The sequence below is a fragment of the Xiphophorus maculatus genome, chromosome 22 (assembly GCF_002775205.1).
Source record: "Xiphophorus maculatus strain JP 163 A chromosome 22, X_maculatus-5.0-male, whole genome shotgun sequence".
Classification (NCBI taxonomy): Eukaryota; Metazoa; Chordata; class Actinopteri; order Cyprinodontiformes; family Poeciliidae; genus Xiphophorus; species Xiphophorus maculatus.
The window spans coordinates 4,652,180-4,940,537 of record NC_036464.1 but is presented as its reverse complement, the minus strand read 5'-3'; the positions used below and the strand labels follow the sequence as shown (position 1 = coordinate 4,940,537).

Here is a 288,358-nt window from a genome sequence, read left to right as displayed (position 1 = left end):
ATACCTCTAAATAAAAACCAGTTCTTCCACAAGAGTCAGAGAAGTTGTGTTGCACCTTTTTCTCGAATCAGTTTTTATCTATATTAAAATATAAGTATTCATTGACTACAGGAAGCTATTTAAATAATTCTTGAATTGAAAACTTGTTTCAAGATGTTTTTCAAAAGAGAAGTTATCATTTTAGATAATACCTACTATCCATATTTTTCTAATTTAAAGTAAAGATAAACATAAAATTTTGCAAAAAGATATTTTTTTGTGAGCGGTGGAAAATGACATAAGAAATAAGTTCACATAATTTCCAAAAAATAAAATCATTACTGGTGCAAATTCAATGCAGACATTGAAGGAAAAACTTAAAACCCTGCTTTTCTTATTACATGTATATTTAAATCATTAGTTAGGTCTTCATCATTTTTAACCAAAGTTATAAAGAGCCATTGTGGAAGGTCCAAAGAGCCACTCGCAGCTTTGAAATCGCAGGTTGCTGACCTCTGGTCTAGTCAAAGTCCAGAGCTAGAACCTAACAAGAAGCTTTTATAGACGTTCTCCATCTGATCTGCATGAAGAATGGGGAAAAAATCCAGTCTGTAAAGTTGGTAAACGTACCATTAGATGCAATAAAGTATTCACTCAGGGGGGCAAATACATGCCACACTTTTCAGATTTGTATTGTTTAAAAAGACAACAACAAAAAAAATCTAATAACTCTGAGCTGCTTTCTGCTTGCCTGTCATTCAAAATCCTAAAAGAACACTGAGGTTTGTGGTCGTAAGGAGGCAAAATGAGGAAAAAGTTGAAGGCGTGTTCATGACGAGACGCCTGTTAGCCACAACGTTAAACGCTCTCGCAGAAATCTACAATAACGCGTGAATTGGATGATGTTACAACCCAAAGCTACAGCGGTTCACTTCCCAGAGCCACACGACAACCTCAGGGCGAACCCTGCTTGGGGTCAAAGGTGGGATTTTCTCTTTGAATGATGGTGGGTCTGACAGAGGCGTTCCTAATATCGTGGCCGACTGGCGTTGTGTAAACTTGGCAATGAGTGGACCAGATTTTTGGGTCAAGAAAGCGGGAATGAAGGCTACGCAACAGCTCAGGACAAATAACACTGCAGAGCTGACGACAGCAGAGTTCCTGACCGTTGGACGAACACCGATAGTGAAGATATGACTGTCATAATGAATAAATCAGTTTACCGATCTGAATCCATATGCCTAGGTTTTAAAGGGGACCTATTATGCAAAATTCAAATTTTGCAAGTTTTTTGTACTTCCATTTTTTAGCTCCTTCTGAAAACAACCAGCGCTTTAAAAAAAAAAAAAGGTGTCTGGAAATTGAGCCATTTCAAAAACCTCCAGATTGTTCAGTCACATTCCACAAGCACTGTGCTGCTACCTAGCAACCCCATCCCCGTTACCTAGCAACCCAAGCAGCGCTGCAGCACATTTGGTCAGCTGGTTTTACTGCTGTATGTTTTGTTGTTGATTTACAATCACTTGCCCGGTTCTTTTTGACTTATGCTTTTTAAAGATGCATAGTTGTATAATTGTGCATCTGTCTGCAGCCATTTTCACGTAAGAGTGTAAAGATTGAGTTGGGGGGGCAAAGGGATGGTAGACAGCAGCTTATTTAGATTTAAAGTGACAAGACGCCCCAAATGAGCTCATTCTAAGCAGAACTGAACATGCTAACATCTCATTATCCAAAAATGGTTTTGTGGGAAAAAAAAAAGAATGGAAATGTTTTGTATAGGCCAGGGGTGCCCAAAGTCAGTCCTCGAGGGCCGGCATCCTGCATGTTTTAGATCTCTCCCTGCTGGTAGTAACAAGCTTTTCAGCATGTCAAAAGGTTGTTACTTTTGGTATTACCAAAATACCAAAATCTTCTTAGGCCTTCTAATGAGCCATCCGTTAATCCAGGAGCGTTAAACCAAGTAGAGAACTAAAATATGCAGGATCCCGGCCCTCGAGGACCAACTTTGGACACCCCTGGTACAGACCATAGATCTATCCTAACCTGTTGAAGGAAGCATAATAGGTCACCTTTAAAGTGGCTTAGCTGATCTCATGCATGCAAACAGGAGGCAACGAGTGCATCGTGAATAACAGGAGGCGCCTGCAGATGCCCTCTCCACTCTAGTAAGGTGCTCTACGAAGTGTTTCTGAAGGTAAATAGGGACGCACAAAGTGAACTGTACAGCTTGAAATAGTAATTTGGTATGAAGAGAGAGAGGGGGGGGCATGCAGGCAGGTGTACGAGTGGGTTGGTGGTCGTGGTGGGGGTTCAGGACAGACGTTCAGCACAAAAATAGGAACCTGTTCAGCTTAAAAACGTGCTTGACAGACAGCATTACACTGAATATAATCATGTATTGTCAGTGATGTAAGTTAATACCAAAAACAGAGATTAGAATGAACTTTAGATTGTTATACTTGATTCTATTCTCCAACAGAAAGGAAGCCAAGTCAGTATGGCCTCTCAACGGGCGAAGTAGTTCTGTAATTGGCCCGTCTTATTTCACCTTGAGTGGTGGCTCCCTCTCTAGCCAGCGGACTCGTACTTTCTGTTTATAGTGATACTCCTTGAGGAAGTCCTGCAGGGCGGGAGGCAAAGGCAAGGAGCCTATCCCGTCGTAAGTGGTCCATCGGCAGATGGCGGCACGGGCCAGGTGCTGCAGGGTGAAGGGGAAGGTCCGGTTGAAAGGCACCGTAAGCAGCGGCTCGAAGAACATGCAGGCGCTGGGGTCCTTGTAGTGCTCCAGAAGTCCGGTGACGGTGGAAGAGTGGAAGACGCACGGGTCGTGGGCGTCGAAGCTGAAGTTGTGGTTCCACTGCTCGATGCGGGCATGCAGCGATCGGTTGTAGCGGCGGAAGCTGACGGAGAAAAGGTAGTCCTCCTGGGCCGAGTCACGCAGCAGGAAGGTCCCCTCCGGCCGGCCGTCCAGCAGTGCCTCGGCCTCGTAGCGGTCCATCACGCCCCAGTAGCAGGGCAGGGCGGTGAGCTGCAGCAGGTCCGGCACCAGGCAGTGGATGTAGTCTATCTGGGTGTGGACCTTCCAGGGCCCGGGCTGCTGCCGGCTCTGGTGGCCGTCTCCGGAGGCGTGCCGCTGTTTCGGCCTGCGGGCTTGAAGACATAAGGTGGTGGAGTCCTCCTCAGAGTCGCAGTCTTGGGACGCCACCGTAGCCCCCAATATCGATCCGCACGCCCCCAACGATGCAGCGCCTGCTGAGCCGGACGCTCCGCCGGTGCGCGCTTCCCCGGAGACCTCGCCGATGCTGGGAGCCATCTTTGGTCCAAGTTTGTAAAGAGATGGGCCTGGCACTGAAGCCTCCAGAGTGTGAATCTGTGCATTGGGAGGTGGGTCAACGCCTTCCTCAATGCTGAGCCTGCGGCGCTCGCGCAGGCGCTCTTCTTCGTCCTCCGGCGACGGGTGGGCCTGGTCGAAGGCGTCCAGCAATGCGGTGGAGGAATGAGGGCTGACTGGCGCCGTGTGCTGCTTGATCAAGTGCCACTTGTGTGCGAGGTCGGAGCCCGGCGGGAAGGGGCAAGTCTCCAGCATAAGCTCGGTCAGGTGGATTTTCCGTTTGGAGTTGATGGGGTTCTTAGGGTGCGAGCGCTGCCGAGCAGGTAGGGGCAAGCACAACCCGACCGTGTCGCTCAGCCGCTGGCGCAGCGAGCGAGTGTTCAGGCTCCGCCCTCCAGATCCAGAGTCGTTGATCTCCTGGATGGAGCTGATACCGTAACGCCGATCACGGCGGTTCCCACAGCCTCTCAGCCGCCCAGAACGCCGGTCCGCTTCCAGAGAGCTCTGGGTTTTTGTTGAGCACGAGTGCTTCTTCTTGCCCCCCCAAGGAGCATGTCGGGAGTAAGAGTCCCTCCGTGCCATCGGGACACCACCAGATGTTCCTCTGGAATCCTCCGACTCCTTATCGATGGAGATCTCTACGATCTGAGGGATGTCCGACACGCAGTTATGATGGCGGCGTCCTGTGGCGACCACCGGCACTGGCATGAGGCGCCATGACGGGCTGGCGGTGGCAGCGGCAGGGCCCCGGGTCTCGACCGCGTTGTCTGTCTCACCCAGATCCACCACACACTGGACTGTTTCTACCTCTACTCTGCTTTCAGCCGATCCCGTGCTGTGGAAGAGAGTCTGGCATCTGCTCTTCAGGCTGCTCCACATGTTGCCCACTGTCGTCAGGAAAAGGAGCCCCTCGGACCTGAGAACAACAAGAGATGAGGCGGATTAACTCAGAAATTTATCCAAAGCAACAGCATAGAGGTGCATTCACATCAACCCTGTTTTGTCCGCCTTAATCTGTTTGCCTAGAAAGTTTGGGCATTTGTTTGGGAATGCGCAATCGAAATCTGATGCAGACCACAAAAAGTGAACTCTGGTCTGCCGCCAAATCTCTGTGTCAATTCAGTTCAAGTGAACTCTGGTATTTTTCGAATGCTTATGTGAATGCCAAACAGACCAAAGACCGCTCTAGAACCAGGAAGCGGTTCTAGAGCGCACAATAACATCACAATAACAAATTTTGGTTGATGATAAATTGTGTCAAAGGTTATTGTGAGAATATTGTTGTTTTGAGACCATTTTCAAGTAATATAATGGTATTAAACTAGAAAAAGTCTTCATGGACCCACAATGGGAAAATTTCTGTGCAACAGCAGCAAAGTGAAAGGCAGCCAAAGGAAATGGAGGCACACAAAGATATAATTAGGCCTGTCATGATAGCAAATTTTGCTGAACGATTAATTGTCTCAAAAATTATTGCGATAAACGATAATATTGTTTGAAGACCTTTTTACACTGATTTAATGAAAATGACCTAATAATGCATGCAATTTCCTGCCAAAGATAGATACACTTTATTTTCAAAAGAACACTTAACACTGGAACTGATAAACAAAATAAACAAAACAACCAAAAACAAAAATAAAATGGATTCTCAGTCTCCATTAACAAAAAACACACTTGGAAAAAAAACTAAACAACATAAAGCCAAAGTGGAAATAAATACTGCATTCAACCAAAAGAGGGCAGATTATGACGTCTGTATATTATGTTGCCCTTCAGTAATAATTAGATTTAAATAGAGAAGATGGGCACATCGACTACCTGATGCAATAGTTCACACCACAGGTTTTTTGCTCCTATTTTTCCCCTTACCACAATCTTAGAAAGTTGGTCTTTCTAAGATTGTGTGGTGTGTTACGGTAGATCATCGTCTGATCCAAATCAGGGGTTTCCCCCCGACTGGGAGCCTTAACTACACCTGTTGAATGTGACAGGTAGCCAATCAGAAAGTGTGGATTCTCAAACAGAGGGGAATCCCAAACAGCTGACACGGCGCAACCCGAAGTCCAGCAGACATTGGAGATGATATGTGGAAACAACATTAATGTTTATTCAACATGCAAAGAATATAGAAATGACAAGGGGAGGAGTTGGAGCGAAATTGCTACCGCAGTTGATTAATTCTTCGTTAACGTGACATAAATAGGTTCTAATGATTTTCATTCAGGCTTTCATTTACGCTGACACTAGCCACATGCATTGCAGGTAGACTGTAGTAAAGCATTGATTACGGTAATGCCTGGTTTTAAAATTAGTTAACTGAACTTGTAGCCATTATTTGGTGCCCATTGTTGGACACCACACGATCGAACCGTCATACCTAGGATTTCTGTCAGCTAATGTGTGGTCTCTCAGGTTTTGAAAATGGGAGACAATCGGCCAACAGCTCTAAGATCGTGTCGTGTCCGCTGGGCATTACTCTAAGGAAATGAGGAAGGGAGGAGTCAGTGGAGAGCACTGGAGTTGAGCCTTTTTTCATTCAGTGTCATTAACAGAAAGAGAAAAAGGCCGGAAGAGACGATAATGCCGATAATTAAAATGACGTAGATAGTTTTAATTTATCGTACGATTAATTGATTTATCGTTTATTGCGACAGGCCTAGATATAATATATTGATTTTTAAAAACAGAATAAAAATACTGTACAGTATTGGCATAATAATTCAAGTACACCCTCTTAAAGATAAACTTTCAATTTAACAAACATTTAAAATTGGAACTGGAAGACATTTTTAAACCAACTAAAACCACAAATAAAATGGATACTGAAGTCTTTATACAAAGCTGCCCTTCAAGAAAGGCTAACAAATGCACCAGACTAAAGACTTAACATGCTGTCAGTCATGCAAATGGAAGTTATTGGGCTTGTTTTAATTGATCAAGCCATTAATTTATTTATTCCTTAGTGCGACAGGTTTAACTGCCGGGCATTCTGGGTAAATACAACCAAAACAAACACAGGGGTCAATCGCTAGCGGGAGAAATGACTCGTCTTTTGCTAAAAACAATAAAGAGAAATTTTACAACGGCTAAAATCTGACGTTACTCCATATTTATTTACATTTCCTGAAGCAGAAAGTTAAAGTGTCTTCTTCAGAAGCTTTTTTACCGTTTCCTTCAGTGGTTCTTGGTGCAGTGACCCCACAGGCAAGGAGGGGAACAGGTTTTTCAAAGGCTTTGGCAGTGTGAAAAAGAACAGCAGCAGCTGAAAATGTGACAAATGTTGCAACTTTGGTCCCAATCAAATCAAGTCTACCAGGTGTGAAAACAGCCTTAAACTGCACAGAAGATCCATAGAGGAATCTCCTCCGTTTCATTCCTCAGGCTACTGTGTGTGCAGTAATTGGACATGGTTGAAGTGTAACAGGGCCAAAGCGTCTGAGAGGTGGGGGAGCGGTGGTGGTTTTAACAGCAGCAGATTTAGGAGTTGCCAGGCAGACGTGAAGAGACACAAGGCCACGGCTATAAATGAACCTGGGATCTGCTCACAGCTGATCTGCTGGTATGTACTGTATTACAGAGCCAGTCTAGACCTGACCTGAAACTTTCTCTGCAACAGCAGCAGCAGACAGACGGGGCACAATCGCATGCTTTCTCTCAGTCTCCCCCCCTCCCTTTCTCACACACTTGCTGCTGATTTATGACATTCAACGCCATTAAGTTTTGACAGGGATTTGGAGGGAATGAGACGAGACTTTTCTGGGAGCGGTACTTTTAACATTTTTTCCTCATGAAGTTAATTTAGTTCATAGGATTTCTTAGAAAGGCATTCAAAAACAGTGATGTATTTAATTGAAAATTAACATAAAGTACCAAACTTATAGAAAAAGATATAGTTGCCAAAAAAATGGCAACTACTGAACTATTATTTTTTTGCATGAATCAAACAAATTAGTGCATGACTGTAAAGTGGACGGAAAATAATGCACAGACTTCAACATGTTACAGACTCTAAAGTGTTCATTTAAACCTTTTAACACAATTAATCACATTTTGTTTTCTTTTTATTTTCCAAACAAAAGTTCCAGTCGGAACTTTCATATTGCGTTTCTGGTATGCCAGTAAATCTGACACACAAGCAACATCCGTAAAAACAGTAATGAACGACTAAGCCGTTTCTTTTGGCTCACTGAAGTTTAATTTTTGCGTCCAAAAGTAATCTGACTGGTTGCTGGAAAAGATTTTTGCTGTGTTGAAGTTAGGCTAACTTCTTTTAGTACATCAGTGAAGCTATTCAAGCCTAAAATATGTAAAAGAAAAATAAATAAATTAAGTACATAGTTTCCAATTAAATGACGAGACAAATGGATATAACCATTACTGATACTATTACAGGAGCCACTTTCTCCACTGTGAAGCACAGTGGTGGCAGAACCATAATGCGGAAACGCTTTTCTTTAATTTTTTTTGCAGTGACTGGTAAGCTAGTAGAACTTAGTGAGAAAAAGTGGAAGAAAATCTGTCAGGAGGTGGAAATGGAGACTGGATTTGAGTTGTTTTCACATGCAACAGATTAGTTGCATGTGAGAAATATCTCCAGATATTAGAGGCAAAAAAAAAAGAAACATCCTTTCTTTCCACGTCACTGTTTTGTGATAGTCTGTCAAATAAAACGCAAGAAATTTGTTGCGACCAAAGTGTGAAAAGGGCAACGTATTTTAGTAACGTTTTTGCAACCTTCAAATTAAGTTTGATAACCACTATTCATGTCAGGCACATTGTGCTCGCTAAAACATGCTTTAAATATAGAATAAATACAAGATGGCAGAATAGCAGAACTGAAAGCAACACACTTGCGTTTAATATAATTTAACTCTTTTTAAAAAATATATAATTTATGAATAAAGGAAGATGGGAAAGATTGAATCTCTGCTGCAGTCGGTGGGAAAACCGCGGAAAAGATCTGAACATCTTTAATAACAGATATAAATGATAAAAAGGATGGTTATGAATTAAAAACAGTGACATAGTGGAACATACAAATACAGAAATTCAAAACTTGGAGTTTGACTCCAAAAGATTATTTGTTTTTATACAAGCGCTATAATGAAAAATTTAGAGTAGAACAAAATACGGATCTCCCAAAAAATTACATCAAGTCATGCAAGATTCTCACATAAATACAATTTCTCCAACTTATAGGGAGTATCTACCGCTAAAATATATGTTTATATATTTCAATATTGATTAAAGTTGACCAACTTATTTTTTGCACAGCAAAAAAAGCAACATGGATTATCCATCCATTTTCTCCCAGGTTGCATTGAGTTGGTGTTGTAGTTAAAGGGCGTGAAACAGAGCTTTTCAGATGGAAAATAAATTTTTAACAAGGTATTTTCAATAATTAATAATAAAAGCAGTGTTTAGATTAATATTTGAGAGGGGGTGGGGGAATCTGCTTTTCTGCAGGGTTGAATTATGCAATAATCTTTTGGAATTGCACAATAAAGCTGCAGTGTTTTAGAAAAACAAGTAATTCCAGTAACGACGATGTTAACTCTCGTCACTAAAACCTCCGAGGTGTTTTCACCAATACATTAAAACCTTATCCAGCTGGCTCAATATATCTGCAAGCAGAAAATGAATGAATGATTCCTTTAAATCTAAACCTACTAAACCTAAAACTGGTATTATTAGACACTTTTTAAAATGGGAAACATAAAAGCAAAATATGGATTCAACGTAAATAGAAACTACTTTGAGTCAAGTTAAAACTGATTTTTTTTCTAATGTTGATGAGATAAAGTTTTAGTTCTATAAAATAGAACATTTTGGAAATTCTTTTAAACACCTTTTAAAAATGTTTAATGATCTCTTGAACCACTAATGACAGTAAATGTGAAACTCTGGCTACAATTCAGTCCATAATTAAATAAGCTCTAGGTTGTAAAATATGGTTAGAATGGAAAATAAAGGGATGTGCTGTGGTGGCGCCGGGGTTAAGCACAACCCACATAAGGAGGCCTTAGTCCTCGACGCGGCTGTCGCAGGTTCGATTCCCTGCCTGGCGACCTTTGCCACATGTCTTCCCCCTTTTCTCATTACCCACTTTCCTGTCAATCAACTATCAAATAAAGGCCACTAGAGCCAAAAAAAGAGAAAAAAAAGAATGGAAAATAAAAACAGAAAAAGTCAAATTTGGAAAATAATAAAGTGGATTTCATACAAATGAAGTGATGCAGATTTCTTCTCCAAACCTATCCAAAAAAAACCTTCAGTGGGGTTGTAGGTGTGGGTTGATGCACGATCTCCTTGTAATTAGTGATGGCTCAGTCTGCTACACTAGCTATGATGCGAGCCCAGTAATCAGATTATGTAAGGGTCAGACATTATTGACAGAGGAATGTTGCTAACTAAACCGACTGAAATCCCCTTGCTGCCACAGAACAGCGTTATTCTCAGGCCGTCAGCAAATCAGTTTGATCTTTGTCATGATTTTGTAATTTTTTTACAATTGAATTAGCAAAATTAACTGGTGCCATCTCCAATAGAAATCAGACATAATCAAATTAAGAACAAAAAAATCAATGTCTGACCAAGACGCTGTAATGAACTGGTTGCTGAAACAACAGGATCCAATAATAAGTGCCAATAATCTATTGATATTAATGAACGTAGCCTAAAAAGCAATAGAAACTACACCAAAGTTATAGCTTCCAGGTACAGTAGTTTCAAATTATAATAAACTGGAAATCAATTTAATGACGAGTCACTCACCTAGTCGCAGATTTTTCTGTAGAGGAAATCTAAAATATTAAAAATATCTAAAATATTTAAAATATCTAAAACATTTAAAAGAAAATGCAGAAATAGAACAAACATAAGACACTAGATGTTGGTTTTGACGGTTTTCACTCTGCGTATTGATGCATATTAAGGTATATTTGGTGTTTGACTCACTAACAGATAGCTATAAGTCCTATAGCAGATCTTCATGGTTTGAATCTGTGCCCTGTGCTCAATAAAGGTGTTTTTTTTAAAACCCACCAGTCCTTAGCATTAGCGATGCACCAACTAATTTGTCAGACTGAATTCGACAACCTTTCCTCTCGATTGGTTCTTATCAATGACTAGCAAGTCAATCTGACTTTTTGCCTTGCATCAAACAATAATTACAATTTCAGAGTTTAATAAAAATAAGATAAGCAATGGACCTATGCTCTGATGGTTAAATTGGGATAATCTTGCAATTCCTTGAGATTCTGTTGGATACAGAGCTACCACTTCTAGCAAACAATCTGAAAAAGAGTTTTACTCTTTTGTGCTGTCTGGTGTTTGAAAAATATGAAATTAAAATCAAAATCCAAAAGGTCAGAGCTGAAAGAAAACCGGAAGTCTGTTTTGGCGATAAACAGCCTGATTGATGCAGGTTTACTCAAGAAAAAGAAAAAAGCTGCTTTAGTGAGAAAAATGACCATGAATCAAAAAGTGTCAAAATGATAAAGCTTCAAAATCTTTTAAATAAACTAGAAATTATTTGATTATCTAAACAAGCAATAATGTAGAATAGGAAAAACATAAAAAGGAGGGATTAAATGAAATCTTCACACTAATCAAAATATTTGTAGCAAGTTGTTTTTTTTACTCCAGCTACGATACCAATAGATTTACTCCCATTAAAAACATACATTTCCATAAACTACAATATGAACTACAGATTTCTCCGACTGGTAGAAAAGGATGGTTTCAATTCTTTATAATTAGGGATGGTGATTAGTTTTAAGAGGCTTTGGCAGCAACAGACTGAGGTCAGCACGAAGTTGACTTGAAGAAGCAGGAAGGATTTGTGGCGGATTATCCATCCTGATCAAAGGTCAGAAAAAGACGATTTTTCAGCATCAAATCTCTTTCTGGGTGTTCAGATGTGAAGTGGTTCTTCTAGTTGGATGTTTGAGCTCTAAAATGTGCAGATTATTCTCATCCAGGTGAAGGTGAAGAATCTCATCCAATAGACAGTCACTAATTAGACACAAATCAAATTGGTCCAAATCTCCCTTCTATTAACGATTGCTCATTGATATGAAGGTCAAATAAAGTCGATTAGTTTTTCTTTCCTACCCAGCCACAATTTTCTTAATTTTGGTAGATAAGTGATCGACCAATACTTACTTGTGAAGCCGATCTTATCTACCTGTGAGGTTGGTCATCCTACTGTTGCCAACTCAGCAACATTCTTGCTATATTTAGCAACATTTCAGACAAAAAGAAAAAGGGTATCAACAAAAATTGGAATCGGCAGGTCAGGCTTTTAAAAGTAATGTAATGGGCGATCGGCCAGAAAACTGCAATCGTTGCACCGCTAAGAATCATTAAATGCAACCAAACTGAAAATCAGATTTTTGAGTCTGTTCAGAAGACAACAAATAATTGTCTGTTATCTCATTTTCTTTCTCTCTCTCTCTCTCTTTTTTTTGCAATAATACATTAATGCAGTGATGTCCAAACTTTTTGCCCCGGCTGCTAAAACTGGCAAATCTTAACTCAGAGAAAGCCATTGTTCGATTCCCCCTAAACAACCGTGACGGAGGCCAACAGCCACAGAACTCCTTGCCCGATCCGGTCCACATCCATTTTGAGCCATCCTGAAACTGAACCAGGCTACTTTTGTTCTCCAGCAGCCCAACACGCCCTTCCTCCTGGGAGCACAGCAATCTAAGAGAGGGCTGGTGAAAAGACAAGATTCAGGGAGAGAAAACGCCTTCCCCGCTCACACTAGAGTTAATGAGAGCTCTGCGGATGCCTAACGTTTTTATTTTTAACAAATACGCGAGATGGAATAAAAACATCCGGAGTAAACCATCTAGTTTTTATTGTATGTGTCATGGAAATCTCATCCAGCAATAATCGCTTTAATAAATTCACATTTTATTTAAACTATTTAAATTGATATAAATGTTGAGGATGTAATAGCAAAAGTTTTAATGTGTTTGATTGATAATAACAACCAAAACTCTTAAAACATGTTAAAACATTTTATTAAACTTAAAATACCTTCATATTAGTAGATTATCATCGTTCATTTGATCTAATGTCATTGGAGACAAGTAGTTAAATATTTTCTGAAAGAATCAGATCTTTCAGCCTGGAGGTGGAAACTTTCTACTTTAAGTTTAAAGTGTGCTTTATGCTGCAGGTGGACATATGAACTATTTTCTCTCCATCGGTGTATTAATGTGTTATTAGAAAATACTGTTAAACAACGTTCTGTATTTCTTTGTTAATCTTTCAAAAAAATACACCTGCGAAAGTAGGTACTCCATTTGCTTCTGCAGCATTTAATAAAATATAAATATGATATTTCTATAGTCTTTTTGTCAGCCAATGAGTTGAAGGAATATATTAATATCAAAAAAAGTCCACTGTAGAGAAATAGCGTATAATATTTCAAATGCAGAGTTTTATTTTGGTTAGATTCCTAAAAATAAAACACAATTTAATTGAAACTACAATGCAAATTTTAGTCTAAAACATGTCTTCATATAAATGATGGACATTCCTAATTTATTAGGTATAAACAGCAAATAATTTTGTTCGGAGATACTAGTTAGCTAGCTAGTCTGGTCATTGCCTTCCCATGTAAGTTCCCTGGATTGTCATCTCCCTTCAATGCTCCGTCTGGGATTTCTCCCATTAATTTAAATTTCTCCAGATGAATTTCATCCTGGGGCAATCAGTGAACAGAAGGAGAAGTTCTGAATGATGACGTCCATTTTCTGTGCCGTTTTTGAATTGTAGTTTACCGGTATAGAGTTGTAGTTTGGTGACAGCAGCGGAGAGAGTGAACAAAGCTGTTTACAGCGATGGCAAGATGATAGAGTTTATGTCCCTAAAATGTTTTTTTTCCAGTTTTTTAGTAGTAAAAATGCTCTATAGGAAGGAATCTTTCTTTTTGCTTTAGTAAAAGGAAATATTACAGTTATTACACATATTACAGTTGGTGGATGCATTTAAACACACACAAGAAAAATCAATAGAGTTCTTAGTTTTGATGTATTTTATCAACAAGAAAAAACAATTATTCTGATAAAAAAGCTGATAAAAAATCATTATCAGCTCTGATTTTTTTTTAAATCAGAGCTGATTAAAAAAAAATTGACTGGAATTCAAAGATTTTACACCCAATCTGCCCTGATCAATGATCAAAAACAAATAATCACTCTTAGGTGTGGAAGATGCAACGTTGGATTTAAAAAAATCCTCTCAATTGTCCATTTTCCATATCAGTTTCAGTCAGAAAGTCAAAAGAAGCATAAAAGCGTGTCTGGCTTTTTGAGCGCAAATAGAGCTGCAGTGATTTGTTGACATAATTAGTGAAGTTGACTATAATAATAAACTGACACAAACGTTCTTAGTTCAATACATTAAACTATTTTTCTTTAAAGTTTTAACATTTTCATTGTGGCTTAGTAGCCATCTTGCAACACAAATGTTCTCCAAAATAAAAAAAAAATCATAAAAGGTTCAGAACAGAACAAAACTCCAGAGATTTTGTTTTTGGGGAGGATTTAGAAAACAAAAGGTACTTAGAAGATATTCTTTTCTCTAAGTCTTGTCAGCAAACGATTAACTAGATGCTTAAAAATACGAGACGACCACTTAAGGTCAAAGAGTCGGATCAGAAACAGGGAGAAACGCAAGTTAGCCAGTCACTCATGCTAATCCTCAAACATTCAACAAAATCAGTAAAAAATTATTTACTTGGAAAGAAATTGCAGGTTTGTGTATGTTTATGAGATACATGTTGAGGTCGAGTTAAACTAATGGCATTAAAACATGTGAGATCATTTGATTTGCACACAAATAATCATGTTCTACAGCAATATATATATATATATATATATATATATATATATATATATAGCAAAACCACAACACTTGTGGTTCAGTAATTTGTAAAAGTGGAATTCAGGCAAAATTAAACTGAAGGAAAAACAACTGAAAATGGGAAGAAAAAAAAAACATGTCCCTACATGTTTATGTTCACCTGGGCAGAGCAGGTGAACATACACTGGTAAGCACTTCACACTTGTAAAGTCCTTTGAGAGGCCAGTGTGACTAGAAAAGTAGTACATAAAATCCAGCTAATTTACATGTAACAAAAATTTGAGTTTACTCTAAATTGCTGTGTGTGAAGAGAGTCCACTGGTGTTTAAACGAGTGTGTTTATAATTGCTTGTCCCAAAGCTTTCAAAGGAAAAAAATGGCCTAAAACATGGAAATACCTCAAATTAAGAGTGTGTGGATATCCTGTAAGGTTTTGTTATTAACTGCTATGTATGAGCAGCTAAGCAATCACCAACTGGGGTAACGCAAGTTTTTTATTCGTGTGAGTTATGTGTTAACATGCAGTTTGGGCTGGAATCCAAATGGATTTTATGCAGTGAAAAGTATGTTGACTTCAAATTAAATCACATTTAAACCAGTCAAACTCAAAACATACATATGGGTAATAAAAAGCGGGAACAGTCGATCTTTGAGGTTCTGTATTGATGGATTTTTATGTGGAACACAACTCCAAATTATTTACAGAAAATAAGCACAGTCATTTCTTTTCTCCGTAAAGTACATCTAAAATATTTTAAAGAAAATACAGTTTAGTAAGTAGAAATATCTTTCACACCATTGTTGACATTTGCAAAGCAGCCAATCCAGGAGTGCCATTAATTTTCATTGGCACTGATTGGCAGAAATAAGGAAGACTTTAGATGTTAGCTTCTGTGGTAGTGCCAAGACTGTTTCCACTGTGTATATTAATGAATATTAAGGCATATTTGTTGTCTGAACTGTTAAAATATTCAGTCACAATTGTGTTTAAAGGTGAATCTTTACCATTTGTGAAGGATTGTGATCACAAACCCTTGGAAATATCATGCGACCATTATATTTTGATGTTGCAATTTCCAATATCACATTTCATGTAGAAGATGTAATTAAAACATTTTATGTTTTTACTTGGAATTGCACTCTCAACTGATATAAAGACATGTGATCACTCTGAATGTTAAAGATTTTTTTAAGTTGGAAGTGCAGAAATGATTAGGGCTTCATTTTATGTATACTAGTTCACATAATTTGAGGTTTAAAGCACAAAGCACAGATTTCTGGAATGCAAAATGAAATTTACAAACAAAAGTAAAAATGCCCTTTTTTGAGCATTGAACTGGTCAAAAGACAACCTGTAAAAACTTGTAGATGCAGCAATTGGAGCATTTAAAGAACATCAACCTGCCCTGAGAGTAGGATTTAAAAAAGGAAAAATGCATTATCTGTTAAAATCTGCATTTGCAAGTCTGAGCTTTACAAAAAAAATGGTGCCTGGAAATCCCAGTTTCTTGCCAGATTAACTGCTGCCCTCTACTTTTGCTAACTGAATGAAATAACTAAAATCACTGATGTAATATATATAATAATATAAATAGGATTGATTTGAATGTGAATCCAACCGTATTGCACTGGAATGATTTTAACTAAATCAAACACATTTAGACTGAATTGGACTGCATTGCATGCAACTAGATGTGTATTTAAGTTTGTCGCGTAAAGTAACCCGATATCACTCACGTTGTGAATTGGTGCTTTATAAATAACCCGATTGTCAGTAAAAACATCTATAAAAGACATGATGCCATCATAGCGGGTGTACAGAAACAGTAGGGAGGCCTTCGGGTTTCTGGAGGCCCCATTTTCCCCTTGTCACTGGCAAATTAGCGGAGCTGCTAACCCGTTAACGACCGACAGCAGTCCCAGCACACCACTAAATGTAGCTACAGACCTAAGATAACATTATCGGCGCTCACCTTCGACAAACTAGCCTGATCGGTTCAGACAAACGCATAGAAACAGCCCCGTTCAAGGCCTAAACAGGCCTTAAACTTAGCAGCTAACAGTTAGCATTTCCAGAATAGAAATTTCCTAACATTTTAGTTAGCTTTAGCTAGCGAGGTTAGCATGCTAGCTTGTGACAATTATCGACAGAAAAATGTAGAAATAAAACAAGCCGGTGTAGAGTGGTTTTAGGTTGTCAAGGAAACAAAGGTGACACGTTAGACAGGTGAGTTGCTGCTTGAATTAGTGACTCACCCCTCTCTTTCTGGAAGCCCTACTCAACGTCTCTCTTTGTCTGTAAAAAATGGCTATGAAGAAAAATCGGGCATATATCCCCCCAGAGGACCACGGCGTCGGACGAAAGCGCAGAACGAACACTGATTCTTGATGGTATCATCCCGAATATTTAAAAAAATAAATAATAAATCCCTAAAAACACTGGTCAGAGCGACCTGAACGCTAAACTGATCTTTAACCGCCGTGACAGTCCGTTCCTCATCATGGTGGGACTCCTCTTCTCTGCCTGGAGCAACCAATATGACGGCTGTCTGAGCAGACACGGAGCCGGGGAAGAGGACGGGGCTCAACGTGAGGCAGCCTCGACTGACAGCGGCTCGGGCCAATGGAGGACCGCGCTGGGGTGACTACTTCCTCCGGAGCGGATAGGGAATGCCCCGGCACAGGCTGGACTCAGGCGTGCCCGGCCACCAATGGGTGTGAGGAGGGGGAGGAAGCTCTCCGCTGGCTGCTACTTGGAAACGTGGAGCGGCGAAGGGGATACTGGTTCCTGTATATCCAGGCCAGGCCGAGGATGACGCCAACAGGGGCGGTCCAAAGGCACTTTTACCAGGGGCCCCAGGGTGCGCCCAGGTTTTTCTGTTCTGTTTTTATTTATTTATTTATTTATTTATTTATTTATTTATTTATTTATTTATTTATTTTTTCAATAAATTTCATGGTGGGCACAAAACAAAACACTCAAATGCATTTCAAAAAGTCAATATTTAAAATTAGCATTTTGATATAATTCTCTTAAAACAGGTTTTCCAACTTTATACATCCTTTTTATTTGTTAGTTTTGTATGTTTCTTATTTTTATGTATGAAATTAGGGCCAGACAATTTATCGGCGCTGATTTCCTTAATTTGGGGGAATTGGTGATTGGCCAATCTGCCTGAATTTAATATTTTGTAATCATGTTATTTTATTATTGTAAATAATTTCTCCACAACAGCATTAATTTTGATAATGATTGTAACAAAATTATTTTATTAACAACCCTTTTTTTAATGATGATAATGAGACAATGACAAAAATTACGACGTGTGTCATTGATGACTAAGACATGATGAGATGTCTTTGAGTTTTTGTTGACGAGACGAAACTGGATGAACATTTTATTGGATGCTCTGTTAGACAGATAAAATGTATAATATTTCAGGATAATATAATTATAATTTTCAGGCAGTCCAGGCTAAGTGGTTCTGTTATTGTTGAAAGCAAAGTCAGAAAAATAGACGATTGAGAAAAGTAAAATCTGTTTTTTTATGTATACATATTCAGACAATAATACTTGTCATAATTATACTCCTGTGAATGAGACCACATCTAAAATAAATAAAAGTCGTATTTGGTTTAATTACCTTCAATGTTTACAACATTTGCTTGTGAAACTAAAGGAGTAGTAGTATTATGTCTTTATTCTGCAAATATTATGACTTTATTGAAGTAGTTTAGATAAAAATATCTTAGTCTGGCCTTCATTTCAAATCTGTATGTCAGGTCATACATCACTTCTGCAAAACCATCTTAAAGACCAGAAAATAAGTGACAATTGTTAATAAACTCTGAACATTTCAGTCTGCCCTGGTCCTCTAAACAAATGAGTAAATAAATAAAAAAAACATTCAATGTGTTTTCTTATTAGATTTTTCTGAAATTTTTTTGCAACATTTTGCTGCAATAAGAATTTGGTTAAAAAACTTGTGAGAAATACAAATAGGTGTCAAAAACTCTGATCAGTTACCTTGTGTGATGTCACCAGAGGCATAGAAAATGGTAGATCTTATCCAACTTATTTTGAGATTAATCTCAGAAATTTTCTAGACTAATTGTGGACATTTCTGAGTTTTAAAAGTAAAAAATAACTCGAAAACATTTAGAAATTTATTGATTAATCTCAGAAAATTTCAAGAAGAAAGATGAAAATATCCTAGTTAAAGAAGTTGAACATTTTCTAGAGGAAAGATGGACATTCAAAAGTCTAAAATCTTCCACTATTGAAACTCAGAATATTTCTGAGATTAATCTGAAAAATTCAGAGTTTTTTGGCAGGAATTTACTCATTTTTTCTATCTTTAATGGTCCTAATCCACCATAATAAAAACAGTCCAAATCCATAAGGGTAGAAGTACTTTAGTATTATTTAGTAGTTAAGTGGAGCTGAGGTGGAGAGCAGGAAAAACCTCCAGTGGTCAGAACAAATCAACTTCTACATCTCACTAATACTGATCTGATTTTGTGTGTATGAAAGAAAAGAAAAAGGAAATTGGATTAGCACTAATTTCTCCATCAGAAGTAATCATGGTCTCATATTGTATTTATTTTTAAACTTTAATTGAGAAATGCATCTCTAAATGTCCAATCATCAAACAACTTATGCTTCCAAGACAGCTTAACTGACCCTCACAGTCAGAAGGAGCAATCTAATAATCTTTAATCTATTGCAGCAAGCATCTAATCCACCTTCAAATAAATAAATATAAAATAATTAGTGCTGTCAGCTAACATTTGTCCCTGTGTATTCACTTAGCACAGAAATACATCTGGATCCAGATCAGACGAGATTTGGATTAAAGGCCTAAAATACGCTTTAGGTTCTGTGTAACAGGGTTTTATTTTAACAATATTATAGATGTGAAGTTTGTCAGAATTGGTTTATTTATTCTTTTAATAAATTGTGTTCGGTCAAAAAGTTATTTTCTCACATCGCTGCTCTTGACGGATGATGGTTACCATAGCAACCAGTAACTTGACAGCTCGTCCCCATATTTCTGTCGATCGTAACTGCGTTTTCTTTACAAGTGTTATGTTTTAACACGTATCTTATTTATACACAGAATTTCGTGTGTAATTTTGCCATGTTTTGTATATGTTTTTAACTGTTAACGTCATTAATATTGTGAGTTTTAGCTGTGTTTAATTTTACAACCGTTAGCTGCTGTTAGCTGACGTCAACCAACTACTTGATTTTCCCTCTTGATGTAATATAAACAGTGAACCGAGTATGTTAGTTGTGAAGTCAGCCTACTGGACCTGAGACGAACAAAGTCTCAGGTCTTTATATACAGCATATAGCTGTAAATATTGGAAATAAATCTAATTTAAGCAAAAACACCATAACTAACATTATTCTTTCACAAATACCATTAGAAACAACTTGAGTGAGTTAGCTTGTTGACGCAGAGCTCCCAGAGGTCTACGCTGTGGTAAGAAAGCTCCTGTCGCCATCTTGTGGCTCTAGGATGGAAACATTTTAGGTAAATTTTAATAGGTAAAATGAAATGCATTGTACCGCAAACAGTGTGCGAAACTGTTTTTTGGACTTTACAAATCCAAAATCAGGATTGTCTTTGGACAAAAATTAAGAAAATAATGGGGATACTTGAATAAATCAAAGTGAAGACGGATATCTGTTAAGTTATGAAGGATATTTAGTAAGGGTTCTAAAGTAGGGTGACCAGACGTCCCCGATTTCCGGGGACAGTCCCCGTTTTAGATGGCCTGTCTCCGGCTGAAGATGTCCCCGGAAAAGTCCCCGATTTTAGCGTTTTATGAATGAATTGTTATTACGGTAGCCGCAGAGTCCATATATCAGGGAGTAGAAAGCGCGAGTGAGCGTGTTGCGCGCAGCAGTTACGGTAGCTTCTCGCGCTACTGTCAGAGAAAAAGAGCAGCAGAGCCAACCGCCAATTAAAATCAAGAAGAGCAGCGCGCGCTGCCAGGAAGGACAACAAGCTGGAAGAGGAGAGCTCGAGTTTTGACCAGCTTCGAAGGGGAGCTAGCTTGATAAGCTGAGTGAAGCTCAGGGCTAATTCAAAAGTGATGCGATGTAAAACTACTATGGATTCTCTTTATATTGTACTCTACGACCTTATCTCCTGTCACAAGGGGTTTGAATATTTACAGTCCTCTTAGTGCAGCCGTCAGGGCTTATTACAAGAGGAAAGTCTCAAGGTGCTCTGTGGCAATATGTAGAAAAGTAGTTGCCCTCTAAATCAAAGGACTTGTGTTCCCCTTGGCAGCAACAACTGCCATCAATAATGCTATATACTGCCAATAAGTTTCTAACCTCACTGGGGAATTTTAGTTCAGAGAAACGTTTTTTTTTTTACTTCAGTCACATTAGAGATTTTTCAAGCATGAAGGTTCAGTTTAAGGTCATGCCATGTAAACTGGATTTGATTTTAAGTTTACACTGCAAAATCTTATGAAAAAGTACTTGTTCCATAGGCAGATTATTTCACTTCTAACAAGACATTTTCCCATGTTATTACTTAATGTATCTCCCAATGGAACAAGTTTTTTTTATCAAAATGAAAAAATTATTGACTTTATATCTGCTCAAATGTTACTTTTAAGTTAGTTTGTCCTATTTCAAGTATATTAAGATATTTGTACTGGAAACTAGACCAAAATACTTGGTAAGATTTTGTGTTTTTGCAGTGTAGTCTTTGACTAGACCACTTCAAAAGCTTCCTGTTGTTTTTTCAGCCATTCAGAGGTTAAATGCAGCGTTTATTTTTTTGTTGTTTTTTTTACATTTTTTTATTTGTTTTTTACAGGGACAGTGCATATTAATAACAATTCTGTAACTGTGCCAGAGTTAGCCAGAAGACTATTTGTCATCTGCCTTCACTGAAAAATAGAATAAAACTCCATCTTTAAACAACTGAGTTAATTTGCTGCATGTAATCAAATTAAGTTGTTCATACTTAATTTATTTAAGTTTCCTTAACATGACAACTTAAACTCAATATATTTACTTGGCTAAACTTAATTTGATTACTTGTAACAAAATAGCTCAACATTTTTAAGTTGAATCTCTTAATTTTTCTTTTTTCAGTGCAGATGAAGGGATTTAAAGTAAAACTACATGAACAAAATAAAGGATTGTTGTCATGTGTTTGGAAATTTTGGTATTTTACGGACAAAAATGACAATAATTCATATAAATGGCAAAAAATAACAAAATCAGGCAAAAGAAAATTTTTCAAAATCAGTTTTTTTCATTAAAAAACTTATGAAACTTAAACAAAAACTGCAAGTGTGTGTCTGTGTTTGGTGAGTTTTTTAAAAAATCCAGAAATTGTACTCAAGTAAGAGTAGAAATACTTCATAATGAAATTACTCAAGTAAAAGTAAAAAGTACAGTGTAGTGAGAAACTCCTAAAAGTTTTTTTTTTCATAAAAGTTACTACTCAACTTTGCTGCAGTGCCTAGAAAGAGCTCATACATAGCTGCATATGCTGCTTATGCCTTGGGTTGGCTCTGGTGTAAATTACAGTATGTAAACACAGGAAAACTCAAAAAGCACAAAGTCATCCTGTCTAACAGGAAGCACTCAACTTTCCAAACGGTAAATTTTGACCATTTTGGTTTTGCAATAATCATTTGAGCTGTAAATAAATTACTAAATTAATCTGAGGAGTTGACAATAACCCCCCATTAAATAATAAAAAAAAGAAAGTGCAAATGCAGGATATGTTTTTGTTAGTTTTCTCTGTTGCTTTTCAACAACCATAAAACTGGCTCTTACGTCTGCATGATACATGCAGGAATGTGGTCTCTAAAATTAAGTTCACAGATACTCTAACACGGTACATGAGAGAACTGAGGTCAAAGTAATTACTCTCCATCATCTGAGTTCCAATTATCTCATAAAGCCCACCTGTTAGGCTATAATTATCATTATTATGGTAAACATGTAAACCTATTTTAGAGATCCCGCAAAAGAGGAATAATAAACAGATCGCCATCAGAAATATTTGACTCAACCGAGCTGATGATAAGGTCGTTTGAAATCTAAAAACAGGTGTGCAGTTTGAGTGTGTGAGTTGTAAAGACGGCTCCAGCACTGAAACATCATATGCACGGGGTGATACATGCACTCTGCCACAGCGTATCACTCTTACATATCAATGTAGGAAGTGTTCAGTTTGAGGCAGATGGTGAAAGTAAGAATTTCGAAAGAGGAGGCAAAACGCTAACTGCCCACTGACAGAGAAATGATGAAACTGCACTTATCACATGAACCTCAAGAACATCCACTTTTAAATTTGAGCTGCATACACTGCAAAAACACAAACTCTTACCAAGTATTTCTGTCTGTTTTCTAGAACAAATATCTTAAAACACTTGAAATAAGAGGATACTAACTTATAAGTAGCTCTTTAATACATAGGAGCTTGTTTTAAGTCAGTAATTCATTAATACTCATAAATAAAAGTACTAGTCCGACTGGCAGAGTTTTTTCACTTTAGTTTTAAGTGACAGTAATACTTTTGTTTTTATCTAAAGTTGCGTTTCCATTGACCATATCATCTCATTCCATATCAACTGAAATTTTGAAAAACAAATTCACTTTGTGAAAATACACCTATTTTGAAAAAGCTCACGTTTTTTGATCAAATGTTTTTGCAGCAGGATGAGGCGGGTTTATTGGCTAGTATTACACTATTTGTGAATTACACTAAATTAGTATAATTTTATGTAATAACACAAAATTCGTGTAATTCACAAAATTGCAACGGAAAAACTTTTTTGCATCACGCAAGTCACATGATCAACGATCGGATGTTACCACTGGCGAAAACGACAAACAAGACGACAGATGGCGCTGGATGTTTTCTAATGACTTATTGTGAGAACAGAGTTGTTTACGTGTGATTTTAATTGTGTTTCGTATTTAATGGAAACACTGTAAATGCAAAATTGTGTTCTTTCAACATTAGCAGAAAATCATCAAACTTTTGTGCACATTTGTAATGGACATGCAGGTAATGTTAAGGAATTGTTGACTTAGAACAAACTTCTATATTTTACTAAAAAGTTACTTGTAGCTTAGTTTTGTCTTATTTCAAATGTACTAAGATATTTGCACCATTAATTAGACAAAAGTACGTGATCAAATTTTATGTTTTTGCACAAAATTAGTGGCCAGTTAACTAAACCAAAACCAATGCACACATTGAAAAACATGCAAACTTCACCTATAAATATAGGAGCCCTTTTTAACATTTTTATCTGTAAGACACTAATTAACTGCTGCCCACTTTGCCTCTTTATGAACAAGAAAATCCACACTTCCAGGAATCATCACAGCAAAAGGTATAATCACTCATTTCCTGCAGCTGATCGATCTTTTGCAGAATTAACCAAACCCAAAGCCAGACTGTTAACACAGGAAACATGTTTATTGAGAAAAGAGGATCATCAATGGGAGAATGCATTGCTGGCTGTGGCACTTCGGTCCTTGATCCTGAGGAGGAGAGGGGGGACCTTCACATGACAAAAGCGAGCAAAACTGTCCGAGAGGCTCGGCCGCTCCTCGTGCAGTGATCAGCGCCGCTGACAGGACCGTTACGCAACACAGGCTGGGACAGAGAGAAGAAGCACCTTCAACGTTAAAGCTTTAATTAATCATATGAAACAAAACAACAGGGAGAATTGGCACCTCTGAGAAATGTCTTTAAAAATGCTAGAAAAATTAAATGCATTTTAAATAAAAAGGGATAAATGTCTTGATATTTCACTGGCTAAGAAAAAAAAACCTTAAAGTTTCCACTAAAACTTCACATCTTGTTTCTGCCTAAATTCTGTTGAGTTTACTTTCCTAAATTGGATAGCACCAATTTTAAAACATTTTAAAGCATTGGTTTTTGATTACTATTTGAAACTTGTGACTTACAATTACACCAATAAAAAGCAAAAAACAAACAACAAAATGGGATTACTGCTGTTGGAGAATATTCAGTCTTTTCAAATCAAAAACATAAAAATCTTTCAGGTAACTTGAATTCATTGAGGTGTAGATTTTATTCTCCAATGTTCTTTCACAGCAGCTGATATATCAGTTTTTCCCATTTAAAGCGTATGCTTCCATGGTTGGTGGACTGATGCATTATGACCCTGAACAATGAGATCTAAAGCCTACTTTAGATTGATGGAATGAGAAGTGTCTAAATTTATGGAAATGTGTGTTATTTTCTTTGTGCAGTTGTCTTTATAAGTTTTATGGTGATGGCACCAAACAAATAACGGTTTCCTCAAGATTTCTCACTGATATCTACTTCTATTCGGTCTGATTCTTTTTAGACTACTGGAATACAGGGTTATTTTTTGCCCAAAAGTCAGTTAATAGTTCCAGTTAGGTTCCTTCTCTATTTTGAGTTTTAAAACCAGAACCTTCTTGTATCCTTGTTGGTCGACAAGCTGAGCTTGACAAACTGCATCTGGACTCCTTTATGCCATTTCCAAAGGAAATTAAGACAGGATAGTGTCAATGAATGGTTGCAAATTTGTAAAATTTCATTTGTGTGAGAAGAATAACCTTACTCATGTAATACTCAGAACAAGGCTTTCATGCCCATTCTATTTCTTAATTCTATTCTACCATTACAGAAACTCTAGCATTAGGAAGCATCCTCACAATTTGCTAATGTTTTCTAAATATTTGGGAGGTTTCTGCTCTTCCACCAACAGTTTCAATCTTGATGTGAAAGAAGAAACGTTTATATACGCAATTTGGAGGTGTGTGCGCATCTCCCCAACTTAGAAAGCATACCAATCTCCATGTCCAAAGGAGGACAACATGAGTTGTTTGTTTCAGTTGATTAATAAGGAGAGGTTTTTTGAGCAAGAGCAATGCCATGATATTATGTGAAGAGGAGCTGTGGCTACTTGTTGCAATTTCGGACTGGTGTGGGTGTTATAAGGATATAGCCACTGCACAAGCCTAAGACGGCCATTTCTTATTTAATCTAGTAGATCTGGTCAAGTTTGAGAACATTCCACAAAGTAAAACTAAAGACAGACAATCCAAGATTGATGTTTGTTTATCTTTTTGCCAGAAACAACTGTAACCTATAAAAACAAAGAAAGCGTTGTTTTTCCAAAGCAAAGTGCTAACCAGTACTTATGCTAACCCCTATCTTTTAACTTATCTTGGTTATCATTGTTAATGTGATATTATGTGTTGAAATACAGTATATCTTCATTTTATAGAGCCTTTTGACATAACTTTGTCAGCTACATTTTAAAACATACGGTAAATTGAGCTGAGTTGGCATTGATTAGCTAGCTAATTATCATTTGGCGCTAACACAGCTAACATTAGCTTTGAAAGTTGTTCCAGTTAGCTAAGGCTAGGAGCTAAATACCACCAACTAAGTTTTTAGGTAAATACTAGTGAAGACCTGATATTCATCCAAAAGTGGTGATTGTTTATCTTTTTGCCAGAGGTAAAATATACATACAACTGTAATCTGCAAAAACAAGAAAAGTGTTTTTCAAGGCAAAGTGCTAACTTGTAGTAATGCTAAACCATACTTTTTAACATTTCTTGGTTATAGTTTTTGTAATATTTTGTGTTTAAATATATTTTGATTTTATAAATGTGTTTTAGAATTATTTGACATCATAACTTTGAATGCTACATTTTAAAACATATGGTGAATTATGCCGAGTTTGCATTGGCTAGCTAGCTAGCTAACTAGCAACAGGCGCTAACATAGTTAACATTAGCTTTGTTAGTTGTTTCAGTTAACTAAGGCTAAACAAGACCAACTGATATTAACTAAATATTTTGGTAAATACCAATGAAGAACTGATGTGTGTAGCAAAAGCTAACTCAATAATATATTAAATGTTATTGTTTCTAGCATTTCTAAATGCTAGAAACCTAGCATTTAGAAAGCTAGGTTTCTAAATGTTTAAACTGTAACTTCTCAGCTTTTAAGGCAACCAAATTTCATTTTATTTGACATAGAACTGTTTTAATTAGTGTCTTTACTGTATTTGGTGACATTGGAGATTTACAAGAGAATCTTGTTGCAGAATTTGGGCATAGAGAACCTCTGATTGTTCTTACTGACATGGTGTGCTATTCCTGCTGTGCCTGACAGAACCGTGTGCATCTTGTGTGCTTCAGACAGCTGTTCCTGGGACAATGGGTATGTTGGAAAGCACAGGGAATGTGCATTGTTGTGCTGGGAAATGGAGCAGCAGCAGCTGTGTTTCATTGTTGTGCCGTAGACAGTATTGGGTCATAGTATCCAGATGATTTTAAAAGGCATATATCATCAAATTTTAGAGGCAGAAAACCTAAAAATTATGAAAGAATGAAACAGAAATAAATCACAATCAGCATTCTGATGATTTTTTTAAAGTGGATTAGTGATTTTGAAACAATTTTCCCAAACAAAAATAATTTTTTGAGTAAACTAAAATTAGGAAATACTAAAACAGAGGATGACTTTAGGATTCAAGGTCACCTATGCAGTGGCGTGGAAGTAATTAGGCAAAGAGAACAGATTGGTTCTCACCCACAAAAACGGTTGTTCTGCCAGAAAACTTTTCACTCTGTGCTTCTAAAACCATTTAAATCTTAAATTTAAAGGATGATCCAGAGTTTATGCTTTTGGTTAGGACAGCTAGCTATATTTATTCAATTTTATTCTATTTATTACAACTTTATTCTTGTTTTTTCACGTAATATTGACTTGGTTCTTGTACAAGTTTGTTGTCATAAATTTATTACTTTATTCTCGTGAAGTTTTAAAGCTTTCTGTTAGTATATCCCTAATACTCTGTTGTAATACAAAACCTCTGCAAATATCTACAGACTGCGTAAATCTAAGATTTTTTTTGATAATCAATCTTTCTGGATATTTAGAGGCAAAATTAGCTTTGTTAGCCATTAGTAAATGTTTTTTTAATTTATTTTTGTCTGAGCCAAATGGAAAAGAATACCTCATTATAGGCTTAGTCTGATTATATGTCAGTATTTTACCTTTTATATTTTGATTGGTGTAGCATTAGCTTGAAGTGACATTTTAGGGCAAATAAATACAGTGTTGTAGAAAAACTTAACTACAGAAACGTCTATAGAGTCTGAGTGACATGAGAGACCTCAGAGTAACATTTTGACAGAGTGATTTTATGGAGAAAAGTGAGACTTTCCTTAACCATGGTCTCACATAGTTGTAGAATTGTACTTATGCTTGCCTGCAAACAATAACAATACAGGTCTGAAACAGAAATTTTGGCTTTCTGAATGCCGAGTTATTGGCACAAGCAGAAATTTGAAACAGGATAAAATTACAGGCAGACTCAGCCTCGGATCACCTTTAAATCCGTTTGTAGGGTGCCGGTTTGCTAATTACTCAAGTTACAATTTCTCTAATTTCCTTCTTCTGACTGGATAAATCGGTTGATAAATCTGTTGAATTCAAACTTGAGCTCAAGACCTTGCCATCCCAACTATCATATGATGACCTTTATTTTATGCTTCTAAACACAATTCTTGATCAAGAAGTATGTAAAATGTCTTAAAAATATTTTTAAAAAACAATATGAAAAAATTGATATATGCCCTTTAATGAAAGGTGTGCATTCTTTGGGAAATATACGAGTTAGTCTCTTTAAATTGATAAAAACATAGCAAGTTACTGCGTGATAACAAAATGTTATTTATCAACTGATAAAATATGATCTCGATGATATTTGATTTAGTGGTACAATCTTACAAACTCTAGATAATATAGCTTCTAAAAATGGATAATAAACATTTTCATTTTCTTGTGAACTCCTCAGTTTCGTTCTACCTTGGAGTATTTTGGCATGCCACACTACAAAACAACCTTAAAAATAACATAGCTGTAGGTCCAAAATTCGTCCGAATTTAAAGTTTTGAAATTAAAAATGTAAAACTGTGTCTCCCATGACAAAATTTCAAAGCTAAATACTTATTCTCTTCCATCATTTTGGAGATAAACATAAAAGTTATTTCCAAAAACAATAGAAATACTTATGAATTAAGCATTCATATTAAAGCTGAAATATGTTTTTGTCTTTCCTGTGACGGCATACAGCGACAGAAACAAACAAACAAAAAAGATTAAAATGGTTATAAAAAAAGGTACTTTTGAGGCAAATGTCTTGTAGAAGAAGAAAATGATGGGTTTTGAGCTCCTTTGGTAAAAACGGCATTCTCAGCTCAGGAGAGACTTCTGGTATTTCAAGATTCTTAGAGCTAGCTCTTGTTTTGTCCGTCAATCCTCCTGGTTTTTGTCTTTGCATTTTATCCATGTTTTGCCATCAGTCCATGTTTGGTTTGTGGTCTTTCACTAGATGGATTCGGAGGAGCCGCCACATCACGTGATCAAGCAGCAGTTGATGCAGCGGGGTCCCAGTCTTCTCTTCATGGATCCCTTCTTCCTCTTGGGAGCCAGAATGGCGATGATAGCCTCGTCAAACACCGTCTTCAGGCCCTTCTGGGTCAGCGCCGAGCACTCCACGTAGCAACACGCCCCGATCTGGCATGGAAAACAGGAGAAACCGTCACAATTTCACCATTTCTTAACAAATAAGAGCCAACTCCACAGGTTAAACTGTAGTAAAGGTAACACAAGTATGTTCAAAGTGCGGCCCAGGGGCCATTTGTGGCCCTTGGACGGATTTTTTGTGGCATCCAATTGCAGATGGAAGCTATTTATTTGTAATCAGGGTAAAATTATTACCAACATATTTTTTGGTATGGAAAACATTCAGTTCAACACAAAGTATTTGTGTTTTTAGAACCAAATAGTTTCTGATGGCTCCAACTTACATTTAAGACTTTTTAAGGCTCTTTAAGATGATTCTGAATGGAATTTAAGACCTATACCTCCACAGAAATGTACAAACTTCATTCAGCCAACTGTGATAAATTTGCTTTTATCCATTATCAACACAAAAAGCTAACTATCAAAGGTATATTGGCAGCTAGTTAGCGGTAGCCTCAGCCATCTTGAGTCACAAAATGCAATTCCAGCAGGTTTTTTTGTCTGACAGAAAAGCCCTGCAAGAGACAAACACACATATAGTTCTATCAAGACAAAATTTAAGACCAGTATTTATTGTATTTAAGGCCAATTTATGCTTTAAAAATTAAATGAATACATTTTAAGGCCTTCATTTTAGATACATGAATTTAATACTTTTTACGTATGTGTAATATCCAGCACTGTGTAATATCCAGATACTTTTACTGAAAAGCTGACTCTGCTGCACTCAAGTCAGCTTTTAATTTATTTTACTTGGCTAAATATAGCAATAGTTTTGAAAGAAAGAAAGAAAGAAAGAAAGAAAGAAAGAAAGAAAGAAAGAAAGAAAGAAAGAAAGAAAGAAAGAAAGAAACAATTGATGATCAATGATTTGATCAATCGAGCCTGAAATAATTTTAAAACTGGATGTCAATCTTTTCACACAGCAAATGTCCTTTTAACGTTTTGGATCTATGATGAACAGAATCCCTTACATATAAAAAACTAACAAATCTGACAACATTATTTGGTTGATTTTCTTTGTTTTCTTGACTCAAGTACTTTTGACTTGATAAAAGTATTTGTTTTGATGCCTCTGACCTAAGATATGCAGCAGTCAGAAATTATGTAGTTTTTCTCTGTGGCTTTTGAAGGGGAAATATTATACAAAATGTACATTTTGCATATTTTTATACTTCCATTTGGGTCTTAACTGCTGGAAGATTGCTATTATTGTATTTTAGGCAATAAAATGTAAATTTTCTTATTTAAAAAGGAAGTGAATTATTTGCATGTTTGCATCTTTTAATGTATTTTTAATATTGTTTAAGTAAGTGGTTAAATAGAAATATGAAGAGTGTGCCAAATTTTTCTAATTTTAAACTCCTGCTTTTATAAAACAAGTTATCAAGTCAAAGGTTGACTTAGTTTTCCTCACACAGTATTCTCCATTTTTAATGTTTAATAACATTATTGGAATTGGTTTTGCTGTTTTAAACACTTAAAGTTAAATAAAATGGTTTTTTAGGCCAGATCAAAACACCTTATTTTGGCCTCAGTTTTCCAGAAATGCATGGCGTGGTGAAGGAAGCTTCATAACAATTTTTGTATTATTATTTTTAAGTGGGTAATTCTTTACAGACCAGATTTAGGATTTATATCCTGCAGCCCTGAACTCTGCTGGACGTCCATATTGACCAGGAATGTTTTTCTGGACTCATTTTACAGCAAAGAATGCTCAAAAGTTACATTCCAGAAATTAAACTCTTATGTAAACATTCCTGCACCAAATTCACACGCAGGAATCTAACAGAGGCCATCAGCTCCGTTCTGCGACCGTAAAACTAAACATAGTTGCTTCTCCCTCATCAGTTGATCAATACGAACCTCCTTGGCCAGTTTCTGTCCCTGCTCTGTGGCGATTGGCTTCTCCTTCATGTTGTTCAGTTTTGCAATCGTCTTAGGGTCATCACGGAGGTCAATCTGGAAAATATTAGCAACCGTTTGTCTGAGCGAGCCAGTAAAACAAATATACACATGACTAACCAATTTATATGTTGTGCAAACAAAACACATCTGATTTCACCTTTTTATCTACAACAGATGGATGGGTTTTATTAAAGTGATTGCATTTTACTACTTTAGAATTTGAGAAATAATGCATAATTAGTCCTAACTTTAAATATTAATGATTGTTTTGAGTAGGCCTGTCATGATAACAAACTTTGCTGGACGATTAATCGTCCCACATGTTATTGCGATAAACAATAATATTGTTTTAAGACTAATTTCAATATAATGCACTTTCTCAAAGATCGATAAACTTCAGATTATAACAAACTTTTAACATTTGGACTGAAAGGCATTTTAAATATCCTAAATAAATGAACAAAACAACAGAAACAACAAATTGAAGGAATTATGAAGTCTCTTTAAACAAAATTATCCTTCAAAAAACTGGCTAGTTGAGACCAAAGCAGCAGACCGAAGACTTTTGTCATCCAGTTTTTAGCCAAAACAGAGAGAAAAGAGAAAAACGATAAATATGCAAATGTAAATTATTGAGTTTGTTTTAATCTATCATGTGATTAATTGATTTATTGCTTATTGCGAGAAGTCTAGTTTAGAGTCTAAAACATAAAATTGTCATTTATACAATAACATGAATGAATGCTTGGATCATCTAAAGTGATTAGAGCTGAAATTATTAATCAGATTAATCAAAATTAGGAATATTTAAATTTTGTTGTCCTTGTGACAATGACAATAAAGATTTATCTTATCTCTTATCTTATCTTAAAATAAAATAGCATAATTACTAATTGCAATGAGGATAAATGAAAACTGTGGTAAGAAAATCAATAAAAAGCTAATCTAAAAGTGCTAAAAAGCTACTTAAAATTAGGGCTGCAACGATTAATCATGATTAATCAATTACTGAAATAATCGTCGTCAGAATTAGTAACCGATTAATTGTTAACTGCCAGACTCAAACAATTCTTTCTGTTCGGTGGAAGAATAATACATTAAGACCAGTAATTTCGTTAAAACTGTATAAAAATATGCATACATTTTGCATTTAAGATAAAAATGAAAAACTTTTGTCTGTAAATATGTTCTACTCAGAAGTCCTCTAGTAGCATAGTTTAAGCTTCACTCGATTCTGTAAAAAACATTTTAAAAATATTTTTCAAAATCTCCTATTATTATAATCTCTAATTATGGATTTTTTAATCCAAAAATATTCAACAAAAAAATATTAGCGACCTTTTGAGTGTGTCAACAAAACAAGACGTGATTCAGTTTTCAAATTCTGCAAAAAACCCCCAAAAAACCCAAAATCTCTTATACAGTATTATTGGTGTATAATTATTAATCTGTTAATTTTTGAAGATATTCAACAGATCGGGCTTGTGCTGTGTGTATGTTAAATTAAGCAGAAACCGCTGAACTTTTCACATGTTGATGTTAGAAGCTGTATTGTTGTAACCAATAGGAAAATTCAACCGCAGTAGCTGCAGCTCAACCCAAAGAGGGCAGCACTGAGGCGGTTTAAGGCCAAAATTGGAGAATTAAACAAATTTCTGCAAACATGTCACAGAAACATAAAGATATCACCTTTAATGGCGAATTTAGATATTTTATCTGCAAGAAAAAAAGTTGATTTGGAGTTTACTCTTTAAGTCAATTATTAATATGCTTAATTATTGATTTTACCACTAATCCCTGTTTATTTTTCTAATAATCTTTAGCTGAAGTGCAATTATTTTTCAAATACAATAAAAGAATTACCAGATTATTCTTCTTAAATGGTGTAACAGACATCTGTCGATGCGAATTAAAATATTTGATCCTCCAGATTGATTCTGTCAGCTTGAGAGTGATTGGTTTATAATCTGACCATAATTTTATGCAGCACACTCAGGTTTATGTACATTTTGCAGGGTCAAAAAGCTTAACTCTGCAGATGAAAACGGGATTTCTCAATTTCAAACATAATCATGCTCAGCTTCACTTCCTGATTTTGTGCAGCACTATTTCAGAGCCAGCCACGCGGTTCCTCTCTGTGTTTTAATCCACTGCAGCTGCCTTCACCTCCTCACCAGCGATAATAACCGTCTCCAATCAAACTTCCATCTGCTTTTCTTTTCTCCACCGTAAATGTCGTAGCAGCCTGCGCACACAGCCGCAGAGCAGCAAACGAGTCATGATGGGGACTGATAAAAGAGCGCACAACATCAGCTGACACAACATAAATCAGACACCCACTCCGTCCTCCTCATCACCGCTGCGCCGGCATTCGGTTGCCGGGGAACACTGACCAACACGCCAGCTAACGATAAAAGATGTCCGTCTGCTGTTCTACTTTATAGAAAAATAAATCAAACATTATGGTTTTGTAAAACGCCAAAAAAAAAAACAACAGATCAATAAAACCACATTGTTGTAATTTATAGCAAGAAAAAAACTGCAATGTTTGCATAATCTGCATTTCTACAACAAACACATGCACAACTATTGATGCACGCAAACACTCTTTATGCAATTTATGCAAACCCTCTTCGATGTGGGGGTTTGGAGTCAATCAATCTTTATAGAGGACTTCAGCACAACAAAGGCAGAACAAAATGTTTTACATAAAAAAACAAACACAGGAGGCGATGAAAATAACTTAAAAAAACAGAGGAAAGCGTAAAATAAACAGAAATTTAAGATTAACTTCAGTCTGTAAAACTGAATAAGCCTAACTGTGTTGATGACAGTGACAGAGAGACTAAAATTTAGAGATTAGAAACATGGATTATGAAATGCCAAAGAGTGTGTTAATGCAAAAATACAAATAGTAAAAACAAAAAATGAACAAAAATTGCATAAATTGCTAATTGCAATAATGATAAATGAAAACTATGGTACGAAAATCAATAAAAAATCAATCTAAAAGTGCTAAAAAAAGACAAAACATTTTGTCTGAAATGATTAATCTGATTAATTGTTTACTGAAATAATCGGAAACTAAATTAGTAATAGATGAATTGTTAAATGGAGTACAAAGACTCAAAAAATGCCATTTGCTGAATAACACAATAAGAGCAGTAATTAAGGCAAAACTGTACAAAATAAATACATGCATTTTTCATTTAAGATAAAATACCTTCTTTGTTTACCAAGATATTCTACACAGACCTCCTCAAGTGTCAGTTTTAGCTTCACCCGGTACAAATACAGTAAAAAATCTTCTATTATCCAACTTTTTCCATCAAATTATTGATTAATAAATATCAGACAGCATGTTTTTAACTGCTGATTCATCGTTTGCTGCACCTGATCAATGTTCACTAAAGGACTGCTACGTTACTGCGTGTTAGGCAATAACATTTTTATTTTCTCATTTAAAAAAGCTAGTTATTTGCATCCTTTCAATGCATTTCTAATATTGCGTAAAAAGGCTTAAGTGGTTGAATTAAAAATCTGCAGAATGTGGCAATTTTTAAAAATCTGATTAATCGATTAATTATCAGAATGATCGATTACTGAAATAATCGTTAAATTAATTTATTTTAACAAAACTCGACTTCCTGGACAGGAAGTAAAACTCTGACCTGGGTGCCAATCAGCAGGTAAGGAACGCTGGGTGCGTACTCCTGCAGCTCCGGCACCCATTCCTCACGCACGTTTTGGAAACTGGCCGGGTTGACAACGGAGAAGCAGATGAGGAAGACATCTGTCATCGGATAGGACAAGGGCCGCAGGCGGTCGTAGTCCTCCTGCAAAGACACACAAACGCAACGTCACCCTTCAGGGACCAGGAATGTTTTGGTAGTTCATGTCAGTTCCTGAACATCAGAGGAATTAATAGTTATCAGATAGTAAACTATCTCAGCAGCACTGTGAGAAATTGACTAAAAGCCACAGTGGCGCCTTTGTGAATTTCCCATTTCCACCCTGAAAATGTCTGGGTGGAAACACAGATGTCAGATCAGATGCCCTGCTGTCCTCACTGAAAACTAAATGTTTTCACCCCTTTTAGTTCTGTAGACTCTGTTCGTTTTGGGACCAAAATTGAAACATTTGTTACATTTTCAGATGCTGCGGTTCCCTTTCACACTGCACTGAGTCAAAGAAACCAAACTCTTTAAAAAACCTGTTCCCCTCCTCGTCTGTGGGGGCGCTGCACCCAGACCCATGAAGGAAACAACACTGACGGCAACTTCCTTCCACCATTCTTACCTCCGACTTTGTATCCAAACAGAAGTTGCAGTCAATGCTCCTCAAAAGGCAATCAATATTAATTGTGCTTTCTTTTCTTTTCATTAGCTTCCTTTGTCTTATGACCTTGTGACGGTACTGTTCCATTGCTGAATAACTTCAAATTGATCAATAGTCATCCATTATTACTTGCTACAACAGCGTGCTATTGTGTGACGTCGATGTTCTTCTGTGCAGGCCAGAGAAAGACTTGAGGCTGGACTTGGACTTACCATTCAGAGACTTTTTAAAGGGACTTGAATTGACTTGAGAGAGATGTTAGAATTAAGAATGTAACAATTCCTCGAATGATTTGAGGACCTTGATTATTAAATTAATTAATTAATTTAACTTGATTGTTAAATTATGTTTTATTATTTAGCACATCGTTTTCCAGCCAGGTGATTATTTATGTTGCGCAACGCTCTCACTTCTGCCTATGAGTTGTTGACAAAAGCTAAGTGCTAGCAGCACAACGTCCAATTTCCAAGTTTGGTCAGGGGGATTTCATTAATTGATGATAATGTCCGGGTTTTTATCATTTTTGGGGGGCCAATAAGCATCAGTGATTAAAATCAGTGATTTTAAGCACCCTTAAAATCACTGATGCAATGCCTGGAGTACGACAGCCTCTCCCCCCGGAGCTGCTGTCTGGTGGCCGGTCCAGAGTGAACGTGTGAAGTGTAGCTTTACAGACGAAAATAAATTTCATGTCATCTCGGTCACAACAAATGGGTGGCGGAGCGCGCTGTGGCGGCACACAGCTGTCAGATGATTTTCTGCGTGTGACGAAGGAACCAAATCCTGTCGTACACATGGACACAAAAGTGAGAAAGTGAGTGAGAAAGACGTAAAACTGGAAGTAAACTTGTGGACAAAGATTTTAAACTGAACTTGGACTTGCCACTTCAGAGACTTGTGGATAAAGAAGTGATACTCAATTTCTCTTGTGGAGTGTTAGCATCTTTTGAAGACATGAGACTAGAAATTTACTTTTGGAGAAAACTGCTGGGCTTGACATGGTGGAGAAAGACTTCAGACTTGACAGAAAAAATAGACTTGTGAATGTCTCTGTCCTCAGCTAGAAAACTGAAAAAGGCCAAAAGTCATATGTCATGAAGGTCCTTCTGAGTCTGACCCAAGACAGTCCACTCCAAAGCAAGATTACAGACATTGTGTCTACCGTTTCCAAGGAAATGGACAGGATTTTTGTGGCCGATGTCCAATCCTGGTGCTTCTAGGTGCCAAACTGTTGTATTGGTGCCGATGATGAATCTATGATAACACATGCTGTCCTGGCAGCCCAAACTGCAGATGAGTCAACTTCGCATCAGTGGATGTGGGATGATGAGGAGAAATGATTCACCAACGTAGAAGCTGCCTATCCAATTACCTCCCAATGAGAACAGCAGGAGTTTTTCCGGCTCAGCGAAGACCTTCAGAGAGCTTTCAGGTGATGTGATGAGCGTTCGCACGTCTCCAGTGACCGACGGGTCTGACGTGACGAGGATGAGAAAGACCTCTGTTTGGTATCCGAACCAAATGTAGCTACTTATTATAACCAGATGTTTAACATCTACTTTGATGGATTGATGAGCCTAAAGATGCAGCATGGTTTGGATCCGATTCCGATTCTCTTAAACAGAGGCAAGAGAAGGGCAATAATACAATAGTGTAAATTTTAAAATGTAGTGTAAAATAAGAGTGCTCAACTGTGAAGGCACATCTACATTTAAAAAAAATGTAATTAAAAAAATCAAATACTTTTGTGTCTACGTTGTTTTTAGAATAAAAAATTTTTTGACATTCCTTCACAGTTTGCACTCTTATTATAAGAAATATCGATACAAATATTTACCCTACATAATTTCCCCCCCACATTTCACAAGCATAATGTACTTCATTCAGGCTTTAGTCAGATTTGATCAAACACTTTATTTAAAAGATTTGGTCGTTTCTTCACAACTGTGTACTCTTATTTTACATTACACTTTTTTAAAATAGGAAAATGTAGTGCAAGATAAGAATTTACATTACTACACTTAAATATATTAAATAATTTGCACAACTGTTATAAAAAGTCCTACCCTTTGTCAAATAATTACTTTTAAATCAAGAAACAAGCTACAGATTGAATTGCAGAGCTGGTTATTAGTGTGGCAGCTCATTTCCACCGACTGGTTTGGATGGAATCAACTAGGCTACTTAAAGTGTAATTTTTCACATTAATAAACAGGAAGTTTATTAATGCATGGACCTTCATCTCAGGAAAATGGAGAGAGGTTTCTAAGAATTTGTTGCTATCGAGTTGTAACTGTTCTGTCTTGTCAACTGGTATTGCAGAAGTTACATGATATGAAGAAAAATCTGTTTCTATTCAAAGAATATAACTAAAAATTAGAAAATAAATTTGCAAAATTGTTTTTTCAATATTATTGGAATATTGACAGAGTTAAGGAGATTTGGTGAAAGAAATGCATAGTAAATGTTTGCTACATCAGAACTTACGCAGGAAATGCATTTCTATTTCCACTTTAGAGTATCAACTCATTTTCAAAGAAGCCAAAAGCTACGTAAAAATTTTAAAACGTTTTGGGAAGTTGAGGAAGTTGTTTAAAATGAAGTTAAAATGTGCATAAAAACCATGGATGGTTAATGTTCACTACATCAAAACTTACTCAGCAAATGTTTCCATCTCCCTTTCAGCGCATTAACTCTTTCATGCTGTCGTATAAAATATCCTCCAATAAAAGTTTGACAGCATCCAGTTTATTCAGAGTGATTCCATATAGACATTGTGACTACTGATTTTCTTAACCTTAACAGTAGCAACATTTGCTTACAGAAACAAAAAAAGTCTAGTTTTAGTCAAGCAATGTAGGGCAACATCAAAAACTCAATGTAAACAACCAAGGTAATTAAACTAATCTGAGAAAAACAGCCAAGATCACTACTTTCCTAAAACCCAATCAGGTTTTTTTCTTCTTTGTGTCCAGTAATGTCAGATATCTGCTTCAAATCAAGCTCTTCCTGTCTCTCCATACATGGTACCTGCTACTCGGGATGATGAAGTGCACCGCGTCCTTTCTTCTTCTCATCCTTCTCTGAGCTGCAGACTCTGTAAGCCACTCAGCGGTTTACTGTAAACAGAACTGGAACTTGTCTGATTCGGCTCCGATTCCTCAGTAAACCTCCAACTCGTTACCAAACACAGTAAAGGCCTCCGTACCCTCCAGGCAGTCCTCAGTTTAATCGGCGCTTCCCACGCAGATATGTTTACACTCCTGCCAAGATGCTTAGGATGAAAGTTTCCACCAGAAATAAGTCACAGAGTTTTATTAGCTCAGTGCAAGAGTTCATGAACGAGACGTGGTGTGTCTGCTATAAGTGTACAAAACGGAGAAAAAATGGTCGACCAGCATAAATACGACATGGTTTTACATTATCACAACAATTTAAAAGATTGAATGAATTTCTTTTTAAAACGTATAGGTGGCGCTACGTCAGGGTATTGTCACACCTGGTAGTCCGGTAGACTCGGTTTGATTGGGGACCAAAATTGCTAAATTCTTTCCATTTTCAACTGTGGTTGGTTTTCACACTGCAAACTGAACTCTTTGGAAAACCTGTTCCCCTCCTCGCCTGTGGGGGCGCTGCACCGAGAACCACTGAAGGAAAAAACATGAAAACCTCTGAAGAAGACACCAAGCGCAACTTACGTCTTCATGAAATGTAAACAAAAATGGAGCAGCGTCAGATTTTAGCTGTTGTAAGATTTCTCTTTTGTCTTTGGGAAAAGGCCACAAACTATTTCTCCCGCTAGCATTAGACTCTCATGTTTGTTTTGTTTCTATGTACCCAGGAAAGTTCCCTCTTTCAGCCAGCTGACTTGCAGTGTGCTACCTCATCATACAGCTAAAGAAACCAACCTCTTTAAAAGGAGCTTAAATTGTAGAAGCGAGAGACCAGAGACAATCATCAGATAGGAAACGGTTCAAATTGTTGGCTTATGATCAACTGACAATTATTTTACTTATCGATTAATCGGATAAAATAATTTATACACTCTGCAAATTTTTTATTTAAGCCTCTTTTTAACACAAAATTAGAAGTACATTAATAAACAAATAATTACATAGATTTAATAAATAAGAAGATAAACTTTTTATTGCCTAAAATGCAGCAACATTACAGCATTACCTTCGTGAAAGCTTGATCATTTGCAGCAAACAATGAATCTGCAGCCAAAAAAATACTTCTGACATCAACAGGTGAAAAGGTCAGGCCTTTCTGCTTGACTGAACATCAATACAGTGTGTTACAGTGGATTATTTTTAGATTACCTGATTAATAAATGAACAGCAAAAGGTCCTTAATGGGAGATTTTATTATGAAATTTGAAAACCTTTTGAAGCTAAAAATACCACATATTTACCTTTTTTATCTTAATTGCAAAATAGTTATATTTTCTGTACAATTTTGGCTTAATTACTGCCCTGAATTGCCTTTTTTATTCTACACACTGCAGTTAATTAATCGGTTGCTAAGTTTGCTCGTGATTACTTCAATAATCACGATTAATCACAATTAATTCGATCATTTCAGTCCTATTTAATTCTAATGAGACATTACTCTCCACCCTTCTTTTTAAATCTGAAAAATTTATTGCACTTGTAAAAACAGAGGATTTTTTTTAAAAAAAGGTGGAATCCTTAAATTTCTAATTGTAAAACAAATACCTGCACAAGTCTGTGCTGTTGCTCTGTTCGCTGGAGTCTCAGAAATTAGTTTGTAACCTTTTCCAGTTCCTCTGTTTCTCATTCGTTGTTGAATTTCTTTTGCTCTTTAGATATTCTAGCCTACTTCCTGTTGCCAGGCAGGTTTGTGTTTCCGGTCTGGCAGTAATCAGCGGATTCATTTGTCCACAGTTTGAGCTTTGTGACGGTGGCATCGACTCGGTGGCACACAGTGCAATGATATCAGTGAGTCACTCCTCCCTCCTCCTCATCTCCTCTCTTTCCCGGCATCTCCCACTCTCTCCTCTTCGTCCTCGCCTCCTCGGGGCCCAGTAAACCGCCTACAGTAAATCAGCAGATTCAGACGCCTGCACCAACATGGCCGGCGGCTGAGAAGGCAAGCCCCGACACAGACCCAGCTCCACTTCTGCTCCTCTGATGTGCAAATCTGCACATTTTAGACAGTTGTGCCCAAATGCAAGAATAAAAGCGACGGTGATTAATGATGAATAATTACAATGCCGTCTGTCTGAGCATAGGCATAGTTCTCACTATGCCTGCACAGTGAGAACTTCCCATCAGTTCAACACGAAAACACAATTTAACTTTTAAGAGCAAGAGAAAAGCCATACTCTTCCTGGGAAAACTGTTGGATTATTTTATATGCCTCTGGAGGAGCTTCGCCAAATTTCTCACTACAAAAACACGAAATCCTACCAAGTAGTTTCTAGTGGAAATGCCAAGTACACTTAAAATGATCAAAAAGTAACTTTTCAGCAACATAGAGGAGTTTGTTTTAGGCCAATAATTTCTTAACTAGTTCGACTGATTGTTTTATACTCATAAAGACATTTTCCTATTGCTATAAGTGAAATAATCTGCCAGTAGAACTAGAATTGGGTTGCTAGGCGACGGGCAGGGCTTGGCTGGCGTTGCTAGGTAACGACTGTGAAATAAATGAAATAATCTGCCAGTGGAACTAAGACCTTTTAGGATCAATATTAAGGAATCATTGACTTAAAACAACCAACTATATCTTGCTGAAAAGTTACTTAAGTTTTTGTTTAAATTTCAAGTGCACTAAGATGTTTGCACTACAAATACTTGGTAAGATTTTGTGTTTTTGCAGTGCAAGTTTGCAAAGCAGAACACTTTTTTTCTGCTCTTTATGAACGTGAATGTCAAGAGCCGTATCTTCAAGGAGTCAAAAGAGAGGAGACATGCTAACATTAGCACTTTGGCTAACTAGCTTGTTTTAAGTCAGTAATTCCTTACTATTAATAGAAAAGTACTTGTTCCACATGCAGATGTTTTTCATTTATAACAATTTCCTATAAGTGAAATAATCTGCCAGTGACTCTAGAACTTTTTAATTAATATTAAGGAATTATTTGCTTAAAACAAGCTCCTATGTCTTGCTGAAACGTTACTTGTAAGTTAATTTAGTCTCACTTTAAGTCTGCTAAGATATTTGAACTAGAAACTAGACCAGAAATACTTAAGATTTTTGCATTTTTGCAGTGCTGATGACTTCATTACACGTTTTGTCAAATTTACGATGAAGAGTTACAATTTATTTAAAAATGGAGCTTTGTAAACTCTCCGTTTTTTTTAACACTAAGAACTATAAAACAGAAATAATCATAAGCTGCTAGCCTGCTGCCCAAACAGACGTTAAAAGCACAAAAACATGGCATCATTACCGACGCACTGACCGGATCCAAATGTGAGAAATCCTGCAGCTGCAAAAAATTTCCCCCCCAAAAATCCGTGTGAACGGATTCAGGCCTGGACAGCTGAGTAGAGAAAGAAAGCCAGAATGATACGACTGCAGCAGAAAGTTTGGGTTAATGCTGGAAAGACCGGAACCGCCATGGAGGGTCGGCATGACGACTGCGCCAGCCGAAAGAGGATTCAGTGTTTCTGGATCTGGACCAACGCTGCGCAATAAATGGGGTCAAATTTTTGCTCCGACTTTCAGCCATCGGATGTTGCTTTGACTGGATGGAGACGTTAGTTAGTCATTTATCAGACAAACATGGGAAATTATTACTGTTAGCTTGTAAAGTGTGAGAATATTTCATATTCAGTCAAAATTTATGAAATGCCATCTAGTTTCAGATTCATTGCAGGCTCATTTAATGCCACAGTTTGACATTTTCTCTGGGTTTGCGCTGGGATTAAATGACATTTTATGAACAGGACCAATAATCCCCTGGAGTACCAACTGGTTGCCAAGCAGCTGGCTGGTGGGAGGCTGGTTTGTCAATGTGACGGACAATGCGACAGTTTCCTCTGAGCAAATTATTCTACTCTTCAAAACGCACTTCATTTAAATCACTGATCATCTGTATAAAAGCAAAAAGCAGAAGGTTTGCAGCCCTGCAGAGTAAAGCTGCGTGTAAAAACATGATGCCAAGACAAAAAGACAGCAGCAAAGGTCAAAGGGCTCAATGCACAGGAAATGTCTCCATCTCTGCTACTACAGGTCAGTACTAATGTTATTATAGTTAACTAAACGTAACAAAACTGAGATTGAGATAACATTTTAGTTAACTGAAATAAATAAAAATGAGAATTAATGGGGAAAAACTATAACTAGCTGGGACTCTTTAGGACAACTTGCACAACTTTTGCACTTTGGTGATAAAATAAATATTTTGCACAAAATGTTTTTGGTAACATTTAATTTGAAGGGCCGTGCATAAGACTGATAAACATGGATACTCCAATGTTTATTGTCATGAAGTGTCATTCGGTAAATAATGACACGTTTAATGCAAAGATGCATTAAAATTTGCATTAAAAGTGTAAATTTTTCAGCATTTTTTACTTGCAAATTTTTGACTTTCAGAACTGTGAAATTTCTTTTTTGTTTCTGGAAAAATCCTGAGATGAATCTAATAGTTTCTGAGTTTTTTTTCTTGCAAATATTTTATTTTTAGGGCTCAGAAATGTACTTGTTTTTTCTTAAAAAATCTTTGAGATTAATCTAGAAAGTACTGACTTTTTTCTCAAAAATGTCTTTGTTTTCCTAGAAAATGTAAAAATGTCTGAGTTAAATAATGTCATCTTAATGCAAACTTGCATTAAAAGTGTAAACTTTTCAATATTTTCTCAAAAATTCTGACTTTTGGAACCCTGAAACGTATGGACGAATTCTGAGATTAATCTAATAATTTCTTGAGTTTTGTTTTCTTGCAAATATTTTATTTTACAAGCTCAGGAATTTCCTTGATTTTTCCTCTAGAACATTTATGAAATTAATCTCAAATTTTCTGAGTAGAGCAACGACATTTTAATGCAAAGTTGCATTAAGATGAACACCGAACGACACTTCATGACAACCGTTATAAACATTTATAGACTCCTTCACGTTTACATGTCATGTCCATTTTATGCAGCCCCTTCAAATAAAGTGTTATCCAGTTTTCCAACCAGGAAATGTCTGTCATGTCCTAAATTGATAGGACATGATAGACCAATGCACACCAATGCAGTCGGCTGCTGCATTGGTGTGATTTGTCTCATCAGCAGAGACCGGCTCCAACCTTCACCTCCATCCTGACCTGCTACCCTGCAGGAGGATTGAGGCTCTCTAGGCCAGAGAAAAGCCTCCATCAGGCGGTGCAGAGGGACTGTTTGGGGATTTGGATTAATGGGTGAAGTGAAGTGGCAAAGGTGATTACAGGATGTGCAGCTGAGTGTGAGGGCGTCTGACGGGCCGAGCAAATGAGGAACAGGCCAAAAACAAAGTGTGGGTTAATAGGGCAGCGAGATACGGGTCATGGCACCTGAGTTTCTGTCCCCGAGGCGTTTCCATGGGCACCGCAGCACTTAGCATCCACTTCCTGCTCCTCATCAGGCGGGACAGCGGAGCTAGAGGCGGCTGAGTGCAGCAGCAGCAGGAAGGGGAATGGATGAATAAGTAAAGACTCTCCCCTCTGCTCCCGCTCGTCGTGTTCAGTACGGATCGGGTCAATAAGCAGAGCGGGACTCTGGATCAGAACCTCTCAACGAGTCCAGACACAATGATGGGACACGCAACAAAGCCCCATCATTCAGCCCATACCTTATGGGATGGCAAAGCATTGTGGGAAATCCGGCCGTCTGGGGAGTATAAATGTTACAGAGACTATGAGATGAAGATGAGGAGCATCGACTCAGACGTGGCGATGAAGACGTTTTACAACTTTTTCATCGCTTTATAATATGAAACTCATCGTATGTCAACACAGTTCATTATGTTCACTTAGCATTCACTTCACAACAGTATGAATTTAGGCCTAATTTAGACATTTTCACCCCAAAATAATAATAAAAAAATATGATTTGAGCCACTTACATGTGTGGAATTAAATCAGATACGTGTCTGATTATTTTCAAAGTGTCTGCAGTCATTTTATCCAGCTTTTACATCATAAACATGAGACCTGCGTCACATTTCTGCATCAAAAGAAGCCAACGTCTGGGGAAAATAACGCTGAGAAAGGACCCTATGTTTTGTAAAAAAAAATAAATAAAATCTGAGGTTTTATCTCACAATTGTTCAACTTTTCAAACTGAGAAATTTCCAAGTTTTTTCTAGAAAACTTTTGAGATTAATCTAAGAATTGATAAGTTTCTCTTGCAAATTTTAGACTTTTGGAGCTGAAATTTTCTTGTTTATTTCTAGAAAAGGTCTGAGATTAATTTCAACATTTCTGATGTTTTTTTCTTGCAGAGGTTTGACATTTAGAGCTCAGAAATCCCCTTGTTTTTCTAGAATATTTTGGAAATTTACTCCTCCATTTTTTTTCTATCTTTAATGGCCCTCGTGTGCCGTTGTAGTAATGTGACAAAACTTAAAAGAGGTACGAAGTCGTTTCACAAAGCCGTCACAAAATTTATGAGCGCAATTAAAAGGAAAATGAAATTGAAAGAGCTGAATTTAGCCACTTCAGAGCGATTCCTTCTCTTCTACCTCCTCCCGACCAAATCGGTCTCTCTCTCTTCCTCTTTCTGACTTTGTCTCGCTTTCTTCTCCTCCTCCTCCTCCTCTCTTTGAGGCTCTGGGTCTTTGATCAGACTCTGAAGCTATAAACATTACCAGCTGGCCTTTCGCTCCACATGAGGAGGTCAGCGGAGGCGGAGGACGGAGGGTGGGGGAGGTAACTCTACTCTCTGCGAGCGGCGGCATCCGAAGCAGACATCTGGGAGAACTTCTCCATTTCAGAGACACTCTGATTCAGCTAAACTCAAACCGTCCCCCAAACACACACTCACTATGAAACACGCCAGAGCTGACAAGAAGGTGGCGTTCTGCTTTTTCCCCAGCCAGTTGTAACACTTCTGCCGTCTGTTGTCGTCAGGAAAACAGTAAAAACAAAGCTACAAGTTAGCATGCTAGCTAGCAATGTAGTTTCGCAATAACTGTTACGTCTAAAACAAAGTTGAAGTTTTGAAGCTCGTCAGTTTTGAGATAAACAGATTGTCTTAAGTGTAAACGGTTCACCATTCGCCATATGCAGATTTAGGCTGCTGGGGGAGATAAAAGGGCAAAGGTCACACCGGCTGAGCTGCCTCCTGCATACATTTAGTGTTTCTCACCAAAACTCGCACCGCCTTTCGGCCCAAAAACGCTGAGTCCACTTCCTTCCTCATGCACAGTCTCAAAGCTGATTTTTTTCCTCTTTTAAAAGAAAAAACAAAAAGGAAGTGCTGGTCCTGCACCATTAACCAGAACTCTTCTTCTTCTGCACCGTTAATGGCGCAGTGCTAAGTTTTTATTTTAGCTATCAGCAGCAGGAGGAAACTCCTAAACCAGGGATGTCCAAACTTTTTGTCACATGGGCCAAAATTGTCAAGTCAAAAGTACTTGTGGGCCAAGAAAATGAAAAAGAAAAAACAAATTAAGAAATGAAGCAGTGATTCGATGTTATTCATCGTAGATCCAAAGATTTACACAGGATTTTGGACGTTTGCTGTATTTAAAGAAATGCATCGAGTTGCGTCACGTTCTGTCAAAATACTTGCTGTATTTACTCAGGTTTAATAAATTAGATTAAAGTTGATTTGGATGCAGAAAAGTCGCATTTTTAGTAGCAGACATGGTTCTATTTATTATAAAAGCTTGGTTACAAAAAGAAAAACTTTGGATTCTTGTAAGGAAATTATGTTGGTTATTATTTTACTTTTATCACAAATAAAAAGTCAAGTCATCCAGTCCCCGTGCTGGTGGGCCGCACAAAATCAATTCAAGGGCCACAAATGGCCCCCGAGCCACACTTTGGACACCCCTGTCCTAAACAAAAGAGAAAAAGCTGCAAATCTTTGCATTTATTAATATAATAATGTAAGAGAAACATCCTTTATTGTGCTTCAGTGGGGGAAGTCCAGGTGTACCAGCAGCAAACAGACATAAGAATATAAAAAGAGAAGCAAAATTATCAAACTGTCCAGGAAGAGCAACTTTACAGTGTTGGAAAATACTGTGCAGTTGTTAAAAATAGCAAAGTTCAGTGGACCAAGATGTACAACTGAGTAGAATAACTTAAAAACACGCGTATATTGGAGCATAAAACACAATAAGCTGTTTAGAAGAAGTGAAAAGAAATGTGCAAACAACAAGAATGTGCAAAAAATATTAAAATGTTATTTTAAATTAAATGAACTACAGGAAGGATCTATAATAACGCTCCTTTGTCCACCAAGGATGCAGAAGTTTAAGAGTGCAAAGAAGGATCAAAATCTGTATTTTTTCACTTTTAAAAGTAACACCAGAACAGTGGTTTCTGTGTCTCAGTCAGTTTCTGGGCTTAGAAGTGTGACAGTACACATAAAATCAATCCAAAATCTAAACGCAAGGTTTCATTTCACATATTTTAAATTGAAAATCACACTTTAATAGGAAGCTTGAAGGCCGCAGGCTCTGAACAGCAGCTTCAAATTTTACAAAAACAACAAAAAATTTAATCCAGTTTGAAGTAAGCAGTGTCCTGTCGAGATCTGAAGAACAAAACCTCCCATCTCAAATATTTTCCACAGTTAACCTGGTTAGACTTTTTTCCCCATTTTTAAATCTCTTACTTTTCTATATTAGGGCCACTGTAGATAGAAAAAAGGAGGAGTACATTTCTGTCCAAAAAGTTGTACGTTTGTGAGAAACAAAAATTTAAAATTTTGTGATAAATCTCAGAAATTTTCTAGAAAAAACTCAGAAATTTCTGAACTCAAAAAGCCATACATTTGTGAGAAAAAAAACTCAGAACATTTGAGATTCATCAAATTTAGGACATTTCTCAGCTTCAAAATTACTTGAAAAAAGTTTTCTATAGAACATTTCGTAAATTTCTAAAATTAATCTCAAAATTCCCGACGTTTTTCTTCCAAATTTTAGGATTTTCTTTGCAGAAATTTACTCCTTGTTTTTTTAAATTTTTTATCTACAATCTCCAAAACTAAGACGTGATGCAGAATTTTACATGCAAATGTTTTAAAATGTTCACCATACTAACACCCTTTCTATTTACTCCATTGATTATTCATTCTTTATTGAAACACCAACACAAAGCAGCGACATGTTTGTGAAGAGACAGTAAACAGACTCATGTTGTTGTTCTTTTTAAAAACTATTTTGCAATTAAACATCTGAAAATGTGGCAGGCATTTATACTCAGGCCTTCTGAGTCAATATGTTGTAATAACAGCTGCAAGTCGTTTGTGGTATGGCTCCACCAGCTTTGCACATGAACAGATTGAAACTTGATAATTTTCATTTGCATGATTGTTTCTCTTTCTACCAAAACCGGGTGACAAAGTCTTCAGTCTGGAGTTTCTAAACTCTTATTTTAAAGGGAAGTTTTGTTTACAGAACCTTCAGGATCCATTTTATTTGCTGCTTGACTGCTTTGTTTATTTATTTTGGTTATTTAAAATGTCTTCCAGTCCCAGTGTTAATGTTTGTTACAGATTAAAGTTTATTTATTTATTTATTTTCAACTCCTGCCACCAATCCTCAATCGGATTTGGGTTTATGACTTTGACTAGACCATTCTAACACCTGAATAAGCTACTTTTTGATGCTCTGACTGTTGGTGAAGGTCACAGTCCTGTTGGAAGGTCAACTTCATCCCCAGTCATTCATCTTCTGAGCACCAAACTGCTGGACAGGATAATCAGCATGATGCTGCCACCACCATGTTTCACTGTATGAATGTGTTCAAGCTAACAATGCCAAGCAAAAAGTTCAGTTTGGGTGTCGTCTGACTCAAGCAGCTTTGTTGACTAGTCCTCATTTATACTGGCTTGTGAAAATCTTCAAATGAAACATCTACACTGCAAAAACACAAAATCTTACCTAGTATTCTTAGTCTAGTTTCTAGTCCAACTATCTTAATACACATTAAATTGGATAAAACTAACTCAAAAGTAACTTCTCAGCAACATACAGCAGCTTGTTTTAAGTAAATAAATCCTTAATTTTGATTAAAAAGTTCTAGTTCAACTAATTATTTCACTTATGGGAAAAATGTCTTGTTATAAGTAAATACATATATTATAATATAATATATATTTGGTCTAGAAACTAGATCAAAAGTACTTGGTAAGATTTTGTGTTTTTGCAGTGTAATCAGTCAAATTCTCAACAATCCTGTTTTCTTCGTAAAACTAAGTCAACGAATGTCTCAAACGTCTTGCAGCGAATAAACCAGCGCTTGTCTTCTTCCGTCTGTGTGTGGACTGGCTGCGCTGCTGAGGGGGAAACGTTATTGTGCGTGTGTGTGTGGGGGTGTGGGGGTGTGTGTGTGTGTGTGTGTGCAGCAGTCTTCAGTACAGTCACAATTCTTGAACACCCACTGAATGACACATTGTGGAGAGAAAGCCCAAGTATTAGGCAGCAAAATCTGTGACATCACTACCGGACATAGGAGCCCTGTTCTGTGCATAATAGAACTATTGAAGCCCCTTGCTGCCATCGCTGTCCATGACACACCAGAGTCTGGCAGCAAACCCATGTGTGAAAACCATCACCTGTTGCAGCTTAGTGGCTGGGAGCCCCGTGGGCGTTTTGGAGGCCCTCTTGGATAGCTTTTGGCCCATGGAAGAGCACATGGGAAAAGTGCTAGACAGACGGAAAACACGCAGCGCTGAGGAAAAACATTTACCCCCTTCTATTCAGCTTGGGAAAAAATTAAGACCACGTGAAATAATCAGTTTCCCTGATTTGACTCTTTATGGGTTTATGTTTGAGTAAAATGAATTTTGTTCTTTTATTCTATGACCCACTGACAACATGTCTCCTAAAATAGCAATCAAAAATCTATTATTTATTTGCAGAAAATGAGAAATGGTCAAAATAACGAAAAAGATGCCGTGCTTTCAGACCTCAAATAATGCAAATAAAACAAGTCCACATTGATTTAGAAACAACAATACTGATGTTTTAACTCAGGAAGAGCTCAGAAATTAATATTTGATGGAATAACCAGCAGGTTCAGTGAAAAAAAAACAAAATCTTACCAACTGTTTTTGGCTTAGTTTCTAGTTCAAATACCTTAAAACACTTGAAATAAGACAAAACTAATTTAAAAGTTATTTTTTAGCAAGGCATAGAGGCTTGAAATAAGTAAATAATTTCTTAATATTGATGGAAATTGTACTGGCAGATTATTTGATTCATAACTAGACATTTCTTCCAAATTATGAGTTAATTTATCTGCCAAAGAACAAGCACTTCATCAATATCAAGGAATTATTTACTTAAAACAAACCTCTATTTCTTGCTGAAAAGTTACTTGTAAGTTTGGTTTGTCTTATTTCAATAAGTTATTTGTATTAGAAACTTAACCAAAATTACTTGGTAGGATTTTGAGTTTTTGCAGTGCTCTTAATTTTTTCCAAAGTTTCAGGTAGTAAAACTTGTTTCTGTACTTGTTAAGTTGTGAAGTAAAACTAGAAATTTTGGAAAGTATACCCAGACCTGATTACAGCCACAACCAGGCGTCACTAAACCACGTTCACAAAGCAAGCAAATGCGACCCAAATCTGCTTTTATCCCCCAAATGTGACCTAGAGTGTTTTTACACCTGAAGGTCCGGTAGACCCGGTTCAATTGGGCACCAAAACTGCAACATTTGTTACATTTTCAGAGCAATTTCCTTCTTCACAGAATGTGAACAAAAATTTTCAGATTTTAGCCATTGAAGGATTTCTGTTTTGTCTTTGGTCAAAGACCACAAGCCATTTCTCTACCTAGTGATAGCCGTGAGCGTTTGCTTTTGGTTATATTTACCCAGAATGCCTTGCACTGTAGTCCACTTCCTGCTTTAGGAGGGTCTCTGATCTACTTGGTGTTACCATATGCATTGAAACCGCTGCAGAGTTTGCTTCAACCGAACCGAAATTGAGATTTTTAGGCAGATTAGAGTTCAGTTGAACAAATTCAAATGTGGATTCACCACAAATGAATCCGACTTTCTAGACAAACGAACTGGAGATGGATTAAAGTGGACTAAACACAGCTGCTGTGAATGCTCCCTTAGATCACAGTTTTTCTTCGCTGTCTGAACGGCCCAATACTGATCTTTTCAACCCCCCAAAAAATTCAATGTGTCCCACTTGAAACAAGCAATAAACATCACATTTTATTAAATGCCATCATCAAAACCATCAAGCAAATACACACCAAATATGTCGATCAGTATTCCAGCTATTATGAATCACAAGCTGGGCTTTTGGTCTTGATTAAAGGAACTGGACTGGACCAGAACCAGAAGACCTGAGAGGTCTGGAAGGTTGATAAGGTGCAAAGTTGAGAAAGGAGAAAAGTGACATAACCACGCAAGCCTTTTTGTAGAACCTTAGCAATAAATTAAAAACACAAATAAACAATATTTTTTTAAAATCTGAAAATAAACATTTTCTTGCTTAATATGCAGTAACAACATTTCTTTAGTGAACACAAAGAACGCATCCACAGCTAAAACAAACCAACATGTGAAAAACTTGACTTGACATCAATACACTGAAGGGCTGATCAGTTGATTATTATTTTGATTAGCCGATTAATAACTGGATAGCAGAAGGAGTTTTTTTTTTTTTTACAGTATTTCAACCAGATTAAACTAAAACTGCAACTAGACAGAAGGATTTTTAGCTTAAATTAAAAATGTATTTGTTTTTATACAGTTGTATCTTAATTACTGGTCTAATTTGAGTTTTTTAGTCTGTATACTGTAGTTAGTGATTAATCGATTACTAAATTAGTTGATGATTATTTCAGAAATTGATTGATCCGATTAATAGTTTCAGCCCGATGGCATTTTATGTTTACTCAGAGTATCTTTAATGAGTTAAAATATTTAAAAACATGCCCACATCAGGCCTTCACACTAATAAATATTGCTGGCCGATCTATTGTTCCAGGAGTTATTGCGATAAACGATAATATTGTTATTTTGAGATGGTAATGGCATAATAATGCAAGGACACATTCTGAAATATAAGTAAACTTTAAATCCTGATGAACATTAAACACTGGAACTGGAAAACATTTTAAATATTCAAGATAAATAAACAAAACAACAGAAACAACAAATAAAGTGAATTATTTATTCTCTGTAAACAAGACTGTCCTTCAAAATATGGGATAGTTGAGACCAAAGCACCAAACCAAAGATTTTTATCATCCAGTTTTCAGTAGAAAGAGGGAAACAACAAATCACGCAAATGGACATCACTGAGTTTGTTTTAATTTTAATGTGATTAACTCATTTATTGCTTATTTTGACAGGCGTAGCCCACAAAACAAACAAAAAATTTTTGCAAAAACTGAAGGGAGTAAACACTTTTTTCTACAGCACTTCAAGTGACAGAGTGAAACTGAAAACATACCTGACCAGCTGTGTCATACAGTCCCAACAAGTACTGCTTCCCTCCAACGTTGACGCTCACTGCAAGACAAATGACAAGAGCAGTTGAAAGGTGAGGGTGGCGTCAGGGCTGCTGGTCTCAGGGACTTCCAGCCCCTCTGAGGCAACGCGAAGCCGAACAAGTGGTTCTGATTACAGCAACAGATGCGATGCAGTTGCAGAAAGAGTGGCAGAAAAGTCAGGGGGGAATCAGTCACGCCTCTCTTCCCCGCTTATTGCATTTGAAGTAGGGAAATTAACCCCAAACAAAGAGAAAGGAGCAGTTCAGTAAGTCGTGATGTCATGGTTAGGAGAAAGAAATGTGACCCCACCTGCATAATGATCAAACACCGTGGGCACATACTCCTCTGGAAAGGCGTCGTTGGCATAGCTCATCAGGAGACACGTTTTACCCACTGCGCCGTCTCCAACCACGACGCATTTCAGCATAATAGAACCGGTTCCGTTAGCCATGATCCCGGTCGAACCACCATCATCTCCCCGAAGCCCTGTTGTTCCGACCTGCTGCCGCTGCAGCTGGGTGGGGATCCCCGCACCGCGCCGGGCATCACCAGCCTCGGAGGCGGACTGCGCGGTGCACCGTGTCGGGCTGGAGCAGCATCCCTCCTGCCCGCCACTGGCTACGGATCCAACCCGGAGTTTGTTCCGATGTTTCCACCGGATCGCTCAGTCTGAGGAGATGTGTGGGGATATTTTACCCTGGAAGGCGAGGAGGGATCCTGTTTTGTGATCCGGTGGGTCCGCTCCCGTCCGCGGCGTGTCCTGCTGCCTGACGCTCCCCGGCGCACTGAGCCGCCGCCGCCGCCGCAGCTGCTGCTGGACAAACTGGGTGGAGAGGCGGAGCCTGGCTCTAAAACCTAGAAACCAGCCTGCAGTCCTCCTGCTGGGGGATCCTGAGTTACAGGACTAGGAGAAATTACATCATTAGCAACACATCGGAGGGGGGAAAAAAAGAAGGAAAAGCAGAGCCGTTTCTGGAATTGTCGGGGCCCGAGGGGAAATGCTGTTTGGGCCCCCCTAGTTTAACAAACTACAACAAATAGATTCAAAAAACAGATTTCTGAAGAAAAACAGTCGGAAAAACCTGCTGTGTGAACTTAGCCTAACTCCTTTAAATTTTAGGGTCATATCAAGAATATGAATGTATTAATAAAATCCATTAACAAAAATTTAATATAGAAATAAATAAAATATTTATATTTAAATAAATCTTAAAATTAAATAATATTGAATAACATTGAATACCTCCAGAATTGTGTGATTTTTAAAAAAAGAATTTACTGATTTTGTGGTGCTACTATATATATATATATATATAATTACAATATTTGTGCTTATGTATGACGGTAAATATGACTGTTTTGTTACTAACCACATCGATCACAGTCTACAACTTGACATCAAGTAAGGCCAAGGCAGCAGTAAAGTAGAAGTAAGAAATACTGCCCCCTATGGGTGGGAGTTAGCACCACTTAAACCCAACGTTTTTGACCATCTTTGTGAAAAATCTGCAATAAACTAAGTTATGAATTGGCACAACAAAATCTATTGAGTTTGCATGAATGTTTGGAGCCTTGAGGGCTTATAAAAGTTTGTGAAATGAGATGTCAGAGTGTAAAAAACTCATTTGGGGATTGAACTTTAGTAACCTGTCTCCATTTTTTAATGACTTTGTGTTTTTGATGAGTAGATGAGTCATCCTCGCTGTGTTGGTCTTTGTTTCTGTGTGATAGATGGGATGTGTGGGATGGGAGCACAGAGCTGCAGATGGAGACGCCACAGGAGGAGGTGTGAGATCTTGAGACAAGGAGAAAGAGATCTGACCTCTGCAGCGCAGTGTGGGCTGTCATATTAGCCCTCATTACTGCCTTAATAAAGCACGTATGCTTACAGAGTAAAAAAAAAACTAAGAAAAAAAGGAAACAGCTTGCATGTGTAGATATGCGCGCATTTTAAGGCGAACGAAACCATAACCACAAAATAATCAGCGGAGTTACAGGAAGCTTCATCTCGTCGCTGGTATCTGAGTGTTAGTCCGATAATGTGTTAAAATAAAACAACTCAGCTGCTGGAGATCAAAATGTGACATTAAAACACCTCAAAGACGCATTTGTTAAGAAACCAAGCGGATTTCCTCATCCGCACGCCGCTAATTTCTTCACTCTCTCTGACAGCAACGCAACAGTGGCTCATTGTGAGGCAAAAATAATATCACGTTTTCATATTCCATTACAAATAGACATCTGAAAAGTGTGGCGTGCATTTATACGTAACCCTGAATAAAAGTCAGTCAACAGAATGAGTAAATAGAGCCAACATGAGAACATCAGCAAACAAAAAATGTCGTGAAGACAGGAAGAAACATTTAGATGTAAACACCAGCTGGACAGGAATCAGAAAACAATGAAAGCAGGAGGATTTTTTATTTTTATTTTTTACCAGAGAGACGAAAGCAAAGCTTTGGACACACTGCAGCAGGAAACCTTTACAGCAAAACAAATCTAAACATAAAGAATAAAATAAACTTAAACTTTAAAATAAACTTAACGAACTGAATTAAATGGAACTGAGAGTAACTGATTCAAATTTTACTGAACTGAACTAAATTTTACTGAACTGAACTAAACTACATAGAATTGAATTGAATTTAACTGAAATGAATTAAACTGAACTCAATTGATCTGAATGGAATTTAAGTAAATCGAAATGAACTGAATCAATCAATTGAATAATTTTTTACTGATTTTTAACTGAGCTAAATTCAGTTGGATTGAACTGAACTACACTGAATTGAATTTAACTGAAGTGAACTGACTTGAATTTAATCAGACTACATTCAGTCAAACCGATTTTTTCTTTATTTTAACTGAACTAAAATGAACTGAATGCAATTGAATGTAACTGATTCAAAGTGTATTGAATTAAAAGGAACTAAATTCATTTGAATTGAACAGAACTACATAGAGTCGAAGTGAACTGAATTAAATTGAACTGAGCTCAACTGAACTAAATGAATTGAATTCTATGTAATTGACCTGAACTGAAGTGACTCAGTTGAAGAAAAGCTAATCTGAACTAAGAACTAACCAAAGACATTAGCATGTTAGCATGTTAGCATGCTACCAAGCATCAGGACTTTACTGCTCATGAATGTTTCATTAACTTTGCCATATTTATTCTCTTGTCTGAGGAAATGAATATCAGCTTTCTATTTCTGTATGGAGCTATGTTTGTAGCATTAGCATTTCAAACAGAAGCATAAGAAGTTAAATGTATTCTGAATTAGATGCGAACTTAAAGTTCTATCATGATAAAACGATTTATTGCATCTTTTTAGGTAACTGTATGACTATGACTGTGTGTCACAGTGATTATATCCCCACAAACACAAATACTGCTCATGTTAATAACAATACAACTCTGAGCATCCTTTTCATGGCACTGTCCGGAGTGTCTTCAGTCAGAGGCTACCTCAATTTCACTGTAACACAGACTGCTACAGGAGATCTTTCCTGCCAACAGCCATCACTATGTATAATAACTAACAGCATTGAATTTCCCTTTGGGATCAATAAAGTATTTTTGAATATGAATTTAAATAACGTGTTTCTCTAGACCGTCAGTCAAGTGAAGAAGTGTGATTTGTATCACTAAATTGCAAATTAATTTGTATATTTCAAATGTATTGATATTTATTGAACATAAAGTGGAGAAAGTAGTAAAATTGGAATTTATTGTGGCAACAATAAGTCAAAATTCTTATTGTGATGTGTAATTTATCACAATAAATGATACACGATGCAATAAATGCCCACTGTTACTCTGAATTGACATAATTATGATATTACGTTGATTATCTGTGATTTTCTAATGACATTTGTGTATTTACGGAGAACTGAAGTCCAGCCTGCTGAAACTTTGCTCTTCTATTTTAGGAAAGGCAAACAAATCCTAAGAGCCTTCCCTTTCACATTTCCTATTGGTTATCCAGATGCTATCTCCGAGATCGAAATGCATGAGCGCATGCAGGAACTCACACATAAATACACACTTCCTGTATGTCACAGGCCGAGATCAATCACGGTGTGGGAGTGCAAACTGAGGTTGAGGCCGAACACACGGGGAAAGTGGCGCAGTGCAATCACGACCAGCGCCTGAATTAGAGCGGCGGCCGTGGGCTCCAAGGGAGGGTATGGTCAAATTACAGGCCGTATTTTTAGAGAGGCTTCGCCCCAGAAGCAGCTGAGGACCATCACTCACAGGCCGCGCTGGCGTATCTGGGGAACTTCCTTCTTCAAAACTCAAAGTCACCTCAGGATGGAACAGTATTGATTCAGTGCATCTCCTAGTAGGAAGCTGTTAAGCCAATCATGCTGTCTATCTTATAAACTGCACAGGAAACAATGAAATCAGATGTCAACAAGATAAAGCTCTGCCGGGGTCAGAGAGCCTGTCAGTCTTTGATCATACAGCAGTTGCTGACTTGGTTACAGTCCAAAACCTTTTTTAGGACTACAGCAGCAACAAGATCCCTGCGGCTTTTGAGACAAAGGCAGAGAAACAAGTTGACAGCAGCCTGCAGGGTGGTTCCTGTTTCTGATGCTGCCTCCATGTGGCAGCAACACGCTATTGCTTTTTGTTATTTTTCTGCTGAGGCAGGTTTGCTAATCCAAACATGCACATTTTTCACGTTTTTGTGCTTCCATTTGGGTTTCAGCTGCTTCGAAAAAACAACCCAAGCGCTTTAATACCCCACCCAAATGTTTTCTGGCAACAAGTTAATGTTTTTTGATGTCTGGAAAATAAGCCTTTCAAAAACACTGCTTATAACATTTGAGGCGTTACACCGTTACCTAGCAACCCCAGTCCAGAGCCCAGCCCTGTTACCTAGCAACCAAAGCAGAGTGCCGCCACATTTGGTCAGCTGGTTTTTCCTCTCAGTATGAGGAATTAAAATGGGGCCATAAAGTCTAAGAAAACAAATTTAACTGATAAAAATATTTGAAACTGACAAAAAAAGGTTTGAAACTAAAAAAAACTGAATCTGAAAAGTAGTTTTTATTCCAAACACCCCCCCCCCCCATTCGATTTCACGTTGAGTTTTTATGTCAGTTTGAAACTTTTTTCTTCATTTTCAATTTCTTTTTCAATTTAATGTTTTTTTTTCCTTTTCAACAAACTTTAAGGCCCCAATTTAGCTCCATATGAGTTCACTTTGCAATGGCTGCTGGGAAAGACAAATGTTTTGTTGTTGACTTACCATTCAGACATTTTTTTTTACATAATGTTCAAAGATGTTGTATAATTGCACATCTGTTTGCTGCCAGTTTCACTTGCAAATGTAAATATTGAGTTGGGGGCGTGGCCAGCAACAGCATTTGGATTTAAAGAGACATGACGCCCTAAATTCAAATTCAGATGAAAAAATTTGCTTCTTTTGTTTTTGTATCTCTCAGTTTGTTGTTCTCAAAATTAATTTTTACCTTCTATCTTCAGCTGGAAGGATTTTTGGTCTTACTTTTTTTATAATGTGTAACCATGGTAACAAAGTATTGGGTTTTTTTTTATATTGGACCAGAAAATTAGCATCCCAAAAGCTCAACAGATCCCAGAACTATGACCACAAATCGAAGAGAAGTTGAAAAAGAGGTTTCATGGATGCAGAACGGAGAGAGAAGGAGGATGATCAAAGCATCTCAAATCCCCTACTCCAACATCTCATTTAAAGACGAGCGGCTAAAGCAAAGAAGGTGGATTTGCCGTGTTCTCCAACAACTAAAAGTGTCATCTAGAACATTTTACTGTGTAATATTGTCTCAGTTTCCCAGATTTTTAGCTGTTAGCATGCCATGCTACATTCTTCAGCCAGAGGCCTCTTCAGATTTGTTGCAAGACTGACTGCTACTGGACATTCTTCCATCACAAACAACAAAAACAGTTTGAAGACATTTGGATGATATGAGTTTCAACAACATTTAGTTGAAATAATCGTCTTATAGATTACCCAAAGTTACATTTCTAAGACATTTTTTACTTTTTTAAGCTCTAACTCTAAATGTGTTTTGGTTTACAGGTGGTTTTGTTTAAAAATGCAGATGTCATAACCCGTTTACGCCTCACGTTCTGGTCAACACCTGCTGTCTCCAGCGTTTCCTGCGCTGATCTATCTTTAGTGCGTCCAGTAAGTCATGTTGCCTCTCGTGTCAAAGCCTATTGTATGTCTTCTGCATGCATTGAGAAAGGAACTTGCATCAAACACTGACATGAGGCCGACACCCTTCCTCCCAACGTGAGTATTCAGGCTAGAGGTCAGAACAAGCTTCAGGCCCAACATCCTGTTTATTGTATTTTCATGGTTTGTTGGGTGAGGAAGCATGCTTTATTATGTCAGGTAAAACAAGATGAAACAACTTTATGTCTTATTTTGTGGATAAAATAAAGAAGCATCAAGAAATGCCTGTATGGGCAGATAAACACCTCACGCAAGCTGAGGTTTGAACCAGATGAAACTACAGCAGGAAATGCAAGTTTTTACATTTATTTTTTATAACAAAAATGATTAGAAACTTATTTTGTTTGTTTAAAAGTTTAAAAGTTAGTTTAAAATTGTGGCAGGCAGGATTAGATGAAGGGCTAACTGAGGACCTCTAGTGGTTTAAAGCGGAACACAAAAAACTAAGATATCATGCAAAAGAAAAATCTAACAAGCAGAAAAATATTAAATCACACAAATTAAATATAGCCAAAAATCCCCCAAAACCTAGCAGCAGTTTATATATAGCTTTTTAGATAAAAACAGATTGTGTGACTTTCAGACTTTCTTCCCCACCTCAGAGGTCAGTCTGCTGACGCAGCGCCGTCCCATCTCTGGGTTTCTGAAAGGCATTCGGTCAATTTCTCCACTGCTGACCGAGACAGATGAACTGCACACATGCAAAAACACCCTGATAAACATTTCTGACCCAGTTCGTTTTGGGTTCTTAAATAAAAAGAACTCTTCTGACAGACAGTGGGAATGATAGCGACCATGCAACTGCAAACTTAAAAGTAGGAACAAGAATCCTCAGGATTCCCATTATTTCATGTGATTACACAAAGTTAAGGATTTGACTCAAAGTTCTATTGGGAGAAATGCAAATTGAACACATGATGTAACTTTACTTCAATGTAACCATTTCTGTCTTTTCTTGCCTGTAAAATGCATCATATTTGGAAATAATCATCATTGGTGTTGTATTCTTGTGTGTAGCCCACATTTTACTGTTGTCATAACAGCCTTTTGTTGCACCCGTTGCAGAAACGACCTACTTCCCCCCCTGCGTGATAGCAGAGCTGTCAAATATCAATGACAGAGGAATTTTTTCTGATAACGTATCAGAGCCAACGCTGTGGTTACACGTTAACACAAAGAAAATTCTTAATGAAGAAGGAGAACCTAAGCTGAGTCCTAATCAAGTTTAGCTAATAGCTACTCCTTGTCTGGCTATGTGCTATGCAGAGTTGAGCTAAAACTCCTGTTAGCTTACCAACAGGACTCAGAGCTGCTCAGAGTTTAGCAAAGTAGGACATTAAGACATGAGCAAGGCATTTCAAAGTGCTTTACCTCATATCAAACACAGAAACACAATGCAACATAGAATCAACAATCAAAACACGACATTAAGTCAAGTTCCATCATTGATTACGTTTCAAATACAGTCCTAAACAGGTGGGTTTTTAGTCTAGATTTAAAGGAAGTCAGTGTTTCAGCTGTTTTACAGTTTTCTGGAAGTTTGTTCCAAATTTGTGGTGCATAGATGCTGAAAGTTGCTTCCCCTTGTTTGGTTCTGGTTCTGGGGATGCAGAGCAGAACCAGAACCGGAAGACCTGAGAGGTCTGGAAGGTTGATACAACAACAGCAGATCTTTAATGTATTGTGGTGCTGAGCCGTTCAGTGATTTATAAACTAACAACAGTATTTTAAAGTCTATTCTTTGAGCTACAGGGAGCCAGTGGAGGGACTTTAGAACTGGTGTTATGTGCTCTATCTTTCTGGTTTTAGTGAGAACGCGAGCAGCAGCATTCTGGATCAGCTGCAGCTGTTTGATTGATTTGTTGCACAGACCTGTGAAGACGCTGTTGCAATAATCAATGCGCCTGAAGATGAACGCATGGATGAGTTTCTCTAGATCTGGCTGAGACATTCGTCCTCTAATCCTGGAAATGTTCTTCAGGTGATAGAAGGCCGACTTTGTAACTGTCTTTATGTGGCTCTGGAGGTTCAGGTCAGAGTCCATTACTACTCCCAGGTTTCGGGCTGATCGCTGGTTTTTAGTTGTAATAACTGAAGCTGTGCATTGACTCTAGATCTATAACTCTAGATCTATAACTGTAGATCTATAACTCTAGATCGTTCCTCTTTAGGTCCAAAAATAATAACTTCAGTTTTGTTTCTGTTCGGCTGGAGAAAGTTTTGGCACATCCACACATTTATCTGTTCTAAGCATCTGTTCAGTGATTGGATGGGGTGAAAGGTCACCTGGTGACATCGTAATGTAGAGCTGTGTGTCATCTGCATAGTTATGGTAGCTAATATTATTTCCTGTTATAACCTGAGTTAGTGGGAACATATAAATATTGAATAAGAGGGGTCCTAGGATTTAACCTTGGGGTACCCCACATGTGACCTTTGACCCCTTTGATGAGAAGTTTCCAATTGAAACAAAGAAATCTCTGTTCTTTATGTAGGATTCAAACCAGTTAAGCACTGGACCGGAGAGTCTGACCCAACTCTCCAGTCGATTTAGTAATATGTCATGGTCAACAGTGTGGAAAGCTGCACTGAGGTCCAACAGAACCAGCACTGTGGTTCTCCCACAGTCCGTATTTATATTTACCAGCAAGTGCTACTCAAAATTAAGCTAAGTGCTATGCAAAGTTTAACAAATAGATACAAGTAGCTAACAGCTACACAGAGTCGAGCTAACAGCTACTCAGAGATAAGCTAAGTGCTACACAAGATCGAACAAACTGCAACTTAGGAACCAGCTAAGTGCAACGCAGAGTCAAACTAACAGATACTCAGAACCCGGCTAACAGCTAACAGAGGTAAGCTAAGTGCTATGGAAAGTCGAACCAACAGCTACTCTGAATCCAATTGACACTTTTTCGTAGCTCTGCTAGCAGCTACTCAGAACTAGCCAACAGCTACACCGAGTCAAGCCAACAGTGACTCAAAATCAAGCTAACTGCTACGCATAGCCGAGCTAACAGCTACTCACAGTTGAGCTGAGTGCTACATAGAGTCAACCTAACATCTACTCAGAATCCAGCAAATAGTGAAAATCTTCATTTCGAGACAAAAAAGTAGTCCATAAGACATATAAAAAATTTAAATAAGACTAAAAAATAAAATAATTCATCAAGTACTCAGAGCCAAGCTAAAATTTCCTCAAAATCAAGAAATTTGCTACTTAGAGTCATGTAAGCTATTCAGACTCAAACTTATGGTGACTCAAAGTCGAGCTAACAGCTATTCCAAATCTGGCTAGCAGCTAGCGTGAGTCTAGCTAACAGTGACCCAAAAATGAGCTAACAGCTACTCAGAGTTGAGCTAATAGAACTACTTTTTGTCATCTAAAGCAGCACTACGTCTACTCATAAAAGTTCAAACAAACGCTATTTTGAATATTTATCCACACCATTACTTTTGCCTGAAACATTAAATATTTTTTCAGTTTCTGTACTAACAGCGCGCATCTTAAATGTTTTGCTGTAGGTCCAAAAAAGTACCAGAGGCAACTGGTAAGTAAATTATTGGACAGTTACACTTAATAGATGTAACAGCACCTTTCCCTTGGAAAAACCAATATTGCACGATAATGAAACTACACAAAGTTTACTTTAGATTGCATATCAATTATATTCAATGACTCTGAATGCTGAATGCTGAATGACCTCTAACCCTGGCTTTCCCTGCATTGAACTACATTAACTGAAATAAAGATAGTTATTACTTACTTTAGAATCAAAACACCTAATTTTCAGTTTGTTTAGTTGATTTGCATTTTCTTAACTGCTCTATTGATTAGTTGTGTAAATGTCATTTAAACCAAGTTGTTGTTTTTCAGACTGATCAAAGCAAAGAAAACAATGTTAACTTTCAGAAATACAGATTTATTATTATTATTATTAGTAGTATTATTATTATTAAATATAATCATGTAGAAATCATCAGTCATGTTATTTAAATATTGGGTAGATTAATAAATACATTAACTCAAAGGTGCAGTGATATCATGTTAAAAGACAAAACTTTAAATTAAAAAACATTTTCATTAATTTCCAACGTTACACCAAGATTCTTTAAACACAAAACGTACATTTCTTTTAAAGCTGCACAAACTATAAAGCTGCAGTATGTGAATTTTATAAAGAGTATTTGTTAAAACTGTCACCAAGTGAAGAACTGCAGCGCTCTCAACCAATAACAACCAATCAGACCCAGAAGGCAGGTCTTAGCGCTATCAATCAATCTCATGTATGCAATGCTAAATGTGCTAATGGCAGAGAAACAGCTACCATTACAAAAAAAAACGTCATCGGTGGTCATGCTAACAAGCCTGAGCTTTATGACATTCTCTATTAGCTGCAGAAAGCAAGGGGTTGAGTGGGAAGGGTGATTGACAGCGCTAAGACCCGCCTCCTGGCTCTGATTGGTTGTTTCTAGTTAGCACTGGGAGAGAAGCTCGATTTATCCAAAGATTATCTGTCTCATATATAGTAACATTTTTAATAAGTATGTAGAAAAATATGTTTCATAAAAGTTACACACTGCAGCTATAAATAAATCTCCAAATGTCCAAAAATCTGAACTGATCTAGCATCAACAACCCTCCAGAGTTTCTCCTTCCAACCAGTTTTCCTCTAACTCCCCCAGGATGTCCTGCAGGGACAGAACAGGAAGCAAGGCCTGCTGGGCCGCCCTCTGGTGCTGCGGCTCGCCGCTCTCCTCCGGAACCGTCCCGGTCCAAAACTTCTCCAGCTGAGAGTACGGACCTCCCAGCTGAGGGTTGTTCCTGGCGCTGGCGTCCCAGTACCCAGAGTCCGGCGTGTTTGGAGTGGAGGACAGGGAGCTGGAGGAGGAGTTGCTGTACATCTGCTGCTCCGGGTACGAGACGTTTGACCCGTTGGCGGTGAAGCTCATCATCTCCAACGTTTTGCACCACACAGGGGGGACAGGAGAGGTTTGGGTGCCGGGCTGGGGCCGCATGCCCCACATGGGTGGACTGGACTCTCTGGTGCGGCTACTCTGAAGCCCAAATAAGGATCTGTATTGTTCAGGGGGAGAGTAACCAGGAGGACATTGACTGTAGTAGGTGGCTTTGTCCATTTCCTGTTTGACGGGTGCTGAGTAGGTGGGCGGTGGCCCCCAAGGCATCGGCGGCGCCGATGACCCGCTGCTGCCGACGCTTGGAGGTGAAGAGAAAGCATCATGATGGGGGCTGCTGGACAGCCACAGAGCCTTTTTTGCTTCTTTACATTTCAGGGTGCGGGCCCTACGGTTCTGGAACCAAACCTGGACAGGAAATAAACAAAAAACAACCCCCCCCCCCCGTCAGAGTTTAAATACGGAGTTGATTAAACACATGTTCAGTTAATCATTCACCGGACAAACAGGAACAGGAATCAGGAGAATCTCAAAAGAGATAAAAACAGGTTCAGATTTTAGATACGCAGATTAGCAGGATCTGAAGTGTAGGACGCTTTTAAAAACTCTGATTTTCATAATAAAAGAATAAAAACAACAAACTGATTCAATATTATAAAGAACGCAGCGATTTCTGAAACCATAATCTGGCACTTAGATGAGAGAGGAATTATAAACAGACATGGATTAACCGTTTCCACAGAGTTGGATAAAATGTTCAATTTAATTCATCCAGTAATAATAACGGTATATACAGTATATATATGTATCAAACACTTTTTAAATTAATTTTCATAAAAACCTTATGCATACATATATTACTTTACACTTTTTCATAATATTAATTCTAATATTAGAAACATACAGAAATATTGTTTATCTATTTCTGTATTAGTTTCATCTTGGTTTTTTATTTATTTATTTATTTATTTCAGTCACTTTTAACCTTTCCGTACGCAAATAAAAAAAACAACAGAAAAACCACAACACAAACAAACCAAAAAGGGGGGAAAATGATAAATACAGGATAAATACTAATACAGAAATAGATAAATAATATTTCCCTCTGTGTCTAGTATTAGAATTATTTTTAGATTTGACAGAAATAAGCAAAGTATAAGAAGAAAAGTGTAAAGAAATATATTTATACATATATTCATTATGAACAACTAAGTAAGTAAGTAAATAAATAAAAACAAAAGTTTCTCTAGCTTCTTTTCTTGGTTTCTAACATAGGTGACCCTATTTTCTCTGTATTTTTAGTATATAATTATATATATGTATATATATTACACCATATAGATGGATTTAATTTTTCCATTTTGCAAAGTATATATTTGGCTCTTATATTTTTTCTCGTTCTCATGCATTTTCTCTTTGCTGCTCTGGTAATGGAAATTTCCCCTGTTGAAGTCAAACTTAGAGATATTTTATTTCTGCAGGTTCTTACCTGGATGCGTGACTCTGGTAAGCCAGTGGTCTGGGACAGGTTCTCCCGGAGGCTGATGCCGGGGTACGGGTCGGTTTCGAAGGTGGCGCGCAGAAGCTCGACATGTTCTTTGGAGAAGCTGGTCCTCTTCCTGCGGCTGGCGCTGCGAGACGAGCCGCCGCCAGAGGCCGCAGGCCGGACCTCATCTGGGGAAAGAGATGAGGTCCAACACACCAAGGCACTGAGATGTTGTTTATGTTCACATTTTCCACCAGAAACATCTGGCTTTAGGGGGTCATGCAGATTACACAAGAGCAAATACGACCAATTTAATATGTTTTTCTATTGCTAAAACACATTTTATAAATGAAATGTCAATAAACTTAAAATAACAAAAGAGCAGTGATAAATAAATAGCAGTTTCTACTTAGCAAGATGTCAAGATGACTGTTTCAGCAAAACAGAAATCTGGATAAAGTAGTTGATTTTTAGCTTGGAAAAAATCTACTTTTTCACAAAATAGTTGATTTTTAGCTTGATTTAAAATAAAAAGACACACAATGTTATTCTTAACATAGTTCATTTTTAGCTTGAAAAAACTCTACATCACTTTATTCTTAAAATAGTTGGTTTTTAGCTTAAAAAAGCAACATGGTGTTATTCATAAAATAGCTCAGTTTTAGTTTAAAAAGTGACATTTTTCTTAAAATAACTTTAAAAAAATTACATTGAAAGAAAAGCTATTTCTTCTTTAAAGCAGTTTATTTTTAGCTTAAGAAAATCTACTGTAATCATATAATAGACTACTTTTAAGCAACGTAAGTTTATCCTGTAACTCTTACCATGACTGGAGTCCTTCCACATCACAGCTGAACTGGTTTCTTGGTGCCGCTGCTGGGACTGAGGTCAGTGTCTGTTTGTCGTATCAGAGCACCGTTTATATTGATCACCTGAGAACCCTGAAAAGTCTCACCAAAGCCGGCGCTCAGTGAGGGGGGCGGAGCTGGGTTTGTTTAATGGCAGGACTCTGACCCCACAGCATCCCCCGTCCCCTCACCAACCACCCAGTTCACATCACATCATCAGCCATCCCACTGCAGATCTGAGACAAGGTCAATGAAAAATATGAAAACAAAAAGCAACGAGTCGCTAAGAGAAACTCGTTGAAACCACTTTAGTGTTTGTCACATGATGCTAAATATGCAAGACTAGGTACAAAGACAGAAAAACACTTTCTGCATATTTTAAGTTTTATCTTTCAGTGGATATTATTTAAACATTTTTATTGAAACTGTCACCTTGTTGTGATAATTTAGCCGTCTTCCAGTCCTAGAAACAACCAATCAGAACCAGGAGGCGGGACTTTGCGCTGTCAATCACAATCTTGTGTCACGCTACAGCCAGCATAGCCTGTGAATTGAATGTTAAGGCCAGTTAGATGTTAGCTGGATTAAAAGGTTCCTGTAACAGTAAGTTGTTTCTCTCCCATTAGCACATTTTACAGCGTACATGAGCATGATGGACAGCACTAAGACCTGCCTCCAGGCTCTGATTGGTTACTTTTGGTTCATTTCTGCAGACAGCAATAATAGCTAACCAAAAAAGAGGAGAAAATTGATCTTTTCTCTGATTATCTGTCTCATATTACACTGTGGCAGTTTTAACAAATATATAAAAATAAACAACATACTTATAAAAATAAAAGTTACACACTTCAGTTTTAACCTTACAACAAATGTTTTCATTCTAGTTTTGCAATGAGGCCTCAGATTAACCATTACTAAGCCAAAGCAGAAGCAGGGATGCTAACAACTTCACATTAATCAACAAACAACAATCTTAGGGAATTATTTTAGAAAAGGTGCAAAGTGGAGCAGTGAGCTGAAACCAATCAGTGGCATTCATATGCAGAGCAGCTCTGTGGGAAAACAAAGGATGACTCAAGCACTGAGTGATTGGACTTTTACCTGTTAGCTCAAAGCAGCTTCAGACTTTATCTTCTACTTAAACATGTCTAGACCTTCACCAGATCTCTGATTAATAAAAGCTTTTTGAAAGTTTGGCCTTTTCACATTAAGTCAGATACTCTCATAAGTTCTGGACTTGGAGGTTTGAAATCTGAAACGTAAAGGATGAAGCTGTTGGAGGACGAAGTTTGGACACCAGGGCCGGCAGAAGCCTTTTTGGGGCAGGTTTCCATTTGGGCCCCCCTAAACCAACATGTCAACACCTGATGCTTTATCATCCCAAAGCTACTCTGTGTTTAAATACCTGATATCATTAGCATAACGTAAATCATACTGGTGTTATTATGGCAAATAAAAAATTAAAAAATAGATTTTGAAATGCAGAGGGTTATTTAGGTGCTATATTATTCTTACTATTTGAAAGTAACATCATCTGATAAACACTAAATGTATAATAAACAAGTACGTTTATATGTTATATTTTCACAACAATGGCAGCAGCCAACAGCTGGAAGTGATTTGTCAACTATAAAAATAATAGAAATAGTTTTTTATGCAACATTATTTAGTTTCTATCATTCAACGTCATTTATACAGGAAATATATCCATATCTACTGTATATCTATATCTATACAGATATAGATATAGGAAATACAGGAAATCCTTCCTGCCACATGCCATCTCACTGTACAATATAAGCTAAATCATTGTTCTGCACTAATCAGTCCAATTTTGCACAACTGCACTGTGGCACACTTGCTGTACATATATTTACATATACATATCTGCATTTTTTTTTAAATCTTTGCAAGGACTGCTCTTAAGTTGCTTTTTATATTAACAGCATTTCATATGTTTACAATTTATAGACAACTACTACTCAGTGGTAGTTGTTATTGTGTCTTGTCTCTATGCTGTAACTGCGAAGTAATTTCCCTGCTGGGATGAATAAAGTACTTTTATTCTATTCTATTCTATTCTATTCTATTCTATTCTATTCTATTCTATTCTATTCTATTCTATTCTATTCTATTCTATAGATACATATATAAAGCTTGTCTGAGCATTCTCAGTAATGGTGGCGATGTGCAGCATCAGTTTTATATTATATTATTTTTGTGGTTTTGATTGGAGAGAAAAATTACTTTTAGAAAAAATAAGGACTTTCGAATTGGGGATTTTGATGTTGCACCACTACAGTAAAGCCTGTATGGTTTGAGGCTATAAACAGGAATTATTATATCTTTCTTTCAAACGTGAATTTCTCGTCTCAATTTTTGTTTCCAATTGGTTGCACTAAATTTTTATTGAAGTGTTTAAGAGTTTATCCTTTTCTTTACAATTCTGTATTATTTGCTACTTTTTGTCGTTCCATAATATCCCAATATGTTGAACTTTGTGTTTGTAACGTGAAAATGCATTAAAAACCATCTGGACCTTTTTGGTTGAATTTAGGGTTTCTGGGGAGCAGCTACATTTGACATTTAAACGTCAATACTGGGCAAAGTGCAGGAGCAGATTTACAGTTTTGCAAGTATAAAAGAAGACAATGCAGTCGTGAGTTATCAGAGACGAGCGCAGCAAGCTCCACTGTTTTATCTTTTATCTACAAAAGAATGAAAATCAATGTCTCAGCTGTGTGGACAGACCAGCTTTCTCTCTTTGTGCTTCAGCTAAATCCTATCACACAACCTCAGCATTTTTTTTTTTTTTTACAAACTTACGTAACTCATGCGAGACCTGCATATTTTAAATAACACATAAGACTCAAAATATTAATGAACTTTAAGTTGTGCAAATATGATCTAAGATATTTTAGATAAATTTTTGAAAAAGGGGAAAAGTTCTCTATCACTGAACCGTCCCATCAGATTACTTCTTATGCTCCAGGTTAACATACAATGATCGAGTGATTAAAGATAACCAAAAACGGCTGCAGCCAACAGGCTATCCAGCTAATGCGAAATCACTACAAACAGCTACACTTGGCTCAGTCCTGCTTGCACAGAGATATGTGAATATTTTTTTCTTTTAAAAATGCAAACATCTAATCAACTTATCGCTGGCATATTGATTCAGTAGAGTGCTGTATCATTTAAAGATACATTTCATGAAAAATTTGTTAGATTATTTTTTAAATCTTAAAAATAATCAATGTAAGATTTAGCGTTTGCATTCTACCACTTCTCTCAAAAGTCAATTAGATGTGCTGTAAGCAACTAAACATGTATCTGTTATTCTAACCCATGCAATATTTAAAAAAATAAAATAAAATTCTTGGATTTTTAGAAAGATTTTTAATTAAAATCTTAAAAAAGGGATTTTTTAACTTAAAAAGTATTTTTTAATAAAAGAGGCGTTTTTAAATAAAAGAAACTCTTTTTAATAAGAAATCAGTTTTTCTCTATTAAAAAACTTTTTAATAAAAAAGACTAACTTATTTATATAAACAAGGGGATTTTCATTAAAAAGACTTTTCATAAAAATTTTGTTTTTACTTAAAAAAAAATTATAAGAAAAGGAGTTAATAAAACTCATGTTTATTAAAAGTTTCTTCATGTCAACATGTAATATGTTGATTTTAAACTATAAATTAATTAAATAAACAAACAAATAAAAAAAATACAAGATGAAAGCTGTCAATATTCACAAGCCTGGACATTCTAGCAAATTCACCACAAAAGTAAGATTGTGCACTGGCTGCAAAAACTCACAAGCTCCATCTCAGATTATACAAACCTCAGTTAGTATGCTAGCATGCTAACGTAGTAGAGATGTTTGGAGAGAACAAAACATAACATATCAGCACAAACACAACACACAAGGATTATGAATGATTTTGGTGTTGGATGAACTATGAACTCCTCTGTATACTAAATTATTCTAGAGTAAAATATGTAGTTTGATTTGCCCAAACTACATCACAAACAACTAAATGATCCCAAACGCAGCTTCAGATGTTCAAAAGAATGACAGAAAAACCAAAGTATCAAGGTGTAGCCACGACTGAAGCAACATGGAAAGGAAAGTGGGTTTAAACGTCTCTGCAAGAACGTGAGATTGATGCAGCTATTGGGTTAAATGTGGTTCAGCAAGTTTTTGGGGTGTATTTAGGTTTTTCTTTGAAAAGCTACATAAGTCAAACATGAGGGAGGCATCATCATGATATGGGTGCTGCATTTTTAGCCTGTTGTGCTGCAGAAACAAAACAATCAGAACAACAACAAAAAACAACCTTTGACCAAACATCCAACACTCTGTCTGAGAGCTCCACTTTTTACATGAAGAAGATGACGACGCAGCCGCCAGTAAACTGCAGTAAATGCATGTACCCTGACAGATAAAAACACAATGAGACGCTATCTGTCATGGATTGGCCCCTCCAGATGTCAGCATTATTGGAGTGTGAATCATCTTGGCAAACAAAAAGCTTTCCAAACAGGACAACCAGCCTCCAAAACAGAGATTCTAGAAGAAGGCTTGGGAACAGTTCAGCGTATTGCAAGAGAGAAAGCAGCTGTTCAAGCTAAAATGAAAATATCATGTAAATCATTGGTCTCACTGCTGTACTTGAAACAAATAAATCCTGTTTATTTCATGTTTTTAGTCGAGTTTGCATCCATAGAAGGTTTACCTGTTGCACTCATACCTGTTGCTGGAGGTGTACGGAGCCTGGTGCCGGAAAAAAAAAGGTGAGTGACTGAGGATCACTGCGCGTAACACAAACCCTATAAATTCTAGACACTAACAGGTACCATAGAATTGCACAAAAATCCGTGAGGGAAAGCGGAGTCCCAGAGCGAAATCCCATGAAAGAGGTGTTTGGAGCCTTGAGCCAGAAGCCCATTAAAATGCGTCTACATCGTTTTAAACTGTGTGATTGTGAGCGTGAGTGGGAATAAAAATAGCAACAGGTATTTTGTTCCATATAACACAGTAGGAGTGTAACAGGTAAACCTTCTATGGATGCAAACTCGACTAAAAACCCACCTGTTTAGGATTGTATTTGAAACGTAATCAATTACAAATTTATTGATGGAACCTGACTTAATGTCGTGTTTTGATTGTTGATTCTATGTTGCTTTGTGTTTCTGTGTTTGATATGATGTAAATCACTTTGAAATGCCTTGCTGCTGAAATGTGCTATGCAAATAAAATTTGATTGACTGATTGATGTTGCTATTTTTATTCCCACTCACGCTCACAATCACACAGTTTAAAACGATGTAAACAGCCTTTCAATGTGCTTCCTGCACGGGGCTCCGTACACCTGTTTCACAGAATTTCGCTCTGGGACTCCGCCGTCCCTCACGGATTTTTGTGCAATTTCAACATAGAATCAACAATCAAAACACAGCATTGAGTCAAGTTCCATCATTAAATTTGTAATTGATTACATTTCAAATACAATCCTAAACAGGTGGGTTTTTAGTCTAGATTTAAAGGAAGTCAGTGTTTCGGCTGTTTTACAGTTTTCTGGAAGTTTGTTCCAAATTTGTGGTGCATAGATGCTGAAAGCTGTTTCTCCTCGTTTGGTTCTGGTTCTGGGGATGCAGAGCAGAACCAGAACCAGAACCTGAGAGGTCTGGAAGGTTGATACAACAACAGCAGATCTTTAATGTATTGTGGTGCTGAGCCGTTCAGTGATTTATAAACTAACAACAGTATTTTAAAGTCTATTCTTTGAGCTACAGGGAGCCAGTGGAGGGACTTTAGAACTGGTGTTATGTGCTCTATCTTCCTGGTTTTAGTGAGAACGTGAGCAGCAGCATTCTGGATCAGCTGCAGCTGTTTGATTGATTTGTTGCACAGACCTGTGAAGACGCTGTTGCAATAATCAATACGACTGAAGATAAACGCACCATTTGTAGTGGTACAAATACCTTTAACACTGGGCGGCCATGTCTTGGTAGGTTTGTAGTTGTGTCATACTCTTCCTATTTTCAGGTCAGATGCTTCAGCAGCACTAGGTGAGATATCCAAAACCTAGAATATTGTTTTATAATCTAACCCTAAACTCTTCCACAACTTTATCCTGTGTTTCTGTCTTCACTCTGAAGCCTTCACAGAACATAATATTTACTCACAGTAAAACACACATGTCATATTATTACTACAGAATTATTATTATTTTTATACGAGCTTTTGACTAAAAAAATTTAAAAAACAACAAAAACGCCTCCTCTGTGGTTGACGTGTGCGTGTTGTTTCGAGTCGGTCGTATTTGACGGCGGCACCACCACCGTAGAACAACGCTAAACAGCAGCAATGGCTTCAAACGGTTATTTTAGACGGACCACTCAATTTTGGATGGTTACTATAACTGTCTCATTTGGGTTCTTTACTGTAAGTAATTTAAACTTTTTCCGACTGAACATAACCAGGACAAATATTGAGTGATTCTAACAAACTTTTATTTAGTATTTTTGCACAGTTGGGGTTACCCAATATATCCTCCCCCGGGTTTATTTAAATTATTTAAACGTCTGCTGCTGTAGTTCAGTTTAATGTTCTTCTCTGACGCCATTTAATGTATCCTATTTAGTTAAAAACTGTCAATGCGGCTATCGTGTTGATAGCTAATCTTATCAGTGTTAATTATGTCTTCAGGTGGGTTAAACAGACTTTAGGTTAAAGTCCATTTTCTAAGTTAGCTTTCCATTGACTGGAGCTGCAGGACTGACACAGCAAACAGCAGCCAGTTCATGTTGAAACAACAAAAATCTTCCTTATCCTCCGTCAAAATGTCCGAATTTATGAACGTTATTGTCATCTAATGTGTGCTGCCCTTGCAGATTAAGCAAAACATCATGGTGGGTCAGGTTGCCCTACAGTGTGAGTTGTAGGTTTGCTCTACAGCACTGGAAAATAAAAAAGTTCCCTATTGTGATCCCCTTAGAAGAGATTAAACATTTCCAAAATGCCAAACTGTATTCTTTTAAGAATTTATCCTAACAATGCTGTTCAGTTTTGACCAGTGTCAGTTTTTTAGTTTGTTTTCTTTTAAATTAAACCTGATCTATTGCATTCACAACCACCTGCAAATAGCTAAAATACATAAGGCTCCCTATAAAAACACTGATAAGTGCCTACTTTAATATTTCAAACACCAAATATCCATTAATATCCATTAATACACAAAGTGGAAGCTATCTTAGCACTACAGCAGAAGCTAATATCTACAGTTTTCCTTTTTTCCGCTCTTCTGGGTACCAAGGAAAAGGTTTGATTTGTTTACATTTTCTGTTATGAAACATATGTAGAATAAATAAAATAAATCATGTATTACCTTTACTGAAATGCTGCCATCTTTGTTGAAAAGATAAGCTAAGTGATATAAAGCTAAGAAAGCAAACATTTTCCTTAAGTCTACAAAGATAAATCCTGGAAAAAGCAAAAATGTCATATTTAACATGTTTATTTATTGATTGATATTAGAAGTTTGTGTTTCACATCCAGTTTCTGGTTAACCGTTGCTTTTTATTTACCATTATTATTATTATTATTATTATTCCAGTTTTTCTTTTAAGGAAGAAGCTTGTTAGCTTTCCTGTATTTTTATTTTTATTAATTGAGGGATTGCAGATGGAAACTAGCCTTTTTAGCTAACTTTAGCATATTTTCTAATGTTCATTATCTCTTTTAAAATAAAAATAACAACCAATGCAGACACAAAGATCACAGAAAATTGAAGCAGAGTTTAATTCTGTGTTGTGCCGTTTTAAATGTCAAGGAATCGGACGATTCCTCGCTAACTTGTGATGAAATAATCCAAATCGGATTTTAAACCCACCCTGACTGTGAAATAATGAAAGAATATTCATTCAGATTCATTTCCTCCAGATATCTTCTCCTCATCCAACTTCATGTGACTCTGGTTGTGCAGAACCGATGAGTTAAAAGCCAAACCGATTTGGTTCGAACTCTTGAGAAGCAAAGACTCGTTTATTGGACTTTCACACTTTGTTAGTGTCTCTCTGCAGCTTATTGTTGAACTGGACGCCAACGGCCTCCTGGACTTAACAGCATTCATAAATACGACTGCAGAGTTGAGTTTAAATGATGCAAAGCAACAAAAACCGCACTAGAAGAGAAACGTTTAAACTTAAGGACCTAAAATGTCACATATAAAATTAATCCCAGGTCACACTTTTCTAACTTGTTTTTATTAATTTATTTAATAATAAATACTACATTTTTAAAAATATATATACTTATTTTAATGTGTTTATTTTATTGTAATTTTTAAAATGTTTTTTAAAAATGTTTTAATCGTATTTTTATTTTTTTATAACTTGTTTCTAACTACAATTGTGTTTTTGCAAAAAAAAAGAGAAAAAGGTACAAATCACTTCTATGGAAAAATGCAGCGTTCTTAGTAGCTTTGATTACATTTAGTCAAAATTTATAAACAACAAATAGTCACAAATTGTATAAATTGTTTGTTTTGGGTGTTTTACATCTAAACTCTCCACTGTTATTTTGCAGCTGATCGTGTTTGCACCGGATGCAATCCCGTACGATTGCCTCGGTCCGTTTGGCAGCTTGTGCAGACACCTGGTGTATTACCATGCTGACCTGATGTACAAAGGGTAAGAGATTAGGAGCAGTGGCAACAACCACAGCGACTCCTGAAGAATGACGGCTAAAAAATTTAAGTATGCAAATCTTCAGTTCTACTAGCCTGAAAATGGCTTTCTGTGATGTGTAAAAACATCAGCTGATCAGCTTGAGTCATATGAAAACGCGGCTGTTTACGCCTACTCTGATGAGATATAGTCGCTTCGAACGAGAGCTTGAATACCATCAACAACAGCCTTAATGGTTTGTTAATTAGCGCTTAAAGTCATATGACTGCTGCAGTTTCTGCAGAATATTAGGAGAAATTCAAGTCATGTGACAAGCAGGACAAGTGTTCCTGTTCTTCAAGGTAACTTTAGTGATTGATCTTTTATAAAATGGTGGAAGAAACATTCAGTCTCCATGTTGCGACTTGCTGCTTTTCATTGGCAATTTTGGATGAGGTGGTTTTTCAGATGTATTTCAATTGGTTTATTTTTATCGCTCTTTTTTTGTTTTTGCATCACAAGTCACATGATCAACAACCGCATGTTTCCACTGGCAGAAGAGACGACAGGTAGTTGGAGGAGAATGGTTTAATTAATTATTGCGTGAACAAACTAATTCATGTGCGATTTAATTGCGTTTTTCAATTAGTGGAAATGCCAGAATTGCAAAGTAGTTTTTATTTTACATTAGTGGAACATTGACAAAGTTTTCCACACACTTGTAATAGAAACGCAGCTCCTGACTGATGGCTGTTGCTCCTTATTTCACCTCTTCATTATTTTGCACCTTCCTTATGTATACTTCCTGATTTCTAATCAATATTTTTGAAAGGATTTCTATATTCTGCCGATTATCTGCTGTAAGGAAATGAAGCGTCAACTGGCTGCAGCAGTTTGTAGCTCTGTTGCCCTGCAGGAAGGCCTTTTTTGGGTTTTACTGCGTACAGTTTGCATGTTTTCCCTCTGTGTGTGTGGATTCTCTCCAGGTGCTGATTAATCATGCAAACTATAGAGGACTTCATTTCCAAATCCTTCCATATCAGTCAATTTGTTTTGTAAAGTAGTTTTGGTACATTTTGAAGTTAAATAGTCATAAAGATGCTCAAATTTCACTTGTATTTAATGTTTAATTGTTCATACTCATTTTAGTTTATTTATTGCAGTTTTGTTCATTGACACAAAATGTAATTGTGGTGTTATCTGTCTTTAAAGAAAAACTTAAAATGGAACACAAATGACAAATTTTATTCAGATACATACTTCAAAACAAATGTTTTTATGACACAAAATGTCCAAGTGTCTCAATCTCCAGCCAAAAAGGTGAAAAACATTGGAAAGAGGTGCTTAAGGTGACATCATTGGTTTTTAGTGGGCCGAGCCCCGTCCCAGAGGAGCACCGTTTTCCAGCCCCTCCAAATTTTATTAATAAAAAACCGGAGAAAATTGGTTTGACACTCATTTCAACTTTATATTTTTCTTTTGGGATTTTCTCTGCTGTATTGAACAACTGTTTATCAGTTTTTATTCCTTTAGTTGTTAATTTAAAAAAAAAAGGAAGCAATAAAGAGACAACTGAGCTTTCCATAGACAATAAAACTAAAACTACTCCTGTCAGCTGTAAAACTAAACCTAAAGTGATTTTGTTTCAGAACCATCCATCATCTGAACCCGTTTGGTGTTGCAGGCTGTTTGCTTCACAACTGTTAGAAAAATAAACAAAATTTTATATTTAACATAATTGACAGATTTCAACTCAGAATGTTTTCTATATTACATTGTCTCTGCTTTTTGATGCTTGTTTAAAACCGTTTGTTTTGGAAAGTGAAACTTTTTGTTTCGAGTCTAAAGTTGTTTTTGTTGCAACGTTTCTAAAGTTTTAAGAAGAACTTGAGTTCATGTTCTGGTTTGTCGCCAGGTTGACAGACTGCAGGTCAGAGAGAAACGCACTGCAAAAACACAAAATCTTACCAAGTATTTTTGGTCTAGTTTCTAGTCCAAATATTTTAGTAAACTTGAAATAAGACAAAACTAATTTATAAGCAACTTTTCAGCAAAGTATAGAATCTTATTTTTAGTCAATTATTTCTTAATATTGATGAAAATGTATTGGCAGATTATTTTACTTATAATATCTTATTAAATGTGAAATAATCTGCCAGTGGAGCTAGCAATTATTATTATTATTATTATCAATATTAAGGAATTATTGGATTAAATCAAGCTCCTATATCTTGCTGATAATCTGGTTCCAAGTTAGTTTTGTCTTATTTCAAGGTTACTAAGATATTTGGACTAGAAAAAAGACTAAAGATAGTTGTTAAAGTTGAGTGTTTTTGCAGTGCGGCAGTCTGGACCGACCCGGAGCCGACGTCAAGGCGTCTGTGTGCAGAGATAAAACAAATCCAGTGATTTGCATAGATAAAGTGTCTCCAAGCCTTGTGATCCTCTCCAGAAACTCAGACTGCAGCAGGAGGATCAAACATTTACTGGAAGATTTGTTTCAGTAAGAACGTGGCTCTCTGGCTGCCTCTGGTTTCATAGAACCGGGTAAAAACGGACTCAAACTTCAGTCCTGGTGTCCCAGTTTGTTGTGATACAATTAATAAAATTGTGTAAAAGCAGGATAAAGAATTTTTAGAGGGACAAACAAGACAAATTGATGTTTTGAAGTTCTCTTTAGGTGATTAAATGGGTTTTTCTGTCTGTTTCAGGTGGTGGGCAGCCGTTGCTGTTCATGTCTTAGAAGCCCTTTACGCTTACAAGCTGTGCTGGTAAGACTGCAGGGAGCCTAACCGTCCACTAGGTGGTGGTAGAGCTCAGGTTGATCTTATTTAAACTCATTTGACTATTGCATATAATCATTATGAGCATGAATACAACAGAAAAAAACATGTTTTAAAATCATTTTATGAACAAGAGTTTGGTGTTCAAGTTTGAATTTGTTGTGCGGTTTCTCTAAACTACACAAAAACGTAAATAAATATGTATCTTATTTACTAATGTTTGGATAAACATTTCAAAGTTTGCTTGATTTCTGTATCAAGTCCTTGATATTCAAGCTGCACAGTTTTGTAATAAAATATAATCTAACATTTAATTAAAAGCCTAAATGTGGAATCAGGATTTTTTTTAAATTTAATACATCTGTTAATAAGAAACGTAAACTTTTTTTCCGCTCTGCCTGAAGCTAAATCAGACTAAAATTTTCTTGTTTTAGCTCAGTTAGAATTATGAAAATTATTTCCATTTCCTAAATACCAGAAAATCTAGCGAGAAAATTTCTAGAGATATTTTGTTTTGGTAATATTTATTATTTCTAGTGGCTCAATTACTTATTGATGTGTTATTTCTTATATTTTATACTTTAAACAATGATATTGAAATTGTTAAATTGGGGTTTTGTTCTCAGACAGACACAACATTTATTTATATTTTAGTTTGCCTTGTCCCTACTGTAGAATGTAGAAAATGATCACAAGACAGTAATAACAGTAATAATTTGTCATATAGTAGTCTTTTTAAGTAGAGATGCACCGATCCAATATTAATATCTGTATGAGTCCTGAAATAAATAAAAAAATCTAGATAGGGAATCGGTGACAATGTGTCTGATCAATGAGTGCAGATCTATTCAGTCCAACTCTATGCTTTAAATATGTATTTATATGCTTGATAAGTGTTTAAATTTAGCCTCAAGAAGTAAAAATAAACAGCATTCGCAGATTTACAGCGACGTCATGCTTTAACATTTATTTTACATTCTATTTAGAATCCAAACTGCAATTTCTGAAGAATTAAAAATTTTTGTTGCAGTTTATTTTTTACATGTTTAATAAAAGTAGTCAACCTATTATTTTTGTCAATTTTAGATTCATTATTATTTATTTTTACATTGTCTAATTGCACTGACTGAACAAATTAAAGTTGTTTCTACATGTCTAATCAAGCTTGTGAAGTTATTTGTGTATTTGATGTGCAGATATTAAATAAAACTATAATTCAGCACATTAATATTTATTTTTAAAAGAGAGGTTTTAAGTTGATTTTGTTTTTCTGTTTAGGATCAGTATCGGCAGATAAACCGGCAGATATCGAAAAGTGCTTTTTTCCAGTGTTGGGCTGGAAGAGTTTGAAAACTTACCTTGAAATTACTTGAAAAGTGCTTCAATTTCAAGCATACGAGCACCAAAAGAACAGGATCAGATCTAAAAACCGTCACTAACGCTTTTATATTCATTTATTTTGTTTCCTCCCAGCGACAAAGGCATCAACCACCCGGCCATTCGCAGGCAGTGGGTCTTCCAGACGTTCCTGTTCGGCTACGCCTCGCTCGGCACGCTCGTTAAGTACAATCCGAAGCGCCACAAAAAGTACTGAACGCAGCCGGCGGAGCCTCCAGAGTGAAACAGCTGGACATTCCTGGTGCCTTTTCCCCCTAGGATGAGGGAAAACTGATGATATAAACACTAGAAATTGAATTAGTGTCTTTGTTGTAACCTTTAATTCACTGGTGCATACATTTGAACTACATTCCATTTATTTTCTATGAAGAAAAGCTGGAGAAAATGTTAGAATTGATGTTAAATTAATAATATTGTTGATAGTTGTTTAATTAATTAATTTGCCTTCAGATAGATTTTATGTGCAATACAACAGGAGTCCTGAATCAATTACTTTGTGCTCTAATGATGTTTACAACAAGCCTGCAAGGTTGCAATAGAGATTCCTCAACTGCTGCTGAGTCGTAACGTCAGGCACAGGTACGCTGCTGCCGGCTCGAGAGAAGATTTTTAAAAATGGGAGATATTTTCATATTTACCTCTGTCACTCTACGGAGCTTTCGCTTCCTGTTGAGGATGCTGAAAGTCTTCAATAAAGAGAATAATTTGCAAACTGGTTTCCGTTTCATTTACGTTGTTTATCTGGGTTTTCTCTGGAAAAATACACACATTAAATTTGTGGCTCTGGATATAATTACAAAAACATTTATTTACACCCTCTAAAAGTCTTTAAATTTAGCCTCAAAAAGTAAAATTAAACGGCATTCACAAAGGTGTATAGATATTCACAGCTCTCTTAAAGTCCAGCTGCAGACCTTTAGGTCAGATTGGTCTTTGGATATAAAACTACAGAACCTTAAAGAGACAGAATCATGTATTGTCCAGGCACATGCTACCTTTTTACATCACAATGAAGTAACTATGTTAGCTTCAGCTGTTATAAAAATTATATATGTTTATCAAATATGACTTAACATAAATTTCTCTCTAATATTTGGAAAGCAATAAATGTACAACAGATGGCCATACACAAAAGGATAAAAATTAAAATAAAAATAGTCAATATTAAGAGGATGAAATCATACGAGAATAAAGTTAAAATAATACATGAATAAAATCAATCTTAGAGTCAAAATAATAGATGAATAAAGTCATAATATTGTAAAAAAGTTTCAATAACATGCCTTCATTCTTATAATTATTAAAATACTATTTTCATGGTCGTATAAATGCAATGTTTTATGTAGGAATACATTTTTCTTTAGTGTTCAAATTCTAAAAAAATTAACATTTAATTTTTCTTTATTTTTTTAAATTAAGTGATGGATGTCATACCTATGGTAGCCTTACTACAGTAACTAATAATGGAGTAAATATGTGTTTTTTTTATGTTTCTACCTGTCATAAAATCCCAGATTCAGTCACTTTTTAAAAATAAACATCAGAAAACCAAACAAAGAATCCTTTTGAAATTGTTTGAATATTCACCAGTTTTATTTTAGCTTCTTTAGCAGGACAGTGCATTGCTCAACCTCAGGTTTTACGTCTCAAAGCAACAGCAGCACAGGTTTTCACATTGCCCTCTGCTTAAAGAACTGTAGCTGGTCTTAAGCAGCCCAGGCACCATCAGAACCAACTCACCAAGCCATTCTCACTCACTTTTTCTCTTAAGAAATTACACCGCAAACACATTTCTGTCCTTTTTTCCTTTCATAAAATCTGCACAGAAAAAAAACAAAATCATTTGTTCGCTTTTGTTGTCTCTCTCAGACACTTCTACAGTAGGATGTATAAATACAGAAGTATGTACAGCTTCTTAAAAATATATATACTCTGAAAATATTTACTTTTATTTAGGGGGTGCACCAATTTATCTGCGCCGATGTCCTTAATTTTGGGAGACCGGCCGATACTTACACATGAAGACGATCTTATACCTCAGCAAAGGCCTAAAATCCTGACCGTTTGTCACTACGTCACTTAATCCTTCGGCGCCATGATGGACGTCGGAAATGAGGGAGGGGAGTGCTGAACAGAGTGACGGAAAATGTTTTTGCCAGTTTATTCATGATTTCTACTTGTTGGAGTCGAGCTAATTTGTCCGTGAACGTAACACGGCTGGTTGGGGCTCACAGACGGCGGTATTTACAAAAGTTGTAAAATAGTTAGCTTAGAAACCGACCCATTCCTCCTCCTCCCTCCCGACGTGCTGATCGACTTTGCCTGAATTCACACCACATGATTTGTATCATTATGTCATAAAAACGTTTCCCCTTACACCTGAGCAGCCTTAAAAACGTACAACAGACGAGATGCTAACTAGTTTTTCCCCACACATGCTAGGCTACGTGACTGTGCGGTATTGTCTCCATGGTTACGGTTGAACACGCACCTTCTCCATAAAGCAATATTTGATATCTTTCTAATTATACATCCAAAGTATATGAACGTTGATGTAATTACTTTGTAAAACGTAATTTGCAGCAGATTTGTTCTGAGGGCCGACAATCATTAACAGCTGACAGTCGTTATGATTGACGGCGCTATCGTATCTTTCCTAGTTAAAAGTTATGTAATAAAATGGGAAGTTTAGTTTCTATCCTCGTCTGTTTGTGCAGCACCCTTTAAGATGAAATCAACTAAATAGGAGAGATTTTAAGCTACCACATGTTTGTTATTTTGACTAGCTTTAAAGGAGCGCATTGGTTGTTTTGACGCCCATCATGGCTGAGCGAGTGGAGTGCTGAGCAGCGTGACGTCACGTACAAAGGGTCAACAGTTGGCGACATTTCAGACAAAAAAAAAAAGCCAGGTATCGGCCAAAATTAGAACCGGCAGGTCTGGCTTTTTAAAGAAACTGCAATCTGTGCACCCCTACTTTTAGTCTTGTATAATGTTAACGGGAAATGATCTTGAAACTAACCACACCATCCAACCTGCAGCTAATTCAGAGTGTTTTATTCTGATAAGAGCTAGATCCAGAGATTGGTTATAGGTTGGTTATTGTCCTACTGAAGGATGTGTTGGGAATCCCTTCCAAATTTATTTCCACTCCACCTTCTTTCCTCTTGTCTCGTTTTGTTTCGATCACCGGTCCAGCCAGCATATCGAAGGGTAGCGCTCGTTCAGCGTCTTGCGCAGCTGAGTGCTTTGCGTCTTATCCCTGGTTTCCACCACGCACTCCACCTGTCAACACAACAAACACGTACGCTTCAGAGCTATGGGGTCGCCTGCTAATCAGCCCAGACCTTTCACCTTTTGACACAGCCGGTTGGCAAACAACGCAACAATTAGTCCGGGCCGAAGAAGCAACAATGACGAGGCCAGAGATTAAGAGACTTTTCAGCTTGTTTCTAATCAGAATTAGAGAGATTAGGAACCGAGTCCAGGAAAAAGTGTTATGTGTGGCCTGAGGATTTGAACATGGCTAGATCCTGGGATATTAGTGAATTTGGTAAAACTTTATTTCAGGGTTGTCCAAAGTGTGGCCCGCAGGCCATTTGTGGCCTTAAAGTTATTTTGTGTGCAATTCAAAACAGCAGTTGGAAAACTGATACAAATTTGGCCAATAGATGCAGACAGAGAGTTTTAAAATGACCAGCAACATAATTTTCTTAGGAATTATTTATCTTTTCGAAATGAATTCTCTTAATGGAAACAAACCAATTTAAAAAAAGAACAACTCACATTTTTCGCTAAAATGTTTTTGCGATAGCATCAGGTGGTTTTTCTGCTGTACCAAAATTTGTTTATTTCACAAAACTGCGATGGAAACACTTTTTTCACATCACACGAGTCACATGACCAACAACCGGACGTTACTACTGGCAAGAACCATGAAGAAGACGAGGACAGGAAGTGGTATATACATATTGACTTATCACATGAACAGAAATATTCACAAGATTTTAATTGCATTTCTTATTTAATCAAAACACCTCAATTGTCAAATTGAGTGTTTTTTGCCAATAGAGGAATATTGATAAAGTTTTACGCACATTTATAATGGAAACAGTGAAAACACATTTATCCAGAGTCTTTTCCTGAAAAGCAACATTTGCTGCACTTAAATCAGCTTTTATTTATTTTTTATTAAACTTTGGTAAATCTAGCAAGCGTTTTTAAAGAAAGTGATTTAAATTCTAGCCTTATTACTGAAAATAAAGTTATTCAATTCATTGTTGTCAAATAATAATGTTTAAACTGCCCCAAACTGTCCACATTTGTTGTTTTTACTATTTTCTCCACTGTTTGTTCAATTTAAGTACTAATAAAAAGTAATTTAAATGTAGATACTGTGAGCAGTTTAGTGATAGAAATCTCATTTCACATTACAAAAGGGAATGTTTTTCTAGAAATGTATTTCTGTTTGCTGTGAAAGTCATAGTTACCTGAAAAAGAACTAATAAGTAGTTTTTGTTATCATATTAGCACCACAAAATACTTTGATAAAGCTTGAAGTCTGTATCGCCAACCTCTACGAATTGGTGAAAAAATAAAATTTGTTAAGATTGTTTGGTTTTATGGTTTGTAAAATAATGGATGAATGTTTCCTCATTATTCGCAACTCAATTCTAAAATACTTGGGAAATTAAATGGAGTTGTAGATGCTGATGGATCTCCTGTAGTGATCAGTATTAAAGTTATGCCTTTGCAATAACTAATAATTCAATTAATTACGTTAATTAAAACGAGTTCAATAATTTCCATTTGCAGGATTTTTTGTTTTTCTCTGTTTTTTCTTTTTTTTTTTTTTTTACCAAAAACTGGATGATAAAAGTCTTCAGTCTGGTGCTTTGGTCTCTACTATCCCCCTTTTTAAGGACTTCATAATTAATTTGATTTGTTGTTTTGGTTTTGTTTATTTATTTTGGATATTTAAAACATCCTGGTGTTAAATGTTTGTTAGAATTTGAGGTTTGTTGATCTTTGAGAGTGTGTCCTCAACTATTATATTACTTGAAAATGGTTTTCTAAACAACAATATTATTGTTTATCGAAATGACTTCAATTTATCATCTAGCAAAATTTGCCCTATCTGCAGTATCTCTGAAGAAACCTCTGACTGAAGAATCTATGACTAATGAAATCATGAAAAAGGACAGAAAAGGACAAATCACCCGCCTACCTTTGCTTTGAAGACGTCTGACTTGTCACTGTGTCTGCGATGGCAGACATCCAGCAGTCTGGGAGGAGAACGAAAACACGCAGAGTTAAAGAAAGCGTCTGGCACCAAAATGGGAACAGATTAAGTCTGAACCTGTCTTTACCTGACGTCCTCTCTGGACAGGACGTCCAGCAGTTTGGCCATGTCTCCTGGCCATTCTCCCAGCTGCACAGAGAATTTACTGACCCGGTCGTCCAGCACCAGAGCCCGGTCCACGCACTGCCTCACCAGGTCCGGCTCCATGTTGGCGCTGCTCACCACAACAACCACCCTGCAGCAGAAACGGTTAGCATGAGCCAAAATGGTGGCCAGTGATGTCTACACATGGGCAGAATACACAAAAACTGTACTCAAGTAGCAGTAGCTCTACTTCAACATATTTTTACTCTAGAAGTAAAAAGTCGCAAGAAATTACTCAAGTAAGAGTAAAAAGTATTTGGTAGAAAGTCTACTCAAGTACTGAGTAACCGATCAAACTATCAATGATTTAATATTTAAAAATTACATCATCAGACAGAACAAAATATACAGTTAAGTGGAAATTTTGGTATTTTAATTTATTGTCATAAATTAAATGACAATAATTTATATAAATAACAAAAGAATAATAAAAATCAGGCAAAAGAAAATTTTCCAAATCAGTTTCTCTCAACAAAAAGCTTTAACAGAAACTCCAGCTGTGTGTCTGTCTGGTGAATTTTTGGTTAAAACATGTTTATTTTTCATTCAGTGGATAGAAAATTCAGAAATTTTACTCAAGTAAGAGTAGAAATACGTCATAATAAAATTACTGAAGTAAAAGTAAAAAGGACAAATACTCCTAAAAGTAAATATATGAAGAAAAAAAAGTTACTTAAGTAAATGTAACTAGTTACTACCCAGCTGTGATAATGTCAAAATCCCAGGGTGGCAACTGGGTCAAACCTCAGAGTTTAGACTGAAACCAGCTGCTGAACTACGACAACGTTAAAATATCTGACCCACTTTTTCCCTCTTAGTTCTGGAAGCTGCCCTGCCAATATGGCAGCCAGTCCCATGGCTCCCACTGTGTCCACCGTGGAGTGCTCCACCTCCTGAAATCGCAGCATCGCCACCAGAGAGTCTTCCTCACTGACAACAAAACAGAAATCAAAATTCACACACTCAATTCACCAAGGATTAAAGATCACACTGGTGAGATTATTCTGGAGATACAACGTTGTTCGTCTCACTTCTGCAATAATAAGAGGTTTTTTTTGGTATCATGGTGTGGATTTGTTGTGGAGGTGCAGTACCTGACAGGAATAACTTTGTTTATCAGTTTCTTGGACAGACGGAAGGTATTTGCACCAAGCGAACCCTCGTTAAAATCTGAAAAGAGAAATAAAACCATAAAAACTAGCAAGAAAAGACATTTATTTATTGTGTTCTACCAACATGTGAACAGAAAGTTAAGCGATTTCATCATTATCAGCGTGACTACCTGCATAGATAACGGTTTAGGGTACAGCTTGTAAAGTTACACTGTCAAAAATCATCAGAAATATTTTACTATTTAGACAATAATAAAAAATTATTTTTCAAAGTCATTATTTTCACCATAAAATTTATAAATATCTCAACTTTAAATGAAATATTTAACTCAGAGGTAAATATTTAGCCAATATGCAAATTTACTTGAAGCTTGAAGCTAAATAAGTAGACTGGTAATTAATGTTTTGTTTGGAGGTAAATATGTAACTTGCCATCTTAATATTTTGTTTAATGCCAAATATTAAGTTTTAGTGCCTGAAATATTTTGTTTAAAGTTAAATATTTTATCTTGCTAACTAAATATTTACTTTGGAACTAAACATTCAGTTTGAAACTAAATATTTATTGTGCTAACTAAATATTTAATTTTGAGCGAAATATTTAATTTGGTAACTAAATATTTATTTTACTGCTAACTATTTCACAGTAAAATAAATATTTAGTTGTAAATAAAGGAATAAACGACATGGTGAATTGTGACTTTGGAAAATGAACCCATTTTTTCTCTCATGACCGGCTAAAAAACCCAAATTAATGCTGTTAGTTTTTGAATGTGTAACTTTATAAACGGCACTTCAAAGTTTGACGGGTTTTGTATCAAAACACATCAACAAAGAACCATTTGCTTCTCACCTCCATACAGCTTCTTATTCGGGTTGTTGTGCAGGTTTTTGATCGGGCCGTCTGTTTTCAGAGATTGTAGCAGCAGAGGGAAACCTTCTGGTTCAACTCCCTGTTAAAGAAAGTTCAACTTTTAATATTTAAATGTACATAAGTATTTAAAGATAATGATATCCAGTGTGGTTAGAAAACAATACTTTCTAATTCATATCAACCCAGAATCTCCTGGGGATGTGTTTGATTTAATAAGTGGTTTTCACATTAATGTTCCCATTGAAGGCACTGTGAAAGCTTTCCTATTTACAATAGGAAATTGAGTTTTCTTTTCTATTTTAGAGCTTTGCATTGGGAATAACTGGCTACTTTTTCTAAAAGTTAGTTTTTTTATTTTGTTTATGTTCACCGAAAGTGACATGTAAAAGTTACTGAAGGTAAAGTTTCACTTGTGCGAAAATAAACTGTATTTTCTATCAAAGAAACCTGCAAAAGTTAAATCTGGAAACAAATTTTTATGCTCTGGAAAGCAAACTGTACACTGCAAAAACACAAAATCTTACCTTATTTTTGTCTAGTTTCTAGTGCAAATATCTCATTACACTTAAAATAGGACAAAACTAACTTGAAAGTAATGTTTTAGCAAGATATATGAGCTTGTTTTAAGTCAATAATTTTGATAACGTCTCCATGTAACATAGGCAGCCTTGGCGTAAATCAGCACAAGAAAAACCTTTATTATCATCATTTAGTACCGTTTATGTGTACTTACTATGACGAGAATCTGCGAGTTGAGGTATTTGAGGGCTGCGGCGGTGCTGGCCAGAAGTCCATACTGTCCCGCTGCAGGAATAACCACTGCATCCACTTTGGGAATCTGGTCAAAGATCTCCATGCCCACAGTTCCCAGTCCTGCTAGGTATGCTGCACTCTCATCTCTGGAAACAAGGAGAGGCTTAGATGTGCTCATGTAAGGCTGCAACTAGCGATTATATTAGTAATCAATTATTCTGATGATTAAGCCAGAAATCGGACTTCAGAATATTGGCACATTCTGCTTATTTTTCATTTAAACACTGAAGTTATTTTGTACAATATTATAAATACACATAAACAAATAATTACACTTTGTTCTAAAATAAGAAACATTTATTTTATTGCCTACAGCATGGCATTCCTTTTATTTATAGCAAAGGATGTAGAAAGTTCAGCCATTTCTGCCTAACTTAACATTATTACAGTTTAGGATTTATTTTTTTTTTTTTTTTTTTTTTTTAGAATATTTGAACAGCAAAAGTTGCTTAATATGAGATTATTTATTTTTATTACATAATTGGAACCAATTGAAGCCAAAGCTGCCGGAGTTCTTGGTATAAAACATAATTATAAAGTTGTTGTTTTTTTGTCTTAAATACAAAATGTATATATTTTTGGCAAATTTTTGACTTATTTATTGCTCTAAGTGTATTGTTCTTTCACAAAGTGGCATTTTAGACCATATCCTCCAGTTAATGATTAATCTATTACTATTTTTGATGTGCATTGATGATTTTGATTATATTTCACAAAATGTAATGTTTAATGCTTGTTTCATAATTGATTGTATCATATTTTTATGATGTAAAGCACTTTGAACTGCCTTGCTGCTGTTATACAAAGAAACTTGAATTTAATTAATTTAGTTAATGATTGTTTCAGTAATCGATTAATCACTGTTAATCACAATTAATTCGATGAATCGTTTCAGCCCTAATATCTGAATAGATCAAAACAGTCACACAGTATGGTGCTGCCATCACCATGCTGTGCAGTTTGTTACACTGTTTACTCCATTTAACAATTAATCGATTACTAAATTAGTTGACCATTATTTCAGTCATCGGTTAATCTGATTAATTGTTTCAGTCTCGTCCTCATGCTTTACCAGCATATCTGAAATCTGACATTACAAGTCTTAAAATGAGACTGACTCTTCCAGGTAGAGGTATCCGTTCTCTTTGGCCAGATGGCGGGCGTGGTTCTGGGAGTCGTGGCTGGTGCCGCCGTACGAGATGACCATGGCGCCGTAGTCTCTGTAGATACGCAGGCGTGGAGAAGAGCAGCTTGATGGCATGATGGCAAACACCGGTATCTTCAGCTCGGCCGCATGGTGAGCCACGGCCATGGAGAAGTTACAGTCGGTGGCCACGATCACACCTTTCCTCTGCTGCTCCTGGGAGGAGACAAACTCACGGTTATCATCGTCACCCTGATTCACAAATGATCAGAACAGAAAGAGGTATTGTATTTACCTGTGTGAGGGAGGTGAGCAGGTACAGCACTCCTCTCTCCTTCACAGAGCCGGTGTAGTGAAGATGCTCCTTCTTCAGGAAGATCTCCATCCCATACTGCTTGGACAGTCTGGAATACTGCGCATAAACAAGCAGCATCATCTGTAAAATGCTCACTGGCTGCTGTTTTCTGTTCAAACTAGATATGAAAGGGGACCTATTATGGAAAATTCACATCTGTCTTCTTCCATTTGCTTCTAAAATAAAGACCAAGCATTTAAAAAAAAAAAAACACAGAGACATTTTTGGGCAAAAACGTCATGTTTTTTGGCGTCTGGAAAATAAGCCACTTTAAAAACCTTCCAAATGTAACGTTACAAATTAGCACCTGTTACCTAGCAACCCCAGCAGAGTTCCATACGTTACCTAGCAACCCAGCCAGCTGGTTTTACTGCGGTACAATGGCTGCAGGAAAAGACAAGTGTTTTGTTCTTCACTTACCATCCACAAACAACTTGCTTACATCATAGTGGATGAACCTTGACCCACTCTTCAGTCCAACAATGTAATTCATTGCAAGTTGCTCAATTCTCATATCCCTATTCTGCTCTGTCTCAAATGTCTCCCATTGACATGGATTTCTCTGGCAGAATGTCAACTGAATTAGCTGCCTAAAAGCTAAATACACAATACTCTCTGCTTCCCTCTTAAATTCACACAACCAGCATACCGTGCAAGGTGTCTTCTGTATCGCTGACTGGATCGTGAAGGCTGCCGCGCTGATGTCCTCAAATCGTAGGAACTGAGCCGGAGGTTTGGGGATGATCCTGAACTCACTCACTCTTCTGGTTTTGGGGGGATCCATGAGCTTCATCTCAGGGGTTCCAGCCACACTGGTTTGGTGGTACTTGACATCTCCATTGAGAAGTTCTTCCTCACCAAAGTCCTTCAGACGCTCCGGTTCAATGAGAGTCGGCCGGCGGCCCACGGCGCCATTACAGATGGGTTTGTAGGAGCCTCCTGGTAGACTGGGGCCAAGACGCAGTTCCTCCCTGAAATTATACACAAATGAAGGATAGAGAATAACTTTCAGGTGCTAATGTCCTGGTCTGAAGATACTAAACCCATTGGAACCTCTACTGGAGATCTGTAACCAAAGGCTTGACAAATCTAAATATCTTAAGATTGTTCAAAGACCATCTCCAGACCTCTGGTTTGGTCAAACGTTTTGGTTCCTTAGCCTTCTGAAAGACCAAATTTCAACCAATTTCAACTTAGTAATAGGTGGTATCAGGGTTGGGCAATAAATTAATTTGATCATTTAATTGATTTTTTTTTTATTCTTTAGATTTCATTTTTGGAAAATATGGATAATTTTCCACTAATGCACTCCTTGGGTATCCATAGTTCAGAGTGATGTCAGCACACCCACGGCGGCCATTTTGTTTCACAAGCGTTTTTTACAGCATCTATTTCTTGGACTTTGAATTCGCGTCAATTCTATGGCTGAACTAAGCTATAAATAATTTTTTCAGTTATGAGAATAACAAGAATACAATCATAGTAATAGTATAATCGTTATATGACAACAAAGTCAAAATAAAACGAGAATAAAGTTTTAATAAAATAAAGTTGTAGTGTTAGAGGAATGTAGAAGTAATTTTATAAAAACTCCAACACAAAAAATAACAGAAAATTAATTATTCAAGTTTTTTTTTCCTTAAAGCAAATTTTTTCTCATATTTTTAAGATATTCTTCTGGTAAAATTACATCTTTGTTCTACTAATAAGATGATTTTTCTCTGAGAACTAAAGCTTGCAACTGTTTTAAAATAGAAACCAAGAGGGGGAAAAAATTGATTAAAGATATTTAATTGCCGCGCCACTTCCTGTTGTGTTTTTTGTCTTTTCTGCCTGTAGTAACATCCATTTGTTGATCACATGACTCGTGTGATGCAATTTTGTGACTAATTTCGATGCGACGAGACAAAACCACCTCATCCTAGCTTAAATCTAGGATGATTTAAGCTAGGATTTAATCATCCTTTATCTGAAAACGTTACGAGATGTTTCCCTTGCATTTCATCTCTAAACTGACAACATCCAAGATGGCCACATATTTACTTCTGTTTGATGCTAGTACCTTCTTAATAAAGCAGTTTTATCACAATAAACACTTTTAAAATGACAGTTTCTGGTATTTCCAGGGTTATAAGAAACATAACTGACCTCAGTAAAAGTGTAGACAGAATAATAAATCCTTCAAGTCTGAGCTGAACTGATTCAACCTTCACATCTATCCAGCTTTAAGTGGCTGTGACTGATTACATCAATAAGTCTACTCATGATTTATTTGTTAGTTCGGTTGCTCTTTTAAGGGAGATGTAAATTAAGTGGCAATTTAGAGCAGAAGGGAAGATAGTTTGATTTATAACAGCTTGGTAAATGGACACAATTAATCTGAATTGCTTAATTTTGCTCCATATATACTCTCATTTATCAAAGGACACCAAACAAACCTGGTATTTACTTTTTTTTAATGCATACTCTGAAGCGTAATTTATAGAGCAGGCCTTCTGCAACATAAAGGATTACCCATAATGCATTAAGTAATGTGTTTAGGCACTAAAACAAATCAAAATGGATTTAGTGGATGTGGTTTTATTTTGCAAGATGGCCACCAGGAGGAGCTGCTCTCTCGGATAAATCTCGCTCTGCAGACAAACACCCTGCTCTATTTCTTTCACCGTGATCTATTATAAGCAGCACATTCACCTTTCACCTGGTCTCACGAATCCATTACACTCTCTGCCCCATTTCATCCGTTATATTTAGTACACTGAAAACTGAGTGCCCTTATAATATTGAATGAGAATAAGAGAAAAAGTGAAAAGCTGCACCTGCGTTAAACAAGCTTTGAATCAAGGGCAGCGTTCAATAATAATAATTTTAAAAAAGCATCAAAGGAAGGAAAAGAAAGACATGGCAACCTTGAAGAACCTCTTCAAAGGAGAAGTAGAGGGGATGAAGTGGTAAGCAGGAGCTTATTCTGCTTCAAATGGTCCAAAAAATAACGACTGAGGATGAAAGCGGGTCAAGGAGGCATTTAACCCAGCAGGCTTTTATCATTTTAACAGGTCTTCCTCAAAGAGTTCATTTGGATGAATGACGAAGCTTTTTCTGGAGACCTTGACTGCTGACGGTGCTTTATTTAATGTTCAGTATTCTTTGGTCTAGTTTCTCATGCTAATATCTTAGTTCACTTGAAATAAGACAAAACTAACTTAAAAGTCATTTTTAGCTAGATACAGACATTTGTTTTAAGTAAATAATTTCTTAAAACAATTTAATTTTGATGAAAAAGAACTAGTTGATTGGCAGATTATTTAACTTATAAGAAGATATTTTTTCCATGTTATAAGTTAATTTATCTGCCCAGTATTTTTAAAATCAATATTAAGGAATTATTTACTTAAAACAAGCCTCCATATCTTGCTGAATAGTAACTTTAAGTTAGTTTCGTCTTATTTAAAATGTAATAAGATATTTACTCTAGAAATAAGTAAGACTTTGTGTTTTTGAAGTGTACCAAGCAGTTTTTGTTCTAGTTTTTCATGTAGATGTCTTTTACACTTGAAATAAGACAACACTATCTTACAAATAACTTTTCAGCAAGATAAAGGAGCTTGCTTTAAGTCAATGATACCTTAATATTTCACTTATAAAATGGGGGAAATACCATAATCTACCAGTAGAACTAGAACTTTTTCATAAATGCTGTGAAATTTACTTAAAACAAGCTCCTATATCTTGCTGAAAAGTTACTTTTTCTCTGATTTCAAGTGTAGTAAGATATTTGCACTGAAAACTAGACAAAAATACTTGGTCAGATTTTGTGTTTTTGCAGTGTTGAGGTTTGGCACCAATTGAATTTCTTGACTGGTTGGCTTTAGCCTGCATGAGTGCAGAACTAAAAGTATAACCAAATGACTCTTAGGAGGCTCTTCTTCCGTTTTTGTCTGCCTTTCGTAGTTTTTGCCAGTAGTAACATCCGGTTATTGATCACATGACTAGTTTGACGGAAAAAATGTTTCTGTATGGTAACAAACCACCTTGTCTTAGGAAAAAAAATCTTTTATATATTGAAAAACGTGAATTTTTTCGAAATTGGCGTGTTTCTATTACACAAATTTATTTTCATACTTTTAATTTTATGGCCAATAAAAACGCAGCTACAAAGATTTGCACGCATTTGTGATAGAAATGCAGCTAATGCTGCAGTTGGAGCAGGTCAGGGGTCTGGGTCTCTACTGGTTGCTACGTCCCACCTCGCCCAGAACGGGTCATTCTCCTCGCTGTCTTTAATTGCAGGCCTCGATGAAAACAAACGCTCCAGTCGCTCGCTCAGGTAGCCGGAGTAGAATAACTGGGCCGCAAAGTTCATCCTGACCGAGGAAACTCCGAGCGCTGGAAACCGAATCCCCCTCCTGCTTGGGCTGCTGCGTGTCCGAGGGATAACAGGACACTGACTGGAGCTTCTGCCCAACCCGAGCTGCCTGCCCCGGAGGTATTTAAGACCGGATTACCTGCAGACACATGGCGGCTGTGGAGAGCTGTGGCTCTATTCCTGGGCGCGGATTACTTCCCCTTTCTGTGACGCGATGCTAATCAGACGGTCTAAGGAGATAGATGGAGAATTAGAGTTTATCTGCAGGCAGGTGAACTGGAAGCTACACCACACACAAGAAACAACCATGGAGTGAGAATGAAAAGTGAAAATGAAAAAGATTTTAGGGGGAAAACCTTTTTCTTGACTTTCTGCATCAAAGGGAAAGAACTAATATCAGTTTGGGAAACTTTAACAAAGAGTTTAGTTTATTTGGTGGATTTCAGGAGATGTACACTGCAAAAACACAAAATTTTACTAAGTATTTCTGGTCTAGTTTCTAGTGCAAATATCTTAGTACACTTGAAAAAAGTCAGACTAACTTTTCATCAAGATAGGAATTTGTTTTAACTCAATAATTCCTTAATGCTGATGAAAACGTACTAGTTCTACTGGCAGATGGTTTCACTTATAACATGGGAATTGTTACCTAACAATATCCTATTAAATAATACAACCATGTTATGCTATTTCTATTTTATATGCCAAGTATTTTTGGTCCAGTTTCTAGTGTAAATATCTTGGAACATTTGAAATAATGCAAAATTAACTTAGAAGTAACTTTTCAGAAATATACAGGATGTTTTTTTATGTAAATATTTTTTTAATGTAGAAAAAAATGTCTTGTTATAAGTGAAGTAATCTGCCAGTGAAAATAATACTTTTTCATTTACTCCTACAGTTTTGCTGAAAAGTTACTTGCAAGTAATTTGTCTTATTTCAAGTGTAGTAAGATATTTGCAGTAGAAATTGGACCAAAAATACTTCGTAAAATTTTGCGTTTTTGCAGTGTAAAACATAGGGAAAATGTCTTGCTCTAAGTTAAATAATCTACCAGAGGAACTAGTATTTTTTCATCAATAATAATGAGTTATTTGCATCCACCAACCTGATATTTATTGCTGAAAAGTTACTTGCAAGTTAGTTTTTTGTTCAAGTCTATTTGTACTAGAAACTAGACCAAAATTAGCTGGTAAGATTTTGTGTTTTTGCAGTGTAACCAGGACAGAATAAAATAGATGAAACTGGCTCTAGCTAAGTCACAGCAGGCGGTTCGGATCCTGTTTGACTCTGATCAGGTGTCCAATGTGATCCTCAAATCTGTATTTAGCAGCAACTGTAGATGCCAAGAATTACTGGAAAGAGCTCCTGAAGGTAACATGAGTGTTCCCAAAATGTAGGATGGCACAAATAAACTAAAATAAAAACAATCTGGCTGAGGCGTCCTGTTGACTCACTAAGTTTCTGAACTCAATGCGTCAGCATCGAGGCAAACTTTTAACTATTTACAGCTAGAATTTTTCCTTTTGCATCATAGGTTTTGGTTCTCCTCCTAACAATGTTAGAAAAACATACAAAATGCATTCTTGGGCATCTCTTATGCTTTATTTTAAAGAAGTTAAGTTATCTGTTATCTCAAATCTCAAACCTTAATATTTCCAACAGCGCTCACATTTTACGTGCTAATAAATTCATCACTATAATAATCCCAAGAGTCCATACATCATCATTTCATTTTGCTGCACTCAAACATTGGAGCAACTTGAATTAAGGTTCAGTACGCTAACTTCAATAACAACCTTTATCAACCCAGTAAAAAATATATGATCAATGTAACTACTTTTTAAAACTGTTGATTTGTTGTTAGTACAGTGTACGTTTGAGTTCCGTTTGGGTTGCTAGGTAGCGGGGCTGACCTTGGCTGAGGTTGCTAGGTAACGGGGCAGTGCCCACCATTTGTGACTAAATAGCAATGAGTTTTTTGAAATGGCTCATTTTCCAGAAAACAAAAAACCTTAAGTTATTGGTAGAAAACAGATGGATGATTTTTTAAGCTCTTGGTCTGTTTTCAGAGACCAAGTACAAAAACATTTCTCCGTTAAAAGGTTTGACAGGGAACAGGTTGGATTTCCACTCACTGAATAAACACACTGCAAAAGCACAACATCTTACCAATATGTTTAGCCTACCTTTTAGTGCAAATATCACTGTACACTTGAAATATGATAAAACTAACTTACAGGTAGCTTTCCAGCAAGATCATTCATCTTCCGTTAAGTAAATAATTTCTTAATATAGATGAAAAAGTACTAATTCTATTGGCAGATTATTTCACTTTTAACTACATTTTCCCATAAGTGAAATAATCTGCTGGTGGAACTAGTACTTTTTCATTTTAAGCAGTGAAACTCAAAATGATGAGTTAATCACAGTAACTACACTTTATAGCATATTTAGTCACGACAAACTCCACAGAAAACAAAGTACCAAATTTTAAGGTTTTTTTTTTGGATTTTTCAGGTGAGACCAAATGAGGATAGATAAAACTCCAGTCAGGATTACAGCATCCATATATTTTTGATCACTTCACAGCACTTACACTGTAAAACTGTATTATAATTACTTCAAAATCAGAGGAAGTTTGTAACATTCACAGATAGTTAATAAAAAATGCTTAAACCACCGACTAAAAGCAGCAACAATCCCTAAACGGTAAACAGACATGGATTTAAAATCTTGAGCTTTAGCGGCTTATAAACTGATATTACTGAACTATAAATATATTTAGCTCAAAGCTAACTAAATATTTAGCTTGCTTTGGGGCTTGCTCATTAGACATTTATGGCGCTAAAATATTTAGCTAAATATTTAGTGTGGAGCTAAATATTCAGTTCATAAGCTAAATAAACATTTAACTTTCTAGCTAAATATTTAGCTTCAAACTGAACGTTTAGCATGTGGAGCCAAATATTTCATTGGTAAATAGAATATTTAGCTTGATAATTAAATATTTAGTTTATAGTGAAATGAATGAATAATATTTATGAAATGGACTAAACCCCCATTTTTTTCTCTTATAAAAAAGAAAACAGATTGTTGCTGTTAATTTTGACTATAATTTTGTCCAAACCACCCCATATTCTCCATGATTGAATAAAGACTTGTGCTGCTCAATAAAAAAACCAACAACAGTTTTAGACAGGAGTAAATTGATCTGCGCTCCGTTTTCTCAGGATTTTCCACTGGCCGGCGGCCATTTTGGGCCCTCTGCCCTTTTAGTAAACACATCAAAACAGCTGAAGCACTGAGTGATGACGCACCCCCAGGAGCATCCAGGTAAATCCAAAGATAAAGGAGCTCCCATTCGGACGTAGGGATCGTCTTGATCCCCACTGGCTTTAATACGGACTCAACATAGAGCATTATAGAGCTTACCTGGCAAGCTTTGAGGTCTAATAATTCAGTTTTATTATTTTTATTCCAGCATAACAAAAAACACAATCTGTTTATAATAATATGATTTTTATGCATAAAACTGTTTCTGGGGTCTATGTTTTAAGGGATCTACAGAATAAGCAGTAAATGACCATGAGGAGTAATAATTTACTAGCTTCCCCCCTTTATCTCTTTAGTCAAGCTGTTGATAGCCTCCGTAAGTACAGAAAAGCCACAATAGGATTAGAAGAGGACAAAGTCAAGGAAAATCAAGTGCAAGTAATGACTTCACACGCCCCACCGCGCACCCCATTCAGATTAGATTCAACATCTCTCAAATGGCAGGAAGGCGGTGCTCTGCCAGGCCTTAGGTTGAATAAAAATAAGAGATACATGAACGGCAGGAAGAGGAGGGGAGGACAGGAATAGACAGAGAAAAGGTGACCCTGCCTCCAGGAATCCGTCACACCACGGATCAGCGTGGCACCGGCCAGCAGTCATGTGATCCTTTGGTTTTGTGTGCTCTGAAGACCTTTTATTCTTTACATTGTGTCTGCTGGCTGATCCTGAGCCGACACTCGCAAGATGGCTGAAGAATCAGAAAGACAAACTAAAATCTACAACTCACTTACATCTCTGGATGAAATCTCCATTTTAGTTCTTTCACATCAGTTCCTCAGCTGTGTTGGGTGAACAGTTGCTCTAAAGTCTAAAACTTCTGCGGTGTACAGCAGGGGTCTATACTTGGACCTGTCTTTTTTGACACAGAGAGAATTTGCATACTGCTATAAATTTTTCAAAATGAAAGAAACAAGTAAAAAACTATATATTTTAAAGGTTAGACAATTGTTACTGACTAGAAAACCTAAAGTGCTTTTACACTGAAACACCTGAAAGAGGGTTTTGGCCATAAAAACGTAAGATTTTAAAATATTTTCCTCACTTTCATTCAATATTTAATAATTATTACATTTATTTAGTATAAATGCTGAATTATACCTTCTGATTTTAGTCGCCCAAGAGCTATTTTACTTTTTCTTTCGTCAAAAACATTTTCAGTTTGCTCTTGCTATGCTAGCTTAAGGACATACGTATTTTTTCATATGTAGCAAGATATTTATGCCATCAGTGAAATAATCTGCAAGTAAAACTAGTACCTTTTTGTCAATATTAAGGAATTTTTGACTAAAATAACATCCTTTATCCTGCTGAAAAGTGACTTGTTAGTTTTGTCTTATTTCAAGTGTGATAAGATACTTGGACTACAAACTAAACCAAAAATACTTGGTAATATTTTATGTTTTCTTTCGCTCTCGCCACAGACTCTATCCAATTCGAAACATTAATATTACTCACCAGTAAAAGATTACTTTAAACCTAAATCTGCTGTGTGTATTAATAATTTGGTTCATATCTGTATTTCATAGAGAAAACGACATTTTGATTTGCTGAATTTCCACAATTTAAATATTCATAACACCCACACAAAGTTCAAAAACAAATTACATCCCATGTTTTAAAATCTGGGAGCTTTCTCTTTCACGCAACTCTTCTCCGTTGGAGGGGTTTGGAGGATGACATTGGAAACGTGACATTGAGCCGTTTCTTATCTCGACATGTCTTTGACCTTTTTCCCTACAGTCAGACGTGCCTCCCAACCCCGTCCTGTCATAAACCGCCCCCTGATCCCTTCACTCGTTTGCCCCCCAGTTTTGTTCGCCCCCGTGCTTAAACCGTAGATCTACTTAAGCGGCCAGACGAGTGCGCCAGAGGAGGAGGAGGCTGAGGACGGTCTGGCTTAACGAAGATAGCCGTGTTTACGACGCAACAGTCGTATCAGTCTGTGTGTGGGGAGGCGTGTGTGTCAGAGAGACAGGGAGAGCGAGACGGGTCAGTTCAGTGGGAGGTACAGGAACTAATCAATGCAATTATATATATAAAAGGCGGTCAGATTTTCCCAGGAGGAGGAAAGCAGCTTTAATCCTGGTGTGTTTTTACCATGAGGCATTTCAAATGTTAAATCAAGAATAATTAGAAGGTTGTTCTGGTTTGAAATGAGAAATATTTGATGCACTGCAGTCTAGTGATGCAAGTCGGTGTAAGACAGAACTGATTTATTTCAAGTGCTGTGTTTCCAAGACGTGCACTGCAAAAACGGCAAATCTTACAAAGTATTTTGGTCTATTCTAGTGCAAATATCCTAGGACAAAACTAACTTTCAGCCAGATTTAGGAGCTTTTTTATGTCAACAATTCCTTAGCAGTGACGAAAAAGTACTACTACCACTACAGATTATTTCACTTGCAACATTTGATCAGAGAAATAATATATCAATGGAACTACTACTTCTACTTCAATATTAAAGGCAGTACTAGGTATTTTTCACCCGCATTGTGTCATCTTGTGGTACAATCAAGTAACTATGTCACCTTCAATTGGTATAAAAATCATATTTACAGCTTTCAGACCTCAAATAATGCAAAGGAAACAAGTTCATATTAATTTAGAAACAACAATACCAATGTTTTAACTCAGGACGAGTTCAGAAATCAATGTTTGGTGGAATAAACATGAGGTTTTCAATGGGGCTCAGTGTAGTGGGTTCTTAATTTGTTCCAGAGTTGTATATAAAACATAACTTAAAACAAAATTATTTTGTAATTTAATTCTTTGAAATTGGGCCTAGGTCTCTTTCTGAAACTCTGCCTTCAGGATATCAATACAACATTGCTCCTTTATTGACTTTTTTACTATGTTTTTTCCAGTGTTTCAAAGACAAGTAGCTCACATAATTGTCATGAATTGTGGTGGATGGTGGTGAGGCAGACGCTGAGGACCCAGGTAGGTTTGTGAAAATGATGATATTTAATGAAATCCGAAGTACAAGGTCCAAAAACCAGGCAGCACAGCTGAGCGGAAGGCTAAAGCTCAACACTGGTAGCAACTGGCACACGAATGGACAAGACAGACTGGGACAACACATACGACAAGGACCCGACAGAGACACAGGTGACATTAAATACACAGGAGGTAATTAGTGAATGAGACACACCTGGGAACAATCAAGGGGCAGACAGGACACGGGCCCTTGACGCGTTTGTTGTGAACGCACCATGAGTGTTTCTGAGCTAATTAAGGTTTTTATGATCCAGGAAGCTACTCAGAAAGTTTTGGTTATTTCTCTCATAATTTACATCATAACAATGAAGCATCCTAAATCACGTTTTCCTTCTCTTTAATTATAATCATTCTGCCTCCAGATGTAAGAAAATGCACCGTAAGCTTTTATTTTATGGTAGAAGTCTGCAAATCTTTTTTGGAAAGAAATTTTAGTTTAGCATTTTTATTTTCTGTCAGTTTCAAAGTATATATAAGTGGACTTGTTATTTGTGAATGTGTCAATAAAATACTCATTATTCTTGCTTTTTATTGGACAAATCACTGTAACTCCTCAGTGCTTCAACATACAGTTACCAATGGGGAATCTAATGAAAGGTAACAACCACAGGAATTGTCTACTAGGCACAGAGTTATTGATAGTGTGAATTACTTGTAATTGTAGATGTATAAAAACAGCATGAAAGTTTGGAAACTGCAGCTGTGAGGAGGAGCTGCGCCACAAAGGCGGAGCTAAGTCCCCCCCAGGCGTTTTGAACAGCTGAATGGTTGCCATGGGGATTAAAGGATTTCTCAAACATGCATGAAAGAATCAGGGAAACACTCCAGGTATGTTTTGATGAGGGAATAACATTATAATGTTATATGTACAAGAGTCAATTTTACATATAACACTGTTATTCACATTATTTAAGTTATTTAGGGGGAGATAGAAACAAACTTCTTTAAACAGACATTGCATGACCTGAAAGTTTTAAGTCTTATTCTGGTGTTTGACATATTTTTCAGTCTGGAAGCTACCAAGAGAAACATCATCATGTCATGTTTTCCTTTGGGTAAAGATGATTTGCATGAATATCATAAAGAAAAACAGAAACAGGATAATAAATATAATCCAGATTTCCTGCAGCTGAACTAAGACTGAGTCCCTCCCCTGAACATCCCACCCACCGCTTCCCACAAACTGAGACTTTTTGTTCTGCATTTAATGTTTTCATTAGCAAACTGGGAGCAACAGAGTCGAGCAGGAAAGGATTTGTAAGCGCTTACTGGAAGTTACTTAGTGCTTCTGAAAATTCTGCTTCTGGATTTTTTATTTTTTAAATCTCCACGCTTTGTTCTTTCTGTTTATTTTTGTTCACACACTCTTCAGTTTTTATCACCAGCTGCATCCAGGTTTGCCTCCACACCATGACCCGTCCCTCCTGCTCATCTGCTGGACTCCTGCTTCTCCTGATTGGTTACGCAGCAGCAGGTAAGGGATGGGAGCAACATGCAGTGGGAAACAGATTATCCACAGATTTCTGTGGATTCAGATCCAGCCTGAATCTGAATCCAGACACAGGAATCTGAGTTTTGCCAGCACATCTGTTTTTGATTTAGCTGCAGTTGTTGCTTCACTTCTTCTGATTCACTGGCAGCAAGTTTCTAACAAATACTTCAACAAACCCTTTTGTTTCTTACTGATATTTAATGGAAATGTACAGAAACGAAGACAAATCCTGAAGAGAATTACAATCAGGTTACCCCGCTAAAGCTAAACAACCAAGTAATACTAACACAGAATTTTTAAAATCTCATTAACTATATTTTTAACATACTGTTGATAAATCCTACTAAATCACGAGTCAAACTGGTCAAAACAACATAATTTCATGCTGACATCATGTTGAAAACAGGAAAACAGTGAATGCTGACAGCAGCTGAACGGCTTCCAGCTGCTGGAGGTTTAGTTTCAGCCTGAAAAAGTACAACTGCTGCATGATGTGTAACTGCCTGCAGCAAACCTACACCAGTGTTTTATTACTCCTGATCATAAACTGTTGGTTTTAACGCAGCAAATTATGTTGTCATATTGCAAAAGCAAAATCCATCAAAATCTTCTTTTACCACCGTAAACTTTTAAGGTTTTTTATTGTGGTTTTGTGAGAAAGGCCCGTCATAAGTTATGCAGATTTGTAATTTGGAAGAAAAAAAGATTGTTTTTCACATAAATATCTGAAAAGTGTGGTGTGTAATTTATATTAAGCCCCGCTGAGTCAGTGCACATTTTACTTTAAATCCAGCGGTGCATCTTTTGGAGTTTGTCTCTACCAGTTTCGACTGAAACATTTGCTTATTCCTCACAAGTTCATACAGATTGAATGGAACGCATTTGTTTTCTCAGTCGGACTTTGACTGGGCCGTTCTAACACACAAATACTCTTCGATCTGAAGCATTTTAGATTTGGTTGCGTTTGTGGTCATTGTCCTGCTGCAGTGTGAGCCTTTTTCATCAATATGCAAGAATTATTGACTTAAAACAAGATTCTGTATCTTACCGAAAAGCTACTTCTAAGATAGTTTTGTGAAGTAATATATTTGCACTAGAAACTACACAAAAAATACTTGGTAAAAGTTTGTGTTTTTGCAGTGTAGGAAACTCTTGAAGTGTTTTGGTGTGATTCTTTTCCATTCTGCTGACGCTATTTTATGTGTAAGGAAAAGGAAAAAAATGCTTGCATGAGCTGGAAGAGGGGAAAACTCTTCCCAACTGAGCCACATGTAGCTTTCTTCTCGATGCGCCACTTTCTCCCCACATGCAGTTTTATGGAACACACAGTCCCGGTATGAGCCATTCATCATGACGCTCTCGGCTGGAAACTCTGCGCCGGCTCTGGCTCTCAGATGGGGGGCACAGCTGTGGTTTGGATGGATTTAAGAACCTCTTCTCCATTTTATTTATCTCCTTCCTGATTGGAAAACCAGCGTAGCGCTGTGGCTCTCGTGAATTGCACAGGAAATAACGCAGAGACGCGTTTACATCCAGCTGTTTTTACCGTCTTTCGTGATTAATCTGTCACCTTTGAATGAAAAGAGGAAACATGGGATGCCAAGTTATCACACGCCTGAGCGAGTTCAACAAAACCTCCCACTGTGGAGCACAGGTTAGGGCAGACAGCTGCTGTGTGTCCACGCTCACAGAAAGTCCATCCTGCTGTTTACACTGCAAAAACACTAAATCGCACCAAGTATTCTTAGTCTGTATCCCAGCACTAATATCTTTGTACACTTGAAATAAGACAAAACTAGCTTCCAAGTAACTTTTCAGCAAGGTATAGGAGTTTGTTTTGAAGGTGATCTATTAGGCTTCATTGAACTTGTTAGATTAGGTCAATACAAAACATGTTCATTACATTTTTCGGGCAAAATATTTTTAGATAAGAATCTAAAACAGCTCATCTTTTAAGAACGAACTGTTTTAGGGCCTCCTATCACTTTAAATCCAAATAAGCTGCTGCTGGCAAGAACCTCCTAATTCAGCGTTTATACTCATGAAAATGGCTGCAAACTGATGCGAAATTATACATCTTTGAAAAGCACTCGAAGAGCCTCCTGTACAACTAAAAATGTGGCAGCAAGTGGCTTCTGGATGGCAAATCAACAACTAACACTTTATTTTACAGCACATACAACTGTAAAACCAGCTGAACAAATTTGCTGGAACTGAGCTCTGGTTGCCAGGTAACAGGTGGATCTCTGCTGGGGTTGCTAAGCAACAGGGTATTGCAGGGGTTGCGATTCGGGAGCTTTTTGAAACGACTAATTTTCCAGACACCAAACTATACCACCAAACTAGAAAACAGACCAAAAATAATTGGTAATATTCGGGGTTTTTTCAGTGTATTGGCCTCCAGACTGCATGTCGTAAACTTGGCATCCCACCGGCCAACATCATGGAGTCTGGAAAATGTTTCCAAAGGAAGTTATTGTGAAATAAAGGCAGTCTTCTCCTTTGGGAAGTGAGTTTTGATGGACTAGATCACTTCTGGTGTATAACTAAAATCAAGGCAGCTGCAAAGAATAACAACTGTGTGTACTTTCTGGAGGTTTTCCAATACATATCTCCAAAGAGCAACCAGGAGGTCTGAGATCATGGAACAAATAACATCACTGTTGTTTAAAACTGAAAATCTATCTGAATCTAAACGTCAAAAAAACAAAACAAAAGATATCCAGCTGCAAGGAGTAAACAGAGGAAGCTTTATCTGATTGAATGAGAACAGTTTCTGTACAAACACTTTGTCTCAACAATTATGTAATTCCCAAATTACTTTGAGACCACAGCGAAGCAGAGTCGGTTAAAACGGTGTCTCTCAATGCTGAAAGAAACACTCAATCCAATCACAAACTAGACAATGCTGTCCACTTTCATAAAATAGACATATTCCAGCTCAGATCAAACTTTCAGCAGCTCAACATACGACAGTTTTACTAAAAACACATAAAAAATGAAATATTACAAGATGCAACAAAATCATGAGGAAAAACATATTACGAGAATAAAGTCGATATATTTCAACGATAAAGTCATAATAATAGAAAATAAATAGAACAGAATAGAAATAGTCCTGCTTATTCCGCTATAATTGAACTCTAGTTTGTTTGCCGAGAAAGTCCGATTCGTTTGGGGAGGTGTGAACAGGGAATCGAACCAAAAAAGCGAACTCTGGCCCGCCTATAAATCTGAGTCTCGGTTCAGTTTAAGTGAACTCTGCAGCAGTTTGAATACACATGTAAACGGCGAGCGGACCAGAGTTCGCTCCAAAAGCAGGAAGCAGACTACAACACAGGGCCTTCTGGGTAAATACAATCAAAAACAAATGCTTGCATCTATAGCGAGCAGAGAGAAACCCGCCATAATCCGACACTACTCCATCTTTATTTACATTTCATGAAGAAGGAAGTTGTGCTCAGTGTCTTCAGAGGTTTTCTTCTGTTGCATTTTTCCCAAGGAGACGAATCAGCTGACAGCTTTTTGTCCCTAAAAGAAGTTCGTTTGTATCCATGACAACCAGATCTTTCTGCTTTAACTGCTGTTGAATAATAAATTAAAAAAAGAAAGAAGAGTCATTATTGGGTTTTCTTTTTTATTAAATTACGCATGAAAGCATCAAAGCAGCCAACCAGGAGAGAGTCGATGAGAGCAACGGCTGCGGTAGAAGGTGAAATAATCTGAAGTTCAGATGTTTAAAATGTTCACATGCAGTTTCACATTTCAGTCGAAGATGTTGGAAAACAGAAGCGATTTCCTGTGAATGAAGACAGACTTCCTCTAGCATCTTGGCTTCAAAGAGAACTGGATAATTGGGAGCAGAGCAGAGGAGGAAACAGCTGGAACAATGCAAGAAGCCCTCCGCACCCTGCAGGAGAGATATCACACTTCACACCGCAGAGGCTGAAAAAAGTTTAAGACGAGGATTTGAGGACACACTGCAAAAATCACAAAACCTTACCAAGTATTTTTGGGCTGATTTCTGGTGCAAATATCTTAGAACACATGAAAGAAGGAAAACTAACTTGCAAGTAACTTTTCACCAAGATATTGACTCTTTGCAACTACATCACTTAATCCTTCGAGGCGCCATGATGGAGGTGAGAGACGGTAGTATTGAACAGAGTGACTGAAATTGTTTCTGTCAGTTTATTCATGGCTTCTACTTGCTCAAGTCGAGCTAATTTGTCTGTGAAGGTAACACACCTGGTTGGGCTCACAGACGGCGGTATTTGCAGAAGCTGGAAGCAGAAACCGACCCGTACCTCCTCCTTCCAGACGTGTTGGAAGGAGGAGTTCACACCTCATGATTTATGTCACTGTGTCATAAACAAAGTTTTCCTTTTACACCGGAGCAGGTTTAAAAAGGTACAAAAGATAAGATGCTAACCAGTTTTTTTCCATACATGCTAGGCTACATGACGGTGTGGCATTGTCTCCATGGTTACTAATGATTAGACACCTACCTTCTCCATAATGCGATATTTGATATTTTCTAATCATACTTGCTTATAAAGTATATGAACGTTAATCTTCTTACCTTTTAAGAAGAGTTTGCTGCAAATCCGCCATGACACCAGTCATTATGATTGACAGCTGATATCCATCACCACGGTATCGTTCCTCATTAAAAGTTATAAAATAAAATAAGTTTGGTTTCTATTCTTGTCAGTCTGTGCAGCCGACTGTGCAGCACCCTATGAACATTTTTAAAGTGAAATCAACTAAATGAAGGCGATATTTGTTAAAGCTTTAAAGGAAACATTGGTTGATTTGGCCTCCGTCATGGCGGAGTGGGCGGAGTTCTGGGTATTGTGACGTCACCTGCTAAAAGGTCAATAGGAGCTTGTTAGATGAATAATTCCTGAACATTGATGAAAAAATATTTGTCCCATCAACAGATCTTTTCACTTACAACATGACATTTTCTCCATGTTATACATCAAATAATCTGCCATTGGAACTAGAACTTTTTCATAAATATTAAGGAATTATTGACCCTAAAAAAAGCTCCTATGTCTTGTTGAAAAGTTACTTGCAAGTTAGTTTTGTCTTACTTCAAGCATACTGAGATATTTGCACTAGACACAAAATTACTTTTTAAGATTTTGTGTTTTTGTGGTGAAATTAAGTGTGTCATTATTTAACTGTTTATTACTGTATATTGTTTGGTTTGTATTATTTAATATAATTTTGAGTATATATTTATGTTTTAATATGTAGCTTGGTGCTCTTGGGGTCCCCCTGGTGGTGTGGGGGACTTAAGCAACCATTTAACTCGCATTAATGTTGACCCTACGAAAATCCACAATGACTCCAAACCAGTTGCAGGCTTTCTTTTAATTGCAGTTCTTTGTTAACGTCTCAGGAATGTTTGCAGGACTGGAGTCCGACCGGCGACCTCGGGCGGTGCAGTCAAGCATCTGTCGGGAACACACCAACCTTCACAACCGGCTGGACGCGGTGGAGAAGGTGCTACACCCTAAAATAACATCACCTTTAGCCAACAGTAGTGGAATCCAACATATTTTCTTGGTTAAACCAGTTTTCAGTCTGTGAGAACAGACAGATCACAATGCTCTCCCTATTTTAGGTCTGTTTGCATTATTCATTAGTGACGTTTCAATTATATATAGTAGAACATAATAATGTATTATTCACTTGTCAGGCACACTCAAATAAGATATGCCTTCTGTTTCCTGCAGAGGGTGGAGAACACAGTCATGAAGTTGGAGGGGGAGCTGGCTGCTCTAATGGAGGCCATCGAAGCGCCGCAGTGGCGCCCTCTGCTGGACACAACTGGAAAGACAGTTGTGGACATCCTGGAGGACCCAGCCCAAAGGCGCCAGTCGTGAATGGAGAATAAACCCCACGTGATGATGACACGAAGTCTCTACATAGACAATTCTGCTCAAAAGTTTCAAGTCTTTATGTTTAATCGAGAGAAAAAGAATACACACTGCAAAAACACAAAATCTTACCAAGAATCTTTGTCTAGCTACTGGTGCAAATATCTTACTACACTTGATATCACGAAACTAACTTCAAAGTAAGTTTTCAGCAAGATATAGGAGATTGTTTTAATTCAACATAGATAAGAAAGTACTAGATCCACTGACAGATTTTGTTCACTTACAGTAGGAAAAATGTCGTTATAAGTGAAAAAAAATCTGCGAATACATTTTGAAATCTATTTTCAAGATTTATTGACCTAAAACAAACAAATACATCTTGCTGAAAAGCAACTTTTAAATTAGCTTTGTCTAATTTCAAGAATGTTTCCACCACAAACAAACATAGAGAAGCAGCATTCAGCTTCTATGCACCTTTTATCTAGAACTTCCATAAAACTGCAAAACGACTGAAACACTGAGTTCCTTTAAATCTAAAACCCACCTGAGTTACTTTTGAATCCCAACAAATGTAACACTAACCAACATATATGATGTGTATTGATGATTTTAATGACAGCATTTGACTAAATTTAATGCCTGTAGTTTTCACAACTGTTGACCACATGATGCGTTTATGTTTGTTTTTTGTTGATTTTTTATGCACTTTGAACTGCCATGTTCATGAAATGTGTTACAGAAATAAACCCGGTTGATTGAACTTCAGAAATTAAACAAAAATACTTGGTACAATTTTGTTTTTGCAGTGTAGATGCAGATGTTTATTAAAATGCTGGTTCATGTCTTTATTTTTGTATTTTTGTGGTTATGAGTCAAATTGGTGTGAAACATCTCAGTAGGAAAATATGTGTTTTTCCTCATCATGATAACAACCTTCAGACAACCTGGGCAGCAAGGGAGTGAATAACATTTTTGCGACATAAAAACTTAAATCGATATCTCTTTTTAAAAACAAAAATCCCTTTTAATGTAAAACTAAAACAGATTCAGCTAAAAAGGTTAAGATGGAAAACTTAGAAAGCTGCAATAAGCCGATTGCCAAGGTGCACAGAACCTTGAATTGATATATTTTAATTAAATTTCAGCATTCAGTTATATTTGACGGGATTCGGTCAGGATCCCAAATCTTGACTTGGAAATATTTGCTCTCTCTACCTTACAGAAATCTTTTAAGTCTATCAGGTTGTGAAAACATCTATGTTCAAAAGTATTAGTGGGGCCAGAAAATATTATTTTTACAAACTAAAATCAGTAAATATGTTGTGATTTTTTCCTTTTTCTTTTTTGCTTTTACCAACTCAACAATAAACTAAGCAAGAACTATTTTATTTAAGCAAATTATCAGATTTTTTTTTTTGTAAGAATTGAATCGCATATCCAAAACTTTTCTTTGTCAAACGGAAACAAAAGTATTATTTTGGAAAAAAAAAAAGATCTATTCTCAGCAATAAAGACGGGATTAAGGGTCTTTATCTTATTTGAAATAAATAAGATGGAAAAATATGACAATTTTGTGTTGAATTGTAAGTAGATTTTGATTTAAAAGTTATAGTTTTGACCAAATGTATTTAATTGTGGACGGGGACAGGCCACACAAAATCCCTCCAGGGGCCACAAATGACCCCTGGGCCCCCTTTTGAACACTGTTGGCTGTTCAAAGGGGGGCCTGATTCAACTTTTCAAAATTTATTTAATGTGTGAAATAATCCTGTTAAGTTTATCCAAGTAAAATATTAAGTTTATTAAGTTGTCGAATTAAATAACAAATTTAAATAAAGTAAGTTTGGCAAACTTACTTTAGTTACATGTAATAAATTACCCAAATTTTTTAAAGTTGCAGTTCTGTCTTGTCTTTTCATAAATCTTTAAGAATTTGTCTAAAATTCTTCTTCTTCCATACTTTCTTAAATTATAACTGACTGTCTTCACCATATGACGGCATATAAATTTGACTGATGCATTTTGTTAATCTCTCTGCAAACTATAATTTTAGCCAAACAAATTAAATGCCAGAAAATCCTTCTGGAACAGCTGAAGTTTATTTCAGGTTAATCAGATTAACTGGCAGCAGGTGGAATTGAATAAAAAATTAGCATTAGCTTAATGGCGTGCACACTCATTATGCAACCAGGTTATTTTTAATCTGCGCTTTTCCTCGCCAATATGTCACAATAAAGGTGGAAAAACAATATCCACTGTGTCTGACTGAGATTCGTTAGAGAAAGGACTGTGTTTTGCAGAAGATAGGCAACAGTCTCTGCATTATTTACTCTGTAATCCTGAGACGGCCTCATCTTTTCCCCCAAGTCACCAATTCAGTCCTAGATTCGTCTTCCTGCAGTCGTTTTTTGGCAAAGCGTGTGTGTACACTGCTATTTAGAGAGGAAAGTCTCACCCGCTCCCAATAAATCCAGAAAAAGTGACACACAGACACTGAATCATAGGAAGATTTATTTCTTTATCAAAGCAATCAAAGCAGCATCATGTTTTTGAACACAGAGCAGTTTTTAGTTGGTACAGGAACAAGACTTTGTTTTCTTTTTTTCCACCCAATTGACAGTAGAAATCCTGAAGTACGAGAACGTTACGTGAGGGGACAAGAGGAATGGGTCTTCCGCTGAGTTTCAGACTGAATCCACAGGGCAAAGACGAAGCACAGACTAGGATGTCCCGACAACATCACAGAAAAATGTTTGAGTTAAGAGACTTGCTGCTAAACGCAGCCAGAACATAAACAAAGAAACACACAACGTGTTAGAAATGGTACGCAAATATCAGAATAAGTTCATTTACAAATGATTAACAAATTATTACATCGACACCTCAGGTTCCATGTTGAATCTGATGGAACAAAGTCTGAGAACCTTCTGCTCCACAAACCAGAACTTCTCATGAATCACTATAAAAGAAGCAGCAAATTCTTCATAGACGGATCAATTCTAGATAGTCATTTAATTGCTGCACAAATAAAACAGATCATCACGCACGCACACAACGGCGGACATCGTGTCGCTCACATGCATCTAGGCCTGGGCGATTTGGATTAAAAATAAAATTTCAAATTTATTTCATACCAGATTAGATTTTTTCTTTCCTAAAAAAGAAACTACAACAGGGTGTCTTCAAATTTAAGACTTTAAAAATCATTAGGAATGAAATTTAAACAGAAATGTACAACAAAAACTACATATTTTATGCACATATTAGTAAAAATTGAAACTATTGAGGAAGAAATAGCACTCCTTGTCTAGCTGACTGTGAGATGTCATCAGAATTTTACTGGAATTTACTGTTTATAAAATAGGTTTAATCCACGAAACATCTTACAGGTTGGCCACAGAAGTAAGAGATGACGACTAACATTGTCCTGCCAACTGCCATGATGGATGCAGTAAAGCTAGGTAGCTAGCTGGCAAGGGCATAGTAACAGCTAGTTAGCAGTAGCCTCAACTGCTTTGTGTCGCAGTTAAGATGTCTGTGCCTTACACAAACTTTTGAGTAAAAGCCCTGAGGAAGAAAAAAACAACACTTCTTAGAAAATACGACATTTAATAGTCCAGCCTGGACAAAATTAAAGACCTGCAATTAATGTATTTAAGATCAAGTTACATGTATTTTAATTAATTTAAGACATTTTAAGGCCTTAATTTTAGGTACAAAAAATTAACACTAAGGTTTACAAATGACAGAAACTTTCTTTCAAAAAGTGGCTTTTATTTTAATTATCCCTTTGTAAGTGGTACAATAGAGTATTAGGGACAGGCTAGGAGAATTTCTATATAAATACAAGAATAAAGTTATAATATGAGCAAAATAAAGATGCATTTTTACTGAAGAACAAATTAAAACTATGAGGAAAAAGTCATTTTAATGAGAAAAAAACTTGTATAATTAACTTTTTGTCATTTTTGTATTCTCATAAATTTACTATTTCATTTTCCTAATGTTACAACTCACATATATTATATGCTTATGTAATATTCTTGTATTGTTTTGACTTTATTCTCTTTAACTTTTCGACTTTATTTTGATTAAAAAAATCTAAATCTTAGCCTTAGTCTCACATTTTGTTGTAGAGATTAACTGAATTCATCTTGTTTGTCAAACAAGATGGCCGCCTTGGGCATGCTAACATCACTCTGAACTTTGGAGAAATGTTTTTTTTCAGATTTTCCAAAAATTAAATCTTCAAAAACCAAAAATTGGATAAAATCGAGTCATCGCCCAGCCCTAGCTGCATCCCTGAACAACAAAAACGAAGGCCACCAAGAGGATGCCGAGAGGTACTCCATATCATCTAAGGTAACATGCTGTCCATGTAACACCGGGATTATATCGTTTTTATACAACGCATGTGTTCACAAAACTCACTTCCTCGCAATCCAGCTACACTCAGTCAGTAATGAGGTGAGCAGCGAGGTATGAGGAAAAGCTTCTGCATGCATAAGATCAGCCGGTCAGGCTCAAGCTCCAGGCTTTGGCTAAATCAGGCTTATATTGTAAAGTTACATGCAAAAACTGAACAAAACACAGCAAAAAAAAAAAAAAAAAGGGTTCAAAACGACTATTCAGGTCATCACAGGCAGACTTTAAGGATGCCTTTTTATATCCCTTTAACAAAGCTCCTAAATCTAGTTGTCATGTGGGAATAAAGGGAGTAATTACAGATTTTGGGAGATATTTGCCTCATTCTGGGAATAATTTGAGAAGATTCACATCAGCCTCATGTCTGTGCATCGACTCTACAGCTGGAGACGCTGAGGGTCCATCTTTAAAAGGCAGCGTGATGAAAAGGATGAAACAGGGTTTCACCAACTTAAATTTAAGACTTTTTAAGACCACCATGGATACAATTTTACACCAGAAATGTACAAAAGAAATATATGTCAAACTACTGAGGAATAAATGCTACTTTTTGTGAGATTGACTATGAGATACTAACTGCATTTCCACTACAAATGTTCGCAAAACTTTGTCAATATTCCACTAATGCCAAAAGGACACAAATTTGCAATTACTGCGTTTCCATTAAAAAGTTTGTTCATGTGATAAGTCATTAAAAAACATGTTGCGCCATTGTTCTCCACTGTCGTCTTGTTAGTGTTTTTTGAAAATAGTAACATCTGGTTGTGATGTGAAAAAAGTCTTTCCATTGTAGTTTTGTGAAATAAACCAATTTTAATACGGAAAAAAACACCTTGACCCAGTGCAAAAATGTTTTATCAAAAAACATGAGATTATATACTCTGGTGTGTTTCCATTAAGCTAATTTATTTTCATAATTCCAATTTTTGGAATTATATGGTCAATGGAAATGCAGCTACAGCCAGATTCTTACTTGACTTGAAGAAATGAATTACCTTTCCGTTTAATCTTTTTAAAGTACGTAGCACTAGAAGTGGCGAAGACAAAATGTCATCCTGTCAACCGCAGATAAAGTTGCCTATCATTGACGCAATAAAACTAGTTAGCTAACAAGGGTGTATTAGCAGCTAGTTAGCGGTATACTCAACCCCACCGAGTCACAAAACACAATTTAAGACCTGTGATTAATGTATTGAAGATTAAGATATTTTAAGGCTTTAATTTTAGATACACAAATTTAAGACTTTTTAAGGATGTGCGGATATCCTGTGAAAGGAAGAAGAAATCTGGATCGCTGGGTTGTCTCAGTAAGGGGTGGCTGGGTTCGATCAGATCATGGGTTTCAGATTCCTCTCAAGTCAAAATCAGGATCTGGAAATAAAGCCAAACCCAACTGAACTGTGTTCCGGAAGTAATTTGGAAAAATATGCTAGCTCCTATGCTAACGACTGTTAGCATTATTTGCCAGTTACAATGGTGAAGCCCAAAATTATTTATACATCTTGAGGTTTTAGTTTTATTTTCAATTGATGTTCCTGTTACTTTGTATAATAATTTTCTGAGATGTCCATCTTATCTTCTATAAGAAATAAACTTTTTGTATGAATAATTTTGGGGTCAATTTTACCTCAATTTAAACACTAAAGGGACATGTTAACTAATACATGTTGATCAGGACGACTGATTTAATCAGTAACATCTGCAGGATTAAAAGTTGGGGTATACATTTAAAAAACAACATTTTGATAAGTATTTTTGGTCAAATTTATAGTGGAAATATCTTATATAAGACAAAACTAACTTACATGTAACCTTTCAGCAAGATATGAGAACTTGTTTTAAGCCAATAATTCCTTAATTATGATGAAAAAGTACCAGTTCTATTGGGAAATTATTTCACTTATAACAAGACATTTTTCCTATAAGTAAAATAATCTGCCAATGGAACTAGTATTTTTCAACAATTTAAAGAAATTATGGACTCTAAACAATAATTTAGAGTTGCTGAAAAATTATTTGTAAGTTGGTTTTGTCTAATTTCATGTGTGCTAAGATGTTTCCACTAGAAACTAAACCAAAAATACTTGGTAAGGTTTAGTTTTTGCAGTGTAAGAGTTTTCCACACAGACATAAAAATGGCATCAATCTTCTTTTCTATTCCCAAGACACCAAAAATTGCAAGTTGTTTCACCAGAAATTCAAGACACCACTCCACCTGAAATAACCACATTACTGTCCAACAGACTATTAAACAGAGCAAACCTTGGGTTCTACAAAAAAAGAAAATACAACATACATTCAGACATTTAAAGTTCCTTAGAAATGGTTATGCAAATGGTAGAAAAGCTTTGGCATATTTTGCCTACAAGTTGTGCCTGCACACTTGGAGAGAGGAGCAGAGTGAAGCGCTAGGAGGGGGCGGGGCTTCACTAAGCTCTTCCCTCAGTTTACACGTAGAGTTAGCAGTCCCACATAAAACTGTGGAGAGTTTAATTACCTACACTACATGCTATTTACACTGTTTTTTATTTATTATCAAGCCCAGGAGGGGTAATTTAAGGTAGTTCTTTGCTACACGACCACCTTAAATGTGCGAGCATCGCTGTGAGAGCTCATCTACAGTCTGAAGAACCAACAGCTACACGTTTAGGCCCCAAACTAAGCCCTATGGGGAGATGATCTTTGTCCTAACTGAGCACTTAATAGGATGATGTCTAGTAAAGCAGCTTTGAAATAGATTCTTAAAGGCTGACAATGCTGTAGTCTATCCTCAGAGCTTATTCTGGCCTTTTTCCAGTAATTAGTACTGATTTCCCATGAATTAAGCTACCTTAATATCTTAAAAAAAAAAGGCTTCAAACGAACTTGGTTCACACTTAGAGAGGAAAAACCAGACTAATATCTTATAATGCATCTGTGGGTGCAACAACGTTAACAGATACTGATTATCATAGACAGGCACAACTTTAAACAGGTTTAAGAACATGAAACCAACCAACACTTACTGGAAACTGTGACTCAGGAAGCTGCTGCAACTGGAAATCAAACACTTTAGCCCTGAATTCGGGCAACTTAGCACTGCAAAAACACCAAATACTCTAATATTTTTTTCTAGTTTCTAGCTTAAATATCTAAGTGCACTTTGAATAAGACAAAACTATCTGACAAGTAACTTTTCAGCAAAATTTAGGAGCTTACTTTAAGGAAATTATTCCTTAATGTTGAAAAAGTGCAAGTTCTACTTGCCTAGCAACGCCAGCCAAGCCCAACCCGTCACCTAGCAACGCCAGCCAAGCCCAGCCTGTCACCTAGCAACCCAGTTCTAGTTCCACTGCCCGATTATTTCACTTATAACAAAGGGTATTAGTTTCTTGTTATACTGCATTTACATGATAAATATCAGCAAAACTTTGTCAATATTCCACTAATTTCATAAAAACCTACAATTTCACAATTGAATGTTTCTGTTAAATAAGGAACATAATTAAAAGGACATTTAAATTAGTTTGTTCATGCAAAGATTTATTAAAAATCTTGCTGCCACTTCCTGTTTGTCTTCTTCTTCTTCGTGGTTTACACCAGAAAGAAAGTGTTTCCTTTCCAGTTTTGCAAAATAAAACAATTTTGATACGGCCGGAAAACCACCTCATCTTAGCACCAAGACTTTCTATTGAAAAACTTTTTTTTTCCCGAAAATGATGTGTTTCATTTAGCAAATGTATTTTTCAGTGTCAAATTAATATGATCAATGGACACACAGCTACTGAAATAATCTGCCAGTTGAACTAGTACTTTTTCATCAATATGAATATTAATAATTTATTTAAAACAAGCTCCTAAATCTTACTAAAAGTTAGTTTACTTGGAATAACACAAACCTAAGATATTTTCACAAGAAACTAGACAAAAAAAATACTTGATAAGATTTTGTGTTTTTGCATTAAACAGATAATCATGGTAAAAAAGGGAGAACACCCACTTTTAATTTTAGGGATCAGGACATAATATGTATTATCTTGTCTTTACCAGGCCCCACGGTTACATTTTAATCTCATCTCAAGTCTTAAAAAAAGGGTCAAAGGCCAAAAAGTAAGAGTTGTATGTGGAAAACTAAATACAGCCTAACTGCTTCTGTATATTTTCAGAAAAATGAGCAGCCATTTTGCTTCTCTGGGGCATTTAGATGCTTTCGAACACAATGCCAAGAAATAATCTTGGAGTCGTGTCCATCAACCTGTGAAGGGTTTTAAGGCAGTTTCCTTCAATCTGAGGTTATTTATTCTAAGACAAGGGAGATGGAAAACATTCGCCCCAATGTTGGACTGTTGAATAGTAAGATAAATAGTTGTGGAGCTGAAAGGAGGCGTTCTCTCTCCCCACCATGATCGTACAAGAGGCTGAGAGCAAAGCGGAAACCCAGACGACAACAAACCGAGTTGCTTCTGAGTCGTCCCGATCGGATTTGGCACAGAGACTTTGAGAAGAACCAGAGGAGCCTCAACCAAACCAAGCAACCCAACTTCTGTTTAAAATATCTGTTTAAACCATCACCATGTCGTCACAGTATAATATGAAACAGCTAATCTGTGAATAAATCTACTTTCTCCAAGTGCTAACCAAGGTTAAAATAGTAACAAAATAACAAAAATTGAAATTGAGAAAATATTTTTTGTTAACTAAAATAAATAAAAACGGTAATTAATGTGGAAAAATTTAACTAACTGGTGCTACGTCATGCATTTGTAAATGTCATGCTAATGTAAATACACTGAAATTGTAGATACTTTGCTCTCTTCTTTATAAACCTATTAAAATTTCAAACTGATGGATTTTTTTTTTCCCACTCATGCCGTTTACGTCAGCTGTCGGCAGATCACATTAATTTTGCAAAATGACGACAGCAATAGTTAATAATTTTATATATATATTTTTTAAATTGTATCTTCTGTTAAACATTCATTGGCTAATCAATGTCTGCATAATCACAATATATTACTTTTACCTATTTGAATTAACCAGATAATGACAAAAATTTACAACTAATAAAAACTAAACTAAAACTAATATTTAGCTAATGATAACTAGCAAACACGCTCTAAAAACTATTTACGACTACCTGAGTTAGACAAACAAAAGGTCACAACAAAATAAAACTCAACTAAAAACTATCATAACCCTGGTGCAAACTAGAAACAACCAATCAGAGCCAGGAGGCGAGTCTTAGCGCTGTCAATCATAATCTTGTGTGACCCTGCAGCTAGCAGAGAATGTAGTGAATGTTCAGGCTAGTTAGCTTAGCTACTGGTGAAAGTTGATAAATGGCTTTCCTGTAAAGGTAAGTTGCTTCTCCACCATTTTTACATTTAGCAGCGAGTACATGAGTTTGATTCACACCATTAAGACCCACCTCCTGGTGCTGATTGGTTGTTTTCATGCATTTTTTCAGACGGCATTAGTAGCTCAAGGAAGAGGTGGAGGAGATTGATTTTTTCACAGATTATCTGCCTCATATTACAACATGGTGACAATTTTAACAAATATATAAAAAACATATTTCATTTTTAAATAAAAGTTATATACTGCAGCTTTAAGCTGTGGGCCGATGTTGCTCAGGATGTCACCGTGGTTACGATCAACACCTCCCAGTGAGTGAAAACCTTATTTATCATGCTATAATGTTACATTGCATAGAAGTTAGAGCTTACTCTATGAGCACAAAGAGTCTCTGGGGATCTGCTTCATTCATGCCTTACCAGAAAGATGCTACGGAAAGTAAAAGAGACGGAACACTGGGGCAGCCATTTTGGGTCATTTCGCCCACCCGGCCCTCTCTTCCATGTGCGTTTCCTCGGCGACAGAAGAGAGAGGTGAAGGGGGGGATCTATTGGCACGGCACAGACAGATCCGTCGCTGTGTGGGCTAGCAGCTGCCGGGGGACGAGCACACGGAGCCGCACATGCTCAGTTTGGAGGAGGACTCCGGCTCTGGGTCCGCATCCTGCGCGTTGTCTTCGGCGACCCCGGTTTCCGCCTCGTCGTCCCTGTCAGCGCTGGGGTCGTCGCCCCCGGCCTCCTCCTGGCCCTCTTCCTGGCCCTCCTCCTGGCGCCTTTTCAACCTCACAGGTAGAAAAATAAATAACTGGTATCAGTGTTTCTCCCTGTGCTAATCACTCTGCTGCATGCAGCGGCAAAAAAACAGAAACCACAGTAATGAGTGTGGAGTGTAATTACAGGACTTGACTGAATTAGACCGTGTAGGGCTCTTCACTGCTACGCATAATTCTAGATTCATTATAAATACCAGTAGATTGTCATTAATTAGAGCAATAGGATATAATAAGACACTTGCACAGAGAGGGAGTTCAGTAGGACTGCAGTGGCAGGACTTGGTCAATAATAAATGAGGCAATAATTGAGTGCAGAACAGAACCAATATCCTTCCCTGCACCTTGCAAAGAGGAATACCTTACTATAATTTATGCCACTTTTATTCATAATTAACTCTGCATATTCTGCAGGAAAGCTTTGCAGCACAGTTTTAAAACAAGGCTGGCTAGCAGATAGGAGTGTGTCAAAAAATGATTCACGAGATTCTACTGTGGCATATTACGGCTTTTAGTAGATAGAAAAGGAGGAGTAAATATCTAGATTCATCTCAGAAATTTGCAAGAAAAAACAAGGAAGTTTCTGACTTTGAAAAGCTGAAAATTTGCTAGAAAAAACTCAGAAAATTGTAGATTAATTTCAGAAGGTTTAGGAAAAAAACTTGAACATTTTCCTAAAATTGTTACAATTACTTTATTTTTTCTAGAAAAGTTTTTAGGTGAAAATTTACTCTTCCTTTTTCTAGAAATGGCTGTTGGCAAAAGATCTCTGAAAATTTATAGAAAAACAAGAAAATTTGAGTCTGAAAATCTAAAAATTTGCTAGAAAAAAAATGAGGAAATTTTAGGTGAATTTTAGGAATTCTAGGAAAGAAAACTTGAAAATTTCTGAGTTTCAAAAGTTGAAAATTTGTGGGAAAAAATATTTTTTGGGGGAAATTTACTCTAACATATTCTGCCGACTAAAAATCTGAAATTTTCTAGAACAACAAAGAAATTTCTGAGTTTAAAAATTTGAGAATTTGCTTGAAAAAAAAAGACATTGAAAATTTCTGAGTTTTAAAAGTGAAAACTTTTAAAATTTTCAAAAATAACAGTGTGAAGTTAAAACTGTAAATAAAATAGGAGAAGTCCTGGCTCTGTTTCTGTATTTCAGATATTTAAAGCAAATAAGCAAAAAACACAAATCAATAATTATCAGTATTGACTGATATAAAATGTTTATATCATAATATGTTTTCCAGCCATATTGTCCAGCAAGGAAAAACGTATATTAAAGGATATTACTGGTACTTTTAGTTCATTTTTTGTGGAAATTCAACACAAATATTGAAGGGAAAAATTAAAAAATTGCATTTGTTTAAAACATTTGCAAGTTTTTTCTATTTTTTAACTAAGAGCCATTGTAGACGGTAAAAAAGGGCCATTTGTGACCTCTGTTTTTGACTTCCAGCTGTGTTTTCTTCCTCTTACCTCTCGCGGTTGAAGATCATGAACTCTTGCTGCACCACTTCAAGGCACTCCTGTAGGTAGTCGTTCTCCTGCAGGCGGACACACAGAGGACACAAAGTCTTCAACTTCATGAATCGACGCTCGCTAACCTTTTCCGTTGTTTCAGAAAAGCCTGAATGGGTCGGCTTCCCTTCTAATGACACAGAGTTTCGTCATTTTCAATCTTCGCGGTTCCTTTTAGGACGACTCGTGAATTGTTTGCAAGCCATCCTCAGATTGGATGTTTGGCTTGGGACAAAAATAGAACCTCATATTTCCAAAAGCACCCAGGGCAACGGCACGGAAAGGCTTCATAATTTAATAATCTTAGTAATAATGCAGCATGAGCGCGCACACACACACACACACACACACACACACAACTCCCACAAGGCTGCTGTTGTACATGCTGATCAGCCCTGATAACAAGTGAACCGCCACTCACACACACACACACACTGATGGTAATAACACAGTCATGAGGGCTGTTTGATGAGAACAGGCTGATTCTCTGATACAGAGAGGAAACCTCTGGTCTGCAGTTAAAAAACATCACAGGACCGGTCTTAGGATGAACACTTTACAGCGAATAAACCCACAGATCCTCCTGAATTCAGTCTCCAGCGGAGATTTGTCACTGTTATCCATCTGGAACTTAACATTCCAGTGTAATCCTTTTAATTAGGAGAACATCTTACAGCAATAATCTTATAATGATCGCTAAATGTTAGAGGAGTAAATGCCATCAGTGCCGGCTATTCCCATTGTTGCATAATAAGATGAAAAATTTTTCAATTAACTGATTAATCTTTTAGAAAACAGTCCAACAATGGCTTCGGATTCAAACAGTTCTGGCTGACGGTTAATGGGGGAAATTAAACTGAGAATGAGAAACGCACAAACAAAAGTTAACACCTGTGAATGCTTAATTAAAGATCATAATAAGGCTCATTATGGAGAATAACTAAGCAGATGAATATTTATTTATTTATTCTGATTTATGGCTTACCAGTTAAACAAAACAGCGTTGAGTCAAATCTGATTTATTTTTCTGTTTTGCTTCAAGCTGAAACATGGAATACTGACTTCAGCCGCAAAACATGAAATATTGTATCGTATAGTGACGCCAGTCATAAGCTTTATACTAATTCATCACTGAGCTGCCACTGCACTTGCCTGGGATAAAATGGAAATCAAATTAATCATGACTAATCAATTACTAAAATAATTGGCTACTAATTTAGTGATCAATTAATCGTCAACAGGAGTATACAGACTTTAAAGATGGCTATTTGCTGAAAGAACAATGTATACAGAGCAGTAAATAAGATGAAACTGTACAAATAATGTATAATAAATGTAACTTTCATAAAAAATATTTACATATGAAACTGTCTCCATGCTGTGACAGTTTGCTATGAGACAGATAATCTGTGAAATCTGAAAAAATGTACCAAAAAAAAGCCAATCAGAGCCAGGAGGAGGATCTTAGCGCTGCCAATCAAGCTCATGTACTCGCTGCTAAATGTGCTAATGGAGGAGAAACAACTTATTGTTACAGAAAAACCCTTTATCTCCAGTTAGCGGTGGCTATGCAAACTAGCTTTAGCATTCATGATAGGCTACGCTAATTGCAACGAACCCAAGAGCAAGTTGGGTACAAGGGAATGAGCAGTGCCACATGGAGAGTGATTGACAGCGTTAAGGCCCTCCTCTTGGCTGTGATTGGTTATTTTTGGTTAGCACTGCACTGTAAAAAAAGGAAGAAGAAAAGGTAACTAATTTGCAGTAAAATACCAGCAGCGGTGTTTGCCAGAATTTTACCAAATGAATACAGTACAAAAAGTACAGCCAGAATTTTACAGTATAAATTTACATTTCACCATATTTATGTCAGTATTTTGCCATAACTTACTGTAAATTACTGTACTCACTGTGTGGGAGCACTGGGAAGATGGGGAGGAGCTAAATTTTTTCACAGATTATCTGTCTCATACTGTAATGTTTTACTAAAAGAGAAAATATTTTATCTTATCGAAAAAAATTCTGATTTTTTTTTCTAAAATAAGCATAAAAAACCCCCATAAAACTTGTACAAATATAAAATGTACAAATTGTTGTATTCACCGATTAATTTATCTATGGCCACCTTGCATCAAATCAACAGTTTTAAATAGTTTTTTAGTTTACAGATTTTTTCTGTCACAATTTTACTGTTTATTACTGTTTAAATATGCAGATATTTTTTTTTACAGTGTGCCTCTTTACTGGAAATAATTAGATTGATTTGATGTGAAGCAAAACTGAAACGGATCTATCTGTTTCGTAAAATGTCTCGAGAAGACATCGGGTGTGAAAATGAACTGAAGCTGCACTGAATCACGCATGCTTTTGAAATTGAACGTATAATCCAGAATAAAAGCGGGTCAGTCATGCAGAAAGCTGCACAGTGTCAGCAGGTTATGCACTTTAACAATAAGTATCTCTTCATGCTCTCTACTGGAGCGCTCTTTTATTCATTTTGTTTGCAGAGCAGAGAATAGAAGCAATTCATATCAGCTGAGGGTAAAAAATGGAGCTTGGCTCACCGCCAAACTAAAAATATGCAGTTTTGACAGGAAGTGCCTTACAGGAGACCTGAGCTGCATTATTATTATCCCAGCCAAGCACAGACTCTTGGAGTATACTATTCATTTCAGCACGACTCCTGCAGCAGTTATTGATCACCTACATACAAAAGTCATTTAAAAATTGGAAATTACACACACAAAAAAAATGCAACAAAACAAAATCTGATCAATTTTAACAACAAAAAGTGTTTCTTAGTGTAAAAAGGCAGCATGAAGCTACAAATGTAGGATTTAAGATGAAAAGGAATGACAACAGATGCAGTAACATCTTGAATCCTGTCTTCATCCTCACAGCTCCCAAATCCTCCTACGTAACAGAATGTGCTGCAGTTATTCCTGGGGTAAAATCCATTACAGAGGATCATCTCAAACATCCACTAATGAAAGATCAGACCAGTGCTGTCAAAATCTTTTTCATTTTGGGCCAAAGCAAGATCATGGACGCTCTTAAAGGGCCGGTTGTGTCAGAATGTGTTGATAAAACCCCTGAACAAGCTTTTAAGACATCATTAAGTTCTTAAAATTAAATTATATTGACCATCTTTTCACACTGATCAGTCCCTCCAGGGTTTTGCGGTTGGTTTTGTTATTATTTGCTTGTTTGTGGTATTAATTTACAAACATTTGTGATGACGGTAAATTATTCCTCATCACTTGGATCATGGACTATAATTTGACATAAACTACAGCTGTTTAGTACAAGCCAAAAAGCTAGCATCACTTAAACCCAAAAAATCTGCAATAAACTCAAATTATGCATTAGTGCAAAAAAAGTGCAGGAATTTGTTGATTTTGCGTGAATTTCTACAAAAATTTGCAAGAAACTGGATCTGGCAGAAAGTAGATAAAAACTGCTTTGATTTGACTGATAAAATAATATTTAAGCACACTGTTATCCTCTAACGGCTAGAGAGCCTCGTTAAAAACTGTGACGGGCCAGATTTGGCCCCCGGGCCTCAAGTTTGACACGTGGATTAGGCTGAACAATCACACTGAGTCATAATCCTTTAACATTAAAGGCGTTAATGTGAGTCGATTTTAACCTCAATGTTCTTTAAAGCACATGTTCCTTTCTCTTTACGGAGACTTTTTGATTTTTGTTCCATTTATCTGGTTCTCAATTTATTTACATCCAATATACAGACGCAACAATCAACATTTTTCACTTCTGATACCGATACAGATATTTGAGGTATCGTACAATACAATATAGAAAAACTGTTCTGAATTGACTTGAAATGTTTTTTCTTTTAAACGCAGACTTAAATGTACGGAAGAGGATTAGGGCCACCGAAAAAAAAAAAAAAAGAATTCTGAGATTAAAGTCAGAATTCTGACTTTCTGACTTTAATCTCAGAATTCTGACTTTCTGACTTTAATCTCAGAATTCTGACTTTCTGACTTTAATCTCACAATTCTGACTTTAATCTCAGAATTCTGACTTTAAAGTCAAAATTCTTTTTTTTTCAGTGGCCCTAATCCTCTTTCGTATAAATGTACTGAATTACCAATTTATTTTATAACTCTGTTCAAGTCCAGCACAATTAAATGCAACAATAGTTTCACAAATTTGGTCAAACATGTAAAAACAACTTTAATTTGTTCAGTCAGTGCAATTAGGAGCGTAAAATAACTAATAAAGAAACTGAAACTGACAAAAACAATTGGTTGAAAACATTTAAAAAATAAACTGAAACAAACCTTCAAAGCATAGAATTAAACCAAATAGATCTGGCCTTATGAATCGGACATATTGTCACAGATACTTGAATTTTTATCAATATCTGGACCGATACTGACATTAATATCAGATCGGTGCATCTCTAATTAAATATATAGTTCTAGTCTCTATTCTACTGTAGAAAATGTGTTGCTAACAGTAAAACTGTTGCCTTGTTGCTTTCTGTCTTATTTTCTGAATGCAGTTGAAACATGTTTTAAATTAAAACAGGAATAAATGGAGTCACCAAACTGCTGTGACCCGGCAAGCATAACCAGAAATAGGCTCTGGATGGATGAAAAATATTAATATTTTAAAAGGATCTGATTGTATTGTAATTTGGATAAAAAGAAAAAAGAAACGCATATTACTGGGCCTTATTCAGATTAGACTTTATAATTAGATTGTACAAAATGGACTCTATTTCAGCCATATTAGTTTTTAATGTGAACCAGATCTTCTTTTTCTCAGTTACCATGAGACTTTGGCAATATAGAAATGAAAATATCTGGAGTAGAAACAAGCTTTGATGCACACATTTGCTCATGACTTTCATAATGTAAAAATCTTAGCAGAAATGTTTGAGTTAAAATTTGTAAAGAATTGTCTTTGATATTTCATCGCCATTGTTTTTCACGGCTTTGTGTGTGCAGGACTGACTGACTGACTCACAGACTGTGAATCCTTGCTGTTGTCTCGAGAGCGGTTCTTAGCCAGCCTCTTCTTCTTCTTGTGGAGGGGTCGTGACTCCAGGATCATCTCCTCCAGCTCAAAGGTGGGGTCGCAGTGGAGCCGACCTTTCTGTGGGAGGGAGACGAACACCACATAATTAGAGAGACACCCGGAGGAACTGCAGACACAGAACTACACAGGAAGCAAACATGGAGTTTACAGTAACTGCTCGCTATATTGGAGTCCTTACACACTCAGATTTAACACTTTTTAAGACTATTATGAACGACAAAGAACAAAAATTACTCATTTTATATCATGTTCACAAGTTTTTTAACCACAGAATGCAAGTAGCATTGTACGGGTTAGCAACAGAAGTGGGCGGAGGTAATTACCAATGATAGATGCAGAAAAGCTAGCTAGCCAGCTAGCAAGGCCTTAATAGCAGCTAGCTAATGAAGATGTTTGCATGTGACTCAAATTTTAGCCTGATAAAAAAATCCTGTGAGAAAAACTACATACAAGCAATTAAAAAGTCCTGCCATGACAACATTTAAGACACGTGATTAACGTATTTCAAGCTAACTTACGTATATGCAGAAAAATTATTTCTGGTCCAGCTTCTTGTGCAAATGACACATCAGCATTTTTACAATTTTGCTAATACATGGCAAAAACACAAAGTCTTACCAAATAATTTTGGTCCAGTTTCTTGTGCAAACGTCTTAGTGCACTTGAAATAAAACAAAGTCAACCTGCAGGTAACTTTTCAGCAAGACATAGAAGTTTGTTTTAAGTAAATAATTTCTTAATATTGATGAAAAAGTGACAGCTCCACTGGCAGATTATTTCACTTATAAACAGACATTTTTCCCCTGTTATAAGTGAAATAATCTGCCAGTGCTGAGAAATTACTTGTAAGTTTGTGTTGTCGTAATTTAAGTGGACTAAGATACTTGCATGAGAAACTGGACAAAAATTCTTGGTAAGATTTTTGTGTTTTTGCAGCGTATTTTCTCTGCTGCTTTTAAAACGGCCCAATTGTTTAAAAAAAAAAAAAAAAACACAGCCAGACGTTTATTTATTTTTTTTTAGCAATAAATTAATGTTTTTTAGTGTTTGGGGGAAAAAAACCTGTTACAAAAGCCTTCAAATGTAATGTCACAAATAGGCAGGCACTGCCTTTCACCGAGCAAGCCAAACCCATTGCCTAGCAACCCCAGTGGAACTCCGCCGTCTCCTAGCAACCCAAGAAAACATCCAGCACGTTTGGTCAGCTATTTTAGCACTGAACAATAGCTGCTGGAAAAGACAAGTGTTTTGTTGTTGACGTACCAACAAGAAACAAGGTTTCTCCTGCAACAAGGTTTTGCAGGAGGCTCTACTTTTGCTTTTCAAGAGGCCCTAAAACGGCTCATTCTGACAGTATCTTAAAAGAGGCAGAAAGGACCAGACTAAAATCTAATTTTCTAAGAATAATTTTGTAATGAACCTATTCACGGAGGCATAATAGGTCACCTTTAATTTTAGATACATGAATTTGAGTCTGTGATAATATATTGATTGTTTTAAAACATTTCATACATTAGGAACGAATCCAGGTTCCATCTTCTTCTCGTACACAGCGTCCCAGTTGACGGCGGCGAGGTATGGAGACGTCTGCATATCAGACAGACTGGAAAACCGATGCTCTGGGTTCACAGTCAGCAGCTGGAAGGAACACACACACACACACACACACACACACACACACACACACACACACACATGCCGTCACTAACATCGCCTTGCCAGTTCAAATATCACCTTCACAACTTCTCTCCAAATCACAGCCAGACACTTCATTCTGAGTGGTGAAATACTTTGCAGGTGTGAAATAAAATGGAAAAAGAAAGAAAAGACGTGAAGTGGCTGAGCTCTCAGTTCAGGATTCAACAGAAACGGTTTGTTTCTAAATCTTTATGGCTTCCCTGATTACATTCATAAAAACATGTAACTTTGGTATTTATGAACTAAATATTGATTAACTCCTGGAAATCTGTCCTCTAAGTTCCTTATTTTCTTTTGCTTTTCTTACTTCAGTGATCCAAATTCAGGTCATTTAAAAGCAGCTGAATAAAAATAATACATACAGATGAAACAGTTACTTACATACTCTATATATGTTTTCCAAACAATTATTTTAATAATCAATTATTCTATCAATTATTCTGATAATTAATCTGATATTTCTGCATTCTGCAGTTTTTTCATCCAACTACTGAAGCCTTTTTATACAATATTAGAGATACAATAAGATGAAAATAAACTTAGTATTGCCTAAAATTCAACAACACAGCATTGCTTTAGTCAGTCCTTCATCATTTGTAGCAATAGATGCACTCCAGTTAATGATTAATCGATTACTAAATTAGTTAATGGTTATTTCAATAATTGATTAATCATGATTAATCGTTTCAGTCCGACATTAAACCAACTATTTCCTGTTTTAATAATATAAAAATAATTTTTATTTCCTAATTGACAACAAAAATGTGCCTCTAAATTATAAATTTGCAGATTTTTACTTATTGTTTGGTATAATTTCCCTTTAAACTGTTTGATTAATTTGTGATTTGCAAACACATCTTTTCAGTTCTACCTTCAATATTTTGTGAGAGAAAGAACAAAACAAACAAAAAAAAACACAAAATGAAATTGTTTAACATATGGAGAGAGCCACAGACTCGGGTTTAGCAGATGAAAACTGTGACTCCATCTCAATACAGCTGACGTGCAAAGATTTATTTTGAATTAAATGTTAAAACTGAAGGTAAAACAGAAAATTTGTATAATTAGTTACGGCTTTATGGTTTCTTTGCCAGCTCATGTCACTACAGGAAACTGATTTATTATCTCTTCAGCACGAGTTGAATATGACGTCATTTCCAGATCAAACCTTCAAATTTCCGTCAGAAAACATTTGCGCCACTGATGCTTTCTGAAGAAAAACTTTCATATGCATTGTCATATGAAAACAGAGCTGCTTTTTCCCCCAGAGAGCCTAAAAACCGATAAATATGCTGTTTGTATTTTAATAGCATGCATCGTGTTTCATCCTTCACCTGGGGCTAAACGCAGGAAGTGATAATGGGAAGTGGCTTTGGTTGTCATGTTTACTCTCTTCCTGTGCTTTATTTTCTTCCTTCGGTCGCAGGATGATTCACTTTTTCTCCTGCAGGACCGGTTAGGTCTATCTGGGTGGAATCCAGACACGGTAATCGATCAGCAGCCGAGCGGAAGAGACCGTCTCTCCGTCCAGAGCACTTCGTCACCGAGACAGACAGCGCACGAAGGCACTGAAGCTCGCACTGTAAAACATCCTCTGGAATTTATTTCCTATGTTTACTGGAAGACTTTTATTAAAGACGAATAAACGTCTGCATGATTCCAGATCGTCTGTTTCTTTTTGACACTAAGTGAACAATTTACAGTTGTTATTGTATATCAGTTCCAGGGTTTCTGCAGGTTTTCATCAACTCGAATTTAAGATTTTTTAAATCCCTTATGAATTAAATTTATACAACAAAGCATCAGAGTCATGCTTAGAAAGTAAAATAATAATAAAATTATAAATAAAGTCACAATATCACATGGATAAAATTGTATTCAGAGAGTAAAGTATAAAAAATACTAGAATAAAGTCAGAATATTTTGAGAATAGTCAAAAATTGCAACTTCATTCTTGTAATATTATAACTTCATTCACGTATTATTTCAACTTTATTTGTGCACGACTTTATTCTCATAATGCTACAATTTTATCATTGTAATTTTATATTGATTCATTTTATGGCCCTAATGCTTTGTTGTAAATTTAAGACCTGTATGGAGAAATAAATAAATTTTTTTAAAATTATTTTTTATTATTTTTATTTTTGAAGATATTGCAAGACCTCTGAGTAACACTAAAACAAAAGCCTGTTATCTTCATAGTAAATTTGATTATTTACTATAATCAAATTTTACTTGTGTTGAAAATCTTTGCATGTAAAGTTATTTGTTCTAAATAAAGTAGATTTAACAAAATAAACTGAAACTTTCTCCTGACAGAAAAGCACCACAAGAGAAAAAAACAACAAAACGCTATGCAGAATATAGGAGATTAAATAGTCCTGTCACAACATTTAAGGGCAAATTACATGTTTTAAAATTAATTTAAGAAATTTCAATGCCTCAATTTTAGTTAAAACAATTTAAGACATTTAAGGCCACCCTGATTTCAAGCGTTAATGTTCAGCTAGCTGTATTCCTTGGTGTGCTGATTATTAACACATAGACGTATGCAGAAGAGGAAAGAGGTGACTTTTCCTCTCATGCATGTTTCTCTTCCCATCTGTCGCTTTTTTCCTTGGTTGCCCTGGAGGTCTCGACTCTTCCTGTTTGCCTCCAGCGACGTTCCCCCTCTCAACACAAATCCTCTCCTCCCTCTTAACTCAGTTTCCATCTCAGTGCATCACCTCCACGTCCGCCCTGATCGTCTTTCCGAGGAAGACTCGGTAACTTAGGATGAGATGAAAATTCGATTAGCACTCCGTAATACTTTAATTGATTCCCTCTTTAATAAGTAGCATAATTAGTTAGAGCGAAGATCCATCGCTCATTAAATTTTAGAGATACTATGCAAATACTGAGTCCCCTTGAGGTTGGAAAGTTACTTCCCAGAGTGAGGCTTCTGTAACGTCAACGATGCAGAGAAAGCTCAACTCCACAACAGCTAACCCAAAGATTCAAGGTTAATTACTGACAGATAATGCGCCGCGCTGCAGGGGCTGTTTGCTCGATTTTCTCTGAGAAGACAAAAGGTCAGCGCTGACTAAAAATAAGATGATGAAATCTGCACTGACATTTCCATGTAACTGTGAACTCTGCTAAACTTAGTGTGAGAAAAGTTGTTTTCTTTTTATACCCAAATCGATAACATGCTAAAAAATGTTCCAGAATTTTGCTTTTTAAAGTAATCCAATATTAACAAAACTGCAAATATCGGAGCTTCTCAAATTATGGTTTTGCAAAAAAATAACTTTACCACCAAATCTTGCTATGCTGCTTTAATTTGACAAATGTTTCTTTCCTGAAGGCCAAAATTTACAAAATAGCTTTAGGTCCTAAAACAAATCTTTTATGTTTATAAGGAAGACAAATGGATAACTGAACTTGTTTAGAGCCAGAGTGTACAGGTACTCATAAAATGTAGTTTCCAGAGTGATTTTGTGATGCCATTTTTGTTTTTTAGGAAAATATTGGAAAATAAATTCCAACCTCTTGCCAAACTTTGGATTCAGGTGAGGCAGTGTTGTTTTCTTCCAGTTGTTGATGGGGAGAAGGGATTTGGGATTATCCAGTTCATGTTTAGTTGAACTGGTGAAGGTTTATGACGATGCTGTGGGATCACAGCGACAGGTTAGTGTTCATCTGGGGAAGTCCCAGTTATCTAATGCCATTTTCCATTTGCTGAATACAGCGCTCCCAGTAGAGTTTAGATTGGGAGTCTATTGACATTTTGTCTGAGTCCGATCCAAACCACCAAATTACCTGAAGTACAAGCCTGAGGTAAACCCGACATATTGAAGTACTTCCAGACCGCTGACTTTGCTCTCTGCTGGTTGGATGGAACTCACCTTCCTCAGTAGTGCCACCAGGTCTTTGGGCCAGGCCGGGCTGTACTGGACGCTCACCGTGCTGAAGAGCTGGATCAGAGACTCCACAGAGTTGCTGGCATGGATATCGTACGGTCGCTGGGTTCAGAACCAACAAAACCAACAGAACAAACAGAAAAAGAGAACAATCAGAATGGACAAATCAAACAGAACGAACAAAATGAACAGAATTAATAAAACAAATAGAACAAATCAAACAGCACGAACTGAACAAAGCATTCAGAACAAGCAATTCTTGTTCAATATCTGCCAAGCTGAAACTCAAAGAGCCTCACCCATCCACGCAGCACCTCAAAGGCCGTCACCCCCAACGACCACCAGTCGACTTCAAAAGCGTAGCCTGTACCTCCGCTGACAAATGACTGGAAGATCTCTGGAGCTGAAAGAAAAGCAGAAAAATCAAGTCTGGCGTAGAAAAGAAGTCTGGTTTTACTAACTATAACACACAAATGTAGAACAAACAGCCTTTACTTCCTTTTGCACCTTCAACAAAGAATCTACAGCCATCGGTGGAGATTTCGGCAGTGACACAATGTGTTTGATACATCCACATTTTTAGACTTTTTGTTTGCAGCTTTTTGTCATTTAAACTATTTAATCATGATAAAAATCGACTTCAGTACCAAAATTTGTAATGGTGGCATAGTTTTATATTACAGGCTGTTTGCATCAATGTTCTTTTTGCGCATTTTAATGTGTAATAACTCATAAGTTTTCACAAATGGTTGCGGTGTTTTTTGGATTTTCCCAAAAGAGAAGAGATAGAAAAATATTTTCCAAATAAATTCTGACGTAGCAAACTTTCCAATCTATAGGTGGGTCTCTGCCTTACCAGTGACACGAAAGTCCAAACTTCCAACTCAGACTCTAAGTTTTTCTAAGATGTGTTGTTCATGCTCGTTTGCAACCTCTAATTTCTATTTATTACATTCAAGCTTAACATCAACATCCGACACAATTCGTCTGGTTGACTCACTCCAAACCAGAAGATGGAACCACGCCAAATTCGCATTTTTTTTTTTGCAACATTTTAAATTCGCTTGACGATTGGATGTACACACAGCTACAGTCTGTTTGGGTTTCCAGTTGAGAATTGACCACATGTTCTTAAGATTTGTTAAGATTTCTTTTCCTGGTAATACAGCAAGTCCAAATTTCCTGGTTCAACAAAGCGAACTGTCACAGCAAAAACCGATGCTGTAAAGTTTGCAAAACACATTTGTGTCACTATCAAAATGTTTACTTGGAGCAGTTTATTAAAAACAACTCCAGGAAAATAAGTTAATAGGAAAAGAAATGATAAAATCCACATAGATGCCAATGAGTTCATTTAAAGACTTTTTTTGATCCAGGATATATTATTTTTAGAAACAAACCTCTATCTGTGTTCAAAGTGGCATTAAGCCAGTTTTCCTGTTCGTAGTTTATACAGGCGACTCTTTTCTCAGAGCACAGCTGTGTTTGCAGAGAAGGAGCAGCTATTTAAAGGACACAATGGCGGATCAATGTTACCCATGTAGGGCTTGGTTCCAGCCAGCGCTGTGGCTCTCTCTCCATCCTTTATTATGGTCGCTATGTTGAAATCTGTCAGGTGAGCGTGACCTGAGAAACAGAAACAAAGGACAACATCATTTATATATTTACTTTGTGTTAATGCCGGGACGTCAATGTTTTGATTTTGATTCATTAATTACAGACGCCATTACTACTTTCTACATATTTTATATTTAAAATGCCTTTCTTGAGAGCAAAGTGGATATCAAATTCCTTGTTTATGTGCACAAACTGGGAGAATAAAGCTGATTCAGAAATATTCTGCACCAACTTTTAACAGGAAAACATAAATAAAAGCAGTATATATATATATTTTTTTACTGTTACTCCAGAATGTAAACAAAATAAATAAAAAGTGATGTTTCAGTGAAGCGGATCAGTGTGAAGTCATTATTTTGAACTTCAGTTAAATCTTACAGACTTCTTTGTATCGTCACTGTTGTGACTCATCAGTAAGAAGCACATTTGTTAAAGTAATGATGGATTTTTCTGCAGCTGAAAATGTGTTCCCATGGATTAAACACCAAAGGACTGGATTACATAAAAGAATAAAAGAATAAAGGAGGCATTGAATGCAAAAGTAAAGTAACAGCTCATGCTTGAGTTTAACGCCTTTTCTACTCAGGATTATGATATGAAGATATAAAAGAAAAAGTTTGAAGCAAACAGACAACTATAGCCAGCTGCTATACAATCAAAGTTTTCACAGAAATAGTTCAGCGAAGTTTATTGGTGAATTTATTTACAACAAAATAGAAGTTTTTGCAAAAAGATGCACAAATTTTAACCCCTAAGTTTTGTTTTGTTCATTTTTCAATGTAGCAGAGTAAAAACTGAAGCAGCTTCAGCAGCAAAAACGCTCCGCAGCTTTGTCTTGATCAAGGCTTTGACTAGACCATTACAACACTTTGATTATTTGCTTTTTCAGCCAATCTGCTGTACATATAGCGTTGTGTTTGACCCAATTTGACCTGGTTTCGGTCAAATTTAGGTCTTATTTGACTTTAGAATACTTTGATATGCAGATGTTTGTGTTTTTTCAAATACCGTTTACAGAGATGATCACATTGATGATGATCAGTTATGCACAATTGATTACTTTTAAATATTATTAGAGTAGACAGTATGTAGAGTATGCACCTAAAGAAGTAGTGTCCAAATTTTCTGGCCTTTCCAGTAATCCTGGAATCCCAGCGTTTTATTATTTTCAAATAAATTTTAAACTTGTTTTTTCTGTCATTTCTATTTCAGTTTTGACAAAAAAAAAATCACAATATTTCAATGGAACAAGAAAAGTAGAAGAAAAGGATATGATATGCTAAATTTTTCAGGTTTATTATCTCTGTACATAGTTTGTGTGTGTGTGCTTTGAGCAACAAGAACACCATTTTCCAATCTCCTCGTTTATTTAGTTAAGTTTAACTAAATTAACTTAACTAAAGTTAGTTTATTTAGGTAAGTTTATTTAACCAAATAAACTTAAATAGAGTTTATTCAGTTAATAAACTAACTAAACTATTTAGTTTAATTAATAAACTAAATAAACTTCTCCTGCTCATTAAGTCACATGCTCTATGTTCTCCTTTTCAATGTAAATTCAACTTAAAGTGAAAACGATGATAAAAGATAAACAGATTTTCCATTTTAATTCCTCGCGATCTTTTTTTTAGATGCCTTGTACATTCAAGTTTTTAAATGAATCTGCATCAAATCCCTGAGCTGGAAAGACAAAGTTATGCCATCCTTGAATTCTGTTTGAGGCCCACAAATGGCCCCTGAACCACACTTTGGACACCTTTTGTCTAAAACATGTAAAAGGAAATAGCGTTGGGTTCATAAAATAGTTTATAGTGCATGTCAAAATATTTTTCAATAATAAAAAAAAATTCTTGCACAGAAAATATATTATTATTGCAAAGCTTTAAATGGGAATTGTTGCAAACTTTGAATTATTGTAAGTTAAAAATGATTGTTTACACAAATTGAAGTTAGAGCAGGAAACAACAGAAGCATCCCAGAATTGAATCCTGCAGAACGCAACTAAAAACAAATCAGTCATTTTCTTACCTTGCTCATCTAAAAGGATATTATCCGGCTTTACATCTCTGAAAGAAAAACAGAAGAAACAAAAAACATAGATGTGATTGAATCACCTTAACATTAAGACACAGTTAAATGAAGTTTAGCAGCTCTTACAGCCTCTTTAAAGTACAACCAGAGCAGTAAAGGTTGGGTTTCATGCTCATTACATTAACTAAACATGTTTGGTCTGCTTTGCAGCTAACACATTCTGAAACCTTGCTGCAAGATGTCATCACATGTGGGAAAGCCTGGGATGAGATATATACAGTATGTGTAGATGTGAAAGTCTGTAGGAGGTGTGTTGGAGGCTGATGCATGTGTGAATTACGTGTTGGTGCAATACTGTGTCGGTAAGAGCAAAAGAGGGAGGAGATTCTTTCATTTCGTACGCTGCCAGAGGGACTTTAGGTGCAACAATATCTGCAGGTCCCCTCACAGCAAGCGAGTTACAGAGGGGTTGCGTGCGCTAAACACATGACTTTCGCCGGGTGGTTCAGGGTGAACACGCTTGTTGTGTTTAATCACGGTTCACGTCACACTGCAGCACAGACACACAGGCAGCTTCCAGAGAGCGTCTGACAAAGATGTTGAAGCAAAAGCCTTGAAGGAGAGAGGGGGAGGGGAGACTCATCCAACATACCGCTGGATCTTAATACGTTAGGGTTTCATCACAAATTTAGTTTTTAATTTAAAAGTTAGACTTTATATAGATTAACTACACATCCCAGTTTTAAAACCCTTACACTGGCTCCCTGTAGCTCAGAGAATAGACTCTAAAATACTTTATTTAGTTTATTAATCAATGAACCACATCACATTAAAGGTCTGTTGTTATAGCAACCTTCCAGACTTCTCAGGTCTTCTGGTTCTGGTCTGCTTTGCACCAGAACCACAACCAAACATGGAGAAGCAGCATTCTGCTTCTATGCACCACAAATCTGGAACAAACTTTCAGAAAACTGCAAAGCAGCTGAAACACTGAGTTCCTTTAAATAGAGACTAAAACCCACCTGCTTAGAGTTGTCCTTGATTAAGTGGCGGTTTCTGATATGGGCGACATGGGCAACCGCCCAGAGTGGCATCTTGTGGGGGCTGGCATGAGCCAACTAGAAACAACCAATCAGAGCCAGGAGGCGGGACTTAACACTGTTAATTATGTTCTGCTATATGCTGCATCTATAAAAGCCTGCCACGAATGCTAAAGCTAGTTAGCAGGACGACAGATGGAACAGTAAGTTGTTCCTCCGCTATTAGCACATTTAGCAGTCCATACATGAGGATGACTGGCAGCGCTAAGATCCTCCTCCTGGTTCTGATTGGTTGTTTTTGGTCGGGTGCATGTCTTCAGATGGCAGTAAAAGTTCAGGCAGGAGGGGGAAGAGACTGATTTTTTTTTCAGATTTTCCGTTTCATATGACATGTTGACAATTTTAACAAATACGTAAAAAAACATATAGTTTTACAAAAGTTACAAACTGCAGCTTTAAATCCAGAAGTGATTTATTGAAATCGGTGAAATACGAGGAAAAAGCAACACGAGGACTTCTCTGGTTCCTCCCTTCCCCTAATAAGACTAATTTTACCTCCTTGGGCACGGTGACAGCTGACTGTTGCTAGGAGACCAGAGACCCTTCTTCATTAAGTTGGTGCAAAAAACAAAAAAAAATGGTGTACTGTATCCTACTGTCGGTAACTTAAACGCTGGAGCCGCACAGGCCACGGATCCCCGGCAATGGGATTAACGCTCCTATCCAGCAGAGACAGGCTGGTAAACATCAAAGCGTCGCTCACTTATCATATTAACATTCTGAAAGAGAAATCAACGACAAGAAAAGCAAACAGGAACGCAGAGGACACTTGGAAGGAGGAGGATATTTCCCACATTTATGTGGATATGAAGCTGGAAGCAGCGCATCGCCTATTAGATGATAACGGACTGCTGGGCGCTGCAGGGGTGGGTATATTTTTACAGCATATACCTGCTCTGTCTGAGCACCTAAAAATAGCTGCAGATACACATCGGCAGGGGTGCATTCAATCATGTGTTAAGAGGCGGGCGGCAGCTCCTGAGCCTGAGCTACAGAACAGGGGTTTAATTCTAGGTCCGTATATCTAAAGTTGGAATCTGGAGGATCTGATTGTAAAGAATGGGAAGCAGTTGCTATTGAAACTGTTTCACCTCTTTCTGCACATGAAATCCTGGTTTCAGGTAAACAAACGTCCCACCTCCCCAGGAATCAGTTGCACACGAGGAAATGTGAGACTGAAAGCTGGAGGCAGATTGAAGAAAAAAAAAAGGAGTCAATGGACGTGTTGAGGAGCGAAACCCACTCGACATGTGAAAAGCTCGTCTGTTCCACGCCGACGGCTCGACAAGCCATTAAAAGCGGCACTGGAAGAACTCCCTCGAGTCGTGAAAAGGAGGAGGAAACAAGGAGAAATCCCACAGAGCAGCCATTGATTCTACGCATTACAGTGAAACCGGCGTGAGTCCTGATCCCTGCACACCATGTGAACGCCGCCAAAAAACAAAATATTACCAAGTATTTTTGGTCTAGTTTTTAGCAGAAACATATTAGCACACTTGAAATAATAAAAAAATAACTTACAAGGATATAGGAGTTTGTTATAACTCGATAATTTCTTAAAACTGATTAAAAATGCTAGTTAAATAACCTGCCAGTGGAACCAGGACTTTTTAAAAATCAATATTAAGAAATAAAAAGTTAGTTTTGATTTATTTCAAGTATACTAAGATATTTGTACAATAAACTAGACCAAAACTATTCGGTAAGCGGTATGAGTTTGTGTTTTTGCAGTAAACTTCTCATACACTGTAAAAACATAAAATATTACGAAGTATTTTTTGTCTAGTTTTTAGTTGAAACATCTTAGCGCACTTGAAATAAAATTTAAAAAACTACCTAAGAAAGATATAGCAGCTTGTTTTAACTAGATACTTTCTTAATATTAATTTTAAAAGTACTAGATCTATTGGTTAGTTATTTCACTTATAACAAGACATGTTTCCCATGTTATAAGTTACATAACCTGTTAGTGAAATCAGTAAAAAAAAAAGTCATAATTATCAAGAAATTAAAAAAAAAATAGCTGAAAAGTTACTTGTAAGTTAGTTCACTTGAAATAAGACAAAACTAAGATGTTTTCAGAATAAATTTGACTAAAATTACTTGGTATGAGTCTGTTTTTGCAGTGAACTTCTCTTATGCTGCGGAAACATAAAATATTTGTGTAATTTCTAATATCTCATTAACAGCACTTTGTATTGCCCTGTTGCTGAAAATGTGCTATATAAATAAAATTACCTTTACCTAAACTTGAAATAAGACAAAATCAAGGAACAATAAAGTTCATAAAGTTATTAATCTTACTGAAAAATTATTTTCAGCAAGATAAATAAGCTTGTTTTAACTAAATAATTCTTGAATATTGATTTTTAAAAAAATACCACTTTCACAGTTTGTTTCAGTAATAACATGACATTTTTCCCATGATATAAGAGAAAAAACTGCAGTGGAACTTATTCATCAATATTTAAGAATTATTTACTTAAAATTAGCTTATTTATGTTGCTAAAAACTTATTTGTACCTTCATTTTGTCTCATTTCAAATGTAAAAAGATATTGGCACTAGAAACTAGACAAAAACACTTGGTAAGATTTTTGTGTTTTTGCAGTGTAATTTTTTCAAATCAAAATTTTAGTTACTTTAGAGCTTCTTGTAACTTTTATGCAAATTATCTGCTGATGGCCACGTCACACCAACTCAGTATTTAGACTTTATATAAGTGGAAATGAAATCAAAACTTGTACAACCAGAGCCTCCTGCACAACCTAGAAGAATGCAGCAACTGGTTTCTGGATGGCAACTTGGGTTGCTAGGTGATGTGTGGAACTCTGCTGGGGTTGCTAGGTAACGGTGCAGTGCCTATCAGTTGTGACTTAATAGTCGAGAGATTTTTTTTTTTCAAACAGCTTGTTTTCCAGACACCAATAGATATTAAGTTATTGCCAATAAATGGCTGGATGTTTTTTTCAGGACATTGAACTATTTCTAGAAGCAGTTGAGACCCAAAAGGAAGTATAAAAACGCACAAAATGTGAATTTTGTGTAATGGGTTCCCTTTAAGTGACCATGTCTACATCTGGAGCGAATCAGATGTTTCTTAATGTACCATAAATAAATGTGTTTTCAGCAAAACAAACGTCAATCATAATTTTTTAGTAGTATTTGACACAAAAATGCCCCCAAAAATAGCCTCAAAATGTAACTTTCTAGAGTTTTCGAATGCAGTGATGGGTCAGGGAAGTAGGAAGTCTGAGAGACTTTTCTATTTTGATAAAAAGAACAGCAGATTGGTTCTGCACTTTATGGAGTTTATACTAATTTGTACAGTATTGTATTTGCATCTTATCTTTCTTCATAAAAGAACAAACCTTCACATACATATTTCACCAGAATGCTATTTTCTGCAGAGCAGCATCGTTTCATCCCCTCTGTTATTGGCAAGAGAACCAAAGTCTGCTTGTAAGACAGATCGAGGAGAAACACACATACAGATCTCTCACCATCACTTCAGAGGAAATAAAACCGAAACTCCTCACAACATTAATAATGCAGGTACACATGCGCACACACCCCCAAGTTGTTTGAAGGTAAAAATGTGGCCCAGAGAAGGTTTGGAACAGCATTCAACCAACGTTTCAGCCATCTGTGGCACTAAGTCAGCAGTCTGCTGGGATCTCTGCTCTTCGCTCACCAAACTGCAGACGCACTGGCTGTGTTGCTGTGCTCAGCATTTCTGGGCAGAATAAACTAAATAGTGGAGGCTGAACTTATTAAAGATGATACATGGCCGCATTTACAAAAAAGAATCTCTGTTATTCATTTAGGAAAGTAGAACCCCACAGTCTGGCCATGACCCACATGACCGTTCAGAGAAACTCGTTCAGTAACTAAATATGGTTTTACATTCTGAAAAGCCTCGATATAATCTGTTTCTCTTCTCTGCGCTCTTTATTATAGAAACACTTTCCCACAACTATCTGAATATAATCTCAAATGGCTTTTAATTTATCATGTTGATCTGAATAGCTTCACTCCTTTAATAAATAAAATGTGAATTTAAAAACTGCATGTCGTCGCCTTCCTAAGTTATTTTTGCCAAAAAGTGTTGTTTTTTTTGTTTTGTTTTTTGCCTAAAACGTTTTTTGGAAAGCAAGAGCGTTATTTTATTTGCTGCCAAAGTCACATTTGGCAAAAATGACTGTTATTTTTAAAGGTGACAAAATTAAAAATAGTTTGATTGTATGACACAAAGGTGATACAAATGAAAACCAGAACAAATCTGTTAGTGAAGATACTTTTTCACTGTACTTCAGCTTTGATTTTACTAACATATGACAGAAACATAATATTCCCATCTACATTTCCAAAACGAGTAAAAAAAAAAAAAGAAAGAACATTTTACATATTTTTTAAGAGTGGTTTTAAAGGATTTAAAAAATAAGATTAAAAAAAAAGGAAGAGCTACTTTTGGAAAAATGTTCTTTTGATTTGTTGCTCTTACAATATGACTGAAGGCAAATAAAGCAGGGATTACCAGTAGCAGTCAGTCTTGCAACAAATCTGGGGAGGCCTCTGACTGAAGACTGTTGTTGTTTGACAGTTTCATGGCCACCATTAGACGCTAACAGTTCAATTTCCAGACAGCAGAGAGAATATTTCACAAAAACACGTTTGAGTGATACAATCAGTTGCTGATTAGCTAGTGCTAATCAGTACTAGCTGATTAGCACTAGCTAATCTCGTTTGCTTTTGCTGCTCCTTTCTAAATCTCTGAGACGGACTCGGAGATCAGAGCCTTGCCTGCTAAGAGATGGTTTGAACTTTTAGGTGTTATTTGAGCTTTTGAGATGCTAATCATCTGCTCCCAGTAGTAACAGAAACAATACCCTGTTGCCATGGTTACGCATCTTTGCAACTGTTGCAAACGTTTAAAAAAAAGTGGGAGCAGAAAGCCTACTAGCTGCATGGCCTGCAAAACCAGAGGGAGTAATTGTCCAACCAAAAATTTACAAACAGAAATAACAGTAGATAGAAGGATGCTTATGCTCTACCTGAAATAAAATACTGAAGTTGTGCAAAAACACACAACAGGAAACAGTAGTGACGTGTAACAGGAAGTGAGCTCAGACTGGATGAAGGTGCGAACATCCAAATATGAAATTTTTCTGTCATAAAAATGTCTGCAGCATGGCTCAGAAAGGAGACTTCATGGTTCAGATAAACTAACTACAGGAAGAACAGATTTTACTCCATCTGCACTCAGTTTTAAAATGTAATCCATCCTGTTTCAGCAGAAGACGGAGGAGCAAAGCAAGGTGGAACATCAATCATGTTAGTGCAAGCTGCTGATGCTGAATACAATGACACAAAGCCTCTTGAATGCTAAAGCTGCCAGATGTAACCTTGACTGTTTCTTTTGAAGTATTTCTTTATGGATCTGCAGTTTCTGCTCCTTCGAAATGATTTAACAACTTAACTTAGTTTTAAGTTATAATTGGACACTTCTATGTGTAAATACTGAGGATATTAGGTAAAAACCAAAACAATTAATCATTTTAATTGTGATTAATCGATTATTGAAATAAAAGTCAACTAATTTAGTAACTGATTAATTGCTAACTGGAGTTTACAGACTCTAAAAATAGCACTCAAAGCAGTAATTAAGCCAAAATGGTACAAAAATTATATGCATTTTTATTTAAGATGAGAAAAACCTTCTTTGTTTGCAAATATCCCCTATTCAGAACTGATCAAGTTTCATTTTTAGCTTACCCTGGGTCAAATTTAGTAAAAATGTCTCCGTTTGTTGTCCAGTTATTAATAACAAAAATTATGTATTAGTTTGTTTTCTTATTTTAAAAAAAAATAATTATTTGCATCTTTTAATGCACTTTATATTGTGTAAAAAGGTTTAGTTGGTTGAATGAATGCAAAATGTGCCATTTTTTAATTTGATTAATCAATTAATCATCAGAATAATAGATTAATAAAGTAATTGTTAGCTGCAGCCATTGTGCGTACCCTGAAAACAAAAGATATAATATTCATCTTGCTGTTGTCAGGCACGAATAAGTCACAACTTTTGCTTTAACGTAAAGTTGCTCATTTAAGTTAAGTTTTCCGTTTTTGTTACACAAGGCTGCAAAAACTGCCAAAATAAACTAAAACGTCATTAAAGAGTCATTAAAATTTAACTGCTAATAGAAACCATGCCTTTTCAAGAAACAGAAATCCTGAAGAAAACCAAAACAACAGATAAAATATGAGTCTGCACCTGTGGATGATGTGCTGGCTCTGCAGGTAGTCCAGGGCCAGAGTCATCTCACACAGGTAGAGCTTGACGGTGTCTTCGCCAAACTGGACGTTCTGCTGCAGGTGGTAGCGCAGGTCTCCTCCGAGCAGGAGGTCGACCACCATGAACATGTCCTCCTCATCCTGGAAGGAGTACCTGGGAGCAAACACACCGCTCAGTGACGGGGGGCGAAGGGAACGCACATGGCGCTCCAGCAGAAGCACAAACACACCAAACGGAAAGCAGGGCCTGCATGCAGGACACACATTTAAAGCTTTTAACAAGCATCCTGATGGGTTAGAAAGCAAAAACGCAACCAAGTAATTGATCTTAGTACAGTTGAAATCAAACAAAAGTGACTTACAAGCAACTTTTTAGCAAGACATAAACAATAATTCCTTAATACTGACTAAAATACTAGTTCCATTGGCAGATTATTTCATTATAACAAGACATTTTTCCTATGTTATAAGTAAAATACTATCTTATAGTAAACATAGCACTTTTTCATTAATATTATGGAATTATTGTTTATATCTTGCTGAACATTTTTAAATAATTTAGTTTTATCATTTTTCAAGTGTGCTAGAAACTAGAAAAAACTAGAAAATGTTGTGTTTCTAAAAAAAAAAGATTTTACTATATATGTCTATAGACATAATGTTAAAAGAATAAAGTCAAATGACAAAGTCAAAGTAATACGACAATAAAGTCCTAATATTACCAGAATGAAATCATAATAATAGGAGAACTCCAACACCAAATAATAATTTAAAAAATTATCCAAACTTTTTGATTATTTATTTCTGTTGTTTTTCTCTTGTCTGAAATAAATGCTAAAGGCTAAATGTCTTATACAGATCCTATACAGGATACTCCTCTTTTAATAGTTAACTATCATCAGCGTAACTACAGTTGTTTATCTTACTAAGTGGAATTAGGCATAAACTAGTCACTATTTGACATTTGTACTTCACTCAGCCAGATTGAAGCTTTAAAAAATGAACATCATCTTCATCTGGGCAAAGAAAAACCTCCCTCCATGTTGTGTGGGTCTTTGCTGGAAATATTTGCTGTTCCATCACAGCGGAAGGTGAAAGCAAGTTTGCTTTACACAGAGTTTTATGCTGTACACCATGCATCATTCAAGCTGTCGAGACATTTCTGCTGCTCATCAATAACCCCAGAGCCAAGTCTGAAGCAATTGTTTCCTTGTTTCAGTGATTGATTCTGTGTTTGCATCGTTCTTGGCTGCGGTTTAGAGCAACGCTGTTTCTTTTGTCAACGCAACAATAGCATACCATGCTGGAGACCGTGGCTATTCCTGCAGCCGGTGATCTTTATCTGGCCTTCATTTTTCCACAGTCAAATCTCAGTTGCAGTGTTTATTCTTTTTTTATGTGTATCCAGATACACAATGTAACAGACAAAGACACAAACTATTTAAAATATTAGCTTATTGTATTCTTTGGCCTTTTGTTAAACTGTATAAAATCCTACTGACAGGCTTGAAATCAAACTAAACACATCCATCTATCTATTGTTACATGCCAGTTATGAACAGAAGTTTTGCTTCCTAGAGTTGGGGTGTCCAAAGTGCGGCGCAGGGGGCCTTTTGTGGCACTTAGACTGATTTTGTGCGGCCATCAAATGCGATTAAAGAATGATGCAAATTTGAGGCAGATGGAGATTTTTTTATTGGGAATCAGGCTAAATTATTACCAACAATTTTATTGTAAGGGAAAATGTTAAGTACAACACAAAGTACTCATCTTTTTATAACCAAGTTTTTATAATCAGTAGATTTACGTATATCCAGAAACTTTTAGCTGCATCCAAATTAGCTCTCGTCTAATTTATGAAATTAGTCCCAAAGCAAACGCTTTGAAAGGAAGTGACCCAAATCTTGTTCTTGCAACAAGAAAAAATTTGCTCAATCAAGCCAAAATAATTTTTTTAAAACTAAATGCCGTTTTCAACACAGTAAATGTACAAAATCCTTTCCAAAGGTGACCTATTATATAAGGATATGTTTCTGAGCTTTACAAAACATGATCAGCATTTACACTTGCACGTGAAAATAGCGGAAAAACCAGCTGACCAAACACCCTAGGGGTCATCTTGGGGTTGATATTATGTAACTGAATGTAATTTTGACACTTTGTTTGTTAAGAAAATAATACAGAGAAAAACATAAATTTGACCAATTTATGTTTCTATTTAACTTTTGTTTTTTTACTTTATTTATTGAAGATTGCAAGACCACAACACCAACATTGTCAATGTCTGTGGTTATTCTTTATTTTAATATTGCAATATTTGTCGTTGTGTTAAAGATCCTCTGTACGTTAATGTTATTTGTTTTTTTAAAAATCTGGGGTTGCTAGGTGATGGGCGGACCTCTGCTGAGGTTGCTAGGCGACAGGCTGGGCTTTTAGGGTTGCTAAGTGACAGGCAATGCCTGCTTTTTGAAACATGTAATTTTCCAGACACCAGAAAACATTAACCTATTGCCAATAAGCGTCTTTATGGGGCTGTTTTTAGATAAGTTTTGGGTGTACAACATAACATCAACTTTACTACAACACAAAAAGACTTATTTGCTTAACGTTAGGGTTTTTTAATTTATTTTATTGCCCTGAGAGTACTTTTAAATCAACAACTTTGTCCCACATAAAAAAGTATTTTAATTGTCCAAGAGTTTCTGAAAGCAGAAGTGAGATCTTCCATTTACCAGGCTGCTTTTTTACGGACTCAGCTCTCAGTTTTTGTTCATTAGCCAGACTCCCTGTCCACTGGCGCCATAAACTTCATCTTTTTTTAAATTTATATAGAATCTACTTCTGAACCCGTGCTCACCTGGAGACCAATTTAAAGCTCTCTGAACAGTTTTTGTCAGTCAGACTTACAAATCATGCAAGTCAAATTAAAACGCAGCCCGCTCAGTGACTACTTAGATTCACTCCGAACGAAACACCAAACCAAAAAAGGGAACAATTAAAGTAGAACAGATGCTGATTACTCAGCCAAGTCGAATAAAGACAGATTAATAACTTAATATCCCCCAGGTGGGAAAACAATCCGAGCCTCTGTGATTTCTTTTATCAAACTGGGCTTTGTGTGATTGCGAGCGAGCCAGTTCCTTGTTTTCTCATCAAAGCTCTTCTACTACGGTGATATTACTTCTATTTATAGCAGCAGGTTTCCTCTATATCTTCAAGTCTGGCCATGAACGCACACAAGGGCATTCTGATTGCTCATATTTAGCCGTGATTTCCAGCCAAAGGGGTGGATGTTTGCAACGGAGCAAAGCAGAAAATAATTTTTTGGCTTCAGGAGGGAAGAAAACACAATAATTTCACAGTACTGATTTTATCCACCCGCAGTAAAATACAGGACAGCGTATTATAGATAGAAAAAAAACAAGTGGAGTAAATTTCCACCAAAAGATTTTGAGGGTAATCTCAGAAATTTTCAAGAAAAGAAGCAAGGATATTTCTGAGTTTGAAAACTTTAGACAATTTCCAAGATTTTCGACTTTTGAAACGTTTGTGTTTGTTTTTTAATTCCTGAGATCAATCTCAAAATTTCTGACTTCTTTATCTCACAAATTTTAAACTTTTGACACTCAGAAACTTCCGGGCTTTTTTTCTATATAATTTCTGAGATGAATCTCAAAATTTACATTTAAACATTTTGCAAATTTGCTAGAAAAAACTAACAATTGTTTAGATTAATCTCAGAAAACTTTCAGAAAAATCCAAGGACATTTCAGAATTTAAAAAGTTGAACATTTGCTAAAAAAAAATAAAAAAATAAAAACATGAGACTAATGTTGAGACTCATCTCAGAAATTTTCCAGAAAAAAAACTTCTGAATTGTGAGATTAATTGAGCAAATTTTCAATGTTTCAAACATGGAAATTTCATTGATTATTTCTAGAACATTTTTAGGGGAAATTTACTCCTTTTTTTCTATCTATTGGCCCTAATATACCCTCATGAGATTTACTATATAATTGGCAGAAGTTGGTTTGCAAAACTTCATTTTCCGTCCTGCTGCCGCGCGCTGTCAGGAGGAAATGGCTCTTTAGCCGCCTACATCAGCCAGTTATTCCACCTGACCTGACCTTTCAGAGATCGGCTTCAGTGTTCAGCCGGCCGCGGGACGCTGTTTGCCGCCTTTTTAACACCTCATTGTCAGACTCTGCTTCCCGCCGTCCTGCTGACAGACGAGCTCCCTCTGAGACGAACCCCTCACTAAAAACGATCTTCCCGGCCTGCAGACTGCGGCGTCTCTCTCTCTCTCTCTCTGCGGCTGTCACTTCCTCCCTCGCTGCGTCTGAGGTGACAGGGAGATGTCGAATAACGGCCAACAACTGGAGCATATAAAAGAGCCGGCGATGACAAGCAGTGACACTTTCAGGGCTCTTCCAGTGGAAAAGTAGAGAGAGGAAGCACAATTTAATCCCCCCATCTTTGGCATATTTTACCTTCAAATCAGCACAATGAAACTCCTAAAATGTGTCGGTTCTGAGAATGTCGAACTTAGAAAAATGTGGGATGTGTGGATGAAGAGGCTTTTCCTGAAAATAGTATATAAAGACTCTTACTTCAGTGTTGCTCTGATTGGGAGCAGGCTAAAGGGCAGATTACACTGCAAAAACATAAAGTCTCACCAAGTGTTTATGGTTTGTACTGCAAATATCTTAGTAGACTTGAAATTAGAAAACACAAACTTACCAGTGACTATAGGAGCTTTTTTTAAATCAATAATTCCTTAAAAATGACAGATGATCGTCTTGTTAAAAGTAAAATAATCTGCCAGAGGAATTTCTACTTTTTCTTATCAATATTAAGGAGTTACTGACATAAAATAAGCTCCTATATCTTCCTGAAAAATTACTTGTCATCTAAATATTTGCATTAGAAACTAGATAAAAAAATACTTGGATTTAGTATACATGAGAGGTTGACTGCAAAACCACAAAATATCTTAAAACAAAACAAACTTACAAGTAACTTTTCAGTAAGATATAGGAGTTTATTTTAAGTCAATAAATCCTCGATTTAAAAAAGAAGTACTAGTGAACTCTAGTGGAGCTAATATTTTAAGGAATTATTAAAACAAGTTCCTATATCTTGCTGAAAAGTTACTTGCAAGTGAGTTTTGTCTTATTTCAAGTGATTTACAACACAAACTAAACAAAAATATTTGGTAAAATTTTGTGTTTTTGCAGTGTGCAGTGTCTTTCAACCGGGCCAAATCCGCACAGAAACAGTTTACAAAACAAAAAAAATCAACTGTCTTCCATGGCTGTCTCCCTCTGTAGAAGCTGGAACCTGTAGATATTTGGAAAGAAACAGATTTACACAGAATGGGGCTTCATAATGAGCACAAACGAATATGAATGAACGCCTGTGGTCAGGTTACCTGCCCAGAGACCGAGCAGAAAGTCCGGTCCAGGACTAAGTTGGAACAGACACAAAGAGAGGAGCAACACAAGACAGAGGCTGAAATAATCAGGCCACAATGACAAATGAGTTCTGGGAGGCAGAGAGGGAAATAGGAGGACAAAGAAAGAAGAGAAACAGTTTTGAAGGAAAAAGCCGGAGAGAAACGAAAGCTTGTGGTTCTGTTGGCTCAGGCCGTCTGCAAAGTTTCAGTGGCCTATATAAAGCTCAGGCCTGGCTGCATGACTCAATCACGAGACGCCTGCCTTGTCCTCTGAGGATTCCTCCAACAATGATATGACTGAGCGCTGCCTCTTCTCTGTGAAGCTCCAGAGTCACCTTAAAACACCGACCTGATTTCACAAAGTGAAACTTTAAGAGCAGCGTCCTACAAAATGTCCCGGTTTGAAAGGAGCATGGAGAGGGGCGTCACCGCGAAAGAGCAGGACAAAGTAGACAAAGTATCCTCGTTAAAACTCTTCTGCTGCATAGCAGGAACAATCCCAAAACAACCAAACAAGACAAGTTGGGTCAAATCAAGCATCGGGAGAAAAGCTGGAACGAGCAACTATCAAAAAATGGGAGGAAACTGTGTGTTTGTGTCAAACTGCATCCAAGCTATTCTTTTATTATCTGTGGACAGAAGGAGCTTTTCCTCCTAATCAACAAATGATCAGAGTTAGTCCAGATCCAGAGGGAAACTGCTGGCGTCACCCAAATACAGTACTCTACCAATGACGCAATAGATTAATCGGACAAATGGTGAAATGGTGATTATTCGATTATTGAAACAATTGTCAACTAATTTAGCAATTGGTTAATCATTAACTGGAGTAAACAGACTCAAAAGAATACCATTTTATTAAAAAGTAACGTATTCAGAGCAGTAATTAAGCCCAAACTGTAAAATATATATACATTTTTCCATTTAAGAAAAAAACCTCCTTTGTCTGCAAATAGATTTTAACAAAAAATCTTCAAGTGGCAATTTCAGCTTCACTTGGTTAAGAATTACTAAAAGAATTTTATCTTACTGCATTTTAGGCAATAAAATATTTATTTTCCTATTTAAAAATTAATTGGATTATTTGAATCTTTTAATGTATTTCTATTGAAAAATCTGTAGAATGTGCCATTTTAATTCGATCAATCATCAAAATAATTGACAAATTAATTGATTGCTAAAATAATCATTATTTTCAATGTCCTTTTAACTAGAATAAACATCAAAACATTTAGAATTGAAACATTTGTCACAAATACAAATCTGTAAAATGTTGTGTTTACACTTTATGCTTTACAGTATTTTTAACTGGAAGTCCATTGAGAGATTGAACAATTCGCCTTATTCTGCGTCTATTTTCTCCGGTTAATGATTAGTCAATTATTGAACTAGTTGACGATTATTTCAATATTTGATTAATCACGATTAATCATTTCAGCCCTGAACCTAATTTTGCTCTAAACTTCACCCCACCTTTCTCCTGGTTGTGTCCACTGTCTTCTTCATAATGCTGTTTGTAATTAAAACCTTCAGTCTGTCTCTAAATCCGGTTGTTGACATCTGTACATGACATCTGCATGGCGACCTCGCAACCCGGCTACACAGAAACGCAGAAGGCATTCCCCCAGCGATCCATCAACGCCGTCTGATGTGCATATGGGCCTTGCTCTGCCTGGTGGCATTCGCTAGCAGCTCTCACTGCCAAGGCTTGTGCCTAGTGGTGCCGATACCAGGCGAATCGGTGCAGTACGTTATTTCATTAGGGTGTTCTGCTGATTTTGTTAGAGAGCCAAGAAGAATCTCACACAAGGTCAAAATTTGCCATGACTGCGGATGGGTGATGCACATTTCATGGATTTCACAGCTCATGATAAACATTATTAATGGTCTTTATCTCTGCCTTTCCCTGCACTCCACATCTACTCTTGTTGGTATTCTTGTCACCAGATTCAGAAAACAATTCAAATTTCTCCCGTATGTTCAAGGTAATTCATAACGTTGCTTTTCGCTACCTTTTCTTATCGCCTTCATATTTCTACTTCTGCTTAAACCTGGCAATTGCTAATATGTACTGTGCACTATAAAACATTTGAGCTGTCTACTGACATTTACTCTTTAGTTGTAAACTTAAATTTGTGAGATTGTGAAATATAAACTTGCAGTAGTAAGTTGAGTTAACGAGGATCTTTATGTTAGAACTTAAAGGTGACCTGTTAAGCTTCCTTGAACAGGTTAGGATAGAAAAACATGTTCATTACATTTTCTGCACAGAATTATTCTTAGATAATTAAATGTTAGTCTGCTCAGTTCTGTCTATTTTCTTCCAGAATGAGCTGTTTTAGGACTCTGTCACTTTAAATTCAAATAATCTACTCCTGATCACACACCCAACAACCCCCAACTCAACGTCTACACTCACACATGAAAATAGATGTACAATTTCACAACCATACATTTTTGAAAAGCAGAAGTGGAGCCTTCTGCACAACCAACGAGAATGCAGCAAGTGGTTTCTGGACGGTTAGTCAACAACAAAACACTTGTCCTTTCCAGCAGCCGTTGTACAGCGGTAGAACCAGCTGACCAAATGTGCTGGAGCTCTGCTTGGGTTGCTAGGTAACGGTGCAGTGCCTGTGTAGCAGTGTGATGTTATTACACTAGATTGTCAAGTGAGAAGCTATTCCGGTAGGAAATCATATGAGCCGTTGCAGCTTTTATTTTGAAAAGACGACAGATCCATTGCAAAACAGCGGATAACTTCCTGTTTCAAAATGTTTATTTTTATTCAAATTTAATGTGTTACGAATGAAAATGTGAATTATTATCTTTACTGTTGAACATATTGAGTTCATGGATTGTTGTTTTGAGTGTCAGTTCGGGGCTTAAAAAGACTAATTAACGGATCGTACCACTATAGTCTGTGAAGGGTTTTCCCGCTCTCTCCGTTGTTGCATATTGTGAAATAATTATTTGACTTAAATTGGTGCATCACGTTGAAACAACTCACAATTCATGATTAATGAGGCTTAAAAACAACGTTTTGACAAATTGTCTCTTGTTAAATCAACTTGATGAAATTCAAATTCCAAGTTAAAACCAAAACAATTTTCTAGTTGACGTTGCTTCCATTTTCAAGGAAAGTCAGCAAATATGTCCCTGGACACTCAGAAAGAAACTTCTAAAAACAAATATTATTATTATCTGTGTGACCAAACATGTCCTGAAGCTCGTTCTCCATTACTCCTGGTTTCCTGCCACCTGCGATCATCTTCCGTCTCAATCTGCTGTAAATATCTCCTGTGACCATCCCCACTGCCCACAGCCAATTACGGGCCTCGGTAAAACCGCTGACTCGGCTGTTCCATATTCTTCGCAGGCTTCGCCTCTTCCAGGCCTGAAATCAATATTTTAATAGGAACAGGATGGAGCAAATCCATCCTCACCATCAGCCGCCCTGGTTTTCTGAGTCTGCTGCAGAGGGGGAGGGACTACCGAAGGCCCAATACTCCGTCGAACAGCTGACGTGTCAAACTCAAGGTCCGGGGCCCAAATCTTGCCCGCCGTAGCTTTTTATGTGGCCATCTAGACTCCAAGTTAGATCAATAAGTCCCCCCAGTTTTTTACAATTACTCAAAATTCACACTGCATCAGCAAATCCCCACATCTTTTCTGATTTTACTGAAAAGAGGCAGTAAAAAAGCAAATTTTTTACTTGATGCTATAGTCCATAATCAATACGGTGATTAATAAAAAGTCACATTTACCAAAATGTGAATTTAGCAAAAAAATCCTTACAAATATTTCTAAATTAGCACCACAAAATCTGTGATTTTGATTGCAAAAAAACACAAAAACAATCACAATATCCTGGAGAGACTGATTATTTAATTTGAAGAAACAAACGTCTTTTTATTGATATTTGAACAGTTGAATGTGTTTTCTCAACCGGCCCTTTAAGAACAGTTCAAAATGAAGCCCCTGCTTTATAGGTTTTTGGCAGAGATGCAGTTTAAAAGTGATGTTTTCTGGAAATATACTTCAGTGTTTCTCAACTCAAGCATCAGCTGAGAAAAATGCTGCGAAAATTGAACTTCCTCCCACTTCTGCTGTTAACCTTTCACTAAGACAAGGCGTATTGTTGGTTCAGTTCTTCTGTTTCTTTTTGTGAATCTGCTCTGTCTTGAGTGGGAAATTTTCAACTTTTAAACCTCGACACAAAATCTTACCAACTATTTCTGGTCTAGTTTCTAGTGCAGATATTTTAGTACACCTAAAAATATCACATAACAAACTTAAAAGTGACTTTTTAGCAAGATACAGAGACTTGTTTTAAGTAAATGATTCCTTATTATTGATGAAAAAGTTCTGGTTCTATTGGGCAGATAAATTAACTTATAGGAAAAATGTTCTTATAAGTAAAATAATCTGCCAATGGAAGTAGTACTTTTTCATCAATAATAAGGAATTATTTACTTAAAACAAGTCTCTGTATCTTGCTAAAAAGTTACTTGTACGTTAGTTTTTCTTCTTATTTCAAGTGTACTGAGATATTTGCTCTAGAAACTAGACCAGAAATACTTGGTAAGGTTTTGTGTTTTGTAATAAATGTCCTTGTTTTTTCTAGAAAATTTCTGAGATTAATCTAAATTTTTTTTTAGCTTTTTGGTGGAAATTTACTCTTTTTTTCACCATAATAAAATGTTTTAACGGTGTAAAGCATTTTGAATTTCCTTGTTGCTGAATTATGAAGAAAGTTCAGCCTTAAGATGAAGCTTAGCACGACAATCTCTTACTACACAAGGAGCGAAGTAATAAATAAATGAAACTACTACCATTAATGATATTTTGTGTCAAACAAAAGCCCAACATTAATTTAATATTTTAAATACAAGTACAGAAACGGATCATCTTTCGTCAATGTTTTAATGCACCTTAGCTGTTTTCTAACAATAAAGATGAAAGAAGTGACCTCTGCTCTTAAGGTTTTCACACATTATAAAGCAGAAGAAGGAATCAGTGTCTCCTCATGTGTTGCAAATCCTTTCAGGGATTTGTGAGGATTTGGTGTGCAGCAGGTGATGATTAATTTTTTTTTCCTCCCCTGAAGTAATCCATTCGCCGCACCCTCAACTCCTACACAAGGTTTCTGTGAAGTTCAGGAACGGCCGCAGCAATTATGGCGGTCTGCGGACTTAACGCGGGCTGGAGGCAGCCTTGGCCCCGCTGATGGGATTCAGACTGGGCTTTCACGAGACTCTATCCAAACGTTTTCTTCTGAAGCCGCCTCTTCACAAGCACAGCAGCAGAACTCGGGATGACTCAATAAAAGCAGGAGCCCATTTCCAGACACAGTGTGTGCAGGTATGAGCTGTGGGATATCTTACAAATCCTCTTAGTCTGCACATTTCTTTGGTGACAAAACAAATCAAGGCCAAATGCTTCCTCCAGACTATCGTGGATCTCTCTGTTTTGGTTCCTGATCCTCCCTTCCCGACCCGTTATTCCCTGTTATTGCAGGAATCATTACCTCGACTGACAGCAGTTTGTGTATTTGCCTCTCTGGCTCCCTCGCGGCACCGTATCAATAAAAGCACTCCTGTGATGCTTTATCAAAGCTGCCGTTTTCTCAAGAGATGCATTTTTTATTTTTTTTTTTATTGTTTGCTTTTTGAGAATTGGCAGTTCCCAAAAACCCCAGCTGGTCTGTCGCACATCCATTAATAATGAACTGAAAGCCCAAATGCCAAGTGCCAGAAATCGTAATGTTCTGTGTGAGGAGCCAAATGGATAAGGCAACTGTCAGATCTCCCTGGGTATGGAGGAACACACACACTGCATGCCCACGCAGTGAACCAATTATTTTCCTGGTTGTTATACAGTAAGAGAGACAATAGGAGCAGGAAGCAGCATTCTCATCAGTCCCATCTCATTACCTGCCTTGCTGGGATGCATGTCTCAAGCATCAGCTAAATGGAGCAGACAGTCAATGTGATGCACAAATAACAAGGCTGGTAGCATTACGCTCAGAGAGGATCCTACAAACGAAGGGAAGGAAAAAATCACAGCCTTTTCCAGAATGAGACGTCAGAGACACTGATGTGTTTTAAGAACAAAACATGAAAGATAAACTCTAATGGATGGATGGACGGATGGATGGATGGATGATTGATTGATTGATGGAAGGATGGATGATCAGATGGTTGGATGGACAAACCAAAAGATGGATGGATGGATGGATGGATGGATGGATGGATGGATGGATGGATGGTTGGATGGATGGATGGATGGATGGATGGATGGATGGATGGATGGATGGATGGATGGATGGATGGATGGATGGATGGATGGATGGGTGGATGGGTGGATGGATGGATGGGTGGGTGGGTGGGTGGATGGATGGATGGATGGATGGATGAACAGGTCAGAAATGACAAATAATTTTAATGTCAAATCTCCTTCTACCACCAGAAGAATCATTACGTAATCTCTCATAAACTGGAAATAATCTTAATTTCCTGTTACAATTAGCCGTTCGTTCACCATCTTGCTGAGGCAGAACCAGGTCCAGACCCGTTTTCCTCCCAGCAGGTCAGTTAAGTCCCGTTTTTCCTCTCTGACGTCTTACACACCAGCGAAGCCTCTCTCTATCGGAGGCTGAACAGCTGTGGCCCAAAACCACAACACAGCTGGTTTCACCCCTCACTCACGGCGCGGCGGAAAAGAAGAAACACCATTTTGACAAGCCGCCATATCCTTCTGCATCACTGACGCTCTGACACACAGTTGGGAGGGGGGGGGATGCTTTTTTCTAGCAAATACCGTATTTTCTGCACTATAAGGCGCACTTTAAAGCCTATAATTTTATCAAAAAATCGACAGTGCGCCTTATATATTGTTCTGGATTAAACCTCCACCTCTGAATTAATACGGATTGACTCTGGTTGTGCTTACTTGCTTCGAAGTGATTTTGTGTGGCTCACGGCGCTCTGTTAAAATGTTTTAGTTACATTACATTACGGCTACCGTAGTCAGGAGCGTCGCGGAGTAATACGTACTGTGCTTTGACTGATGACTGTTTTGTTTCGCTTTATGCGCTGTATAGTATGGTGCGTTATATGAAAAAAGATCTAAAATAGACAGTCATGAACAGTGCGCCCTCTAGGGGGGAATTATGGTATTGTGGGTCAATTACACTGCAAAAACACAAAATCCTATCAAGTGTTTTTGGTTTAGTTTCTAGTGGAAATATCTTTGAAAACTTTGAACAAAAAAAGGAACTTACAAGTAACTTTTCAGCAAGATATAAGAGCTTGTATTAAGTAAATAATTCCTTAATATTGATTTTTAAAAATGTACTAGTTACATTTGCAGATAAATTCACTTATAACAAGACATTTTTCCCATAATCTGCCAGTGTAACTAGTACTTTTATCATTATTAAGGAGTTATTAACTTAAAACAAGCTGCTGTATCTTGCAGAAATGTTACTCCTAGGTTACTTTTGTCTTATTTCAAGTGGACAAAGATATTTGCACTAAAAACTAGAAAAAAAAAAACTTAGTAAAACTTCCATGATTTCTTTATTTTCCATTCTTCAATGGTCATATATAAGATAAAAACATCACAATCAGCGTATAGAGAAAAGTCCTGCTGCAACAGAGTCATGCTGGTGTTGAAAGAGAAAAACACTCAACCATCGACTTAAACAACCTGATTATCTTAGAAAAGTTTTTTTTTTCCTTTTCACAGTACCTCTGTTGTTTGCTTATTTAATTGTTTTTCAACCCACTCAGTCAATCCAAGCCACCCTTTTCAACTTAACATAATTTTCATTTCACTCTTTTATTTTCTTGCTCCGTAGGATAACGCTGCTTCTCTTCTCCACCGAAAGTCGGTCATTGTCTCAGGCTTTTTCTTTACGCCGCCCACTCCGCTCAGTCAACCAACCTTCTTCCCCTCCGCCAACATCTACTTCCTTCCAGCTGACACTCAGCATCAGCTTCATCACTTTTCACCACCCACACCGCTGTCTTCCTCAGTCTTTTTTGGCCCGTTGGCCCAATTTGATCAGGAAATTTAAATAGGTTGAACATTTAATGGAAGGATCTTTCTTTGGTAAGATGCTGAACATCTATTTTAGAAGATGAGCAAAAAAGACAAAAACAGAAATGGATCCTCTCAGGTTTTGTTATTTAGCAACAGGAAGGTCTTAACCTTCACCTTTAAAAGAATAATTGTTTTCTACATTTTTTAAGAGAGCCTGGACCAGACTTGAAGGTCAAATTTTCCTCACAAAAGCTAGGCTCCAGGAAAGTCAAATGTTTATCTCTCATTGTTCAAGAAACAGGAAAATAAAAATAATTTTGTTAATATGACCTAAAATAGGAAACATTTAGCCTGATTTAATGACAAATATTGACAAAAAGGGTCCTTAGTCCTTTTATACTCATATAAATAACTGCTTTCCACCACTAACTAAACCATTTGTTGTGCTACTCATAAACATTAATTTTGCTAACACTAAACCACTATGCTAACATTGGCTAAATTCAAATTAAATTAAATCTGCTGTGGAGAGACTAAAACCCAATTTAATTTTGACATTGCAATTTACTTTAGATATTGTATTTATCTGTTTGTGTTTTCTTTTGTTACAGTTTCTTGTTTGAAATAAAGTTAGTGAAGGGAAAAACAAGAAATAACACGAGGAGAGGAAACAGAACGGTGTCTTCAAAATAAGAGCATGAACATCAAAATCTAACTATTAGACAAATTTGATAACCAAAACTTTGACACAGAAAAAAAAAGTGGCTAAAGTGCTAAAGGAAAAATTAGCTCTGCTATTAGCGCATTAGCGGAGTTGTGTCCAACACTGCTTTCTTCAAATGCACATATTTAATCCAACATAAATCTGATGTAAAAACATTGCATGAATTTACAGTTAAGTGGCCATAAAAGGTGCCTTAAAGCAAAAGAATGTCTTCCATCATTGGTTTTCTTTTACAAATCAAACCCTCTTGTGTTATTTTTTGTGAACCGGTCTGTTTAAATGTAATTAGAAAATCAGGTTATAAATTTTTTTAAACCGCATTGACATTTCTGCCACTATTTCACCACTGAAGCCAATAAACATAGGAAATACTGACTGTGTGCTGCCAGCCTGTGTACAAATCCGGAGATAAAATGTCTTTTTCTGGCTGCACTGCCAAGCGCTAAAAGGTACCAGCTAAAGGGAAAACAAACTGCTGAGCACGGCACCACTGCGACTGTGGTGGGAGGGAAGCCGAGACGCGGCCGCTGTTCCCCCAGTGAGATGGACAGCGACTTTTTGGAGAGTCTCATGAGCAGGGAGAGGAGGTGTGAAACTTCTAATTCCCACATAGCTGCAAAGACAGTGTGTTTGTCGCTAATGGGCACTCAAAATAGTGCTGGATGCAGAATATGAGAGGGAGAGTGGAGCAGTCCGGCACATTGAAAACTAGAACACAGAAGGTTCTGGCAGCCACAAACTCCTACAGGGAATTATATAAAAAAATATACACACAGAGCCACTACTGTATGCTCATTAAAACGCCCTCAGTTTCTCCAAGCAGAGGAGAATCTCTAACAGGGAAAACATCCAATAGATCAAACTTAAATCAGAACTTTACCAGGCTGCAAGTCCAAAACATTAATTTGTTTGGTTTGCTTATAATCTTCACAGGATGTGTCAGATACAAAATTTACTGGCAGCCATTGCTCTGAAACATGCAACTATTCTCCCAATTAAAGAGGGGTACAGTGCTTTGTCTAATACGCAGCGAATGCCAGCTTCACAATTACATTTGGAAATGAGTCCCGCCTGAGAACAAGAGGGTTGAATAATGAAGTCAGCCTCCGTTCACCCACATATCAGGCTCCAGGGAGTAGTAAGGTCATTTCAAAGTGTGGTAATTATCAAATATGTGCTTCATGGGCTCAGAGTCTAAACTAATATGCATAAAAATATCTCCTCTGTGTAAATTGTTTCTCAACTTAATAGCGGTTGGTTTCTGGAGAAAATAAAACTTGATTAAAGGAATGCATGCGTGCGACACAACGAGCGCAAAACCCACAGAAAGCAGATCAGGGGAGGAGCATGCACTGCAGAAAACGCACAGACAGATAAAGCAAGCGACAGCAGACCACACTGAAAGTGTAAAAACATTGGATAGTCACCAGAGATTTACTAAAAATACATGTTCAATTTCCTGTAGGATCTCAAGCTCTCTAAAGACGTTTCGGACCTCATCTCTCTCTATGCACTGCTGTTTGTTCATGTACTTCATGGCGTACATCTTCTCTGTGTCCCTCTTTTGCACAATGCATACCTGCAGGAAGCACAAACAGAGAGGGGGGAAGGAGAGATGGAGAGAGGAGAAAAAGACAAGAAGAATAAACATGTTAGAAGAGCATAAACAGGTTTTACTGGTTTAAAGACACAAATAAGACAACATCATTCACTCCCCGTATTCTTAACATCACCTTTTTTATATAATCTCATCTTTACTGATGTGAGTTGGAAAGTTTCGGCCAATAGCAATACTGCCCTTGATTTACATAAGGATTCTGGCAGCCCCTAGACTGAGTGTGTGTTGAACTTCCTTGAAAATATTCGGGAACTCTTGACCTCAACATTTGCTCCATTTCAGAATTGCCGAATAAGTCACAAATTGTTGTTCTTATCTGTCCAAACACCATCCTTCCCAAGTCATATTTGGTTAAACTTTTTGTGCTTCGCACGCAAGGGAAGAGAAAGTGTCAGGTCACTTTGACCCAAAGAGGTGCCAAGAATCCTCTCGCAAAAACAACTCCATAAATAGTATTTCCTCTCTTACTGGAGGTGGATGGATGGATGGATGGATGGATGGATGAACGGATGGATGAGGTAACATGCGGCCTCCTAGGAAACGCTGCCTGGCTCGGCTCTCTTCCTGAACACGGGTTTCCAAAGCGGCGCCTCCAAACAAATCGCCTCATCATTTATTCATCCCGGTTGTGTTGTTTTTGTCAGGAAGTGTCTGTGAAAGGTCAGCTGCAGGACGAGACTCCAGAGGGATGAAACTCATTACAGTAACAGCACTGGAGGCAGCCATTACGCTGGTCATGTGACCGCTGCCAGCGCTGCCCTGCACACATAATGACTGCAGTCTTCAGGCCTGATTGTCAATCTCCCCTCATTCCTTGAATTCACGTCTTGCTACCTGTCCTGCTGGTAAACACACGGAAGGGGCAACACAAACAACAGAAAGACAGATAAATGCTAATTAGCACAAGCTAACGGGCCACTTTGGGGAACGGCAGTATGTGAGCAAGAGACTTGATATCCAAATAGAGGATGGCCAGTGCATTTTACATTCTTAGAACGCTTATTCTAACGCGTTCTAGCGTCCTAGAACGCTTACTGAAAACTGTTTTGATTCTTGCTTTTTATTCATCAGGATATAGAGATGATTTGTTCCTCACAAAAATCCATAATTTTCTTATATAATCAAGATGATAACACCATGATCAAAGTGGGAAGAGTTATCAGGTAATTTCCAAACAATGTGAAGTTAATCGCCCCACACCTGATAGTCCGGTAGACTCTGTTTGATTGGGGACCAAAATTGCAACATTTGTTACATTTTCAGCTGCTGCAGTTCAACCAGTTCAAACCCTTTGAAAAACCCGTTCCCCTCCTCACCTGTGGTAGCGCTGCACCAAAAACCACTGAAGAAAACAACATTAAAACCTCTGAATACAACTTCCTTCTTCAGGAAATGTAAACAAAAATGGAGTGGCGTCTGATTTTGGTGGGTGCAGAATTTCTGTTTTAGTCTTTGGCAAAAGACCCACTAGCGCAAGTTACACATGATTGTTTTGGTTGGCTTTACCCAGAATGCCCTGTGCTATAGTCCACTTCCTGCTTCTGGAGCAGTCTCTGGTCCATTTGGAGTTCATATATGCAGTCAAACCGCACCAGAGTTCACTTCAACCAAACCGAGACAGAGGTTTGTAGGTGGGCCAGAGTTTGATTATGCATTCACACCTCCCCAAACGAACCGGACTTTCTAATCAAACGGACTGGAGTTGGATTAAACCAGACTAAATATGGCTGATGGGAAGCTTTGCTTATTTTTGAGCATGTAAAACTAAAATCAATTTCTGAAATGTCACAATGAACTCGTTTTTTCATTTTTCTTTTTTTAATTCATTTTGTGGCCCAGCAGAAGTTGAAATTTGCAAGTTTTGCCAAATATTTGGATACCACTGGTCTAGAGTTACAGCCGTTCTTTTTCCTAGAACCTGAAAGCATTTCTGAACCAGAAGAGATGAAGTAAAATTTTTCTAGATTATGCTCATGCCAGGGGAAATAGAGAGAGATGCTCTGCACCGTTTCGAGTGACAGAAAACAAATATTTGCAGTTGTAAATTGCAGTTTCATGGGAATTTTAATGGTGCGTTGAAGAATAAACCCCAAAGGACTTAAAGGCTTAATTTGAGTTGTAAATAAAGACTCCACCTTTAATCTAGTCAGTAAAACGCTTCCCAGAGCCAGAGGGAAAACAAAAACACAACTAGGAAAATGAGATTAAGAGAACGCTGCAAGGTTTTAGTTTTTATGGAAACAGCTACTCTGGCTGTGAGAAATAAGTTTGTTTGGGTTTTTTCAGGAGAGCATCTCCACAGCAAGGACTTTTAAAAATTAGTTTCTGAATGTCACCATGACGGCAGAGTCAGGCTTAATTGAATTGATTGTTTTAGTTGATTGGATTTCTCTCTGCATGCTGAGATTGTTAAAGAGAAACCTTCACAAAAAGAGAGGAAAGCACTGAAATATTCACTCTTCAAATCCTGACAAAAACAAAACCTAAGACGCTGCTGAACACAAACCTCGTTTTAATTTAGGGACTAAAGCTAAGGCATAACAGACACTAACTACTCCAAACAGATATTTGACAGATTTTAAAAGGCAAACTGCAAAAAAAATTATTTTACTTTGTCATTTTCTGTCTTTCTTAATTACAAAATTGGCCAGAGGAAAGTGAACATTAATTTGAAATGAATATTGGAGCCTGACCTAATGGATTTCATAAAAATCATGATACAAGTTGCAATTCTGTATGTGCTTACGTATTGTGTCTACAGTGCAAAAACACAAAAACTTACCAAGTATTTTTGGTTTAGTTTTTAGTGGAAATGTCTTAATACACTTGAAATAAGAAAAAACTAACTTACAAGCAACTTTTCAGTAGGATAGAGGTTATTTTTTAAAAAGTAAATAATTCTGTAATATTGATGAAAACGTTCATATTCCATTGGAAGATTATTTCACTTCACAATCTGATGGGGGAACATGCACTTTTTCATCAATATTAAGTAATTATTGAAGGTACTTGGGAGTTAGTTTGTCTAGTTCAAGTATACAAGATATTTGCACTGGAAAAAAGACACAAAAAACAAGATTTTGTGTTTCTGTAGTGTAAACTGTCCTTTAGCCTTTTCTCAATGAGAAGAAAATGTCTTTATGTACTATTTTCAGAAAAGGCATTTTGACCAGTGTATCTCATTTCCTTTTTCTACGTTGGACCGGAGAGTTGGCTAGTGACATTCTGAGAAAAGCATTTTACTTTGCTGATTTAAAGGTAAAACATGCCAAAGATGGGGGGGGGGTGTCAAATTGTGATTCCTCTCTCTACATTGTGCATGCATTATTCTCTCAACTACTAAGCTCTTCTAGTATCTTGCTGAAAAGTTACTTGTAATTCAGTTTTGTCTTTTCAAAGTGTACTAACTTATTTGCATTAGAAACTACACCAAAAATACTTGGTAAGATTTTGTGTTTTTGCAAGATGGACATTATTTGAACATCGACTGGAAGGTTAGTCATTATCTACAAAACTGTGCTCAGTTTCCCCTGAAGCACAGAGTTCATGTCTCTTTTGGTGCCTTGTCAAATTTGCTCAGTTTGGATCTTTAGGTTCAGATTTCTCCACTACTGTCACTTTATGAAGTCTCTCAGGCCTCGCAAATTTATTTTAAACGCCACTGCTTTCGCTTCAACCTCAGGCAGGATCTTTCAGAGGACAGGTGATAAATGAGGTTTCCAAACAGTATTTCTAAACCATTACGTTTACGTTTGTGATGGTAGAACAGGAAAAAAAACTTTTACTGGCATGCCTAATGGATAACCAGTTCACATACATATAACACGTATCTGTTGCTATGAGGAAAGGCAAATAGATATTTTATTGTAGCCATCAAAGAAGGAAATATGTTTAACACAGAACTACTTCATATAAGTGACATGTTCTTGTGTTTCGTATTTTTGAAGAGTAGCACATTATCATTATACCTCGTGGAAAATTAAGTGATTACTATGTGATATTGTAATAAAAAATATATTTCACAAACAGGTGTTTTCAGCAACTGGAATAAAAGATTTATTTGAGGCAGTTAACACATCTTTACCATATGGAGGATGTTGTTTGTGGGTTGTCATGGAAACTATTAATTACATTGGTCAACAGGGAAAAACTTGTCTGGGGTTTTTCAACTGTTTTAGGGTAATTTTGAAGAGCTGAATCCAAAAATCAGGTCAACTTTCTGAACTATGGATGCAACATGAGCATCAAAATGCTTGACTTGTTCTCACATATGGGTCGGTTTAAGACGCCATGTTCAGTTTACATGTACTTACCCTTACAAGTGTTTATTATTCAGTTTACAGAAATCCAAGTTTGCAACATTTAATGAATTAACACCCTCTGTAAGAAAACTTTTTGTTTCCCCTTTTCTGAATGAGAAATATTAACAGAAATGAACTGATAATGTCACAAAATAGTAATAAATTTGTACAGAAGGTTGGATTTCGCTAATTGATTGGGAAAAATTGATGTCATTTTTTTGATTCGGTGATGCAAAATAGTCCTATTTTAGTTGAAAAACCATTGACAACTTCATCTGTAACCCAGTGTAATACAATAAGCAGAAAATGTTTTTCTACAAAACGGAATTGGGAATTTTAAAATGTTTCTCCATATTCTTCACACCTGGGATACATGAGATTCTAGTAATCTCATGTGAAAGTCTTTTGCAGCCTTGCAGATATTTCCCATTGATTTATCTCCCACAAGGCTCCCATTATGAGCAATCCTCATGAATCGGTCAGCTGAGTAAAACGATGAAAACAAGGATTTATTCATTTATTCATGGAGGATATTAGCAATTTCAATGCATCAGAGCAGTTTTGTAAAGAGCTGAAAAAAGTAACGATTTAGAGGCGAAAGCGGTGAGGCGGAAAGTTTGGAGAGTTATTTGCATATGAATGTAGATATTTTCAGCTCAAGTCAGCTGCAATGGAAGACTCAAAAGATCGCTCCGATGTGAGAAAAGTACAGAGCCGCAGAGAAGAGATGAATCCTAAAATCTACCAAAGTTATTTTTTTAAATTACCTACAAAAATGCTACAGTTTTAATTTGTTGAGGCTGTCCCTGGATGCTGCTCAGAGACACAGTTGTGTTTGTTGTCAGACAGGAAGCCTGAAGCCAGCTCCATTCACCAGCCGGCTCTGCGTCTCGGCATGTTGACCAGATCAAACTCTGGATTTAGCAATCTCCAGCCAGCACAGGCTGTCCAGCCAGGAGTCACAGTGGCATCCACTGGACAAGATAAAACCACAGAATAACACAAAAACAACATAAAAAAATACATCTGTGGTCATAAAACGGCGACACACCGATTCATTTCTGTGCAGAATCATTTTGTTACAACAAATCTGTAACAAAACAGGGAGCGTTTTTAAAGCAAAAAAAAAAAAAATCACAAAAAAATCTACATTTTATTAAAAACAAAATTGAAACAGATTCAAAGAAACAAACTATAAAATGTTTTCCTTCCCTGACATCAGATAAACAGCTTGTGATGGAAACCAAGTGCAAACGCATAATTACATAACCAAATGAAAAAGCATTTATCAAATAATAATAATAAGTGTCACTATTTCTAATGACTAATTAATCATCTGATATGCGGCTGCACAACATTGTGATTTCACTATCACTATAAGCAACATGCAAACTACCTCCACTGCAATAACTCTTAGTTAATTAAATACTTGGCATTCAGGCTCCCTATGGCTCTACACTTATTATTTATTGCAGCATAAAACATTTTAGCCCATAAAATCATTAATAAAGCGAATCTCCAATCTGACAGCAAGTATCTGAGATAATCATGATGATTTATATGAAACGATTTGGGCTGAAGTGACATAATTAAGACTATTTTGTCACATTTGATTTGTTTTCCCTAGAGGAGATCAATTTGATTCACAAAACATATTCACATGTTGGCATTTTGTGGCAAGAAAATAGCATTTTAAGCTTGAGTAGTCCACACCAAAGAAAAGCTGGTAATGCTGAAACTCAGGAAGTCTGAAAACCCACCTGGAAAATACCTTTATGGCAAGCCCACAGTCACATGATTGTTCAAATATGACAGGCGGTTTGCATATTTATCCTATTTTTGTCCAAATTGGCATGTTTCCATTTAGCAAATTAATTTTTGTAATTCCAATTTGCGCCACTATATGGTGAACGGAAACAGCGTATCAACAATGTATTATCAGAAACATTAATCTGAATGTTTTTAAAGGGACGGTTGTGCTGGAATGTATTGATACAAGTCATTAAAATGCCAATAAATAGATGTTTGTTTCAGCATTCAACAAGTGTTTGTTAAAATTAATTAATCACTGATTAGTCCAACCAGAATTTTGTGATTGTTTTTGTGGTTTTTCCCCTCAAAATTGCAGATTTTGTGGTATAATTTAGAAATGTTTATAAGGAGTTTTTATGATATTTGCGCTAATGTATGATGTTATATGTGACTTTTTATCAATCGCCGTACCGATCACGGACTATAACTTGACATCCATTAACGCAGAGGCAGCAGTCATTTAAACCCAAAGTTTCTGATCTGTTTTGATAAAAAAAAAAATTAGCAGTAAATCAGAAAAAATGTGGCAATTTGTTGATTTTGTGAGAATTTTGCAGACTTGTGAAAAACTGGAGGGACTTATTGATTATTTGGAATCTAGAAAGACACATTTGGCCAGATTTGGCCTTGAATTTGACATGTGTGACATAAATCATTAAAAACATGCTGCACCATCATACTCCAACCACTTCCTGCCGTCTTCTTCATCTTAGTAACATCCAGTTATTGATCACGTGACTTGTGTGATGTGAAAAAAGCTTTACAGTTTTGCCTCATGCAAAAAGGTTTTATCTAGAAACATGAGTTGTTTTTATTAAGAAAATGTATTTTTGTAATTCCAATTTGCACAATTATATGGAAAATGGAAATGCAGCAAGTGCTCTGGTTACGGAAAATATAATTAAAGGGGAAGATAAAAGATCAATCGTACAAGCTGTGTTCAGGGTTTGTGCTCAGCTGGATGGAGGACAGTTCATGTTTGGTTTAGATTCTGTCACTGGCAGCTGGAATCTCTCCCCACCAGCAGGACACAGCACCAGTTTATCTGTAAAAGAGCCTTTTAGACGTGGTCAGTCAATTTACATTAAGGTTCTCTGCAGACAGTGTGAAAGACAGCAGAGCCTTTTCATGTGCCGGTTTGAAAGGAGAGGAGGATGCAAGCGAAACGCCGCAACCGAGGGGCCCACCTGTCTGACTCATCCACAAAGACGGCCGCCGCTCTCACTTTTAACAGTACTGAGCTCTGAAGCATGGCATTAACTCTGTTTTTGTTGTTTTCTTACAGCAGCCCATTCATTATTTAATCGGTTGTGAGATGGGAGAATAACGAGGAACTTCACGGTCCGTTTCATGGAGTTAATCTCGATAGGGTCACCCAGACGCGCCTGGCAGCAGGGAGGGAATTTCTCCAAAAATATCAACCCGTCTACATCAGGACATGCAGTGGAAATGTAGCATGAGCTTTAATTAGCCTGAATATTGTCATGCAAAAAGGAAAGACTTAGATAAACTTCAATTGATGCAGAATTAAGCTGATTGTTTTATGCATTCAAATCTTGACTGGCTAAAAGCTTCACTACCATTCTCGACATAAACATTTTTTACAGTGTAAAGTCCAAAGGTGTTTAACTTTTACAATCACAAAACCTTTAAAAACCAGGCATTTTAAAGGGGATTGCTCCTAATTCCTGTAGTCTCATTCTAAATAAAGTCGTAATAATAGACTTTGTGTCACAACAACAGGCATCTGTAACATCATATTGCATATATTTTTCAGAAAAATGCCTCTTAGGATTCAGGGTGACCCATCTTTTTTCTTTTTTTTGGATGACCCATCTGCAGATGAGACTAATTTAATATCCCGTTGAGATTACGTGTCTAGAAAAGCTCCAGTCTTGCTTGCTGGGTGGAGGAGGGTAACATACTGTCATTAATTAAAGAAAGATGTAGAATCATCTTGATTTAATTGGGTATGAGAATAACGTTCTAAAGAGTCTCTTGTGTTTTACCAGCCTCTCATTTAAAGAGGACCTATTATGCAAATTTCACATTTTGTAAGATTTTATACTTCAGTTTTATCTCCAACAGCCCAAGTGCTTCAAGAAACCGTATAGCCGGTAAGTTAATATTTGATGTTTGGAAAATGAGCCGTTTCGAAAACCTCCTAATCGACAGGAACTGCGCTATTACCTAGCAACCCCAGTGGAGCTCTGCCCATCACCTAGCACCCCAAACGGAACTCCAGCACATTTGGTCAGCTGCTTTTACCGCTGTGTGCGCCGTACAATGGCTGCTGGAAAAAGACAAGTGTTTTGTTCCTGATTTACCACTTGCTGGATTCTTTTTGGTTGTGCAAAAATTTGGTGGTTTTGCAGCGTATACAGCCAATAGACCTATCCCAATTGAATGAATGTAACTAAGTGATAACCCTAATAAAGTCCAAGAGGTTTAGTCTCTTTAAGTTACATTAAAAATTTTTTTTACCTGAGGCCCAAAAAGCCTTAACAAAACAAATCTAGACTGAAACTAGCATTAAGATTCATGAGTTATCATAGGCACCTAAAATCTTGCTTAAAAAACTTCTGTACTGTCCACTGACGATGCGTTTCATCCATCACGGAGGCCATATTGGATCCCAGAGAGTGCCACTTCAATCTTACTCATGGCTTTATGACACAGAAGCCGGTGACAAAGGCGCGCGTTGAGTCTCGCTGAAGGACACTTGACAAAAGGCAACAATTGAATTTAAGGTATTGCCGAGGTTGTAAACCGTGGCAGTACATCTTCAAGGGCTTTGAGGATTTAAAACCTGATTTATGGCATCCAATAACGTAGGATTGTGGTATATCAATATATTACTGTCACATGAGACAGCAGCACTGGGCTGGGTGTGTTTTTGTCACTGCATACTGTATTTTTATGTTGTTCTTTTCTTAAATGGAGCATCGACCAAAATGAAAGCTCATCTCACGCTTGTATTTTTTATGACTGCTACTCCCAGCAGCACAGATGCTGATTCTCATTTCTTACTTTTATTGTTGTTTTTTAAGGCAGGGCATTTGAACAGATTTTTTTTATATATTTTGCTGCATCTTTAAAAAAAGAAAAAAAAGTTTTTTGCACCAGTTGCCTTTATTTAGAGAATTTAGACAGGAAATGGACAGAGAGAAGGGCAGAACCTGCAAACCCTCGATGGCTGCACGGAGGACTAATCGCCTCCGTATATGGGGCGCCTGCACCTTGTGGTATCATTTTGTACTGGATTTATAAAGCAGGTCATCCAAAATACATAGACATGCAAACACCATTAAAGACTAATGGATGCAGGTTTGCTTGAGGCTGCAGCTGCAACCAAAACAGCAAAGCAGGAACATAAAAATGTGGCATGAGGAAAAAGTTTTAGTTTAGTTTATAGTGCAATAGAAGTGGGCGATTCAATCCAAAATATCAATACTTCTGATTCCAAGTCGGTATCAGTAACGGATTGATACTTTAGTTTCAGATTTCCTCTTGAAATTTTTGATTTTTGTGTTGCCAATTCTCAGCTCTACCTCAAAAATATTTAACTTTGATTTTCTCACAAATTAGAGTTTTTGTTTTCCTACTGGTTGTCATGTTTATATGTTATTAAAGTATTTTGTAGACATCTACAAACTTTGACCAAATTCTGTTCTAGCTTTGAACAAATATAATTTGAAAAAAAATAAAAATAATCACCTAAGAGTTAATAAGTATCTGTATCAGTATTGGTATACATATCAAGTATTGGCCCTGTATTTACTTGGTATCGGATCGATACCAAAATATTAAGTATCACACACCTCTATAATGACAAACGGGTTTTCTGTATGTTTTACAACTGCAGATGTTAAATGACAGGGGAATGAGATTCTTTTAAATAAATAATTTAAAGACAAAACAAAATTACTGATTATTTATATTTCTGCCAGAAATAGATCTAAAGAAGTACTTTACACTTTAAAACATTTGAGCCACTTTTAGTTGTAGATTTTTAGATTTTGAACCTAAATGTGTGAGTTAATGACAGATAAACTTGCACAAGTACTTAAAAAAATCAAAGAAGAAAAAGACAGGAGTGGGAACTATTTCCCAGAATGCTTAGCAGCATGTTTTTTTATATTAAGGCAAATTTTTATTTTTATGTCTTGTTCTCATTAAATGTTTCTGAGCTGAAGTCATTGTGATGTTTAATAAAATTTAGTATCAGATCAGAAATTTTGTTCATGCAGTTTGAAAGAAAAATTTAAATTATTCTAAAGTAAAATAAGTAGTTATTTTAACTTGATATTGTGAATAAAATAACAGAAAAATGTGGCTCTTTAACAAGGTTAGGGCATTTTTTTTTCTGTATATTGTGAAATAATTATTTGGTTTAAATTGCAGCACTAACTTAAAACTCACAATTCAAGATTCATGAAATTAAAAAAAACAATATTTAGACAACTTCTCTCTTGATAAATGAGCTTCATGAACTTTAATTTGAGTTAAAACCAAACTTTTGACTTTATTTGCATTTTCAAAGCAGCAGGTGGGCTTTCATTTTAAAGTTAAACCACCTTCATATATTTTACAGTGTAGTTTGTGCATTTGTACTACTTTAATAAAATATGCTGAAGCATTTTTACTGTAATGACACACTGCAGAAACAAGTGTTTTTGGACTTCTTTCCAGTGCAAATATCTCAGTACACTTTAAATGAGACAAAACTAATTCACTTTTCTGGAATAAATAGGAGGTTATTTTAAATCAACAATTTCTTAAAATGGATAAAAAATGCTGGTTATAAGTGAAATAATCTGCCAGTTGAACTAGATATTTAACAAAATATTTAACTTATTTAATATCTGTGAAACCCCTTCCCTCTCTCTGCCTCCAGCGTACCTGAATCTCCTGCTGGTTATCTCGGTGTTGCATGCTCTTTAAATACATGCACTTATTAAAACGCTCATTAGCTAAATATATAACTTGGTTTGTACAAAAAAAAAGGAAAAAGAAGTGGGTTTTAAGTGGTAAATCACTTCTAAATCCCAGTCATGTTGTTTACTCCTCCTGTCCGCCACACTGCCTCTCCCCTCACCGTTCTCTGCTATAGATAGCCGCCCTATCAATTGTTGTCAGGGGGTCTAAAGCTCCTGAGACGTCAAGACAGCGAGGAGGAGTAAAAAGGTTGCTTTTTTAAATCTATTCATTCAGGAAGCTGCAGATTTAGAGGTGGTTTTTTTAGGCCAGGTAACTGCCAAGTGGGCCAAACGCCTCTGAGTAGCAACATGGACAGGCAGAAGACTGCTGCCTGAAGGGATGGAGGCAGGGGAGCTTGGATCTTTCACCTGCACTTCATAAAAAATACAGTTATTCTACCTTTCCATAAGGTTGAACTGTGCTTCCCAATGTAGTGACTGAATAAGTTGTTGGCTCTGAAAAACCTATAGCTAGTGACGTTTTGACAATGGGAGTCGAAATGTTTTTGCATCAAAACTTAATTTTTCTGGACCTCCTTTTCTACCCTGGCTGTCAGAGGTGGGCTTTTCCACAACCACAGAGAGTTATTTACTTTTCTTGAACTAAAGATTGGTGGGTTTTCCTCCTGCAGAGATTTCTGTGATCTGAGAAGAACACTGTAAATGCAAAATGGTATTTAATTGAAAATAGTAAGTTGACTTAAATCAGTTTTCATTAAGCACTCACTTTTAGTAAGTTACTTGGAATTAGTGGTTGAAATGTCTCTAAAATATACTCCTGTAAAGTACTTTGGCTCAATACTGCATGCATAAAGATGCCTTATTTGAGGTTTTTTCTTTTCTTTTCTGGAGCCAGTATTTTATCTCATCTGACTCATGAAAAAGAGATAATCCCAGCGTTTCCATGAACATGAGTGCATTCACATAAATCTCTATGTATCATTTTGTCTTAAGATACCCAAAGCTGCTTTTAAATAGGGCTGTAACAATTCCTCCAATAATTTGAGTACCTCGATTATTAAAATTCCTTGAGGAAAATGTACTTGCCTCAAAGCTTTGTTAAATTATGTTTTATTATTTAGCGCATTGTATTCCGGCCAGGTGATTATGTCACACAACGCTCTCACTTCTGCCTAAGAGTTGCTGCTAAGTGCTAAAAGCATAACTTCCAGTTTTCAAGTTCGGTTTGAGGGGATTTTATTAACTGATGATATTGTCCAGCTTTTTATCATTTTTCGAGGGATCAATAAGCATCTTTAAAATGACTGATGCGATGCCTGGTTAACATAAAAAGTGAACTATTATTGCGGCAGGCAAATTTTCTAAACTACAGAAAAGTAATTGTAGGGATGAACAAGTATGAAAATTTGAGTTTATTGTTGAGCAGTGAAAAAAGATACTGTAAGTATAATTTGTTGGCCCGGGTGTAATTTTGACTTGACTTTGGATACTACTGCCATAAAGGGACGCCTGGTAGCCAAACATACAGTTACTCCTGAACTTAGCGGTAGCTTTTTGGGTAAATTGGGTTTAATTTCTTTGGGTGTCAACACAGCCACATCAGTTTAGCGTCTCTGCTGCCATTTCTAAGCTCCTGCTGCCATGTGGTCGGGGAAAACGCTCAGACTGGTAGCAAGTGTCAAACTAATGCCCATTTGACTGCCAGGATGCAGGTTTCCCCAGCCGCACATTGTGTTGGAACACGATATGCAATGTTACTCCCTGCACCTGTCAGTGGTCATAATTTTATGGCTGATTGGTGCAGAAATACAGAATAGAATGAAAACACACACACAACACACCAACACACACAGCCCTCTTGCCAAAAGCTGCATTTTGGAAACAGTGCTTTGAGAGAGGCAAGCGAAGCAAACGCAATTTCAGGGTCTGATAAACATGTCATCCTGGGAGAAGAAGGAATAATTTCCACTTTCATTTGGTTCATTCCTCTGGATGTCTTCTGGTCTTCTGGCTGTCAGCCCACTGGAAATGTAAGTGTTTACTGAGCTCGGCAATCCATTTGCTCGACTCCAGGATTCACTACTACTGCAGGCATCGCCATAAATCAGTGCAGCCACAGATTGGGCTTCTGAGACTGAAATGGGGGGAAAAATGGGACTTTAACCAAATAGAACTGTGTGCATCATTTTGAGTACAATTAACCTAATAATATATGTTGACACCAGCACGAGAAACACATCAGGGCCTGCCTCACACACACTCACACGTTATTATGGCTGCTTAGCAACACTTCATGTCAGATTAAGTTTGCCCTGCGGTCAACAGGAGCGCTGAGGTCATTAAAACACAGCTGGATCAGCCCTAAAAGTGCAATTACCCACAATGCTGTTCTGCACTCAGTACTCTCCAGGTATTTTCCCCACAGGTTTCAAAACTAGACTAGAAGGTTTCTGTCTTATCTCCCAATACTGTATCAAAGGCAGTTATCTCGAGCTGCAATTCTGTTACAAATGTGGGCAAAAGTTTGTCGAGAAAAAGTAATTTCGCAATTGTGGTGTTTCCATTAAATAAGAAACGCAATTAAAATTACATGTGAATAAGCAGAGTTGTTTAATAACTAGTAATATTTACTCAATTACATTCACTTGCATAGTTTCTTTTGTAAAAAATTACTTTTTAACTATTTAAAGCATTTTAACTATTTACTTTTACCTGAGTAATGTTTTTATAAAGTATTTCTACTCTTACTTGAGTAAACTGTCTGGATTTTCTACCCACTGAATGAAAAACAAACATGTTTTAACCAAAAATTCACTAGACACAGACACACACTTGCAGTTTTTGTTAAAGTTTCATATGTTTTTTTTATCAAAAGAAATATTTTTCTTTTACCTGATTTTGTTATTTATATGAATTATTGTCATTAAAATACCAACATTTTCACTTGACTTTATATTTTGGTCCATCGAATGATGTAACTTTTGTTATTAAATGATTGATAATTTGATAAGTTACTCTGTAATTGAGTCGTACGAAAATATTTTTTTTTTCTCTTACTTGAGTAATTTCTTGTATGGTTACTTTTTACTTTTATTTAAGTAAAATATGTTGAAGTAGTGCTACTCTTACTTTACAGTATAATTTTTGGAGACTCTGCACACGTCTGTGAATAAGTTTGTGATAAATTATTTAAACACACGATCCTCCAACTACTTGCTGTCATCGTCTTCTTTGTAGTTTTCGCCAGTAGTAACATTGTTGTTGATCATAAGACTCGTGTGATACGAAAAAAGTGTGTCTATTTCAGTTTTGCGAAATAAACCAAATTCAATTCCACCAAAAAAACATAATTATGAGGCTATAATTTCTCTGTCACACAGTCACAGCAGTACAGTTACCTAAAAAAGTATTAATAAATAGTTCTTGTCGTCACTTTTAACATTTACCACAAAATATTATGATAAAACTCTTAATCCATAGCGCCCAACTCTGTCTCTGAGCTCAACATGCTGCAACCACAAAAAGTAAACAAACCTGATTTCTTGAAAGTTTTAATCTACTGGGATTTTAGTGAAAATACAGCATGTGTAAAACTAAAGCCAATCCTTAAATAAATCTTAGCTTTAGAAAAACAAACTGGAGAAAAATATGCTCTCAGTTGATTTAATTAAGAAATTATGCCTGGGATCTGTTCTCGCAATTACTAATAAAATAATGAAATAAGGGCTTTGAAGCCACTCTTTGATAATAATAATAATTATACAGATGGAGAGCATTAAGAAGATTGCGTGGTTTTCAGACTTTCAGCAGTAATAAAGATGCACGAAGCAGAACTGAAGGCTTATCTCCTGTATGTTCTGTTCAGATGTGCTGAAAGTGTCAGAGGTGTAGCTGAGTATTTCATTAGCGATGAAACGACTCATACATATTCATCAGAAGACACCAACATCTTCCAGATTCTCCAGATGAAAATATGCAGCTTTCAGAAAACTAATGGTGCCACAACCTCACAGAAACTGTACATTGTGTCACCAGCTTCGATGAATGGACCGCATCAGCTGGCGAATAAAAGTGAGAGCGGTAGAAAGCGACATCCAGCCACTGATCCGCGACTTGTTAACGACAGAGATGTGAACAGTTCAGCAGTCGGTTCTGACAGCTTGCAGCTCAGTTCCTCTGAGGTTTTCTCTCCTCACACATTCAGGTGGGACCGGCCACAAAGCAAGCAGCTTTTCACCAACTCTTACAGGGCAGGATTATGTGTTTTACAGGCACACTATCGCATTAAGCAAATTTATTTTCATAATTCCAATTTGATCAATTTTACAGTCAACAAAAATGCTGCTACTGCCACCAACTTTTCAACTGGACTATGATTTTTTTGACCAAAGAATTAAAGATATTATAAACATAAAGATTCACACATTGGTAATGTCCTCTTGGCTTTGCACAACCATAACATTTATATATTGTTTTCCATTTGTAATTAAAAACCTCTGATTTTAGAGCAGGATGTTTGTCACCTACGCATTAAAGGGGCAGTATCATGTAAAATCTGTTTTTGCTTTACATCATGTTATGCTGTTCCCTCTTCAAAAACATATCTGAAGTGTAGCCTTGATTTTTTCATGCATGTTTGAGAAACAATTTAATCTCCATGTCAACCATTCAACTTTGAAAAACATCCTTCGAGGATGAACTCCTCCTCAGAGCCTCAGTTTCCAAGCTTCTGGCTCACAGTGCACCCCTCCCCCATTCAGCTCCTTCAGACTAGCCAGAAGCAATCAGCAAACACCTGGTGGAACTACGCTTCTGCTGGGCTCATCATGTGACCCACTTCTCAGTGTAACACTGGTAAAAACATTAAAGGAATAATAAAGGAGCCATGTTGCGATGATTTAATGAAGGCGGAGTTTCAGAAAGAGCAGGAGCTTCTTAAAGAGACAGTGGCCCAATTTCAAGGTTTTAAATTAGGAAGTAAATTCATTTTAAGTTATATTTGAGATATGTAGCACTTTTATAACACCTGAAGGTAACATAGTGACATGATTAAGCTATAAAATGGCATCAGTCCAATTTCTCTTTGATCGATAATAGGAATAAATTCTCATGGTTGAACCAATTAATCAGATTAATCGGGATTAATTTATTACTGAAATAATTGTCAACTAATTTAGTAACTGGTTGCTACATTAATCTGCTTTTGCATAAATTAGGTTTGTGTATTTGTTATTTTGTTTGCTGAACTTTGTGAGTTTATCTTGAAAGGTGTTATATAAATGAAGCTTTACTTCCTTAGTTACTAATTAATTAAATGTTAACTGGAGTACACAGACTCAAAAAACAGCTAATTGTTGAAACAGCACCATATTCAGAGCAGTAATTACACCAGAAATGTACAAAAGATATTTACATTTTGAATATTCCACCCAGAACAGAAGTGGCAGTTTTACATTCACCTGGTTCAAATTCTGTAAAAACAATAAATAAAAATACTATTATTATTATTATTATTAAAACTAATAATAGATTAAGTCTATTATTAATCTTCTGAAACTGAATTATTAATCTGTAATGAAAAAATAAACAAATGGACTATACTGTACATCCACACTGCACTGATGTTACAAATGAATAAATGTAATGTTATTGCATTTTAGGCAATGAAATGATTATTTCCTTATTGTTAATAAAGGAATTGAATTATTTGTTTATTTGTATTTGTTCATATATTTCTAGTTATATGGTTAAATAACTATTGTTAATAATAATAATGTCAATTTTTTATCTGAGTAATCGATTAACTGACTACTGAATAATTATTAGTTCCCATCTGATATACCTGGTTTGATAAAGGTTAAATTAATTTTACAAACAGCTAATGTCATGTGCACAAAAAACATTTTCAAAATCATGTGTGTACATTTTTGTACTAATGAAATAAAAGTGAAATAAACCAACTCCAAGACTCTTTAACAAGCCAATAGTCAATAATCATCTCTTCTTTTGATCGCTGCTTGACAAAAAGGGACTCGTACTTAAAAAATGTCATATTTTCAAAACCTTCAAAGACCGTGAGGATACGAACCTCTGAAGGTTTCTCATCTTCCCCAAAGTCCAGCCTGGGGCAGAAGCACTGATCATGAAAGGACGTTTAGTCGACTGAATTCTTATCTGAACTTTTAAAGCATAATAACCTTTTTTATCCCAGAACCAAATCAGATTTGGAAAAAAAGCAGAATATGTAATTTTATCTTGAAGGGGGAGAAAAAGTAGCTGGCTTCAGTCACAACTTTGCAATTAATTCTCCACGCAGCGCCACGGGTATGAAAAATGTGGAGGTGGAACAAAACTGAGCCTGGCGTGGACAAGCAGCAATTTTATTTTATTTTTTTTATAAGTCCTCATACTTGAAGGAGTCTCTCCGGGGAAAATGGTTGGAATCTTAATGAATACAAAAAGATTTAACCTCTTATTACAACACTCTCAGAATATCTAATTATAAAGTTTTTTCTACATCTACAACACACTTTACCAAATTTAGACGGTAAAATTAAGGATTTAGATTCCACAATAGCTCTGTGAACTAGTATACAGTTTTATTTTCCTCCTAGAAGCATCATTCTCTGTAATTAGTATTGATTTATGGATGTAAAAATAAAGTATTCTCACCAAATAGTCACAAAAAAAGAAAGTACGCCCTCTGTGAACATTGGGAACATTAGGACTGATTTGTCCTAATCAGTCCTAATCAGCCTTACATTTTTTTGTAAGGCAAAAAATGTCTTACAAACATTTTTTGCAGGTTTGTAAGACATACATCAAATACGCATGTCAAAACAAAATGCTTATTTTACATGAGGGTGTTAATAATAAATATCCAAACCTACATGGTTCTGTGTGAAAAACTGTAAGTGGTGATGATCTGGGTTTGTTTTGCAGCACAAAACCGGGAATTTATGCAATCTTTAGCAACATGATAAAACTTAAAATTAATTTTACTTCCGACTTGTGTCTCTATGTGGATACTATTGATTATTCTGTTGAAAATTGACCCATACTGCATATTTTGCATTTAACCACTTAAACATTTTTAATACTATATTTCACGAATAAATCAGTTAATTTCTAAAAATAATAAAATATATTTTATTGCCGAAAACAAACTAACACAGCGTTCCTTTCAGTGTATATCTGATCAGTTGCAGCAAAGGATGGATCTGCAGCTAAAAAAATACTTCTAACATCCACATGCAAAAAGCTCAGTTCTTTCTGCCGCTGCCCAACATCAACACAATGTAGGTAGAAAAATCTTTCAATTATTTATCAGTTACTGGAAATGAAAAGGTCTCTACTCCAGATTTTTTAAGGAATTTGAACTGGCTGAAACTAAAACTACACCTTTGAGGAGTTTAGGAAAGAGCATCTATTACAGACAAAGAAGGTTTATCAACTTAAATGCACAAAACCGGGATATATATATATATATATATATATATATATATATATATATATATATATATATATATATATATATATATATATATATATATATATATATATATATATATATATATATATATATATATATATATAATTTCAGTGTCAAACATTTTCCCGGTTCATATTTTCAAACCAAACATTTTTTCCGGATTAAAGCGCGCCTGGACGGAGTCACGTGATGACGTTTGGCATTGGCACGAGTGACCAAAGGTTTGGCTATAGCAGCCCGGCCGTGTATATTGACCCTGTGGAGCTCCCGACGGACAGTTTTGGTGGAAACAGGAGAGTTGAGGTGCACATTTAATTCTGCCGTGATTTGGGCAGCCGTGGTTTTATGTTTTTTGGATACAGTCCGGGTTAGCACCCGAAAATCCCTTTCAGACAGCTTCCTCTTGCGTCCACAGTTAATCCTGTTGGATGTGGTTCGTCCTTCTTGGTGGTATGCTGACATTACCCTGGATACCGTGGCTCTTGATACATCACAAAGACTTGCTGTCTTGGTCACAGATGCGCCAGCAAGACGTGCACCAACAATTTGTCCTCTTTTGAACTCTGGTATGTCACCCATAATGTTGTGTGCATTGCAATATTTTGAGCAAAACTGGGCTCTTACCCTGCTAATTGGACCTTCACGCTCTGCTCTTATTGGTTCAATGTGCAATTAATGAAGATTGGCCACCAGGCTGGTCCAATTTAGCCATGAAACCTCCCACACTAAAATGAGAGGTGTTTCAGTTTCACTGTCCAACCCCTGTATGTCACACAGGGAGTCAGTCTGAGTTTAGACTCCCAAGAGGTCACAATGAAGGTACTGCTGTTTTTAATCTGCTCAAATTTGGCTCACCAGAATATGAGCACAACAAACACCCTCTGAAGTGAACTGCGGCATTGTTTGTCCAAGTCATAACAGATCCCCGCCACATTATTAAGATTTTAATAATTTTATAACTTGGAACAGAAGTAAAAGTTGTACTGTTTTTCTTTTTACCATGTAATAATTAGTGATGAAATAGTGATGTAGTTAAAAGCAAAGGGGTAAATAAGTAAAGATGCAGATTTCGGGTTCCTGGAGCGATTTTATCCATATGGCCCTTGAATCCTGTGCAGCTTAGCAACAGAGCTCCAGTGAAACCTAAAGAGGCACAAAGGGGATGGAGGAGCCGAATTTCTAGGTTAAAAGGTAGCTGAAGGCTATGGTGGAAAACTGCATTCTGGAAAACAAATTCCCGTCTTCACACTGGCAGCTAAAGAAGACGGACGGCGTTTTTGTGAGCAATATCTGCCTTACAGGCAGGTGGACACGGAGTGGGGCGACTAAAGAGAGCAAATGCTAAAAAAAGGCTTCATCATCTCCTGACCTTTCCTGCTACATTTCTCCCATATGAGTTCGTCACAGTTTCCTCTCGCTGTCCTTTTCCCCCCCTTCGCCTCTCTTCTGCTCCCACTCACTGCCAGCGCCTGTTTCTGTCTCCGTCCGTCTGTCTCTCCACCTCCATCACACAGGCGCCTAACAAGGGTTATTTGTAGTGAAGCGTCTGCATGGCACAGGAAAGGAAGACATGGAAACCACCAGCCGAGTTCTTCCGCTACTCCTGACCTTCCGTGTCTGTCTCCATCCCCTTTCTCTCTTTCTTTCTCTCTGCATTTCGATGTTAACCTGACTGCTGACGTTAGGGAGCTGTCACTAAACTGCTGTCAGATCCGATGACTGTCACCCTCCAGCTCCGGTAGCACAGGTTTTAATGAGCCCCGCGGTCGACACGGCGGTTTCTGGACAGGCGCGGGTTGGTGGGGAGCAAAGGGTGATACTCATGGGAGAAGAGGAGGTGGGGGTGCGAAGGGGAAGAAGGCAATTATATCAACTCTGAGAACGTGTGTGAAGCTTTGTGAGCTGTTACAAATGAGCTACGCTGAGGAATGAATCACATCCCTCCTCACTCCATCTGCCAGAGTACAGATGCTTCAAAACATCAGAGGGGGAAAGATGGAGGAGACTGCAGGAATTCACACAATGACACCAGCACACCTCAGTTTCCAGGAGGATATGTTCCTTTAGCGATGCAGGCAGGTATCTACGGATGGTGTATTCACACTAGAGATGCACCGATACCAATATCAATATCGGTCCTAATATTGAAGAAAACTCTAGATTGGATATCGATGACAATATTCCAATCCGTAGCAGTAGATCTATTCAGTCTATTTCTATGTTTTATTCTCTGAGCAATGTCATGGATTTATTATGTATTTTACTTTATATTTAATATAAATAATAGTTTATTTTAAATATGTTATTTAAAATAAACTATTATACATATTACATAAATAAATATTTACCTTAAATATATATTTGCATATATATATATATATATATTTGTATATATATAAATATATTTTTAAATTAAAAATGTATTATTTTTATTCAAAATTATTTAAAATAAATATTATTTCTATTATATTAATATATATTACACTTATAATATCTGGTCATATATACTATATTTATTACATATAAATTTATTTCATGTATTATACATTAAATAAATACATAAATTCTCAATTATATATATATATATAATAAACATTTAATAATATTAAATATTAAGACTTTCTGAATTAGGTTCATAAAGTTGTAGCTGGACTTTCTGATCCATTTGAAAGAAGTTTATTTTTTACATATTTGACCAAGGTAGTCAACCTGTTGTTTTTTTCAGTTTGTTTACTATTTATTTTAATGAATAATGAATTAATGTGTTTCTGAAATTAAAAAACAGAAAAAAGGCTTAATTGGTTAAATGAAAAATCTTTTCCAAGTTTTTTTTATACATTAATTATCAGAATAATAGTTGCAGCACTAATATTCTATATTAGATGTGGTGGCTGTCTGGTCTTTGACATTCAATGCAGGCTGCAGAAGCACGTATTTTATCAAACATAGATAAACTCTTATACGTAGTTACATGAATTGACTGTTACCAATCTGAACATAAAAAAAATAATAATAATTTCTGCGGAAGGAGCTCAAGCGTCATGGATTTGAGAAGCAGAGTGAAGTGGTAAACTGTTCACAGAGTTTGTAAATACCTCTTGGAAGAAGAGGGTTCCTCTGCATCGTTCTTGGCATTCCCCCTCCTGCGGCTCACGACTCCCTGCTATGCAAGAACGAGTCCCACAACACTCATTTTCACTCCTTCGCAAGCAAACACAAACAACAGCTACTACTACTCAAGGCCTTTAAAATCTTTTTTTTCTTGGAGCACCTACATAAACTATGGACCACAGACTGTGTTTCATTGCACTACATAAGGTCTTTTTTACAGCGTGTTACAGAAACTAAATCTGTTTTTCATGATGCAAAAATAACAGCTTTGCAGGATTAATACTCTTCTGGAAATATAATGACTTTCCACATCATTGTTTGCCTCAAACATCTAATTTATTTCAAACTGCATCTTCTCTTCCTTAAATGTGTTTTATGGGAAACTAAAGAGTGATGCTGTTAGCTGCCCAGACGCAGCAGGAGCACAGCATGTGGCCGCGAAACATCAAATGAGGTCACCTCCAGCAGCAAGGGCGAACCTCATCTGGAGGTCTCTGTGAGCAGACTGAAAAAGACGGAAACACCGGTGAAACTTTCCACCAAATACTTTAAGCTGACACATTTTTACCATTATCTTCCTACAGATCAGGAAGCATCCTGCTGCACTTAATTGGATTCATTGCATGAATATTACAGGGCACCAGAGTCCAACTAATTTGCTCTCAAATGTGATTAAAAGTCTCTGGAGTGCAACCTTTTTTCCCCCAGTTGCACTGGTGTATCCAACATTATGGCTGTTTGGTTCCTTGTGGATTTCTCGTGTTTTGTCACATTTAAATGTTTCAGATTAAATAAATAATATAGTAAACAGCAAGAAAATGGTAACTTGAGTAAATACAAGAGACAGTTTTCCAATCATGCCACTTAGATCAATTCTGATCTTTTCAACCCCCCAAAATTTGACTTTTGCCACTTCCATATGTGGAACTAAATCGAATATATAATATGAAGTTTTCAAACTCTGAATTTTACAGTTATGTTGTGAGAAATGCACCATATTGGGCGTGCCGTGGTGGCGTAGCGGTTAGTGCAACCCACGTTTTAAGGCCCTGAGTCCTCGACGCGACCGTCACGGGTTTGACTCCCGGACCCGGCGACATTTGCCGCATGTCTTCCCCCCTCTTCTTCCCCTTCCCTGTCAGCCTACTTTCAAAAAATAAGGGACACTAGAGCCCACAAAAAAAAAAGAGAAATGCACCATATTTTTGCACCAAAAGGCCATTGCTATTAATCGTGCTTTCTTTTTATTAGATTCCTTCTTGTTCTTATGGTTTTATGACAATATTGTTGGCTCCCATCGCTCCCATAAACTTTAAAATCAATCCATAAACGGCTCCATCCATTGCTACTTCTGCAAACAGTGCACTACATGTATTTCAGTACATTTGGGTCACAAACCATTCACACAGAAGTCTGATTGCGATTGCAACTTAATTACTAGCACAATCGTGGGAATAAAAAGGATTTCAGCACAAAATTTGAATTGAGAATCATATATTAGGGCTATTGTAGATAGAAACAAAATGGGAATAAATTTCCATCAAAAAACTCAGAAATATTTTAATTAATCTCAGAAATTTTCTAGAAAAAATTTTTAATTTCAGAGCTTCAAAAGTAAAAACATTTTAAACCTTTGAAACTTCCAAGTTTTTTCAAGAAAGTTTTGGATTAATCTAAAGTTTCTGAGTTTTTTTCTCACAAATTTTCAACTCTGGGTCTTTCATTTGGGCGATTAAGTATCTTAATTATATATATTCTCTGGCAGGTGGAGGTTAAAAGCTGAAAACTTTAAACTTTTTATCTGTTGTGTGCTGAAGCTCCTTGCCTCTCCACCGTGAAAAACGTTGCTGATTAAGTTACTGACTTCATTACACCACTAAATAATATTTATATTCTCTACTCTGGGCAGCAGTTTAGGAAACATCCTGCACATCCTTGCAGGGTTGTGAGGTGCTCCATGGACAGGTCACCAGTGGGTTCAATATATTTTTCTTATTTTAACATATTCTTCATCTTATTTTGCTGAAGATTCCCTTCTGTATAGCAAAGGAGGTGAAAACAACTTGCAGGGAACAAAGCAATAAGTATAAATTTACATAAATTCACATGTTAATGCGTTCATCATATCCAGGGGACAGAAGAGAGTATCACAAACAAATGAATAATGAACAAATATTAGCAGAGATGTTTGGGATTTAAAATTAGAATAAACTACTCAGACCTCCAGAGTCCAATTGTGTGCTGATGAAAACGCATTAAAGCCCGCAACACACACACGACTAAAAACTAATGTTGATCAAAAATGGCATTTTTTAATCCATAAAGTCCACCGATGATGACCCGAACACCTGTGGCCGCCGCTGGGAGTGAGAATGCCCACAAACACCGGAGAAACGGCACGTTTCTCCCTCCAGCCAGATCCAACCCAGCAGATGAAGACAAATGCAGCCACAGCGGAGCGCTGCTCGGTAATTAAACTGAGACGCTGGGTCAGAACTCCCAGAAGCCGGCAGAGTGAGATGGAAAAGTAAATTTTACTCTCTTCAAATTGATTTTAAGGAAATAATCATGTTGAAACAGAAAAATACTCTTCTAGGCACCACAATGGGATTTACCGTTCAGGAAGAGAGATAATGAACGTGGTGGGTAAAAGGTGAAACATTAAAAAACCTGCGTTACCTTTCCGAAGCTCCCTTTTCCGATTGCCCGCAAAATCTGGAAGTGATCAAAGTTTACTGTAAGGAAACAGAGACAGAAGCAGAGTCAGGAAACACTGAGCTATTACAAAATGAGGTTTGGTTCCAACATGATATTTGACATTTTAACAGAACAAACAACGTCAAACTAAAAATGTAATGTAGAAATACTGAGGCAGCATTAAAGCTTGGGCAACAATAGAACTTAAAGGGGAGGTATTGTATATTTTCCAGGCACATAAAGATATGTGCCTGGTATAAAAATTACATACCGTATTTTCCGGACTATAGAGCGCACCTCACTATAAGCCGCACCCACAAATGTTTTTTTTTTAAAACTGGAAACGTACATATATAAGCCGCTGGTATCTGTACTACCAGACCAATAGCCTTCAACTTAAAAGTTGCATCATATGAACTTCTTCTTCTTTCCATGATGAGGGGGTATGAGTTTGAAAACCTTTCTCTGTCGTGCCTGCTGCTAGCATGTGCTTGTTCTAAATGAAAATCACAATTTTCTTCTTTGATTTCCAAAGAAATCAAAGACTTCCAATGATTCACTTCCTGCTAAGGAGCCTCCTGGTGGTTGAAAAAAAATCCACATGAAAGCCGCATGGTTCAAAGCGTAGGAAAAAACATAACTAAATAGATTTGACTTTGCAATTTGGTGCCTTGAAATTGGACTTCTGTCTCTTTGAGAAGCTCCTGCTCCTCACAACAGCATTTCTCCATTTAGCCATTCACAAACATTCTTCAGAGTGTGGGACTAAGAAGTAGTTTGTATGGTGTTGCTAATTGCTGCTGCTAGTCTGCAGGAGCTGCATTGTGAAAGCAAGATTTTCCACAGCCGACTTTGGGCATACTGCCAGTTCAGGCACAAAGTGGTTTCTGGTCTCGGTCTTATCAAACATCTACGGTCTGAAAAGATGTGTGCGAACATTTTCCCCTTCTCCCAATGCATGGAAAGCTTCTGATCTCATGCGCGGGCACTGACGAAAGTCAGAGAAATCAGCCGCGCTGCACAGATGATGTGCTTCCACTCGCCGGCCCCCTCCTGGCATCCCATGCTCCTGATTGAGATTTGAACCCGGGGTGCAAGTCTGCAAGTGTAGCAGTGGTCCGGGCAGATGTGGCCACAGCAGGGCGGACGGCGACTCCAGCAGCGTCACGATTTCAACGGGATTTTAAGCTCTTTTTCAGGAAGCAATCAAGAGGGAAAAGACAAAAACCAACACGCTCGGTTGCTCTGAGCAGACCGATAGCCTGTAGGTAGAGCTTCCGGTTGCCTTGATGTTTCTGTGTTGTCTGGAAATCAGGATAATCCGGTGTGGATTCTCCTATTTCAGACTTCTGTGCGCAGCTAATCCCTCCATAAGGCCCGGCTCTGATTTCCCCCTCGTTCTGACTCTGTGAGACAGTACCATCAACGCTGCGTTTTGTGTGGCATTAGAAAAGGGATTAAGAGAAGTGTGAGAACATGTAAATACAGCTAGCAGGGTTCACACACTCAGCAGTTTCTTCTTTTAAAGGATTCGTTTTTTTCCTCTGACTCAGAGACATGATGAAAGCAGGGATTCACCGGACGGGATAAAGACGCCAGAGCAGCATTTAGCAGCGCTTGACTTTTTAAAAAAAACAGTTCAATATTTACACTCCACTTTAATCAAATTCTTCCAAGTTTATCAGGAAGAAATTTGAGCATGAACTCTTTGTTTTCTCTCAAGGAATATTTAATGATTTCATCTGAAAAAAGAAAAGAAACAAAAACGGGGAGGAGAAAATGTCACAACTGTTTACAGACGAGTGATTTAACGGCTTCAATTCATTCTGGTTTCAGATAATCAATTTATTTATCACACTGAGATATTGGGGGATTTATTGATTAACCTGGGACATCCATCCATCCATCCATCTGAGTATCCAACCATCCATCCATCAATCCATATATTTTAAATCAGTAAAAGGTTAATTTCTTGAGACCCAGCCAAATTATGACTTAAACAAAACTAAACGTGAATCTGTCGTCACTAAGAAGCGCTCTGCCTCTCATACGACCCACAGATGTGACGCTGATCATGACTTTTTGAAGTAAAAGTAAGAAAATGTTACTATCGGGAGAAATCTAATGAGCGACCGATCACATTGAGTGTTTTTTTCTTTCTAACCATTGATCCATGACGGCAGCGCTTCCACAAAGTATGAGTCAGCACTAAATGTGAAGCAAAACAAAAAGGAACCCTGGTTTTTCAAGGCCGGTCCGGCTGAAAGGAGCCGCTTTTCAGATTGAGGAGGAGACATCGCTACGTGCTAAGAGGATAATTGCTGTGGATGTAGTGTTTTCCTGTAGCGATCCCTGTCTGTGGCGGCCTGGCACCCACACACGCTGGCAGGAAGAAGTATGTAGGAAGCAAATGCAAGTCCTATTATACAGGCAGCATAGAATAAACCGCCTCTGCTGAACAATGAAGGAGGAGAAGTTCGTACCGCAGCACATAAATAGTTTCACGACATCTTAAATGGGACCTATTAAACAAAACTCACATTTTGGAACTTCCATTTGGGTTTCTACTGGTTCTAAAAGCAGCCAAAGTTCTTAAAATAATTAGATTAATTTAAAAAAAAAAAAATAAATGTTTTGTGGCAATAAGTTAAATGTTTTTTTTTTTTGGTGTCTGGAAAATTAGCAGTTTCAAAAACTTCCCGAATGTAACGTTACAAATCAGCGGTAGGCGCAGTCTGTTACCTAGCAACCCCAGCAGAGTTCTGCCCGTTACCTAGCAACCCGAGGGGAACTCCAGCAGGTCTGGTCAGCCGGAAACCACTTGAAGCGCTCTTGTTGGTTCCACTTGTGCCTCAACTGCTTCTGAAAACAGCCTGAGTGCTTTAAAAAACCCACCCAGCTGGGTTTTTTTTGGCAATAACTTAATATTTTTTAGTGTCTGTGAAATGATCCGTTTCAAAAACCTCCGGAATGTAACATCACAAATCAACAGGCACTCCGCCATTACCTAGCAACCCCAGAGAAGCACAGCCCATTACCTAGCAACCCAAGATGAACTCTAAAACGTTTGATCACCCACTATATGCTCTGTACAATGGCTGCTGGAAAATACAAGTGTTTTGTTGTTGACTTATCATCCAGAAACAACTTGCTGTACTCTTGCTTGTTGTGCAGGAGGCTCCACTTCTGCTTTTTAAAGTTTTATGGTTGTGTAATTGCACATAGGTTTGCAGCCATTTTTACAGTATGTGCGAGTGTAAATGTTGAGCTGGAGGGAATGGCCAGTTCATTTGGATTTAACGTGACAAGACACCCTAAAACAGCTCAAAATAGACAGAACTGAGTCAACAGAAATCTCATTGTCTAAGAATGATTTGGGGCAAAAACTGTAATGAATATGTAAACCTATCCCAACCTGTTCAAGGAAGCATTATACGTCACCTTTAAAAGTACAAAACAAAAAATCAGTGCAGCTTCTGATGAACTGCTTTTCCGGTCAAATATTAAATATAACCTCCAGCCAAAGAGTCACCATTTTTCTCACAGAACCACAAGACCCGACTTCTACGCAGAAACATATTCAGTGAATACCAAAGACCTTAGGAACCTCTGTCTGAGACTCTGATGTGAAAATTACAGCAATCAACGAAGCATCACTGAACGTTTTTGTAAGCTGCAACGTTTCACAGTCAAGTGGCGCTTTAGGAAAACAAAACAACAGTTAGATGGTGGTGAGGGAGGCCTGGGAGGAAACCAGCATCTTTACAGCGCAGCATGCTGGCGCCATCCAGCACTCTCAGGTTTCTCTGGACACTGCGCTAAAGACCACAGCCAGATGCATCCAAAGCCTCGGCGGAAAGCCAGCTTCTATATTTTATCACCACGTAATGGGAGAACGACAAGCTTCTTTTTTCTGTCTGGGTGCTACAATCTGCTGACCCAGCAGGACTCGGCGCTGAGTAGACACGGAGAACCTCGTCGATGGGTGTTTGTCTCCTGTAGGGAAGCTGCTGTTGGCAGAAAGCCCGAGTCGAGGTGCACAGGAAGTGTGAGACTGACAGCGGCATGCAAGAAGCCCAAACAGGAAGAGCTGAGAAAATGCTGGTCGTGTCTATCCTTCAGATTACTCAATTAGGACTGAAACTAATAATCAAATTAGTTGTCAACCAATCTAGTGATCAATTAATCCAATGGTTCCAAAGTGTGGGGTGCGACACCCTAGAGGGGGCGCAGTGCCATTGCAAGCAGTATGAATGAAAAAAAAAAACAGTTACACAAAAGTGTTTCACAGTAAAGATGGTTGTAGTTTTGTTGCTACCTGAAGTGTGAAATAAACTTCAGTGGAGTTTGAAATCAAAATTTGTGTATAGGTTTATGTCTGGTTGAACAATGTGTCTGCCCAGTTGATTTTTATTTCTTTTTTGGGGGGATTTTATTGTAATCCATAGGGGGTGGGGGGCAGAACATCTTTGGGAACCACTGAATTAATCATTAAATGGAGTACACAGATTCTAAAAATGGCCACTGTCCACTCAGAGTAGTAAAAACTGTACAAAAAATATACATTTTGCTTTTAACATGAAAAATCTTCTTTGTCTGTAAATATGTTCCATATGTTCAACTGCTTCAAATTCTGTAAAAAAAATAAAAATAAAAAATGCAAAACCACAAAATCTTACCAATTTTTTTATTTTCTAGTGTAAAAATCTTAATGAGCTCAACGCGCTTGCAAAACATTTTCTGCTCACGATTGGAACAGAAAAGTACCATCGCCTGACAACCTTTCAGCCAATAGAATGCAAGTTTTCTACTGGGTGCGTTTGTTTCCTTCTAGTGGGTGTGCCTGTGTGGCTACTATTGATTGTAGCGACCTGCGCCGCCCACTGGAGAAACAACCTCAGCTTTTTGCTCCGTGTTACACTACATATTCACCGGCAGTGTGCTATCTATCTATCTATCTATCTATCTATCTATCTATCTATCTATCTATCTATCTAGCTCTTTTTATCTAATCTAATCGATAGTAGCCACACAGGCACACCCACTAGAAGGAAACAAACACACCCAGTACAACAGTTGGATTCTATTGGCTGACAAGTTGCCAGGCAACAGTACTTTTTTGTTACAAGCGAGAGCAGAAAATTATTCGCAAGCGAGTAGAGAGATTTGCAAGCGGAGATTTGATCCGAGCAGAGACTAGCTCTGAGCATGAGGAGAAAGGTTTGAGAGAGCAGAGTGAATATTTGAAAGAGAGCAGGAGTTTTGAGCACAAGCATTTACAGGTTTTGAGAAGTAAGACATGAAGTTTTGCTTTCAAACTGAAAATTTAAGCAAAAGTATTAAAGTTTTGAGAACAAAAGACATTAAATGTTGCTTTCAGACTGAAAATGTGTGTGCTCTCGAATTATGACAGAAAAATTGTTCCTAATCCTTGCCCTTTTAATGCTATTTTATACTTTATACATCTAGTTAGCATCAAATTACTTATAAAAAATAAAGGTACTTTCTATACAAACTGATCGGTTTTCATTTTAATTACAAAGTACGTAAATATTATAAAGCAATCAGAAAACTCTGATGTTTTAAAGTCGACATTAGCATGATGTCATCGTTCTGAACCAGGGTTTCACCATCCAGCTCATTTTATGAAAAATTTCTGATTATTTCTTACCTCTTGTATTGGTGATTGCATAGGAAATTTTAATCAAAATCTCAGTTATGATAATTAAAGTCTGTAAGAAACATATTTTTATGCAGAGAATGATTGAAGAGACAAAAGGTTAGAGGAGGTGAAGCACAAAGAGGATACCTTCAGACGATGCAATAACATAAAATTGTCTGGAAAACAAATGACAGCACACAGAGGAAGATCACAAAAACATCTATAGCATGTAGAAACGAATACAAAGTTAGGCTGTGTAGTCATATTTTTATATTAATTATGAATCCTGAGGTAATGTAATTTTCATGAGACATTTTTTATTAATCATCATCACAGTGGCTGCTCCTGGCACAAAGAGCGTATGAGAGAGAAAGAGGAGGAGGAGGAGCCATCGATCAGCAGAAACAATTTCAACTCTCCTGCAATTCTCTTCTGTTTGGAGAGAATTGGTCCCACAACTCAGGACCAGTGATTTTAGCCCAACACCTGCTCTGATGTCACCACGTTTCTAAGATTTAATATTGGAAAAAGACAAAAGGTGAGATTAAAACATCACAGTATTTGTGACGTCTCCATAAAATGCATATTTAGGGAAAACTCAAAATAAACAAAATCACTCAATAATGTTACAAGAACAGATTTAGATGTTGTGTGTGAAACAGTAAGAAAACACAACCAGTACTCAGTGAAATATGAAACCAATTTAAAATTTTAGAATAATGGATGTATGCTTAACAAGACATGTCAACTTCCAAAAGAGACTTGTCCAGTCATCAAAAAAAACAAAGATGTTTCTTCTGAATGTTTTGAACGGTCCAGTCAAAGTCCTGATTTAATAAATATCTGACTGAGGCTGCAGCAAGAAAACGCAAATCCATATTTTTTTTGCCCAAATAAGACAAAAAACTGGTCAACAATTATAAAATAAAAGCTCCAATATAATTCTAAGAAATATTTTTCAGAATAATATACATAATTTTCAACAACCCATTCTTAATAATGCAAAGAAACACACATGAATTATATATATTAATATTTTACCATACTTTTATTTAATTTTGAGACATCCTTTGCTCATTTCCAACCAGAAATAACAGTCTATCTTGAATGAAAATCATTTTAAATTGAAATCTTTGAGTCTAACTGCACTCTTTCAATGCTTTCTGTAATCTGGATTATCTATGCCATTCATCAGGCTTTCTGCTTCCAGTTTTGAAAGGATCAGCTGCAAAAAAACAAACAGAAAATGAACCAAATGGACACAAAATGTAAGATGCCTCCATTTTATAATGCAATTTAAATAAAATCAAGACGGTGAAATTTTGAGACCAAATACAAATTGAAAATTGTTTTACAATCAGTTTCCTTCACCTCTATCTTTACTAATATTTGTAGTCCAGATTTCCTTTACAACTCTAGTTGTGTGTTTTAAAGGTTTTTGATTGATTAGTAATGCAAAGATAAAATGAGAAAATCCTCAGCCTCAGTATTCAGTAAGTGGTCACCTCTAAAAATATCTCTGGGTGTAACATAAAACCACCAAGAATGAGGAAGATTAGGGAATGCATTCCTCTTCAAATGAAAACAACAACAACAACAATGACTCCGTTCTGCTTTCAAGTTCACCCTGGATTCCCCCAAGTAGATAATCTGCAGAGAATCCCCACTACGGTCAATAAACCGGACCGATCATACTGCTGGGCTGTCACCTGAACTGAATGCATCGAGCCTCGCCTCGCAGAGCGCTGCTACTGCGCTGGGGGGGCGCGCAGAATGCAAAGCACTTATCTAATGGGGAGGCAACCTAATGCCTTTGATGTCAATAGGGCTTGATGCATTGATCGATGCAATACCACTTAATGCCATGGAGTCAAGGTTCAACGTGAAGATTCACTTCATGCCTCAGAGTTCAGCTAGGAGGATAGAAACTAAAACTGAGGGGAAAAAGACTAATTTGGTGGCATTTTAACTCAAAGTGGTAACTGCTACACCAGCTACTAAGACTTCACAAAGATTTTTACTGCGTTCACTTATTTAAAATGATACTACCTTATCAGGATGTTCCGTGAATTATTTATATGACTTCCAAACTAGCATTGATGCATGTGGAAAAAAAACTAATCTCAAATATGGATAAAAACACATGGGAACATCAACTTCCACACCTTCAGTTGGCTAATATAATCACAGCGGTGCCTGATTCTTTCTAAGATTGGGAAATGATGGCGTCTCATTAGCAATAGCATCTTAAAAAGTTGCATAAACCATTAGCGTTTTAGCTAGCATTAGCATTTTTGCCAAATTTAGTTTATAAGCTGCTACTAGTATGCTAAATGTATGCTAGCAGTAAGCTAATATCATTCGTTCATTCGACAGTGGCAAAGTGCTTAGTTGACGCCAAGCCCAGCACAGGTCCAGCTGCCTAGCAACCATAATGGTGCCAAACACAAGCTGGTAAAAATAGATATCAAGATCTTGCAGTTTAATTTTATATATAATTTATTTCACCCCTTTTAATAATTTAATTAATGGATAATTAACCAAATTCTTTAATGTTAGCACTCATGCTAACATTAGCATTCTAATTAATTTTAGCTACAAAACAACAGTTTTAATACCACATATACAAAGTTAACATTAGTCAACATGCTATTATTAGCGTTTGCATTTTTTGAGTGATTTCAACTTGTGATTTAATGGTAGTCAACATGTTATTATTAGCATTTTAGCTAACATTATTTTAGCTTGTTGAAGGTGGGGAGAAATTCACCTCCAGTCAGACATACGGTTCATCGAAACCAAATGATCTTTTATGTAATTTAATTTAACATTGATCAGGTTTTTATACTTGCTTAGAGTGCATACATTTTGTATTTGACGGTTTATTTAACACTAAATGTATTATTTTTGTTTTAACTAACTATTACTATTTAACTATTTTATTTTAACTAAACTTATTTAGCAAAGTGGGTTGTTTTCCCAAAAACTGCTGTAAATATCAAAGTACTACCGGTGATAAAACGGCTGCAAACACCTTTTTTTGGGAATAGTTACTTGAACTAACCTGTAAACCCACCATAACTCAATAAACTCTGTTCTCTACCATAAGATTTTGATGTTATTTTTAGCAAAGTGGTTATGCAACAGAACAATAATCACAATGCCTAAAACAAAATGAAGGCTTTTGAGGTTCCTAGTCAAAGTCCTGACTTGGATCAGATTGAGATCCTGTGGAAAAACATTAAAAGGCAGAGATTGATTAATCTAAACCAGGTGAATGTGACAAAATATGTAAAACCAGAAGAAATCTGTAAAGGCCATGAAAGGTGCAACACATACTGGAGCTCATAAGGAACAAGACAGAAACAAAACAGGAGACAAAAACAGAAACTTTGCTATATAACAAAGCTTTCACTTGAAAATTACAACTGGCTAGCTATGATTAGCTACCAAAACAAACTTCTCTCCTTTCACTTCTGCCATCTTCCAGGAAGTTTCTCCCAGAATCAATCCTGAAGCCACACAAACATGAGTTAGGCGGATAAAAGAATCTGCGCCGTCATCGGCTGCTTTCTTTCGTCTGTCTCCTGATTATCTCAATCTGTCAGAATATATCATTCATATAATGCTCAAGCTTCAGTCCACATGACTGAGTTCCAATGTTTTTGTCGGTATTCCCCCTGAAACAGCTCGAGATACTGCCAAGGTTCTGTCACACGGGCCTCTTTCTGCAGCGGCTGCAATCTGAATATCAAATTAAAAGGGAGACGGGAGAGCGAGTATGAAAGCAAAGCTTTGTCCTTTGAGAAATGAGAAAAGCTGAAAATGTTAATACGAAGCACATCTGAGAGTCAGCGCATCGTCTTGGACAGAATCAATGGGGTCAGGCATCAATCATTTCTTGTTTTATCTTCTGAACATACTCCATCTTCTCATCCAAACTGTCTTCTTTGATTTTGCTGACAGGTTTCCATTTGCATAAACGCCGAACACAACAACATGGAAGCTTTACAGCATCTGCAGAAAGGTATTGTTTTAAAGTATGAGGACTACATGCTTGAGTGCTCACTACATCACTTTAATATCCACACGGGCAACGGCAGAAGTATACGACTGAGTGCTTGTGAAACCAGGATCATTAAAGGCCCTGCATTAAAGAAACAGTTTGCTTTGCAGCAGCTTCTCCTCCCTCGTGATTACTGAATATTTTAGGCTTCTAGTAAGCCACATTTCATGGTGTGTAGTAGTCAGCAGCACCAGAGAAACCTACTGTAACATTTATCCTAATTTTATTCTGACATTTTTCATAGGCCGTATTTATCTTTCTGATATTCTTTGATAGTCTCACCATGATACATGTTCCTTTGATCAGCGGAGGGAAGGCCATGAGCCTTGGATGGCGATGAAGGGAGAAGGTCTGGCTGGAACCGGAGCGTTAAAGGAGCTTGTTTCATCTCCAGCAGCTCAACTTCTAAGATGATGCTGATTGGGAAGCTTTTTGTGAAAATCAAAGCAGATTTGAGTGTTTGAGAATCATGAGGGATGTGATTATTCAGAAAAGAAATCAGACAAAACTAAGGGTGCTTTGGCATCTGATGGTCCGGTAGATTCGGTGTGACTGGGGATCAAAATTGCAAAAGTTTTTTATGTTTTCAGCTGTTGAGGTTCACTTTCACACTGCTAAGACGGCGTGTTTAAGATACAACTGAAAGAGCAGTGAATTTCTACTTTTTGAGATTAATATCAGCCATTTTCTAGGAAACAACTTGGAGATTTCAGAATTTGAAAAGTAGAAAATTTGCTAGAAATTCTAAAATATTTGGATTAATCTTAGAATATTTCTGAGGAAAATATGGAAAATGGATATTTCATAATTTTAAGTAGATAAAACCAACTGAATTTTTTTGATAAATTTTTAGATTAATCTCTGAATTTTTAGATTGTTTTCTGCAGATAACAACTTGGAAACTTCAGAATATGAAAAGTCAAACATTTGGTAGAAAAAATTCAGAAATTTTGAGAAATACGTTGGAAATGTTAAAAGAGGGAAATTTCCTATTTTTTTAAGTCTACCTCTTCCCTCAAAAGTCAATTAAACAAATCATCAAACCATCAACAGTTTATACACAATGTATGTATAAAGATATAAAATCCTAGATTTACTTCACAATAATCAGATGGTTGAAACTTGAATAAATCTAGAAAGTAGAAAAAATTACAGTCATTTAGGAAACCAAAAGGGGAACTGGAATTGGCTGGAAGCCGTGTTGGCAGGACGCAGCTTTACAAAAATTGCAGATTAGAAACTGGCCATAAAATCCCTGATAGGTGAATCTCCAGTTTTCCACTCAGTGGGAAATTATGGCATGCTGCTAATCCTTCGTGTAGACACAACCTGGTTAAGACGCTGCTGTTCTTGGCTAAGAAACTTCAGACGCCGGAGCTGGCAGGTCCAGGAAGTACACCTGTTTTTACTCTATTTAATATTGTTCCCAATTATCTCACAAACATCTCACTGAGTTAGAAAATAACATGTATTCAGATTTAATTTCTTTGGTTTGTAATTTTAAACATTGTTTTTTATATTATTTTCTTTCAGGAACCACAGTTCAGGGAAAAACTAGTCATGAAATGATTTATACTGATTCTGAGGCTCTTTTTTGACGTCTACATCATTACAAGAGCTTTTTTTGACTATTTTACAAAAAAAATCAAATCCAAATGCATTTTATCAGCTTTAATATTGTTCTTCAAAATAAAATAAAAACTGTAAGACACTTTTTTTTTTTAAATTACAGCAATTTTAAAACTAAGAATACTCACATTCTTGCTATATCATAAAATTAACTGCAGACATCAAAACAGTTTTTATGTCAGATTCCCACAAAAAGTGGCTTTTATTTCAATCATCCCTTCTCTGAATTGTATGACGGAGTATTAAGCTTATGACAATTACAGTTTTACTTTGAAAATAGTCATAACAATAGCAAATAGTGATGCAATTTTACCAGTAAAAACGTTAAAATTACAAGAAAAATGTTACAACCTGTTGTGAGCACTTCAGTTGGTTCTTTCTTCTAAATAGTCACAATTGTTTGCCAAATTGTTTCAATGCTGATAGTAATTTGTTGGAAATGTGATGTATTTCTAGTGGACATTAAGTATTATTTGTAAAACATGCCAAAGTATAACTTCACAAGATACTCAAAATTCCTTATTTTAATGTTTTGTTATTTTTTGGTATTGGAGCTCAAAAACTTACGACTTTCTTTCTCTGAATATTATAATGTATTTTTTTAATATTATGACTTTATACTCATATTTACAAAAAAAAAAAAAAAAAAAACTTAGTTTGGCCCCAATATTCAATATTAGATTTGGAAGTAAATAGAAGCTTATCAAACAAGTTTGGAAAGCCAAGAGGTGCATTTGAAAAAATTAAAATAAAAATCCAGATATTCCAAAAATTATATCTTCAAAAAACAAATATTTGATTAATCAAATTTAATCAGTTAATCAAATTAAGCAATTATTCAAATGAAGTGATTAAACGATTAATTGAATTAAGCGATAATTAATTAATTAATTGATTACTTTTTGATTTTTTGATCACCCAGCCCAATCTGTAAGCCATAATAGTAAAAACTAAACTACATCACTCTGTGAATCCAGAAGTATCCCTAGAGAAATCGATGAGTTTTTGAATTGAATTACTTCTTCCCAACGCGCTGCACCAGAGGAAAGGATTAAACCCGTTCTCCTAGAGCAAACCTTTTATTTTTATCTGATGCCTCACACATTACAGGCGTCATGTCAGCCTTACCGTAAGTAAAGCGGATCATTGAACCAAACTCCCACATTTATCAAAGAAACAGCAAACTGCTGCCTCTGTAAGAGATTTGCATGCGAAAGTCGTTTCCTGCGAAACCAGTGGGAAAACAAGAGAAAACAAAAAACCCTGCCATCCCAAACTCCTCAGTGCCCGCGCAGCGAGCTGAGGGCTACATTTGATGAATTTGTTTACTTAAATCTCTATCATCACAGAGCATCATTATTTTCTCCTTGCATGCTCCAGCGCTAACGCGGTCTAAATGGGGCCTCTCCAAACAGAGCGTCGCATGAATATTCATCAGAAGCACAGGGTCCTTTAAGGCTTTGCAGTTTGGCTGAGGTTGATAATTGGCCATGGAGAGCGAGCTTTGGATACGCGGAGGATGTGCCGGTGCAACTTTACACCAAATTCCAGCGGTGAGTCATGTGGCCGTACCATCTTGAGTCTTTCTGCACGCGCATTAATTACCCGGGTTTTGTTTTTTTCTCCAACTCTCCATCTGCTGGACAGCTTTTAGGGCAACACAAAGGAGCCATTGTGCTGACAAATTAAAGCAGCCATTAAAGCTTTTGTTGTTGCACTAATGTGGCGGCCATTTCTTAAAAACAAAAACAAGACCAGACTTGGAGAAGAATGCCACTCCTACGCTACACCTTGTTCCTATGGTTACATGTTAAGTTAAATTGAACTGATAGAAGAAGAGCACAGATCAGGGATGTGAATCTCAGCCTGCAACTGGCTTTTTGGCTGTATGGAAATTGGTTTATTTTGCAAAACTGCAATCACACGAGTCACATGATCAACAACCGGATGTTACCACTGGTGCAAACCATGAAGAAGTAGACAGGAAGTAGTTGGAGGATCATGGCGGCGTGGTTTTTAATGACTTATTGTATTATCACACTTATTTTATTTGCGCTTATTGAATGGAGACACTGCAAAATAACATTTTTGGATGCATTTGTAATGGAAACGCAGCAGAAAACCTCTGGATTCTTTTAAGCGTAGAAGATTCTTAAAGTATCACTGTTCTAGACTCCGCTGTTGCCTCATCAGTCCAGTTCCACCATTTATTTACTACATCAAACTCAGACACATGCAAGCATGTAAGCGCGGACAGAATACCGAAACAGTGTGACGTGAAAAAAAGCCGCTCAAATGATGGCAATCAATCATCACAAACGTAGAGCCGCGCTGCTGAGAGATGTGAAATTGGACCTCTGTGCGCAGGGAAACCACCACAGGGGTCCGAATCGTACATCTAAAGATTGTCTAGATGAAGAGGGAGCGAGACGAGACGAGAACGCTTCAGAGGACAATTCTGCACTGCAGTATGGAAACTCTCGGATGCACGGCATTGTCACAACGAAACATCATCTGGACCGTGTGAAAACGTCTGACGTTGCCGTGGCGACGGGCTCCTTTGTGTGTGTGTGTGTGTGTGTGAAAGGAGATCATTCTGCTGTGTTATAGGGCTGCCGCATCATCAGGTCCCAGTATTGGCATAATTTAGTCACTGTGATTCACGACTCCTGGGCCTGAATCGGCACATTGTGTATTCAAACGTCTCGACTTGTTAATGAAACTCGACACAGGAACCATGCAGGAATACGTTCTCTGACCCTATTATTAATAATTATTGTTACTGAAAGTCAAAGGTAACGTAGTGTGGAGTTATTCCTGCAGTGAAGCTATACTACATGTGATGAACCCTTCAAACATTCATCAAAATATCCTGAAACCACTCAGCAGAATCATAGTTACTTCTTCTGTTTGACTAAAAGGAAATCAGATTTTTTTTAAATACCAGCTAGATTTAAAGAGGTACAGTGATGAGGTCACAGGTCGTGGCACATTTAGCATTCAAGAACCACATTTAAATAAAACATAAGAAGTCACTTGAATAAATTGTAGTCAGTTGAGCCACACATTTCCACTGAAAAGCAGCGGATGAAACAGATGCTGCCAAAACGAGGAGCAGAGGAGGAAGTGAAGAACAAGCTTCAGGAATTTATTTTCTTCGTTTCAGGCTCTGATAAATCAACCATCACATTGCCTTTAATGCTGCTTTTGGTCCTGAATGCTGAAAATCTTTAATGTAATTATGACACTTGTACAAGTAGGGATAGAAGTGCAGAAAAACATGTTTTCACAGAACAGAAACAAAAAGTTGAACCACATAATATGGTTCATACTTTCCAGAACTTAGACAATTCTGTACAGTATTTTTTTTTCCCCCACAGGGTTAGGGTTAGGGTAGGGTTTCCCTAACCCTATCCCTGGCTAATTTCCTGATCAATATCTGTTAATCTACCCGTTACTTTCATGAGACTTAATGGTTACTTTCCTGGAGCTTTACTTTTCAGAACCTTTGTGGAGATAACTAGCTACTTTTGTGGAATTTCAAGGAGCTTACCAATTACTTTTCCAGAACTGTAGTAGAACGTAATGGTTACTTTCCTGGAACTTTACTTACTACTTTTCAGAACATTTGTTGAAATAACTGGCTTTTATTCTGGAACTCTCTTGAGGCCTAATGGTTATTTTCCATAACTTTAATGTGCTTTCTGTAACTTTCTTAGAATTGTAACAGAACTTACAGGTTACTTCCTCAGAACTTTTGTAAAATTGGCTGGTTACATTTCTAACTCTCCCCAGACTTAATGGTGACTTACTGGAACTTTATAACTGCAGTAGGTAACTTTAATAAGAATGTATTTTTACAAATTTGTTGAAACCGTATTTAAGTCCTGACACGCTACTATAAAACAGATGTGGGGGAAAAAATCCTCCTCCCAGTCGTCCTAATGCCATTTACAGGACTACACTACTCTGAGTAAGAAACAACCAATCAGACCCAGCCTGAGAAAGGTCTCAGAAGTGTCAATCATTCTCATGTACCCGCTGCTTGCTGCATGTACCACTGTTCAAAGTTATTATTGCTGGTATGCTGCAGCTGTGCTATTGGTGGAAAAACAACCGAATGTTACAGGAAAATTTCCAATTTTTTGAGTTCTGCAGTGAGAGAGGAACCTGTGCGGTGTGATTGTCCAATTTTCAGACAGTTCACGGTTTTCTCAGAACTACCTACTGCAGTTTTATTGTATCATGTGTTGACTGGGAAGTTTCCCCAAATTCACAAGGTGTTTTGCAGAATATACTTTTCAGTACTTGCCAGGAGAAAAGTACAGTAAGATGTCAAGTTCAAGAAACCAACGTCTCAGTTTAAACATGACAGATTCTGGATTGCAACAATTCACCAATTAGTTTGGATTTGTTAATCAAGGTTCTTCTAATGTCGACTGCAATAAGAGACTTTGAGTATTTAAAGCAAAACTATCCTTAGTTGGATTTGAAAGCAAATAAACCTTCAGCATCTTGAATGAGAACAGTGTAGCTGCTTTTAGAACCACCATAAGCAGCAATAACTCCCAGTAGTCATATTTTGTGTCTATATTAGTCTCTTTCTCATCAATGTTGGGCAATTTTTGACCAATGTAGGCATTTCTGGAAGAAAATATAACAAGAAGTTTGTCAATAGCAGCAAAAATCCCCTTTTTCACAAAGTTTCAAAAACATTTAGCTGAAGAATTGAACCTCAACACCAAACACAAGTGACATGTCTACATCTTGACGCATTTCTGTGGGACCTGGTTTTACAAACCACTGAGCTGTGACCCACTGAGCTGTGTGTCCAAGTAATAGACCATGCTCCAGGGTTAAAATGCCATACTAACCTTTCGACTGTTCGCAGAGGGACACATTAGGGCTCTATTTAAAGCATGATGTGAGGTGGAAAGGGAATGCAGCAGAGGCAGGAACAAATTGGCTGCATGAGAAAAGCGAAATAGTGAGGCTACACCAGACCTGTCAGGAAATGGCACTATTTATTTCCAGCCAAAAGTGCACAATACACAGAGAGCTGAAATATTGCACCCACTCCTCCAAACATGGACGTAAAGTTAATTCCTGAACTGTTACAAAGGTAGAGCTGTCTTGGATGCGTGCATTAATTAGAAAAACTAATGTATCTATCATCATAGCTTTGTGGATGATTGGCACAGTGCAATTCAGGCATCAAACATGTAAGAAAAGGAGGGGAAAAAAGCTTTGTTCTGCAATAACAGGGGATATGTCGCATTTAAAAAATGTCAAAATACTGCCGCCGCTGCTGCTGCGAAGCACAATATGCAGAGTGCTGCATTCAAGTGTACATTTAAGGTGAGAGGGAAAGGACACTGTGGCCTACTTCTTTTCCCTCTTAGCAGTTCTGCCTTGAGGAAAGTGCAGGACACATCATGTTCTGGCCCAGATACACCTGACTTCTGTTTGTTCTTGCAGGTATTTAGGACAGAAGAGTATCTTTAGTTCCTGAGTCATGTCCACATTCACATGATGCATCAACTCCAATCAAGACTTTTATTTTTTTTTCTACAGCTTTCTGTAGAAAAAGACTACAAATTGGTTGGATTTTACTTTTCGCTCGTCACGCTGTTGTTCGGAGAATAACCGTTTGTGGGGACGTGATTGTTTTGAGTAGGACACAGTTACAGTCGCAGTAAACCCGACCCAGGGTTGGAGGTACCGCTAGCTTTGACATTTCTTTAACAACTAGTTTTTTTTACTAGTTCTGACTAGAAATTGAATTTGACATATCTCTTTCAACACCTGTAAGCCGCAGAGGGAGGATGTGTTTATAGACTTTTGCTTTATGACTAGAAGCAGACTTGTTTGCATACACACTCCAGCCCCCTCAGGGGAAAACTATCCATACAGGGGCAGCTGGAAAGGAGGAGTTTCTGTCAGATTTAATAGGGATGCCTTTCACTGAACATTCAGTCTGGAATATTGCAAGAATGACAATAAGAATCTAAATGCAGCAGGTTGGTCAGTATGCTGATGCATCCCTTAACACTGCCTTCAAACCACAGTAAAAAACTCAACAGGTTCTTGGAGAAATCATCGCGTTCCCCTGAGCTTATAATGGAGCATTCTCAGATTGTTTCAAGCATGCAAATATCTTCGCTCAAGTCAGGCTGCAACAAAACAGAGCTCACCAAGTAGCTGGATTACACAATCCACAACATATAAATCGATAAAGGTGCATTCACACCGTCCCTGTTTAGTCCACTTTAATCTAACTCTAGTTTGTTTGCCTAGAATGTTCGGTTCGTTTGGGGAGCCGTGAATGAACAACCATAATCTGATGCGGACCAACATAGTGAACTCTGGTTTGCCTACTAACCTATGTCTTGGTTCAGTTGAAGCAAACTCTGGTGCAGTTTGAACGCAGATTAAATGCTTTCTTTTAATCTGCGGAATTAGCTTTTGGACTGGAAACCATTCCAAAAGCAGAAAGTAGACTACAGCACAAGGCATTCTGGGTAAATATAACCAAAACAAATACATAAGTCTAGTTCTAGCAGGAGAAATAGCTCATTTTTATTTGTTGTTTGTTTTTTTTAACCAAAGACAAAAGAGAAATCTTACAAAAATCTAACACTACTCTATTTTTTTACATTTTGTGAAGAAGGAAGTTGCGCTCAGTGTTTTCTTCAGAGGTTTTCGTGTTGTTTCCTTCAGTTTTTCTAGATGCAGTGCCCCCACAGGCGAGGAGGGGAACATGTTTTTCAAAAGCTTTGGTTAGTTTGACAAAGTGCAGAGTGAAAGCAAACCAAACCAACTGAAAATGTAACAAAGGTTGCACCTTTGGTCCCCAATTGAACTGAGTCTATCAGACTATCAGGTGTGAAAACACCAGAATGCCTTGATCAGTTCTGCCCAGCAGCAGTTTCCAAACAATTCATCTTTAGTCCCAAAAATTCCAATGAAAGAGTCCTATGACCCTGAATATTGACTGAAAACACTACAAATCCAAATAATTGAACCAACAAGAGCAGATATAAGGAAGACAGTAGATGTTAGCTGTAATGCCAAGACAGTTTGTGCATTGATGTGTATTAATGTATGTTGGGTGTTTGAACTAATACAACAGGCAGCTATAGGCATTTTATCAGTATGTGTGTCTTAATAAAACCACTTGGCTTGAAAGATTCGAGTCCAGAAGGTTCCCTCTTTGTGTCTCTGAATGACAGTGATGATAATAATGTTCAATGCTGCATCTTATTATTGACATTAATTAGATCTAATTAGCCTTTGGTTTAAAAAAAACCAACTGTGAGTAAGAAAGACATCTGATTTCTGACCAGCAGCTTGTAAACTTGGGTTTAGGCGCTCTGATCTTCTCCCTCGCCCTGATTTCTCTGATTAGCCATGTTAGTGTTGCGTGCATGTGAAAAATAGCGAGTGACAAACCCGGAGGACCTTATGCGATGCTCTGAGATCTCTTGAGCATCGCATAAGGTCCTCCGGCGATGAGGGGGGTGGCATTCGTACATCAAAGTGGCTGACCGTCCTGTCATGTCCACTTGCAGTCACACAGAGAACAGTTGCCGGCCTATTGCATCTCGGTTATGCACGGTCGGGAAATTTTAGCATGAGAGCAGCTCTAAATCTGTTACTTATACTCTCAGCTCTGACTGCAGCATATTAAGATGAATACAAATCATGGCACACCAGAGGGAAGTGCTGAGTCAAACCGTGTCAAAGCAGCTAACTAGGTTGTGAATCAGGCACAAAAGCTCATGCATCAGATCGTGCTTCAAAACGCTCCGGGAAAAACAACAACTCTCCCTCCTTCAGCTACTTGTCTGAGCTGATCCAGGCTGATAAGACAGGAGTAATGAAATTTTCTAGTTCTGTTTGTTGGATTTATTTGGTTTTCCACAGATTGCAATATCAAATGTCAAATCAAGAATGACGGACGCTTCAGAAAGAGTCTGAGAGGCTGAACTTTAGTATCTGTGTCTTCACTTTAAACAGCTCAAGTTCAGTCAGACTTCATGGAGAACATCAGTGCACATTCATTTTGTCTCACTAGATCTGGACTTACAGCAACTCACCTATTAGTCTAGACCAGGGGGGTCAACCTCATTTTTGATTTGGGCCAAATCAAGATCACGAATACTCTTAAAGGGACGGTTGTGACAGAATGTATTGATAAAACCTGTTCAGAAAATGTTAAAATATCAATGAATTCTTAAAATGAAATATTATTGAACATCTTTTCAGTCCCTTCAGGATTTCACAATTGTTTTGTGATTTTGGCAATAAAAATCAAAGTGTTTGTGGTACTAATTTGGAAATATTTGCTCCTATTTATGTTGGCAAATGTGACTTTTTATTACTCTCTGCATTGATTATGGACTACAATCTGGGATCAAGTAAAGCTGAAACAGCTATTTAGTACAAGTAAGAAAGTTTTTGAGAAAAAGTTGCAATAAACTCCCAATTATTAGTTCAAAAAAAGTGGGGATTTGTTGAGTTTCCATGAATTTCCATGATAATTTGCAAGAAACTAGGGGGACTGATTGATATAATTTGGCAGTAAACAGATAAAAACCAAATTGATTTGATTGATTAAGTAATATTTAAGCACACTTAGTGTTTAGTCTAGAATTCAGACAGGCACATAAGAAGCAATGGTGGGCCAAATTTGGCCCACGGGCCTCGAGTTTGACATATGTGGTCTAGACCAATCTAACACATCATTCTGCATTCATCTGAATCGTTCCACTGAAGCACAAGATGTATATTAGAGGTTGAAAGGTGAACATGAAAGATGAATTAAGCTCCGCAGAAATTAGCTCCAGAAATTGCTGGATTAGCTCCAGAAGAGATAAATATTTCATCTGTCCTTTGAACACAGTTTGTGTATTTGTGCACTGTATCTGTAGTGGGAAGAAATTAAAAACTCAAGAGGCAGAGCAGCAATAACAGAAGAAGTTTAGTTAACGGGGATTAATCCTTTTACTAAAAAAAGATTTTGTGCAGAAACGGGAAGAGTGCTGTTCTCTACTAACACGCTGGAATAATTCTGCTATTAAAACAACGCAGAGACAGTGAGGTTATCTGCCAAGAGCTTTTAATTGGTTTCTATGGGAAATGATGTCTTAGTGGGGTGTTAAAGTGGGGGAATCCAGGGTTTTGTCTACCACCAGCACACAGAGGCCTCCCCACTCCTCCTCTTCCTCATAGAGGCAGCGTTATGAACTGGATTAAAAACTACAGAGAGTTTCCCATCAGTCAGCCTGTCGCGCGGCTTTGGCTGTCTTTGTAATCTGCGATCCTCCTCGTTTGCTGCGGGGATGCCTGAGCCTGAGCGCAGTGAAGATGTACTTACAGTCTCATTCAGGTTCCCCCACAGGAGCCGGGCTGAGGAAAACTGCCGTCAGGAACTCCCTCCAAATAAGAAGCCGAGGAAGTCGAGCTGGAAGAGGCGATATTGTTGCTCCATCAACTGAATGTCAAACTAACTACTGCTGCAAGGTTTTGTTTTCCCAGTCACAAAGAAAAGCATGTTCTTTGATTTAGTTTTATTTTCTATCTACAGGTCAGAAAAGAGTCAATGCAGCGTCCAACACAGCAAAAGAGGAAATGCATTCCCCTCTCTGCACCAAAGTTTTTATAGCTTTGCTGCTTTAATTTTCAATTCTATTTTAGCTTTAATAATTTTTGAAAAATGTTTAGTTTTAGTTTTGTTCCTGCTAGTTTCAGTTATAGTTTTAGTATTTGTTTTTGTAATGCGACTTACATACCAGGTAAGACATATGTGTCTTACCTGGTATGACACATGGTATTACCTGGTATCTATAAAAATAGATTTTTATGCAACTATTGTAAAAACTGTCACAATTTTTAAGAGAATTTGTTAATTTGGTGTAAATAACTGATAATACACACCAGGCAAAAACATCACCTGCAAAGCAGATCTTGTTCAAGCTTTTCAAGTTTTAACCAAGTTTAGTTTTTTAAATGTTTAATTTCAGTTTAGTTTTTATTAGTTTCAGGTATTGTTTTAGTCTTTTTTGTAATAACAGTTACATACCAGAGTAAAGGCAGAAAACAAGTTATAGAAATAGTTTTTGTGCAACAAAAGCTCAGAAAACTGTCACAATTCTTAAGTAAATTTGTTAATTTAGTGCAAATAAATGACCATACCTCTCAGACAAATGATCACAATAACGCCTGAAAAGCAGGTCTTGTGCAAGTTTTTCAAATGTTGACCAATTGTTTGCTAGCTTATATTTTTAAATGTTTTGCTTCAGTTTAGTTTTTATTAATTTCAGTTTTATTAATTTAGTCAGATACATGCCAGAGGCAAGACATGAAACAAATAATAGAAATCCACAAAAAACTGTCACACTTTTCAAGGAAATTTGTTAACTTAGCGTAAATGAACGACTATACATACCAGACAAGTGTAATATGGCAGAGCAACTTTCAAAGATTTTGTAAACACAATAACTTCACCTGCAAAGCAGGGCTTGTGTGAGCTTTTCAAGTGAACTTTAAGGTTTCTGTAATTTTTCCACTGTAATAATTAGCTTTATCTTATTCCACTGCAAGACGCTGCTTTTATCTAAAACACAGTCATATTAATTGGACTATGATGCTTTCTCTTGATTTTTGCTGACATGACAAGAAAAAACACAAAAACCGGGAACTGGACCGCATACTGATGGGACACAAGCGAAGACTACATACGTTTTCTCTATAAATTCAGTTAATTTTAGTTATCTTTGTGAGCAGTCATTAAAGTTTCAGGTAGATTTCCTTTTTGGAAAGTCTTATTTTTATTTGTAGTTTTGTTATCTCGTTCGTTTTCATCGACGATAATAACCTTGCTCTAAATGGACGCACATCTCAACAAGCGAGAGCGACCGTTCCTCCAACTATCACCTGTATCACGCTGAGCTCATCGCTTTGAAGACTCCTTCGCTGCTACAGCTGTCACCGCCTGAAGCAAACTGGGTTACATAACCCTGCAGAGGTGGACAAAGCTGGCACGTGTGGCTACGGGCGAAGCTTTTATGAGACAACATAAGAAGTGGTGTAGGAACTTTGGTCGGGACTGAAGAAGAGCGAACAAAGGAGAGAAAAGAGAACCTCACGGCAGATTAAAAAAACAAAAACTTGTTTATAAAACATTGTTCCAGGAGAACACAGCCATTGTAGTGACAAGTTAAAATGGGTGCTGTCAGCAGGAACAGCAGGTGCAGTCAGGCAGTAGGGAAAAAAAAACAACAACACAGTATGAGACTCACAGCCGGTCCGTCAATCCGAATGGACTGACGGACCGGCTATGAGTCCGTCAGCTGTCCTGAAACTAACAGGACAGCTGCTACAGCAGAAAACCAAGCTTCAGTTCTCTGAGTTTACATTTTTCCCTAGAATCTATTACTCTGTTATTGAAGGTTTAGTGTTTGAAATGTATATCTCTCTGTTGATTGACAGCAGGTAGATTTTCTTTGCCTCCATAAACAGGATTGCATTGACAGCGGTTATTGCAGAATTGCAGATTTACTCGAAGTGGGGAAGTATTTTGGTGCCATTTTTAAATACCTGCAGGTTTCAATATGTATTTCCAAGTATTTTTGGTGTAGCTTCAAGTGCAAATATCTTAGTATGCTTGAAATTAAACAAAACTAGCTTAAAAGTGGCGTTCAAGCAAGAGATTGGAGCATGTTTTAAGTTAAAATTAATGAAAAAGCTCTGGACAATAAATTGTCCCAGAAGTTATTGCGAGAAACGGTAATATTTTTGTTTTGAGACCATTATAACGGTAATGGCATAATTATGAAAAAACACATTCTCAATGATCAATAAACTTTAAATTCAAGTGAACATTTAAAGTTGTAACTAGAAAACATTTTAAATATTCAAAATAAATAAACAAAACAGCAGAAATCTCTTTAAACAAAATTGTCCTTTAAAAAAAATGGGTAATTGAGACCAAAGGACCAGACTCAAGAATTTTAACATCCAGCTTTTGGTAGAAAGAAAGAAAGAGAAAAATTATTAATCATGCAAATGTAACTACATTTACCTACTGCGTTTAATTGATTTATTGCTGATTGTGACCAGGAGGTGACCAGAACGTCACAATCAGCAATTGTGACCTGATTGTGGTCACAATTGCTGATAGTGGATCAGCAATAGTGGTTGGATCAGGAGGTTGGATCAGTTAAATGTAATTGCCCTGAGTCATTCTCGGTTGGTATCGCCCAGATACTAAAACATGGGATCAAAATGTTGCCAGGACAGTTTTCCTCCATCCTGTGTCACAGCAGCTCTGTAGCTGGCGGCAGGCAGGAAGCTGCGTTGAATCAAGAAACAGTGACAAAGATGAAAGAAAGGGAGTGCCTGAGCAGTAAGCAGACATATCTGCATCTATCTTTATCCTCAACCTAATCTGCTTTCAGAGGCTCAGACTTTCAATCGCTGATGGAAGAAACAGCAAGGCACACATTCAGACATCCAGGCACTCGCACCATCAAACGCCTACACACAAAATGAGAAGTTTACTGTCCACAGAAGTGCAAATTTGCCTTTGGCTCGACACAAATGATCAAATGGATACAGAGAGATAATAGAAAACACAGACCACACAAACGCCGGCGTCAAGCATACACTTAGAATTTCCTCGGATCAGAAATAACAAGTTTGAGCTCATTTTCAATTAAAGTCGACATTTGTCGATTCTTCACACTCTGCTGAGAACTGCTGTTTATTCACATCATGTGGGCTTATTTCAAATAAGGCAGGAGGAGAGTATTTTGTTGGTCATGAGTCTGGAGGATAATAGTAAAACTCAGCTGCCGGTCAGTCATATCACATAACCCCAGACATTTATCACTTCCTCCACAGGTGGGATTCTGGTCACTAACAGGCAGGTCAGAGGTCAAAGTTAGGATGTGAAAGATAACAACAGAATTCTGAAACATATTATTACTTACAGCTTTTTTACTTGAGTTAAAAGTTCATTTTGTTAATCTGACACGAGCATTTTGTTCTTGTCAGATGAACAAACTGCACCAGAATCAGTTAGACAATAGCATAAGGACGGACGGACGGACGGACGGACGGACGGACGGATGGATGGCAGAAAATTTGTAGATGGATGGTTGGATGAACAGAAATAGTTTTTCTGATCATGTGATCAAACCCTAATTTCCCAATCAGAGCTCCAATCTTCCAACTGGAATCTCTCCAATCATGAGAACCCAACAACATGGACCCAATCCAGCCCACAGCACCGTGGGTCCAAGTGAGCCTGGGATGGACGGCAGCCAAGACACAACCAGAACCTGGAGCTGTGTCGGTGCTGCCGCCTGTCCTCTACTAATCACCTCCATCAGCAGGAGGAGGCAGGCGCCTGGCAGCTGACCCGGACATCAACCTGACCAAATATCACTGGGCCAAGAAGCCAGGCAGCCAGCCGGGAGGGGAAGCTGTTTCTAGGAGACGTGACATCCAGTGTGGGTAAGTCGGCCCGGTTCGCTCCAGCTCTTATCAGCTCCAAGCAGCTCTTTGAACAGCAAGCGGGGTGAAAACGAAGCGAGGCGGTAAACCGTGCTCAAGGTGATCACTCTCACACACATTAGACTCAAAGAGTGGCTGAGCAGGGGACTGTTTTCATTGTTGCACACGCTGTAGACCCCATTCCAGCAGCATAATTACATCAAACGCACTTTTGCACCATGGAGCTGATCCAAGCTCAATCTGTATGCATAATGATAGTGATTAAAGCAACAGCAGTGATTAAGATAATAATGGAGCTTGTGATTCATGAGTGGCACCAGCCTGAGTAATGTTTGAAAATAAACCTAACCTCCTTGTTTCCTCGAGATTTCTGAACTTTACATCATGTTATAATGTCATTCACTCGTCAAAAACATACCTGGTGTGCTGCTTTAATTCTTTCAGGCATATTTGGGAAACCATTTAATCTCTGTGGGAACCATTCAGGTGTGCAATACGCCTGGTTGGACTTAGCCCCGCCTTCGAGGCGCAGCACTTCCTCAGAGCTGCAGTAATTAGCAAACACCTGGTGCTCAAGGTGATCACCTTGATTATATGAGCTAATTCTCAGTGAACCGCTGGTAAAAAAAAAAAAAACGTTGCTAAAATGTTAATAGTGGTGCCATGTTATGATTACTTCCTGAACGCGGGAGTTTCAGAAAGAGTAGGAGTTTTTTAAAAAGACAGAAGCCCAATTTAAAGATATTAAATTACAAAGTGAAATTTCTTTTAAAGAGGTAGGTGTTATGTGTTATGTAGGCACATAGTGCAATTTTATATCACAATCAAGTAACTATGTTAACTCTAGTTGTTGTAAAAATGCTGTATATATTTAATACGACTTGAAAGAAATTTGACTTCATAATTTAATGCCTTGAAATTGGGCCTCTGTTTCTTTAAAAGCTCCCTCTGTTTCTGAAACTCCACCTTCAGGAAGTTATCATAACATGGCTCCACTACAAACCCTTCAGCAACATTTTTACCTGCAATGCAATGAGAAGTAACTCCTATGATGAGCTCAGCAGATGTGCAGTTCCACCAGGTGTTTGCTAATTGCTGCTGGCTAGTCTGAAGGAACTGAGTGGGGAAGTCGCAGGGTAGGAGTGCTCTGTGAGGTGGAAGCTCTGAAGCCTCAAAACTGCAGCTTGAAGGCGGACCTAGGTCCTACCCAACGTTTTGGACAGGTGAATGGTTGCCATGGAGACGAAATGATTTCTCAAACATGCATGAAAGAATCAAGGCAACACTCCAGGTATGTTTTTGATTATGGAATAACATAGTAACATGATGTAAAGCTCAAAAAAGTTGATTTTACATAATCTTGCCCCTTTAAGTCATATTTGATATATGCTGCATTTTTATAGGAATTGAAGTTACGTGATTTTGGTGTAAAATGGCGCTATGTGATGGGAAAATACATAATGTTGCCCCTCTAATCATCCAGAATCAACGACACCATAAAGATCTCAGATTCAGCTTTGATCAGCTGCTGCATGGAGGAGAGCACTTAAAGCTGGAGGGCCACTCCTTCCTGCCTCCCCTCTCTGCTCTCTCTACGTCTACTTGCCTTGACAGCAGCCTGCCTGACCCGTGGAGCTGGACAATTTCCCTTCAAGGCCGCTGACAGAACTGCTGTAGACCTAATTGGGTTATCCTTGCACGAGGGTGCACAGAGACACAAACATATGACCGGATCCCTGCTGCTATACGACCTCATTTATCCGAGTTTTTGCCTCTGCAGCCATGGCTTTTCTTTTTTTTGTTCATCTCAGAGATACAGCAAAGTTGAGCTTATTGGGTGCACAGCTGAGCCTGTCACAACAAGAAATGAATCAATTAATCACACGGTAAATTAAAATGAGCTTGGTAATTCACATTTTGATGATTCATATTTTTGTTTATAGACTTTATAATCCACTTTGTTTTTTGTTTCGGTTGGTTGTTATTATTTTAGATTGTTAAAATATCTTCCAGTTTCAGTGTTTGGGGTGCATTTTGATGCCCTTAATTATGCAATACTTGAAAATGGTTTCAAACAACAATATTAACATTTATCACAATAATTAGTGGGTCAATTTATCATCCAGCAAAATTTGTATCAATACAAGCCTATTTGATACCCAGTATGAAGTAGTTTGTGCTCTGTTTTTCTCTGCTTCTTTACAAAAGTCGTGCCTGGCGCTTTTGCCTGTTTTCCCTGTCTAAGCTGAATGATTATTGTTATATTTTAACATATATTATTGTTAAATTACAATATTGTCATCTATTGTAATCATTTCTGGGACAATATAACTCTGTTACCTTCTGCTAGGTCTGGACGATTATTAACCAATCAAAGTTTTTTTTTGTTGTTATTTTTGTTTTTGAAGAGTTGATTTTTGGAAAATCTGGATTTTTTCTTCCACCAATGCTTTCCTTGTGTTTCCAAAGTTAAGAGTGTTGTCAGTCCATCCAGAGCCGCCATCTTGTTTTCCAAAGTCTTGGACTTTGAATTCCAGTAGACACCGAGTAGGGATGATTGAAATAAAAGCAAGTTTTGGAAAATATTTACTGTCATTCATCATTTTTTACAAGAATTTTTTGGATTTTATTTTTTAAGCCATATCGCCCAGGCCTACCTTTTAGTGTTATGAAAATGTAGTATATATAAAACATACAGTAGCTTAAAACAAATTTGACTTAGCACCATCGCCATATCTGACGCCTTGAATTTGGCCTCTGTCTCTTTAAGAAGCTCCTCCTCTTTCCAACACCTTGCACAACAATGCCATTTACAATCATTCTTAAGAGCGTTGTAGATCATATGATGAGCTCAGCAGACATGCAGCAGTTCCACCAGTTGTTTGCCAAATGCTGCTGCCACTAGTCTGGAGGAGCTGAGTGGGAGACGGATGATGCTCTGTGCGGCAGAAACTCCAAGGTGGAGCTTTGTGAGACGAAACATTATGGTTGCCACCAGAGATTAAAGGATTTCTCAAACATTCATAGAAGAATCAAAACAACACTCCAGAGAATAGCATTATAACATGATTTGAAGCTAAAAAAAAAAGCCAGTTTTACGTTATACCACATTGGACCATTTTAAAGATGCACTGATCTGCCTTTACTGGCCAACAAATAAATTAGAGGCTTCTTTAAGTACCAATCTGATTTGTGCAAATATTGGTTTTATTTTACGATTAAATGCAACAAATGTTGACTATAAAATGAAGAAGTTGTCCAACATGTTGCTTGACAAAGGTAGTAGTTTGGAGTCTAGGTAGCCAAGCATTACTCTTTAAAATAAATTTAAAATAAGTTTTATTAACTTTTCATTATTTTTTTTAAAGCAAGAGATGTATTGATTTGGCTTTTATTGAACTGAAACCAATTTCCAGTTATCTCTTGAGGATTTCTATAACACAAACAAACTTAAAAAGCCAACATTTTTGACTCCAAAAAAGTAAAGATAAAAAAATGTACTGCTGGTGGTTTGTTCGAGGTACATTGGAAATGAAAATGAAAATGTATTTGGGAGGGACAATGCTCACCAATTAACATTTCTGTAAATGCACCAGAATTAGCCAAGTTATTTTTCATCAGTCATCTCTGGACAATGAGAGATTTGTCTTGTTAAAACAAACAGAGGTTATATAAAAGAAGGTTAAAAATACACACAAATACTATAAATCCAATCAGGATAAACAGTAAATACAAAACAAAGAAAGCAACAACATAATTATCGAGTGAATTTTGGATTTATACTTGAACTTCTTAGAGTTAAATAGTGACATAAGCTTGGATGCATAAGACAAGTTCATGTAATTTCATCCTTTTCCAATGGCTTCTGTCTCCCTCCATCTCTTAGCACTTTTATTTTTTCCAAATCAGAATTGTTCACTATTTGAATCTGCAGGTCAGACCACAGAGAAAAACAGAAATGGGTGCCGGAAACAAAAAGCCTGATTGGTGCATCTTTAAGTTAGGTCAGGGATTCTGGTGCTGCTCGTTTAAAAATGCCAATCCAACCTCTGCTGATTAATATCTCAGATTATTTTTATGCTATTTGTTGTGATGTATGTAACAGGTTAATCTTGTGACTGAGATTAATCATGTACAAATAAATGATTATTAATAATAATAATAATAATCTTTGTTGGTTAAAAGAAGCACTTAGATCTTGGTACATGTTTACCATTTCATGCACATACACTCAAACCGCTGCTTTACTTAATTTTATCCAACATCAGGAGTTTTATTCTGGCCTCATTGATTAGGTTAGTGTCTTCTCTGATTGGAAAAGCTGCATGAGAACGACGCTTTAAGAAACTTTCTATTCTCACAAAGTGATCAAACTAAAAAAGTAATGTCACTTCCCGTCTAAAATGGGTTATATAACTGGCAGGAATATAAAAGGAAGCAGGACAACAATTTTACCAAGACACAGAAAAAAGTCCAACAGCAAATGTGCTCAGTTTTTAACACTTACTCACAGCGCAGTTTGGGCTTTAAATGCATTTTTCAGTTAATTATGTAAATGACTCCTTCAACTTAATCAATGTTTTGACTTTCCCCAGCGCTTACCATCTTCCTTCTCGTCGAACACTGGTCTCTTTGAAGAACTGTTGGCTCCCATCCTCTTCTTCCACTTGCCCCAGTGAAACATTGATGCTCAGATTGCATTCCTCGCCTCTTGGAGAGAAACTACAGCTCAGCGTTGGACACCCTCCTCCTTAAAAAACAGGCAGCCGCGCATTTCACCAGACTCCGTTTGGTTTGGGGGATGTTTTCTTTTTATCTGTCCGTGTTCCCCTGTTTTTTCAGCCGATAATCTGAAGCAGCGCGAGTAAATGAGGATGAGGATGGTGAAAGTAATTTCGGATGAGATGACGGGAAGTGAAGCGAGCGGGTTTTGTGGATGTGTTGGGATCTGACAGTGTTCTGTAAGTTGGAGCTGGATGTTCAAACAGTGACTCGATGTTTGTAGCGCTCAGCTGTCTTCCGCAGACAGACCAATACGCTTCCAGCTCATCGTTGCTGCCGCGAGTGGAAGCTGCGTTAAGCTGCAAATAAAGACCGGAAGCACAGACAATTTGCTTAAGAAAATAAAGGTCGCTGCGACAGGGACGCTTTTAGACATTTTTACTTGGATAACAACGCTTATAAAGATAGATTATTGTGTATATTTACAAGGAAATAAACAAAGTGCCTTTTGTTACGGTTTATTACTGTATAACTTTTTATATCTAATTTAGTATGATTATTTCTAGGAGAGGTATTGTAGTAGCAATATCATTCAAATATTACTATTATTTTATTTATTTTAAAGTGTTGCGCTCATCACTGAAATTTCATTACAATGATTATTATGATTGACATTATTATTGCTACTACTGCTATAATTTTGTATAATTGTATTACATTCAAATTTCAATAAAATTTGCTATAATTATAATTTTTGTTAACTATTTTTATTTTATTAATATCCATTTATTGTTAGTGGAGGGCAACTTCAAAACTATATTGTTGATATCATTATTAATATAATATTGGCTTTATTTAAAAAGGTTTTTTTCCTTCTTTTGGAACAAATATAACTTGTTTTTAAGCTTTTTTATTTGATGGTGTTTAACTTATTTTAAACGTAAACACACATTCTTTTCATTAGTTTATTTATTTTTAGCATAGCTTTAGTCTATTGTTTATTTATTAAAACGGTTTAAATTTTTCATTATTTACAATTTCAATATATTGCACTTGTCATTATTATTATTATTATTATTATTATTATTATTATTATTATTATTATTATTATTATTATTATTATTATTATTATTATTATTAACTTTGTGATCAATCAAGTCCTTTATTTAAAGATAACCGGAAGTTACATGTTACTATTCTGGTTACCTTGACCATCATTTGCCACTGCTGGTTTAGTTACCGGGTGTGCACCATTCACACGCCAGAGTGCTACTCTAGGCAGATTCAGCTCCAACAAAAGGGGACGCCCACTTAATAAAGACATTCATTGTCGTTATTATTATTACCAAAATCTAATTCAGATAAGTGGTTTGGCATAATTTCAAAAGCCACATTTGATACATTTAATGAATCACAGTTAAGTTGGTTAGTTTTGATTTATAGATTTTGTACATTTTTGTCCCATTGATCATTAGTTCAGATACAATAGTGAATATATATTACTTTGCATAAAACGAATAATTTTAATTAGTTTATGATCAAATTTGGTGTTTCTTATATTTAGAAAATCCAGTTTGTTTGTTTGTTTGTTTGTTTTTCTTTCAAATGCAAACCTGCCACTCACAATATGGTGGACTGGTTAATATTTCATTTCTATTAACGGAGTCAAATCATGGTTTGTTCTTTTGTTCCCACTGTCCCTGATCTCAGCCTCTCAAGTTAAGCTCCTTCCATGCAGGACTGTTGCTATTTACGGCAGTTTATTCCACCGGCTGACTGTGAAGGAATGCACCCATGAGAAGTCGGTGTGCCTGCCACACGTAGCACATAAAACAACCAGGTGAAGCCTCTGTATCCCTAGGAAAAAGACAGAGTGCAGAGGTGGGCTTTACCGCGATGTAAGGTGTTAACTGCTGCTGGCCTTCATCAGAGCAGAGAATTAATATTTGACAATCCGATTAGAATATGGATGGGTGGAGCCGGAGTACTGAAAAAAAGACCAGAAGGTTATTAATTTAGACTTTGGGTTTATTTGTTGATGTTGTTGCTCTCCAAATAATGTCACATTCCATTTTAGAGGACATTTGAACTGCATAAGTTTTATTTTTTTCTATTTATTCAAACTATAATGTGGTAACCTGGGGGATTTAAATGGGGTTTTCATTTAGAAATGTCTATTGGAACCTTCAAGAACTAAAAGTGCAGTAGTTAAATATGTGATCATTTAAATACAGTTGTTAAGCAGTATCTTAATAAATGTAGCAGTAGCAATTTAATATTAATACAAATTATTAAATAAATAAATACGAGTAGAACAATTAACATTTAAATTGCAGGGTTTCCCCACTGGCAGGCCACCAGGCTTTACTTGCGCACCCAACAGGCTAAGCATTATTTATTTATTTTAGGTTTTTTTTAAATGATTGCTTTTTTTCAAAGGCTTTATAGTTGGTGTTTAGGTATTAATCTTCCAGTCTTCCAAGAACATGTAATTATTAAGTGATATTTCCAAATTTTCTGTCAACTTTAAACATTTTTTAACCCAAAAACAATGAGGATCAGAAAAGGTTACTTTCTTCATGAAAGTAACCTTTCAGCAAGATATAGGAGCTTATTTTATGCAAGTAAATCCTTAATATTGATGAAAAAGTACTATTTCCATTGACAGATTATTTCACTTATTTTACAAGTCAAAACTGCCAATGGAAGATTTACTTCTTTACCAATTTTAAGAAATTGTTTACTTAAAACAAGCTCTTACAGTTTGCTGAAAGGTTATTTGGAAGTTAATTTTGTCTTATTTCAAGTGTATTAAGATATATGCGTTAGAAACTAGACCAAAAATACTTGGTAAGATTTTATGTTTTCGCGGTATTTTATTTGGCCCTGTTGGCCCTCCATAGAACTCACAGTGGCTGCCGTTGTTGTTGCTCTTGTTGCTATGGTTACAGTTTGAATCTTGGGAGACGCCGTCAAAAGTTAGCTTACTTTTAAAATGCGTACAAAACGTTTTGGTTTAAAAGTATTTAGAGGGTTTTTTTTTAATGTCGTTGGAGTCCAGTAACTGGGAAAGCAGGGACGCTTTCTGACATTTATTCAACCGGTAGTTGTCCAGTTTTAGCTAAAGAGGAAACAGTTAGCTTCTTACGTAAAATCTCTACTCATGGGTTAAATGCCGCAAGAAAAAATGATGTTCGAAACCGGGTTGGTCCAGAATGACCTCAACTGGACTTCTTCAATGGGTGTCTTTGACAAAGACACACAGGGACGCTTTGTCTTCGGAGACACTGAGGTGAACTTAGAGAGGAAATTCAGCCTGCCTGAGAAGACCGAGCCAGAGGATGAGCCCACTCCCACAGACGCGCTCTGCCTGAAGGGATCCAATCTCACTCATGTTCCTGACAGTGTGCTGAATAACAGCCTGCTCACGGTCAGTCCAGTACACAGCAGCAGCAGGTGTATGCTCGGCTTCACGTTGTCTCTTTATTAAACAGGATTCCCGTTGTTCCTCAGCGTCTGTGCCTGCAAGAAAACCTGATTTCCAGCATTTCTGGATCATTGTTCTCCAGTTTGCCCCAACTGGAGTGGCTGGACCTCAGAAAGAACCTCATTACGTCTCTTCCTGCTGAAATTGGCTCACACAGGTCAGGTCCTATTGCATTTACTGTATTTAAAGAGGCCAATCTTTTGCAAAAGTATTAATGCACTGCACCACATCCGGTCGCCTTATAACCCTTGCCCATCAGAAAGTAAATTAGTTCTCCCATTTATCAATAGAGAAGGTTTACATTTCTAGTGTGTGGGTTGGGGATCACAATTAAAATCAAAGTTTTTCTTTTTAGAAATCACTGCATTTCTATGTTGTTTAATCCACAAGGCTTTTCAGCTTGCAACCTCACCAAAATAGAGCAACGTCCAGTGACTCCCATAATACATATAAAATTATTTCATAAATACATAGCGCGACATAATTATATGGATCTTTAAAGTGGCATTTTATTATTGAATTTCATATTTGAAAGATTTAGTTTACTACCATATGTTCCAGAGTGCCTTTAGTCAGAGGCTTCTTCAAATTTGCCGTAATACAGACAGCTACAGCTCTTTGAATTAATGAGTTACTACAACATTTAATTTTCCTTTGGGATCAATAAAGTATTTTTGCATGAATTGAACTGAATAAGTCGCACCGGACTATTTGTCGCATTTATCTAGAAATTGTCAATCGTCAGGTCGTCCATCTTGATGATATGGTTTGGTGATGTGTTAAGTTGTATTAAGTCAATTAAAGCACATTGGCAGTACAACAAGGCAGTACAAAGTGGTTTAAACTATTAAAACATAATACAGAAAGAAGCAATAAACATTACATATTGTCAAATCCCATTATCAAGAAGACATGCATCAAATATGTTGATCAGTGTTCCATTTATTATTAATAAAAGGCAACTCTAAACAGCTGAGTTTTAGCCTAAATTTAAATTAACTCAGTGTTACATTGTTTTGCTATGTTTGGAAGTTTGTTCCAGATTAGAATAACATAAAAAATGAATACTTCTTCTCCATGTTTGGTTCTGGTTCTGGTGCAGAGTAGATCAGAACCAGAAGACCTGAGTGTTTGAAACAACAACTTTAAACTGGAGTGATGAGCTCTATCTTCCTGGTTTTAGTCAGAATGCCAGCAGCAGCATTCTGGATCAGCTGCAGTTGGAGAATTGATTTTATTATTCAGACCTATAAAAACAGTATAAATGGATGAATTTTTCTTTTTGCATAGAATTGTGGGGTCATAAGTCCTTTAATCCTGAAAATGTTCTTCAGGTGATAAAAGGCTGACTTTGTAACTTTCTTTATGTGTTTCTGAAGGTTGATGTCTGAGTCTGTCACCACACCCAGATTTCAGACCTAATCACTAATTTCTAGCTGTAATTACTGAAGTTGTGTGCTGATTCTACATTGTTCCTCTTGAGATCCAAACATAATTACTTACAGCTTGACAATTATTTTTGACACCAGCTATGTAGTGAAGTTTGATTAAAAAATAAACTCAAATGAACGTCACTATGTTGTGTAGAGGAGAGTCATTGTGCTTTCAGCCATCCTATAAACTGTCATTCTGATCATGCAGGTGTCTAACACATCTTCTACTTGAGGCCAATCCCATCATGGAGCTTCCAGCAGAACTCGGTGAGCTCAGTTCACTCACATGAATTAGTGAGCAATGTTTCACTCTTTGAGACGCAAGGTTTCTTCTTCGTTTCATCACTGGCTCTAGTCTCAAACACACCAGTCACATTCAGTAAACGGATAGTGGCAACAGGAAAAATAACAAAAGATTAAAATGAGGAATGTTGAGCATCTTTTGAAGTTATACTTTGGTATCACTTATACAGATAAGGAAATACTTAATGGTTTAACACATGAGCATCACATTATCATCAGTAGCAGGACTGAAACGATTGACCAAGTGAAAAACACACAGACTGATCTGCTCATGTCAGATCTTGATAACTCCAAGAAGCTTTTATTTCTCATTAAAATAACTTTTTCTCATAAAATTAAATCATTTTTCTGGTAAAATTGTGTCTTTATTCTGCTGATATAATAATGTTATTTTTGTAGTTAAACAAGAAATTTCTATAGCTTGGCCCTGCTTCTTCATTGTACAACTCAGAAAAGGGATGACTGAAATGAAAGCCATATTTGGAATATATATATATATTTGGTAATTTCTTTTTTAGAAAAAAAAATCTGTTAAAATCACAAATCGGATCTGGTATGAAAAATAAATGAGATTTTGATTTTAATCCATATGCAGATTAAAAAAGCCACTTTTTGAAAAATATATTTTGTTTATTAGTCCTTTTTCAGAGAAAAAATAAAAAATTTGACTTAAAACAGGAAAAAATTGTTTTGTTTTTAAGCTATACTAAGAATTTAAAACAAATTCTTAGTATTTTCAAACCATATAGAGATAAATATAAATAAATATAAATAAAAGCCTTTTTTCAAAAGTATTTCCTGTTTGTAAGTTATTTTTCAGATAAAAAACAAATTGAGTAAAAAAAAAACCTGACAAGAAACCCTTGGATCTGATCTGAAAACATTTTTAGATTTTATTTTTAAGCCGTGTCGTCCAGCTCTAACACCTGTCTTGTTATACCACTGAAAGTTGCTACAGCAAACATCCCTTCCCTTTGTTTTGTAGGCAATGTGATTACACTGAGAGGCCTGAGCCTTAGGGACTGCCCCATTCATTTTCCTCCAAAAGAGGTTTTGCAGCAGGGATGCTATGCCATCTTGCAGCACCTAAGGACCGTTCTGGCAGAGAGGGAAGTCAGCGAGAGGAGGAGCCTTGCAGGTGAATCAAAGGCACCTTAAAGGCCCTCATTCTTCCTAACCATCTGCTCTTTGTCAAAGATAGGACGACTGGAAACAAAAATAGCTCCTTGCCCTGATACCACTTCGCTGGCGTGACTTGTGTTCCCTTGGAGACAGCTCGTGCCACTTGCCTCACTCCCTCTCCTATTTTTTTTTTGTTCTCCTCACTGCTCCAGCTTCCAGCTTTGTAATATTTTTAGCCGGGTGGAAAATGATCGATTACCAGTGGGCTCTAAACAGGAGCTCTCTGCTGTCTGGAGGTAATCACCGTCAGAAGCCCTAGACAGCCCTCCACAGGAGATGCAGCTGATGCACAGTGAGCAAAGCCAGAGTCCTGATCCGATCATTCCTCTCCCCGTTTACAAGGTTATTAACGGAGGCAGAGCTCCGGTCTTCAGAGAGAAAGCTCTTTTTATTAATTGTTGCATCCTCACAGTGTCGGTCTATAAACATCGCAGCCTTTATTTACACACTCTTCAACCTTTTTTTGGTGTCACAAACCCCGTTTCGGTGATTTAAAGAAGCATTTATTCAATATAGGAATGCAAGTTATCATTAATGAGTTAATCTAAAGTAATTTGATATTATCAAAGACTGATGAGCAGCCATTTTCTTCTTCTTGTATCAATAACCTTTCCATAACAAAATCTTATATTTATCATATGCTGAATTTAAAAAGAAAATTCTCCAAGGAGTCCTACATCAGGTCTGTGAGACTATTTGTGGAAAACAACTGAGAAATCAAAATTAAAGCTCAAGTCTTTCACAGCAGAAGAAGAAGGAGAAGCACAAAGTATCATTGGATATGAGTGTGAAAGCTGTGTTAGATGCATTTTGTATGTGCAAAGTAGGTGAGCTATGACTTAAATAATACCAGCTTGTGAAAATCTGCCTTTGGGAAAATGCTTAAAAGTAGATATTAGCATAAAAAAGGTGCTGTAAATGTAAATACCGTAGTTACTGCGGCACATGTTCATGTTGCCATAGAACAACCATTGGAATTTACACACATAAAATCAAGCATAACTTGATTTTATGTTATCAAAGCTCACTTATTGAGCTTTGATTTGACTATCAATAGGTGTCGTTATGACAAAAAAGGAATGTTTACAACCAGTTTACTTCATACAGACGAACATGTGAAAGTTGCTGTCGGTTACAGTTTCATTCAACTGGACATGAGGTCGGATGCATGCCTTGATCCATCTCTGGCATTATTCCAGACTCTGTTTGGGTTTTGAAAATGTAATAAATTGTATTCCGCCCTCTACACGCTCTGGGTAACGCCTGTCGGGATTGCATGTTTGCCACTGACAATGTTGGACCATGATTTCTTGTTACTTTCCTTGAAACCTCAATGACTGCAGTGTGTTAGCAATGTTAACGGAAGTTCAGTTCCTCCAGGTAAGGGCCGTGTACTTCCAGACAAATTGCGACCACCAATTGGTCATATGTTGATAAACCCTCTAGAAAGATGGACGGGTGGGGTCATGCATCAGCTGGCCCCGCTTCAGGATGGCCAGCGGGACCCTCTGCTGGATGGAGGCCAAACTACAACAATAGAAGAAGGTCTATACAGTTTTTAGTTAATCGATTGGAACTAATTTTAATCTAATAAACCATTAATTGTCTGCAACCCTAATTCAGTATAACCTGCCTGTTGTGTTGTTCCCTGCTGTCACTAGAAGTGTTTTGAACTGTTGCAGCCATCTTGTGCTCCGAGAACACACTCATAGCCGCCATGTTTGTTTCTTTGGCAGCTGAGAACCAGCTCCAGCTGGTGAAGCCGCTGGATTCCAGCATGGAGGGATCAGCAGGCGAGGACGGGCTGCTGAGGTTCAGGGAGCTCAAAAACGAGTTGATGTTGCTGGAAAAAGCAGAGATATCTTTGATACCATCTCTGCTTTGTCCTTTGGCCAAAAGGTGTGTTGAAGTGTACGAATGGGGTCAGATAGGAAGTAAATGGACATTCAGCATGTCACACATGTATTTATACCCCATAAACGTATTATAATGTCATATTTCATCAATGGGGTAAACCTGGTTATGTCTTTTTTATTTTTTATGCAGTCACAGCATGGAGCATCTTAAGGTTATGTCCAGGTTAAGTTGACTTACTGGGTCTCAATGATGGTCCATCTTTGGGTTTTGGATTATTTCTGCTGTGCAACAATACTATGAGGTGCTTTATTCTGCAGATAGAAAGACAAATCTTTCTATCTGAAAGAAATATTCTTTCTATCTCTGCAGAAAAGATTGTAAGATTTTAGACCAACTGTGTCCACACCTATTGCTCTAAGAGTCAAAAGTGGCAAATTTAAACTATTGGTGGGCCACAAGATTTGTTAAATTGAAAGTACAAAAAAAAAGTATTTCTTTACCTGCGGAACAATAAACTATTTTTATAAAATCTGTATAACACTAACTGAAGGATCCAAAACATTAAAAGTGCTCTTGAATTGTTGCCTTGTTAAAAGAAAAACAGACAATTTCCCAATTTTTAGGGTCATCAATTTTCTATTTTGTTTGCCAAATTTGAACAATTCTTGAGTTGTGGTCTAAGGCCAAACAAAAATGGACACTCCTGTTTTAGAGAAATATCTACAAAGTTTTGCACACATTTGAAGTGAAAACATAGCTAGTAAGAGATATATGAATAGAACATTAACTACAACAAAAGCAAAACGTTTACAGAAATAAAAATGATCTTCAAAATCGTAGCAAATCTACAACAGAATGGCTGAGGAAAAAAAGAATCAAGGTTTTGAAATCCCCCAAATCACCCAGATTGAAATGCTTAAGCTAAAAGGAGACATCTTGTTCCAGCTTTTTTGTGTTCAGCAGGTCCTCAAGTCCACATATTCAGCAAATAGCCAGAAATCATTTAAACTTTCCACGTACTTACCTTCTAACACAGCACTTGTATTATTTGTTATGCAGTCACAGCATGGAGCATCTGAATCTGTTGTTACTGCAGAAAACTGTAATTCTGAAGGACTGCATGTGGGAAGGAGATACCTAGCCGCTTCTTTTCAGTGACATTCTCTGCAGAATGTCAAGTAGAAATAATGCTGTTTTCTCACCTGAAGAGGCTTTGAAGAGTGATGGGAAGTAAAAGTATTTTGTTTTGTTTTTTCAGGAAAGCTTCTTCTACCAAGGCTGTTCCCGAGCTTCATGTTTCCGGCTCTAAGTATGGGAAGAAGGCAGAAGAAGCTGCGCGGAGAGAGAAGGAGAAAAGGTGGGCTGATTTTTAGCTCCTGCTCACTCACATGTCCTTTAGACATTATATTTTAACTTTTACATTTCACAGAGAAACCATTTAACTTGAGTAAAATCATTAAAATATTGCTTTTTTCTGTGACTCTGCTGCAGAGAAGCTTCTCTAAAGGTCCGTAAACAAGCCAAAGGAAAAGCAATACAGAAAAAGAGACAGGTATATGTGGGACACAGCTACTCTATTTTCACTTGGTAACCACCAGGGGGCGCTGGTCGTCCATCTATATCACAGTGAATGTTTAAAGCAGTAAGCCAACTAGAATCTATGCAGACACAGCAAGGATGCAGAGACATTCTAGCAGTTAAAAGAGATTTCTTCTTACATTTTTAAATTTTAATATCAGACAAAGATAATCTCTGTAAATACAAAATGCAATTTTCAAAAGTTGATTTCCTCTATTAAGGGAAAGGAACAACCTCTCCCTCTGTGAAAAAAGAGGTACCCCCCTAAAGTATTCCAAAAGAGTTTTTGAAGATTTAATTTTTGGAAAATCTGGATTTTTTCTCACCAATGCATCCTTTTGGTTTCTATAGTTCAGAGTGAAGTTAGCCAGGAACTACCCTGTTGTTGTCACAAACTAGAGAGCAGAATTCATGTTTCTATAGGCTACTTCTAAGTTTTCCTGGTCTGGAAAAAGCAAAGTAGCACTACAATATCACACTATTACCACCATGTTTTAACATTTTGGAATTGAAAACCATTTTTAGATTCTGTTGTGGGTCGTTTTCTGACTGCCTGGATGAATTGTTGATGCAGTTTTGGAATAATTTAGACTCTTCTATAACTAAACTGTATTTTCAGACTCAAGTATCTCCACAGCCACTGTAACACAGACAGCTACAGGAGACCCTGTAATCCTTTCTAAACTGATATATGTCTGTGAATTTCTGCAGATTTGGGCATGATGAGATCTTTGGACCTACTTCATGTTGTCAGACAGGTTCTGTTAGAGTAATTTTCTTATCCTAAAGGACTGGATTTAACTTAGAAAATTGAAGTTGGTCTTCAAAAAAGGCAGAAAACTGCACCTTGTATTTGCTCAGGTGTGATAGCAAAATGCATTTGATGAGAAACCTATAAACTTGAAGAAAGAAATCAGTAAGAGGGTGTAGCCTTTTCACAACACTGTAGTTGGATGGTTTTCAACCATATTTCAGTGCTCACTGCAGAAAATTAACTCTTCTTATTTGGCAAATATTCAAACACACCTAAAAAAATTGAGAATTAAAAAGACAGAAATTAATTTGGATTATTTATCCCAGTAAGTTTGTCATGTTGTTGCTTTCAGGCTGCAACTTCGCAGTGTGTCCTGCAATAGCTCTTTTATGCGATCAAAATAATGTGCTGTGAGACACAAAGAGCTTCTTGCTATGTTACAGGAAGTGGATTCAAACTGGCATCTAGGGGGACCTTCACAGGAGCCGATGTTGTGCATGTCCACAGAGAGGGAAGAGGACAGGTAAAGTGGAGAAAAGTAGCACAGATCCCTAAGAGATACAGAGATATTAGGGTAGGAGCCAGGAGTGTGGGTTAGTATTAAATCAGAATGTTCTTCAGGAAGTCATAATTTAGTGTCACTGTGCTGATCACTATACTGCACATGTTTTAGGACATTAGGACTTTTCATAAAGAAGTTGTTCATTGGTTAGAATTGTTGAAAAATAATACTGTACAAAACAGGATTTGTTTCAGAAAAGTTATCATCCAAATGTGTCCCTGGGTGTTGTTTTAGGCAAACCCATAGGGGGCAGTGTGGTGCAAAGCTAAAACCTCCGTCAGCCAATCAGATTGCTTCAAAACAACCACGACTTCCTGTTAGGAATTAAACATGGCGCCAGGAAATTCATTTGTGCGGACAGATACACAGATTGAACTGCTTTTATAATGTGTTTTACAATATATAGAAAATTAAACCACAATACGATTTTGATTGGGAATCATGTCAAAGCAAGCAAGTGGATTTATTGCAAACACAAATACAGAGTTTCTCAAATCTCCACTTTGGTCAGAGTTTTTATAAATAATTGGTTTTATATTAGTTTATTCCAAATATGGTCATAATTCAGATACTATATATTTGGATAATGATGTGTTTGAAAAGATGGTAGGCAGAAATATAAACTTATTTGATGCTGCACCATTTCTTTTATGTATTACTTTACACATTATTCTCTATTTAGAGAAACAAACAAAAAAAAAGAAATAAAACAAACAATAAAAAACAACAATTTCTTCCACAAGAGAGAGATGACACACCAAAGCCGTTTCTGTCAGTTATTTTTCGGACTATAAGCCGCTACTTTTTTCCTACCCTTTGAATCAGGTGGCTTATATTACAGTGCGGCTTTTCTGTGGATTTTTCTTCAACCACCAGGGGGCTCTTTAGCAATAAGTGAATCATTGGAAGTCAAAATTGGAAATCAAAGAAAGTGCTAATTTTCATTTAGAACAAGCACATGCTAGCAGCAGGCACGACGGAGAAATTTCTTCAAACGGATATGATGCAGCTTTTAAGTTGAGGGCTATCGATCTGGCAGTACGTAAGCTTGGCGTGAACGAAACCTTGGCTTTGGAGACGGAGGGCAGCGTCCTTAATAAATCCAGCAGATTTATTAGAACGCTGCCCTCTGCTGCAGAAAACCGAGAGCGGCAGAGATACCAGCGGCTTACAGCCCGGTGCGGCTTATATATGGACGTTTCCAGTTTTTTTTTTTTTTATTTGTAGGTGTGGCTTATAATATGGTGAGCTCTATAGTAGGGAAAATACAGTATCCACCAAAAACAGCCTCTACAATCAACACCCATTCATCCTTCATCATATTAACCATTTAAAATGGCTTTACTATATCTTATTGTAAATTGAGTTAAATTTTTTACATTGTTTTTAGTGATATTAAGCAGAGTTTTCATGTGGATGAAATGCCATAATGCTTAAAAATGCATTTGTTTTCCCAGATACTTGTGGACTAGGCCTACTTCTCTGAAAATCGGCTGTTTTTTCCTGTTTTCTGTGAAAGAATCAGTCACAGTTTCTGCAGTTTCACTCTGCTGTTCTCCACCTATAGTCTAAAACCTCTGAAGCATTAAAATACTCTCTTCTGATGACCAGTTTTGACCTTTCTTGCCAGCTCTTTCAGATCAGCGCGGGAGCTGGAGCGAAACATCCGTACTCGTGTTAAGAGGCTGCAGGAGAGACACAAGAGCACCAGGAGCACTGTGAACCAGGAGATGTTGGTGAGCACCGAGGATGTGGCAGAGGTCAGCACCGAGAATCTACAGAAACCCATCTGTGTTGAACTCAGATGTCATTGATTTCATCTTTTTTTTAAACCTTTTTTCCCCGTCTGACCAACAGATCAGGAGGTTACAAGCACGACTTCTTGAAAGGAAAGGTCAACGAAGGAATTTTGAAAACCCTTTCAGTCTAAACTCCTGGCCAAGATTCCTCTTCAAGTGACTCGGACCGCTGACCGTTTACACCATGTTTGGAGTTTTAGGAATCAAAACATCCTCCAGATGACTTAAAAAGATATTTCCATCATTAGTGGCCAAAATGCAGACATTTCAAAAATAAACATATGAAGTCTAATTGTTTTTTATACTGGATATTTGCAACACAACTGCTCCATTTTACACTTTAGGCATGGTTAACATTAACAAATCTGTTCGAAATTAATTCAAAAAGGGAAAGTTACCTAGGTCAAGCTTTTTAATGGGGCAGTATAATGTAATATTAACTTTTTCAAGCTTTACATCAGCTCATAATGTTATTCCATCGTTAAAAGCATACCAGGAGTGTTGCCTTGATTGTTTCATGCATGTTTGAGAAATCATTTCATGTCCATAGCAACCGTTTGGAGCTGTGCAAAATGACTGGGTGCCTTGAAGAAGCTAGTTTCATCTGCAGTTTCCAAGCTTCCGCCTCACAGAGCACCCATACCCTACTACTCCCCCACTCTGCTCCTTCAGACTAGCCAGCAGCAATTAGCAAACACCTTTTGGAACTGTGGATCTGCTGAGGTCATTATCCACGCTACTTCTCAACAAAATACTGGTGAAAACATTGTTAAAGGGTTAATAGAGGAGCCATGTTGAGATGACTTCCTGAAGGCAGAGTTTCAGAAAGAGCAGGAGTTTTTAAAGAGAGAGAAGCCCGATTTCAAGGTGTTAAATTAGGATGTCAAATTTATCTCGAGTTATATTTGATATATATGCTAACTTAAGATAAAATAGTTATTTGATTAAGCTATAAAATGGGACTCTGTGTCTGAAAAACGCATAATATTGCCCCTTTAAAGAAATTCAGATATTTGTTCAGTACAAATGTTATACTTTTCCACACTTTTGTACACTCTAATTTGGGGACTGGTGAGACAAAAGTGGAACTTTTTTATGCCCCTTTACATCTGATGTTAAAATACACTATCAGATCAGGAAAAGAGAATCATACCAGCAGTCAAACACAGTGGTGGTAGAGGAATAGTCTGGGAATGAGGGGATTTTTCAGAACCTGAACAACAACTGCACCAGTAACATTTTTTTAGTGTATTTACAGGTTTTCAGTATTTTTCTGTGTACTGTGGAGCCAAGAATAAACATTTTATTGCCAAAATTACTGTTGTGTTTTTGTGCAATGACAATAAAGTAAGTCTAAGAAAGTCCAGCCATCTACGATCAGTTCATGACTCAACACACTTGGGTTTATGCAACAGGATACTAGCAAGTCCACCTCTGATTAACTCAAAAAAGAAGAAACTAAAAGTGTAGGAGTTACTAGCCAATGTCTGGACATAAATCTTACTCAGACGCTGGGACATGACCTTACAAGGACCCAGAAAATGTCCTTTAGCACAGAAATAAACTTCCTGACCCCCAAAAAAGCACCACCAAATCTAAAAATAAAACAGGTCACACACACTAATATTTCGTTGGACCGCTTTGACTTTGATTATAACACACATTTGCTGTGGCATTGTTTCAATAAGCTTCTGAAATGTCACATTATTTATTTCCATCCAGTGTTGCATTAATTTTTCACCAAGATTTTGTATTAAAGATGGGAGAGTTCAACCATTATGTAGATGATAAATCTAAGCTCATCGGATCACATGACTTTCTTACATTGCTCTAAAATCTAATCTTTTTGCTTCTTAGCAAATTGTAGTCTTTATCTCCAGTTAGCCTCTCTGATCTGTGGTTTTCTTATGGCTGTACAGCTGTTCAATCTGAATACTTTGACTTCTTTTCACTATTACACATTGAATTGAGTTCTGCTGTTGATCTTTGATTTGATGTCACCAACCATGGTCATTCAGGGTTTTCCCCCCTCAAAACAATGATTTCCTTCTATCCTTCCAGTTTTTAATAATGTATCAAACAGTTCTCAACCCAATTTAATCTGTAATCTTATTAGATGCCAATGATTTGACTCTTTTTAAACAGATAAACATTTTTTCCACAATCACAGAATGTCTTTCCACATGGTTGTTTAATGAAATGAGAAGCTGCTCATTACATCATCTGGGGTTAAATAACTTGTTGCCAGCTGAAAGATAATTGCCCATCCAGTAATTATCCATACCTATTTGCTCAGTTAAATTACTTTGTTTTGGGTTTTTTTTGGCCAGTGTGCAACATTAAAACTCCACAACAGGTTTTTAATTACATTTTAATTTCTGAAAGTGACTGAGTTAGTAAATTATATATTTAATTAAACTGAGTTAATGAAAATAAGTTCACTTCTTACTCGCTTTCAAACAGATTAATGCTTATTATTACATTCTTGGTTATGTATGCATGTTTTCTCTTGTCCTACTAGTTATTTGTTTCCTTTGTTCTTTAAACCTGTTTTAAATAATTTGAAAAATAAACATATATCCCTAGCTATTTATGGGCGATATATCTACAAGCTTTGTGGAATCAAAACGTAAAGACATAATCATTTTCTTTGTACTTCAGTTTTTCTCTGCACTTCTCATCTGTAAACCTTGCAATATGTTAGGGAAAGTAAAGGTCATTTCAGAAAACTGATAAAAGCTCACCTTTGGATTGCAACATAAGATGAATATATTTACCATTTATTTGATTTGAAGCATAAATAAAAATTCAGAAGCTGTTTTTCGTAAACAACACATTCAGTTCTATTGAGAAATTGTAAAAAAAAAATGCAAAAGAATTGTTTATTCGTTGTAAATTTCTTACTAGCGCCAAATTTTATGGATATTTCTTGATCTACATGCAAAGTCGCCATTACTCTCAGCATGGACAGCAGGGTGAGGTGAGCGGTAATGAACGGCATCAAACCGAGTGAGGCAGAGAAAAAGGCCAGGCCTCGTCTGGGGGAGATTTTTTTTGCTCCTGTAGCACACAGAGCGTGATGTCAGCGGTGGCAGCGCTGTTGTAATGGACTTGGTGGGGGTGATGGCGTCATTTTCTGCCCTAGCGTAGCCTCCTGCTCTCGATAGCGAAGGGGGAGACGGATCTTAGGCCGACGCGACCGTGGCTCCCTTAGCCGGGAGCGAGTACCGCGGAGCCGGACAGAGCACCCCGGGAAACATGGAGGCTGCGGACGAGGAGCTGCGGGCCGGCTCTCGGGTACCTGTCACTATCGATCATGTTGTTAACGACACGCTGGTGGTGACGCTGACCTACCGAGAAAGAAGCTACACGGGGATATTACTCGATTCCAACAAAAAGTGAGTAATTTTATGGACTTTTTAATTTTTCCCAGAAATTATTCTCTGCCATAGCGTGCTAACGGCTATGTGAAATGCTAGCTCCTTAGCTTTGTAGCAGCTAACTGGGCCCTCAGAAAAAAGACATGGGTTATTGTAGCTGACAGGGGAGCTAACGGCTAACTTTGGTGGCTAATCATAAACTGATGTTTCACTTTACGTTATAAAACGGCACAATATCAGTTTTTCCGTTGTGAAAACACTCATTTCATTTTATAAGATTAGAGAGTGCAGTGATTGATAACTTATATTGTGTAGCAGCTACTGTTTCTGAATTCATCAATAGCTTATTGTTAGCCTTATCAAATGCTGAAGAAGCTCAAAGAAACTGAATAAAAGCAAGTCGGTGAATCAGACAGTGATGTGTTTATCTACACAAATTGATTAAAATGACTTTTCTGCTGTGCTGTTTAAAATAATCAAAAGTATTTGTGTTAATTTGAGGTACAGCTCTGTTATACCCAGGGATTCCTAGTTCATAAGAATCATGGAAAATTACTAATTTAATGGATCATTTGTCATGTTTGGCTGTTTGACTTCATCCAACTTGTAATAACCTGTGACCCTGGTTCTGTTTGGCATTGAAGGCCCTTCTCTGTGATTATAAGCACAGTCCTGCTCAAGTATAAGAAAAAAAAGGGGTCAAGACTATTGAGACATTATTAATGTCTAATTTTTTAATGTTTCTGTTTACCTCAACTGCCAGCTCTGTGTTGCGCACCTTAAAAGCCGATGGCTTACACTATTTATAGCCTAGCAGAATCAAAATCTGACCAGCTTTGGCCCTTCTTTATGCAACAGCTCAAGCTGCTCTGAGAACAAACTACTTAAAATGAGGGGAAAAGGAGGCCTTGAAATAACCCAAAATAGACCTCTATTCCAGGCCTAGTCAAATACCAAATCTGACTTCTTCTTCCTTTTCAGCTTTGGGAAAATCATTTCCTCTCATTGTTTTTCACTGCTTTTTAAAGATATCCTTGTGTAGTCGGATCATTCAAACTAATCTTAACTATCTAGTTGCTGTAGGCCAAGTGAAGTGCCAGCAGCTTTAGTGAATCACTGCTCGTCATATTGTGCGTCCTTGTGCTATGTTTAACAAGCACGGCCTGTTCCCTGTAACAGGCAGCACCGTTCGTGCGCTGTCAGTCGCAGTGGAGGCTAATATTTGGCATCTTTGGGGCACGTATAGAAAGGTTTGAGAGGAACAAACATCGCCAGGAGACTATAACACCGAGCCATGCCAGCTCCTTCTCTCGGGGACGAAAATGGGCTCCCCAAATGTATACTAATTAATAATCTCACCGCACAGGAGCCCAAAGTAGACATGGATGCAAAAACAAACTGAAATCTCCTGGTTGCATCTCTGAATCCCGAGTGATTCATGGGATTGTTTTTGTTCAGTCAGATGTTGGGAAGGCGAGAAGGGGGAGCGCCTGGGCATCCTGTAGACTCTTTGTTTGCTGTCTCCTGACTACAGCAGCTCAGCCATGTTACTTTTTTGCCTGCCAGCCACCTCTTGATGACTTCTCGGCCGTTTGGCCTTCATTAGACATGTTTATCGATCCCAGGATATGAGAGAAGATGTGTACAATCAAGCAGGGAAAGTGGGTGATACTATTGCTCTGCTGTTGTAGCCCGAGGCATAAGGAGAGATTACTGCACGGCTCGCTCAGCAGAACCCAACCCCCACTCTATAAGAACTTTGAGAACGCAGGTGACGAGCAGCGTGGTTCAATCCTGTCGTAGAGAAACAGAACCGTTCACGTTTCCCTTCTTTTTTTTTAGTTCTATTGCTGCTTAATTTTTTTCTTAGACTATTTTAACATCTCTATTGACACTTAATAGCACCCTGGTAAAATATGTGTAAACAACTTTAAAATAAATTAGTCTTTTATGGCAGCAGCTTCATCTCACATTGAAAAAACTATCAAAACCAAACCTTTCATTTGATTACATTCATTCATTTGGGGGGAAAAATACACAATACAAAAAGCACTGGTGCCACACCTTTATTTGTATGCAACAAATGCTACAAAGGGCTTAAGAAAAATCCTACTTAACTTTTCTTTGTTTTAATGATCACAGGATCTCAAACCTTTTAATTATATATTTATTACTTTTTGTGTCTATGAGATGTGCATATGACAAGACCAGAACTCTTCAAAACAAAACATGATATAGTTATAATTGAGCACCTAAAATTTGAAACAACTAGAGGTAACATCAAAAATATCTTCATAGGTAATTATTGGTGATTTGTTGATAAGATTAGCATCTTGGCCCACAGTCTCATTAGCAACCATTAGATGACATCTACGTCCCAGCTGGTTTTCTATTGAGACCATTGCACAAAGCATACAGAAACATTTGTCTGTCCTACCATCCCAAATTTAGTTGTGTAAACTTCTCTACATACCACTTGTCAGACCCTGAGTCAGGATTGGGTAAAACCTCTTTTTTTTATCCATAACTTTGAGTATAAAGTCAGGATGTATTTTTTAATTTTTTTTTCCAGTGGTCCTAATCCTGTTCTCTAGTCCACACACAGAAGAGTGCCTGTAAAGTCAATAACTAAATACATTTTTGCCAGTTGGTAATCTGCACTTAATTTCACTGCACTGGTTTAGAACTTTTGATCAAATTTACAAAATGGTAATCTATTTATGATTAGGTTTACCTTGTTATGGATTTTTGTGTATGACTTAGATGAGTTTCTTATAAATAAGACTGTACTCAATTAAACTTTGCTTCAGTCAGATGAGAAGAAAACCTCCAGGTGTCATAAAACATAGGATGAATATCTCACAAAGAATCTGATTGCCACTTTTTGGCATGGAGGAGGATTGGTTATAATGTGGGCTTGTTTACCTTTTAAATGACTGGGGATACTTGTTAATAGTCCATGGTATCATGGATTATTAGATATAAAGGGCACCAAAAGTCTCCCAAAATCTATCAGCAATTAGCTAATGCCTGAATGAGAAACCAATCTTTTCTACCTCCATAAATGTCTGAAAATCAGCCTCAGTTGTGAGAGAGGGCTGATTGTTAGATCCGCTCACATGGTCACAGTGGACTGTAGCACAGGGAATTCTGGGTAAATACAACCAAAACAAGCGCGCAAGTCTAGCGCTAGCGAGTGAAATGACTCATGGTCTTTTAACAAAGACAAAAGAGAAATCCTACAATGGCTAAAATCTGACAGTGCTTCATTTTTGTTTACATTTCAAGTTGCGCTCAGTGTCTCTTTTTATGTTGTTTCCTTCAATGGTTCTTGGTGCAACGCCACCACAGGCGAGGAGGGGCACAAGTTTTTCAAAGAGTTTGTTTTGTTTGACACAGTGCAGTGAGAAAGTGAACTGCAGCAGCTGAAGATGCAGCAAATGTTGCAACTTTATTTTCAATTTGAGTCTAACGGATCATGATCCGGAGTGAAAACCCCTACATTAAATCTGGTGGTCTTTCTCAGACAATTGAATAGGTGTGTTAGTTAGTGATGTTTGGCTGTCTCACCACTGAATTAACTCAGAAAAGATTAAACCAGCCATTACCCAACGTTCTATACAAGAAATTCTCAAATTAAAGTTTGAGAGCTTATGCTACTGGTATAAAATATTTATTTATTGTACTGCTTTTATGTATGCCAAAATAAATATGTACATTTCTGATATGCAAGTAATTCTCTATTGTCTTTTTCGTCTGGACTTTAGGACTGGACTCTTCTGTCTGCCAGATTTCACAGCTAAACTTGGTGACTGCCCCATCACAAAGCCAGAATGTGAAATCCCAGAAATCTTGAACGAGGAGCCGGTTGCTAAATCTCCGAGCCAAGCCTCACACAGACCAAAGGATGAAAACTCGGTTCCTGAAAGCAGCGAACCGACAGCACCTCTTCTTCCACCCTGCCCCGTCCCCACGCCTGTGCCAGCTGGACAGACTCCTTTCCCTCCTTATTTTGAAGGAGCCCCGTTCCCTCCGCCTTTATGGGTGCGCCACACCTACAACCAGTGGGTACCTCAACCCCCTCCGCGACCAATCAAGAGGAAGAAGAGGCGGTCACGAGAGCCAGGGCGTATGACCATCAGCACCATTCGACTGCGGCCGCGACAGGTTCTGTGTGAAAAGTGTAAAAACACGCTTAATAGTGACGAGGACAGCAAAGACGGCATTAGCAACACTAAGACTTCTAGAAAAGAGAATACACTGCAGAGTGATGATGACGGGGATTATAAGGACAATCCAGCGAAGCTGTCGAGAAAAGAGGACGTCATCACAACGAAGGACGCCAAAAGACGAGAAAACGCCCCTGTCCTCGATGGCAAGCGCTTCCGAAAGGACAAAAGGGGCGAGGCTGACGTTGAGAAATACGCAGCAAGTGATGTTATCCCTCACAGCCCTGTCATAAAGATTTCCTACAGCACTCCACAGGGGACGGGTGAGGTCATGAAGATCCCATCCCGGGTGCATGGCTCAATCAAACCCTTCTGCCCGAAACAGCTGGTGCAAAACGGCTTGGGAGGAAACGGCAAGAGGTCCACGGACGCCACCAAGGACCAGCGGCACATTTTGGACGCCACTAGGTCCGGCCTCACTGTCTCTATTCCAAAACTCAAACTAACTCGGCCTTTCGCAACGGTGAACCAAGGCTCGTCCTGTCCAAAGATCCGGTTGAGACCGCCGCAGAGTCAGGGAGAGGAGACCATGATGGAGTACGAGGCGGAACTGGTTGGGGGCAGCCGGAGACGGAGCCCCAGGGGCCCTGGTTCCTGCATCCCCCACTCTGAAGACTCTGGGGAGGGGAAGAACTCGTTGGAGTTGTGGTCAGGGAGTTCTGGGGAGGAGGCAGACCGCAGCCACAGCGACCTGACCCTCCTGATCAACTTCCGGAAGCGCAAAGCGGACTCATCCAGCCTGTCAGTGTGCAGCAGCGACAGCCTGGACGAGTCCAAGTCCTTCAGCTCCGAAGGGACGTCGCCAGAGCTGTGCGACCTAGCACCGGGCGAAGACCTGTCCGTCACCTCGTCTTCCGTGACGCCGCGCGAGGATTGCAAGACGGTGCCGCCGCTCACAGTGCGCCTCCACACCCGCAGCATGACGAAGTGCGTAAATGAGGAGGGCCACGCCGTGGCGGTGGGCGACATCGTGTGGGGGAAGATCCACGGCTTCCCCTGGTGGCCGGCCCGCGTGCTCAGCATCAGCGGCACCCGGAAGCAGGAGTCTGACAGCTGCGAGGCCCAGTGGCCCCAGGCGAAGGTGGCGTGGTTCGGCTCGCCCACCACTTCCCAGCTGTCCGTAGCCAAGTTGTCGCCCTTCAGAGAGCTCTTCAGGTCCCGCTTCAACCGGAAGAAGAAAGGGATGTACCGGAGAGCCATCTTGGAGGCAGCCAAGGCCGTGGGTCACATGGGACCAGAGATTTCGTCACTGCTTTCCCACTGCGACACGTAGGTCAGTCCCAGTTAGTTCAGGAGCGGTTAGCTCTGTTATTAAAATCTCAGAGACAACACAACTGTATAAAACCAGCACCTTCGCTTAAAAATCAGCATCTCCGCTTAAAAAACATTTGGCCCCTCCACCTAAAATAGCAGCTCATCCTTAAAAATCAGCACCTCCTGTTAGTAAAAAAAAAAAAAAAGAACACTTCTGCCTTAAAAAATTCAGCTGCTAGAATCAATAAATAAAATAAAACTTTTAATACCAGCAGGGATTTGAACACTATTGAGTTGTTGGGAGCAGTGATGGTTAAACAGTCTAAGCAGAAAAGTCCCACTTTTTCCTGTCTGTGTGTATTTCTGGCCAATATTTGTTGTACTTAATCAAACAGTTCCAAAGTATTAAGGTCTAGAAAAACGTAGTTTGGTTAGTTTAGTCTGGATCGCTGCAGAAAAAGAAGATTGTGAAGAGAAGGGTGTTCTTTTCAAAAAGGAGTCCTTTCTCTTATTTAAGCATTGCAACTCATAATTTAGACTTTTCAACCAGAATATAGATATTTTAGTTCAGACGGTGTACCTAAAAGACGGAAACAACATAAAAAGAGACACTGAGCGCAACTTGAAATGTAAACAAAAATGAAGCACTGTCAGATTTTAGCCATTGTAGGATTTCTCTTTTGTCTTTGTTAAAAGACCATGAGCCATTTCACCTGCTAGCGCTAGACTTGCGCGTTTGTTTTGGTTTTATTTACCCAGAATTCCCGGTGCTACAGTCCATAAATAAAGGATCTTTATTTATCATTGGATGAGCCAGTCCAGATTTGACGTCCTGAGTGGGACAGATTTGGAGATGGAGCTTATCTGCGTTTGTCTACATGCCAAAAAAAAAAAAAAGCTGTGAAAAAGCCCTTCAACTAACTTTAGCACAGTGTTGTTTGATGATCTGAGGAACATACAGATGATAAACCACTGAACTGTTACAGTAAACATTTTCTACTTAAATGTTATAAGAACCTCAGAATCCAGAAGTTTTAAATTTTAACATTGAAAATGTGTTTTAGGACTGTAAAAAAAAAAGTGACTTCATGCTGGTCAGTAAAAACCTGATCAGTTCTTCTCTAGTTAATTTGTTCTTTAACTGATTCTAAGATTATCTGAATCCAACTTCAAGTGTCCATTTAACACTCAGCTGTTATGTAACATTTCATTATTTACAAATAAAAATCTGAAAAGTGTAGCTTGTTTCAGCCTACACTTTGTAGATTTACCTTTTGATAAATCACAATCACAGCTACAGCTATTTTTGAGATTCATCATCAAAAGCAAAGGTGTACAAGATGAGGCTCAGGGGCCATTTGTGGCCCTGGACTGATTTTGTGCGGCCCCCTGACCACAATTCAAGATTACATTAAATGAAATAGTTGTAGTTGTTGTAGTTCTGATAGATTAAATAGATTTAAATTAAAATCTATTTATAAAGATGTTAGATTTGACACAAAATGATCATATTTTCCAAGCTCTTTAGTTTTCTTTTGTTGTCATGGTAACTTGGACCACATCTACATATTGACTTATACTCTGAAGTACACCAAATCTGCTTTTATGTGCTGTGTTAAAACCTGGCTAAATACAGAAGTGTTTTCAGATGAAGACTGACCTAGATCCTGTTTTTATTGCTGAGAACAGACAAAATATTGTTTCAGTTTTCTTCAGTCGAGCCCAAAATAATAAGCAGACTGGATGCCTGTTAACTTTTTCTTCAAGGTTCAAAGAGTTTATCTGTCATTTCAGCACATGTTAAAACATGAGGTGGAACAAAATGAGTTACTCTGATCCCAGTTTAAGCCTCATAACAAAATTAGTAATAGGTATGAAATAAAAAATGAAATAAAATAAAAATTAGCAAAATAAAACAAAATAACTAACTAGTATAAATAGCAAAATTAGTAGGAAACTTGGATTCTCAGTTGGATTTAGGTCTGGACTTTGACTAGGCTGTTGTAATATGACAATGCTTTAATGGCTGTTATGTGTTGTACTGTTGGAAGATGAACATGCAACTGAGGATTATTTTAGTAATTGATTAATATATCGATTTATTCTGATGATTACTCAGATAAAAAAAAATTGGCACATTCTACAGATTTTCCATTTAACCCCTTAGCCTTAATACCTTAAAAGATTAACAAATAATTTACAAATGAAAAAAAAACATTTTACTGCCTAAGGTGCAACAAATTTGATTTACATCCATTTTTATTTTAAATGTACGATGCATATATCTTTTGCAGTTTTGGCTTAATGACTGCTCTGAATATGTTTTCTTTGAGTCTGTATACTGCAGTTAATGTTTAATTGATTACTAAATTAGTTAAAATTATAATTAATCTGATGAATAGTTTCATCCCTATTTGAATGTTTGACAGAAACTTTAAATTTGATCTCATCTGAGATCAAATTGATATTTTTGAACTTCCTCCCCGACTCGTCTGCTGTGCTGCTTTGTCTTCATGATGCTGTTTGTTCTCTAACGAACAAATAAGACACAGGTGGACCTCGTTTACCAGTCAGCAGACTTCTGAAGGCAGCTAATCTGGATTTTATTCAGGGATGTCAGAGTGAAGTTAACTGCCATATAAAATCCCAGCCAAATACTTTGAATAACTTTGAATAAGTTCTATTTTTCAAAGGTATCCCTGATTTTTGAAGCTATAAAAAAGCAGAGTTATTGCATCTTGCTATCGTTTAATTACTTTTAAATCAAGAGAGCAGATGCAGCCAAGTTAAATCTGTTGAACTGCATAAGCATGTGGTTTCAGTTGTGTGTCAAAAGCACTTTGTCATGAGTCTGTTCTGAGCTCCTTCCTCTGGTTTCTGGGGGTTAGTGACCGAGAAAACGCAGCTGCTGCACAAGCAGCAAGCGCAGGTCGTTGACGCGCACTTCAACGTGAAAGCCTGTCGTGTTTACAGAGGCAGGTCTGCATTTTTCAGCTCTTTTGTGAGGACAAACAGGAAAGGAATTGAGACTGGCCTCTATTAGCTGCTTTTTCCAGTCATCATACAGGAAGCGCTTCTCTTGATCTCTCGGCCACATAAAGCTCCGAAGCGGTGGGAAAAGCTGCTGACGTTCACCTCAGAGTTCCTCCATGTTAAAAATGTCATGACGGACCGACTTGCTAACATTTTCACACCAATTCTGGTCACTTTATATCCACAAACCTCAGTCTAAACAAGGATTTTATGTAAAAGAGACAAAAGTAAATCCAGTCCATCTGTGTCTAATCTGAGTGTAAATCCAGATGTTCTCTGAAGGCCTTGGAGGTTTTTAAATGAGCAAACAGCATCATGACGATAAAACTTGGTGGTGGCAGCATCATGCTGTGGGGAGGCTTTTCTTCAGGAGGGACAGAGAAGAGTTCATGTAAAAATGAACGAAGCTTCAAATAATTGCTTGAATGGTTCAAGTAATTATTGTTTTAATATTAGTTTGACAATTGATCGGATAAAAATTTGGCACATTCTGCCTATTTTTCATTTAACCTCTTAAACCTTTGTACACAATATTAGAAACATGAAAAGGTGCAAATACACAAATTATTTATCTGCTTTTTTAAATATAAAAATCAACGTTTTGTTGCCTAAAATGCAGTAAGAGCATTTCTTTAGTGAATGTTTGATCATTTATAGCAAAGGATGCAGCTAATAAACTACTTCTAATGTCAACTGGAAAAGCTTTTTTGTTTGATTTAACATTAGTACAGTGTGCAGGATAATCTCGATTATTTTTTGTATGAACCGATTAATAACTGGGTAGCAGAAGTTGCTTATTTCTAGATTTCATTTAAGAATTTGAAGCTAAAACTATGCATGTTTACAGAAAAATGTTTTTTTTTATCTTAAAATGCTAAATGTATACATTTGTAGTACAGTTTAGTGTGTTTTTTTTTTTCAGGAATTGTCCTTTTGAGTCTGTATACTCCAGTTAACAATTAATTGATTACTAAATGAGTTGATAATTATTTGAATAATTGATTAATTTGATTAATCGTTTCAGCTATAGATATAGCTACATGCAAACCTCTAACAGGTGAAAATTGTGCGTCAGCATGTCCTACTTTATCAGAAAACCCCATTAAAATACTCTGGCCTGAGTGGTTGAAGCATGATTAAAGGATGATTAAAGGAGCATGAATACTTCATTGTTTCAGCTGGAACTGATTGGTTTTGTCTGTATTTGTCCTGCAGAGGCTGAGGACCAAACAGACGTCTCCGAGGTTTTTCTGGATTCTCAGACTCAGTCATCAAGGTCCGGGAGTGGGAGTACGTGCCGTTGCCATGGCTACTATTTATATATCTGTTTTTTGTTTTTTTCACAAGGCTGGCAGAAGATGGATTATTATTATTATTATTATAATTATTATTGTTATTGAGACTGGATAAGGGAGCAAAAAATGGAAAAAAACAAAACAAAAGACCAGAAATCTCATGGGTCTTCTATGAACTCTGAACTTTTTGTTATTTTCTAGGTTTTATCATATTTCTATAGAGCCGGATAACAAACACTACATGGACCCAAATGTATTTATTCTCCTTCTGTCCTCCTTTCCTGATAGTATTTTGGAAAACCCTTCTAGTTTGCTGCTGTTTTTTCCACGTCTGAAAGTCTTACTCTTCACTTTTGAAAATGTGAACGCTCCATCCAGAGACGGCAACATTCGGAGGATGCGTTCGGACCGAACTCCAGAGTCACGTCGCGTCTGTTCCCCCCCATCCCAGTTTCATTTCTTAACTACTCAGACATCCTGAAAACCATCTTCACATTTAATTATTTAAAGTGACACATTTTAAAGAAAAAAAAAAGCACTTTATCTGTACCTTGGTGGCCTGCTGTGAGCTCACTGTCTGAAACGCTATTGAGAGACACAACCGCGATAGTCAGCAGCGGAGCGCAGAAGTCTTTGTGGTTGACTATCTATGGCCTTGGAGATACAAAACTAAAACCCTATTTTTTTTTGTTTCTTATTTTATTTTAAAAGTTAAATCCATGAGAAAACTAGACACAATGTTTTTTTTTGTTTGTTTGTTTTTCTTAATCCTCACTACAAAAACAAATCCACCAGTGAACATTTGTCAACAACGCCCCCCCCCTATGCATCATCAGTTAAATCTTTATGAGTTACTTTCTTTCAGAGCAAAAAATACAAATAAATACCATGCTGTAAGAATACTGTGAATTCAGCTGCTGACTGGGACTGAAGGACAAAAAAAGAAAAAAGCTGGCTTGCAACTAGTTGCAGTATTTCGGGCGAAATGGCGGCTGCAGCACTGACTTCTAGTGACTTTTAGCGTTGTAAATCCAGTGCAGTGAAGCGGTCAGTATTTAAAAGTTAACCGAAGATTGCACAGGCACGACTCCTTTCTTCCAGCCCAGAACCGAAAAGCAGGCTCAGTTTAGGTGACAGAATTATAATTATTATTAATATTCTTATTTTTCAAAAATAGCTGCTCCCTTCTTTGATAATCTTTGTTGTGAAGCTGTTGTCAGGCGCAGCTGGAGTGTACGCCTGAGAGGGGAGACGGTCGTCTTCCCATGGATGAGCAACATGGCCGTTTACTGCTGCCCACGTCAGTCAATGTTATTGACTACTTTATGTTTCTTTTTTTTTTTTTACCTGTACTGTACATAAAATAAAATATACAAGCAATATTGGTGCAGTTGTGTATTTGTGGCTATTAAAAAGGTGTTAAAACATAAAAAAGCCTTTTAAAGTGATGCTTTATGATTGATTATTATGGTTAATATGAGTTTAAATTAATATATTACATTAGAAAGAATTTTTGACAGTTGTCCATTACGGCCATTGTTGACAAAGAAAATAAGTAAATTTCTGCCAAAAAAACAAAAGAAATTGAGATTAATCTCAGAAATTTCCTAGAAAAAACAAGAAAATTTCTGAACTTAAGTATGAGATTAATTCCAAACTTGGTTTTTGAATAAATTGCAGAAGGCCATTGCTAACGAAGCTTAATGTTTTTACTGTATTCAAATAATACGGGAAAGTTTAGTGGAAGAAAAAAGTGGTTGAAAAAGTTGCACAGACAGCTGGCGTCGGTGCTGTAAAAGCAGCTGCTGACAGACTTATCCAGGAAGTGGACTACAAATGTCACATTGTGTTAAGTTAAGCGTCAGCAGAACCACAATCATGAATTAACAGAGAAATACTTAAAATATATTTTATAATATTCTAATTTAATAAGAATCGATACTTTTTCCTCAGTAGTTTATTAAACATATTGCTTATTTGACGTTCCAAAACCAGGCAAAAAGGTAAAACTGAAATGTAATAGAAACAACTAGAATTTTGACTTGTAATTTAAACTAATTTAGTAACAACTGTTATTAAATTTGATGTATTATAGAAAATTTAATACATTATTCAATTTGATGTATTATAATCTCCCTCTTTTTAGAAAAATACTAAACTCAATATGGATTGGTTTATCCCTCATCAGAATTATGTAAAACTTACAAGCGTTTTGGAGAAAAGGGTTATAAAAAGGCTGTTCTGTGCTGTTTTTATTATACCAAATGTACTAAAAACAAATTTTGTAGCTTTGGCATCTGGACAATAAACTGCTCTCATACCAGGCATTTATTAATTATGTGTAAGGCATGTAAACTTCATGGGTTGCTATTGTAAAAGGACATATTTATTGGAGATAAAAGCCAGATGTTTCTCATGGGTGCATTCCTTGAATTATATCAGCAAATACTTTGCTTAATGGGAAAATGCGTCTGATTAATGATGAATGGGCTGTTCATTCAACCAACTGAAGTGATATTAATCTAATCCAGAACTCAAGAAGCACTCTGAAAATTGGGACATGTGTCCATGTTTGAATCTTCAGCCAACACAAACTCAAATATTAGTCTGCATAGAGGGGAGATATAAAGATCTAAAAATCTCCAAAACGACCAGAGTGACCTTAACTTTTCCTTTTTTGTGATACCGTTAGCAAGCCAGCCAATCAGGCAGCGCCATTCTTTTTCTCTTGGCGCTGATTGGCTGTATCCCATAAGCGGAAATATAGAAGACTAGCTAACTTCTGCGGCAGCGCTAAGAACATTTGACGGGTGTCCTGTTGGTGTTAATGCATATTAAGGTATATTTGGTGGTCGAACTATTAAAATAGGCAGTTATAAGTGTTTTTAGATGGAGCCTGAAGCGGATTTTAGCTATTCGCGCGTGGATAACCCTGCGAAAAGCAGGGGTTCAATAACGTTTGTTCGTTTTTTGACGGAGCTCCTTATTTGTCTTTTTTCAGCACATTTTGACCCTGTATGGTGTATTTTCTTCAAGTTGACTTGGCTTAACATTGAAGCTAAGAAGCCATTTTATTGCTAGTGGTATGAGTTGAAGTTAGTTTTGGAGTTGGGCCTGTTATTTTTTTTTTCTTGCTGGGTTTCAGATACTTAAACAAGGGCTGCTGCTTTGGTTTCTATTTCCACGTGGAAATAATTTTAAACTTTTCTTAAACGTTGAAAGGACTGATTTTCACAGTGTAGCAGGTTATGACAGATTAGATAACCATAAAGTCCTCCATTTTGTTTGTTGTTTCTCCCTTCCTCCACACCCCTCAACACATCCAGAAACCTGATCCGTGTGAGACGTGTTGATTTGTTGTCTCCTTGCTTTAAATAGGCCTGGTTAGGTATGTGTGTTGCATAACCAGTCTGTGCAGCACAGAGGATAGGATGGTCTAAATGAAGTGACCCATGCCTGGCGATGTCCAGGCCGGATCATTTCAGCTCTTGGTTCAATTCTTCCCCCACAAACCCACCTCACAGCTGCTCCTATTTCCCGAGGACCTTGGCCCAAAGTAAACGAACCAGTGAGGCCTGAAAAATGGTGGGTGTCACAATGGATAGCCTAGAAATAAACCAGTTTGAGCTTTAAAGGTCAATACTATCTCGGCTACCGCCTGTAATGTAGCTGGCCTCATTCATTGGATCCTTCTATTGACTAATTTCTTCTGTTAGATGATATTTTTGTTTGCCTGGTTTTAAAACAGCAGGGATAGCAGTTTCATATTTACCAGTAACCTTAGTAGGAAGTAAAAAAATACTTGAAACTGTCACAGAGTGTGCTTTTGTCTGATGAAACCAAACTTGAACTTGGCCATAATTTCAAAAGCTACATTTACAAAAACAACTCTAAACATAAACAAAAGAGCGCCATGAACCACTGTGAAACAGAAAGGTGGCAGCATTATTAACTTGGGTTACTTTTTTCAGATGGAGCTGAGTTTTTCTTCAAGATGGATGACGTTATGAATTGTTCAAAACCCTTGTGGTTCCAGAAAACTGGATATCAAGAGGAAATTTACATTTTCAGCATCACAGTGAGTATAAGCATACACACTAATGAACAAGAGTAACTTCATGAAACTAATACTTAAGTTCTGGAATGACTTAGCCAGGGTTTCATAACTAAATTTGACAGAAAAAAATAAGACATTTGATGTCAAGAGATGTTCTCATGCCCCGATGGAGTTGGAGAATTTTTACAAGGTAAAGTGGGCAAATATTGTCAAAATCAGGAATGCTATTGTACTCCTACTGAAGAAGGTAGAATCCTTGAACTGGACCAAAAAGTGATTCAACAATGCATTTACAGCATCCCTATTTAATCTCCTTTAATTTTAATTAAAACAAAACTAGAAAGTCAGATTTGTTTGGATAGGTGTGATTTGCAATCAGACTTCGATGTGGACCCGGAAAAGTGAACCCTGGTCCACCTACAAACCCAGGTCTCAGTTCGATTGAAGTAAATTCTGGTGCTATTTGAATGAGAATGTAAAAAGCAGGAAGTGCACTATAGTGCAGGGCATTCTGGGTAAAAACAACCAAAACAAGAGAAACTGTTGGTAGTATTTTACCAATAAATCTGTATTTATCTTCAGATTTCTCAAAATGAAGATTTTATATCTTTTATATATTCATCAACATTTTCTTCTGCAAAGTCTTTTTAAAAAGGAGATAAACAAATAATTAAGTTTCCATAAATTGATGCATTTGCCGTAAAAACTTCAGTGTTTTCAGTACATCATGTTCTAAACATGCAGGATTGAACAGGAGTTCCAGTGTTGACATGAAAACAAGCGCACCTTTGCACATGCTTGCACAACAAACACGTTCTGCTTTGGAGTAATCTCGGAGTTTCCTGGAGTCGACATGGAACCACGTCTTTCATTCATTATAACATCTCAGTAAAACATTCCCTGTGTTCCTCTCATGGACAGATGTGCACTGGAAAATAAAGTTGCACCACTCCTTCCCCCAACATCTTCCTCCTTCATGGATCAGCGGAGCCTAAATCTGGAACAAAGACGGGGGGAAAAATACGAGGCACATGGCAGCAAGATGCTGTGTGCAATTACTGCTAATGATATGCCTCCATGCAAGCTGCGGCCTTAATTAACTTTGCAGGAAGCCAGGCCTGTGCGAGCTCAGCGTGAGGGGATGCAGACCCAGAACTTGAATCCAAAGTTAAGAAAGCACACCTGTCCTTGACGTTGCTCAGACAAACACGTCTGTTATCCCAGATTAGACCTGCTGGGTGGTCCTCAGTGAGGAGTAACATGATACGGATGTTGGAGGTTTTATCCTGCAGAAAGGAGTTAAAACTGAGGCTCGCACAAGAAGTTCTGGTCGGGATGAGGCTAACCGGTAGTGGCAGAGGTGGATCTTAAAATGGAACCCGAGGAACGAGGACAATTACAAGCTGTGTTCCCATTACAAGTGCGCAAAACTTTGTCTATATTCCACTAATGTCGGCAAAAACACAATTTTGCAATATGGTGTTTCTACTAAATAAGAAAAATAATTCAAATTACACATGAATAAGTTTGTTCACGTGATACGTCATTAAAAAAACATACTGCACCACTTCCTCCTCCCACTTCCTGTCATCTTCTTCGTCTTTTCTGCCAGTAGTAACATCCTGTTGTTGATCACTCACATGATGCAAAAAATTTGTTTCCATTGCAGTTTTACGAAATACACAAATTTTGATATAGCTGAAAAACAACGTCATCCTAGCGCCAAACTTTCTGAAACTTTCTCAAACTTTCTGTTTTTATTTAGCAGATTTATTTTCGTAATTTCACAATTCTCAGTTACATGGTCAATGGAAACACAGCCACAAACACACACTCAAAATAATTAACAATTCATTGTTAAATGTGGCAATAAGCATCAAGTTTATGGGTTATTTTTGACATTTTAATGCATTAACTTTACCCAAGTGATGCACCCTTTGAGGTGAGTAGTAACAAGTTACATTTACTCTGATATATTTACTTGAATAACTTTTTGGGAAAACATTTATTTTAGGCATACCTTTACTGCACTGTACTTTTATGTTTCACTTGAGTAATATTTTTATGAAGTTAAACATACAGTATATTTTACTGTTTCAAGAAGAACCCCTTGCGATGTGCATTCTGTAAGTGAGTTCTTACAAAACACAAAAATAAAAAACAGGAATGCAAGTTGTAAGATATTTGTATTACCGACTGTTAGTATTAGTTTAATAGTTTTTCATGATTTGGAAATTGCTACATCTGTTACTTTGGAATCATCATCTATTTGTATTAGGGTTTTTTTGTTTTTTTTATTTTAGTCTCCAGAATTCAGATATAATCTTAAATTTGTCCATCTGGTATTTTCCATCAGATATTCTGATCAGTTACTTGAGTCGCCTGTTAAATTGATACATTTTGCTTTAAATGTGATAAAAATATGTTTACGTATTGCTACTTTTACCTGAGTACAACTTTTATGTTCTCTACCCACGTCTTCCCTTCAAGTAAATCACCCTTTGACTAAATAAAAGAAATATTTAGTAAGATTTAAAGATTATAGTTTAACGCTATAATCACCTTGCTGGAAAAATTCTAATCAATGAATAATCAATCAAGTTTATTTGTATAGCACATTTCAGCAGTACATGAAGTACTTTACATCATAAAAACACAAAAATCTAAAATTGAAACATTACATTTTGCCAAGTGCCGTCATTACACATCAAAATGTTTGTTAGTGTTTCATTTATTATGTTTCAAAAGCAACTCTAAGCAGGTGGTTTATTGACCTATTGCATAAATCATGACTTCATCCAGTTTCTGCCACCATCATTTTCTTGTTTTTCTTTTCACTCACCGCAGCAGATGCTGTTTGGCTTCTGAAAGCGCACCACTATAACCTTCTAAGGGCATAAAAACAATGAAAACCATCCCGCCTAACGGGTTGGAGTTTATTCAACGCATTCCACCTTTGGCTGAAGTTGCAAAACAAACGGTAGGGTAGCTCCAGAAGCACGGCATTGGCTCCTGTTGAGAGCCGTGCCTAGGAGGACTGTCACTTTCTTTGTCCTTGATGTCTCGCAGTCATTTCTCATTCTTGCCGTCTGTATCGACAGGCAATTTTTGCTGCCTGAGCTTTTCTAAACCAAGTCGTTTTTATTGAGCCCGGTTAATCATTCGGGGATTGATTGCTGAACTCCTGCATTCAGTAGCAGATTTAGGACGGTATAGAGTTAGATAACATCCAGAGTTTGATACCTTCAAGGCTTCCTGAACGACACACGTTGTTACAGTGATGTTACTGCATGAATTACACAATAATTACGTATTTATTCTTGTTCCATAAGAGACTACATTGATCATGCTTTCATTATAGTAGATCAACTTGGCAAATGTTAGAGCTAATTAACTAGTCCAAAGGTTTATTTGTTGCCTGCAAAGTGAAAAAGCAGATTCATAGTTTATATAAAACAGATTCTCCTTCAGTCAGCTCTGCTTCTGCCCATTTTTCCGGGGTGGTGCTTCACATCACGTGGTTTTAATGCAACGGGGGACAAATACTGACTCTTTTTTTAGTCTGTTTGTTTGACAGTTTCTTCTTTTACCAGTTCTTAGAATCACTCGTGTATGCCAAAGGTTTGTATACAAACAAGTGGTTGGACTCGGTTAAAATTTTAATCGACTTAATTGCGGGGTCTGTAACTAATTAATCACAATTAATTGTGTTTTAATAGAAAACTTAAAATTTTCAACTCAAACCCTCATTGTTGCTAAATTGTTGAAAAAATAAACACGTGAGCTCAACAACAAAGATATTTTTTGTTTTAAATCTGTTATTTAGCTCATTCAACCATCAAATTGGTGCAAAGTGCTGCTTTAAGTGGATCATTTTAAGCAAGTCCTCCTAAATGTGGACTGTGGACACTGACGTTTGCATTGGACTCCTGTGCTCCTGCAACATGTTTAGCAGTGAGATGCTATTTTAGGCTCCTTCTAGCACAACTTTAACACAACAATAGTCATTTCCTGCATCAGATCAGATCGTTTTTTGAAGCAAAAATGAACTTTCAGCAGGCCAAGAGATGCGGCTTTACAGTCCATCATTGCTTCTGGCTGAGACCTTTGTAATAAAAAAAGGTTAACCATTAGGACAGGTTTGAAAGAATATGTCATTTGAATCATTTCTGTGTTGATTTGGCATTTTGTTTCCTGAAAGACCTGTTGACCACCCTTCATACTGTGGGTTTGTGTGCAAAAGCCATCAGATTTCAAAATGTCCTGGTATCTGACATTTGGATTCCCAGGACTGTAGGAAAGAAGATCAGCGTTACAGATCTTCCACCATAATAGCAGCAGACATTACTTCATGCCAAACTCATCTGCAGTGTTTGTTGCTCCTAAGCTGGGCCCACATTACACTATTTTTTCAGACAGGAGTCTTTAACTATGTGAAGGGAACCAGCCCGACTTCAGTCACAATCAAACAAACATGTCTGAATGCTTTGAGGCAGTCGAACATTTCCAAACAGCCCAATTTTCCATCTCTGCTAAGCGAGGGAAAAGTACTGACAGGCAGTTAGCAAACACCTGGTGGAAGTGTGCTTCTGATGAGCTACATTTCAGTCCGAAGTTCCTGAGAACAGTTGTAAACGGCATAGTGGAGGAGCATTATTGCGATAATGAAGTGTCGGAGAGAGCAAGAGCTTCTTAAAGAGACAGAGGCTCAATTTGTGAAGTCAAATTTCTTGAAATGTACGGCATATTTATAGCAACTGAAGGTGACAGAGTTACCTGATGGAAACCACATAATACCTCCCCCTTTAAAGACTTGATATACTGCTATAGTATAACTTTGCAAATGATTAATGGAAAGCTTTTCCAACTCTAAAGATGGAGCTAAAAAAAACTTGTAAAACATTGGCACCGATGACTATTTTATTGATGTGCAGTAATTTGCAAGATTTCTGTAACTGAAACACCTTTCTAAGTCAGCTATGAAGTAAACCGGTTACACTGTAGAGTATTTATGAAGGTATGCAGATCCAGACCGCCATATTCTTGGTCATCCTGCTCATGCTAGAACATCACAGCGGTCACAGTTATTTCGAAGCGCTTTATTAAGCAGCTCTTTTAGGGTTTTCTTTCTGTTTTGTCTGAAAAATTTCCAGTCCTTCCCAATTGTGACTCATACAGTTCTAGGGAGAAACTCCATGAATGACCGAAGTATCTGGGTGTGGTTCCAGTTGACAGTTTACATGACAGCCTGTGGGTCAAACCATGTGACCTGGATAATCACAATCCAGGCTCTGGCAGGAAGCAACCGTCACTTATGATGGACTTTAAACCTGTTAAGCGCTCAGCGTGTTAGTGTCTCGCCTCCTCCCACCCACTCAGACACGTAGTGCTCCTTCAAATATTGACACAACTGGACAGACTGAGTAAACATCGAGACTTCTTTGTGAAGGCCGTTTTTTATTTCAGGGCGATCCGCGCCGAGGCCGTGAGCATGCATGAGTTCTTCCCTGAGTCCTCTGGGATGCGGTCGTGGTTCTGGTTCTGCTGGGCCTCCCTGAGCAGCTGTCAATTGGCCCCAGGGACGAAGAGTGAGGCAGAGGCAGGGAGCCGCCCTGCCCCCATCTCTTACCAGCCTGCCTGCAGAGACTGAAGGAGGGGGATGGGCTTTCATGCTCAGACATAAAAAGAGAGGAAATTATAAGCTGCTCCTCTGCATCTCCATGCAAAATAAATTTTAAACATGCAGATTTGTACAGACAACACAAAGCAACTGAATCCATTTGTCTTTTCCCTAATGCATCCATTACTTTGGCGTTTTCATTCCCAGACTCCAGCTTTCTGTTTCCTCTATTGTCTTGAAACATCACAGTTAATCTAATGTTTAGTCTGCTTTAATTGAACTCTAGTTTGGGTTTGTTTGGAGAGGTGAGACTGCGCAATCAAAATCTGATGCGGACCAGAAAAGCGAACTCTGGTCAACCTACAAAGCTAGGTTTCAGTTCGGGTTTGTTCAATTTTAATCTGTGCAACCCCAACATTTTCATTCCACGTGCAACCTGACCCGGAATTTTGTTTGTCATTCAACCTTAAGAAATACGGAGATTGTTAGTTATATATAAAAACATTTAAGGCCCAATGATATGGTGTATAATACAAGAACAGAGATACAGTAAATGGAGAGCCAGTCGCCGTCCAGCGCTGGGCTATCTGTCGTTATCAGTTTATCCGACACTATGTGTGACCTGCGCCAGTCTTATACGTTTGTTATGTAAGCGTGCAGCAGTGTGAATGCAAGCAGATAAGAGCTAGAGAACGAACACAAACCATACATCCATAACAGTTTCAGTGAACTCTGGTGAAGTTTGAGAGTGTATGTGAATGCCAAGTGGACCGGAGACTGCTCCAAAAACAAGAAGCAGACTCTAGCGCAAGGTATTCTGGGTAAATAGAACCTAAACAAGCACGGAAATCTAGTCCCAGCAGGAGTAATGGGTCGTAGACTTTTACCAACAAAAGACAACTGCCAAAATCTGAGGCTGCTTCATTTTTATTTACTTTGTCGTTAAGAAGGGAATTGCGCTCAGTGTCTTCTTCAGAGGTTTTTGTGTTGTTGTTTTCAGCAGTTCTTGGTGCAGTGCCCCCACAGGTGAGATGGGGAACATGTTTTTCAAGGAATTTAAGTCGTTTGACGCAGTGCAGTGTGAACGCGAACTGTACCAGCGAAAATGTAACAATTTTGGTCCCCAATCACACTGAGTCTACCGGACTATCAGGTGTGGAAACACCCTAAGAAACTGTTGAAAATTATTTCCCATAAAATCAAAACCAGTCATGAGTCTTCTTTAAATATACGGAGCAAATACATTCTCAGGTTGGGAGTTTAATGACACATTTAGCTCAGGAAACGAGACTGGATCACAAGAGATGCTCACAATAGCTTTTAGAAAACAAAGAGTCCACGTTATTTGTCTTCATAAGCGCAGAAAAGGTTTCACAATTCAAAAGCTGTTTCAAGCATTTGGAATCAGTGGAGAATAATTCAGTGCATCTTTCATCTCTCTAAATAGAGAAACAGCATCAAATCTAATATGCCTTTCAAGATATCTATAAAATGAGAAAAGCTTTTCGTTTTAACATGATTTATATCCAAAATATCTTATCTTTTAAATAAGAAGGATTGCAACAGTAAAATATAATTTACTGTTTGGGTGAGAAGAGGGAGAGTCATAGGAATCGCCTTTATGCTTATAAGAAGTCATAATCTGTCAGAGGAGAGTATTTTTATATCTTCTTACTTAAAAAGTTACTTTTAAGTTAATTTTTCTCACATTTTAAGTGTAATAACATGTTTGCTCTAGAACCTAGACCTAAATCCTTTGTCCGATTTTGTGTTTTTGTATAATATAAGTGTATAATCTCCTGAAACATTGGAGATTATACACTCCAATAATCTCCAAAACTCTTGGTATTGATGATACATTTTTAGACAAACTGATGGGAGAGAGATGATGCAATTGACAGAAGGAAAATACATCAGCACACCACATAAACAGAAAAAGATAGAAAAATTATGAGACATTTTTGTTCGAGCTGCGTCTTTAAAATGATGTTCAAAATAGCAGGCATACAAAACTGTTGTAACAGTTAAGGTATATTTAGCTCAAAAAGAAAACAACACTAGACATCACCAAAAGACAATTGTAAAACAAGGTGCTGGCAGCATCATGTTCAAGTTAAAGTTGACATTATTCAGTCACAAAATTTCTTTTTATTTTGACATGATTGTGTTCACTTTTGAGAGAAACTCAGGAAATCTTAAAACCATATCTTAATATCTCTCCTGTTTACTGGACGCTCTGTCTTCCTGCATCTCTGTTTGTTGTCTTATCTCTCAGACTGGCTTGCTGGCTGCTTTGGGCAGTCTTTATTTGTCGATTATTATGATCCGCAGCACGTTCTCAGCGCCAAAGTCATCTGGCACAAAGGAAGAGGACATTCCAAGACCATGTGATTCACACATACGCTCCAGCTGAGTCACGCACACGTACAGATCTGTTCCCGTCATTTTCCCGAATGGATTAAGGCTTGGTTTTGGTTAAACTATGTTGAAGCGCTAAGCGATTGTGGAGCTTAATGATTCTACGGTTATTGCTTGTAAAACATTCACCAGGTGAGATGAGTGGAAAGATGTGAACACTATCTGGAGAAATTTTCATCTCGATGGCCATCTTACCACTTTCAATGATTGGTCTTTCACAGTAAAGTGATTATTTATCAAACAACTTCACTTACATCCAATTTATTTTTGGCTTTCCTCTAACCTACACAGGGTCGACTGTTTTCATTTAGGTTCAAGTACCGGTAAATGCAAACACGGCTGATTACATTTGTTTCAATCTCAGGCCATGTCTGTACGGGAATTTTTTTCTCTAAAAAGGAAAGGTTTTTATTTATTTTTGGCTCCTTCATTGGCTCAGAAACTGTGTTTTAGGGGACCCACAGCGAATATTTCAAGTGGATGGCGAAAACGCTGACGTATTTGCCCAACCTTTGCCTGGCTAAGCATATGGCTTCATATGCTGGATTCTCATCTTCCTTCAGTGCTCCTTCTAAGATTTCTCCCATTCAGCTGAATTTTCTGAATTTCAACCAGACCAATTAGCAAACAAAAGGAGAAATTTTTAATGATGATGTTGATTTTATGCATTGTTTTATAACGGTAGTCTTTGTAGCAAAGGAAATAAATGAAATAAATGAAGACATTCAGTTGGTCACGCTAACAAATATTAAGTGATTAAATTCAGAGTAAAAGGGATATTTATGACATTTTATTGCTGGCAATGACATCCTGGCTCTACTCCACATGCAATTTTCCATAAGCTTCATTGAGCTGGCGCATTGCATATGTCACAGACAAACATCAGCGATTGAGTAAAATCAGATACAATCATTGCAAATTACAGCAGAGTCCACGCCTTCCTTATTAACATTATTAGATACCTGTGTGGAAATTCTCACAACATCAACAAATCCCACATTTTTTATGGTAATAGATAATTGTGAGTTTATTGGAATTTTTCCGCAAAAATGGTCAAAAATGTTTGGTTTAAATGACTCCTAACTCCCACCTGCAGGTGGCAGTGTTTCTTAGTGCTACACTTCTGCCTCAGCCTTTCTATATGTCCAGTTAGCTGTGAAGTTGTAACTCGAAGTTGTAACTCGCTCTATTAAAGAAGTTGGAATTTCAACATGGCGACGGCCATAATCATTGTTCACAGTACGTAATTTCCAGCTTTGCTTTCTGTAAGAAAACACGGCTTTCAATTGTTCAGTTTATAGTTGCAGTCGCTACATGTGACATTAATTTTAGATGCACTGTTATATGTGTGTCTTGTAAAATAAACACGTTTCCACCACATATTACTGGAGGATGAGCGGCCATAATGAAACGCGATGTCAGTCATACGAGTCGCAACTGGGGAAAGTTGGAATTGTTCCTGGTTTTCCAGTGGAAAATCCGATTTTTCCGACTGGGAAGTCAGATTTTCCCAATCCCGAGTACAAGTGGAACGCAGCATTTTCCGTAATTAATGTGGTGAGTAATAAAAATGAAGCTATTTAGGTTATTTAAAGAATAAAAAATAATCTCATCCTTTTTCCTCTATATGTAGATTTTGGAAGGGGTTGGATGTCCCTTTTATGTGCATGTGAATGTTTGCCTGCAGCTATGCTGATCCCATCTGTGAACCCTGCCTCCCCACAGCTTGATCCCACCAACACATCTATTGTTTGACTAATCCAGACTATTACCATTGCTGCACCACAACAAGCGCTCGTCCGAGCTCCGGATGGCTCCTGAAACTCTCTCCTCTAAACTGACAGCAATCTAATTAAGTCAGAACGGGCCGGGGCGGGTGGAAGCGTGCTGCTACCCGACCAATAAAAGTCGGTACATGTGTTTGTGCATGACGTTGGCAGAATCCAGAGGATTAATAGCATTTTGGTAATGGGGTCAGGCCAGCCAGCCACAGGTGGTGATATGAAAATGACTACAGTTATTAGGACTGATCACATTATTATACATATTATTAGATTTCATGCTACCTAGCAGTGCAAGATTGTGAAGTGAAAGAAAGACACATCAGCATTTTTACACTGCAAAAACAAAATCTTACCTAGTATTTTTTTTATCTAGTTTCCAGTGCAAATATCGTCGTACATTTAAATTTAGACAAAACTAACTTGGAAGTAACTTTTCAGCATAGCAGATTGTTTAAGAATTCCTTGGTATTGATGAGAAAGTACTAGATATCGGTTTCCTAAATATTTCCTATATTCTCCCACAATGTGGGGATAATGACTAGATATTTTAACTTGTGTCGTCACCTTCGTAAAATAATGGCCTACGTTGATGTTTTAGGCAACAAAAAAATTAATAAATACCTTTTGCAAAAACTGACTTCAGACATTATTTTAGGAAGGTGACAATATTAGAAAAATGTTTTGTTAGCCATAATTTAAAAGGACTCAGAGTTTTATGTGTTTTGCAGTTTTCTGGACATTTGTTCCAGATTTGTGTTTTAAGGAGTTATTGACTGAAAACATTGTTGTACTTTGCGCTGAAGTTAGTTTAGTCTTATTTCAAGTATAAGTATAAAGATATTTGCACAAGAAACTAGACAAAAAAGTACTTGGTAAAATTTAGTTTATTCTAATTGTGCTTCTAATAACTACAAAATTAAGTTGAATGCAGAAGCCTGGTTAAAAAAATTTTTTTGTACCTAGTATATTTTTTTTTAGGATTTTATTTGAAAATGTCACCCTAAAATATTTTGTGACGATTTTCTACATTCTAGAATTGTGGTCAGGGGCCATAAAAAAATCATTTTTAAGGGCCACATAGCGCCCCCGCGCCACCCTTTAGACTCCCCTGGCCTACACTTCAAATGAAGGAAGTTGTGAATCTAGTTTTTCTCAGGCAGTTTTATTGATTCCTTCAGCTTAAGTTTGCAAGGCATTTCTCTTCCTGGTAAAGGTCAGAAGCGATGTCCACTCTGCTGAGTATTTCTTCTGAAAACACAACATTTCTGCTTTCACTTGTACTTTTTCTAAATGTGAACACACACACACACACACATAAATCCTTTCCTCCGTCCTTCTCAGCCTCTCTGCCGGTTCTCAGCAGTTTTGCTATAAACGGCTTTCTCCGTACGCCTGGAGGCTTGTGGTGTAACCAAAGACTTGGAGGCGCACATGAATAGTTCATGCAGATAAAAATCACGTATTAGGACAAGGTGCGGGCATTCATGTGTTTACCTCCAGGGCCTTTGCTAACCGACCTAGCTCAGCTCTCTGCTGGAAAAGAAACTGGATCTCTGTTCATGTTGCGGTTAATCTGACTGAAAGTCAGAGGAGCTGAGTTTGCAAAGCATCCAACTCCTGAACCCTGGAAACTGTTGATTCTTCATTATTCCTGCTGCTGTGTGTTTTTGTGTATGAGCGCTTAGCTTTACTTTGACATAATCTCCAAACTGAGTGCTCTAATTGCATGCATCCACTGAATCCTGAGATTCAAAAGCCGGAGAGGTTTCTTTGTAAACAGGCCGCCCTTCCCCCCGCGTTTGACATTCTTTAGCCTTGTAAGGCAGATCGGCCTCAGATGTTGCTCCAGAAGAGAATAACCACAACTCCCTGTGTCTACTGTGCACCACCGCCCAGTCCACAGAGGATAAAAGACTCTCTCTTCATTTTCAGTCCAACATCTGGAGAAATGCATCGTCTTTCTCCCGTACCGATGAGCAAACTGCTTTAGGCCTTGAAGCAGGATTGAATTCCCAGAGGAAGGAAATGCCAGTCTGCACATTCATACCCAAAGCTGCTCAGTCATTATTTCTGACTGCCCATGTGAAACACAGAGACCTTTTTTAAAGGTGACCCATTATGCTTCCTTGAACAGGTTAGGATAGGTCTATGGTCTATGAAAATCATGCTCATTACATTTTTGGCCCAAAATTATTTGTAGATAATGAGATTTTAGTCCGGTAAGTTCTGTCTATGAGCTGTTTTGCTAAGACTTTTGGATTTAAAGTCTTGTCACTTTAAATTCAAATAAGATGCTGCTGGCCAAGCCCCCACAACTCAACATTTACACTCGCACATAAGAATATCTCCAAACACATGCAGAATTATACATCCATACATCTTTGAAAAGTAGAAGTAGAGCCTCCTACATGAATGCAGCAAGTGCTTTCTGGATGTTCAGTCAATAACAAAATACTTGTATTTCCAGCAGCCATTGTATAGAGCATAAAACCAGCTAATCAAATGTGTTGGAGCTCATCTTGGGTTGCTAAGTGACAGGCGGAACTCTACTCGGGTTGCTAGGTTGCAGGCTGGGCTTTGCTGGGGTTGCTAGGTGAGGGGCATTCCGGAGAAATTGAAACGGCTCATTTTCCAGACATAAAAAATCATTAGGTAATTGCCAATAAATCAACTTGGTAGTTGTTTTTTTTGAAGTACTTGTTTTTTTTTTGTTTTTTTTAGAAGCAGTAGAAACCCAAATAGAAGTACAAAAATGTACAAAATGTGAGTTTTGCACATCAGGGTCGCCTCATCGTCCAGTGAAACATCAGCATGATTTCAGGCAAAGGCAAAGGAAAGGTTAGCTCCCTGGCAGCTAGCTGGAAGTTGGACCTTGTAACGGCTGCTTTGTGCCTCGGGGCTTCACAGCAAGTTAAGCTTGTGGTTTCGTCTCTCTCTGGTGAATACTTGGAAATGTTTACAGTCATCAGGATGAAAATCAGATATGACATGACAGATGACTGGGCTGTTTAGAAATGCCAAACAATTTCCTTTGTTATTAATACTGAAACCAAGTAGGCTTTAAATGGTGTATCACTGTTTGTGTAGTTAAATGATAAACTCTGGTGGATTTTTAACTGGATAGATGTTAAAATTTGACTATTTAAGCAACAATTTTTAACCTATGCCTGTGATTTCTTCCATGTTTTTCCATTGTGTTTCTGTCTGCTGCACCACGCCGCTCCTCCCCCACCTGGTCCGACTACTTACCTGTCACGTCTGAGCTAATGAGCTCCCTCTGGTTTGTCTACCCCAGGCCATTTTATGCACATAATATGGGAAATGTGTTTTCTGTAGAAGGTTATCAGAATTGCAGAAACACAACAAAACGGACACAAATTTTTTCTGTGCATTCCTTTGTGTGGAAGGCGTTTATTCTCTCAAGGCATGCGTTGATTTTCTTCACACAGTCTAAACCAAGGACCCGCTTTGCCCTCAGTCGAGCTACATAAAAGTTACATATCCGAAAAAGCTACATAACTTTTTGGAAAAAAAAGGCAACTTAAATTTTTTGAAAAAATTTCTGTTTTTTTTTTTTAGGTTTACAATAAAGAAAGTATACAAATATGTAGAATGTGACTCTTTAAGTTTTTTTTGCAGAGCATATCTAAAATATTTGGAAGCTCAATATATAGTATACTGCTCAAAACAATAAAGGGAACACTTTAAGTGTTAAACACCTGTTTAAGTGTTCCCTTTATTTTTTTGAGCAGTGTATATTATATACTTTACCTTTTCAAAAGGCTGCTGTTTAATTTTATAACTGCAGGTTGCGTTTTATTGCGTTTGTTGCCCCGATAAGGGGCACGTTATGCACGTTCCGTTTAGTGGTTTTTTTCTGTCACACACTTTACGGTGATTATTTACAAAGAGCGATCGTCGTTATGCAAACTGCATTTTGGAGCAGATTTTCCGAGTTCCAAAAAGAAAAAAATTACCCTTTCCCTGTCGATCTTCATAATAAAAATGACATCAAAAATCAGATTTCTTTATTGCATTTCTTTACATTAATATTATAACGGAAGGTAAACTTAAAGCACCATCGTACAACAGAGTCACGTGGTGCGTCATTCCGTCCAGGATGCACAGCAGAGAAAATAAACATTTAATCATGAATGCTAATTATGTATACACTTAGTCATTTTGATAATTAGCTAATATAAACACTTAAAGCTTGTTTTGCCTTCATTATAAACCTTATATAAGACTTAATTTTTTGCGGCTCCAGACAGATTTGTTTTTTGTTTTTTTGATCCAAAATGGCTCTTTCAACATGTTGGGTTGCCGACCCCTGATCTAGACGTAGTGCTACTTGGCTGACATTTGCAAAGCTGCCAATCCAAGAACAACATTTATTTTCCTTGATGGAAATAAGAAAAACTGTAGATGTTTGTGCAGTAGAACTACGTTGATTTCTTCTGTGTATTAATGTATATTAAAGTACATTTTGTGTTTGAACTATTAATATTAGTAGTTAAAAGTGTTTTTAGAGGGAGTTTCAAGCTGATTCTCGCAATTATCAGTGGTATTTCCTAAGCCTTTTAACTCATCTTTATCAGGGCAGCTAATAAAGCTAATAAACTTTCTTTTTCAAAACTATATTAAAGCTATTTTTTTTGTAGCTAGTTTTAAACAATTTTAGCATGTATGCCAATGCTGTGGAAAGATACAACCTGAAAAATTCCCAAATCTGTAGATTGCATGTGTGTGCTATCTATTCTGCAATGCGGTAAACACATACACAAGTCTTAAAAGAAGCAAATCTGACCTCAAAATTCATATAGTGAGGCTCCTGTAGCAGAAAGCAGCCAGAACATATATAAATGAGGCTCTTTCATCACTGCTGGCTGAAGGATGGCGTTGAAGTCGAGCAGAGATGCAACACATCTCTCTCCCACAAATCCCTGCGGACACAGTGGTATCTAACAGCCACCTCACAGGTTTCCCACTCTTCTCATCAACGACAGCTCCAAGCTTCAGCCCACCACACACATACACACACACCCCCACATGCACAGGGTAATCAGCAGGGAGGAAATCAATGACTGCCTCTGTGCTGAATCGCAGTTTATGCCATCCCAGTTAGACTCTTTCAGCCGATCAGCGTTATCCTTCAAGTGTTTAAATGAACCCTCCCAACCAGAGAATGAATGTATCTTTGATTTGCCCTTAATCAGAGCAGCAATTACACACTCCCTAATTATATCTAGTGCAATCTGTGTTTAATTTGATAGCAGACCTGAACTTGTTATCGTCAGTGTTTCCATCCACAGCTCAGGAGAAATGGAAAATCTTTACGCGATGCCCGCCGGTGCAAGACATGCACATTCAACGAGGCTAACAGCCCATGTCCCCGCCGCTTATAACTGTAATATTAAAGCGAGTTGGGGTCTGGATTGCAGGGGTGGAAACACAGCAGTGTGCTGCTCTCCAGAACAAATGCATTTAGGTAAAAAAAAATTACTTTAAAGTCAAGACACATTGAAAACTTAATAGTAATTTTTGGCATCGCACAATATTAAAAATCACAAAGTAAACTGATAAACTAAGTTTTGATCTCTATAGTGTGATAATTAAAAATGTTTTCAGTCCTGATTTTAAAGAAGCAACTATTTCTGCATATTTCAGGACTTCATTCAGTTTGTTCCAGAGCTGAGGAGCGTAAAAAATAAATGTTCTCTCATCTGGAGACAATGAGTCCACTTGGTTTATAGGTGATTCATATTTATGTTCAAAAACAGTCATTGTCTTTTAGATAAAAGCATTTTAAAATGCTCAAATTGGGAGCCAGTGCAGGGATTTGAGGGCAGGTGTCTAGTCTTCTAATGTTTTAGGGTGTAGTACGGTAGACTCGGTTTGATTGGACCCAAAATTGAAACATGTGATACAGTTTCAGCTGCTGCTGTTCTCTTTCACACTTCACTATGTCAAATGAACTGAACTAATTGGAAAAACCTGTTCCCTTCCCCGCCTGTGGTGGCGCTGCATCAAGAACCACTAAAGGAAACGATACAAAACTTCTGAAGAAGACAGTGAGAATAATATCCTTCTTCATAAAATGTAAACTATAATGGAATGGCGTCAGATTTTAGCGATTGTAGGATTTTTCTTTTGTTGTTGATAAAAGATTGTGAGCCATTTCTCCTGGTAGCCCGTTTGTTTTGGATTTATTTACCCAGAATGCCCTGCACTGTAGTCCACTTCCTGCTTTTGGAGCGCTTTCTGGTCCACTTGACGTTCACATATGCTTTCAAACCGCAACAGATTTCACATTTTGGTCTGTATCAGAGTTCATTTACGCATTCACACAAACACAAAGTTTGATTAAAGGTGAATGCACCTTTAGATGAGGAGCAAATACATGAATTACCTTTTTTTTAACGTAACAAAAAGAAAATATTACAATAATCTAATCTGGTGAATATTAAAGCATTTTTTAAAAAGGTTCCTAACTCTTAAGAGAGTTAGGAACGTCTTTTTTTCTTCGGTCAAAGGTTTTAAAATCAGTAGACAGTCTTGGTAATATAAGTGTCTGTTGAAATCATAGGTCTGAGTTTAAACTCAGGTTTTTTTGATTACTCTCCTGTTCTCTGCCCTGGGTGTAGCAAGCAAGATCAAACCAAAAACATCCCAGTAAATAAATGACTTAATCAATGGATCGTTATATTTCACACGGGTTCAGTTTGGTTTGTATGGTTTTTTAACTTGGCGTATAAATTTATCAACAGAAAAATACATTTTTGATTAATGAGGTTAATTTGGTCTGATATTAAATTTTCATGGGAGATCTAAAACATTTAAGTGTGATAAAGATGCAAAAAAAGTCAACACTGCATTGGGGAGCACTTCTTACATAAACAATTGTAGAATTTATTTCCCAAGTTACCATATTTTTAATATTTAGTAATAATTCTATTTTTAAAGTGTTATGGTTGTTAATGTGAACTCATCTAAAGACTGTTGCAATAAACTGTTACATCGTTTACAGGAATCTTTTGCAGTAAAATTATCCTATCAAGCTACTTAGCTGAACTTTCTCATGTAGCCATTTTTTATTTATCTTCTCAAGGAAAAATAAGGGCTTTATACATGTTTATAGCGTGGTGAAAGTGACTCATTCGGTCACATGTGGGGTTGGATTCAGTGCCCATTAAGTCATTTGCGGTTTGGTATTTTGTTGCAGGGAGACGATTATGAATCAACCAAAAGGATTTATTACCTTTGTCTAATTTACCGCCAACTTTACAGCTCAAAATGTGACTCAGTGAACAGCTGAAGGAGAAATGTCAGATCAGATTCGTATTCTGCTTCAACAGGCAGTGTTTGCACTTCACTTCTAGTGGGATCTAAAAGTGCATCTACAGGAAATAATCAAACCACTTTGCAATTAAAGATTAAACCATTCTTGCATGAAGGATGTACTGTAGGTAACTGACTGCCAAGATGATGTTTAAAGAGAGCCTGCTAATACAGGAATGCATGTGCTTTGCTTTTTATGCGCTCATTAAAGCACTCCAAGGTATTGTACAAAATCCAGAATATCATTTGACAAAAAAGTCAAGATGAACTTTTTGTTGAGGCAAATTAAACGTTGTTCAACACAATGCCATAAAATTACTCATACTCTCTGCAGAAAGTTTGATTTCTCAGAATTTTAGTTTTATCTTTACGGTACAAAAGCTACCATAAGTTCTCTGAATGATTTCACAATCCTTTTCTTTCAAAATATCAAAATTGCTCTGCTGACTAGTGTAACAGGAAGCATGAGACATACAACAGCGATGACTTAATGTTTGCCTTTTATGAGCGGCTGCAAATGACTCAGCATCCACTCATGACCTCCAACCACAAAATTATGGCCTCAGAGCCGAGCCTGGATGGCACCTGGAAATTCTTGATTGTTTCACAAGAAAAAAACGTGGATATCAGCACAGAGTCACTAAAAAGACGGTTTTATGTATGTAAGCACTTTTTGTTAGCTATTCTTCCTCTATCCCTCTGAAAACATGCTGAAATATCTCATCCATTAGACTTTAACGTGTAAAGGTTTTTAAAGATTTGTGATCTTTTTGCTTCCAGCTATTGCTAGCCACATTTATTTACTAGCTAATGCTAACCTAGCTAAGATCATGTTCAATAAAAAAATCTACAACTTATTATTTTGCAATATAGTAAGTAAGTGACCCTTGGTTTGTGCTTAATGTTCAAGAAATATCCAATGCATCTTTATATTTTACACATTGTTTAATTTACCATTGTTAATGCTAGCTATCAAATGTTAGCTAGCTAATTTTATGAGCTAACTTTGTGACAGCAAAAAAAGAAAAACAATATTTGTTTTATTGTTTTATTATTAGTTTCAGTGTTTTGACTGGGTATTGTATTTTCAATTATTTTTAGGCTGATAACTGTTCTTAAAGTCACGATTTTAGTCTATTTTTATTAAAAACGGTTCTAGGTTTTTTTTTAGGTTCTCAAAATGTGTTTTTAGTCCCGTCTCCATGTTTATTCAAAACTGAAAAAATGTACTTTCTAAATATGCATTTCTCAGAAACATTGGTGTAGCTTTCAGAATAATTATATCTTTTATAATTATGCTGACAATATTCAATAAGGAAGCTGTAGATAATTTTTTTTTAATCTTTAAGTCAGAAACTGAAACCATCAATGAGACAAAATCAGCTCAAGACGTCAATTTCTTTTTGTCAAAAATGAAGCTGTTATATTGACAACATGAACTAAAGTTTATAGTACTAAAATAAAAGGATGAGTTATTAAACTATTATTGCAATAACTGGAAGTATAATAACTAAATATTTATCACACTTTGCGAGATATTATCTGACCAAAATAAAAAAACTCAACAAAATTAACTCGAGATCTAGATTTCTTGATACGACATAATTAATCTCTTGTCACTACAAAATAACTTTGAGACCTTGCCTCCTTTGATAATGACATTTTTTTAACTTATTGCAAAGATTTGAGCTTAGTCTTGACATGTTTAAACTTACAGTTTCTCCAGTATTTTGAGATAATCTAGATTATGACAATGTGAGCTTTAGATCTTACAGTTTCAGTGTAATGAAATAATTAAACTATCCCAACAAAATAGGATCACTACCTAAAATGCTGCTATGACTAAATATTTATAACAAATCAAGTTTAAGTGCTTGATTTCTCAACAAAATTTCAATATTAATATCTATCATATCAAAACAGTCTTGAATTCTCAAGACAGTAATGAAAATGATCTTGAGATCTTATTTGCTGAGTTAATTTCACCTCATCACATTATTGTCGTTATGAAATTTTCCTTCTGAGAGATTATTGCGCTTATCTTCCACAAATTTAGTAATAGCGCCCGCTATGTCATCTTTTGGTTTAATTGCTACACCAGGCCTGCAGATTAATATTATTGCTTCATTATGGCGGATTTTTACTGACCGAGTTAAATACCTGACCGAGTTAAATACTGTGCACACACCAAAGTGTGTGCACAGTCATAGCTTCGTGTATATCACGAGTGGTAAACAGTAAAAATGACATAAAATCAAACCATGTCAAATGTTTTGTTGGTTACTAAAATTGGCAGAACAAATAAACTGAGCTGCTTGAATCTGGAGGAGTCTGGCATGTGTTTTGTTTCTCTCGATTGCCAACAATGCTTTTTTCTGGTTTGTGGGTTTTTGTGTTTGGAGTTTTATTTCTGGTTTCTTGAGGCACTGTGATCTTTTGTTTTCTCCTCGTACAAAGCTCAATCTTAGTTTTAGTGCTTTTACTTTTGCCTCCCTCATGTTGAGTTAGATGTGTTGTGTTTCTTCTTTACTTTGTTTTGTTTTTAATGGAGACATTTTATGAAAAAAAAAAAAATCATATTTGCCACATTTTTGTACTTCCAGTTGGATCTCTAAACTGTAAAAACAGCCAACTGGTTTTTGGCAATAAATTCATGTGTTTTGGTGTCTGGAAAATGAGCTATTTCAAAAACCTCTTGAATGTAAAATGTAACTGCCTGTTGCCTAGCAACCCCAGCTGAGTTCTAGCAGGGTGGTCAGCTGGTTTTACGATGGCTGCTGGAAAAGACCAGTGTTTTGTTGTTGATCTACCATTCAGAAATCACTTGCTTCATTCTTGTTGGTTGTGCAGTAGGCTCTCTTTCTGCTTTTCAAAGATGTACGGTTGTATAATTGCACATCTATTTGCACCCATATTCACGTGCGAGTATAAACGTTGAGTTGGGGGTTGTGGCTAGCAGCACCTTATTTGGATTTAGTGACAAGAGGTCCTAAAACAGCAAAACTTAGCAAACGAAAAGACTCTACCTGAGAATAATTATGTGCAAAAAAATGTGATGAGCAGGTTTGTATAGCACATACACCTATCCTAACCTGTTCAAGGAAGCACAATAGATCACCTGTAATGATTGGATATTTAACACACCTGGCCTCAAATTGGGGTTCCCACACCTGTTGTTTATTTCTTTTCACTCCCCTCAGTGTCTGCAGTCCTTGCCTTCCTTTGTTCCTCACCAGATCTTGTTTCCTTTTCGCCGTCGGTGTACGGTTAGCTCGGTTTTCTAGTTTGGTTTAGCTCATTCCTTTCACATTTTTGTCCTCTGTATCTGCAGCCTCTCTGGCTTATGAAATGTATTAAATCCCAACCGTGAGATGAACACCACTTTTCTGGTTCTTTCGAGGCCCTGACTGACTTTATTCGCCGCTCTGAATTCGTCCTTCGAATTATTGACAAGTGTGAAGGTTTGGAAGGTCAGCAGGTTATGGTTAGAGGTAATGATGTGGAAAGCTGTGCTGGAGGAGGTGGTTGAAGGTGCGAGGGGGGCCGTGACAGCTGTCACACAGTAACAAACGCCTCACTCTGTGAATAAGCACTTGGCGACGAAAGGTGGGGGCAGCCGGAGGCTCCTTCACCCCCCAGCTGCTGCAGACTTGTCACTCAAGTTGTTATCACAGCCGCTCATCTGGACTGGATGCTAGCCGTCGGCTCGGTTAGTATTAGCTGCAAATCGCCACGGTGACTGTTGTACGGCTACAGGAAGTGCGCAGTGATGACCCTCCACCGCCTTTCATGATGTAATGAGCCAAAAATGTCTTAAACATTCTGGATTTGGTAACTTATTTAGGCGGAGAAGGATGTTGAAGTCTTTCAGTCGTGTTGATCACAAATGTAGATGATCTTGCACCAAGTCAAACCAATGTTGATGAAACATAAAGTAATGCCCAGTTAAATGAGTCTGCTCACAAAAGAAACCAACTAATCTGTAATTCATTGGTTAAATAAATCCAATGCTGCCACCTAGTGGTAATATAACGGAGTACTAGGGCCAGTAAGAGATCTGTTTTGTTGAAATTATAAGAATAAAGTATGGAAGAGGACTAGGGCCACTCCATTTTGAACGTTGCCTTTGCTACACCAGTTCTGTCAGAAGGAATGAACCAACATTATATCATTCCAAAAATGTTTGATCCGAGTCATACAGTTTGAAATGCAAGTACACCAAAAGGAAAAGAAATAATTTCAGATGCTCTGTTTCATTATTCTTACATTCATAAATTGAACTAATAATAATAATAATAATAATCCTACCCGTCAGACAAAGAGGACGGTTATGTTTCTTTTTGTAATGTAAATAAAAGTGTCAAACAAAGCAATTGCAGTATTTTTAAATGGAAACTAACAATTTACTGGGACCTTTTCTAATTATACTGTATTTTTCTTTAAAATTAGTATTTTATCAGAAGGAAGATGGGAAAGTAAGCCTTTTTTCACGAGTGTCCGGATTTCATTAGAGGTGCTTGTGCTCCCTCTAGTGGCAAATAGAAGTTTTATCATCACATTTGTGCAGTAAGTGGCACAGCGCTTACAACAAGAGATAAACAGTAAAATATGTGACTATTGGACATATTTGGAAGATAATCTATAGATATATCCACTTTTCTACTGATCAATCACTTTTAATTTATCATTCATAATGTTTAATTATATCACTGTATAAAAAATATACTAAAAATATCCTATTTATATCCTTTATTTAAAATGCTTTACTCTTCCATTAGTAAAAATAACTTTTTTTATTCAGTCTGTGTAATATCAAGCCACAACATCTCAGTCAGATTTATACTAGGCTTTGACTAGACCACTCATAAACCTTAATTTGTTTGTTTTGGATCATTATCACAAATGGATGTTTGGAAATTGTCCTTTGAATTTCCAGGTTTTTAAACCTGGAAAAGGAGGTAAGTGAGGATAAAATAAAGAATAGTCAATGGAAAACACTGACCTAGACGAAAACAGATGAACATAACCAGGAATGAATTAATAGAAAGAATAAACAAGGAAACAGTCAAAAGTAGAAACACAAACAACCCAAGATCATAACAGATATTACTTTTAGGTTTGGAGCAATTTACTCCAAAATACTTTTTCTCAAAGAATAAAATGTTAAGTTTAACGTTTTATCAGACCTGAATCCAGGCTAGGGTTAATCAAATTTGCACCTAAACTGACTTATGAAAGAGCTCAATGTCCAGGTTTGGGTCAAAATGGAAAAAATGATGAAAAAAGAAAATTGTTCGACAGCTGCCAACCCAATGATGTGAGCTGTGTTGTGTTGGTCAAAGCAGGAAATGGATTTGTCTGCAGTAATCAAAGCATTTCTCCTGTATGTTGTGGTGAAGAAGAAACCAAGAGACAGTTTAATCAACACTCAGTTCATCAACCATCACAACCTGAAGAGCAAAAGCATAAAATCTTACCCAGTATTTTTGCTCTGGTTTCTAGTGCAAATATCTTAGTAAATTTTAAATTGGACAAAAACATTTTAACAGGGCATAGGAGCTTGTTTTAAGTAAATAATTATTGAATATTGATGAAAACTGACAGACTTTTTCACTTCACGTCTTGTTAAAAGTAAATTAATTTGCCACTGTGTTGATTTCTACTGCCATCTTCTGGAAGAAAGCAAGAATGCGCCCAATTTTCCTCATTTTCTTCTCTAAACGACTTTCCTGAGTCATCATCATGACCTCAGATTCTTTATTTCCACAGAAGATCCAATAACACTTTCATCTTCTCCGGATGCTGCCTGTGATGATGTATCGATTTATATCAAACTTTAAACTTTTATTTCTGCTCAATTGTTCTTTCACTTTAAATACAAACAAAAGAGTGTCTTAAAATCAAAATCTTGTGGTCAGAAGGTGGAAAATTCAATTCTCTAATCCAGCCAAAGCCTCCAGTTGATGCCAATTAAGCCCCAGTCTGCCGGGACATTTACATAAGGCTCTGGAAGCAGCACAGACTGCGGCTTGTTTCCCGATTTGGCAACGGCTGTTTCCTAGATACACACAAGCCTGTTTTCAACACCTTCAGGAGCTTTGTGTTTGACAAGCAGCAAAAACACAAAAAATGGACCTAATCCCTGAGGTTTATACTTAGAACAGCTGTCTCATTACAAGAACTCTGGATCACCGGGTTGCTTGCTTGACATGTTTCCAGTTATGCTTTTAGTTTTCAGAAGGAAAAGGTGATTCACAAAATGACATGTTTTATGATTTATTTTACTGCTGCAACTAAAATGGCTTTATTATGGTATTGTGGAATAGAAGTAAACCATCTGTCGGCACAAACGCAAATGGGTGAAAAAAGAAATGAGCAAACAGAAATGTGAGGATGTGAGCAAGCAACAGGATCCAGTTTATATCCAATGATGGTCCAACGCCTCTGATTATGAAATGAAATGAAAACTTTATTTACAGCTCTGGAAAAAATTAAGACACAACTTAAAATGATCAGATGTTACTTTTTATAGGTATATGGGTGAGCAAAATGAACATTGCTCTTTTATTCTATGAACTACTGACAATATGTCTCTGAAACTCCAAGCAAAACTTTAGCATTTATTTGCAGAAAATGAGAAATGGTCAAAATAACGAAGAAGATGCAGTGCTTTCAGACCTGAAATAATGCAAATAAAACGGGTTTATATTAATTTAGAAACAGTAATACTATTTCTTTTAACTCGGAAAGAGTTCAGAAATTAACAATTGGTGGAATAACCAGGAGGTTTTCAACGGGGTTTATTGCAGTGGACTCTTCATTTTTTCCAGAGCTGTATTCAAAATGTCTGAGAAAAATAAATAAGAGGAAAACAAAACAGAAAAATAATAAAGATTTACATAGATGTAGTTGTTGCTTCTATATTTCCTCATGATGCTGCCTATTTTATGAAATGCACCAGTTCATCATGATGCTGCCACCACCATACATCACTGTTAGGATGATGTACTGTTAGGATGATGATGTCATCATTGTTTTTCCTCCAAATATTACAGTGGCCATTATGGCCAAACAGTTGCACTTTAGCTTCATCAGGCGGCAGGATATTTATCCTCGTTTCCACATCTGGATGCTAGAGAGCAGCAAACTAGCACAGGTCTTACAGGTCTACACATTTCTCAGGATCTGAAAATGATGTTTAGTTAGCCTGACCTTACTGAGATTTCCTTCTTAGATAATTTGGAGGCAGCAAGAATGTTTTATTTTTGTTCATAAAATGGTTACAGTGGAGTTAAAAACAATATAGTTACATTTTATTAACCAATTGATCCAATCCCATTTCAGTACAGTTTTGGTTTAACTATTTTATTGCTGCTTCCTGTTGACTGAAACTTATATTTGGTCTCAAAATGTCCCCAGCTCTGTACTGCAGCAGGAAAGGTTGCATCAGTTTCTCGCTCTGCTAAAATAAAAATGATTCAGGCCATGCTTCTGGCCCCTTTCAGAAAATAACTGACCTCTTCTCCCAGCAGAATATCATGTTCCAAATTAATTGGTAGGGGAAGGCTAAATTAGTAATAGAGCAATATTCTGTAGTCCCCACTGGGAGCTCAGAAATAGGTTTCCTCACAGTGGGATCCACTCTGGCCAAGAGAGGGAGATGGAGAAATATGCCAGAGATTTTAAGATCACAGTCCAGGCAGAACACAAAAAGCTAATTTTGTCCTCTGACCCAACTAAAATGATACGACAGGGTTGACTGAAGCTTCCAGCTAACAGGGCAGCAGATGGTCTAAATGCTCTGCTTAACTTGTAAATGTACTTATTTATGTTGTGATTTAACAAATCCAACACAAGATGAGTATTTTTTCTTGTCAATAATGTGCAAATCGACATTCCAACATGTCAGAGCTAGTTACGTAAAACATTTATTCTATCCTCAGAAGTTTACACACTGGTCTGTCTATTGTGGTTTTGACAAATGGAGGAACAGAAGAATCAAGTTGAGTGGCAGAAATTAAGGAAAATAAACCCTGTCTCCATGGGAAAGAAAAAATAAAATATATTTAACTAGAGGATAAATAATTACTTGATGGAGCAGGACTGTTTTGATCCCATGGGTTAATTTGAGTTTTGTTTTTACAAGTTTTTCCTGTTTTGATTCCATGTTCATTAGCATTTTCTCTGTCGTCTTCTATTGCTTTCCTATACTTCTGTGTCATTAAACAGTCCTCCACTTGCTCCACTCATAGCTGCTTTTCATCCTATTCAATAGCTTCACATTTTCCTCCCTCCCCTAATCACCTCCCCTGCATTTATTTTCCTGTCAGTTTCTGTTACTTGTTGGCAGATCCTCGCTTGCCAGTTCTGCAATTGTCACATCGCCTGCCACTGTGTTTCTGCCTGTCTGTTGACCTGCCACTTTCTGCGTTTCTTCCATAAGTTTTCTTTTCTTTTCTTTTCCTAGAAAAAGTTTTTTAAAAATCCAGTTTTCCAGTTAAATACATTGACAAAGCTTTGATTAAAATTTTGTTTCTTAGTTTTACATCAAACCAATTTGAAAAAGCAACTAGGTGGATCTGGGAGTAATTTTTGTATTTATTAAAAAGAAAGGTCTGTTAATGAAATACTGGGTCAGATTCATTGTAGCTGAATATCGATATGCATTTAACCAGTTCTGACTGCTTTCGCTCACTCCGGAATAAAAGTTTTACGTTTAGTTGGAAATAGACTCTTTAGTAGATGGAATCACGAGACAACAGAAACCATTTTAAGAAGTTTAGATTGTCATCCATCTTCCTTTTCCAGTCGCTGGAAAAAAAGATGAAAGATTAACTGAGATTTAAGTCAGTGGAGGAAAAAATTAGATAATGTTGTGAGGTGTCTTATCTATTGAGGATGGCGTGGTTTGCACTTCTGTTTATCAGTGATGATGTAGCATGTGTAACGTCACAACCTGGAAATTTCAGTGACCACAGAAAGGGCCTTTTACTTAACAAAAACCTTTTTTTAACGACAATCTCTTGAAATGGTTTCAACACAGAAAAATAGTTGGATGAGCTTTTATTTTTGTCACAAACTAAATTGGCAAAAAAATAAAACTAAAGCTTCAAGGCTAAAAACCACAGCTGCTGGAACAGAGAAGTCAAGTTCATTTCTCTGAAAAACGTGTGTGAAATACCGCAGATGATTTCCATTAGCGTTTTTTTGATGCACATTTTGAAATATTTCATTAGAAAAGGTTGATGGAAACCACAAAATTCAATATAACTTCCTCATTTTTGCAGAAACATTTTTACACTTGAGGTGGTTTTGAGCTTTTCTGAAAAAGAGTTAATGTGCAAAAAGGGAGATGGACACATATTTGCTGAATAAGTCCTGACATTTACTTTATTATTACAACCATGCATAATGTCAACATCTGACAAAATCACAGTTTGCGTTGCCTGGTTGACTTGATCCAAACCACTTTTATTTCTTTTACACAAAATTTTAAAAGTTCATTAAAAAATCCCTTGACTGATGGACTGAAACACAGCTACTCTGAAGAATTACAGCCAGACTTGTGTTTCAAACCCTTCTGTAAATGCCTGTTTAATAGGTATCTAGGCTATTTGTCTTAGTCAAAATTTCTCCTCTATTTCTAACTTTAAGTAGAGCATAATGGATTATCTGATCCCTCACATTTGCTGTTTTTCATGCTTCAACATATTTCTGGATTTTGGTTCACATATTGATGTAATTTAATAAAGCTTTCATGACCTACATACCTGTAGAGGAAAGAGAAACGGATTTTAATGTGTTGATATTTGCCCTTTAAAACAGAGTAAATAATGTTCTGGTTTCCTAAATTGTGGCTCACTAAGTAATACTTATTCCAGCTGTGTTCCAACAATCTAACAGTGTTGTTTGGTGGGCAAATATTTCACTAAAGTGACAGGAATATTTATTTGAAGGAACAAAAATTTTGCTCCAGCGACGTTAAATTCCCGAGCTAGCAAAGCAAACGTCTCATGAGACCAACAGATCAGATCCACATGACTGATTCCCCAAGTTGCAGCTGGAGGTAAAACCTCACATTGACTAAGTCTGGGTACATTATCACGTGCTCCCTCGAAGACATGTGAGCGCCTGATAATTTTCTAGGTTTGTCTATTTTTAGATAACTGAATTTAAGCCTTAGTAAGATCGGGGTCAAAGTGCACATATTTGCTAGCAGTCTGGAATTCCAACACAATTTTTTCCATTACCCACAGCAGACACGGGGGCTTTGTGGGCAGTGAGCAGAGCTTCTTTATCAGTACGCACCCCCCCCCCCCCCGCCCCCTCACACACACACGCACGCCCACCCCCACCCCCCACACACACTTACAAATGTTATTACTCTTTGCTTGCGACTCCTATTTAGCATTTTCCATCTACGGAGCACAGTGTAGCATTTACTGACCCATATGCACTATGTCAGGACTAATAACTCTACCTACCCAGATTTGTGCCTGCATCTCACATTACTTTGTTTTAAGACCAGATCCACTCAGTATGACCAATAATAGGAAAAGTGGTGGCACACGATGTCTAATCCTGGGTTGTTTTGATTATTTGGTTCTAGTTTCATTATTATTCTATGTTCCTTAGTCTCTTTCTTTGATTAGATCAGAATTGTTTCTATTTTACTTTAGTTCAGTCCTTCTTGCAGTTTCTAGTTATGTTTATTCCTTGTTACTGTAGTTTAATTAGGTCTAGTTATTCTTTAGTGCAAGTCATTCCCTAATCCCTTGTACCATTTTTCTCTCTCTCCCCTCACAACTGCATCTCGTTTCTAATCAGTCATCTGCTCCTTGATCAGTAATCAACTTCCCCAGTATGAATAAAACTAATTCTCATTTCCTCCTTGTTGGTTCCTCCCGTCTAATCCTGTTAAATCCCGTCAGAGCCTGTTCCCTCAGTCATGCTCCTTGTGTTTGTTTGTTTCTGATGTTTTTTGTTCTTCTCTGGCTCCCTGTGCTCTTGTGGATTTGTAGGTTTTTGACTATCAACTTTTTCATTAAATTGTCTTTGCCGCTCCTGCATTTCAGTTAATCATCAATCACACAGTCATGACACACAAGGCCTTGCATGATGGATATATTCCCTGGGAATTTAAGTGGAAAAGGAATGGCATGCTCGTAGTTTCAGAACATTTGCAGTTTCCTGGAATTGAGTTATTAGGGGATTTTAATTTTAATTTAAAAGAAATCTGAACTCAAGCTATCTATGCAGAGCACTACTCTGATATATTTTCACTCAAGTAAAAGTAAAATGTTCCAGAAATTATTCAAGTAGGAGTAAAAAACATATTTGGTAAAAAGGTTATTCAAGTACTGAGGAACTGATCAAAACATCAATGACATGAAGTGAAATCTTTCATTTCTAACTAGTTAAATGTCAGAGAAAAATAAGATAATTAAGGACCAAACAATATATATATATATATATTTCACACTAAAAATCATAGAAAAACAAAACTTCAGTATTCAGTTCAAAGTCATTAATATTTAATCATTAATATTTAAAAATTGCATCATTAGTTGGAGCAAAAAATAAAATTATGTGGAAATTGTGGTATTTTAAAGACCAAAATGAAAATAACATGTCATGATGGCATGATTTCTCTTTAGTGTATAAGTAACATAATTATTAAATAAATCAGACAAAATAAAAAGTTTTCCAAATCAGTTTCTTCCAATATAAAACTTATAAAAATTTAAGAAAACTGCAGGTGTTTGTCTGGTGAATTTTTGGTTAAAACAAAACAGATCTGCATCCCCAGAACCAAACATGGAAAAGCAGCATTCAGCTTCTATGCACCACAAATCTGGAACAAACTTCCAGGAAACTGCAAAAAATCCAAAACACTGAGTTCCTTTAAATCAAGACTTAAAACACACCTATTTAGAGTTGCCTAGTTTTTGTAGCTTCTCCATTTCACCATAATTCGTTAAACGATAATGTATCCTTTAACTTAGGTTAAAGTATTTTTAGAGCCTGGAATAGCCTAGATCATTTTTATCACATGCTGACAAATAAATCTCTGCAGTTGATTGTAGACATCGTAAAGTGTTTTTATTTTGCTGAGATCACATATGCATTGACTCATTCACTAAGGTTTTTTTTTTTTTTTTGCAGTCTAATGAACATTTCCTTGAAAGTTGTTGCAAGTTGAGACAGCTAGCTAGTTCTGTCTCAAGGTAATACAATATTTTTAAATCTGCCGGCACAATATTTAACTCAACACTGGGTTAGAAAAAGAAATTCATAAAAATATACAACCTCTTGTACACTCAAGTATCCTCTGGCTGTCTTGGAGAACAAACGGATGGAGATAAATTTAAATTCAAGAAAGCAAATATAGAAAGCAGTTATTACTGAAGATGTTGGTGGTTTTCATATACAATATGACATTGATGCTCCATATGAGATGCCAAACAACAAATTTAGTACAAATTAAGTTTCGACTCGACCCGGGTTTTGCAAGGACCAGTTCTGGTTCAGCTTTGAGAGATTGTCTCATTTTTCTCAAGCACCAGTTTTCTACACTTTTATGTTGGTAAAATGATCAAGCATTCCCAAACCATGACTCTTCCAAAAAACGACTATTTTATGTTATCTTGGGCAAATTTTAGTCAAGCCTTCATGTTTTCAAAGGTGTTCTCCTTGCAAAGTTCTCATAAAAGTTTACGTCTGCAGTCTGTTTCTGATTGTACGGTTATCCACCATATCAAGAGCCTGTAGTTGGCCCTACAATGACATTTTATGCGTTTTTTTAGACTTCTCTTAGCTTTTTGCAGCCTTGCCTGGACAAGCAGGTTTTTTCTAAACCTGCTTGTCCAGACCCAGGTAGGTTGCTTTGAATGTCTTCCACTATAATCCATCCCATGAAAGGGCTCAAATCAGATTCTTTTGGGACCTAATTAAATCCCTTCCCCTCCCAAAGCTGCTTCAGACTTCTTTCCAACATGCAACCTCAGGTAAATCTTTCCATGTTACCATGGTGTTCGTTTTTATTTCTCATGGGAACAAAACATTGCAGTTTTAAAATTATGTTTCAAAAAACATTTTTAAAAATTCTCTTCAGTTTTTGTTTTCTGCTCCCATAAGGCAAATATTCAGGTTGTAGCCTGAATATTCAGGATAAACTAATAAACTAATTTTTTAATTCTGTTTGTTTGTGTAATTCAGGTTTTTAAATCCCTTTTAAACCAAAGCTCTCTTTTCAGTTGGATGATTTACAACAGACTAAGACAGTCTATGAAATGCCTAGCTTAGCAAATTTTAAGGTTTAAACAACTTGCAGATAATGCCTGATAATGCTAAATTCAGTGCAGTAGGAGCTGGGATGACAATCGGCTAAAGAAGTATCATCATATTGCTTTCAAAGCTGCTTTGAGCCCTTTTTAATTAAAGCTGTCTATGTGTGCACACACAGAGTAGGAAAAAAACATACACAGAAAAAAAACACACACATTAGTAGTAGTATTAATTCCTGGCATGTAAATCCTAACATTATGCTCTTCCACAGCTGAGTCACTGATTACTGATATTCTGCTGCATATCATTTCCATGCATAAAACTGTGTGTGTGATATAAGTAGTCACATACATTCTTGTACTTCTATGCAAACTGAGGACTTTTCATTAACTTCCTTCATTTTAGTAATTGCCTCTAAACCTAACTAGTAGAACAACATTCCACAAATTACCTCCTTCTGTTGGTGAAAATGGTGAAAGAGGTCCTCGATATGTAGAATATGGAAAAGAAAAAACACACAGATGTTGTGTTTTTATATCTTTAGCAGGACTTTGCATTGACGTCCATTCATTTCTATAGCTATGCACCTCCAGAACCAAACAGGGAAAAGCAGCATTCAGTTTCTATGCACCACAAATCTGGAACAAACTCCCAGAAAACTGCAAAACTGCCGAAACACTGAGTTCCTCTAAATCTAGACTAAATACCCACCTATTTAGAGCTCCCTTTGATTAACACTAAACGGAACACTGATTAATAAATTTGCTGGATGATTTTCATGATGGCCTTTAAACAAAATTGAATGTTTATTTCATATTTCATAAGTGGTGACTATATTATGTTTTCATGATGTAAAGCACTTTCAACTGCCTTGTTGCTGAAATGTTCTATACAAATAAATTTGACTTAAACTTTACTAACCCTGACTAGTCTTACCCTAAACCAACCATTACCAGTAAATGCCTTATGCTGGTCCCCACAACGCAGTATGTGCAAGGAAAATGGTCAAATACAATGCCACACACGCACACACACAAGCACCCCTTCCCCCCCCCCACACACATTGTGTCTCTCTCATGCCAGACACAGCTGTGAGCATTTACATTTTGGTGATAATCTCTCAGCTCTTCTCATAGACAAGTGTTATCCATGACTGTAAGCCCTCCAGCCCCCAATAAAAACATATTAATGTTGTTAATTTAAGCAGTGCAAGCCTTTCAGTGGGAGTCTGAGGGCCACTATAATCTCTGCGCAGCTGGATGCTCACCACATTCAGAAATATACGGTTTAACTCACACACGCTGCAGACTCTGCGTTAGCTTGGTGAAGCCATTGAATATTTCTTTTTTCTTAATAATTTTTTCTCTCATGATAGTCATGATTGAACTATCCTGTTAAGGTTGTTCTAAAAATGATTTATTCTTAATGATTTATTTATTGATTTATGAAGCAAATACACATTGAGCAACTTCTTTTTTTTTTTTAAAAAATTGTAAATTATTTTTAAAATGTTTTGATCACCTTTTACCAAGTACTTTTTTACTTTGACTTTTTTGGATGGCTACTTTTTTAGCATAACTTGAGTAAAAATATGTTTCAGTAGTACTTGATTACAGTTTTTTGGATTCTCTACCCACCTCTGTAAGAGACAAAAGTTGGACTGAAATCGTAATAACTGGACCTCATTGAGTTTGAATTAAATACCAATGGTATAAAAAGATGTTGTATAAATACAAATTGGGATAGCCCAATTCAATGGCGCCCTGTCCGATAATGAATGACGTCGAGGCGGTGGCTGAGGGGGGATCCTGTGTTTACGGTGCGCGGGCCCTTTAAGAGAGTCCCGTGTTTCCATTGGCACGGTGACGTCAGAGCAGCGAAGGACTTCAGCCTATCCTCTGCTAACGGTGAAGGCTACGGTCCTGGCACGGCGTCCAGCTTCAGGAGGGGGAGTTTTTTACACAGCTCAAAAAGGTTGGAAAGGCTTCCCCGCTGAAGCCATCCAGGCGCTCACCGTGGATTAAAACGGGAAACTTTTCACGATGGCCCTGAGCGTGGAAAAGTAGCGCGAGACGCAGCAGCCGCCGCCGCAGAACACGGAGCCTCTGTCACCGCAAGCAACAACTCCTGGTTAGATGCACGGCCACTGCTGAGGAGAGAGGAGGAAAAAAAATATGCTCCAGCCGAGCCTCCGCAGCAGCAACAACCCCGGCTTCAAGCGCAGGTTCCCCGCGTTTTAACCGCTTTCCCGAACACAGCCGTCGACCCTCCTCCTGGTTCGTTTCAAGCGCCTCTTTGAGCCTACACAGTCCGCCGTTAGAGTCTCCCCTGCCGAGCCTCCTGCACCCGGAGAACCATGATGGCAAGACGGATAGCAGAGCAGGGCGCAAAAATACTGCTGGTGACAGCCAACGTTGGATCCCTGTTCGAAGATGTGAGTGTCTCTGTTGATAAACAGACTCAGTGGTTTTTGTTTTCGCCCCCACGCAGTCCACGCTGTGCCCAGGTTATGCTAAATAACGTGTGACGTTGTCACGACTCGGACCGTTATAGTGTCACCTATATAGGCGTCGCCGGTTTCCCAGGACACATGTCCCAGGATGTATATGCGCTCTTGTAAATAAAATGTTGCGACATTTGAAGAAAACAGCATCTAGAAATCTACTTTAAATATAAATCTTATAGCTTAAGTAGACTATATATGCAGTAGCTCTATGTTTCTGCAAATAAGTCGCTAACATGTACTCTAACCGTTCAGATAAATGTGGAAATATATTCTCCTTCCTTTGAAGTGTATATGGATATCCAAAAGAAGACACAGAAGAAGACAAGCTTATGAATTAGACCACATTTAATACAAATTTTAAGAAATAATCAAACATTTTCTTTCCATTTCTATACCCTGTCTAGCTGTTTTCAATGTTTTTGTGGGTTTGCGGTATGGTTAGGCGATACGGATTTAAAGTTTTATCGTGATATTTTGTGGTATAGTTGTGACAACAGTAAAAGTGAGGCAACAAAATGTTAAGTTTTTTTAGTTAACTTTTTGGCTGTGACTGCATTACAGCCTCACAAGAACAAATACTGCTCTTAAAAAGCATAGCATTTGTAATATTCGTCTTTAAAAAAGTGTGTTTTCTATCACTAAAATGCACACATTTAACCATATTCTCATATTTATTGAAACACCTTTATTGATCATATAGTGGAAAAAAATACTAAACATAACAAACCTGAGCATACGGACAGTTTTAGGGGTTTTTAAACATCATAGATCGGAACTTATTGTGACAACAATAAATCAAAATCTTATCATGATAAATTTATGACGATAAATGGAAGACGATACAATTTTCGGCATATTGACAATATGGTGACACTGGTAAACTCAATTTGTACATTAAGATAATTTAAAAAAGTAAATAACTTTTAAGCAACATTATACATCACTCTGAAGACACTGTCCTCATGGTGAAACATGGTGGTGGCGGCATAATGCTGTGGGGAGATAAACCATGGGACAGATCTGTCTTTTGTTTTGCAGCAAGAAGGTCCTGGGTTTGAATCCCGACCTGGGGTGTTACTCATAAACAGTTTCAGACTTTTATCTAGAGGGATAATTAATCATTACCACCCATATTAGTGTGTGGTGTATATATATATAAGTATATATCAGTTCCTCCATGGAGCTGTCTGTGAAGAAAATATACACTTATAACCCTAAAATAATAAAGTTTCACATTTTTGTCATATTTTGAACCGATAACTCCCAATTTATTCTTTTGGCATTTAATGCAACATTTTATAGTATGTAAAAATCTCACATGCGACTTCTACAAAACCAAAAATGAAACGATGAAAAAGTTGAGTACTTTTCTAAGACCTGGTATTTCCTATAACTACTCCACATTTTTAACATCAGGGGCCAAAGCTGGTAAATTCAAACTACTGGTGGACCACAAAATTCATTCAATTAAAAATACAAAAATTAGTAACATTTTTATTTTTGTATTTTAGATTTATCTGCTAAAATATAAATTAAATTTGTATCAAATCTGTATTTTTTTAAGGGGTTCAAACTGTTGCCTTGTTAAAAAAACAGACTGGCAATTTCCAGATTTTCTTGCTTCGTCTTTTATTTTCTTTTTTTTCCCCCCATTCTTGACTTATGGTCTGGGGACAAATAAAATCATGTTAAGGGCCACAAATGACCCCCGACCCACAGCATAGACCAACCAGCTGCAGAGTATTTTTATTTTAGAAATAAAAAGTGTGCTCTGTATAAAATCTGGCCTCCTGTGGAGTGTCGGAGCGATTTGTTGAGTTTTCTCTGCAGTTTGTCTTCAGAAACTCTCTTGGTTCTGATCATTCTGCATTAAGGATGCAAAGCAGAACTGAGGGAATTACAGCAGTTCAACTTTCAGAGCCAGCCTCCTCCTCCTCTTTCCTCCTCTCACTCATGTGAAACGCCGATCCCAAACATAAGGGAAGAGCTGTCTCCAGCACTGGAGTAAGCCTATAAATAGCTCGCCTCTCACCAGCATCATGTTTTGGCTGTCGTTTTTTCCTTTTTTCCTTCTCTAGACTAATAAGCGACTTAGCCAAAAGTGCATATTTGAACATGATTCCTGCGATGAGTGGGTGAGCTGCTCACACTTAAGGCAAACTGCAGTCTGATGCGTTGGTACCCCTTGTGATGAATCTGTGGGCTGAATGAATTCTTTGTCTTTAAAAGCTGTTTCTATTATTAGCACTCTGAAGCGCTGTGTGAAGCGGGACTGGTTGACCCTAATTTGAAAAAAAATAGGAAAATATTTTCCCCTTTCACTTCTATTCTAAGCCGCGTTTCCATCCACGTTCACATTAGAAAAGGTTGATGGAAAAGGCAAAACTGGAAAAAAATTCTTTAGACAATATGGAGAGCTTTTGGAGCTGGAATTTAACTGGAATTTATTGTGACAAAAATAAATCAACATTGTTATTAATATTATAAGAAATTTATCATGATAAATGCTCATCTTTAGGTGGTTTTTGGCTGTTCCCAAGAAGACTTGATGTGCTTTAAATGTAGATGGAAGCACATTTGCCGACAACGATCAAACGTAACAAACACTAGTGGCTCTGTGCCTTACCAGACGCACGAAACTGAAGAATTGGATGGGGGATCTCTCCATTTTTATGATGCGTACGTTCGATTAGGCCTGAGCATTTATAGTGTCGTTTGTTGTGATACATATATCAGAAGAATTTTGATTTATTGTTGCAATAAATTCCAATTAACGATGCTTAGAGCCTCCCAAAACCGTCCCTATTGTAGTATTGATAGTTTTACTGTCTTCTCTATTATTTGGTCAATAATGGCATCAATAAATTTAAAAATACAGTCGCAGTGTAGTGACACAAATTATACTTTTTTATGTGGCTGATGTCTTAAAGAAGCACATTATAAATAGGAATGTTTTACAAGAGCACTTTATTTGTGTTTGTGGGACTACAATTGCTGTGACACACAGTCATCTTTATTGTCACAATAATACCACAAAATATTGTGATAAAACTTTAAGTCCGTATCACCCACCCTTACAGTGCATGCTGGTTATCAACCTCATCATTCTGCAATTTTTTAACAGAGACAGTGGGTTGGAAACCAGAAGAAAATGAAGTTATTTTGAGATTATCCCCATTTATGATCTAAACCTTTTTTTTCCCCATCACAAAATCTAATAACTATTTTTTTTCCAGTTTATTTCCAGTGCTATTTCTGGTGTTGCTGTCAGTGTTCTTATCATATTCAGTAATCAGAATAGTCGAGGTTTGACTCAAAAGCGTGAATTAAGCCCAGTGAATGCAAAGTCATGTTGGTTCTTTCCACCTGCTGCAAACTGCAGGTAAGATAAAGTCTATCATTCATCTTTTGGGAGCAAATTAAAGCATCCTTTTTTACCAGTTTACATTGTTACCAGGTGGTGTGCAGTTGTTGAGCTTTTCTCTATAAACCAGAGATGTCTCACACAGATAGCGCTCAGTTCAGTCAGCGGTGCCTCCATGCAGCTTTCCTCATCTATCTGCATTGCAGATGAATTATTTAAGCTTCTTCAAAATGCAAAAATGCACCAACTTCAAGGTATTATAATACAAAAAATACATAAATAAGACAGTTTGAAGTTTCTGGCTTTTGTAGCTTTTCATTTTCTGTTTATTTTTGCTTTTGCATGACTCAAATTGATGCAGACCATCCTCTACTCGTATTGTATCGGCCAGAGCAGTTTTGTGCTGCCTATTTATGGTAGATTGTAAGTTTCCAATCAGCAGCGGAGGGAGATAGCCGTTCAAGCAGACAGCTGTGTCATTGCCTGTAGGAAGAAGTCGGCTGCAATGTGCATATTTCAACTTTTGTTTCTGTTGTTGATTAAATAATGTTTCAGTTTCCCTCAGGCGGCGGCTGCTGATCTCATAATGACAGCAAACTGGTTTGTTTGGTATTTAGAACAGTCCAGATTTAATCTGTTAAATGTAATTTATGTTGCCCCAGTTAAACATGAGATCTGTCACCTGTGCTTACAGCTTCACCCCTGGCTTCCTGTTCTTCTAGTTTGTGTTGACCATATCATGATTCATGTGAACTAAAGTGCTGTGAAAACGTAACTGCACTCCAACATCTAAATGTTTCCGATCATCAAAATAGATTTTAATGTAAGATAAATGAAATTTAGATTGTAGAATTGTGCTGCTCAACACGGTGACATGTTACGTTTGTTCAAATTTGTTCTTTCCCTAAACATTTGTTAAGCATTTTGAAGCATTGCTAAGCCTGTCGCACTAAGCAATTAATTGCATAATAAATTAAATGAGTGCAATTTCCATTGTGGTGATATTTTTTTAAAGGGAAATTTTGCTTACAGAAACATCATAATTCATTTTCGTAACAGCTTTGGTTGTAAGTGGCACTTATTTGTGTTTTATTTATTGTTTTTTGTTGTCGTGTTTTATTTTGGATAATTAAGATATCTTCCAGTTCCAGTGAAGTATTCTTTACAAAGTTCAAGTTTATTAGACTTTAAGAGGTATTATACAAAAAAGAAATTAATAGATTATTAATACATTACCTATATATATATATGTATATATACTGTATATATATATGTATATATACTGTATATATACTGTATATATATATATATATATATATATATATATATATATATATATATATGTTTGCTAAAGGAAACAGAAAATGCTACACATGTTGTACATTGGTTTAGTTTCATGAACTGTCACCTCCTGAAATCATGGCTTCCTCTGAATTCACTTTCTTACAGTAAAACATCTTTTTCTGCATCGTTAATCATAGATGGAGCGTCTTAATGGAGCTGTCGCTGCCGTGCTGGCTAATGGGCTTTGCAGGGAAGATAAGTGGAAGAAGAACAAATCAGCAACTTCATAAATGAAGGGTTGTGTTATGAAGTTAAACGACTGCAGGTCTGATGGAGTAACCTGAAGAACAGAGCCAAGCTGAAGATAGTTATATAGTTATAGTTTGAGAACTTGAGGGCTAAGTGTTAGTTTGTTTGCACAGGTGGATCTGACTGTTGGTAAATTATAGATGAGTTGTTCAGCGTTGTGATATTAAAACAGAACGTTTCAGATCTGGGAATTCATGCTGGAAACAAAACAATTTGGCAGAAGAAGTGGAAAGATGAATGAAATCGAACATTTCCAATTCGGGTTTGGCTTTGTTAAAATCACTAAGAAAATATTACAACAAACAAACTTGTTCAGATTCAAATGTGGCAATAAACCCGGGGTTCACTGTACATATCTTACTTCCATCCATTTTGCTTCTGATTGCAGTTTGTGACACTTGTCACCAATGAAATATGATGGATTGTGACCTTTGATCAAACCAGAGTAACTCTCAGCAGTTTCAGAAAACGGGGGTGAAAATGGGACCAGTCAAGATCCGCTCTTCACACGAGTTGGATAAATATGTGCATGTGTATTAATTTCAATGAAACGCCTGCATGGGTGAACACTTTTTGCTATATGATGTGTTTCCATCTGTAAAAGAGAGGAAGTCTTTGTCTAGATGTAACCTTGTAGTTCCAGTCTTTTCTTTTTTATCTCTGCAGCCATAAATCCTTCAGACTAAATGCAGCTTTTAGTCACATGGTGGATGGTGTTGAATGTCCTTATTGAATAATGTAACTGAGCATTCATGTTGCAATGCTTTGGTCCAGCGGCGCCATGTGGACGTTTGATCGAGTGTCGCGAATTCACACAATAAAGGGAAACTCTGCTGCACGGACTAAATTTGTACCTGTGTTACTGTTTTTTCCAGCGTGACGCTGTAGGAGTGGAAAAGTTCACGAAAGAAATATCAGATGTTTCTATTTCTGTTGGCTCTGCCCTGCTTCCATTTTGTTGTAACTGCCAGCTAGGATTTTAAAAAGGGAGTAAATGCATCTGGACTGTGATTCTGAATTATTAGCTCTGTGTGATTGACTGGCTGCGTCAAATCATCCTTTCCAAACACCTGAGCTGCGAATTAGAGGGTGGTGCGAGTATCGCAGTCAGTTCACAGCCCCACCCAGCACATTTTACGTGGAGCAAGCGTTCATTTTATAAAAGAACGATGAACCAGACTCTCACAGCCTCCCTCTTCACACCAGGTCGGGTTGAAAGGTTGAAAGGTTGAGGGGGTTTTCTGATTCTTTATCACTGTTCCAGCAGAACGTCGATCAACGTCAATGGAAGCCACTTTACGGCTGATTCTTTATTCCCAGAAGTTGTTTTTCTGTGACCACAAGATGCAGCTATAAACCTGAAACACTTAAGCTTATGGGAACTCAGGTTTTTGGCCTGAACTTGAAAGAGTTTTTGCAGTAAACGGTGAGATTTCACATTTTGATTGAATGAAGATGAGTGAAGAATTGGTGTATGCATGGTGGAAATGAACTGATCTGTGAGCCAGATTTAGCAGTCGTTCGATATATTTGTCTTATACATGCTGTGATTAGCAGCAGACTCTTTGATATACTTTTTTGGATTAACAATAATTTAATTAAAGATCAAAACACAAGCATTGATGCAAGAATTGGGATGCTCTTGTCATCCATTCACTACAGTGGACCACTGCCTATTCTCAGTTTCTAATTTGCAGATTTAATTTTAGGATTTTCTGTGGAACGTAACTCCAAATTATTTGGAGATTATTTTGTAGAGCCTACCTAAAACATTTGGAAAAAAACGCAGCTTGGGAAGTTGAGGCACAAAAGCTATTTGATACCCAGGAGCAGCAATAATTTTTCTTGTTGCTGATTGGTTTCATCCCCAAGATGAGAAATAGCATGGATGCTAGCTTGGATGCTAGCTTGGATGGTAGGACTGTTTCCTCTGTGTGTGTTATTGCATATTAAGGCATAGTTTAGGCAGTTATGAGAGTTTTTGAAGGGGATCTCATGTATTTATGGTCTTTGGCTATTTGCTGCTGGTTGGTACAAAGAACCTGCAACACATTTTCAGTCCTTTTATGTTTTTTGTCCTTAGAAGGAAAAATAATTAGGCTTGCAGTACCTTCTGTTTTGACTTTATTATAATCCTGGGTGAATTTTGGCCTGTGTGACCCAATTTTAGTCTAGTTTCAGCTGTCAGTTCATATTTGTTTGTCTTTGGTGTTCTGTAGATTTAATAGTCAACTCATTCAGTACAAAGTGCTGAGCTTGATCGGCTGCAAAACAAGCCCATATCATCACCCCTCTACCTCTATGCTTGAGTTTTTTTGGTCTCATTTGTACGTAGGATTTTGTTCCAAATGTCATCTGGCTCCTTTCTTCTGGCAGTTCAGTCTTTTTCCAAATTTACCCTAGTTCATCCAAAGCTAAGTGAACTGATTCATTTGTGTGCGATTCATTCATCAGGGTAGATCCTCTCCTGTGCATGAGCGTTGTCTGACTAATCTGAGCTGGATCTCCTTGGTGATTGGGTGGGTCACTGTGACCCATAATAAGGCTGAAATTCTCCGAGTTGAACAAGTGATCATCCCTGTCACCCCTGTGGATGACCTGAGCTTTTATTTTTACCTGGAAACTTTATTACCTTATTTAGCCAATAAAATATTTGTTTTCTAATTTAAAACAGCAATGGAATTATTTGTTTGCATATTTTAATGTGTTTCTAATATTGTATAAAAAGGACTTAAATAGTTAAATGAAAAATCTGTATTTTGTGCCGGTTTTATTTATTTGATTAATCATAAAAGTATTTGAGAGAGTAATCGATTACTTTAATAAATAGTTTGCACAGTTTGCTCTGAAAAGGAACTTCTAAAAGTGGCTTATTAATGAATTTGTGTTTGAAGCTTACATGTGGGATATTTCAACTTAAATGTTTTTACACTCTGTAACCCCCAGTCTTGATTTATCTTCTCTTAAATCTTCTCTTCTCTTTTCTGTTTTGCCGTTGGCGAATGTGAAATATCTCACCGAAGTAGTTTTGTTGCTTGTTTTAACTTCATGTCATAAAGCTGTTTTTACATAGAGTTCAGTTTATGTTCTGTGTAGCTCGCTGCTGCCGTGTTTATTGGAAGAATTTGGCTCGATTGCACCTTGTAAACCCAAACTGCGACACTTTAAGAGCCTCAGACGTTCGCTGAGATGCACATCCACTTCACTTTCTCAGACGTTTCTCTCTCTCTTGCTGTGTTTGTTAACAGTCAACACTCTCACACCTGCACATCTTCATGCTTCGCTCTGTCCTGCCGTGTTTTATCTTGGCAGCTGGCGAGGGGACGCGGCAGAAGCTGAATGATTACAGGAGCGCTCATACCTCTTTTATCACCACAGAAGCCAAATTTCTTCAGCAGCTGCCTCGTGCCGTGGCTGAAGCCGGACGTGAATTGAGGCTGTGGTCGCCACTCTGCTCCACGTTACCCAAAAATAAAGAAAAGAAAGCTTTACAACCAACTGCTGCAGAGGTTGAGTTGATTAGATGAAGGTGGATACAAAAAAGCTTTGAAGTTTTGATTTTTAAGAGCTTTTATCTTTAATTCAGCTAAAAGAGAACTGGCAACAGGTAGATAATTATGAAAGTGTGACTGATGATTAATAACTAATGCAGTTCATTAACCCTTTCATGCATGAATTATGATCCTCTGTATCAGGATTTTTTTCAAAATTAGTTTTTTGATTTTTTTTAAGGCATAAAGAAAGGTAGAAAACATTTTTTGTAAAAGGTTTTTATTTTTTTATTTTATTTTTTTAGGTGATCAATTGTAATTTTCTCCAAATACAAAGTTTTTATTTGAAAAATACATCAGTAGTATTGTTCTTAGGGGTTATCTGATGTCACAATATTTTTTTTACCTGCAAAAGTCATCTACAGTAGGAGGGACAGGGTCGGTTGGCATGCTTTTTTGTCTGTCGGCCATATTAAATTTAACAAAAATCATTTCTTGCATTTGGAGCGAATGACCAGTAGTTGATAGTGTATTTTATGATATATTAGTGTCCACTTCAGTGGTCTGTGTGCATTTATAACATAAAAATCTACAAAAAGCACAAGAAAATGGCTAGTGACCACTATGCATAAAAGGGTAATTCTTAATTCGTAATTCTAAGTTTATAAGAGCCACATTGTGTCTTAACGCTGCAAATATATATTTTTACATATTTGTTGAAAGTCACTTTTTCATGACAGTTTAATATGAGACAGATAATCTATGAAAAAATTTAGCTCCTCTTCCTTCTACCAGTGCTCCCAGTGCTTACTAGAAACAACCAATCAGAGATAGGAGGAGGGTCTTAGTGCTGTCAATCATCCTCAAGAAGGTGTGGTGCTTTCACTGATTGGAAAAGAATTTTATTTCTGATGTCACAATATTTTTTTAGGGGTGGCAAGCAATTTGTTATTGTAACAGGCCAAAGTGGAAACTGTCTTGTTGCTACAGCACTCTCAGGTGTTCAACTAGTCAGAATGACTTTAACTTGTTGGATAATGGAAAAACCTTTTTCAACTGTTTACTCAATAACCTGAGAACGTTTTAGGATGAAAGAAGGCGATGGTCAGATGGCTAGAGATCACTATCCTGATGTTTTATCTCCACATTTCTTCCAGTTCCAGTGTCTTCTAGCACTGGAACTGGAAGAAATGTGGAGATGAAACATCAGAATAGTTCCAGTTCCAGTGCTAGAAGACACTGTAACTGCTTTGTTGTACTTCTGTTGTATCCTATTCACAGTCAATATGTCATTCCCAGCTGGACGGGTGTTTATTTAACCTCAAGTCTTGGATGGGGGGAGTCTATTTTCTCTGGTCCTTGTACAGTCATTGGTTGGGAATGGGGCTATTGTTTTGCTGCTTCTGTTTCCACCATGGCTTCAGCAAGAGAAGCACAGACTGGTCTGGCCAAGTCATTAGGCCAAGACCCGTAAAGGTCTTCCTTATCCTGCGTTTTCGCCCTTTAGGACTTCCTGCTCCGGACTCCTACTGTGTCTCTGAGCACCGGGGGTTTCTCTGCTTCTATGCATGCCAGGTATCACTGGGTCATGCCTATACATTAAAATTTAGAAGAGAGCTCCTGCATCTTGCAGTTACAGTGTTTAAACATTGTTTATTTCCCCTGTCAGTCAGAGCTGAGTCTGGTTTCCCTTAAGAACTTTTCCCAACCAGCCAGTATCAGTATTTCACTGCCTCTGCTTCCCATTTAAGGAGAGCAAAGCCATATTTTAGAACAACATACACAAACTACTGCATACCTGCTCCTGGTATTCCATCTCTGTAGATGTAGCTCTATATTTTCCAATGGACTGAAATAATTAATCGTGATTAATTGATTATTGAAATAACAATCAACTGATTTAGTAATCGATTAATTGTTAACTGGAATATGCAGACTATAAAAAAGGGTATTTGCTTATTAATTAATTAAGCCAGAACTGTGCAAAAAATATGTGTACATTTTGCATTTAAGATAAAAACCCCGTTATCTGTAAATAGGTTCTACCCAAAACTCAGGAAGTTGCAGTTTTAGCTTCATCTGATTCAATTTATGTAAATAAAATCTCCTACTTAGCACCTTTTGATATGAAATTGTTAATCAGTAATCTAAAACGTAATTAACAGGTCAGCCCTACACTTTATTGACAAGTCATTTTAGACAATAAAATGTTTATTTTCTTATTTAAGAGAAGAATTGGATTATTTGTTAGCATTTTTTAAAATGTATTTATTTTTTATGTATTTAGACCATGTCAATTTTTTTCTATCTTATTAATCAGTTTACCGTCGGTAAGATTAATCGGTTAAGTAGTTTATCGGTTGTATTCATATTTACTCTATGGAGAAAGAAACGTGTGCATTGCTCCCTAAAGTTATGCAAATAATTTATGTGGAACATTAAAAATTTGTTTTGTGGCTGCTGCTCTTGTCGCCGGGTCGTGATGCATCCATACGGCTCGTGTCGTTTTCTTCCCGCACATGCAAACGGAGGGTGAGAAGCCGCAGGGGGTGGCGGTGGCACTGGGCGTTGCTCCCCATCAAGCTGCTGCAGAGTTGGAGTTTGGTGCCTGCTTTAGTCACGCCGTCATTAGTCTCCCACTCTCAGCCACGCTTTGGGGGAAAATTACGGCCTAGAACAGTTGAATGCGTCGCAAACAGAGATGTTGGAGGATTACGTTAACAGCGTGTAATAACACAGAAAAGCCTATTTAGGCTTATTATTTACCAAAACAATAGTGGTGATGTTTCTTGTTTCAGCTGTTGAACATAGAAAGTTGATTTCTTGGCTCCTATTAAAGTACAACGTTGGGATTTCAAGAGATTTTAGTTTCACATTTATTTGTTTTTGCTCCACCTAGAAACATTTAAAATAAACTGCAACTGTGTAGAAAGATACATTCACTGGAATTTCCACACAATTATTGCCAATATTTTTTTTAATCTGGCAGAATGTTGCTTAACAGATGGGTTGAAAGGTTAAAAAAAATAAAATAAATAAACTTGTTTTCTTTTTAGCAGACTCTTTTAAACTTTGCGCTTTTCTTTACTCATTAGAAATAGCTCATTTATTTTTTTACTTAGTTTTAATATGGATGCTTCTTTCTATTCACCTTTATGGAACTTTGCAGTGTTTATCTTTAGTTCGTCTGTCAGTTTGCTGTTGAGAGATAAATACAGGTTCATTCTATCCTAAGGTAAATATTTCAAAGCTAACATGGATCTGTGGCACACAAATCATATTTTTTACAGTGTAAACAAGGATCTGGTTCATGCAGATACTCAGCAGCAGCTCGGTACTGTTTCTGGCTTGCTGGTAATTTTGCGTACAATTTTCTTTTATAACAACATCAACAGGTTGCAACAAGTTAGTTTTGTTGCTTCACTTTTTAGTGTCTTAGTGAGCCATTTGTAGAAGAACTTTGCAGCTGGGAAGCTCATCTCGATGGAGCTGCGGCATTGGGTTGTTTGTGTCTGAAGCTAATATTTAAACAGGTAGTTTAAATATCTGTTTAAAGATAAAGATCTTATGTCCATCTTTATACCTTCACTGCTGGAGATACAATGGCTTTACTGGCCTTTTTTAAGCTGCTCTCAAACATCAGCAGTCCTATGAAGCGCTGCTGATGTTTCCCCATGGTGAACCAGAGTGACCACTCCCCAAATGATTTCCGGTGTGTTTTGAAAGGACACAGGGGCTTTCTGCCAGTTTTCCAGCAAGCATACCTCTATTGTTGTTTGCTTGGTTCCTCTCACTGCCTTATCTCTGCCGGCCTTTGCCGAAGGTTATCTCTCGCTCTTCCACTGTGGACAGTGAAGTTTCCACTGCAGACAGCTCAAACAATACAACCCCCCCCCACTTGTCTCCACCAATTCTGTAGCCCTTCTGGTGGCTATGTTTAGATCTCAGTCAGGAGCACATATTTGTCCAGGACATCCTATTTTTTTTCTATATTTATGTTGTTGCTAGAAAAGGTCTTGTGGACCTTGGAAGTTGTTTGGCCTGTGGTTACAAAGTGTTCTCTGAGATGTTTGCCACACTCAAAGCTTAAAAAAGTGAAAAATGGATGGAGTATTTTAGATCCCAGCTAATAATTTGAGTTGAGATAATGCTGCCATCTAAGGAGTTTCTTTCAAGGAACATGTTTGGTTTTTGAAAGCCTAGAAACCATAGTTCTGGTCATAATTTTACCTGAGTTACAACATGTCATATTGATATTGAGCTCTAAATTATGCATTTGAATGAGCCTACTTTGTTTTTTCCAATATAATTTTTATGTGTTTTGGGGTATTGCTCATTTCAATCACCCAGTTGTGTCCAAATTTCAACTCTTAGATTAAACAATTTGGTTAAAATGGCCAGAAACAAATGACAAATTTTTGCAAATTTTGCCAAGAAGAGTGGTCAAGCACTTAAACGGTATATGTTATGTTATCATCACCACCATGACAAACATTATAAGTGCTTAAGTATTTCTGTCTTCATCAATGTTTTTATTGAGGTGCCATTAATAAATGGTACCTCAATAAAAATAAATGAGGTGCCCTTAATAAGTGACACGAACTTTTAAAAGTTGGTGTCACTTTCAAAGGAAAGCTAGGAAAATCAGAAAGGTGAGGAGTCCCTGGATTGACAGGATAGATAAAGGAAAGTATACTTCACACTTGGCCTGTAAGCACACACTCGTTTGAAGAGCTCTCTTGGCGGTTTGCCTGCAGCCTGTCAACGCGTACCGACTAGCGTCCATACGTTTTCAGGACTCCATGGAGCTGGCCGGCCACATGCCCTCTGAGCAGATGGCACCGTCTCCACCTCTCTTGCTCCGTGGCTTTTTATTACCCAATTTGGCCGGCGGGAGGCTTGTTGGAAACGGAAGACGAGTACCTCCTTAAACGGGAGCACGTTTATCTGCCTCTGTGTGCTTTTACAGGTATTTGCTTTGCCTATGTGGCAGATGGAAGACTTCTTACTTTGTATAAGAGAAATTTTCAAAACGAATTAATGCGTTGGTTTGTGGTTTACACAGAGGTTCCAGTGATGATGAAGAAAATAAAGCAGCTGCATGGGCTGTTTAAAGCTGTCCAGTACACATAAAAATGTCTGAAACCAAGCAGCGTGCACATTTTACAAGGTTTGACATTTGTTCTGTTGTTCTCTCCTGCAAAACAAGCAAATACTGATTGCTTGGCTGCCTGTGTAAGCTGCCTATCTTTATGGCCATCACATCTAGACCTACAGAGAGATAAACTCATGGAAAATAGTTATATTTTTACAGGCGACAATGGGCCTTGACTCTTACACCCCTGACCTAGTTGAGCAGAAATGTTCTCTTCCTCCTTTCCGCATGTAATAAAGAATAGAGGGTGCCAATAACAATCTTAGTTGGTTTTGAGTCTGAGAAGATAGAGATCTTACTCTGTTTATTTTTGCCTGAGTGATGTGCTCATCTTAAGAGCAGAGCTGCTACGCAGAGCAGGGATGAAGACTTCAAGCTTCTCTCGTTGGATTGCGAAGGGAGTAGCAGACTGCTGTTTGCTCATTGATGCTTTTTATTACATGAAAACAAGCAAGGTGAAGCTATTATCCATCTGTTCACCTACTGCACCTTCATCTATATGTACTATTCACACATATGGAAATTTGGTCTGTCCTTTTGCAAAATGGTGTAAAATTGGATATTGAATATTCACATTTTATAGAGTATGGCCAAAGCTCCTGGTGTGGATTTATTTAGTTATTTGGTAAAAATTTTTTATGAAGTAATTCACGCAGCACACAGGGAAGTGGTCGGCGCTCTGAGTTTCTTATCTGATCAGCTACACGCAGTGAGAAAGTACTTAGGTACAAGGCAATAAAATAAAAAAGGTGGCTGATGATGAAGGTCACGATAATTAGCTTTCTTATTTCCCACTTCCTGTTTAGATAAATGTGGGCTAATGTCTATATGTGCAGTAATGAAAACAACATTGAGGGTAGTATTTGTTTTCCTAGTTCTCCCCGCGTAGTTTTTCTGCAGATACCAAGAGTTTTACTGATATCTAATCTGCAGATTGAACCAAACTACGTCCAGATTGCAGCATTCTTTCTGTGGGATCAGCTGTTTTTGTTTGGGTGTACAAATTGTTCCCTCAGAGTTTGGGACAGCCTGGAAAAATCTTGAAATTAAGTATTTTCTAGACCTCAAATTGAATAAATGAAGTAGCGTGGAAAAGTATTGTTAATGCTTGTTAAACCGCAAATTTGTCGCCATCGCAATATTTTGTACAAAAAACTCTTGAATTCAATAGATATTGGCTAATTACATATTGGTATTATTATTGCAGGCTGAACGTGGTGTAGTTATCGACTTTGTTCTGGGTGTGAATCCCAGCTGAGGGCTCCTCTGCATGGAGTTTGCATGTTTTTTCCAATGCAAACCTGTTTTCTCTGAGGTTACTGCAGCTTCCTTTCAAGGTCCATGCTAGTTGGTTATGTTAAGCTATCCTGAGGTCTATGATTATGTCTGTGTGTAACTGGTTGTCCAGCATGTGCCCAGTCACTCATTGACCAGTGGAGATGCCCTCCTCTGGTGCACTGTAAGGATTAAACACATGTAGAAAATGGATTGTTACTTCCAGGCAAAAAAAATGTTTTTATTGGCAAACCAGCAGCTTTTGCCAGATGCAAGTCCTTCAATAAAAGCAAGAATTTAGGAACAAAACGTATATTTTCCAGCATTTGGATTATTATCTGGGTTTATCTTTACAATGGAGTCAAAGCAGAAAGCCGTTAACATTTTTGATTTATCACAAGTCATTTCATAATTGCTACATTCAGTAACATTATAGCATATCACATGTTTTCTTGCTTTCTTGCAGCTATGCTATAAACTCATTGTTTGTGTTTATGTTTTAAGATGGAACCACCATGATAATTTTGGAGAACTGAGCCTAGAAAACTGTGGACTTTGGGTCCAGAAATGGGCAGGAACCCTGAAACACATCAAGTATTTGTGGATTAAAATAAATAACATCACATTTATGAAATTTGGCTTGACCATTCAGACGTTTCTGGATATTTATCCAGATTGAACTTATGTAATCTTTTTAAATGATATACATTCAGCCTGCTCACTGTTAATACTGTGTCTGAAGAATATCACAATTTAATTGTTCAAACACCAAGCAATATGGATTAATATGCACAGTGGAAACCGTTTTAGCATTGGCTGTGTTTTGTTTTTCCGCTCTCTGAGGTACAGCCAATCGACATCAAGGAAAATCAATGCCGCTCCTGGATTGGCTGCTTTGCAGACACCACCCAATAGTATGCCAAGTAGGATTG

The 288,358-nt window shown here is 37.2% G+C and overlaps 8 protein-coding genes across 12 annotated transcripts in view; 4 read left to right on the top strand and 4 right to left on the bottom strand.

Moving 5' to 3' along the window:
* The window catches only part of socs5 (suppressor of cytokine signaling 5), a 21,006-nt gene extending 4,159 nt beyond the window's left edge, over positions 1 to 16,847 (bottom strand). The window contains exons 1-2 of the mRNA XM_023327448.1: positions 16,451 to 16,847; positions 1 to 4,226 (exon numbers count right to left, since the gene is read on the bottom strand). The exon at positions 1 to 4,226 is cut by the window's left edge and continues 4,159 nt beyond it. Of these exons, the coding sequence (XP_023183216.1) occupies positions 2,519 to 4,189 (1,671 nt within the window). The 5' untranslated portion in view covers positions 4,190 to 4,226; positions 16,451 to 16,847 and the 3' untranslated portion in view covers positions 1 to 2,518. The remainder of the gene's footprint in view (positions 4,227 to 16,450) is intronic.
* Positions 16,848 to 23,649: 6,802 nt separating this feature from the next.
* On the bottom strand, positions 23,650 to 52,510 carry rhoq (ras homolog family member Q). Its single transcript, XM_005795165.3, has 5 exons — positions 51,985 to 52,510; positions 51,636 to 51,694; positions 34,380 to 34,544; positions 30,667 to 30,762; positions 23,650 to 28,791 (listed from the first exon to the last, which is right to left on the bottom strand). The coding sequence occupies exons 1-5, from the start codon at positions 52,124 to 52,126 to the stop codon at positions 28,630 to 28,632; spliced, it is 624 nt and encodes a 207-aa protein (XP_005795222.1). The 5' UTR covers positions 52,127 to 52,510; the 3' UTR covers positions 23,650 to 28,629.
* An 18,954-nt stretch (positions 52,511 to 71,464) lies between these two features.
* Positions 71,465 to 78,723, top strand: tmem254 (transmembrane protein 254). Its single transcript, XM_005795166.2, has 4 exons — positions 71,465 to 71,604; positions 73,747 to 73,850; positions 76,538 to 76,597; positions 78,083 to 78,723. Exons 1-4 carry the CDS (start codon positions 71,527 to 71,529, stop codon positions 78,201 to 78,203), a joined length of 363 nt encoding a protein of 120 aa, XP_005795223.1. The 5' UTR covers positions 71,465 to 71,526; the 3' UTR covers positions 78,204 to 78,723.
* An 847-nt stretch (positions 78,724 to 79,570) lies between these two features.
* On the bottom strand, positions 79,571 to 92,136 carry LOC111606596 (L-threonine ammonia-lyase-like). The gene is made up of 11 exons (XM_023327513.1): positions 91,999 to 92,136; positions 88,401 to 88,722; positions 87,692 to 87,808; positions 87,371 to 87,612; positions 86,173 to 86,338; positions 85,419 to 85,518; positions 84,548 to 84,623; positions 84,258 to 84,383; positions 83,377 to 83,544; positions 83,235 to 83,292; positions 79,571 to 81,292 (listed from the first exon to the last, which is right to left on the bottom strand). Exons 1-11 carry the CDS (start codon positions 92,112 to 92,114, stop codon positions 81,194 to 81,196), a joined length of 1,590 nt encoding a protein of 529 aa, XP_023183281.1. The 5' UTR covers positions 92,115 to 92,136; the 3' UTR covers positions 79,571 to 81,193.
* Positions 92,137 to 112,188: 20,052 nt separating this feature from the next.
* On the bottom strand, positions 112,189 to 209,719 carry stk32c (serine/threonine kinase 32C). Its single transcript, XM_014469477.2, has 12 exons — positions 209,273 to 209,719; positions 179,775 to 179,830; positions 155,249 to 155,400; positions 139,577 to 139,750; positions 132,198 to 132,235; positions 130,089 to 130,178; positions 128,852 to 128,955; positions 128,538 to 128,654; positions 124,462 to 124,587; positions 122,878 to 123,006; positions 117,838 to 117,905; positions 112,189 to 116,376 (listed from the first exon to the last, which is right to left on the bottom strand). Exons 1-12 carry the CDS (start codon positions 209,352 to 209,354, stop codon positions 116,181 to 116,183), a joined length of 1,332 nt encoding a protein of 443 aa, XP_014324963.2. The 5' UTR covers positions 209,355 to 209,719; the 3' UTR covers positions 112,189 to 116,180.
* Positions 209,720 to 212,317: 2,598 nt separating this feature from the next.
* lrrc27 (leucine rich repeat containing 27) lies at positions 212,318 to 223,166 on the top strand. 3 transcript variants are annotated; one of them, XM_005795249.3, is made up of 10 exons: positions 212,318 to 212,822; positions 212,906 to 213,036; positions 214,521 to 214,579; positions 215,601 to 215,753; positions 217,534 to 217,696; positions 218,913 to 219,011; positions 219,146 to 219,206; positions 220,430 to 220,509; positions 222,179 to 222,308; positions 222,406 to 223,166. In XM_005795249.3, the coding sequence occupies exons 1-10, from the start codon at positions 212,565 to 212,567 to the stop codon at positions 222,505 to 222,507; spliced, it is 1,236 nt and encodes a 411-aa protein (XP_005795306.1). In that variant the 5' UTR covers positions 212,318 to 212,564; the 3' UTR covers positions 222,508 to 223,166. The 3 variants fall into 3 exon arrangements, with proteins under 3 accessions (XP_005795306.1, XP_023182957.1, XP_023182956.1); XM_023327189.1 differs by lacking the exon at positions 215,601 to 215,753; XM_023327188.1 differs by lacking the exons at positions 219,146 to 219,206; positions 220,430 to 220,509.
* Positions 223,167 to 225,311: 2,145 nt separating this feature from the next.
* pwwp2b (PWWP domain containing 2B) lies at positions 225,312 to 236,911 on the top strand. 2 transcript variants are annotated; one of them, XM_023327981.1, is made up of 3 exons: positions 225,312 to 225,745; positions 229,495 to 231,225; positions 235,459 to 236,911. In XM_023327981.1, the coding sequence occupies exons 1-3, from the start codon at positions 225,606 to 225,608 to the stop codon at positions 235,463 to 235,465; spliced, it is 1,878 nt and encodes a 625-aa protein (XP_023183749.1). In that variant the 5' UTR covers positions 225,312 to 225,605; the 3' UTR covers positions 235,466 to 236,911. The 2 variants fall into 2 exon arrangements, with proteins under 2 accessions (XP_023183749.1, XP_005795307.2); XM_005795250.2 differs by having other exon boundaries at positions 229,495 to 231,229.
* A 35,009-nt stretch (positions 236,912 to 271,920) lies between these two features.
* The window catches only part of inpp5a (inositol polyphosphate-5-phosphatase A), a 224,810-nt gene continuing 208,372 nt past the window's right edge, over positions 271,921 to 288,358 (top strand). The window contains exon 1 of one of the 2 annotated variants that reach the window (XM_023328035.1): positions 271,921 to 272,476. In XM_023328035.1, coding sequence (XP_023183803.1) covers positions 272,399 to 272,476 — 78 coding nt within the window. In that variant the 5' untranslated portion in view covers positions 271,921 to 272,398. The remainder of the gene's footprint in view (positions 272,477 to 288,358) is intronic. The other variant, XM_005795167.3, reaches the window with a different exon arrangement.

Coding starts and splice junctions, on each gene's coding strand:
- rhoq (XM_005795165.3), bottom strand. CDS start 52,126: ATGGCTAACGGAACCGGTTCTATTATGCTGAAATGCGTCGTGGTTGGA. Junction 30,763..34,379: donor ACCTGCTGATTGGCACCCAG/GTCAGAGTTTTA, acceptor AATATTTTCCAG/ATTGACCTCCGTGATGACCC. Junction 28,792..30,666: donor GACAGAAACTGGCCAAGGAG/GTTCGTATTGAT, acceptor TTTCCATGCCAG/ATCGGGGCGTGTTGCTACGT.
- tmem254 (XM_005795166.2), top strand. CDS start 71,527: ATGGCTTCAAACGGTTATTTTAGACGGACCACTCAATTTTGGATGGTT. Junction 73,851..76,537: donor GCTGACCTGATGTACAAAGG/GTAAGAGATTAG, acceptor TGTCTGTTTCAG/GTGGTGGGCAGCCGTTGCTG. Junction 76,598..78,082: donor TACGCTTACAAGCTGTGCTG/GTAAGACTGCAG, acceptor GTTTCCTCCCAG/CGACAAAGGCATCAACCACC.
- LOC111606596 (XM_023327513.1), bottom strand. CDS start 92,114: ATGAACTTTGCGGCCCAGTTATTCTACTCCGGCTACCTGAGCGAGCGA. Junction 84,624..85,418: donor GAATAAGAAGCTGTATGGAG/GTGAGAAGCAAA, acceptor TTCTCTTTTCAG/ATTTTAACGAGGGTTCGCTT. Junction 84,384..84,547: donor AACAAAGTTATTCCTGTCAG/GTACTGCACCTC, acceptor TTTTGTTGTCAG/TGAGGAAGACTCTCTGGTGG.
- stk32c (XM_014469477.2), bottom strand. CDS start 209,354: ATGTTTCACTGGGGCAAGTGGAAGAAGAGGATGGGAGCCAACAGTTCT. Junction 130,179..132,197: donor TATCCTTTTAGATGAGCAAG/GTAAGAAAATGA, acceptor TCTGTTTCTCAG/GTCACGCTCACCTGACAGAT. Junction 117,906..122,877: donor ACAGCAAGGATTCACAGTCT/GTGAGTCAGTCA, acceptor GTCCGCCTGCAG/GAGAACGACTACCTACAGGA.
- lrrc27 (XM_005795249.3), top strand. CDS start 212,565: ATGCCGCAAGAAAAAATGATGTTCGAAACCGGGTTGGTCCAGAATGAC. Junction 212,823..212,905: donor TGAATAACAGCCTGCTCACG/GTCAGTCCAGTA, acceptor GTTGTTCCTCAG/CGTCTGTGCCTGCAAGAAAA. Junction 219,207..220,429: donor CAATACAGAAAAAGAGACAG/GTATATGTGGGA, acceptor GCTATGTTACAG/GAAGTGGATTCAAACTGGCA.
- pwwp2b (XM_023327981.1), top strand. CDS start 225,606: ATGGAGGCTGCGGACGAGGAGCTGCGGGCCGGCTCTCGGGTACCTGTC. Junction 225,746..229,494: donor TTACTCGATTCCAACAAAAA/GTGAGTAATTTT, acceptor TCTGGACTTTAG/GACTGGACTCTTCTGTCTGC.